The sequence below is a fragment of the Saccopteryx leptura genome, chromosome 2 (assembly GCF_036850995.1).
Source record: "Saccopteryx leptura isolate mSacLep1 chromosome 2, mSacLep1_pri_phased_curated, whole genome shotgun sequence".
Classification (NCBI taxonomy): Eukaryota; Metazoa; Chordata; class Mammalia; order Chiroptera; family Emballonuridae; genus Saccopteryx; species Saccopteryx leptura.
Window position 1 is genome coordinate 54,735,591 of NC_089504.1, and position 288,358 is coordinate 55,023,948.

At 37.7% G+C, this 288,358-nt stretch overlaps 1 protein-coding gene across 1 annotated transcript; it reads right to left on the reverse strand.

Annotated features, from left to right (window-relative positions):
* Positions 1–41,785: 41,785 nt before the first annotated feature.
* Positions 41,786–204,465, reverse strand: TMC1 (transmembrane channel like 1). Its single transcript, XM_066362945.1, has 21 exons — positions 204,420–204,465; positions 198,882–198,968; positions 150,904–150,951; positions 147,634–147,805; positions 142,369–142,497; positions 118,399–118,489; positions 116,503–116,584; positions 97,964–98,070; positions 94,711–94,809; positions 81,866–82,008; positions 79,083–79,224; positions 78,298–78,492; positions 75,029–75,208; positions 74,742–74,903; positions 69,727–69,855; positions 60,190–60,257; positions 55,180–55,419; positions 50,262–50,387; positions 45,840–45,918; positions 45,687–45,738; positions 41,786–41,808 (listed from the first exon to the last, which is right to left on the reverse strand). Exons 1-21 carry the CDS (start codon positions 204,463–204,465, stop codon positions 41,786–41,788), a joined length of 2,400 nt encoding a protein of 799 aa, XP_066219042.1.
* Positions 204,466–288,358: the final 83,893 nt, after the last annotated feature.

Here is a 288,358-nt window from a genome sequence, read left to right on the forward strand (position 1 = left end):
GGCCCCAGAGCCACTAACACTTCCCCACACAGACTGCCTAGCTCTTATTTTTCCACAGCCTTTATGAGGCAGTCCTGTGCCCATCCAACTGCTTACTGTTTATGCTTGAATCCCTAGCCCCTTTCTCAGGGCTCTGGCCCCCACACCAATAACCTGCTTAATGTGAGTTCTATTGAAAAGGACAGCTCACCCCACATGGAACCAGTCTTTCTCTTTCAGTATAATGGCTGCTGCAGCTCAATTTTGATGTGCTGGCTTCTAAGAGATTATCACCTTTTGGCTCAATAGGATAGAGGCTGGCTTTAAAGTAACAATACCCTCTTTAGTGCATGGGTTCTAGTTCCTGGCAGTGGATATTTGTGAGGCAGAATAGGCACAAATAGGCCAGCTTTGGAGAATCTCTCCTGCTTCCTCAACTCTAACCAGAACATCTTCTGTACCTTTACACAGTGTGCTTCAATAACAGGTTCTTAGTTGAGAAAGGTTGAATGCTTCTGGCTTAGACTGACTCCCGCTCTCCTCCCTTAAACAAGTCACTGGTGTGACTCAGTGCACTACAGGATTCCTTGCATATCAACTCTGCATTTCAACGTGGAGCCCTGGTTGGCTTAATCTCATTTTTCTTCACTCAACAGATGATAATTAAGAACATACTCTATGCAGGTGAATCTGAGCATAAGAGAACATCTCCAAAAAAGACAAAGTAATACAGATCTGCCCTCTTTTGTGTGATCTTAAAGCTGGTTTCAGGGTCAGGATGTTAGACCCCCAAGGTCCCTTAAAATATCTCCCCGGATGTTCTATGGCTGTCATGCCTGTCTTGACATCCCAAGGTACCAGTCATGTTCCACATGTTAGATATTGAAAAATCTTCAGGGTTACTAAAATTAAAATGGTGGCATCATTTAGTAATCTTAACACTAGCAAGTATTTCTCACATTCACAATACATTATAATGTTTTTAAATTTTTCATTTCTTACAAAGAAAGATGGGTCACATAAGAGAGGTAATAAACTGGGTCTCCTAGCACACAAAATAAAAAGAAAGAAAGAAAGAAAGAGAGAGAGAGAGAGAGAGAGAGAGAGAGAGGAAGGAAGGAAGGAAGGAAGGAAGGAAGGAAGGAAGGAAGGAAGGAAGGAAGGAAGGAAGGAAGGAAGGGAGAAAGAAAAGAAAAGAAAAGAAAAGAAAAGAAAAGAAAAGAAAAGAAAAGAAAAGAAAAGAAAAGAAAGGAAAAGAAAACAAGGAAGGAAGGAAGGAAGTGCCACGGACTAGCGCAGCTCCTAATAACGGTGCGGAATTAAGGAAACAGACGTATTTAAAAAGATGGGACTGGGAGGACTCTTCAAATGCTGATGGCAATATCCGAGTGCCCCATAGCCCCAGTTTGCTTTATTATATAGCCATATACAAATCAAGAAAGTCCTTGATACAAAGTTACACATTTAAGGCTAAAACAGGAACTCTCCCAACACATAAACAGGAATCCCCCTACCATGCATAAGTGACAACCAACATCTGAACAAACAAAGAGTAAGAGGAAGGGCATGCAAATTGCTTCCAGCAACTTAAGCAAGCAAGTGAAGTGGGTGCAAATACTCAGCATCATAGCCAATATGGGGGGGGGGGGGAGAACTTAACCTTTTGCTAAACCTCGAATCTACAAAGGCTCTTTGCCATTTATGGTCCACAACAGGAAGGAAGGAAGGAAGGAAGGAAGGAAGGAAGGAAGGAAGGAAGGAAGGAAGGAAGGAAGGGAGGGAGGGAGGGAGGGAGGGAGGGAGGGAGGGAGGGAGGGAGGGAGGGAGGGAGGGAGGGAGGGAGGGAGGAGAGGAAAAAAGATTAAGAAGTAAGGATTAAAGAGGAAAGGTTACAAAGGAAATAATTTGGGGAAACCCAGGGAATGGGGTCTGTAATCATAGTGTCAAACTTCTGAGTATAATGGTGAATGGGTCTCCCACTGGGAGAAAAACAATATAGCATCCTTTTTTCTCAAGATTTCACAGTTTTGAATATTAAGCAAAAATTGAGCCCAAAGTCCATCCTAACAGAATTCATCCTAAGGCAATGGTTAAGTGAACTAATAAAGTTTCCTTTTAAATTGCATCTCTGACACTTGCAATAAAAAAAAGAAACACACACGCTAATTCTGTCTGTCACGCACATGTGCATACAAACACACACACATATTATATATATGGAAATATAGGCTTCAAAGTTTCTCTTGCTCTTTTTCCTCCCCTGTGCTCCCATAAGTTTGATACATACCACTTTTCAATGTTTTGGCAGCTTCAGCTATGCATAAAAAAAAGGGACAGGCACAGGGGGTGACAGTAATCATCACAATTTATTTTTCTTGTCACATGTCCTAGAAAAGAAACAAATCATTCTGGGATAATTCAATACTTTGAAGAATGGCCCAGAACACGAATAAAAGGCCTTAGTGCTTTCTCAGTCGTAGCCACAAGAACAAGGGTGTCCAACTTTTCTTTTGAAGAAAGTTTTAAATTCATCTTGGAGTATGTGAAAAATATGTTAGAATGTCTCTCTTTGGTTTTCTTATTTTGTTTTGTTACCTTCCGGCTCCTCTGAGGGCATATGCAGGGGAGAGATGGCATAAGTGAAAAGGACAAGACAGAACTGCTTCTTTTCTTGAGTTTTTTGCCACTGAAATAAAAATATAATAATAATAGTTACTATTTATTAAATCCTGCAAAGCACATCATGGTTTCATTTAGTCCTTGCAGCATTGCGCAAGGACGTTATTATCTCCACTTGACAGACAGAGGCTGTGGCTGGGGAGGTGGGGAGGGGAGTTTGCCAGCCACAAGGAACACTTGTCCTGAACCAGGCATGTCACATGACTGTCTTGTAAAACCGTCTCAGCATCCCTAGAATAAATTCATGATTACTAAACACTTTTCTAACTTGTCAAAGTCACAAGCCACATGGTAAAACCTAGGTCTTTCTAACTCAACAATACATGCTCTGACTACTACACTGCAAACATTCTCACACCTTGTCAGAACAAATGTCCTGAGTTTTATTATGGTCACTCTGCATGGCCCATAATGATACATTTAGCCTGTTGCTATGGATTTTCTGAAAAGCATAATGAAAACATTCTTCAACAAGCACTTGCTGAGGCTCCCTCTGGGTCAGGCCTTGGGCTGGGCATTGCAGGAATGGCCCTGGTAGCGATGACTCCAAACGTGTCCGTGAGGAGCACACAGTCAGGAGACGTGGGGGTGGGGTGGGGGGATAAATTAGAGAACAAAACACAAAGTTGAACACTTGCACAACACATACTCAGTAACTCAGAGGCCCAGTAACCCCATAAGCAGAGTTTCTCATTCATGGTACTGTTCACATTTGGAACTGGATAAGTCTTTGTTGTACGGACTGCCCTGCGCATTATGAGTTGTTTATCAATATCTCTGAATTCTACCCACTAAATGCCCATAGCACTCTCCTTCCCCAGCTGGGACCATCCAAAATGTCCCAGATATTGCCAAATGTCCCCTGGGGATGAGAGGCAAGGGAGGCAGGCTCCTGGTTGAAAATCACTGCCCTAGAGGTATATACACCAGGGCAGTGATAAACAAGGAAACAAATAAAATTTTAAGTTTCAGTTATGGTATCTTATTTTTAAATAAGGGCTTATTATGTGCCAAGTACTTTAAAAACCTAATTTCATTTCATTCCTTTTTAAATTTAAATTTATTTTTCAGTTGTAGTTTTCATAATAGTCTCATGATATGTAAAAATTGGGAGAATGCCCATTAGATGGGCTGGACTGAGGCCCCAAGAGCTTAAGCAACTGACCCAAAGCTGCACAGTAGTGCCTGGGAGAGTGGGGTTTAAACCCTGGCCCGTCACTTTCCTCAGTGCACTGAGACAGAAACAGAATTTTAAAGGGACTTCTAGGCTCCCTCATTTACTTTACATGTTCGCAGACCAAAGGTAAAACTATGAACATGAGAGAATGAATATTTATGATTTGGGATTCAGTGTAAGCCTTTATATCTCATCCATCCTGGATCTAGTTTATCTATTTATTGTATGATTCAGTTAGAGGATTCTTGCCTCTATACCTAAAGAAAATAACTTTGAATTCTGAACAACAGAGTAAGTTGCATATCTTGGTTTATCTCTTTCGACAGTCCAACCGCTAACTGTGTGAAGGCCGACATAACCACCAATGATAATAAATGCTGTTGGCTGAGACAAAAGCAACCCAGTTATTGCTATTAAAGTGACTTAACAACAGGCAAAAAAGCAGCCCGGAAGCCCATCCTCATAAAATAAATACCCATAAGAGATCCTTAAGGTCACCAGAAAGTTTTCGTTTAATTTGCCAATCTATCATTTGAGTAATGCAAACCAATTTAACATTAGCTACACTTCCTAGGTAGTTCTCAGAAAATTCTAAGTAGAATTTTTTTTATAAATAGCGTTTTCAAAATAGTTCCTTTGGTAGGCTGAAATCACAAGGAGAGAATAGTAATCGTTTTATATCCATTCTTTTATTCTAGTAGACTTAGGATCTGCTCCTTGTTATCCAATTTCTGCTTGTATCTGTGGTCTGTTAGTACATTTTCCAAAATCCAGTTAAGTACAGAAACATCAACATAGAAATCATAATTGTCACTGAAGCTTTATTAAATCAATGGATTTAATTATGAAATGTACAATATACCCTGGACAGATGCCTGTCAGATGGTGTCTTGGAACTCTCAGTGACTTGATTTTAAGAAAAATCATTTGTAGGTAAAACATTGTTCATATGCCTGGTTCAAATTTCCCTGTGTGTCATTTTAGTGGAGAGAAAGAGAACCAGATCTGCTAGTTAATTTAATATAATGAACCTTCTCCAAGAAGCATGGAGATTGGCCAACTTATAGAGCAAGGCAAGTTATTTTCCTGCACTTTTAAATTCCATTAGGGACAATATTGGGAAATATTTGCTGATAACAAATTTAAAATTTATACCGTCAATACTACTTAAAGCTAATATAAAATAAAGAACTAATCTGAACAAAATCAAACTGTTATATTGAATTTCACAATTAAGAGATTTTACTAATTCTGATAGAATTTCCCTTATTCACCACAACTATGTTCTAGCTCACATTAAAATAAACCTTGTGCTCATGTACACATAAGGAATGATTAAATTCCTCTTCATTCAACATCTGTATAACTGAGCAACTTCTTGCAGCACCGTAATCTGGCTGACTCCAATGCATCTTTTCAGGTCCATACTTAAATGTCACTTAAAAAAATTTTTTTCCCCTAACCTCCTAAAAGTAATTAAGTTTCCATGTTACACTCTCTTAGAAGCTGCACATTTTATGCATAGCACTGATAGCAATTTATAATTTTACGTGTCTGTTTATGTATTTAGAGCTAGTCTTACCATTGAATATCTTATCTGCCCCTGTAACTCAAGGCCCCAGCACCCTAGTGGACACTCGTGCATATTTCATGAATGAATAATGAATAAATGAGAAGCAGAAGCGACAGTGACTGTGTGTCCCCTAAGAGAAGCAAAGCGCAGTGCCTGCTCCCAGTAACCCTGGCTGTATTTTGTTTCTCTTCCAAAAATGTTTGTAACAGTCCTTCTTGTATATTTAAAATAAAATTCTTTTTTTCTTGAGCCAGCTGGAATAAGCCTCACAGAAGTGTCCTAAATCCTAGCCAGAGAATGGAGCACATTACCCTAACAGTCAAAGTGAATATGATAATAACCAAGGTCATATTCTGGCAAGAAACATCAGAGGAAAGAAGTTTATTTACCTCGGTAAATGGAAACCTTCAACCAAGTTTACATCCTAAATTTAACCCTTTAGTAAACTGGCCTCTGACTCCACCTGGTGGAGATATAGAAGTATGTGGAAATAAACCAAATGTGGACTAAAAAAAAAAAAAAAAAAAAGCACCAGAACTGTTTTGTTTCTCAAAAAAAATACATTAAGCCTGACCAGGCGGTGGCACAGTGGATAGAGTGTCAGACTGGGATGCAGAGGACCCAGGTTCGAAACCCCGAGGTCACCAGCTTGAGCGTGGGCTCATCTGGTTTCAGCAAAGCTCACCAGCTTGAGCCCAAGGTCAATGGCTTGAGCAAGGGGTCACTTGGTGAATAATTAAGGTGCTACAAAGAAGAATTGATGCTTCTCATCTCTCTACCTTCCTGTCTGTCTGTCGCTATCTGTCCCTCTCTTTGACTCTCTCTCTGTCTGTCATATAAAAAAAGAAAGAACACATTAAGAAGTAAAAATTGCAAAAAATAAATAAATAAATAAATAATAGGTACAAATTGCCAATCACAAAAATAGTCACAGGGATGTACAGTTAATAATATTGTAATAGCTATGATCATGTCGGGGGGTATGGTGTCAGACTTACGTGATGGTGACTTTATAAGCAATAGAAATATCTATTATGCTTTATACCTGAAACTAATATAATAGTCTGTGTTAATTTTAGTTTAAATAAATTTTAAAATAGATACAAAATATTATGTTCCAAAGCAAATTTTTTTTTTAAAAAAGGACACATACCCAAAAAGTTAAATAGACGACTTTCTGTGATGGGATTTACCTACTCAGAAGTCCCAAAAAAGTCTGGAACAACCATTTGCTTGTTGCTCTGTGCTTCCATTCTACCCTTCTATGTTCTGTTATGGATTTAGGAGTCCAGGGACTGGTATTCTCCGTTTCCCCAGTTACTTGTTATCAGGCTTCTGGTTAGTTTCCACCAATGGGAAGTACTGGCAGGAGTTTGGAAGGCAGAACTTGGGAGAAGGGATTTCCTCCCTGTTTCAAATTTTCTTGGCATTTTCAACAGCAGGGGCTAGTTTAGCTCCATCATCATCCTTTAGCACTTCCGGCACCCATAGCAGAGTCCTATTACCTGCTGAGTAGCAGGCTCTTGGGGCTCCGATAACCTGGATTAGATAATGCTTCATGAATCGTTTCAGGTTCTGCCCAGGAGGGTCCCTTCTCCATCATCCTGGGTGCTGGTGATGGTCATGGCCCCCATTTATTTCTTCAATCAGAAGAGCTGTTGCTGTTCCCAACAGCTACTTAACACAGAGTTACCTGGCTATAACCACTTCTTCATATTAGAATACCCTGTCCCAGCCCTGGCTAATTGCCTCAGTGGTAGAATGTCGGCCCAGCATGTTGGATGCCCCAGGTTCAATACCAGTCAGGGCACACAGAAGAAGCGACCACCTGCTTCTCCACCTCTCTCTCTCTCTTTCTCTCTCTCTCTCTCTCTCTCTCTTCCTCTCCCGGAGCCATCATGGCTTGATTGGTTCAAGCGCATCAGCTCCAGGTGCTGAGCATGGCTTCATGGAGCCTCAGCCTCAGGTGTTAAAAATAGCTGGGTTGCGAGCATGGCCCCAAATGAAGGTTCCTGGGTGGATCCTGCTTGGGGCACATGCGGGAGTCTGTCTCTCTATCTCTCCTCCTCTCACTTGGAAAAAGAAGAAGAAAAAAGGAGTACCCTCTTTGAAAAACCTAGAGTGGCTTTTGACTGACTTCTGTCTCAAGACCTGAATATCCTGATTTAGATCAATTTTAGAAAATAAAAGAAACTGACTCAGTGAATAAAAAGTTAAATTTTTTTTTAGAAAATTATAGAAGAAAAACAAGAAACTAGAAGTGATTTTTTTAAACTTTAGAAGTGAAACAATTAATTATAGTAAAAGACTGACATATTTACTTACGTAGTCATTTAAATTCTTTACTAATATTTTTAATTAAAAAAAAAAAAGGCAGCCCTGGCCAGTTGGCTCAGTGGTAGAACATCAGTCTGGCATGTGGAAATCCTGAGCTGATTCCCAGTCAGGGCAAACAGGAGATGCGATCATCTGCTTCTCTCCCCCTCATCCGCTTCCCTTCCCACAGCCATGGTTCAAATGGTTTGAGCAATTTGGCCCTGGGCTCTGAGGTTGGCTCAGTGGCCTCACCTTAGGTACTAAAATAGCTCGGTTTCTGAGCAATGGAGCAGCAGCCCAGAGGAGCAGAGCATCACCTGATAGGGGGCTCACTGATTGGATCCGGTTTGGAGTGTATGCAACAGTCTGTCTCTGTCTGTCTCCATGCCTCTCACTTAATAAAAAAAATAATAATAAAAGGAATGAATAAAAAAATAAAAAAGCACACAAATTAAAAAAGAAATCTCAAGTTAGAAAAATACAGTGGTCACTTGTCTATTGCGGGGGTTAGGTTCCAGAACCCCCCGTGATAGGTGAAAATCCGCGCAGTAGCGACCTTATATTTATTTTATTTATATATATTTTAAGGCTTTATAAACCCTCCCCACACTCTTTGAAACCTTTCCCACACTGTTATTAACCTTTCCCACAATTTTATAAACACTTCCTATGCTCTTAAACACTTTCTACACTCTTAAACCTATATAATTTTTGCAACATATAAAATTCTATATGGGTACTCACCAGTGAATATATTACAACTTGAATGATGAAGATGATGATGAATTATCTGTGCAGTACTGATGATGATGAAGGTGATGATGATGAGATGAATATACTGCACAGCCAAGAAGAGCATTACAGCTCTTCTGAAGGCAATTTTTAGGCTAGCAAATGTTTATTTTGCTGCAAAAATAATTAAAATAATAAATATATAAAAATATTTATATACTGCAAAATCCTGCAATATAGCAAAAATCTGCGATACAAAATTAGGTATATACAATTTAAAAATCTGCAATACCAGGAAAAGTGAACCATGATATGGTGAAGGATGATTATATTGTAGTCACTGTCTTCGCTCAAGCATATATCAGTTGCATTATGATGAGACACTCCAAACTGCATCCTTTACTTTTAGTTTCTTTCTTTCTAAACCACTCTGCACATTTTTTTTTTAAAGTTATATATCTAAAAAGCAAATTAAATGCTGTCACACTCTTCTTTGAACTACTGGTCAACAGATTTTAAACAGTATTTAACTTCAGAATTAATCAAAGAAATGAATATTAAAATAGTAATATGTATCTCTTAACTGTTCTTCTCCTAAATACGGCTTATATGGTCTTCAAGGAAGCCTTTCCTAACAATCTTCTGGTTGCCCAGTTCTAGCTATCTTAAAAACAATATGCTAAATAAATAAAACATAGAGTAAAAAAAATTAGAGAGAAACCAAAGTTTAGTTCTTTAAAAAGATTTTTTATGACAAACTTTTAGCTAGGTTGATAAAGAAAATAAAAGACAAGGTTCAAACTAAATTAGAAATAAAGAAGGGAATATTACTACTGATTTTTTAAAAATTGAAAGAATTATAAAAGTACTATGAAAAGTTGTATGCAATCAAATTGAATAACCTAGATGAAATAAAAAAAATTTAGAAACATACCACCTACCAACCCCAAGTCATAAAGAAATAATCTCAAGAGATTTATAACTAATAAGGCAATTGAATCAAAAATCACAAACCTCCCAATAAATAAAATTCCAGGACCAGATGGCTTCACTGGTGAGTTTTATCAAACATTTAAAGAAAAATTAACATCCGTCTTCCTAAAACTCTTCCAAAATATAGGATATAGGAGGAAACACTTCCAAACTCACTCTACAAGGCCAGTATTGCTAAGACAAGACAAAGACATTACAAGAAGAAAAAAAAAATTATAGACCAATACCCCTAATGAACCGATGCAAATATCCTCAAGAAAATACTAGTGACTGAATTCAACAGTATATAAATGCACTATATAATAACCAACTGGGATTTATTCCTAGAATGCCAGAATACTTCTACATACTAAAATAAATCAAGGTAACAGACCACATTAACCAATTAAGGACAAAGGCCACATGATCATCTCAACTGATTTAGAAAAAGCATTTGACAAAATTTAATCCTTTTTCCTGCTAAAAACACTCAACAAACTGGGGATAGAAGAAAACCATTTCAACATAAAAAAGGCCATACATGAAAAGCCCACAGCAACATGATTTCATTAATGGTGAAAGATTGAACAATTTCCTCTAAGATCAGACAAAAGACAAAGAAGTCCACTTCCACCAATTCTAGTCAACATAGTACTGGAAGATCTAATCAGAGCATACATATAAAGGTATATGTTATTAATTGGGTTGGAAGAAGAATTTGTCAACCCACTAGCCTCCTCCTATGTGAATGCCATAGATATTGAATTACCAGAAACCTGAAGCCTAGCAGGCCTGGAACTTCAACTTCATTTAGTTTTTAATATAGCCATACCTTTTATATGTCAATTTTTATATTTTAGATATCATTGTTATATATTTGAAGCAGTTGGGGCATTGCAGTCATAATTATCTAGGGTATCTGGATTGAAAATCTGTTATTGGGCTTATAAAATTGAATTGGAAATATGTATTTTAAAAAGTATCTATAGCTCACCACAGCTGGATAGCGCGGTTGGTTAGAGCTTCATCTTGAAGCATGTCTTGAAGCCGGTTTGATCCCTAATCAGGGCACATACAGGAACAGATCAATGTTCCTGTCTCTCTGTCTCTCTCTCTGTCTCTCTCTCTCCCCCTCCTTTCTTTTTCTCCAAAATTAGTAAATAAATAAATGTTTTAAATGTACCTATATCTCCTACTTAATCACAAACATTTTTAGGCTTCATTTTTCTTTTTATACCTAGACCCTGACATATAGTAAAGTGTTCAATAAATGTTTTTGAAGAAATTACTGAGAAAGTAACATTTTGTGAATACCGTAAATGCTGCAAAGGGAGGGCAGAGAACACTGTGTATGTGTCATTGACGGGAAGTAAACTGGTGCAACTCTGAAACTCCAGTTAGCAATGTCTTATAAATGTGTTCGTAAGCTTTGACTGCACTTAGAAGAATCGGGCTTCAGGAAATAATGAAAAAGCAGAACAAAATAATTAGAAACAAACTGCATGTCCACTCACAGAGAATTGGTAAATTATCTTACAGTTCACTTAGTAGATGACAAATTAACTCTCCATTAAAAATACATTTTGAATATGGTTTAGCAATATAAAAGTGTTTTATGTCAGGAGCTCATTTTGAAAGGCAGCATTCAGAAAAATTATGGCAACATTATAAAACATGAATTAAAACTGGAAGAAAATAGCATCAAAATTGTAATACTGTCTGCTCCTTCTCCCTTTTATTTCTCAAATTATGTAAAACATGGTTTTGTAAATTGCCTTGCCTCTGTCCTTACATTTGCATCATAATTAGATGCATTTTTTTTAACATTTTATTTCCTTCAACTAAATATGTAGTTGAAGGAATCAAACATAGTATACATTTTGGAACATGTAATCTAGTAGCAAATTCTACTTTCAGGTTTTAGCTCATAGTAAGCCTGAATTTCAGGGACCCTATCACTTTTGATATATCATATTTTAACAAGTTTTGTACATATTTAACATAAATAAGTGTTGCAAAGTCTTTGGAAAAACTGAGAAGGAAGGAGGAGAAAACAGTAAGTTGAAATTGCAAAGAAATAATGTCTCAAAGAGTTTAAAAACATGAAAACATTATTAGGCATCCCAGCCAATGACACCACCAACAGGAGTGAGGCCAGCCAGCCAGCCCAGCCACCTGCCATTCAGATCATGACTACATTTGAAGTCATGCCACATTGCCTCTCAAAAGAATACTTGCAATACTCCATAATATTAAATTTTTTATGACCTTGATAATGGAGATCATTTTGCACAACCTTAATGGTAACCCCAAGATTATTAGCACAAGCTCAACAGTCTAGGGAACTTACTGTTCCTCCTAACTGCATTTCTTCTTAGGAAGAGGGCGGTAGAGAACACACCTTTTTCAGATACTTAATTTTAACCAGAATTCCTGTTAGTCTGAATAAATAGGGGTGATTGAATATTGTTAAAAAGTCCTGGATCTGGCAGGAGTCGCGTCAATAATACAGAGACCAAAGTATAGAAAAAGGAGTTTATTGTAAGCACCTGGGTGCAGGCCGACTGAGTCAGATAAGGGAGTCAGCCCCGAGCAGTGGTGAGATGGTTAGTTTTACACTCTGCTGCCTCCTTCTGGCAGTTTCTGTTGATGCTGGTTATCAGGCTTCTGGCCTGGGCTTTTGGTATTCTTCTGTTGTTTCCGTTCCTGCCTCTGTTAGTAACAGGTTCCTTCTGCTGTTTTGCCTCCTGCCTCCATTGGTAATGGGCTCCTGTTTGGTCAACTAAAAGGGTAAGTACAGTTCATCAGGTACTGACTGAACAAGGACTGGGAGGGGACAGTTTTGAGCCCTGAGGACACATTTTGCCCTAACAGTTATTGTGTATAAATAAACCAAAGAGTTTGTTTAAAATATACATTTTTAGAGGCCTACTTAGCAGAGACTAAGATAAAAAAAAACAATTAAAAGGAAGAACTTGGAAATTTGCATACTTAAAAAGCATTTATCACTACCGTTCCCATCCCTACTAGTAGATCTGATGAAGATGACATGTGGCCTGTTTATTGAGAACCAGTGTCTTAAATACTTCTCTGAATATCTCATGATATACATTGGTCATGAATACACTCACAATTTTGAAGCCTTCCTTAATCTTCCCTAAACTTCCCGTTAATGGAACTGGTTTGGATTCCTCACTCTCTTCCCCTGCAGCTGCTTCCTAGTCCTTTCCCCCATTGACTTTGCCATTAAAGCTTGGGGAGTATATTGACTCTGTCATTCTCTGGGAGAAATATTTATTCCTCTTTCTAAAATGTATATGATAATTTATTTGTTTACCTATATATCAGCTATATCCTCAAGTCTACATACAAGTGTAATGATTAGTAAGGGTTCAAGATAAACTCTGCTTCTTGACACTATAAGTGAACTTATGTGAAAGCCAAGCCTCATTTCTAAGCTCACACCCTGTGGCCTGAGAGAAGAGAGGATGGAGCCTTAGCTAGGCCATCATCATTTATGCTCCAAATTGCCTTGTTGCCTCCTGGGCTGCTAAATTAATGCCCAACCACTTCAAATAAATCTGGCCACCTGTAACCAGTACAGGTATTTCTTGGTTCTATTGTTTTAGACTCTCAAATGCTCCTTCTATTCACCACCTCCTTTTCTGGCTCTTATTCACAAATGTCCTTGAATGAGCCCTGAAATTAAGCATGACCACATATTATAATAATCACTATTATCATAACATCAAGCAAACATTTATTAAACACATACTACATGACAGGTATTTTTCTTAGTATTATAGATTTGATTTTATTTCATTTTATCCCCATAATTTTATGAGGTCTGTATGTTATCTCTAATTTACAAGTAAGGATATTTTATAGCGGCTTTTCCCCTTTCTTTTTCTTTTTTTTTTTTAAATTTTTTTTAGCAAGAGAGAAATGCAGAAAGAGAGAGAGAGAGACAGGAAGGGAGAAAGATAAGAAGCATCAACTCATAGTTGCAGCACTTTAGTTGTTCATTGATTACTTCTCATATGTCCTTCACCAGGGGCCTCAAACCAAGCCAGTGAATCACTGATCAAGCCAGCAATCTTGAGCATCAAGCCAGTGACCTTTGGGCTCAAGCCAGCATCCATGCAATCATGTTGATGGTTCCACGCTCAAGCACATAAGCTGGTGAGCCTGTGCTCAAGGTAGTGACTTCAGGGTTTTAACCTGGGACCTCAGCATCCCAGATCAACATTCTATCCATTGCTCTACTACCACTGGTCAGGCTCATTCTTTCTTCTTAATTTGCATTAAAATTTCCTCAAAAGAAATTAAAAAAAACCTTATTTTGTTAAAACTTTGATAAGACATCATAGAAACCTTATTTTGTTAGAATAACCTTATTTTGTTAAAACTTTGATAAGACATCATAGAAACTTTACTATTGTTTATCCTATGGTAAAACTGGTTTCAGTAAAGGCTGTTTTGTTTAAAGTTGCAGAACCTATTGATGATGTTAAGTGAGAACTTACTGTTGTTGCAGTCCAGGGCCTTTTTGTTGGTTCTTTTCTTGAAATACAGCCAATCTTCTGCTTATGCATGTAGTTCTTATTTATAAGATGTAGAATACTGTTGAGTGAATAGGTTATAAGGAGAGTTCTATCCTCAGAAGCATAAAAATCTTTAGTCAAGCGAAATACATTTAGTATTGCTCTCTGCAGTGGGCCCCCAATGGTGGCATGTCTCTCAGCAGTGGGCCCCCAAGTGTATCATCACATGAGAATCAAAGAAAGTTTCTGACTGGCCGAGCTCAGGTCACAAGCCCACAGTCTGACTGCATCAGAGTCAAAGAAGATGTGGCCCCTTTGACCTCCACAGGGGAGAAACTACTAACATTAAATCCACAAACAGAAGTCAATCTCCCCCAAAATATTGTCATAGTTAATTTTATGTGCCAAAGCCTGACCTGTGGTGGCTCAGTGGATAAAGCGTTGACCTGGAATGCTGAGGTCGCCGGTTCGAAACCCTGGGCTTGCCCAGTCAAGGCATATATGGGAGTTGATGCTTCCTGCTCCTCCCCCCTCTCTCCCCCCTTCTCTAAAATGAATAAATTTTATGTGCCAAATGGCAGGATCATGAATAATCTGGGTGTATTGTGAAGGTGTTTCTGGACAAGATTAATATTTAAATTGTAGCCTAGGTAAAACCAATTGCCCTCCTTAATGTGGGTGGGCCTCAGCCAATTAATTAAAGGCTTAATTAGAACAGAAAGCCTGACCCTTCCACAAGTAATGGGAACTATGCCTGCCTGACTGCCTTGACTGACATCTGTTGTTTTTCTTCATACTAGAGCAGAAATATTGGCTCTTCCTGGGTCTGGAGCCTGCTAGCGTTTGGACAGTAACTACACCATCAGCTTTCCTGTTCACAGGACTTCTGCCTCAGACTAAAACTACGTTATTGGCTTTCTTAGGTCTCCAGCCGACTGACTTCAAAATCATGTGAGCCAATCTCCTCCCCCAAAAAATACACACACACACACACACACACACACACATACACACACACACATATCTATAAATACTATATGCATCCTATTGGTTTTATTCTGTTTCTCTGAAGAGTCCTGATTCAGGCTGGGGGCTTGGGTACTAGCCAAGTTTGTATTGAATCATACAGCCTGTTCTCTCAATAGCACAGCATATTGTAATATTGCACTTAATCAGAAAATACTGATACATATATTAAAGCAATTACTGCGGTGAGAATGGTTCATATTAATAAGGAAAAAAGGACAAGATTCAAACTACTGCTGATCAAATTGCTTATGTTCTAGGCGCTGGCTACAGGAGCAGCTCAATCTAGCACCACTTATCTCTAAAGCAGGGGACTCCTGCCTCTCCTTCATCTCCAACACCATTTACAAAGGGAGCCAATTTAGCTCTTGACTGTAGTGATGAAGTTTGAAAATGACATCACTAAACTTCATTACAGGACAGAAAAAGAAACACACTCTTTCCCTCTGACAGCAAATCCCGTTAAATAACAGGGAACATAGTTTAAAGGATAGTCAGCCATGCTAAATGTTAATAAGAAGAAACATTTGAAAACAAACAATATATTGTGAGGAATCCTGGAAATACTGAAAGCCAACAGGCTGAATTAATAAGGGAAAATCATAGAACAATAGCGGCAGCATGAGCAAGATGCAGCCGGTAGGAAGGGCTGGCGCTGAGCGCATCACACACTAGTATTTCAAGGCGGAAACTTTTAACTGGTATGCCATAGAAAATGTTTTTCAGAATCTCAAGAGAAATCAAGAAAAAGGAGAAAACTACTTAATTCTTCTGTGAGGCTAGCAATCAATCTGGAGGCATTACTGGTTCCAAGAAATTCATTGATATTTAGTTGAAAGCCAGACATTTGAGGCCTGAAGTTTAAAGTTGTTGCCTCTTGGAACCTGGACAAGAGGAAAGAAGCAGGAAGGATTGAATCAGTCCATCTTGCTGTCCAATAATTGCTGTCATGTAGTAATGGGTGTTCAGGGAACTGTCTGGTGCTAAGTGGTTATTCTTGCAAATAAAATAAATAGCAGCTATTTTAACCTCATAGTGTACTTTAAAATATCCCATGAATGGTGTGCCAAAAAATAAGTTTGGAAAGTAAAATAAGTCCTTAAATTAGCAACTTCAACTAGTAATTCTGTGCAGTACTGTAAACCTTGTTAGCAGATCTAATATTATGTTACTCAAATACTGCCCAATAATATTTTTTTGTACTTCCCAATGTCTGAATATTTGATCCAGGCTACAGTTGTTGTAAATGACTTAAGAGAGGAAACACAAGGAGATGATGTGAACATTATCAAAGAATACTCCCCTGGGAGATATGAAACTGATCTAACACCTGAATCAGCAAAAGTAATATTTATTTCAACAACAACAAAAAAACCTTAAACCAGAATCTTTTGAAAGGAAAATAAGCTTATATGAAGCAATATGTACCCCAACATTCAACTTAAAGATGGTTTTAGATGACTGACCAAACTTCATTGCAAAATAAAACCAATTTTTGTCATGAAACAAAGATCAAGACTATCGGATAGGACAACTAACATTTTGTGTGTTTTAAAATTTATGAATGTTCACTTTTAAACATTAAATATATGCAGTGGAACAGTTACACTTTTATTTGACATTTATTTATTTTTATGTTCCCTTCTTTCAACGTTTTCTATTACAAAATGTCAATATCAGGGAGAGATCACTTTACATGTCATTAAAATATATTATTTTGTTTCAATATATTGGTTCATAATAATAATAAGGAAAACCCTTGAACTTTCAGTAAAACCCTATGAAAGAAAATAACTTATTTTTTGTTATTTTAATCACTAAGTAGCAATTAAAATATGTAAATAAAGGTTTTTTTTTTTAAAGTACAGAATAACATTTTTTTCAGGAATTCCTGAGACTTCTTGGGAATTCTGTTACTTTGTTCTTTAATTCAAAAGCTTGCTATCTGTTGGGAATTTGAAAACCCGGTACAGGTATTGATCAACTTACAACCTGTGCAACTTACGACCATTCAACTTTACGACCACAATCGCTAGCCACAACTGCTCCGCGTCTGGCTGCGCAAGTGTTGCCAAGCTGGGCATATGACAGTGTGGACCAGCTTCCGGCAGCACTACCATCTCTGTGTGCACCATTTCAACTGTTATCCCAGAATCGGTACAGCAATTTGTGTTTGTGTCTTGAATATTATTCATCAATCCCCTCCCAAGATGTCTTCCAAGAGGAAATTGTCTTTGTCTACTTCTCAGCCTGCCAAAAAGGAAAGAAAGGCCATCCATCTCGACATGAAAATGAAGGTAATTAAGCAGTATGAAGGAGGAAAGAAAGTGAATGTGATTGATTGCACGTGATACGAAGTTATCACACTCTACTGTGTTGACGATTTTGAAAGATAAAGAAAGAATTCGTGAAGCTGTAAAGGTTCTGCACCCATGCGATCAACAGTTATAACAAAGCAACAAAGCGGGCCCATCCAGGAAATGGAGAAATTGCTATATATTTGGATGGAAGATCAAATTCAAAAAGGGACACCATTAAGTCTTTTTAGTGTGCAGATGAAGGTGAGAAATCTATTTCAGACTCTGAAGGAGCATGCTAGAGAAAATTACAGTCAAGAATTTGTAGCAAGCACTGCTGGTTCCAGAGATTCAAGAAAAGATTCCAAATGCATAGTGTTTGAGTGACTGGAGAAGCAGCGAGTGCGAATGAGGAAGGAGCACGTAAGTTTGTCGATAGTCTGGATGAATTAATTACAGATGAGGGATATCTAGCAGAACAGAGTTTCAATGTTGATAAAACTGGAATATTTTGGAAACGGATGCAAGCAGAGATAGAAGAAGAGAAGCCAGAAAGAAAGGTCACCACTAAGGGATTATCAGAAGGTTTATCTTTACTGAATAAACTTCTTATACATCTTGAAGCAATGGACCCAAACATCGAACGATTTGCAAGGATTGAACGGATGACACACGATGTATTTCGTCCGAATCCTGAAATTTATGAAGAAAAAAAGAAACATACAATTCAGACAAAGCTCACCATGTTTATGAAAAAAACAACTCCGGTAACCCCAACTGCTGCCTCAGATGACGACATCAACTAGCCGCAGCCAAGCACCAGTGGCCAATAAAATGTTTCGTACATGTTTATATATTTTGATATGTTTCACAATTGGGAAAATGTTTCCTATGGTATTTTTTACACCTATGTTTTGTATTATTGTATGCACTTCTATTTTGTAATTTTGTATGTTTTGCAAATATTAAACCAGTTGTACTGGTAATGCAGTGTTTTACTTAAACCCGACGAATGTAAAAATAAGAAACAAAATGGTGTAGAGATGATACAAATGGCATAAAATGAACAAAAAAAATTATGATATATAACAATAATGAAAGAAAATTATGATAAAATATGACAAAGATTTTTATAACATCATTTCACAGTACTGTACATATAGCCTACTGAACTTATGACTAAATCGTGTTATGACCAGTCTGTCAGAACCAATTGTGGTTGTAAGTCGAGCACTAGCTGTAGTAATCTAAACCCAGAGTGGTGAAAGCCAGGAGGCAGATAGACACAGGGGAGCAGGCCAACAGGTCACCTTTGTGCCCCTGACCCATCCCGTGCTGCCACCAGGTGACCATAGTAAGTATGGACGCTTAGGTCTAAGATGAGACAAGGCCAAAAAGGGCATGAGAGGACCCATACTCGGAAACCTCTCAGACTTTGTTTTTAGCTTCTTTGTAAACTATTAAGATATCTAAAATGCAAACTGCTTTAATTTACCTGTTCTAATTATTCATCTTTTGACTTGATTTCAATTGGTTAATAAGAAAATACAGTATTGTGGTTTCTTTTGTTGTAATTGAAGATTATATTCCCATTTATAACCCTGATATACAACCTTTGATAAAATAACTACACACTATTTTTATTTTTTAAAACAACTAGAGAGCAAAGAATCAGCTTTAATAGAAAACGGATGGGTTTTTTTTTTCAGGAATGTTGTACAAATTATCTTAACATAAATTAATAAGATACTCAGGTATTTATCAGATATTAGTACTTGTATTCTTATTATCAGTTTACATGCTCATCTGCATATAAAATTGTATTTATATTATACTGCATATAAAATTGATATTCAGTTATTTAAAATTTGTATGTTTTGTGTAACTACTCATCAGAGTATTTACAAGGATCAGAAGTATATATTAAAGGCAAGGTCTATGTTATTACTGCTAGTCACCAATTTTTAACTTCCTTTATTCTAAAGATAATTGAAACTAAAATGTGCCCTGGCCAGTTGGCTCAGTGGTAGATCATCGGCATGGCGTGTGGATGTCCTGGTCTCGATTCCCAGTCAGGGCACACAGGAGAAGCAACCATATGCTTCTCCATCCCTCACCCTCTTCCTCCCTCTCTCTCTCTCTCTCTCTCTCTCTCTCCCTTTCCCTCCTGCAGCCATGGCTTGATTCAAATGCATTGATCCCCGGGCAGTGAGGATGGCTCCAGGGCACATTGTTCCAGGCTCTAAAAATAGCTCGGTTATGAGCATGGCCCCAGATGGGCAGAGATTCAGCCCTAGACAGGGGTTGCCAGGTGGATCCAGGTCCAGGTCCATGCAGGAGTCTGTCTCTATATCTCCCCTCCTCTCACTTGGAATAGAAGTGGAAAAAAAGTAAAACATTAACACTTTAGCTAGGCATTTTTTATAGTTTAAAAAGCGGTCTTGAAAACTGAACTATGTCATAGTTTGAATCCCAGGAATGTCAATTCAACAGCTTTATCCATATCAAATGTCTGCTCCTACAATTCCCAGCACATAAGGGTTCCGCGTGCCAGATCCTGCATGGAGTACTTTCAGTGGTGGGATTCAGTCAATTTGCACCAGTTCTGCAGAACCAATACCTAATTTTTTGTTGAATTCGGCAAACCAGTTGTTAAAATGGCACTTGTAATCAGGGTTCTCTCTAAGGTGGGCACGTGGGAAGCAGCAGCCTAATGTGGAAATCACACATTTACATAACTTATTCTTGTTTTTTTAGTTTAGTTTAGTTTTGTTTTGTTTTATTTTGTATTTTTCCGAAGTTAGAAACAGGGAGGCATGCGCTCAACTGGGATCCAACCTGCATTGCTCCGCTGCAACTGAAGCCATTCTAGCGCCTGAGGTGGAGGCCATGGAGCCATCCTCAGCACCCAGACCAACTTTTGCTCCCATGGAGCCTTGGCTGTAGGAGGGGAAGAAAGAGATAGAAAGTAAAGGGGGAAAGGTGGAGAAGCAGATGGGCGCTTCTCCTGTGTGCCCTGAATAGGAATTGAACCCACAACTCCCACACATTGGGCCAATGCTCTACCACTGAACCAACTAGCCAGGGCCTCCTTACTCTTTTTTAATATTCATCTGCACAACAGTGTATTCTAAGTGCCCGTAGTAATGTCCATTCTATCCATAGGTGAAAACAATTGCAAGTGAGAATCCTAATCAAGAAGCAATATGGAAATATGTTAACAGTTTCATTGTCTTTTGTCAAGTATTATTTAATATTTTTTCATTAATATTTTAAAACTCTTCTAACATAATCTAGTTTTGTGTACCTCTTTTATAGTTCTTATTTAAGTACAAAATACACAAAATAATAAAATATCTTTCTGTATACCATTTTTTAATACTTAAAATGGTCATTAGGGCCGAGAACTGGCTGTTAAATTATTTGAATCCCACCACTGAGCACTTCACAGACTCTACCTCAACCACCCCTCAGTAAGCTTCATGGGGGAACTACTATTACTCACTAAGCTTCACAGGGGAGAACACTACGTCTACAAGACAGTGTGCTTTTGCCCAGATCAATACACAACAATGCCACGTGGACCCTGGACTCAGGAGCTTATGCTCTTCACCATTTATCCATACCACCTCCCCTGTGCTGTCTGGACAGCTTGGAGTTGGCACAGTAACAAGTCTTGGCCTCTGGTCTTCAAAAGCTCAAACTATGCACGGTCAGTACACATATGTATAAATAGCTATGAGAGGATGATGAGCAGGAGGATGATGAGGAGAAGTAAGAGAAAGGAAAGGAGAAGAGGAAGGAAAAGTTATCACACTAAGATATAATGCTGTACCATCTGGCATAACCTAACAGATGAGACTACTAGCTCCAGTGTCATTATCCTTGTACATACAACCTCTCTGCCTTGATGACATTATCTTCAAGACAGGAGACCTCCCATACCACCTCAAAGACTGGTACGAGGGCAGCAGAAGCGAATCCGTGTGAGGTGTTCAGAGCCTGTGCTAGTCTAATTAGGATGCGGGATGGGAAGTTATTAAAGCAAACTGAAAAGATCTGAACAACCTTCCTGGATAGCTTGAGATTCCAGCTGAGCCTTAAAGAAACATTGTTACAACAATGGAACAACAACAACAACAACAAAACAACTAGAATCGAAATACAGCCAGCAAAGCACCTTTCAGACAGCAGAGCAACTAGGAAATTAAACAACAAACAGACTACATCCCAGTTCAGGGCGTGGCATGTAGACTGACGTATTAGGATAGAGGTTCACAGAGATTTCAAGAAATGTCGAGGAGATAAAGCCAGAAACCTAAACCAGACCTATGTCATCAGCTGGAGAAGCATCTTAGGGAATCTCAGATCATAAGGACTAACCTTTGATTTTCGGTTACCTAAGTGAAAATATATTTCCTGTCTCAGATCATCCTGTTTTTCTTTCTATTTCAAATTTAGAATGTGAATTGTAAGCCTGTAGGACCCAATGGTTCCAAAGTCTATGTTCTTCTTGCTTCTATATTTCTTCTTGGAAAACATATCATGGCAAAAAAAAAAAAAAATCAAATTCAATTAAATGCATAAAATAAAAACAATAACATGTAAATAAAGTTAGGATGATATACTGTTATGCTGGATTTTAAGACATTTGCTTTCTGTTTTTACAGTTAAAGAAACAATTCTTAACAAAAGCAAGGCAATCTCAGTAGGAAAAGATAACCTAAAATATTATAGGATGATGGTTTCAATTGTTTTCATGAATTATCATTAACTTCCTGTAAAACTTTAGAAAAAAATGTTCGAGCTCCCCCTTGTGGTAGTACATTTTGAGATCAAATGTCAAACCCAAATTCTTTGTGCAGGAAAAGCATGAATATGTCTTAATGACCTAGGAAAAATTTTTCATTTTTTCAAAGACAAAAAGGTCAAAAAATCCCTGAAAAGTGGTTTCAGAATGTGGGAAAGAGGGCTGCTTATTTGAAGAAATATCAGAGGGTATACTGATGGCCCTTGGACAGCATCCTGCCGAAGGAGTGTGTGTGTGTGTGTGTGTGTGTGTGTGTGTGTGTGTGTGTGTGTCTTAATGTGTGCTAATTACTAACATTTAAGATATTTTAGTGCGTGATGTAAAAATCCAAGTTTCTACCTTCTCTTTAAAAATTTGATGATTTGGGAGCCCTGGCTCTGCAATAATTAGCTCAAACTGATTAGATCACACTCCCTGAAGATAAGAGAGTTCTCCTGTCACCACAGTCCCACTAGAGAACTTCACTTATTGTGTTCTTTTGGCCGCTTCCCTGTTAAAGCAGGAAGTACATAGCAAAAAGTTTCCAATGTCGCTGGAAGAACACAAAACGCGGTAAAAGGACTCCTCTGGTTCTCAGCTTTGTCACCTCCTGGCTGGGTCACCTTGGACAAAACCAGTTAGTATTTTTAAGCCTTCTGTATTCCTGCATTCTATCAATTCTTATGTTCATCCAGTTCTGCTGTTTTGGGTTTTGTTTTTTTTAACTAGAGGAAAAATAGAATATGCAGATCAAGTATGGATTATACTTGAAAACACTATTTTTTTATGTTTTACTTTGTTACTTTTTATTTATTGATTTTAGAGAGAGAGAAAGGGAATGTGTTAGAGGAAGAGAGCATCGATTTGCTGTTCTACTTATTTATGCAGTCACTGGTTCAACAATACTGTTTTTTCAAAGTGATGTTTATTTTTCTAAAACAAAGAAATTATAATTGAGCTTCCAACTATCTAGTTCATAGTAATTTAAACACTTTATGAGACCTCTCCCTCTCCTCATGATGTCTTAAGTAATCGGAACCATTCAAAGAAGTATCCTTTGGCCCTGGCCAGTTGGCTCAGTGTATAGTATTAGCCCTGTGTATGGAAGTTCCCGGTTTGATCCCGGGTCGGGACACACAAGAGAGTGACTATCTGATTCTCTTTCCCTCACTCTTCCTCTTCTCTCCTTCTTCCCCTCCCTCAGCCAGGGGCTCAGTGGTCTGAGAGTCAGCCTCAGGCATGGAGGCTCAGTTGATTGGAGCACTGGCCACAAACAGGGGTTCCCGGTTGGATCCTGGTCCAGATGTATGCAGGAGTTTATCTTACTATCTCCCTCCTCTCACTTATAAATAAATAAATAAATAAATAAATAAATAAATAAATAAATAAATAAATAATAAAGCAGCCCTCCTGGACACTCTATCACATTTAACTTATTTTACCTTTTTCTGAATCATATCAATAGAAGTTGCTTTGTTTTTTAGGCTTAATTCATGTATTTAGTCAGTGTGTTTTTGTAATAGTTTATTATCTGTATCTTTATGAAAAGAGATCTGCTGTGTTCACTGCTGATTCCAGAGCCTAGTACAATGCCTAACTAACTGCCCCACAAAAACTTATGTGCTATTTAGGGTAATGTTTTTCAACCTATAATGAAGACTGGTTGGCTTTATGTATTCTCACTTGTTTTCTCCAAGGAGATTAGAAAAACAAGAACAAGTGGGAGCTGTGGAGGTCCAGCTGCTGCTGCCATGAAGACAAAGGGCCATTCACCATGAAATTTGCTCTCTACTCTCATTAGCTCTTCTAGTCCTTCAAACCGGTACCTGCGGAGTGCCTGCCATGAATGTCCATAATAAGCAGAGGCAGATTTAACAGTGGGCACACCAAGTCTGGTTTCATGTGTGCAATTTTAACATTAATAGTACATACTATGTTTTATTTATCTAAAAATATGGTAACATGTGTTTTTATTTTCCCTGTCTCTCTCTTTTTTTAAGAGGCCCAATATTTACTTCTGCGCCCAGGACCTCAACCGACCTTAATCCACCTCTGATCATGAGGACACCCCAGTCTTTTCCAGCAGGCACTCTGCCACACTCCCCATGCTGCCTCTTGACAGTAATGTCCCATTGGTGTCTTGTTCCATCCACGGGTGAGCAGATGCCTCCCTTCCCTTTTATGTGCCAGGCTTCACTCCCCAACCACCAATAGAACATTACATGTACCCTAATGTCCCAGATCTTCCCTCCACCAACTTGCCACATCGGTTTCTGTCTGCAGTCTCTGTCTCCACAGACTCGAATTTAGCCCATCCCATTACCCTACTTCCTCCAAGCAGCATCTCACCCTCCCCTATGATGCCAACTGCTTCCATCAGATGGGAGGGAGCCACCAGCTCTGTCACCTCACCAGAAATTTCTCAGCATATCTGAAATCAAGCTCTGTGTAAGGTTTAATTGAAATCTTTATTAAAATTTATTTCATAAATTCAGAGGGTGTTTTAGAGTAGCACTCTTCCACAGAAGTGGAACGTAGTCACCTGTAAGCTACATGTCACTTAAAATTTTCTAGTAGCCAAATTAAAGAAAAGGGGGAGTGAAAATCATTTTATTGGTTTATTTTAATAAACCAAATATATAGAAACAACATCTTTATAATGCTCAATCAAGACAAAAAAAATTATTGAGATATTTTATGTTAGCTTTTTCCTATAGAGCCTTTGAAATCCAGTGTCTACTCTGCATTTAAAGCAAATCTCAATTTCCAGTCATGTTGTAAATGCTCAGTGGTCACATGTGGCTAGTGGCTACCATACTGGGCAGCTCATGTTTAGAGAATAGGAAGGAATTTTAGAAATCATACTTTGCAAACTTTTTATTTTGGAAATGAGCCTGAGAGAAGTTACATGATTTTCAAGTAATCAGACAACTAATCAGTAGCAAAAATAGGAGTAGAGCACTGAGACCCTGAGGCTAACTTGCGTTTTTACTCATTAAGTGTTGCTTTTCTTAAGATTGTCAAACCACTCTGCTACTAAAATATTCCCATTTTAGAAATAACTGAGAAGGTGTCAGAATAATCTAGATAGTTCTTTTTCTACGATCTATAAAAGATTGGGTTTTTCTGCCTGACCAGGAGGTGGCACAGTGGATAGAGCATTGGACTGGGAAGCAGAGGACCCAAGTTTGAAAACCCAAGGTTACTGGCATGAGCACAGGGTCACTGGGTCTGCTGTAGCCCCCCAGTCAAGGCACGTATGAGAAAAGCAATCAATGAACAACTAAGGTGCCGCAACGAAGAATTGATGCTTCTCAGCTCTCTCCCTTCTTATTTGTCTATCCCTATCTGTCCCTCTCTCTGTTTCTGCCACAAAAAAAAAAAAAAAAAAAAATGATTGGATTTTTCCAATTGAGCAAACCTTCTTCACAATTGGTTTTTGATTAATATTCCTCTGAATCAGATCAATTAAAATCATTCAAAATTACTATCTCCCTCTCGCTTAAATTTAAAACATAAATAAATGTATTTAGAGCATCAATAATTTTTTTTAAATAAAAATATGATTAATAAAAAGGGAGAATCAGGGGATAATATTTATCCAGCTTTTAACTATATGCCTGGTGCTCAGTAGTCAGCATCATCTTGTAATTTCTGCAGCAACTGGAGTGAACTATAATCCATTTATTTATTTATGTATTTGTTTGTTTGTTTGTTTGTTTATTTATCAGGTGAGACATAGGGAGGCAGAGAGACAGACTGCCACATACTCCTCGACCAGAATCCTCCTGGCAGCCCTGTCTGGGGCTGATGCTCTGCCTATCTGGGGCCGCTGCTCCGTTGCTTGACAACTGAGTTATTTTAACTTTTGACGCAAGGCCATGGAGCCATCTTCAGTGCCCAGGGCTAACTTGCTTATTAAGCCATGACTGCAGAAGGGAGAGAGAGAGAGAGAGAGAGAGAGAGAGAGAGAGAAAAGGAGGGGTGGAGAAGCTGATGGGCACTTCTTCCGTGTGCCGTGACTGGAAATCAAACCTAGGACTTCCACACACCGGGCTGACAGTCTACCAATGAACCAACTGGCCAGTGCCTATAATCCTTTTTAATAAGGCAATTGAGCTTAATGAGAGTAAGTAATTAGCCTCAGTCAAAAAACTAATAATGATAACAACAACAAGAACAAAAATCACATGGCTAGTGGGTAACACTTTTAATCAGGAACAGCACTTGAACTCAAAATTTGACCCCGACTTCCAAGCCAGTGCTCTTTCTTTCTACCACTCAGTCCCTTCTACTATCCAGCAGGCTGCTGAGTGGAGATAGGAGGGGCTCCTTCTGTGACATACGTTCAAAAGACTATTTCCAACTATATGTTGTTCCACTTGGGCCAGATATTTCCCATGGAACCAACTTATTCCATATTCAGTTGCAATCAGTTGAAATTCCAGCCATGGCCCCTTTTGCAGCAGGTTAATATTCATCTGTGGACAGACTATTCCAGAGTCATCTGTGCAATTCTGAATTCCATCTCAAATGTATTTATTAACTCTGAGGTCAATAACCCAAGCAATATGCCCTTCAGACATATCTCCAATGATCATTTTCAGGGTTATCCTCACACCATGCATAACAATATGACTTTCACATAAAATCTCTCTTAGTTAGTGTCATTAGTTTGACCTGCCTTAGCACATACATTTATTGTTTAAAAACTTGTACTTAATCCATTTCCCCCATTTACTTCTATTATTGAATTTGAGTTAAATTCAAATGGGAAAAATGTTTCCACCAAAAGAAAAAAAAATCCCAATTTTAGCGTTGAATTCAGTTACACTTTTTGCTCCTGTTGACTCACAGTCCTTAGCATTTGACTCATTTATATCATTCCTGCAAGATGCTAGCTGTGTCTAGAGAGCCTTAAAGTCTCATTAATAAGCCCATCAACGTTACAGATTGCTAATTCCATGGCTGGATTACATGACAGAACAAGTAAGCAGGTGTTTAGAGAACCAACAGGGTGGGTTGCATATATATTTTTTCCTAGGAAGAAGCTTCTGACTTCAGCATACATATAAATTTAGTGTTTTAAAATTAATAGTTTTTATTTAAAATTAGATATTAGAGATCACCAAATATTCAGTTACAGTCACACTCCTGTAAAAAAATCATTATCACATCAGGCTGGGGTTGGTTCTCATTTCAATGGTGTTCTCAATTACTTCACAGAGTTTATGTGTATGGTCAAGCAGAAAAATTAACTATACCATGATTTCAAATATTTTGAACTCCATAAAGACAAGAATGACAACCGTGGTTATTGCTGAGCACCAACTACATCATAGGCACAGTACTATGTTCTATGCAGGCTTTATCCCTTTTAATCCCAGGTAGAGAAACCCTATGGAGTAGAACTCTTATTATCCCCATTTTTAGAGGTGAGAAATGTGAGGTTTTGAGAGGTTGAACAATTTCCTTAAATCACAAGACATACAGTATGTTCATTTTTTGCCTGTTTTATTTCATTTTATCTTAATTTAATGTATTAGGATGGTACTGGTTAACAAAATTATACAGGTTACAAAATTTTACAACACATCTTATGTGCACAATACAGTGTGTACATACTTATATACAACTTATAGATCCCTGCAAATTCTGATCCGTGGCAGGTATACATACTGCAATGGGAAGGTCACCTAATGTGTGCTTATCTTCATTTCTTTCTATATAAAATGAGAACAATACTCTATCTCTGGATATCATAAAGTTGAAACTTTGTTTTCCATTTGAAGATTAAGGCATCCAAAATAATTACTTATGATTATTCAGCATATTGGTGAAGGTGTTTTCCTATCTGAAGTACTAAATGATCTTTAATTCCTCTTCCCAGTTCTTCCTCATCATTTACTTAAGCATAATGTGCTGGCTGATGCAGAATATGTTTGTTTAAAAAGAAAAGCCAATTTAGGAAATAGACTATAATAATGGGGAATTTTATCCACAAGTAAAAGTCTGATAGGAAGTAATTGATGGAATCAGTTATTCTCACATGATTTATGGAAAGTTACAATTTTACAGTTTTACAGGGATCATGAATATTCTAATCTACTTTTCTTTTTTTTTTTTTTGTATTTTTCTGAAGCTAGAAATGGGGAGAGACAGTCAGACAGACTCCCGCATGCGCCTGACCGGGATCCACCCAGCATGCCCACCAAGGGGCAATGCTCTGCCCACCAGGGGGTGATGCTCTGCCCCTCTGGGGTGTCGCACTGTTCCGACCAAAGCCACTCTAGCGCCTGGAGCAGAGGCCAAGGAGCCATCCCCAGCGCCCGGGCCATCTTTGTTCCAATGGAGCCTCGGCTCCGGGAGGGGAAGAGAGAGACAGAGAGGAAGGAGAGGGGGAGGGGTGGAGAAGCAGATGGGCGCTTCTCCTGTGTGCCCTGGCAGGGAATCGAACCCAGGACCCCTGCACGCCAGGCCGATGCTCTACCACTGAGCCAACCGGCCAGGGCTTCTAATCTACTTTTCAAAATGCTATTTTCCCCCCTAAAATTCTTGTGGAAGCATTCAGATGATCAGTCAGGACTTTCAGAACTGAAATGACTTGCCAATTCAGGCTGGATACATTTGGATATCTTATGATCCATTTGACATGGCCAATTATTAATTTGCTTCATTATAGAATATTTTATAACTTTGGATTTAGAAAGTTTCCATTAGCTTATGTACTATGCAAAGTGAGTGATCAAAAGGGATTGACTGTTAGACTACCAGCAATGGGAAAGGTGCCAAGATCGAGGCTTTTCTTTAGAATAGTGATGGGAACCTGAGAGACACAGTCCCCATCAACAGCAGCAACACAGAAACTAAACTTCTAATAAAATGCCAGGGGTGCTACTTGTCATCTTTGATTTGGAGAAATATTTTTGGACCAATCACTTTTAATAACAAAAATGTAAATTTAATAATTGTGACCAAGGTTTTAGTAAAACAAGTAAAATTGGGAAAAAAATGTTAACATTCCAGGTGTCACTTGAGATGATCAAATATAGATGATACTTAATTTAAGGTAGCATATAAAATTTGCCTTCTAAAATAAATTATTTCAAGTATTTTTCTTAACCTTAAAACTTCTAAAAAAGAATAGTTCTTAAAAGAGCTTTTATATAGCCACAAGTAAAAAAATAATAAGAGAAAAATTTAGTGACATTTAAAGCTAATTAATTTCCCTGAATTAGGAAATATATTATTAAGTACAAAAAGTAATATAATTGTATCAATAAGTTGGCCAAAATTGTCTTCAAATTTATATATACCAAATTAATGCTTTTGCACAATTATGTGTTCTAAAATAACCCAAATTTAAAGTTAACATTTAATCTTTAGATAACTAATCTAATTGTACAACAGTAAATAGTTCAACTAATTATGCTGTGTTAATATTAAAGAATATTTTATAGCTATTAAAAATATCCTAAAGTAATTTTTATGACATGGGAAATGTTAAATAAGAAAGAAAAAAAATTAATATATCTTATGATCAAAAATATTTTTTTGAGTCTGCACCTGAAAACAAAACAAAACAAAATACCAAAATGTTCACAGAAGTTATTCTGGGTGATGAAATTATAGGGTCCTTTTACTCTTTTACTCTATTAAAATATTCTAAATTTGCCATGATGGACATGTACTATTATTAAAAGCTTTTAAAATAACTGGAAAGATTTATATCAGGGGTCGGGAAACTTTCTGGATGAGAGAGCCATGAAGACCACATATTTTAAAATGTAATTATGTGAGAGCCATACAATGACACATGTACATTACACATTATCCAATAAAAATTTGGTGTTGTCCTGTAGGACAGCTGTGATTGGCACCAGCCACCTGCAACCATGAACATGAGCGGTAGGAAATGAATGGACTATAATACATGAGAATGTTTTATATTTTTAACATTATTATTCTATTTTTTTCTTCTTTTTTTTTATTAGTTTTACTAGGGTGACATCAATAAATCAGGGTACATATGTTCAAAGAAAACATGTCCAGGTTATCTTGCCGATCAATTATGTTGCATACCCATCACCCAAAGTCAGATTGTCCTCCATTACCCGCTATCTAGTTTTCTTTGTGCCCCTCCCCCTCCCCCTTCCCTTCTCTCTCCACCCCCCCAACCACCACACCTTTGTCAATGTCTCTTAGTCTCGTTTTTATGTCCCACCTACGTATGGAATAATGCAGTTCTTGGTTTTTGCTGATTTACTTATTTCACTCCATATAATGTTATTAAGATCCCACCATTTTGTTGTAAATGATTCGATGTCATCATTTCTTATGGCTGAGTAGTATTCCAGAGTGTATATGTGCCACATCTTCTTTATCCAGTCTCCTATTGAAGGGCTTTTTGGTTGTTTCCATGTCTTGGCCACTGTGAACAATGCTGCAATGAACATGGGGCTGCATGTGTCCTTACATATCAATGTTTCTGAGTTTTGGGGGAATATACCCAGTAGAGGGATTGCTGGGTCATAAGGTAGTTCTATTTTCAGTTTTTTGAGGAACCACCATACTTTCTTCCATAATGGTTGTACTACTTTACATTCCCACCAACAGTGAATGAGGGTACCTTTTTCTCCACAGTCACTCCAACATTTGCTATTACCTGTCTTGTTAATAATAGCTAATCTAACAGGTGTGAGGTGGTATCTCATTGCAGTTTTGATTTGCATTTCTCTAATAACTAATGAAGATGAACATCTTTTCATATATCTGTTGGCCATTTGTATTTCTTCTTGAGAGAAATGTCTGCTCATGTCCTCTTCCCATTTTTTTATTGGATTGTTTGTTTGTTGTTAAGTTTTATGAGTTCTTTGTATATTTTGGGTATTAGGCCCTTATCTGAGCTGTTGTTTGAAAATATCATTTCCCATTGAGTTGGCTGTCTGTTTATTTTGTTGTCAGTTTCTCTTGCTGAGCAAAAACTTCTTAGTCTGATGTAGTCCTATTCATTTATTATTGCCTTCACTTCTCTTGCCTTTGGAGTCAAATTCATAAAATGTTCTTTAAAACTAAGGTCCATGAGTTTAGAACCTATGTCTTTTTCTATGTACTTTATTGTTTCAGGTCTGTATTTAGGTCTTTGATCCATTTTGAGTTAATTTTAGTACAAGGGGACTAACTATAGTCAAGTTTTATTCTTTTGCATGTGGCTTTCCAGTTTTCCCAGCACCATTTGTTGAAGAGGCTTTCTTTTCTCCATTGTGTGTTGTTGGCCCCTTTATCAAAAATTATTTGACCATATACATGTGGTTTTATTTCTGGACTTTCTATTCTGTTCTATTGGTCTGAGTGTCTATTTTTTTGCCAATACCATGCTGTTTTGATAGTTGTGGCTCTATAATATAGGTTGAAGTCAGGTATTGTAATGCCCCCAGCTTCATTCATTTTCTTTAGGATTGCTTTGGCTATTTGGGGTTTTTTATAATTCTATATAAATCTGATGATTTTTTGTTCCATTTCTTTAAAAAATGTCTTTGGAATTTTGATGGGAATTCCCATTAAAATTAAATTTGTATATTGCTTTGGGTGATATGGCCATCTTGATTATATTTATTCTTCCTACCCAAGAACAAGGAACATTCTTCCATCTCATTGTATCTTTTTCGATTTCTTTTAACAATGGTTTGTAGTTTTCATTATATAAGTCCTTTACATTCTTTGTTATGTTTATTTCTAGGTATTTTATTTTTTTGTTGTTGCAATTGTGAAGGGGATTATTTTTTTGAGTTGGTTCTCAAATGTTTCATTGTTGGCATATAAAAGGGCTATGGACTTTTGTATGTTAATTTTGTATCCTGCAACCTTACTGTATTGGCTTATTGTTTCTAGTAGTCTTTTTGTAGATTCTTTGGTGTTTTCGATATATAGGATCATGTCATCTGCAAAAAGTGATACCTTTACTTCTTCTTTTCCGATATAAATGCCTTTTATTTCTTTGTCTTGTCTGATTGGTCTGGCTAGAACTTCTAGCACCACATTAAATAAGAGTGAAGAGAGTGGACAACCCTGTCTTGTTCCTGATTTAAGGGGGAAAGCCTTCAGTTTTGTGCCATTTAATATGATGTTAGCTGATGGTTTATCATTTATGTCCTTTATCATGTTGAGATATTTTCCTTCTATACCCATTTTGTTGAGAGTTTTAAACATAAAATTGTGTTGTATTTTATCAAAAGCCTTTTCTGCATCTATTGATAAGATCATGTGGGGTTTTTTTGTTTTGTTTTGTTGATATGGTGTATTACGTTAACCGTTTTACATATGTTGAACCATCCTTGAGATTCTGGGATGAATCCCACTTGATCATGATGTATTATTTTTTTAATATGTTGTTGTATTCTATTTGCTAGTATTTTGATTAGTATTTTAGCATTTGTATTCATTAGAGATATTGGTCTATAGTTTTCTTTTTTTGTGCCGTCCTTGCCTGGTTTCGGTATGAGGGTTTTGTTGGCCTCATAAAATGTGTTTGGAAGTATTGCTTCTTCTTCTATTTTTTGGAAGACTTTGAGTAGAATAGGAACCAAGTTTTCTTTGAATATTTGATAGAATTCACTAGTATAACCGTCTGGGCTTGGACTTTTATTTTGGGGGAGGTTTTTAATAGTTTTTTTTTTATTTCTTTCCTACTTATTGGTCTGTTTAGGCTTTCTGCTTCTTCTTGACTCAGTCTAGGAAGGTTGTATTGTTCTAGGAATTTATCCATTTATTCTAGATTGTTGAATTTAGTGGCATAAAGTTTTTCCTAGTGTTCTACAATAATTCTTTGTATATCTATGATATCCGTGGTGATTTCTCCTCTTTCATTTTGCATTTTCTTTATATGTGTCCTTTCTCTTTTTTCCTTGGTAAGTCTTGCCAAGGGTTTGTCTATGTTGTTGATCTTTTCAAAGAACCAGCTCCTTGTTCTACTTGTTCTATTATTTCTTTCTAAAGTTTTTCTGTTCTGTATTTCATTAATTTCTGCTCTGACTTTTATTATCTTATTTCTTTGGCTGGTTTTGCATTGTCTTTGTTTTTCTTTTCCAGTTCCTTAAGGTGTGAAGTTAAGTGGTTCACTTGGGCTCTCTCTTGTTTGATCATATAGGCCTGAAGTGATATGAACTTCCCTCTTATCACTGATTTTGCTGCATCCAAGAGATTCTGATACGTTGTATTGTCATTTTCATTTGTCTGTATATATCTTTTGATCTCTTCGCTTAATTCTTCTTTGACCCATTCATTTTTTAAAAGTATGTTGGTTGGTTTCCACATTTTTGTGGGGTTTTTTTCCTCTTTTTTTGCAGTTGAATCATAGTTTCAAGGCTTTATGATCAGAAAATATGCTTGGTACAACTTCGATTTTTCTGAATTTGCTGATGTTATTTTTGTTGCCCAACATATGGTCAATTCTTGAGAATGATCCATGTACACTGGAGAAAAATGTATACTCTGTCACTTTGGGATGAAATGTCCTGTAGATGTCTATCATATCCAGGTGCTCTAGTGTTTTGTTTAAGGCCAATATATCTTTATTGATTCTCTATTTGGATGACCGATCTAGAGCCGTCAGCGGTATATTGAGGTCTTCAAGTATGATTGTATTTTTGTCAGTTTTTGTTTTTAGGTCAGTAAGTAGTTGTCTTATATATTTTGGTGCTCCTTGGTTTGGTGCATATATATTAAGAATTATTATGTCTTCTTGATTCAGCATCCCCTTAATCATTATGAAATGACGATTTTTGTCTCTGAGTACTTTTGCTGTCTTGTAGTCAGCATTATCAGATATGAGTATTGCTATGCCTGCTTTTTTTTGGATGTTATTTGCTTGGAGTATTGTTTTCCAGCCTTTCACTTTGAATTTGTTTTATCCTTGTTGCTTAGATGAGTTTCTTGAAGGCAGCATACAGTTGGGTTTTCTTTTTTAATCCATTCTGGTACTCTGTGCCTTTTTATTGGTGAGTTTAATCCATTTACATTTAGTGTAATTATTGATACTTGTGGGTTCCCTATTGCCATTTTATACATTGCTTTCTGTCAGTTTTGTGGCTTGTTTGTTTCTTCTCTTTTGTTTTTCTATCCTTTGTTTTTGTTTGGTTGTATTCCATACTTCTTTCCTCTGTTGCTATTTTTTTTAAATCATGTGCTTTTGTGGTGGTTTATTCAAGGGTAGTTACCATTAAGTAATGAAAAAGTTTCCTACCCTGTTCATTGTAATGCACTATCTTGTGAGTACTTCTGTACTCCATTGTCCTTTGCTACTGTTAATTCCCATCCTCTCCCCCTTTTTTTTGTTTGTTTTGTTGTCACAGTTTAAATTTGGTTTTATTGTTTTCTTGGTGGAACTTTTACTTGTGTTTTTTTTTGTTTTGTTCTTTGTATTTGGTTGGAATACCCCCTTTAGTAATTCCTGGAGTGGGGGTTTTCTGATGATAAATTCCCTCATCTTTTCTGTATCTGTGAATGTTTTTTTTTCTCCTTTGTATTTGAAGGATAGCTTTGATGGGTATAGTATTCTTGGCGAAAGATCCTCTCTTTCAGGACTTTAAATATTGGGGTTCACTTTCTTTTGGCTTGTAGAGTTTCTGTTGAGAAATCTGATGATAATGTAATGGGCCTTCCTTTATATGTTATATTCTTCATTTCCCTGGCTGCCTTGAGAATTTTTTCTTTGTCGTTGGTGTGTGCCAATTTCATTATGATGTGCCTTGGAGTAGGTTTGTTGGGGTTAAGAAAACTCAGAGTTCTGTTTGCATCTTGAATTTGAGGCTTTAGTTCTTTCCACAGGCTTGGGAAGTTCTCATCTATTATTTGTTTGAATATGTTCTCCTTTCTATTTTCTCTCTCTTCTCCCTCTGATATATCTATTATTCTTATGTTATATTTTTTGATGGAGTCAAACAATTCCTGTATGGCTTTCTCATTTTTTTAAAATTTTTGAGTCTCTTTCTTCTCTTCTCTGTTATGTCTCAAGTTGCTTGTCTTCTATTTCACTAATCTTATCTTCTATCTGGCCTGTTCTATTAGCTAAGCTTGTTACCTTATTTTTCAGCTCGTGAATTGAGTTTTTCATCTTTGTTTGATTTGTTTTTATAGTTTCAATTTCCTTGGTAATATATTCTTTGTGTTTGTTGAGTTGTTTTCTGAGCTCCCTAAATTGCCTTTCTGTGTTTTCTTGTATATCTCTGAGTATTTTTAGGATTTGTATTTTAAATTCTCTGTCATTTAGCTCCAAGTTTTCCAATATATTAAATTGTTTCTCCATAGATTTTTCCTCATCTATCTGTGCTACCTTTTTGTTTTTGTATCCATGATATTTGATTTCCTTTTCCTTAATGGCATCTGAGGGTGGTTTTGTTGATAGCACTAATGAGAATTAATAAAGAATAAAAAGTTAAAAAAATAAAAAAATTATTATTTCCCTTTTTTTTCACTCCTGTCCTCTCCCCTCCTTCTTGAGAAAATCTTTTGGTGAACTGTGAATTATATTGTGCTAAATAGAACAAAAACTACCTATAATGGAGGGCCTGCATTGGGGAAAAGTGATAAAGGGGCAAGAAAAGTGTGTATGGATCCACAAAATGCAAAAAAGGAAAAAATTTGGGTCAAGAATAAAATGATTTGCTTTTAGGCGTTGGTTTACTAAGAGATATGATGAGAGGAATAAGAGGGAAACAGAAAAAATGAAAAAAAATTTAAAATTACTATTGTATTTAGTGAAGAAAGAACTAGATAAAATAGAGAGCCAGGGTTGGGGCATTGCTAGTCAGTTAAAAAAGTGAAGTAAATAAACCCCAAAGCACCACAAAGAAAAATTTGAGTCCCAAATAAAACAATTTGTTTGTGATTGAGGATTGAATGAGAGGAAAAGTAAAGGAGAAAAGAAGAAACTAATATAGAGGGAGAAAAAAAGAAAGAGGAAAACACAAAAAGAAGAAAAAAGAAAAAAGATAAAAGGAGAGAGAGAGTTAAGGGTTTTGGAGTGCAACCCTCATAGAGAGAAAGTAAGAAGAAAGAAAAGATAATGGGAGATGTAACACTTATGGGTAGTGTAGTTCAAGGAGAGGAGAGAGTAAGACTGGCAGAGAATTAAACAACGAAATTGGAAAAGGAAGAAAATAATCAAGACAAGAAGATAAGAGAAACAAACGAACAAATATAATAAAATGGGATAGGTTATAAAGTGTGTGGATTATTCTTGATTTTGAGAGGTTATCTTCTTGCTTTTTCTTTTCTCTCCCTCTTCCTGGTTGGTGACTCTGTACCCCAGGTTCTGCCCCTGTGGCATGTTTAGGTAGAGGTTTGTGGTTGATAAGTCTCTATGGCAATGTCATATATTGGGCTTCAGTCTTGTTGGCAGTCGAGGCTCATTAGCATTTGCAGGCTCCAACAATGAGAGTTCGTTTTCCCGGAGCCTCTCTCCTAGTTTTTCCTTCCTGAATTAGCAACCTGATGATCCAACTATGGGGTTGCTGCTGCCTCTGCCTGGAGAGTAAGAGGCTCAAAGACCTGGCAAATCCCCACTCTATTTCCACTCAGCGCAGGGCTCTGGGTAAGGCTCAATCAGTCAGAGCTGCTAGCATAATCAGGCGGGGCTGGGAGCCAATTTTTTTCAAGGTGCCTTTCTGTGCATCTCTAGGAACATCCTGAATGCCTCAGCACTCTGTGGGACCCCTTTCCCCAGGCTTTTGACACTTTGTAACCTGTTTTGGCTGGGTAGAAGATGCCCTAGTCACTGTTTGCAAAGCAGGAGGACCTATAAGCTGCCAAATCCCTCTTTTTAACATATAGCCCTGAGTATGCAAACTCTGCCAATCAGAGTTTGCCCCCACCGCTACGTGCATAGCATAACAAGAGTACTAAAAAATATCTCTCCTCTTGTCTTAGATTGCTGATCTGAGAGAGATCTTGTCAGTTAGGGTCGCATAGGTCACTTGGGAGGCGAGCAGACTGTGGGTTAAGCTAATCCTTCACTGGTCTGTTAGCTTGTATGGCTGGGTGAGGCACCCCACCCACCTGGAGAAGTTCAAGCGTAGGGAATCTCACTTTCGCGTGCTGCTCTTCAGGGCGCTGGGTCGGTGACACTGAGACTCTGGCCACAGCCCACGCAAAGGCCTCTAACTCTGTCCCTCTGTCCGGGAACACGGGTGCCCACTCCCGGGGGAATCTCTCATCCACTATCTGTGCTGGCCAACCAGGACATCCGGCCAGCTGCCTCTCTCTCCCAGTGAGGTGCCCTGCCCGCACTGAAAAGTTCAAGCGTAGGGAATTTCGTTCCCGCTCCCTCCCCGCGCACTGCTTTTTGGGGCACAGGGGCGACCCTGAGACTCCAGTTTTGGCCCACACAAAGGCCTCTGACTCTGCCCCTCTGCCCGGTAACATGGGCGCCCATTCCCGGGACTCTAGAAGGAATCTCTCGCCCACTATCTGTGCGCACCAACCAGGAGATCGGGGCAGATGGCTGCCCCACTTGTTTTTCTTTGTCTGGATTTGGCGCAAGCGTTACCTTGTGTTGACTAGGTTGCCACAAGCACAGTTTTTCCTCGGCTTGCATGTCCGTGCCACAGCCTGGTTCGGACGTTTGTGCTGCAGCCTGGTACTATTCACACCCTATGCCTGCCTCAGTTCCTATATTCTCAGTTCCCAGTGAAAGCAGCCCTTATTTAGGTTAGTGAGGAAAGCGGAGTATTTCTTCCTCTGTCTTATTTCCTTCAGGGTTGATTATATATTTAGTCAATTTTTTGCTCGATCATACCTTTGCGTTTAGTGTGGAACTGCTGGAGGCTCCAAGGATAGATTTTTTTGTCTCTAGTTGAAGATCTTGTTGAATTTTTGGGGAGATTTATTGGTATCGCTCCTTACGGCACCATTTCTCTGACATCACTCCTATTTTTTTTTATTAAAAATTTGTCTGTGAGCCAGATGCAGCCATCAAAAGAGCCACATCTGGCTCATGAGCCATAGGTTCCCAACCTCTGATTTATACAGACACTTCTTGTTCTCTATGAAGACAATGTGTTATAGAACATCTAGTATGTGTTAAATAGTATCTAAGCTCCCAGAAGAGGTAAAATATTTCATGTATACATTTTTCTATTATTCATAATTACTAAGTCCCTAAGACCCATTCTGTAAAAGGCAGCTAGACCATTAAAGTGATGCAATGTGATCCATTACATGAGAACTTCGAGAAAAAGAATTCTCATATAGGGGCTTGAGAACTCCTGTCACCAGCATGTAGTGGCATTTTTTTCTTGCAGAAAGATGTGAATAAAGGCTATAATGCTTGTTTATTTAAAAAAAAATTACACTTAGGTCTCAATGTCTCTTCCAAAAGATCAAATGTATATCTGCATTGAATCCTGAAAACACCTGCTAACATCATTAAGTCTTTTGATTTTGAAGCTTGCTTACTTATTATTTTAGTATATATTTCTTTAAAAATAAATTGTGGTGACATTTCCACATTTGTAAACCAAACAAAAAGCAAAGACAATTATGACTGGATATTATCTAGCTCTATATTTTTGACTCAGTGGAGGCAATAAAAGTCAGCAGATTCCCATTTCATCACCATCTCATTGGCTTCCCATCAGAAACACTCCCTTGGTTTTTTCCACAAGATCTTGGTTTTTCATTGTAAGCTAATCTCCTTTGTTTGCATCCCACTTACTAAGCATGTGATGCCAGTTTGAGATTCAGGGTATTTGTCCATCGACAAGTCTTAACTTTGGAAGAAGGCTGAAAAGGTGAGAATAATTTTGCTTCTCATAGTGCTTGATAGAGAACAAGAGAGGGAAAAACTTTTCTTTCAACTTCCATTTGATAGCATACTGTAATATTTTGTCATTTTTAAAGGAAGGGACAGTCTTGTCCTGAATGGGAAAGTATCATTGATTTTGTTCAATTCTAAAATAGCTTTGCAAGTTTTAATATATTCTGGAAACCAAGACAGTCAATATGGCAGGAAATCTAGATAGCATGTGATACTTGGGATACATAATGTTTGATAAATGTCTGACACATAGTGCTTGATAAATGTTTAACAACTGGATGAAGGTGCACTGGCCTCATTGTGGTTCCTATTAGACACCAGCCCACTCTCCCACAATCTCCACATACCCTTTGGAAGGGGCTGGTGAAACAAAGTGAAATAGTCCAAGTTTCATCCAAGTTGACTGAGTTTAAGGCAGAGCTCCAGTTCACAAAGGACACTGGAATGCTAGGCAGGGAAAGTGATGCAAAATCTCTTCTCAGTTCATCTACTGAGGAATAAAGATAGCAAAAGCTGTACCTCTAAGGCAACTAGGGGAAACATAGGAAGAGACTTGAGTCACCAATTCATTTCTAGACCTGGTCAGTATGGACTGTGGTTCTGCAATTTGTAGGGATCCATCAGGATAAGAAAACATAAGTCAGGTCAAAGTTTATTTATTTAATTTAAACCATTCCATATGGTTAAAATTGTGTGTTCTCAGAAGTCAAAGAAGATAAGTCAAAGAATGTGTTAAACTAAAGTTTTCCAGTTTTTCAAATAAGTGGTAAAACTCTCAAATAAGTGAATTTAGTTTTTGCAAATACTTGTCAGAATTTATATTTTATTTCTCTGAAAGAATAAAAGGTGCAGTCTAGTTTGTTTGCCCTCTAAATTTTTCCTATGACTTTGATCATCAGGTATATAAATAATGATATCAAAATAAACCATAGTTATCAGACTTCTTCTAGTGCAAGGCTATTTTGTGAATAGTCATAAAACAGCTTTGGAAGTGACATTCATTGCTTCAGATACTTGTCCATATAATAGTATGAAAATATTTTTAACAGCTGTCTGGAAGCTGAAAAGGTAAAATTTTCTAAAAACATTTAACTAAAATCAAGAGGTATTTATGTGTAATATAAATCAAATTTATTTTTTAATTTATAGAAAGATAGAAACTTATACCATGAGCATTTGTTCAAAAAGTACATTGCCTTTAGGAGATAAAGTCCTTGAAGGACAGTTTGTCACGTCTCATTATCTTTCTTGTAAAGCAGATCAAGAACAAGGGAATATAATTCACAGTGTAAATCTAGCAACACATACAAACCAATTCTCTACTCTTATTACTACACAGTGCAAAAATGATTCAAGTAGAAATAAGCACTATCTTTATTTAATCACCTTCATTATCATCTAATGAGACAATAAAGTCAGCATATCAACAGATAATTCCATTTCTTACATCATAGTAATGCCTTCATACAGATAACAGAAATTTTTGTTTCACAGTGCAACTGCTGTAAGTTAAATTGATTCAATTTAATTAACAAGCATTTATTTAGGGCCTGCCTGTGCACAGCACTATACTAGGCATACAGAAGAGTTAGAAAATAAAATCCCTGCTCATAGGAAGCTTACAATCTGAACAGGAAAGATAATCCATGCATACAAGAAATAATCAAGAACTATCACAATTCACAGAAAAGTCAATAAATTAATAAACTCTGAACTAACAACACAGGAGTACAAATAAAGACTATCAAGGGAATGATAAAATTGGGAATGAAGACTAGTCTGGATTATTTGACCAGAGGAAGTAAGCTGTGAATTTGGTATGATGGAAATGATGAACACATAGATTGGAAAAGGAGCAAAGTGACTCTATGGCCAGTAGAAGATAGAAAGAGGGAGAAATTCAAAGACAGGGTAATAAAAATCAGCAAGTCAATTGCAGGGAATGGCAGGCAAATTGGCTTATCTCTGAAAAAGGACACAATTTAAGAGATGCAATTAAAGTCACACAACAAGGCTGGCTAAGGGCATCAGTTGTTATTATTCAAAGTCAATTTAAACTTTAAATAAATAATAATGCTTAAGCACATCTATAAATTAAAGCACTCCATAAAAGTGTGTATTTTCCTAACCTTAACAAAAAACAAAGAAAAATTATACAGTATGTGAATCTAAACTCAGGAGGTATGATCATTAGAGGTCAAATGATCAGACTGTGATGTTATAGGAATGATGTATGTATATGTTGTCAGTTTTCTAAAACTCGTAAAGAGTTGGATTGTCTAAGACCCATGTACTTCCTCAACTCTGTTGATCTGGTCCCTAATTCACTTAGGGTATTTCTTCTAAAACACCTATTTTATTTCATATTAAATCCAGCAGCAAATAAAAAGGTCTTAGGTGTATATTTGTGTAGGTCATAGATGGGGAAACAAGTAGGAAAAAAAAGAGAAAACAGAGTGTTGGTTTCAAAAAGTGAGTCAATGAATGCTTAAATGGGTACTTTATGAAGACATTTATAAACATGGAAAAGGAGGATACAGTAGTCTTGCCACCAGTCCAAGAAAACTAAGGCAGAAAAATGTATCAATATAAAATAAAAGTCCATATGAGCAAAAGCTATCTAAATTAACCTGTATTGCTGAAACACATTCTCTTTTAAACTCAGTTGATTAAAGAAAAATGTCAAGGAAGAAAATGGCAGTGCAGTGACAAATCCTTAATTTGCAATAAGGTGAAGATCTTTCTTGTTGCGTTAGGACTGGTGACGCTTTATTGACCAGTCTGACCTTGACAATCCACAATGCTTGTTCTCTGAGCCTTCACATAAGTCATTGCTTTTAAACAGCAAAGCAAGGAGTACTTCCGGGCTCCCAACACGTCTATAAAAGTTACTGGCCACCAGCAGCTGCAGCTGTTCAAAATAAATAAATTAATAATAAGAGAGAGCAAAGAAAAAAAGAAGCAAATAAAACTTTTGCTTTAAGTGTTTTTTGTTGTTGTTGTTTTGTTTTGTTTTTACAGAGATAGAGAGAGTCAGAGAGAGGGATAGATAGGGACAGACAGACAGGAACAGAGAGAGATGAGAAGCATCAATCATCAGTTTTTTGTTGCGACACCTTAGTTTATTGATTGCTTTCTCATATGTGCCTTGACTGTGGACCTTCAGCAGACTGAATAATAATTAATACCAATCTTTCTTGAATGCTTCCAAAAAAACTGAAGAAGAGGCTAACTCCTCCAATCTTATTTTACAAGGCCAGTATTACCCTGACACCAAAACCAGACAAAGACTCTACAAGAAAAGAAAATTACAGGGTAATAATTCCTGATGAACATAGATATAAGAATTCTCAACAAAATATTGTCAAACTAAATCCAACAGTACAATGAAAGGATTCTATACCATGATCAAGTGGGATTTATTCCCATGATGCAAAAATGACTCAACAAATCAATAAATTTGATAACACAGTAACAAAATGGAGGATAAAAAATCATAATCATCACAATAGATGCAGAAAAAGCATTCAACATCCTTTCATGATAAAAACTTTTAACAAAGTGGGTATCAAAGGAACATACCTCAACATAATAAAAGCCACATATGACAAGTCCACTTTTAACATCATACTCAATGATGAAAAGTTGAAAGCTTTTCCTCTATGATCAGGAATAAGATAAGTATTCTCACTCTTAACACTTTTTATCAACATAGTGCTGGAAGGTCTAACCAGAGCAATTAAGATAGAAAAATAAGTAAAAAGCATGGAAATCAGAAAGGAAGAAGTAAAATTGTCTCTGTTTTACAGTTGACAGTATTATATATAGAAAACCCAGAGATGCCACCAAAACACTGTTGTAGCTAATAAAGGAATTCAGTAAAGCTGTAGGATATAAAATCAGTATACAATAGTCATTTGAACTTTTATATACTGAAACAAACTATCAAAAATAGAGAATTTAAGAAAATAGTCTTATTTACAATAGTATTAAAAATAATAAGATGCTTAGAAATAAATTTAACCATGGAGGTGAAATATCTATACACTGAAAACTATAAGAAATTGATTAAAGATATTGAAGAATACACAAATAAATGGATAGTCCATGTTAATGAACAATTAATATTGTAAAAATGTCTACCCTACCCAATACAATCTATAATTTAACACAATCCTGAGAAAAACATCAATGACATTTTTCACCAAGAGAAAAAAAAGTAATCTTAAAGTTTGTATGTAGTCACAAAAACTCCAAACAGTCAAAACAATCTTGAGAAAAAAAAAAGTTTGAGTCACCACACTTTCTAATCTCAAACTATATTACAATACAATAGTAGTCAAAATAGTATGGCATTGACATAAAAACAGACATAAAGGTTAATGGGACAGAATAGAGAGTCCAGAAATAAACACACCCACGTATAGTTAATTAAAATTTGACAAAGCACCAAGAATATAAAATAGGGAATAGGTAATTTCTTCAATAAATGGTATTAGAAAAACTGGATATCTGTCTCTGACCAGTTGGCTCAGTGGTAGAGTGTTGGCCCAGCATGTGGATGCCCCAGGTTTGATTCCCAGTTAGGGCACACAAGAAAAGTGACTATCTGCTTCTTCAGGCTTCCCCGTACCTCACTCCTACAGCCATGGTTTGATTGGTTTAGAGCTAGTTTGTCCCCAGCACTCAGGATGGCTCCACAGCCTCTACCTTAAGTGTTAAAAGTAGCTCAGTCACTAAGCAATGCAGCAATAGCCCCAGATGGGCAGAGCATTGCCCTGTAGGGAGCTTTCTGGGTGAATCCCAGTCAGGGAGCTTGCAGGAGTCTGTCTCTCTGCCTCCCCTTCTCTTAAAAGAAAACACCCTGGATATCTACATTCAATTTAATAAAACTGAACCCATATATTACACTACCCACAAAATAAACTCTAAATGATTAAAGATCTGAATGTGATATTTTAAACCATAAAAATCTCAAAACAAAACATAGAGAGAAAGTTGCTTGTCATTGGTCTTGGCAGTGATTTTTTGGATTTGACATCAAAGGCCAAAGCAGCAAAAGCAAAAATAAAAAAGTAGAACTACATTAAACTAACGCTTCTGTACAACAAGGTAATTTATGGAATGGGAGAAATATTTGCTAGTCACATATCTTATTAGAGGTTAAACGCAGCCCTGGCCGGTTGGCTCAGCGGTAGAGCATCGGCCTAGCGTGCGGAGGACCCGGGTTCGATTCCCGGCCAGGGCACACAGGAGAAGCGCCCATTTGCTTCTCCACCCCCCCCCTCCTTCCTCTCTGTCTCTCTCTTCCCCTCCCGCAGCCAAGGCTCCATTGGAGCAAAGATGGCCCGGGCGCTGGGGATGGCTCCTTGGCCTCTGCCCCAGGCATTAGAGTGGCTCTGGTCTCAGCAGAGTGATGCCCCCTGGTGGGCAGAGCGTCGCCCCTGGTGGGCATGCCAGGTGGATCCTAGTCAGGCGCATGCGGGAGTCTGTCTGACTGTCTCTACCCGTTTCCAGCTTCAGAAGAATACAAAAAAAAAAAAAAGAGGTTAAACGCAAAATACATAAGAAACTCATACAGCTCAATAGTAATAAACAAAATACAGGGAGTCCTTGGGTTATAACACAGTTCTGTTCCTATGACAGTGACATAACCTGAAGTTTGGTGTAAGTTGAAACACACCCTAGCCTAAGTCACTTACCTATCATAACACAGCTGTAAAATCATAATCTATAACATAAAAACACAGCTAAGCCACAGAAAAACGAAAAGGATAGAAATATACTGCACAATGCACTGTAGTAACAGAAAAAATGACAAAAAAATGAGTGTAAAAGAATGTAATATCAAATCAAATCATTACATGTACACTTTAAATGTACTACCATTTTATTTGTAAATTATACCTCAATAAAGCTGAAAAACTGTTAATGCAATTAAGAAACGAGCAGCTTCATGACAAAAAAAAATAATCTGACAAAAATTTATCTAAGACAAACATAATCTAAGGATACAGCTGCACTCATGGTGGAGCCATAAAGGTTAGCCAAGAGGAAGGAGAACAGTGGTAGAGAACCACAGGAAATGCAGCTCAGTACAGACTGCTTCTATACTTAGGGTCCAATGTGGCCTGAAGCCACATATACCACTCTCCTATTCATCTGTGTGGACTGATAAATTTCTTTTTCTACTTAAACCAATATAAGAGATAGGTAAGCAGGAAAAACAGGAGTTAGGAAGGAAAAGAATTTTTTTTTCACTCACATTAGGCATAACTTTGCCATGTAAGAACTCAAAGTAAAGTATATCAGTAATTTTGACAAATATAAATATGTTTTATTCTAATATTTTAAAATTAATTCTATTAGAAGTAAAGGTTAATGAACCAGTAAAGGCTTTGACAATCAATGGTGCTAAGCTCAGACGACCCTCACGGGATATCCTTCTATGTATAAAAATGGTACAAAATGGCAGGAGAGAGTCTGCATTTGTATCTGCTATTTGTGTAGGACAATATAGTTTTTTTTTCATCTTCTGTCATTTTGCAAAATCATTTTTCTATTATTATTGCTAAGTTTACTTTCCTGAATTTTTCTTTCTCCCACTGAGAAAACAACCAACCCCCCTGGAAATAATGCCTGAGAAGAACTAAACAGTAGGAATGTAGACTGATTTGCTTAGGGTAATAATGCCATTCTGTATCAAATGCCCCATTTGGAGAAAAGAAAAAAAAGAAGAGCATATTGTTTATAGGAAAGGAAAATTACAAACATAAACTTATCTCCAACCTGCTCGTGCAGCTGCCATTTTCTTGTTGCGCAGTTTGTTCTCCAAAGCTTGCTACATGATGAAAGAAAAGGAGGGAAGAACCACATGAGACCTCCTGGTGTTTCCTACTATTTCAGTAAAGACATATTTCTATGAAATGCATTGTATCCTACCTGTTTCATCTTCTTTTGTAGATCCAGGTTTGCTTGCTTCTGGCCCTTTGCAGTAGCATTGAGATAATAGATGGTCAAACTAAATTTAAAAGAATAATAAAATTTATGGTATTTTTAAGTTCCTTGAGAGTCCTCTTAAATTTACATTAACTAAATCATACGCTCTTGGCACTAGAGCAGACTTTAAGATATTTTCTACTCTAAATCTCTTATTTTGTAGCTAAAAGACTGGGTGAGGTACAGATAGGTAAGGAATCCTCATCAGCTACTCAGGGACCAGGAGTCGACTCAGGAAATTGGATCACAAGTCTGGTCTTTTCCTTCACACTCAGGGGTTCTGTTCATTGTACCTTACTAATTTTAGCCTCATCTTGAAAATGTATTAATGTCAGTTTAAATATAATTAAAAGTAACATTTTAAATTGATGTCAATGGCCTCCAAGGGAATAAAATATCTGCTGAAATATTAGTGAATGTGTCAAATTAAAAGGAAACTGACTTTCAACCTTAAATTTCTTCCTTTAGCTTTTACAACTAAGAATATAATCCTCCTGGTCATAGTTAATGAAAATAATTTTTTCCATAGGATGTATTGTTTGCATTTCTCCTTCCTTCAAAAAAGAAAATACTTTACAAAGGAATACTCTTGGCTTTTAAGTGATATTTGCACTTCAAGAAAGAGCAAATTCCAGCCAAATGTTGTTGCAAAAATCAATATGCTCATCTTTACTTAAAGCAAAACAAATAAACAAAGAAAGAAAAATGCAGTAAAAAAAAAGGGTAACTGGCATTGCTCTTTGTTGCAAATAACTGGATACTGAACACATTTCCTCTACTCACCAACATGCCAGATTATATCCTTTATGAGCCATCTGGTGCTAGCAACACAATTACTGATAAGGTTTAGCCGGGTTTGTTTATCTCTTGTACCAGTGTCAGGAGTTTGAATGAAATTATATACATGAAAGCATCTAGTACAATATCTGGCATGAAGTAGATGCTCAATAAATGTGTGTATGTGTGTGTATGTTATTATAGTAATATAGAGATTTTCTCAGAAAAGCGCCCAGAATTGGAGGGGAAAGTCAAAGATTTCTTAAGTCATTTGTAGCTCTGGTTTTCTCTGTTGATTCTTTACTTTTTTCTGTCTTGTGATGTATCTTAAACATGTACTTCTTATACATAATTTTTAGTCTGCAAAGGAATAGAAACTGCCTGTAGAGAACAAACCTAAATTCTGCCCTGGTCGGTTGGCTCAGTGGTAGAGCATCGGCCTGGCGTGCAGGAGTCCCGGCTTTGATTCCCGGCCAGGGCACACAGGAGAAGTGTCCATCTGCTTCTTCACCCCTCCCCCTCTCCTTCCTCTCTGTCTCTCTCTTCTCCTCCCGCAGCCAAGACTCCATTGGAGCAAAGTTGGCCCCAGCGCTGGGATGGCTCTATGGCCTCTGCCTCAGGCGCTAGAATGGCTCTGGATGCAACAGAGCAATGCCACAAATGGGCAGAGCATCGCCCCCTGGTGGGTATGCCGGGTGGATCTTGGTCAGGCGCATGCGAGAGTCTGTCTGACTGCCTCTCCGTTTCCTACTTCAGAAAAAAATAAATAAAAGAAAAAAAAATAAAAGCCTAAATTCTGCTCAGTTACCAAAAATCATCTAAGTTGATTTAATATGACCCAGTAGAGAAATTTGAAATGCTTACGACATGTAACATTCTCTAATTAAAGGTAATAAAAAGAAAAAGCAAACTTTTTGGGTCCCCTAAACTAGAACGTGAGACCTCAGGATCTGAAAAATCAAATCAGCAATAAACTGAAATTTTGGTTTTATATAAGAACCTCAGAACTAAAATCACCTTCTATCCAACCTTCTATTTTTCCTGCTTTCCTCTAGACCTAGTCATTACCTGGGATCCTCAAATGATGATCTCCCAGGCAAATTTGATTCCCAAACTGTTTCATAAGGCCCATGAGCTAAGAATGGTTTTTACATTTTTAAATGGTTAGATTAGAATTTAAATACTATCCTCGATTTTACCGCTTGGTCCACAAAGCCAAAAATATCTACTCTCTGATCCTTTAAGAAAAAGTGTACCCACCTGGGTGTAGATTATCTTTGACAAGTGGCTTCCAACCCATTTGAACATGGCTAAACTCAGTGTTTGGTGCTATAATTGAATGGGGGCAGTGAGAGCTGGGAAATAAGACATGGGTTTGAATTCACTTATAAACCATTAGGTTTGGGGAAGATCTTCATGTGCTCGCAATAATATGATCAGTGATAATATGATCAACTACTTAAGGTTATTGTGCAAATTAAAGAGTTAATACGTGGGGCCTGACCAGGCAGTGGCACAGTGGATAGAGCATCTGACTGGGATGTGGAGCACCCAGGTTCAAGACCCCGAGGTCACCAGCTTGAGCGCAGGCTCATCTGGTTTGAGCAAAGCTCACCAGCTTGGACCCAAGGTCGCTGGCTCGAGCAAGGGGTTACTCGGTCTGCTGAAGGCCCACGGTCAAGGCACATATGAGAAAGCAATCAATGAACAACTAAGGTGCCACAACAAAGAATTGATGCTTCTCATCTCTCTCCCTTCCTGTCTGTCTGTCCCTACCTTTCCCTCTCTCTGACTCTCTCTGTAAAAAAATAAAATAAAATAAAAAAATAAATGAGTTAATACATGGGTAGTGCCTGAAACAAAGGCAGAGTAAGTTCCTCTTCCACATTCTCAAGATAGTTTATTAAATATTTAATTAGTGGCACTGGAACAATGTTGCTCCTTTTCTTAAAAATAAATCTGTCTCTCAACTAGTTAAGAATATAGTCATAAAATCTGACATTAAGTTTTGTGTGTGTGCGTGTGTGTGTGTGTGTGTGTGTTTAAACAAGATCTCATGTATACTATTAATGGGCTTTGACTTTTAAAAGCCACAGGATACTTTAACATGCTTTTTTTCAGAAGCAGCTATATCATAAAAGCATGGAGAAGGAAAAATTACTTCAATGCCATCTGGTGCAACATGCTGCATCCATCTTGTCATATTCCAACACATCTGCACCAGAGAGTTACTGTCAGATTCTAAATGCCACTCCATGATCAAGGTTCTAATATATAATAGTTATCTGTTTGGTAGGATATATATATTATAGTATTTTACTTTCTTAAAAATTATAATGAGCTTTGCAGAAAATTTTCAGGCATTAAATTGAAATGAAGCAAGTTGAGCCAAATTTCATCTAGTTGAAAAACATTAGTCTATAAAAAAAAAAAAGGTAATCTGTTTTACTGTTTAATTATCCCCACAAGCTATTAGCTCTCCCTCAAAGAATGCTTCCTGGTATAAAGGGATGAATGTTGTATTTACTGTCAAAGTCCTACTGTTATATTTTGTTGTATGTCACCTAGAGAAAATCAGTTCAGCCCTCTAACTCAGCTTCTTGATTTATACAATTGAAGGATTTCACCTGCCGCTGCTGACGTGGCTCCTGACCATGACCACCAAAAAGACGATGTTAGCAATGTGGCCCAGACCCAGCTCATTTACTTCAAACCACTGGGAGTTCTCTCAATAAGATTTCCTAGTCTTCTTTTCACTTAAACAAAGCCAGCCCTTGTGCCAGCTTTGTTTCTAAAGCGTCCCTGCCAATGGTTTCATACCTGTACTCCTTGACTAAGAGCAGTGGTAGTTCCAGACTCTCTTTAGGAAGATCTTGGGGCAAAGAGAAGTCTAGGGTACTTTTCTTAGCTCTTCCATAGCAAGCATATATTTTTACTTAGAATGTCAGTTTACCTGTGGTAGCCAAGAGTCAGAAGCCAGTGAAAAAAATATGGGAAAAAAGCCCTCTCCCAAATTCCTTTTTAGATGTCACCTCTAACTTTGAAGGGACAGACTGAGTGGTTCTGTGGTCCTATTACTGTGGATACACAGTCATTGATGGCTTCCTAGGTACCAGGACAGGTTGATTTTTAAGACCCTTTACACCTTGATCCCAGAAATACTGTCTACAGGGACCCCGAGGGGAATATTGACTTGGAGTTTCATCATTTCTGTGTGTTCAGAGCCATCTGCTTTATGGAACCCAAGGTGGCGGCGGGGAGGTGGGGGGAAGCTCAACGTGCTCATTAGGTTTAGCATTTATGTTTCCCTTGCTTTAGCTGTTTACCAATAAATATTTTGGTTACCTGGGAACACATCTTATAATCCTAGGCAGGCAAAGACAGATGCAGACAGCTGTAAATTATGTCCAACAGGGTATGAATGTGACTCATCAATTTTAGCCTCTCACCATTATATAAATTAGCACTGAATTTGGTTAGTTTATAGCACAACGCTTGGAGAGAGTGAGAGAGCAGAAAAAGTTGGAACTGAAAGGAGCCAGGAAGAAAATTGCAAAGGCTTTTCCTGTGAGGAGAGAAGGCACATACACCATGACCAGAGCCACAGCAAGCATCAGTGCAGGATTAGAGAGTTGTCTCAAGACCATTGCCATCCAGCTCGGGAAGTCATGCTCCAGTGTTTCTCCGATGACTTCGAACATCCTGTTTTTGCCACTGGAAATAACAAAGGGGAAAATTTTTTCTTAATATATATGGAAAACCATGGTTACAGCCAAAATACTAATCTTTCGCAAATACTGCCTAAGTACCATTTTAGGTTGGGGATCTGATGTCTCACTAAAACTCCTGATTCTCTGACCTCATATTGTCAACATATGGATAAGATACGGTAAATTTTATCCTGACATAAACACATAATCAGAGCCTGTAGGAAATGTACCAGAAGATTAGGAGACATTTTAAAGGCTGTATTTCTAAGATTTTGATTGAAATATGTTTTATAAATAGCTTATCAGTCTAGCCCTTGGCTAACTCTCCTTATAGGAGAACACTCTCTTTGGGATGAATAAATAGTGCACTCAATTTTTTAATTAGCCTTGGTAATGAGCATAAAAAAAAATAGCTTAACAGAACCAAATCCACAAATAATCCAATATATCTTCCCATGAAATGGCTTCCACCTCATTTTTCACCAAACCTCTTTCATGAGAGCTATTAATAGTAACCACACTGAATAACAAGTCCTTGCTCTCTCAGTATTTTTTTCCGGACAGGTCTTAAAAAGTACCAACTCAGTTCTACTGCTAAGAACATTAAGTGGGAAGAGAAAAAGAAAAAAAAACCCTTAAAAATAAAGGTCCTAAATGGGCTTGTTCTCAACCCATTAAAATAAGACCCAAATTTTATAAACTAGGAAAATGAGAATAGTAATCTGTCTTAATTTAGTAAATATTAAAATTATAAAGTAATATCTACCTGCTAGGATTTTTTTGGTTATGCATATTGATTTTACTATGAAAAGTTGTGATTTTTCAGAAAAGATACTAGGTTTATATCAACAAGTTTTATGTAGCATCAGAATACAGGTTGGTATAACAGTTAATACAATATTTTGGATTCAATATTTTTTTTATCTTTAAACATTCTCAACCACTAAATAAAACATGATCCCCAAGGTCTGGATCAGCTTTTTTCCCCCTGAAATAATCATATCTTTCAATATACTGAGAATGCCTCCAGGAGACACTGGACTAAGGAAGTATACATTTTGCTTCACAAATTAGATCTATATACTAATTTAAAAAACTATAATACATAAAGGATAATGAAGTTTATAGACAATTTAAGATTATATCAATTTATTCTACTAAAACTTCTTCTTTATCTATTCTAAGTGACCATTCTCCAGCCATATGGAATATAGCCAGTGTAAGAAGGTAAGCAGAGAGGAGAGATGATAAGACAATCAACTCTCCCTTCTCTAGCCTATCCAGCTGTGGCTAATGAATGTGGTTAGAATGGGGGAATGGAATTTTATAAAATAATTTCTACTTACAAAAGTCTTCTTTGCATCCTGGTGGGTCCCAAATGCAAAGTTATTGTCAACCCTGGGAATTCTAGAATAACTCTTCCAGATCCGGTCTTTTAGCAAGAATCGAGATCTCTTAATTTTACACAAACTCTGGAAGGATTTATCAGTCTTTGGCGATCCCTTTTTCTGATAGATAAGCCAATATATGCCACTTCATAGTATTTCCAGAAGTCCTTTCCAGTCTGCTGTGACTATACAGTCAAGTGAAATGCTACTGCACTTATCCTACAGTTTCCCAGTGGACACAGCTCCATCCATAGCTTAGAACAGTCTGTGAGCATGCCTGTCTTTCCAGCCAGACTGAAAGCTCCACAGGACCAGAATCTATCCCAAGTTAACACCACATCTCACCTAGTATTCACTGCACAATAAAAAGTCATTATTCATTCATTAATTCAAATTATTGGTTAATCCTCTACTGTGTTCTGGATTCATAAAGATGAAAAGATTCCCCATCTCTGGAAGTCAGTTACACTATCGAGAAAAATACAGACATAGAGTAGTAGAATTGAAATTGAAGTTACATAATACAAGTGCCACAATATAATACAAACCTGAACATACTGTATGGTCTCCATTATTTTTTTAAATCTACATAGAAATAGCACTTGAGTACAAAATGTTAAAATATTGAGAGTTGTTATTTTAGGACTTTGTGGGTTATGGGTAGCATTTCTTTTTATGTGAAAATATTTCTATAACTCCCAGGTATTCTAGTACAAGCACATATCAACTTTGCAGTAAGATAAAAGGACGTAAAAAATATAATTACCATAATGTTATCAAGGAGGGGTGTGAGAACCTAGAAAACTAGAAATTGTTCAGATTATTAATGAGGAGGTTGGGGGAGAGACATCAAGTGTCAGGAAAGACAGTGGAGCTGTAGAAGAATTTTCTTCATTTGAACATCCAAGAAATAGTTTTAAAATTATTGAACAGTTTAAGGTAAATACATTTAATAGTCTATAGAATAATTTTCTTGGAAACTCATCCTCCCTAGCCAGGTCTTGTGAAACCAGAACAAGCTAGGCTATTTCATCAAATTGTTTTGCAGAATGCATCCTGTAAGGCAGGGGTCTCAAACTCAACTCAGCATGTGGGCCGCAGAGCAAGATCACAGCTCTTGGGCAGGCCGCACTAGGTCTACAAAAGGCAACTGTTACGCAACACTTTTCTCACTGCAGTTGAAAACAAAAAAAAATCAGTACAACAAGCACAATCGTACATGCAGTTTACTCAGTGTCACAAAATGACCAGAAACTGTAGTTCGCATCACAACTGCTGTTAACTAAGCTAATATCTAGCTAGGATGCTAGAGAAATGAAAAATACAAGTAGGCCCCTAGGCTTACTTAATTTTATCCAAAATATTTTGAACTTCGTGGATTAGTCTGCGGGCCGAACAAAATTGTTCGGCGGGCCGCATGCGGCCCGCGGGCCGCGAGTTTGAGACCCCTGCTGTAAGGTATTATAGCCACCATACCTGAAAACAGACCTGCATCTAGGAGCAAGCGGCCATCTCTGTGGTGTCTCCATTAGCCTACTTCAAATGTTTGTTTGCCATGGGCTGCCCTCCCAGGTACCAGGAAGGGTCAGATAGCTTTCACTCAGCAGGCTGGGCAAGCCACCTCAAACTCAAGGTCTTTAAGGATAGTTTGTTAAGAGGCACCTAATATCTAAGGTTGAACAACTTATTTTAAACTTTTAAGTCCAAACAAATTTTAAAAAGCATACATTCTTTTGCCCAAAAATGAGAAAACTAACAGGAAAAATGGATATCTTCCCCAATACTTTATTAATAATATTTAAATTTTTTTGATCTCAAAATAGTAATGGATATTTAGTAATTTTGACTAAGTTTGCCAATTAGAAAATACTTGGTCAAAATCATATAGTATACCTTAGACACACAAAAATGTTTTTATTACCATCATTGTAACTCATGATATAAAGAGAGACAGAGGAGTTAGAGCTCAAACATCTAAAATTGTGCAGTTACTGTATGTGTCTAGAATAGATAAATGATATTTTTAATGTGAAGGTACCTGTATAACTACCACCCAGTCTATGTGTTGACATTGTGGGGTTTCCCCTACAGACAGCTAAGTTCCTTTGATATGTTTTTCTGAGAAAGATCAATTTCCAATTAAAAAGTTAAAAGCACACCCATAACTTATCTTGGATATTTAGTTGGGTGGGTAATTTGCAGTTAACTAAAGTCTTTGCATTGTCTCTCGAACTTGGAAACTTATCTAGGATTTATTAAGATCACTTTTTCTAGAATGCAATTTCATATTTAGTCTCCAGATGTCACTCTCTGCATTATTCATTTCAGCTCGCTCGGTGGGGGTTCCAGGAGAGAGAATAAATAGGATTTGTCAACATCAGCTTCCTGATCTGACAGAGAACTTCAGTTGTTTTTACCTTATCTGCTGGCTTAACGTTTTCTTTATTTTCCAGTAAAAGAATAATTGCTCAGACTATTAGAGTCAAAATGCCTTTCTTATACTTAAGTAAACGGGCAACAAATGTTCTAAATTTAATTTAGTAACTTAGGTCTGACAGCATGATAGCGAAATTATATGTGGCCATTATTGCATTATGGTTGTCATTCACATGGCTTTTCACATTTTCTTCACTGCAAAGGAGAAATAACTCAATTGTATGCTGCCCAGTGTCTCAACATGCACAGAAGTTGGGGGGAGACTTATGGTAGATTAATCTCTTTAAGGAATAAAATCTCACTCTTCCAGGTCCTGGGGACTTTGTTTTCTTGGTGTCAGAGAGAAAAGTATGTCATAGAGAACTGGAGAAAATACATTTCCAATATGTATGGATCAAAGAGACTTCTTGACTCTCTATTGTTGCTTGAGTGATTTATCCTTGTTATTTAGGGATAATATATGTGAGAAACAGCTTTAATATTTAACTGGCATATACCATTTTGAATTATGAATTGTGAGCCCTTCTTTATATTATTATCTATTAATGATTCCATGCCCTAGGTAGCATGCAGGGTAGTCCACTATATTTATTTATGTTTATGTTTTATTTTTTCAACTTGGTGGTCCATATGAGACATAAGAATAGCTTCTCATGTCTGGATATGAAGACCTAGGATCAGGAAAATGTTCACATCCGGAAATAGCTCAGATTAGTTGTCCATATTTTACTCAGTTAGAGCCTGGAGCAGTTAAATTATTTTCCCTTTTATAATTCCCAAATGAGAAAAAAAGAAGAAACTTGCCTAAGCATCTTCATGTCACAGAATGAGCCTGAATACCCAAAGGATCTCATTCCTATCAAAATGCCATTGTTTGAAAAAATAAATAAATAAACTCATACAGCAATTGACCATTTCTATCTCCATGCCTGAAAGAAAACTATGCCCAAGTGGAATTTCAAAAACAAGAACCTGAAGGGGCCACAGTCAAACGACGGCGGGAGGCAGACGATCATGTACAGGACGGGCATGGTGGACAGGAAGAGGATGAGCAAGAGCATGCCCAGATAGAAGTTGTTTGATCTGGAAGCTTTGAAGACTCTGGCCTCAGGAACATTGCAACACATCACGGCCCAGCCCTGGAAGTACATGGATGTGAAGAGTCGAAGGATATTGATGCCTGGCAGGCTGGGAGCAAAGAAGGAGCCCATCCTAGAAAGGAAAACAGAGCTCTGGTCAATTCAAGTTTTCATCCGGAACGAAGTCACACAGCACCTGTATGTTTCACATCATGCTCACTTGCCAAAGGCAGAAATGTGTCCAACCACACAAGCCCTTTTAATAAATAAATTAGATTAATCTATTTTCATCTTCTATACACATTTAATCATCTATCTCCCCCACTATTATAGGCTTTGTATACATAATTCCTTCATAGCAATTATGTAGAGCCCTAACCATATCAACTAGCATGAGTAAATTTAAATTGCAACAGAGTAAATTATATATGTATTATTTTGTAGTCCCTCTGTCTTCTACTTCAAAAATAAACTGAATTTCCCTGAATACTCATATGACTGATTAATATAGCCAAAAATTAACTTTTGAATAATTGACTCTTAAAACCACTCGTTCTACTCAAATAAACTGCACATTTGGATTAATTACTTTTGTCATGGCTAATACATTTTTGTTTAATAAAAAAGAAATAATTAATTTTTTCTTTTCTGATGATATTTTTTATTTTTAGCTGCTATCGTGTTTTAGAGCTGATAGGAATGATGTACTTATTTGTGTCTAATATGCTATGTTTTATTGATATCCTATAGCAAGTTTTATGTGTTTTTGAGATGAAAATTCAACACATACATTTAATTTAGTATATTTGTTTACATTTTTACTTTAGCTTGTCCTGGAAAACCACTGCTTTGTACAACATTTTTTGTTGTACAAAGAACCAGATAGGTGAGGTCACTCTTATTTGATGGCTTCATTAGTTATTGCAGCAAAATAAACTTTAATTTTCTTTGATGAGAAAATCTATTAGCCTCATAAAAACCACATTAATATTAATTAATAAGTCCAAAACCAAAAATGTGGTTTTAGAAGTCACTTATTTTAGATGTTTAAGCAGGATTCTATATTTAAAACTATTCATACTATAATAAAGCTTTCATTGTTTCTAGTTAAGATTAGCATTTTAACATATCCAGTGAAAATTTAGTATATGATTTGGGGGAGGAGAGTCAAGTTAGATGAAGAAATTAGTTTCTGCTATAAATTACCTAGTACAACCCAATATTAAACCATTTTACTGAAAAGTGAAATCTTGTCACAATTCAGATAGGATTCCACATAACAAATCTGAATGACATTTTAACATACTATGCTGACCAGAGACTTTGCAGGAAGTTAAACTATTTTTTTAAATGATATAGACTTTGAGTGATAACGGTATGTCCAGGTAGGTTTATCCATTGTTACAAATGTATCACTCTGGTGTGGGATGTGGATAATGGGGGAGGCTGTGCAAGTGTAAGAGCAAGGGCGATATAAGGACTTTGCGCTTGCTGCTCAATTACATTGTGAATCTAAAACTTCTCAAAGGTATAAACTTTATTAATTTAAAAAAGATGAGAGGATAAACTTCAGAACAACATAATGTATCTTGGTTACAGAACAGCAAGAGAGAACCTGGAACCCGAAACAGGTGGGCAAGTGAACGTCAGTCGTCGCAGAGGGGTCAGAATGACAAAGCACGGGCTTAGTCCCCAACTGCTAATGTCTGTAATATATTATAATATATTATATCGTGCTGTGGGGTGATGATAATCCAGCCCTTCTAAAAGTCAGGGTTGGCCTCTCTGGCCAATAAAATAGAAATAAAAATGAGGTGTCTGACTGCTGGGTGGAAGCTCAAAGAGCCCGGTGTCTTTTTACCCTTTCCTCTCTGCTGTTCTGCTCAGCGATACTCCAGGTGGATCTTATTCTGCCTGGCCCCAATAAAGACAACTTACATGAGCAGAGCCCTCTATCAACCCACATTAAACTTGTAGAGTAAATGAGAAATAAACTTTTCTTTTTGTAAGGTTTTGGGGCTGTGTTTCATTGTTTCACAACCTAATCTACCCTAGGAGACAATTTTGTATATAATTCAAGACCAAGACTTGCCTAAAGTCACATATATGTGCACCTCTACATAAACATGCATCATTTGTCTATATGCACATATCTATCTATCTATCTATCATCTAACTATCTATCATCTATCTATCTATCTATCTATCTATCTATCTATCTATCTATCTATCTATATACACTTATTATAGGTACATGCATCTATAAATAAATTTAACAGTTTGAAAATGAATACCACATAGGCATTTTGAACAAATGATACGAGCGCTATAACCTAGAAAAAAACAGTCCTGGCACAGTGAAATCTGAAGCCTAATGCTCAGTCTATCTTTGTTCCTGACTCATTTATCAGCTTGGCTCACTAAGTCTCTTACCCAGACTTGATCCCATCATCTGTCAAGCAAAGATAATTGTAATACCTCAGCCTGAGAAAATGCTTTTCTTCCAAGAAGATCAAAGCAAATGAAAGCTTCTTTTATTTAGCTCTTCTTATTACTCGAGTGACATGGTACATGTCAAGTAAATTATTCACATGTGATCAACTGAGAAAATGAGGTAGCAAAAGGTGAGAGATTGTCGGATGGTACACAGTGAGACAGTTTTGGAGTAATGTCCAAACCCTTCTCTCTCACTGTGTGCTCTCTGCTGCCTCCAGGTCCTGCTAGGATAGAGATAATTTGTGCTTTTGTCATTTAAGAATATTATTACAAAAGTCTATGCTGTCTATTTTTAAAATGAGTTTGTAATATAAAGATTTACTGATAATTTTAGCAAATTCATAATAAAATAGATTTTTACCTATAAATGTTGGACTGTAATAACATCAGTGCAAGTAACTTCCACTACTTAGAAACTCTTTAAGCAGTAACTGAATGTCTCCAGTCACAAACTAATGAAATTTGATACAAAATCCCCATACTCTTTTGATTGTTTCTGTAGCAAATGGCCAGACTCAGTTATCAGATCCTCATGTCTCATGAAATAGTAGAGGCTACCATGTGTGAATAGCCTTGTGCAGGAGAGCTGAGTCAAGTTAGAATTTGTACAAAAGGGCTATGAGGGTGGATAATAGTTCTGCTTCTGGACTCTGGTGTGTGCCTATCTTTGTACACTCAAAAAGCACAGTCACGTTCTCAAGTCCTCTTCAGACTAATCAGAAGCAAGATTTGGTCAATAGCTGAAGGATAAACACATAGAAAGTGATAGTGCAATAATCATGCAGAGATTTTGATAATGGAGCTACCCAAGAGAGAACTGGAGATTTTTTAGGTATGTAAGAATGTTAATATGAACCATAGTGATATACAGAATCAGTTGTAAAATTACAAGTGAAACCAATCCAGACAGCCATTGCAACAGCTTATCTGGTCACAAAAATGCATTCTTAGGCACATCTGTTGTCTAAATTCTAAAAGAACAAGAAGGAGGCATGCAGCATATGTCTACACAAATGGTACCTCCAGGCCTGAGGGATTGGTGGCACTCTGAAAGAGGTAGGGAGTTTTAAACCTGATACACACAGTGATTTTTCATTGTTCCAGTAGCAATGTTAGCTATTTTTCTGCCATGACAGCAGAATTCTCTCCAGGAAATGCAAGATTTAGAACCCATACAAGTTGTACCCTTGACTCTGATAGTAGTCATATGGGGCCACACTGATCTTTCTCTCTGCTTAGAGAATGACTAAGGGATGTATCTCAATCCTTCATGACTCTCTTGAAAAGTTAACCAAGAAATACATTTTAAAATATACCTGACAGTGGAGAAGATAATCTTTTTTATAATCTTTTCTTCACATTGATTGATCTAATTAAGCCCAAGAATTTGACAGACGCCATGGCAGAATGATGGGGTCCTTGACTATGGTCTTTATATTATTAAAGCAAAGTAATTTTAAGATTTGCAGAAAGGTTCAGTAGCACAAAGGTTTAATAATTCAGGCCAGCTACGGTTGAAAGATTTGAATAACATATGATACTTGTGCAAAAACTGAACCTAGTTACTAGTGCTTTTACAGAGGACAATGGTGTGGTCAGCCAGTGGCTCAATATTATATTAGACATGTATCAGCAGGATAAAGAAGCTCAATTGTAACTGCTTGTGGGTTGGGGTGCTCTTAGTTAAGAGTGACATACTTTCAAGACACATGGTTCCCAGATGAATTATATGTTCTGATTCAGTTTTTAAACTCACAAATGGTTTCTACTGTATCAACTCATCTTAACCTGTCAAGGTTTACAGGGAGAATGCTTTCATTTAATAAAACACATGACAATCCTTTGTACATCAAAAGTAATAATTCTAATGTGCAAATGGCCCTGTGAAACAAGTTCCCACATAAAGATCATATTTTTAACCTGACCTTCTTAAAACATGTGTTTCATCTCTATAAACTATTGGATTTGGTAGCACACTATCTTTAAATGTAGCTAGAAGTGGTATTTTAAATATATTCAGTAGTGATGACAAAATCAGTTTCTCAGAAAGATCTTACATTAATTTATTTCATACTTAGCATGTAGTAACAATGGTTATTAATGTTTCACTGTTAGATCCTAGTGTCACAGAGTATAAAACATAAAACGCCTTCAAATAATTAACCACCAGAAAACGGAGGCCCATCATTTAATGAAGGAGTGCTCTGCAAAATAGGCAGATGACTTTGAGGGCCAAGACTGAAGATTTGAAAAAGAAAAAAAACTATCCATAGCCATCCTTTTGGCAAAGGCAAATGTTGACTTAGAAACAGATTGTGGTCCCCTCTGACACCTAGCTTTAGTGCTTTATGCAATAATGGTCTTGGAGGATTTCAAAAAGTAGCAGACTATCCACCCACTGGCCTACCAGATCATGCCTTGGTTGAAGATCAGAGCGAGGACGTTACCACTGATGTCAAATTCATTGTATTGAGGCTAGAAGAGACACAGACATGCATTGGATCAGTATCTCAGATGGTGAATATTGAAAGGCAAGTGCTTCATGTTTCCACATAGGTATGGCTAAGCTCTCAACTACTTTCTCGCAGCAACAACACAGTGGAAAAATCAATATAAGAAATAATTAGATATAAATAAAATAATAAAGCACTATTTTTAACATAGTTAGGCTTATTTTATTATTATTATTTTGGTTGATGCTTGTATGTGCCCTGACAGAGGATCAAGCCCACATTGTTTTCATATTGAGACAATGTTCTGACTAACTGAGTTACCCAGCCAGGCCTAAGACTCATTTCAAAATGCTGTCATTCAATACTGTAAAAGTGTGGTGAGACAGGCTCTTGTGTACTGCTGGTGAACCAGGTAAATCTTGGAGCAGCCTTTTAAAAATCAATATTAAAACTTATAGACTTCATTCTCCTTGACATTATTAAGTCCACTTCTCAGAATTTTAACAAAGTAATCTTAAATGTTGAAAAACAAGCAAAGAAAAAACTACCTAAAAGTTTATTAAGTAAATAGAGTATATCTATAGTATGACATGTTGTCACTAATTACATCACTGTTGGAAGAGTATTTACATACACAAAAGAAAACTACATTTTATCATTAAACAAAAAATACATAAAACTATACATTCATTATTTTTATCAACTTATCATAAAACTATGAATAATGAAAAGACATGAAAATACCAAAATTAATAGTTATTTTATGTTAATGATGGGTTATGGCTTTCATTTTCTTTAAGTTTTGGGTATTGTAAAATATTTTTCAACATAAATATGTGAATATCTTTTTTTCTTTTTTATTTTTTTTTATATTAGTGAAAGAAGGGAAGGCAGAGACAGACCCCTGCATATGCCTGACTGGGATCCACTTAGCAAGCCCACTAGGGGGCGATGCTCTGCCCATCTGTGGCCCTTGCTGTGTTGCAACCAGAGCCATTTTTTAGCACCTGAGGTGGAGGCCATAGAGCCATCCTCAGTGCTGGGGGCCAACTCCCTCTAATTGAGCCATGGCTGCAGGAGGGGAAGAGAAGAGAGAGAGAGAGAGAGAGAAGCGAGAGGAGGAGAGGTGGAGAAGCAACGGTTCCTTCTCCTGTGTGCCCTGATCAGGAATTGAACCCAGGATTTCCACATGTCAGGCCAGTGCTCTACAACTGAGCCAACCGGCCAGGGCTGTGAGTTTCTTTTACAAAAAAATAAATATAGAAAAAGAACAACAGAAGTTAAAGAAGTTATTTAACTCAATGTCCCGTGCTTGTCTCTTAGATACCATCCTGCTTAGGGTAGCAGGACCAGGCTGTTCTTTGTGCAGAGAGGCCACCAAGAGGAACTGAGGTAGGTACCTGTCCTAGGCTGGCCCATCTAAAGGCTTCTTGCTGACATATTAGGCATTCCAGAAGGAAAGCTTCAATCAATGGGATTAATGCTAATTAGCAAAGGCAATGTTTTCTTTTACTTAATTTAAAATAGAGAATAGTGAGGCAGGAGACTGAATATTTGGTAACAAGATATAAGGTGAACAGCAAAAGGATAGGAAGTAAGAGAACCAAGAGACCATGAAAGAAAGACCAAGAGCGTAACAGATCCCTATCACTGCCCCAGATCCTGACATCTGCATGTGACGTCAGATGTATCCAGATGTATCCTCATAACTCCCTCCCCAACACACACATGCAACACACATACACTCACACACATAACCTGGAAGTATCTCTTTTCTTCCCAACCCCAAGAACCCAAAGATATATTTTTTAAACAGGTCTCTGATTTGGAATTCCAACAATATTATCACAACATTCAAATGCTTTGCTCAAGACTTCTTGAATCCAGGTCAGCTTCATCACTCTCCCAAAAGGCAGCAGTATTCTCCTAATCAAACGAAAGATACAGGCAAGGCACCTGGTTAACAGATTCAGAGACTGAACAGCAAGGACGGCATAAGAAGTATGGTGAAATACCAAGATAAAATGATACAGAATGAAATATTATGTAGCCCTATTATATTAGGCAGGACAAAGATCACCTGGACCATTTATTTCAACACAAATTCATTCAAGATACTGAGAAAATATATACAAAGTTCTTCACTAGTTTGTCAATTATCTAGAACAATAACATTTATATGATTCAAAAACAGCGATTTTGTTGACAGTTTTTGTCCTAAAATCAACAATAAAAAAAAATGTGGCCTTCATGGAGAAAAATAAATTGCTTCTAATCACGAGAAACATTAATTCTGAGTCTTTCTTTTTCCCCAAGTGCACTTTGCTCTGGATAATCCATTCTTCTCTTCCGGAGCTCTGTGAGCTCACAGACACATTTGACAAATGCCCAGCTGGGTGGCCTGCAACATCGGTGGCCTCAGAGCAGCTCTGCTCTGTGTCAGTTCCAAAATCAAACCTTCAACCTTGGCCTCTTAGGACAATGTCACAATGTAATCTACCAAACTACAGAAAAAGAAAATCCACCCCGTTAGAAGTACATTTCCATTATTTTACAAGCACACAAACCTCTTAAATGTCATATGAGATGTGATATCTGTATTACCAGGTGACTAGAGAAGCTCAGAGGGTACCCAGGGACCCCTGTCCTGTTTGCAGCAGGTGCAGCTGGAGGAATAAAAGCGTTTATGCATAATTTGGCCTGATGCAGACAAAGGGCATAGGGCAGCCCTCCCATACCAGGTGGTGTTGAGATTCAGATGCCTTAAAGGGATGCAGACCTGAATATAAGACTCTGCCCTATTGTTCCCTCACTGGGCGAACTTGGCCAGATGGAAGAGATGCACAGGGCAAGGCATATGGAAAGGGGCACAGAGGTTCCATGCCCTCTCCTGCTGCACCACTATCCCAGCACCTCGATCTTTTCGGCAACCCGGAAGCTCTCCAAACCCCAGAGCTCAGAGAATTTCATGCAGACTCCGCCAATAGGCATTATCAATTAATAGCTTAGGTCCCAGCCCTTCTCCCCCACCTGAAGGATAGCAAAAGTGGCTGAAAGTTTCAAGTTTCTAATCATGGCTTGGATTTTCTGGGGGCTAGCCTTCACCCTGAAGCTATCCATGTCCACCAAGAGTTGCTTCATTAGAACCCAAACTGTTCCTGTTACCCAAGAAATTCCAAGGAATTTAGGAGCTCTGTGTCAGGAACCAAGTCAAAGACCAAATATTAGAACAAAAGATGTTCCTAGCAACTTTACTGCTAGGAAATTATAAATTATAAAGGTATTAAGAGCTGTGGCCAGGAGCTCAGAATGAAGACCAAAATAGATATTTCTTATTATATCACAATATCACACCAGCAGAAGCAAAAACACTATCCAGCCCCTTATACAAAAACTTTGCTGAATTTTAAAGTAAATAATTTCTAAAATCCCTTTCTAATCTAAAATATGTAATTGGTCAAAAATTAGATAGAGTTATTAAAGAATTATTTTTATATGAACACCTTACAAACAGAATTTAATACTTTAGAAATTAAACTCAGAAACCTTCATTCTAAAAATAAATGTAGGAAGGTAATGCCCCATACACACACACACACACACACACACACACACACACTAAATTTATTTATTTATCTATTTTTATTTATTTTTTTGTTTGCTTGTTTGTTTGCTTTGTTTGTTTTCTATTCAGTGAGAAGAGGGGAGGCAGACACAGACTCCTGCATGTGCCCGGCCAGGATTCACCTGGCAGGCCCACTAGGGGGCAGTGCTATGCCCATCTGGGGCATTGCTCCATTGCTCAGCAATCAGGCTCAGTGCCTGGTGCCAACTGACTCTAATTGAGCCATCATACAGGAGGAGAAGAGAGATACAGAGAAAGAGAGAGAGAGAGAAGTGGGGGGGGTCGAGAAGTAGGTGGGTGCTTCTCCTGTGTGCCTTGACAAGGAATCAAACCCAGGACAACCACATGCCACACTGATACCCTACCACTCAGCCAATTGGCTAGGGCCACAGTATAAATTTAAATGCTTACTTTTTTAGAAGTGGAATTTTTTAGAAATGAGATTGTATTATAGTTTAATTTTTTTTTTTTAGATTTCATCTATTCATTTTAGAGAGAGGAGAGAGAGAGAGAGAGAGAGAGAGAGAAAGGGGGGAGGGCAGAAAGCATCAACTCCCATATGTGCCTTTACCAGGCAAGCCCGGGGTTTTGAACCGGCGACTTCAGCGTTCCAGGTCGATGCTTTATCCACTGCACCACCACAGATCAGGCTATAGTTTAAATTTTTAAGCTATATTTTAATAATATCGGTGTAAATCAATTTGCAATGTATTTGTTTAACTGCCTCTAAAATCTGAAAAACTTAAAGATAAATGATACTTGGGAAGGAAAAAGAAATTTTCTTGAAATCTGAGATAATGATTCAAATGGGATATGTGTGATAAACTCACTAATAAGATTCCTAGAGGTCAGCAACGGTGGGGCCATTTGGTTTTGGGTTGATGTCCATAATAATCAAAGGTTTGGAAGTTATTGTGTTATATATTTGGACCTTTGCTTGTGGTGGGCTAGAGTCAGTCATCTACCATGAGGGAAGACATATGATGCCCATTGGACTAACGAGTCTGGGAAAACCCATTCTCTCTCTGCAAGTTTAGTTATTTGGGGTAGATCATAAATCTATGAATATTGTGAAATGCAGTTCAGGATCTTAGAGAGAATTCTGTCATTGCCACAACCTCCCTGACTTTCTTCACACAAATCTCATTTCTCACAGTTGGAACCACTTCATTCTGAGCTGCAGGTTGGCCTGCATGTGGCTCTTAGACAGTGGTTCTCACTGCTGTCCACAGAACAGAAACAGCAGTCTCATCTGGGTCCTTGAGAGTAAATTTTCTAGCTCAACCCAGGTCTTCTGAATCAGAAACCCTACGTTCCCACTTGCCTGTAGGGGATTCTGATGTATGCTATGTTTCAGTACCAGTGAAATGATTTAGGCCAATCTTAGCCTCATCTACTAGAATGAGTCAACACCCTGAAGCTTTGCACTTTGATCCTAGTTGCCTATAGACAAATTCTGTCAAATATTTAAGTAGAACTTCAATTTCAGCCTACATGGTCCATTTTCCCAGGTTTTCATCCCTTCATGGGATACTTCTGTCTATTTACTGGTTCTTTATTATGCCATCTTCCTGGACTGCTAAATAATGTCTCCTTCACAGTTTATCTTCTAATTCTATGTCCTGAACTCTCCTGTTAACTCCATTCTACCATAAGTGACCTTTCTAAGCCTGGGAGCACCATAAGTTAGTTATAAATGCCATAGACTGGCTCATGAATTAGTTGTGATGTGGCAGAGTTCTTGAAATTCTAGGGTTAAGCATTGCAGTGAAAATCAACATGATGCAAATCTAGTTAATGGCTTCAAAGTTGACCAGACATGGGTTAGAGTCTTAGCTCTACCATTAACCAGGTATAATTATAGTATACTCATATAAAGAATATGACACAACCATTTAAAAACTACATCATAAAAGAAGAGTTAACAGCATGGTCATAGGTGATAAAAGCAGGCAACTAGTCATTAACTATATTTTTTAATAAAAATATATATTATTTATCTTAATAATGTATTTAAAATATACATTTATAATAATATACATCTTAAATGTGTCTATGAAAATCTATAGGGAATCTATAGTATTTGTTTATCTACATATAAATAAATAGTAATACCATGTCATTTAAATAATCCAAATAAGTAATGCCATGAGTGTTAGGATTACTTGTGATTTTTATTTTTGTATTTAACTCATACTCAATATTCCAGATCTTCTGTTTTCTACCTGAATTGCCCATATTTCCCAGCCACTAAGCCCTGTTTTACAACTGTACCGCCACTGAGAACTCTTTCTTCCATCTCAATCTTTTGAAATTCTGGCCATCCTTCAATACTTGGCTCAAGTGTCTCTTTCTCTGTCATGTCTGAATTTCTATTGCCCTCTCCTCTTCCCTTCCCAAAGTCATAGAGCAGGTGGTTTCTCCAATGATATTTATATTTTTTGCTCTGTATCAACAATGGGAACTTGAGAGATTAAAGAGCGGTAAAGAGTTTGAGAAACTGGTGAATGAATAGAACTGGAGCGGGCAATGGTTTTTCAGCTCCAGCCTGTTTCTTCTGACGGGGAATATGGGCCTAATGTCTCCAGGCCTTCCATTATATTAAGAAAAGTAATAAATAAATCTATATTTTAATATAAACTTCTCAGTTTTAAAATATTAACTCATTAAAAACCAACAAACACTCTGCGGACCAAAGGAAAAAAATACCTCTAAGTTGAATCTAGCTTGTGGCCCAAATTTGCAACCTGTCCTCAGGCTTCCATCTCTTCCATCTCTGTGTCCCCTTGTCACTCAGCACAGAGATTTGTTCATAATGTTTCATACCCAATAAGTCTTCAATTGTGTAAGCTATTCATTTGGGGAGCCAACGAAAATCAGATTTATATCAAAGATCCATCATCCAACCTTAATGATTTAAAACTTGTTTTAATGCTAAACTTCTCTCTGAAAAGCTTTCTAAATATACTATGAAAGAAAATTCTTTCTCTATGATCTAAAACAGAAACTTGTCTTCTTTCCTGTACTTTGTATTAACTCAAGAGCACTGTCAGCACGCAATGAATAATAAATTAGCCATTTAATTACAGCTTTTATGCATCCAGGTCATGTTGTATTGACTTCATATTTGAAGCAAAATCTTCTAGCAATTAAGAAATAAGTGGTAAGGGATAAAAGTCAAGCATAAGCCAAGCAATAGCCTAACAACAACAAAATGGCAATTTTTATGTCTGCTTCAGAAGAGCTGAATCATACAAGGAAAATAAAAATGAAATCAAGCCAGCTGAATACCTCATAGCAGGGAATGGGAAAGCAATGTTACAGCATCCTGAAGCTATAACATTACCTCATTGTCGTCCACCAAAGAGCATTACCTAACTGTTTTTGGCTCACCTGAGAGCCACTTTCCATGAGGGTGATAGAGATGACCTAAGAAGAAGTATGATCTTAAAGTCAGATAGCCAGGCATAAGATCTAGTCTACAGTCTTGAAAGCAGTTCTGAATGTGTAGGACTTGTCCTGAGACCTAGGGCATGAGATGGGAGGGAGATCAGCAGTAAAGATTATTGCTTCATTAGTGAGAAGAGAAAGACCTTTGGCTCAAGAATACTAATCCAGAGCTGACTCCATGGGCACATGTTTAGAAGTAAACAAAATTCTGTCAATAGATGGTGTTGCCTTGATGGTACTAGAATGCAGAGTTTCAACATTGAACAAGCCAGTCAACACTTAATGCTTGCCATGTGACAAGCATAGCTCTTTGCATAAAGTCCAAGACCTCTGCTTCATAGAGCTTTCATTTCAACAGAGGAAGACAGACAATAAACACTTTTTAAAAAGGAATTGTCTAATAGCTATACATCACCTGAAGAAAATAAAGCAGTGTGTTGAGAGTGTCAGGTAAGCTACATTAGAAGGGATGGTAAGAGAAGAGCTCTAAGGAAGTGACATATTATCTGAGTCCCTAATGACAAGAAGGAATGAGTCATGTCAAATTCTAGGAATCTGCACCTTGGAAGGAAGAACAGCTAGCGACAATACAAGGACCATTTTGTGGCCTGACCAGGCAGTGGCTTAGTGGATAGAGCATCAGACTGGGACACAGAGGACATAGATTCAAAATCCTGAGGTTGCCAACATGAGCGCGGGCTCATCTGGTTTGAGCAAGGTTCACCAGCTTGAACCCAAGGTCACTGCTTGAGCAAGGGGTTACTCGGTCTGCTATAGCCTCCCATCAAGGCACATATGAGAAAGCAATCAATGAACAACTAAGGTGCCACAACAAAGAATCAATGCTTCTCATCTCTCTCTTTTCCAGACTGTCTGTCCCTATCTGTCCCTCTCTCTCTCTGTCTCTGTCACACACACACACACACACACACACACACACACACACACACACACACAGGATGATCTTGTGTTTGAGCATAAGAAAAGATCCCAATGTTTATGGACATTACAAAGAAAGAGCAAAAATATTAAGAGATGAGCTCAAAGTAAAAGAAAAGAAACGGATCATAGGGTATAGAAAGCCCTAGACAAAGGTTTGGAATTCCTACTAAATAAGCCACTGGAAGATTTAAGAAAATGAGTACAATCAATCCTCCAGGTATTATTTCCCAAGATGACTGTTTCATTAGCAAAAGAGAGACAGGGCATTCCTGGCAATGTGTTAGACCACAGAGTAGTAATATGTGCTCTGCTTCCACCTTCAAATTTTGTGGGTGACCTAGGGTTGAGTGTAGAGGGTCAGCTGGTGATGAAGTCAACACCAGTGGGGTTCAGAGAAATGTGTGCTGTTGTCATGGGAAAGGAAGTCAACTTGCTGTAATTCAACCCCACCACTTGCCAGAGCCCTTTCAATGCCCTGTCCTTCCTCACAACTTCCTCAAAAGCCCCCTGCTTGTGTCTCTGAGCTCTTATCAAACTGTGAGCTTTATAAAATAAGCACCCTATTTATTAAATCCTTCTATCTCCCAATGTACTGCACAAAGACTAGCAATGATTAAGTGTCTAAGAGTTTATTTAGTACCCTTCAAAGAATTAATACAATAAGCAGTTGACACTACCCATTCTTCCCTGTTTACAAAAGTGCCAGCAAGCTTCACAGGGAAGGAGCTGACTATGGAGATCCAAGATTTACTGAGTTCACCATCCATTGCTTTAGCCATCCTGTGCTATGAGAGTTTTATAAGCTGTGATACTTAAGTCTTACCCCCTTTGAATTAAAACCATACTCATTGGTCTTCATTTGCTCCCCCTTTTCCATAGATTCATTTTCTACAGTTTCAGTTATTCACAGTCAACTGTAGCTCAAAAATACTAAATGAAAAACTCCAGAAATGAGCAAGTTTACATGTTTTAAGCTGTCCACTGTTCTAAGTGGTGTGATGAAATCTTGCAACGCCCTGCTCTGTCCTGCTCAGGACGTGAATCATCACTCTGTCCAGTGTGTCCACCCCGCAGATGCTCCCCACCCTATAGTCACTTATCATAGCAATTGTTATAGTATTAAAGTGCTTGTGTTCAACTAACATTTTTACTTAATAATGACCACAAAACACCAGAATAGTGATGTTGGCAATTTGTATATACCTTAAAGAAGTCATGAAGTGCTTTCTTTAAGTAAAAAGGTATGTACATACAGGGAAAAAAATAGTATATGTAGGGTTCAGTACTATCCGTGGTTTTAGCCATCCACTGGGGATCATGGAAGTTATTCTCTGTGGATAAGGGAAACGACTGTACTGACATCTAAAAAGGAGATCCCATCCTCTAAATTCTGAGATATCTTCTTGCATAGCATGTGAAAACAATGAACCAGGAAAGAACAATCTGATAAAAGAAAACTGAAGATCATACTTACATATACATATTCTAAATCCCAGCACCAGCAGTAATTGCAAAATCTTACAAAACATGCGTGGACAAAGTCTCCAATGAGGATTGTGACGTAGGTGGTCAATATATCAGAAACCGTCAGCCGTACAAATTCCTGTTGAGATATTATCTGTGTTAAAATTTGCATTTCTCTCTTTAAATGGTGCTAGTACTGACATCAAATTTATCATGTTTCTAGGTAGTATGAACATGGGATTCTATATAGTATGAACGTGGAAACTGCATATAATGGTAAAGAAATGAGTTAAGGATATTTAGCAAATGAAGACTGTTTCATCCTTATTTTGTTTGGTGGAAAAGATAGAGCAAAACAAGATAAAAACAACCTCATGGACAAGAACACAGTGTGTGATGGCCAGGGGTTGGGGAAAGAAGTGGAGGAGGGTATGGGGATAAATGGTGATGGACAAACACTTGATTTGGGGGAGTGAACACATGAAACGGTGCACAGAGATGTATTGAGGAATCAAGCATCTGAAACCTTTATAATTATATTAATCAGTGTCACCCCAATAAAATTGAATTTAAACAATAATAAAAATAAACAAATAAAAAGTTTGATCCAAATAAAAATTAATAAAAATTAAAATAATTATTTTCTGTTCCAAAATCATTGTATCAATAATCTCTTTGCTGAGATACTTTAAAAAATTTTTTTTATTTATTGATTTTAGTGAGAGATGAAAGGAGAGAGAGAGAGAGAGGGAGAGGGAGGGAGGGAGAAGGAAGAACATTGATCTGTACTTGTATATGCCTTGGCCAGGGATTGAACCAGCAACCTCTGGACTTTGGAACTATGCTCTAACCAACCAAGCTATCCAGCCAGGGTGACTGAGAAACTTTTATAAACATGACACAAGAATCTCAAATAGGAAAATTGTTGGCCACACAGAAGTTCAAAACTTAATCTGGCAAATAGAAATTTTATAGTTAAAAGACAAATTTGGAAAAAGTATTTTCAGCATTAGGTGATAGCAGATTTTTTTTCTAATACACTAAAAACTTTTACAAATCATTATGACAATAGATGGGTGATCTAATCAGGAAAAAAAAAACTTAGCGAATGTCAAAAATAAGAAATTCTCAGAATAAAATACACAATTACAACATATGAAAATGTTTAAACTCCATAATAATATAAATTAAAAATCTTGAGTTGTTGCTTCACAGAGTGATAAATATTTAAAAATCCATGCCTCTTTCTATTGACAAGAGTGTGGAGAAATAGGCACTATCAGAAAATGATGGTGACATTAGACAGGCACAGTTGTTGGGGAAATTTGTGAAGATTCATCACATTTCAAAGCATGTGAAATTTGATCAGGGAAATCCACTTCTAGAAATATATCCTACAGCAATATTAACAGAAGTGCACAAATCTGTACATATAATTATGAAAGTGTTATTTCTTCCAAGTAAGAATTGGAAACAAGTCAAATATGCTCAGGAGGAGATTAGATAAATAAAATAAGGTGTCTAGACAACAAAATATTGTGAGCTCTTAAAAGAAAGTATTATTGGCCTTGGCTGGTTAGCTCAGTCAATTAAGAGCATCATCCCGAAATGACAAGGTTGCATGTTTGATTTCCAGTCAGAGCACACTCCGGAAGCAATCAATGAATGCATGACTAAATGGAACAACAAATTAGTGCTCTCCTTCCTGCTCCTCTCTCTCTCTTTCTCTCTAAAAATCAATCAATAAAAATAATAATAATAAAAGAAAGTGCTATTGTGATTATGAATGCCCACCTATGTGAATATATACTAGAACCTCACTGAGTCATACACTTTAAATTCATGAAATATATGGTATGTAAATTGCATCTCAATAAACTTGTTTAAAATGTGCTCAAATGCTCTAAAAAAGTGCTAAACCTCTAGTAAAAAGCAGGTTTTTAAAAATATACAAAACGAGATAAATGGTACAAACTTATTTGTTAACAAAAATCCTGTGTGTGTATGTGTGTGTGTGTGTGTATGTATGCAGGTCTGGAAAACTAGATACCAGTTACCGCAGTGGTGTGAATTTAAATTTATGTATGAAGTGTGGATGCTGTGGGTTAGAGAGAAAGTTCACTACTTCTTTATGAAACTTACATGACGATAGGCAATAAATATAACAATATATATATAACTATACATTTTTATCATATTTAACTTCTGCTTTTTTTTCTGTCCATTCCCAATAATTTATGCCATAAGACTGAACATACTGAATATCTAATAAGACATAATTATGTTAACCAGTGTCACCTGAATAAAATTCAATTAAAAATAAAAACTATATTTTTCGCTCCATAAGATGCACTCCCCCCCAAAAAAAAAAAAATGGAGGGGAAAATGTCTGTGCATCTTATGGAGGGAAAAATATAGTATTTTATTAAATATTTTAGCACACCATTTGGTTCAGAATATTTTTTTCTTATTTTCCTCCTTAAAACCCTAGGTGTGTCTTATGGTCAGGTATGTCTTATAGAGAGAAAAATACGGTAAATAAATAAATACATAAACAAAGATTTCTACACTCAAAAGGTGTGAGGTTACTGCATAATCAGAAAGGTTCTGTATAAGCTGACTCCTGTCTAGAACTCTGTATTCTTCTTGTATTTCTCTTCCCTCTTCTATTCCAGCCCCACTGGCTTTCTTTCAGACCTAAACACCATACTTCTTCAGGTTACAGGACCTTTGTATGCAGTCTTTACTCAAGCTCTCTTACCTCATCTCATGACTCAGTCTGTGCCAAAAAATACCCATTACTGCATCATCACTAATTTAGGGAAGTCTCTCTTTGCTGACAAGATGAGCTTCCCTATAAGAAGTTTTCAATTTCCATGCATTTTATTCTTGTAGTGCTTTGTTGACATTGTAAATTTGTAACTTTTGCATAATTATTTAATTACTGGCTTTATTTACCCCAAGATATTGTCATTTTCACAAAGGCAGAGAACTGATCTACCTTTGTTCCTGGTTGTACCTCTAGCATCTAGCACAATTCCTGGCATTCAGCATGCTCTTAATAAATATGGAATGGATGGCTAGATGATGGTAAATTCCTACAGTTATTTCTGGCCATAACTTTTCTCTTTCTCATTCTTATTCTCCTTTTCATTCCCTAGGCAATTTGAGTTCAGATTCTAATAACCAGTGTCAATCAAAGGTAGGCTATGAGGGGTATTTTTAGGTTTCCACTGCCAGATTAGAAAGACTTCCTCAGGTAAGAGAAAAGTTCAGAGTGTTTTTGAAGTCCTCCCCAACTCCCTAAGAATACTCATTCCAATGGTTAAAATTCTATTTATTCCTGAGCAATGCAACATAAAAAGATTTAAACATTATATTAAAATTAAAAAAAATATTTATTCATATGCCATAGAAGGAATACACTGCTTTGTAAGAAAGGGAACTTCAAAAATGGTAGCCATCTCTGTGACATTGTCCAATCCCATATTTACCACGCTAGTCAGGATGGGAGCACCTTCTCCACACAGGCTTCCTGCTGATCCCTGAGCTCTACACCTAATAACTACACTCAATGACATTTAGTTAAAATGTCTGGGCATTTTTGATCAACAAACCTGAGAGGATCATTAGAAGGTAAAGGAAAGACATTAGACCAGGGACATCACAATGGACCTCAGACTGTAGTTGTTCCATGGTGGAGTTTGGAGAATATGTGTTGATATTGATTATGTTTCTGGGGAAGAGTTCAGCACTATAGCACTATGGACAAGGACACAGACTCTAGACTCTGTAAAGCTCCAGTCATTGACTTCTTTTGACTTAGTTTTCTAAGTCATAGTCTCTTCATCTATAAAATATATAACTTATCTTAGAAGATGACTTAATAAGATAACTTATCTCTGAGGGTAATTTAATATTCAAGGAGGTAGTGCTTGGCACATTACAGGCATTCAATAAATTGTTATCTTCAGTTGTTGGCTGCTTTCTCTCCTGGCCTAAAATGCAGACCTCAATATATAGTTTCAAATAGCTGTCTCCTAAGGATGGCTCTGCTGCCTACCTGTCACATGCCATGGGAGATGACACTGACTATATCTTGAGATTCCCTGGAGTGATATAGGAGCCACCAAAATATCTTATATTCAAATTCAAAAGGAGCTTTGAGTTCCACAGTATCCCTTTAGGAAAAACAAAGCAGTGTACATCCATAGAAAAGAAGAGTGAACACCTGGAATTTTCTCATAGAACAATTAAAGTGTGTTTGTGGGAGCATGCCATTATATTCAAAACAGCTGCCTTCACTAATGCTTCTAGAGCCACCTTTTCTTTAAGTGGTTAAAATAACTGCTTTCAGGAGCGTGAATATAGATATTGATCTTTTAAAAGCCTGAAGTTCCCAACGCTCAAGGTCTTTATGTCCACAGTGTTCTCTTTGTCCCCGTGGATTCCACCTCCCTTATCAACATTCCATTCAGAACCACAGTGTCTTCTGTCCTGGTGGCTCCTGCAGACTTTTCCATGAGTTCTGGGTGCTCCTTCAGAAAAAGTGAGGTGAGAGAGAAGGGGGAAACCCAACTACAAATGGCCTTAAGGAAAGATGATGAAGAAAGGAAGAGCAATACCAACAGGATATTTTTAGAAAGAACAAGACAAGCATATGGTTTGGGGGCTCTGAGGAAGAAGAATTAAATAAGTTGTTGTAAGAAATTACCCACAAATTTGTGGTTTAAAACAGTACAAATTTAGTTCTTTTCATTTCCAGAAGCCAGAAGTCTAAAACCAAGATGCAATTATAAAAGGGGCAGAAAAGTCGAACTTACCTCAGTAGATGGATGTGAGGAGTGCATGAGATAATACACATGGAATTCACAGCCAGCACATGGTAAGCATTCAATAAATCTTAGCTATTTTTTATTTAGCAAGCAATAAAAAAACTAAGCCACACTTACATACGAAAAAAATATTGACTCTGCTTTTTTTTTTAATCCACTAATTGTCATGCACTTCTGTTTGTGATATTACCTGTCCCACCATTGTTTCCCAGCAGGGTCCTCGAGGTACATCTGCAGGTTCCACAAAAAAGGGTGCCCCAGTGGTATTTCCAGTGAGTGTGGCATTGTAGGCTTTGATCATGTTGGCTTCCCATATGGTAATATTGACCCTTACTAGCTTTTCCTCTTCAATCTAGAAAGCAGAGCAATGAAGACAAAAATGAAAATTACACAGATTTCAAAGGCATGTTTTGCAATCTTGAGACTGGGAATGTAACAATGTGCTGATGGCAAGAACAATCCAGACACAAGATTTACCTTGTTGTAAATCTCATCCATCAAGGCAAGAATAAATACATAGAGGTTGCCTAAAAGAAGAGCAAAAATGCGTAGCAATAGCCATTTCAGAGCAATGAGGGGATGGTAGTCTTCCAGTTCAGCAAACAAGTCAAACAATGTTGGACAGAACATGCCCAGGAGGGACATGACCATGTTCATCTATAAGGAGACACAAGGCATAAACTAGGTTAATGGTAGTTAGAAATGATTGCTTTCCTCCAGAATTTTGCTAGATTCCTTTGATCTTTTTATTAGACTAAAGAAGATTATCTTATGCATTTTTGTAATTCAATCTTAAAAAACATCAAAGACGATATCAACTCACATTCATAAGATTTCCTTGTATATGAGCTTGTGTGTGCCAGTAATAAGAGTGTTTCCTGGTATAATGAAGGATATGATTTACATCACTCTCTAGCCAAAGCACATGCACTGTTTTAGATGGTAACTGATTCTGATATGGTGATGTACTTTACAATAATATTTCCAAAAGAAATGGGAAAGAATCTACTTGAGGAATGAGGTGCAAGAAGGCAAGACTAATTTGTCAATCATCAGCATGTGGGCTAGTTGACTCAGTTAGAATGAATCCTCCTTGAGAATGGACTGAAGACTAAATACTGAATTTAAGGAAATGCAACTATTAGGAGCAAAACAAAGTGTTTTATTAAAGGAAACAGAAGACATTTAGAGAAATAAAAGAAGAACACATAGTGTGATGTTATTGAAGCCAAGGCAAGACAGTTTCAAATAGATGAACTGGTTTATAGTGTCAAAGACAAGAGAACAATAAGAGAGAAAGGGCTGGAAGAGAAAAACAGAAAAGGAGAAAGAGAAATACAAGTAGAAAATGTGAGGTCTCTTGCCTGACCAGGTGGAGGCAAAGTGGATAGAGTGTCGGACGGGACGTGGAGGACCCAGGTTTGAGACCCCGAGGTCGCCAGCTTAAGCGTGAGCTCATCGGGTTTGAGCAAGGCTCACCAGCTTGAGCCCAAGGTCACTGGCTCGAGCAAGGGGTCACTCGGTCTTCTGTAGCCCCCCGGGTCAAGGCACATATAAGAAATCAATCAATGAACAACTAAGGAACTGCAACGAAGAATTGATGCTTCTCATCTCTCTCCCTTCCTGTCTATTTGTCCCTATCTGTCTCTCTCTCTGACTCTCTCTGTCTCTGCCCCCCCCCCAAAAAAAGAAAATGTGAGCTCTTTTTCTCCTGATCGACTGGCACACTTATGATTATATTATTTGGCTAAATTAAGTCAAAGGAGAGAATCTAGGAATACTTTTATGATGGGGAGAAGAGCCTTCTTTAAATTAAAAAAAAAGAAAAAAAAAAGATTTCAGATAACTAAGCAACTTCTTCCCTAAATACCTGGCTCAAATTGTTGCCAGCAAGCATTTCCTATTTCTCCCCGTGGACTCCATATTTGGAATGATTAGAAGTACCAGACTATATTTAGAAAATAGTTATCAATATAGTTCCTCCATTTTATCGAGTATTAAACAAGAATGACCAGCAGGGGTTAAAAATCAGCATAACATAAAATTATCATGATATAATTTCAACCTAAAGTAAAAACTTGGCAGATCCTGTGCAATCTTACATGAGGTAAATATAATTCTGTTTCATCATAGTTATAAATTTATTCACAAATCATCATTATCACCATTGTTGGCTCCTAGGACTCAAGGGTCCCCTAAAATGGATATTAAACAGGTTCTTAAAAAGAATGACCCTTTTAATGATAATCAGCTATCAATTTTTTACTGTGTTTCATTCATACAAAAATATAGTGCATACGAACCATGGATGATAATTTTACATATAAATACTATTACAACTATAAGAAAAAATTTTGAGGCAAACTTAGTTAAAGCTTTTAGGTTTGTTTGTTTGTTTTAAGTAAATAAATCTCTCTACTGAATGATTTTTACAAAGTTCTGTGAAATGTCTGTGTTGTTATAGTTCTGTGTGTGTGTGTATGCTGAAATCTAGGACTGAACAAATACAGTCTCTTAAATGAATGGTCTTCCGTCTCCAGTGTTACCATTTCTGAAATACCTAGAATGTTTTTGTTTGGAATCTTTTGTTGTAAGTTATACCATTTTCTATCCAAGTATTTTAAAGAAAATTCTATACTTATGGAAGACATTTTTTTTTTTTTTTTTTTTTTTTTTGGTATAGAAAGCTCTGCAGAAATTTCAGTGTGGGAAATATAGACTAAATCTACCCAAACTTTGAAAATGCTCAAGTTTTAAATGTTGTCACATTGTATGCTGGAACATTTTATGAAAAGAGACAGGCCTTAGCAACAACATATAATCAATTTCCAACATATGATCATATCTATCCCTGACTTCCTTCTCTGACCTGCTAAATGGACAGATACTCTGAAGAAAAATCACAATCATAATATTTAATTTCTGGCAAAGAGCTGGCCTTTCTCATTTGAACAACATTCAGAGGGAAGGAAATAAGGCAGAGAAAGAGAAAACAGAGATAGTTAGATTGCTAGTGAAAAACAGAAAAAAGCCCAGACTTGCCCAAAGTGGGGAGGAAATCTGAATGTGTCCCTTAGTTAAACACAGGAACCAAGGATGTTATCATTGCTACTTTAAAGAATTCAGGCAATATTTGGATTTTTCAATGACACATGTAGAATCTACAGAGAAATCAATATAAGGTCGTGAAAAGCGTGCGGAGCTTGAAACCAAGAGTCCTAGGTTTTAACTCTCACTTTTCTCCTTGGTTCTGTGATCACAAACATATCATCTAATCTCCTAAAATTCATCAGCTCCATCCATAAAATGTACTGGTTGTAATTACGTATGCTAATAGCTCATCCAACTATAACTTTACAGAATGTCCCAAAATGAAAAACAGACAGCCAGGGGTCCTCAAACTTTTTATAAAAACCGCCCACTTTTGCAGTGCTGGTAAACCTGGTCTGCAAAACCAGGTTTTGCAGCTTTCATGATGGGCCAATCGCGGTGCTGTTTGGTTGCACGGTAGGGACCAGGTTGACCAGCACTGCAAAAGTGGGCGGTTTTTATAAAAAGTTGAGTAGACAGATTTGCAAAGCAGTCTGGAATACAATGAAAATGTGGAACAGGATTAGTTAACTTCACAGGGCAGAATGGAGGGGATAGGTAAAGAGTGGCCTTATTTAGTGTTCCACCACAGAAGCATAAGCCACAAAATCTCAAATGTCAGGTTCTAAGCACATAAAAAGCATGCAGAGACGAACTTCATTTTTTTCCCACCACCCAAGGGTGTCAGGATCTTGCTGTGCAAATTCCTGGGATCGCTTCACAGCCCAAAAGATGAGGTATCCACTCCCGGCAAGTGTTAGAAACACGAAGAAGTTAGCGAGAAACCTCAGGAACCTGATCAAGTGGACGTTTTCTTCTACTTGAGCTGCTCTTTCTTCTATTATAGCTTCCTATACCCAAGAAACAAGAAAAAGAAACAAATATCTGAGCTGTAAAAGAGTCATGAGCTCAAAAATTAATTTTACAAACATCAGTATGTGAAGAATGAAAAGAAACTTAAATCTCAGATTCCACAAACCAGTGAATATTGCCAGCAAGTAAGAACAACTGAGAGAAAGTAGGAATTCTTACAAAGAAACTCTGATCCATCTAAGTGGATAGTCTTCATTCTAAATTCTCTTCCACTAATTTTTAAAGCTACGTAATAATACGTTAAAGTCATTTGAAATACTGAGCTAACTTATTCCTGTAAATAAGGAACATTATTTGATTATCTAAAATATCTGATTCTGATTACTAGTGGTCCCCTATTTTAAGCCAATGGTATTATTTTTATTACCAAATTTAAAGTAGAAATAATGCTATTGTGGGTCATCAGATATTTCCCAGTAATAATCAGAAACCTGCTCATATCCTAGGAGGCAGATGATGAGTTCATCTTTCTTTTAATTGTCAAGAGACTTTGCTAGCTAGAACACAGACAATGGCTCCAGTTTTACTCTTAGAAATAAAAAATGTTTCTTAATGTTAGCATCTTTACCTTAAAGTTCATTGTGATAGAATTGAACTTGTTGTCTGCTGTTTCAGGGTTGCCAATCAGGTAGTCCCAGCTGCAGAACACCTTCCAACTAAAGTTGAAAGTGTTGTCATCACCCCCATCCTCACCGATATTTGCGGTCATCCTATAAAATAGGGAGTTTAATCCAGCAACCAGAATACAAAAAAAAGGGGGGGGGGATGGTAGGTGGTGTCAAAACATCATAGGTATAGGTAAATTGGAGAAACAATATCTAAAAGACATTTTCAAACAAGGTTTTTAATTATCAAAACATTGAAGTTTACTTTAAAATTTTGTTTTTGTTTTAATTTTTAAAACTATGTGTTTTGAGACTTTCAAGTTTAAAACACTATAAGCATTCATGATTTTAACAATTAGACAGGCTATATAAAAATACATATTTTTTATTTGTTTTCTTAAATGGTCTTCTTAGCCTTGTCTACCTGGCTCTTAACTATTTTGTGGGATAAGGCTGTCGTTTGAAAAAAACTACTAGGTTCTTTCCTAGGGAGAAAAAAATATGGGTAGACTCTGAAACTGTTCTACACAACTTCAGTTGGTTACCAGATACCCTGAAGCCTAAGGATGGACTAACCCATGTCAGGTCAGGAAATAACTGTATATTCTTCAATTCCCCTAGAAACTCTTCCCAAAGAGTGATTACACTGAATGTATGAAATTTCTCCATACTCTACAAATCTTGATCAAAAAATCAAGATTTTTATACAACCTTAATGGCAAGTGATTACATATATTCTAAACAGTGAGTCTGGTGCCCAGTACCTATCCTAAATGTCATCTTTAAGCTGGTTAGAGAAGGCTGCCATTGCCTCTAGGCCAGCATTACCCAACCCAGTCACCACCAGCAATGTGTGGTTACTGAGCACTTGCAATGTGATAGATTTCAAAGACTTAGAACCAAAAAAAAAAAAAAATCTCAATGATAATTTTAATTATATTTTAAAATAATACATTTAATATATTGAGTTAAATAAAATATATTATTAAAATTAATTTTACTTGTATGTTTGTTTAATATGGCTACTAAAAGTTTTAAGGGAGATGTGTGGCTCATCTTGTATTTCTTTGCACAATGCAGCTGTATCACATTGAATTCACCCTCCGGAAAATTATTGTAACAAATACTGAAATCCATTACTGTACAACTGCAAAACCATATGTGACAGCTCTGCCGTTGGGGCTATCAGGTGACCTCAACTCCTACCATGCTGGCTTTGTTTGATTCTTCAATATGTCTGAATTATAATCTTAACAAAATTATTATTAACTATCAATGACCACCAGCCAAATATGTTCTCAGTGCTTTCATCTATTAACTCATTTAGTCCTCATGGCCATCCTAAGACAAAGGTGTTATTATAGTGCTAATAAGATAGGAAAGTTGAGAATAGACACTAGTGCAATTTTCAAATGTCTTTTCAGTGCATGGTAGAGCTGGCATTTGGATACACGCAGACAAGCTGGGGAGCCTCAATACACAGCCTCTGCAGAGTCACTGAACGAAGCTGACTAACTTGACATACACAAACATGCTTCCCCAGAAACTATGGAGACTAAAGGACCAACTAGAAATGACTGATACTCATGAGGCCTTTGTAATGTAACTGGCACCCTTGCCTTTAGTCTTGCAAAATCAAAATTGTTAAAGACTGGAAATCTGTTAGATTTGGGGATATGGTAGTACTCTATCAGGGTAGATAGATACCTAATCGAGAGGATCTCTGATTACATTGGAATTGGACCGTCAATAGATATTATGGATGTGGGGTCTTCATTAAGGCTTTTTTATGATAGTGATCTTTTGTGGAACCAGTAAGTGGGGCAAGGACAAGACACATAGCATGTTACAGACTGTTTCAGAGAGCTCCTGCTCAGTGTGACTTGGATCCTCAGGCAGAGGCCCTTCCCTGAAATGAAGCAAATGGCCAATTCACCCTATGCAAAGTCAAATAAAAGAGGTGGGACATTGACTGAGGTATCTCAACTCCTTCTAAGCTAGTTCAGAGAACTGGCTAAAGGGTAGGTTATTCCCAGCTCCAAACAACTGTGCTAGGTTTCTGCAGCATCTTTGAGTATTACAAATACAGGGTGGGGAAAAGGTAGTTTACAATTGTGAGTATGTGAAATATAGAGTTTATACTTGTATTATTACAAGAAAGTTATAAAAACCTACTTTTGCCACACCCTGCATATTTCAGGTGGGGGAAAAATGAACTGCTGTTTCCTCATGTTCTAATAAATTCTTTTTCCAGACAAACCATGATTACACAGTTGATCATTATGGTCTCGTTGGGGGCCATTAGTTTTTGCTGTCTTATGCAGCTGAAATTTTTTGGATGAGTGATTATTCTGGCTTTAAAAAAATGAAAACAACAGATTCTGCCTATTGAAATGCTTTTGCAAGTCACAAACCTCTCTGTACACAAAAAGAGGGGTCAACAGCTGTTTCCCTGTTTTGTTTGCTACATTGATTCACACTTTGAAGTATAAAAAGGCACATTTAAAAAAATGTGCTTAAATACAGGATAGGTGTGGTTACCCAAAGGCTTAAAGACAAGATAGCCAGATTACCCAAAGGCCTGAGCTTGTGTTCAATAGTTTTGTTTGAAGGATGTAATTAGTGTCAGTATCAAAACTACATTTTAGCTCGTAGACTCTGCATCCTCAAAATGTAAAACAGAAAAAAAAATTATATTCATTCTCCCATTTGATTCTTGGCTTCCCAAGAAGCCAATGAAACTTACGCTTTAAGGACAACCAGAAAGCTGTATCCAATGCACATGATCCCCACCAGAAAATAGGAGAGCGGCAACCTGAAATTCAACCATCCAATTGTCCGTTGATTGTTGTAATAGCCATAAAATAGGACGGAATATTGTGCCAAGCCCTAAAATCCAACAACAAAGCCACTTAGCAGATGTTGTGAAGAGCAACTCAAAGTAAAAAGGATCTATTTTTAATAGGCATGACAAAATGACATTACTTTTCAAACTTGAGAGATGGCTCTGACTTGAGCCCTATTGTTTTGCTTTACAGAGTGATTGTTTCAGCTGCCACATTGATTGGCAGTCTCTTGGTTTACTTGAAATTCAGAGGCTTCTAACTAGAGCCAATATTTAATCAAATATAAGTTTGCTCAGCTGCAGAGCCATTAACATGAAATGCCCATTGATTGAAACATCAAAATAGAAACAGACTATTAAACGAAATAGAAATAGATAGCGGACAGACTGACAACTGTCAGAGAAGAGGGGAATTTCAAGATTGGGTGAAAAAAGTGACAGGATTAAGCAAAAAGAAAAAATACTCCTAGACATAGACATGGTGATTGCCAGAGGGAATGAAGGGGAAAAGAGAGGGGAGGGAGTACAGAGGGGATAAATGTTGATGGCAGGAGACTTCACTTGGGGTGGTGAACATACAATACAATATACAGATAATGTATTATAGAATTGTACACCAAAACCTATATAATTTTATTAACAATGTCCCAATACAATTTTTAAAAACTGCATAGTATCATTAGATTTAAAATTTTAAGAGCTTGCTTTCATTGGGAGGAGGATCTGACACATGAATCCTCATATTGTTATGACAGCTTTCCACTTCCAGGCACCTGCGCCACATTAGATTGGTTCTCTTCAACCACAGAAGCTGTGTCTTAGCTCAGGTGAGGAACAGGTGAGATGACATTGAACGCAATCTTCACAACCTTCTGTTCACCAAGACTATTCCAGCATTCTCCCGTAATAAGCATGTATATTTATGTAATTACAGGTTCTTCCTAAAACTTACCCACCGGGGTTGGAATTGCCACATCCCAAGCTACCTGAGGGGAACATATCAGAACATTGGCATATTCTGATGCTACTTTACAGTATTTTCATCTTTCTCTTTCTCTTGTTCCCTGTGCTTTTCACTCTCAGCATAAAAGCATTGTTTCTGTATTACTATAAATCTACTTCCCCAGCTTCTCTCTGATTTCATGTCTCTGACAGAAACTTAAACTTACTGTGATTTATAAAGGGAGGAGACAATAACATGCCAATATGGGGCTTCCTCTTGAGGTGAAGTGAGTCATCCTTGAATCTTAGAAAATCCAACTGGCTGACTTTAACATCATTCATACCAAGCCAGGAACTTTGAAGCCACTACTGAATAAGGGAGGAGAGAAAGTAGGAGAGGAAAGGGTGGAAGAGAACGAAGTAGAAGAGGAAATGTCCTGGACACTAATTTCCAAAGAAAGAATTAAGAGAAGTAATTTAGAAAATTGCCTCAAACAAAGATTATACCTAGCTCAAAGCTGAGGCCAATAAAGATCTAGAAAAACTATTGCTTTCAAAATTTGTAGCAAATTTATTTTTTTAATACTTTGTAAAAATTAGCAGGAAAAAAAAATCTCCAGAAAAATCTCAGAAGACTTCATGGGATTAAGTAGGATCAGAATGAGATGGCAGTGATAGAGATAACCAGAGTGGTTTCTTGAGATTTATCTGCCTGTATCTGCATTTTTCACCTCAAGAAAATAATAAATCCAACCCCAAGAGAAAATTTGGGGTTAAACAAATAGTGGAAACCTCAAATAGGGGAAGCAAGTGGGCTAATCTCATGTCCAAGGTAGAAAACCAAATAGACCTGAATTGTCCAATTGTCCAAGACCCAAAAGCCATCCCAGGAAAATAATCATTGGGAGGATTTCCGTACACGTGGTTCCATGGTATCTTCCTTCACATTCACCTAGGTGATGTCTCTGCTTCTCTCAGCTGTCTAATATCCAATCTCCTTCTACTCTGTCCAGAACCTTTAAACTGGCCCTCTTGTCCCCAGGGAACAATAACAAAACCTGGGACATACACAGGCTCTTTCTTGGCTTCTTGTCTAGTTTAAAGATATCCTGAATTGCTTTTTTTTTTTTCTCATACTATAAGGCATTCATTTTACAAACTCTTCTATTATTTCCTGCAACTGATTCTTCCCTTTTTTCCTTGCTACCATCCCGACGCTTGGGGACAATGGTTGCAGTAATAATATCAATCAATAAATTTTGTTGAGCACATTAGCATTTGCTGAAAACCTGACTTCATCTCACAGAATCCTCATGAGAACCCAATGAAGTTGCTGTTGTCTGGGGAAATAGCTTCCCTCAATTCTCGATGTGTTCTTCCATGCACTAAAGACCCATAAATGTAATGCTCCCAGCCTTCCCCTCTGCCCATGGGCACGATATGAGCCACTGCTGGAGCTCCGCTGAGAGAGCATATGCTATGTAGAGGAGGCCTGTCCTGGTCTCGGCTACTGGGTAGAAATGCCTGGCTGTGAAGCCCGCTTGCCCATAAAAAGATATCACATTCTTTAATATCTGCCTTAACAATAATAAAGGTGATATATTGACCTCCACCTTTGCCTTATTTCTGGTTAATGCACAACCTGGTTGGACAGGGAGTGGGTGTTATTTACCACACACACACACACACACACACACACACACACACACACACACTTTCCTGCCCAACTCAGATAAAAAAAAAAAAACAATAACTGAGCCTTAGAGATGTGAAATGACTTATCCAAGTTCACACAGCTACCAAATGACAGGGTCTGAACCTGAACTGGAACGAGGTCTGTCCAATTCAAATCCCACATACCAAACCACAGTGGTATTCTGCTTCTCCTGTGTTGTCTTTGCCTACCAGGTCTTGTATCATGCTTGTGTCATCCCTCCCCAATAAAACAAGGAGACATGGAAACCCTACCAACTCAGTGGGCACTTTTTACCTAGAGCGCTGGATTGGTTTCTGGGGGTGTTAGGGCTTCTTGGGAAAGACCCAGGTACCCCTTTTGCAAAGATTTCAGAGTATCTCATCTCCATAATCATAAGCATTACACCCTGACATCTTTTTCTAATTCATAATGACAGTATTAGGATTAAAAACACCTTTAAAATAGCATGAAAAGAGAAAGGAGATATATAACAAACATCTGTTGAACTTGTCAGTTTAGCCCAATAGCTACTGGGGCAGCTAGAACTTGTCTGGCATATGTTCCAGTCAACATATGTTCAGTGACTGGCACTTCATACATGTTAATCACTTTCAAAGTGGTAACGGTCCTGTTGTTGGAATTCTGATTATTTTACAAAGGCTTCTGCACTTTGCCTGTTACCACATATGCAGTCAATCGTGTAAATGAAACTTGTTCTACTGAAGAGCGCAATTTTAAAAAGCTTTATCCAATCCATCCTGAGGGGTGGTTTTAAACACAAGTTGAAAGGCTTTAAAAGGGTTCACTCCTCCCCTTCCACCCAGCTGGATCACACATTTTTTTTTCCACCTTTTCTTAAAACTCCACACATTTTTTTTTCTTCTTTTCTTAAAACTCCAACAGCAGACATCTGGAATCGACTAAAATAGCAATGACTCCGAGCCTAGCCAAGGTTCTATTTGGTTTCCATGTCAGCACGCACGGCTTCCCACGTGGGAGCACTCTCCCACCCTGAAACTGGTGACAAAGAAACTGCAGCAGTGCCAAGTTTCAAGTGAGTGCAGAAGATTCCTGTCCAACTCTGGGTTCCATACTTCCACATCATCTATTAAGACTCTAATTTCTGTTTGAATGTTGCAGCTGGTCTAGGCTATAGTCATCAAACACCCTTCAACAAGAAAAGAAAATGTTTTGATGTAGTTGCTAGGAAACAACTCATGTATTAATTTAGTTAACTAACTTTTACGGAGTACTTACTATTTGCCAAACACTATATGTAGATGGAGAAGAAGACTGGATTATGGAGGCCCTGGAAAAATCTCTGCATGCAAAGTAACCTCTTCATAAGCACCTATCACCTGAAATTATATTAGGACTCCATCCCTTTGGAGTTGCTCATGACAACAAGTAGAGGAAAAAAAACACTCTGTCCCCAGGATGATAAATGAGTTTTAACATCCTTAGCAACTTTATATTTACAGGTATTGTCAGATCATTATTTTGGGGAAAAAAAAATCACAAAGTCAAAACTGTTAAGGAAGCTGTAATTTGCATGCCTGCTAAGATGTGAGGGGGTATTATACCAGTCCAGGTATATTTTTACTTCTTTTTGAGCTGTTATCAGTCATTTACACCTTAGTGTTAAAAATAAAAAATTTCAACCATGGATGAAAGAGAGATAATGCCACCATATCTGATAGAGTAGGACACAGGAGAGAAGCAAGAAGTGACAGGCTAACAACACCCAAAATAAAGCTTAACTAACATCACAAGAGCAGTCAGCCTGGCACTTACGGGCTACACGCTGAAATCCAGCCACGGCCACCCTCCTTCTCTCCGATCAGACTCAGCAAGCTTCCTCCTAACGCTCTGCTCACCTCTGAGCTGCCTTTCCTTTTGCTACAACCCTGATCGAGAGTTATGAAACAGATGCTATATGGCTCTTAACAAGGGAGCACATTGATTATGAAGAGAAAGCTAGGCAGAACCTTAGATCTAGTTTTCAGTAGATGGAATAAAATTCTACCTGGCAACAAACATTGAAGCTGTGAAGTAAACAGTAGACAATTTCTCTTAGTGTCCATCTCTGTGCTGGTTCCTCATACCTCTGCCTCCATCCCTGACAGGTGACAGGGCTGCTGCCTCCCTTCCCCTTGCTGGTTTGTGGATACCTCACTGTCACAGTCAAGGTTCCCTCTTCTTACCTCTCCTTTCCGAACAAATCATTCAGAATTTGCATGGGAAATAGAGTTCCTGTTTACTAGATCCTCTCTGGATTCCAGTAAACTTTAACACTAAACCCTCCCTCCATGTGCCTCCATGTGTCTAGGACACATATCTGTTAGTTTGAGACTATCCCATTGTATGGCACATCCAATTAGACCATAGGTCCCTATGGTCAGGGATTATATTATATATTAGTGATCTTTTTATTCCCAGCACCTGACACCTTGATTTGTGCTGTGGAATGACTGAATGAAAAGAGAAATTGCTTCTGGTGGTCATTAGCAATCCTCAGTTAGATTAAGTTTCTTTTAAATTTTCATCTAAACTGCCCTTTCTTAATTTTTTGCTGTCCACTTCCCATTTTAATAAAATGAAGTAAATCATTCAAGACAGTAGCATGACAATCTCATGTTGGAATTTAATGAATCAAAACACCAAAAAAGTGTGAGAAATACTTAAGCTGGCAAAATGCCTTAATGTTTTCTACTGTCTAACAGCCTAAAGCTTTTACAAAATGAGACATCTCAGTGCTATGAAATGAGCTGCTATGTGTGATTTCTTCTAAAATAGAAACACTGGTCTTCTTTTGTTTCACAAGGTGGACATTAAAAGCATTGTATTATTGGGGGATTGTAATGCTCAGACTTGTAAATCTGCCCATTAAATTCTTTGACATCATGCAAAATGAAGCATTGTGAATTCACACATGAAAAGAGATGGGTGTGGTCATTGGGACACAGCTTATACTTGGAATTCCCTTAGCATTATCAATTTAAGAAAGAGTTTTTGAACAAATAAAATATTTTTTAAAAGTAGAGAAAATATTGAGACTACTTAGAAAAATAAATAAATTCAGAAGTTTTCAATTCCATGTAAGTAGCATACATTTTATTTCAAATATTTAAGGTTAGCAAGTGTGATTAATTTCAAGTACAGTTTATCAACACATGACACTGGGGAACAATTTTTTTTTTCATTTTCTGTTGCATGAGGTTTTAAAACTGTTTCTATATATTCCTGCATCGCTGATCCCAAATCTAAAATCCATTTTTTGGTGCATGCTCTAGTTTTTATTCAATTTTAATTTCTTTTTGTTACAGTTAATGGTATGCATTGGTTTTTAAATTGGAGGTAAAGGGCAACGAGTCTTGGATTGAACATAACCACAAGGCAATTAATGTTTTACAAACATCACTTTGACATAATTGTAGTTGTTTTTATATGTAAAAAATTATTATCTGATAAAAACACCCCCTTATTTTGTTTTAAGATTGAATCATGGCTTCTTTGAGTAGGCGTAAATGTAAGAATAGTCCTGATACCTTCTGTTATATATGTGGCTATTTCACAATTCAACGTCAAAGGCGCAATATTTCATCATTTGTGACATGTGCATATATTGCCTATTTTCAAGTTTCCCTTGGCGATCAAGACAAGAATTGGGCTCCTCATATTGTGTGTTGTAATTGTGAGAAAATGCTTCGTGACTGGACAAGAGGAAAACACAAAGGAATGCCTTTTGGTATTCCCATGGTTTAGCATGAACCTAAGAACCACAGCAGTGACTGTTATTTCTGTCTGATGCATACAAAGGGCATCAGCAAGAAAAAACAGCATATGATCGCATATCCTAATATTCCTTCAGCAATACGAGCTTCCCAGACTCTGAGACACTCCCGGTTCCAGTTTTCAAAGGTTATCTTTCTTCTAAGGACGAAGAAAGTGAACATGGTGATCAAGTGTATTTTGATAAGATGCATGAGGAAATGGTTGTAGAATCTGAAGGGTCTTCTGATGCCAAGCAGTCATTAACCCCTCAGCAGTTTAGCCAACCCAAATTGAATGACTTAGTAAGAGATTTGGGCCTATCAAGAAAAGCAGCTGAGTTATTAGCCTCAAGTCTTCAAGAAAAGAATGTACTTCACCAGTCAGCTAAAGTATCCCATTTCAGGAAGTGTGAACAAATTTTTGTGGACTTTTTTTCTGAAGACAAACACTTTATTTACTGTCATGATATCAGTAGTCTTCTCAGCCAGCTAGGTGTTACCACTTACAGTCCAACAGAATGATGACTATTTCTTGACAGCTCTAAATGGAGTCTGAAATGTGTTCTCCTACACAACGGTAATGTTTATGCAGCGGTTCCAATTGGTTATTCAACTCATCTGCGAGAAGATTATAATGACAAAAATTGTCCTCGACTTTCTGAAGTATAAGGAGCATAACTGGATCATTTGGGTAGATCTCAAAATGATAAATTTCCTGCTAGGACAACAGAGAGGTTTCAAGAACTATTCTTGCTTTCTTTCTGTGTTTGTGGGACAGCTGAGCTTGGGAGAAACACTGGACACATAAGGAGTGGCCGAAACGTGAAGATCTGGAAGTAGGGATGCAAAATATTATGAATAAACCCGTAGTTAATCAAGACAGAATCATTTCCTCCCCACTTCACATCAAACTTGGCTTAATAAAGCAGTTTGTTCAGGCTTTGAATAGAGAAAGTGAATGCTTTCAACATATTATTTCTGCTTTTCCTGCCTTGTCTTTTGAGAAGATAAAAGCAAGTGTATTCGATGGACCTCAAATTTGAACCCTCATACATGACAAAGAATTTGCCAGGAAGATGAATAAGTAGGAGAAAGCTGCATGGCAGTCTTTTGTGGCAGTTACAAAGGACTTCCTTGGCAACAAAAAAGCAGAAAACTATGAACTTCTGGTTCAAAGGATGCTGTTCGCTTTCTGTGACATTGGATGTAACATGAGTGTTAAGATTCACCTCCTGAACAGTCACCTTGATAAGTTTCCTAAAAATCTTGGAGCTGTTGTGATGAGCAGACTATGCTGGAGCATCAAACGAGATTGTCCTCAACAAGTACACAAACGCAAGAGCTACAAACGCAAATTTTTGCCTCAATTGAATAAAATTTAAATAAGTTTTGCGCAAATTTTATGATTGTTTTAATATGTTCTATTTTTAAACTGTAGACAGATTTTGATGCAATCATGTCTTTTAGTGTATTCGTATATTTACTGCATTATATAAATTATTATATTTTCACAAAGATAATGCCCAAGAAGACATTCTACTTCATTATGTTAAACTCAATGTTGAAAATTTTACAATAAGGTGAAAACCTAAAATCTTGATTTTCAAAAAAAAACTGTAGCTTACAGAGAAAAACTAATATCAGATTTGAGATTAGCACACTCGAATTAGGTAAGAACAAGTGTTTTTGTAGATGTAACAAAAATTTTGTTCCCCAGTGTAATGTATACTAGCATATATGAGACTAGAATATAGGATAAATGTTTTACTAAATTGCTTTCATATGTTTATAAATTTAAATAATTTATTTCTCACAGTAGATGTATTGTATTCATGATTTGGTGCTATTTGTATTATATAATACAATTTATAAAATTACTTATAATTAATAATTTATAATGTTCTAATTTAACTCAATGCCTCAGTCTTTAATCTAGGGACAGCTAATATTTACATATCAGCAAATTCCACCCAGGTAAATTGAGCTCTTCCAAACAGTCTTAGTCTCCTACTTGGTCATAATGATAGACTGTCCCTGAGTGTCACATTCATCTTGTCTTTCTCCATTCTGTTGAGATTTTCAAAATCTAAATCTGATAATGCCATTTTCCACCTACTACCCACTTAAATTATTTTTAATTTCTCTAGAAAAAAAATTATCATGGCCTAGATTCTAGAAGGTTCCACATGGTTTGATAGTCTTCTATCTCTCCAATGCTGTCTGCCCTTTACTGCTGCTGCAACTAATGTTGTTTTGGTTAGTTTAGGAAACCTAAAATGATTTGCCCCTTTCCAAAGGATTCCTTGAAAATAAAGATGCATTTGAACTGCTGAAATACTCCTAAAAAAAGATATGTTATTCCACATATAACTCATAAAAAGTATCTCTTCTAAATGTGGTCAGTATATAAAGAAATGAAGGAACTTAAGACAGCTGAGATATGTCTAAGAGGAGACGCTATCACTTTGGAAAATCATTACTTAAAAGAACTGGTGATGCTGGTAAAATAAGGAACTGAACTGCTATTCGTTAACATTCAGAATGTCTGGGACAGTCTTCCTCATGTACAGACCTCACAAAGGAGCTGGACCTGGCAAGGTGGGCAGGGCAAAGTAGTAGGCCTTGAATGATATATTAGAGTAAAACGATTTGACTTTAAAGTCAGCCACATTTTAGCTTGAATCTCTGTGTCTCGTCTAATTATAAGTACTGTTTTTGGCAAACTTACTTTTCTGAGTCCCAATTCCTTCAATAATGACTATTGATCTTTGTCTTGAAGGGTCATAAAATATAAAATATGGGCCTGATTAACACATTTATAGGTGTTCATTTTCCCTTCCTGCCCAACAGAGCTTCCCTCAACTCCCATATCTGTGAAGACCAGCAGAAAGGGGGAGAAAAAGCTGATGCCCTATTTCTCCATATATACTGTACAAGATGCCCTCAAGCTGGAAAGCCAAATGCATTTCCCTTTGTTTACAACTAAAATCTTTATCCATGTGATTTCACTGAGATCAGCTCAATCTCCTTCCAGATTCTACCTCAGTTCCTCCCTCTCTCTCCCTACAAGAATATCAAAACTATATAGCCTCTTCCACTTTACTATTTCTACATTATCCTTGTATCTGCAAGTATCTTGCCAAAACATGAATCTTCTTACTGACTTAAACTCCTTCTTCTAATTTAACAGCTTCAAATGATACCATTTCTGCTAATTTGATTCATAGCATATCTATGAGATAATCTCCCTAGTTCCTACTATTTTCATAAAATATATTTCCCCCTGATCAGTAAGATCAATCACTAGCTAGTCAATAAAAGGATTAAAAATATGGTGCTTTGTAAATGGTGACCTCGAGAAGCCATAAGACTGACTGACTTAGCATATATCAAATGATACTTGTCTGCTATTAATTAAAGGGAATTTGGACAAGTCTGATACATGGTTCTAAGTGACAACACAGCTTCCAAGGAATTACTCCTTGTGGGAGAAGAGTTAGGGGAAAGTCTCATGTTTCCAACATAAAGCTCAACAAAGAAGCAATTGCTTACAACCTCCCCCACCTCCATCCTAAAGGTTTTTCTAACCCTTCCCATATTACAGCCTACTCTACCAAAAAGGTTATGCTTTATAGAACATTAACCATGTTCTATAAATCTTTTCTGCTTCTCTTCTTGTGTATCTGTATGGCATTACTTAGCTAAGCTAGCACATTAATCTTCTTAGATGCAGCAAATCAATCCATGGCCCAGTTAGACTGTTCAGGCACCAGTCATCTCTGTCCTGGGCCTGAAACATGTCTTTTGGCCTGGCATTTCTGGAAGTGCAGAATCCTGAGTTCTCAGTGATCTCAAGGATGTTTGGTCACTGATTTCCTCCATGATGGCATGATAATGGAATCCTGGGCTGCCCACTTAGATCATCTCATTCTTTATGAGGTAATTGTTCAGATGACCAAGTAAAGGCCTCAGGCAAGAATAAGTATCAAACCTGTCCTTTTATTTGAGAAGCTAATTTGGGAATTGCATGTTTACTATAAAAGGTGAAAATGGGATCCAACTGTTTCAACTACTTCTTCTCCCTTTATGAGGAAGATATAGTATTAAATGAGCCAGTCTGTGTTCCAGGAACATTCAGTGAGAAGTCTGTTGGAAATGAACGCAGGAAAATTACTGAGAGGAACAGGACATAGAAAGAGCACTAGAAAAAGAGTCACTCATTAGCCATAAGATCCTGAACATGTTTCTGTGGCTCAGTTTCCCTAACTTTATAATGTGGGACATGGGATAGAAAATCTATAAGGAAACTTCTATCTCTAAAAATCTTGTATTTTCTGATACATGTCAAACAATTGAGTGGTTTCAGTCTGAGGAAAAATTTTAAAAGCCTATAACTGAGTAATATCACCTTTATTTTGTCTTGACCTTTTGACATTCTCTCATTCCCTTAGAATCCTTTTCAGGCAGGCTTAAAATGATAAAGGAAACTGAATATTGTAGAAGCCACCTTCTTCTTTATCTTTCACAACTGATTCATATCTTTCAAGTCTAAAATGTTCATTTTTTTCCCCAAACTTTTAATTTCAGTTATTGGATACATGTATATATGCTTACACTTCAGAAATATGTTTAAATGTCAAAAAGCCTTTTGTTTATCTCTTTAGTTCTCTTTTTCTCTAATATGACCAAACATCAGGAAATGTCAATGATATTATTAGTTATTCTTATTATTACCTGGACTTGAAGTGTATTATAAGAAACCAAAAGAGTTTCAGGGAAGCATAGTAATAATTTTAGTTTTTGAAATTTAAGTAAGAGAGGCTGGTAAGGAGGAAGAGAGAGAGGTGGGAGAAGTCAGAAATAATAGAAAGGGGAAATAAAGGTTAAGAAGGAAAAGCTAACTCAGAGGCCAGGTACTCTAGGGAACCCAGACTTTCCCAAGCAAAATGTCACCCACTTCCTCGAGCTCCCAGGTTCTTTTTCTTCATTTTGCTAACTCAGCACATAACATATTGATCACATACTAGTTGCTTCTGTATCTTTCTTCTTCTGTCATGAGTACCTCGAGGTCGAGAATCATGTCACATTCATCTTTGTAAAACCAGCACATATTTATATTCCATAATAAATGCTGAATTGAAATGAAAATGCCAACAGGGGTGATTTAAGATTCCAGATGTCATGGAGTGGGTTTCCACCACTGTGCTTATTCTCCCTTTTTCCTTGTTTACTCTCAGACTGGGAACGTTCCTAAAGCTCACATTTTCTGGTATGGTGTGCCTACATTAATTTCTGTGGTTCTTATCTCAAGGTTCTACATATGCTCCCCCTTACTCAGATTGCCAATCAACAGGATTCACTAAGCCTCTACTGGCTGAGGATATAAGGGTGTCAGAGAAGATGCAGCAGGTATGTCCCCTATTAGGAAGCTCACAAGTTGAAGGGGTTGAGAACAGAATTCAAAACATCTGGGAAATAGACATAGTAACTCTACGAATATTAACACTGCTTATTGTTTTTTCTCTCCTTTCTTCATTCCCCAGTCAATGCAAGATTTTATTCTCATTTACTACTTTTCAATAAATCCTTGACTCATCAATTTCCCAATCTTTACCTGGCTACTTTTCCACCCTCAACACTTTCAAAATCTCCAGACTGGTCACTATTCTAAGAAGAACATGTGTCACAGACTTGAGGAAATAATTTTTCAATGGACAGGGATGAGTCTCTACCACAATAATAAACCCCACCCAGAGAAGCTCAAAGTACTACAATGGAGTAATCCTCATTTGGGTACCATAATCAAGTGACCCTCATTTTAGTATTATTTATAAATTAAAATTTAGTATTGCTTGGTATTTAGTATTTAGCTTTATTTGATATTGACTATTCAGTAATACTAAATAGACTTGTTTAGGAAGTGAAGAGGTTAATAGGTAATGAAAAAGCTCTAATTTCCTAAGAACCCAACAAGATTTTCCAAAAATCACTTTTGCAAACTTTTTCTTTGTTCTTTTTCAAAGCCAGAGTTAAGAATATTTGCTTGAAGTCTTTGAACTCTGAGCTCACCTTCATTCAGTAATCTATGTTCCCATTGAATCGTATTATCATATTCCTAAATCCTATTCACATTTTTTCTTTCTTTCTTTCTTTCTTTCTTTCTTTCTTTCTTTCTTTCTTTCTTTCTTTCTTTCTTTCTTTCTTTCTTTCTTTTTCTAACAGGGACAAAAACATCTCTGTTAAGACTTTCATCAGCCCCAGCAAAGGAAGCCATGGAGTTTCAGAATAATGAAATATATATTCTCCTCCCAATGCAGTGGTCTAGAGATACTTACGTTGAAGTCATACAATACACCAAAATTTGCTGCAGACGCCTCTTCAGCTCTGGGAACTGTTTTTCTAGGTATACTGCCATATGGCAAACCCCAGAGGTACTATATGAAAAAGCAAAGAAAGCTGTTAACAATTGGAAAGAAAGTCTGAAGCACACATGTGATCACAAATCATTTTGTTTAAAAGCACTTCTGAAGCCTTTTCATGAGGACTCTGGATCTACATGTGGGGTCCCATTTCCTGGGAATCTACTATTAAACTCAGAGTTAAAAGCAAAAGGAGTGTTAAAGATCCTGCATTCTGAGTTCAGTGGAACACCAGTAGTTGGGCCAACCATGCTGTGCAGAAGGTTACCCACCACTACCTTCAAACTGGTCTCCGCCCTCACTGGTTTGCTTAGTGATAGAGTGTCGGCCCAGAGTGTGGATGTCTTGGGTTTGATTCCTAGTCAGGGCAAATAGGAGAAGCACCCAACTGCTTCTCCACCCCTCCCTTTCTCCTTTCTCTCTATCTCTCTCTTCCCCTCCAGCAGCCATTAGTTCATTGGCCGGGTACTGAGGATGGCTCAATGGAGTGCCTGCCTTCAGCACTAAAAATAGATCATTTGCAAGCATGACCCCAGATGGGCAGAGCATTGGCCTCAGACAAGGGTTGCCAGATGGATCCCAGTCAGCGCACATGCGGGAATCTGTCTTTCTATTTCCCCTCCTCTCACTTGGAAAAAAAAGAGAAAAAACAAAACCCAAAACTGGTCTCATTCAGGGGATGTCTGGAAAAGACTGAAGTGGCCTTTGGGGGAACTTTAGTATTCTAGACAACAATACTCCCCACATCCTTATATGGGGTAGAAGAAGAAGCTCTCCTTCATGTCAAGAAAGAAGATTCTCAAAAGAAATCACTCAGAATTTGATAGTGATAACAGAGGGAAGATTCACCGCCCCATGATTATGAGACCTGCCTCACCATTAATTCACATTTACTGCCTTGATCTTGTGCTAGCAGATTAGAAAAGAAGTTATTAGGGTCAGAGCCATCCAGTAAGGGGGCAAGAATACTATCGTATAGGAGACTTGGTGAGAACTGGAAAAAGCACTTCGCTAGTCCCAGGGTACATGCGTGGCTTGCCAAGCAGATGCTTCTTACACGAGATAAAAATTTTCCTTCCCTGGGGCTGGGGGATTAAGAATGAATGTGGATGGAAATATGGGGCAAAGCCTGACTGGGCAAGGACTGGAAATCAGCCTCTACTCCCTCCTTCCATACAAGTTGCCCCTCTGGCTTCCTGGGACTGAACAGAACAAAGGGAAAGTTCTACCAGTTCTATTTCACCCAAAGCTGGGGGTCACAGAGGACTGGAAGGACTATGGTTTGCTCAGGAACACAGGAACTTTGGGCAAAAGGGTATATGAACCAGAGAAACACTGAGTGAGGTTGCTAGGTGGAAGGATCTGAAAAATGGAGACTTGGTATCATGAGGTGACCAGCCCTGGACTCTATGGTTCTGTGAAGTTAGCGCCAAGTGTACACCTATTCTCTTTTGCTCTTTTACTGGAGTTAGTCATCATTGCCCAGAAAACAGGATGCCCGTCAGCACCTAACACAACCTGTTAAACAATATCCAAAGCCAATATGCTTCCAAGTTATAGGAATATATCCAATTGAACACATATTAGCTCCCTCCACTACATACTATTAGAGATTCTGCAGTTTTGTAGAGTCAGAACGAATAAGCTACAACCTTTCATTTTCTCCACATGGAGGCAGCATGGTGTGGGGAAAACAGTAAATGCTACTGATAAACCTCCGTGGATAGATATCCTGAGTCTGACACTAAGGAGTGTCATGGTAGCCAGCGTTGAAGTTTCTAGTTTCTTAACAGAGATGAACAAAAATAAAGCTGAGGTTAATTTGAAATAGATAAAAATACTCACATTCTGTTGCATTGCCTAAAAGTTTTTGCTTAGGAGATGAACTCTACAGGACTTCTATGTCCACTGTCTTCTATGAGCCAGACAGCTGTAGAATCCCCAGGTTATCTCAGGGATTATCAAACTAGTGGATTGGTGTACAAAATCTTGGGACAAAAGATAAAATCTTTTTTGGATCTTAATCCCAGATCAACTTTGTTGGTCAAATAAGTTTGTAAATATGATATATATGTTTGCTCGCTTATTGTTTGCGTGGATGTAGAGGAAAGGCTGTAAGCAAGAAGGGTCCTAATAGCCTAAGGCTTAGTTTTAAGACTAAGCTTTCCCCCACACCCTTGACTGTTGCATGTTAGGGGGTGGTTCACTCTTACGAGGAATCCCAATTATGCCTCAGATAAGTGACTTTGTATCAGAGACTTCCTTGTTTGTATATTGGATTAAAGATGTTGATTTCTACACTATAAAATGGGGCAGAGGAGCCCATGCTGGAGCAGAGCAGAGAAAGGCCACGTGGGAAGAGAGGAGAAGCAGCCAAGATGGCGAATGCTAAAGGAGAAGCCAGTTAGTACAGAGTTTGTGCAGAGAGAAGGAGATGGGGAACAGAGGTGAGTAAGACTGGTGAGGTACAAACCTTTGATTCTAGGAAACTCGGATAAGTCAGTGGCTTTGGGAGCCCTGAATGGAAAGGGAAGTGTTTTCCCACTGTGTGTATTTCTTGCCCGCTGGGTACAAGGTAGGATTAAAGCTAATGGCCCACCAGTTCTTGGCTCTGTTGTTTCATTACTGTCTGTCCGAATCAAATGCGAACTTGCATGGGCCAGGCAGCTGTGATGGTGGCCATGGCTACAGGCTTTACAAACTTAAAAAAAAAAAAAAATTCACTCTGGAATGCTAGCAGAAGCCAATAAGCATTATGGACTGCATTCTCACACTTTTTTAAGTGAGAAAACAAATAGTCTACCTCATAAATTTGTTGTGAGTCTCACTAAGTGGAAGAAATTAAAATGTATTGCACTTATAACCATCTTGGGAATCTGACAGAAGCCAAGAACCTTTCTATATAAAAATGTAAATGTAAACATACAGATGACATTTTACATGTGATTTTAGGAAGCTCATGCACCCTCTGCAGCAAGGATTTGGACTTTTAACCCATAGGCACCATTTTGAAGATTAACTTTGCCACAAATACCATGACTGTATGGGTGGATGTAGCCAGTTAGTTGTTCTACATTTAAAGAAAAAAGAGCTTTTCTAGGAGAGTAATTGCAAGAGAAACTAGTTGCAGCATTTGTTTTTATAAACTGGAAGTCAGATTCAGTCTTACCTCTGGCAACATAATGAGGCCAAATGTCAATACGAAGAGAACCATATTTACTCCATACATCCATCTCATGAAGAGGAAGTATGAAGCCACCGATGAGCCAAACTGACCTGTTATAAAGAAAATTAAAATGTTGAGGACTTTTGATGAAAATGAAGGCATCAATAAACGTGGTACTCCAACCAGCCCACAACCACATCAAAATTACAACTAACCCACAGAACAGCCATCATTCAGAACCACCTGAAATCTAGCTAGATGAAAGTCTTACAACTAGGAACTTAAAGAAGAAGCCACATCAACTGGCAGGAGGAGAGGAGACATGGAACAAGCTGGTGCTCACACTCACATGTGGCAGATTTCAAAGGGAATATCTCAGCTGCAGAGGTCCCCACTGAGAAGCAAGGGGTCTCAACCCTATACCAGGCACCTCAGCCCAGGGTTCCAGAGCCAGAAGGAGGAGTCCCTATAACTGCTGGCTGCAAAACCAGCAGGGATTGTGGCTGAGCAAGACGGAGAGCTGCAGGAGTCCCAGGCGGTTCCTCTTAAAGAACCCGTGCATGGACTTATACTCACTCCCTCTGAGCTCCAGCACTGGGACAGCAGCTTAAAAGGAGCCAGGAACATACAAAGAGTAATAGAGTTGTCTGGCATCAAGGGGACAGCTTTCTGCCAGACAAAAGTGCTGGCAGAGGTCATTGTTTCTTTTCTTAGCCCTGCCCACAGAGATGGCAGGCAGGCGCCATATCTGAGTCTCCATCAATCTAGCTAACATTGTATGTCCCCTACTGGTGATTCCCTGAGGCCCTCTCCCACCCAACTTGCAGGCCCACCCAAGCTGTTTCCAGTGACATTTCCATATGAATGGCCTGTCTTGGCTCATGCTTCAGACTTTCCTAAAATCTTTCAAACAAGCAGCATCAGCTTTAACATGCCCTGTCCCTCTCACCAAACCAGCACTAGCAGCAGCCAGCCTTGGTTTGCAGTTTATCCTTGCCTGGAAACCTCTAAGACCAGCACGAATAGCAGCCATCTGCAGATCACTTTGTAGCTCATGCCAGGGGGCCCCAGGTAAAACATAGATGGCACTGATGTTAGCCTGCACCTCTCAGAGCTAGTGCACCCAGTGGACAGCTTCAGACCACAGCAAAGTACCACCTAACTACCCCCACAAGGGACACATTTAACGGGTAGACTGAGCAGCCACAAGATCTCCACCAAAGTAAGTCCTACTCTCTGAGATGGACCCCTGCACAACTGATCTTCCTTTATGGTTGGTGATCAAAGTCAGTCCTTGCAACCAGTGGATTGGGAGTGAATCCCTCTCATTGACATGTCAAAATCAATCAAGGCTCAGCTCTAAGAGGAGGGTGTACACATCCCATAGGGGGGAAGGAGAGTGCATTGCACCTGGAGTGCCCAGCTCAGGTGAGGGGAGAAGCTGTGCTATTGTATTCTACAGGACACCTACTAGATTAGGCCATTCTACCAAGTCTGGGAGCTGTAGCAGCTCTACCTAATATATAGAAACAAACACAAGAAAGCTGTAAAAAACAAAAACAAAAAAACATGTCCCTAATGAAAGAACAGAAAAGAACTACAGAAAAAGAACAAAATAGAGACAAGGAGGCTACTAGATGCAGAGTTCAAAACACTGGTTTCTGTGAACTTAGGGGAAAAGTAGATGATCTTTGGTAGTTCATCACCACAAAGCCAGTGTTACATAAAATGTCAAAATATAGTCTTTAAGAAGAAGAAGAGGGGAAGAAAAACATGAACAATAAAATGGCAATGAATAGCGTAAAGCCAATAGCCATGGCCACAATCACAGCTGCCTGGCCCATGCAGGTTCACATTTGATTTGGACAGACGGTAATGAAACAACAGAGCCAAGAAGTGGTAGGCTATTATCTTTAATCCTAGCTCACACCCAGTGGGCAAGAAATACACACAGTGGAAAAACACTTCCCTTTCCATTCAGGGCTCCCAAAGCCACTGACTCATCTTAGTTTCCTAGAATCAAAGGTTTTTACCTCACCAGCCTTATTCACCTCTGTTCCCCATCTCCTTCTCTCTGCACAAACTCTGCACAAACTGGCTTCTCCTTCAGCACTCCGCCATCTTGGCTGCCTGTCTGCTGCAATGCTAATTTCAGAAACCAAGAGAGTGAGCCACTGATCTCCCTTATTTTATAGTGTAGAAATTAAAGCCTTTAAGCCAGTATACAAATATGAAAGTCTCTGATAAAAAGCCACTTATCTGAGGCATAAATGGGATTCCTCATAAGAGTGCAACACCCCACACCATGCAACAGTCAAAGGTGTGGGGAAAAGCTTAGTTTTAAAAAGATCTTAGTATTAGAAGGGCAGGAAAGGTTTAGTCTTAAAACTAAGACTTAGGCTATAATGACATTGCCGGCTTACAGCCTGTCTCCCACACCCAATGCAAACTATAAGTGAGCAAACATATATATATATCATATTTGCAAACTTATTTGACCCACAAATAGATATCAACAATTAAATCTGGAAAGCAAAGTAAGTGAACAGACAAAACAGAAGTGAACTTGTAGATGCAGAGAAAATTTTGGTGGTTGCCAGGTGCGATGGGTGAAAAGGTGAAGGGACTGAGAAGTGCAGATTGGTTGTTGTAAATGGTCATGGGAATGTGGAGTACAACATGGGGAGTACTATTCTATTAAATGTTGTATACATGTGATATAAATTTATATCATATATAATATATTACATATATGCATGTGTATAATAGATGATACGTATGGATATATCCATATAATATATATAATAGGACATATAATTCTATTACTATAAAAATTATATATGTACAGTTATAGATAGGTAGGTTCTACAGAAAGGAGGATAAAATATTGAGAGAGGTCGCTTTCAGGCATCCCCAAACTACGGCCCGTGGGCTGCATGAGGCCCCCTGAGGCCATTTATCCAGCCCCCCGCCGCACTTCCGGAAGGGGCACCTCTTTCATTGGTGGTCAGTGAGAGGAGCACTGTACGTGGCGACCTTCCAACGGTCTGAGGGACAGTGAACTGGCCCTCTGTGTAAAAAGTTTGGGGATCCCTGCAAGGTATATCAGAAAAGGTAACATCTGAGCAGAGATTTGAGGTTGGAGAAAAGAGCAAGAACAAGTATCACAGGGAGGTAAGAGATCAGGACAACTGAGGAGCAAACCTAGGGCCTGTAATTGGATCACTGTGAACAAGAAGACAAAGCACATGTGTAAGGCACCCTTAAGCAAGATAAACAGTAAGGATTTTACTTTAAGTGTGATGAGAAGTCACTGACAGGTATTAAGCAATAGTTGGGTAGTTGGGGCAGTTATGACCTTTAAGAAATCACTTCAGCTCTGAGGACTAAATTGGGAGGGACAGGCAATAATATTTTGTCAACTTGCACCTGCCCCAAACAACAAAAAGTTAATGATCTCTTCAATGTTTTTTGAATGAGGAGAAACATAAAAGCATTCCCTTAAATCAGAGAATGAAAGAGGAAGAAAACACAGGAGTTTGAAGTCTCAGGCTGAGATTTCATCAATTTACAAAAGCCAAAATTTCTTTGCATATCACTTAAGGTTCAGCATCAAGTTGTTAGTTTTCCCAGTATTCCCAATTCTGATTTTCAGTTACCCAAGAAGAACAATGAACGTCTTGGACCACCTGCTGCATCAACCTCTTTGTCCCATCTCACTCAGCAAACACCTCCAGTGACCATGGTTTCCTTGGGCCCTCTGTCTTAGAAACATTACAGGAGGAGGACGTTTGTGTGGAGCACACGGCAGCCTCTGCTTACTGGGATGAAGCCAAGCTCATGTGAGAGTTATACCTCTATTTCTGAAACTTAGTCTACTCTTTAGGTACTATCTTATATCCATAGTACAAAGGCAGTTTTTATAGAAACTTAAAAGGAAATCAATGTCTAAGTAGACATTTAAAAGAAATAATTTGAAATCTGAATATTTGGATCCATTTTACTTTGCAGAAGGGTACAGAGTTCTACAAGATTTCTGAGTATGTGGCCTAAGCACGCCTCCTCCCTCCCCCAATTCCCCACCCTTAACCCAGTTTCTGTAACCAGATGCACTGGCCTGTGTGCAACAAGGCAAAAGCAGATCCGCCCCCCTCAGGACATCTGATCCACCTGGCTCCCAGTGTTTTCATACTGTTTCATGGCTGTTATCAATGTTCTCTGGTAACGACTACCTGAGGACTGCCTCAGCCAAGCTCACTCATAATGTTTTATTGAAAGTAGTGGACTTTCAGCTTGTTGATCATTACAGTTACTCATTAACTAGAGAAGAAGCTTGTCTCTGGGTGGCTAGCATAATCTTTTTCTTGGAATCACACTAGAGATCCTCTGGTGTAGAGTCCCAAGCACAGAACATGGGCCCTTTCTTCTATCTTTCATGCCTTTCTTCTCCTTTCTTCATCCCTCCCTCCCTCCCTCTCTCCCTCTCTCCCTCTCTCCCTCCCTCCCCCTTCCTTCCTTCCTTCCTTCCTTCTTTCCTTCCTTCCTTCCTTCCCTCTTTCTTTTTACAGTATTGTTCTATTTAGCACCATAGCCCACTCTTTCCCAGTCCCCAACACACAAACTCTGGCAAATGAATTTTGTAAGTTGAGTATAGAGTGTGGATATACCTAATGGTAAAAAGAGAGGAGCTAATTAAAATGTTTCAGAAACTATACCCTCCCCTATATAATCCATATATATTATAGATGAAATATACTTTAGAGTCCAAAGCTTCCAAACTCTAATTTTCAGACTTGAAAGTGGCTTTACAATGATTTTATTTGGAAATAGAGAAGTGGCATCTATCACTTTTCTTTGTTAAATCCCAAGTGGAGAGAAAATGAATTGCAGGGAAACATATTTTATTAAAACCAGAATGAATGTGAGAAAGACCCAGACACAGGTAAAAAAAAAACCAGAGGAATTCAGAAAATGTTCCTACGACATGACACCTACCAATGGCAGAGTGGCAAGGACAATACCAAAACAAAGAGTTTAGAGAAGAGAAAACAAATCAATTGGTTAACATTAAGAATTCATAGGCCCTGGTCAGGTGGCTCAGTGGTAGAGCATCGGCCTGGCGTGTAGGAGTCGCGGGTTCGATTCCCGACCAGGGCACACAGGAGAAGCGCCCATCTGCTTCTCCACCCCTCCCCCTCTCCTTCCTCTCTGCCTCTCTCTTCCCCTCCTGCAGCCAAGGCTCCATTGGAGCAAAGTTTGTCCGGGCACTGAGGATGGCTCTGTGGCCTCTGCCTCAGGCATTAGAATGGCTCTGGTTGCAACAGAGCAACACCCAAGATGGGCAGAGCATCGCACCCTGATGGGCATGCCAGGTGGATCCCGGTCAGGCTCATGTGGGAGTCCGTCTGACTGCCTCCCCGTTTCCAGCTTCAGAAAAATACAAAAAAAAAAAAAAAAAAAGAATTCATAGGACCTTTCCCTGTCTCAATATAAAAGTGAAAAAGAAATCTCCCTTCCTGTCCACTTATCCTAGCGGGTCTCTCCTACTGGAGGTTGTTGACTAAAACTGCATTGACTAAAAACTGAAACCTAATATAGTATAGCTAAAAGAGCATGATTAAAAAGAACAGTCATTTCCATGTGCTTAATCTCTCAGATAAAACTTATTTATTCTTGTGAGGAACAAGAATGAGAAATAATAATACTAACAATCACAGCTAACACACAAATGTTGATGGTCAGTTATGTGAACTAAGAAATTTATCAGCTCAACTCATTTCCCTGCCTCTTGAATCTGGTGAGGTTAAGTATTATAGTCCCACTGAGTAGATGGGAAATTAAAAACTGAAACACAGACACTGACTGAACCAAGACTTCATTGGTAATAATAATAGCTACCATTTAATGAATCTTTGTTTAAAACACCTATTAGATATCTGCATATTAATTCATATTCATTTAACTATCATCAAATCCCTGGAAGAAGAGAATTTTTTCACTCCCATTTTACAGAGACTTAGGCTGATAGGTTACATAACCTGTAAATAATGGAGCCAGGGAATCTTCAGTTGTTGTTTGATATTTCTCCTCAAGTAGAATCACAGTTCAATTAAAATTTTTAAAAAATGCTATATACAGGGTGGAGCAAAAGTAGGCTTACAGTTGTGCGTATGGAAAATAATACAGTAATTAATAAATAATACAAGAATAAACTTTGTGTTTCATGTACTCAAAACTGTGAACCTACTTTTGCCCCACACTGTAGAATTAACATGCAATGAATGTGTGTATGGCTGAAAGGATATAGATACTATCCATCAATCAGCTAAGGCCACTTGGATTCACACATTTGGATGGGGTCCCTAAAAGACAAATTCATTTTTCTTTAATCTAACTAATAAATGCTGTTTCCATTGAGTATTAGTAATATAATAAAACAGAGTCTTTGGTATTTTCCTGAATTTTCTTGTGTTTCTTTTAAATTAAGGTTAAAGTTTCATCTCTCCCTCTGGTTATTTATTATTAAGGCAAAGTAATTTGTAGTCTGTCATCATATATAATTTTCTCCTGAGCAGATGGGTAACAAGATAAGCAGATAAATGTGAGCATTTCTAAATGGGAAAATACTAATTAAATCATCTGCTGTCTGAGTACAATATAAATGCCATCCTGTTAGGCTGGGGTACAAAGTAGTTTCTTTCAGACTGGTCTAGGGACAAAGAGTTAAATGTAGCAAATTTAATTTGTATTTTCTGGATCCCTTCAGCTAACAAAGAAACATGAGGATTAAACCTGTGCTTATGGTTGCCTATCTGAAGATATTTCCAGTCTGAAAAACAGGCCAATTATACCTTAATTTTGATGTTGTATTCTACTAGAAAGAAACAGATTTTGATTCTTTTGATTCTGAGTAAGATTTGTTATCTCCAGCTTAGAAGACATTCAATGATTTAATCCATGGCTTTAATAGTAATGTTAGTATCACAATAGGGAGATATTATATTTCCCAGGAGTACAAATGTAAAGCATCTTCAGTAAAATATGCAGTGGCATGCAGTTAATGGTGTGAATTAATCTGGGCAACCCTGAGGGTTTATGTGTGGTCTCTTTACAAGGCTGGCGTGATAGTAAAACTCCATGGCATCCCCATGTGATACAGAATTTCACAGCATCCCTTTGTGGTAAACGTTATCCAATCTATTTTTTTACATGAAAAAAAGTTGGGGTCATCAGGTGAGTATCTGGGCTATGCTGGTAAAGGGGATCCAGTTCTTACTGGAATCAAGATGGAAATAGCCTAAGATTTAGGCTTAATCTGAGTTCCCTTCTTGATTTTGTCCATGATTGCACAGAGCTTTGTGGAAACTAAGTGAAGGCTGGTAATTGAGGACTCTTTTAAAACCACATTTGAAAAATATTTGTTCAATATTTATTTAGAGATTGAACAGAGAATAAGGGCAAGTTGTATTTGAAAAATTATTGGGAGTGGAGCTCAAAAGATCTTCTTTTAAACATGCCATTTACCATAATCCATAAGCATCTTCATTATTTAATTGATTATGTTTTATGATCTGTCTAAACACACACACCTTAACTCATTTGGATGTAAAATCAATGAAAACAGAGTCTTTAGTCATGCTTGTCAGCACAGCATCCCCAGTGCCTAGGATCATGCCTGATAATGGTAGGAACTAAGCAAATGAGTATTTGCTCAATTAACTAATCAAAAAGTCAAGTTTGTTCTGAAGATTAAATGAGGTATTAGATGTTAGATGATTCTGATTTCAAAATAAAATTAATATTTCTCAATCTTTTGTAAGATTAAATGGTCATTTCTTTAAGAGAAAACTAATATGTATTAGTTTAATTTATTGTGTTGACATGGTTTCAAGTGTCCCACTCAATATAACACCATCTACACACCACATTGTGTCCCCCGATTGTGTTAGTTTTATAATATAAAATATATATTTTACAAATAGGGTACATCTTTAACCTACATTTTTCTGAAAAGAATTTGCAAGAAAGTAAATTATTTTTAAAAATAGAAATGTTTTCCATTAAACAGTTGCAATATTTATACTCAAAAATATATAAACATTCTATATTTTCATATGCATCTAAAACTAATGATAAATTATAAATTATAGAATGCTGGGTTGAAAATGGCCTTGTGTAGTAACTAGTTAAACTCTAAATTTTGTGGAAATTCCAAATGGGAAAACAGGACCAGAGCTATAAAAGGATTGCCCAAACTACAGAGTCATTAGGAGCAAAAAGACTTCACCCTTTACAAAACCAATTCCATGTCCCACTTGTTCCATTCAGTTCAGCTTCAAGAATTATCACAGACACATGTTTTCCTTATCTTTGGTTATTTTCTATGGGATGGTTAGTCCAACCCAATGACGCTGCTAGTATACTCTTAGAAATGTTTTAGACTTTTCAACTCAATGGCCTCAAAGCATACGACCTGCTTAAAGCTACTATTAAATTATAGTATTTCAAGAATCTTATAAAATGTGAAATGTATAAACAAATAAATAATTCACTTCAAAATAAATACATGGTAATATCTATTATGGAAAATAATCCCCCAAATAGGATAACTATTAAAGAAATCTGCCACTATTCATCTTGCTATTGGCCCAGTAGAATCCTCCCTAGGACCTGGAGCAAAAAAAAAAAAATTATAGTATCTTCTTCAAAGTAAAAATCAGCATGGCACATTGGGAAAAGTGCAAGCTTGGGGCCCAGACAGACTTTACCTTGTATCTCAGCTCCTCTATTAACAAATTCTGGACAGTTATTAAGCCACAACTCTAAAATAGGAACACTAAAGGGCACATTGCAGATTCATTAAAGATTAAATGAAAATAATATCAGTAGACTCATGGTGGCGCTCAATAAATGATGGTTGTGGTAATTGTTGATAGAACAGAAAATAAGCATATATTCTCCACAGTAAGGCAAGCGCCATTAAAAGTGAAGAAAATAGGACAACCTAAGCAAATCGTAAATTATACATAGAAGGGAAAATAATCCACATTTTCTTGAGTTGCCCAGTTCCAAATTTTCTGGGAGAAGGGAGAAAGAAAGATAACTGTAAATATTATCGAGTGGCTCTCAATTTGACTTTTTCACTGCAACACACATGCTAGATGGTGGTCATAGGTGTAACTCATTTTTGTGTATAATTTCTAACAGTAAAAATAATCCCATCTGTATCTATTCCACTCAAGCCAGGCTACTGCAACACAAGTTAGCATGACATTATTATTTACATAGGCTGGAACTTGCTCTAATTTACCTTAAACATAAGTAAATAGCAAATATGTACGTATTTTAAATTATTATTAATTACAAATTTATTGGGATACATCTTATAACTGATCAAGAATCAACCCTATCATTTTCAGAAATAAGTGGACTGCAGCCCAGTGGGATCAAATGACCAGTTCAGTCAGAATCAACAGCTAATGTATGACAAAGCAAGAACAAAACTATATCAGGATCTTAATGTTCCAAACAGCCCTCTGTTCCTCACTGCTTCCCAAGGTACCATATTTCAGCTGCACGGTTAAAACCTAAGGATTCTGTGATGATCTGATTTTTTGTTGTTGTGTCTAAATTCTTTCTGTTTCTTAGAACAGTAGATATTTGAATGATTTGTCTATATTTAATTTTACTCAACACATATTTATTAAGGCCAAACATACTAGGTCTGGTGATCTAGAAATGAACAAAACAAAATTTCTGCATTCCTATCTTTTGGAAGAAATGAATACAAATAAAATAAAAATAATACTAAAAATTCAATTAAAATACAGTATTTTAGATAAGTATAAGAGTTAAGGAAATGAAAATAAAGCAAGAAAAGAATAGTATAGAAATATGTTGGAGGAAGTGCAGTTAATGAGCTGATATACTTTAATTACTACCACTTAATAATGAGAGACAATGGAATAGTCACTCCTAAAGCACACACACACAAGCATATCAGTGGTGAAATATTCATCCATTGTGACATCTCCTAAATGAGGATCTGTTTTAATTATGCAATGCCACATTTAACCAGCAGGGAAACCAAGACATGGAAGAAAATCAGACCCTAGTCACAATCTTTACAAACCATAATATGGCAAGACTGTGCTCAAAAATGTTTTAAAAATGTTATCACTTTTTTTATATTCTTTGTTTTTAAAAATAGTTTATTACTATACTTATAATATATATTTTTAATTAATTAATTTATTTTTTAATAAATTTTTATTAATGTTAATGGGATGACATTAATAATTCAGGGTACATATAGTCAAAGAAAACATGTCTAGGTTATCTTGTCATTAAATTATGTTGCATACCCCTCGCCCAGAGTCAGATTGTCCTCCGTCACCCTCTGTCTAGTTTTCTCTGTGCCCCTCCCCCTCCCCCTAACTCTCTCCCTCCCTCCCTCCTGCGTCCTCCCTCCCCCCACCCCTGGTAACCACCACTCTCTTGTCCATGTCTTTTAGTCTCGTTTTTATGTTCCACCAATGTATGGAATCATGTAGTTCTTGTTTTTTTCTGATTTACTTATTTCACTCCGTATAATGTTATCAAGATCCCACCATTTTGCTGTAAATGATCTGATGTCATCATTTCTTATGGCTGAGTAGTATTCCATAGTGTATATGTGCCACATCTTCTTTAACCAGTCTTCTATTGAAGGGCTTTTTGGTTGTTTCCATGTCTTGGCCACTGTGAACAGTGCTGCAATGAACATGGGGCTACATGTGTCTTTACGTATCAATGATTCTGAGGTTTTGGGGTATATACCCAGTAGAGGGATTGCTGGGTCATAAGGTAGTTCTATTTGCAGTTTTTTGAGGAACCACCATACTTTCCTCCATAATGGTTGTACTACTTTACATTCCCACCAACAGTGTATGAGGGTTCCTCTTTCTCCACAGCCTCTCCAACATTTGCTATTACCCGTCTTGTTGATAATAGCTAATCTAACAGGGGTAAGGTGGTATCTCATTGTAGTTTTGATTTGCATTTCTCTAATAACTAATGAAGCTGAGCATCTTTTCATATATCTGTTGGCCATTTGTATTTCTTCCTGGGAGAAGTGTCTGTTCATGTCCTCTTCCCATTTTTTTATTGGATTGTTTGTTTGTTTGTTGTTAAGTTTTATGAGTTCTTTGTAAATTTTGGATATTAGGCCCTTATCTGAGCTATTGTTTGAAAATATCAGTTCCCATTTAGTTGGCTGTCTGTAATTTTGATATCAGTTTCTCTTGCTGAGCAAAAACTTTTTATTCTGATGTAGTCCCATTCATTTATCTTTGCCTTCACTTCTCTTGCCATTGGAGTCAAGTTCATAAAATGTTCTTTAAAACCCAGGTCCATGAGTTTAGTACCTATGTCTTCTTCTATGTACTTTATTCTTTCAGATCTTATATTTAGGTCTTTGATCCATTTTGAATTAATTTTAGTACACGGGGACAGGCTGTAGTCGAGTTTCATTCTTTTGCATGTGGCTTTCCAGTTTTCCCAACACCATTTGTTGAAGAGGCTTTCTTTTCTCCATTTTGTGTTGTTGGCCCCCTTATCAAAGATTATTTGACCATATATATGTGGTTTTATTTCTGGGCTTTCTATTCTGTTCCATTGGTCTGAGTGTCTATTTTTCTGCCAATACCATGCAGTTTTGATTATTGTGGCCCTATAATATAGTTTAAAGTCAGGTATTGTAATGCCCCCAGCTTCATTCTTTTTCCTTAGGATTGCTTTAGCTATTCGGGGTTTTTTATAGTTCCATATAAATCTGATGATTTTTTGTTCCATTTCTTTAAAAAATGTCATAGGAATTTTGATGGGAATTGCATTAAATTTATATATTACTTTGGGTAATATGGCCCTTTTAATTATATTTATTCTTCCTATCCAAGAACAAGAAATATTTTTCCATCTCATTGTGTCTTTTTCTATTTCTCTTAGCAATGCCTTGTAGTTTTCGTTATATAGGTCCTTTACATTCTTTATTATGTTTATTCCTAGGTATTTTATTTTTTTTGTTGCAATCGTGAAGGGGATTATTTTTTTGAGTTCGTTTTCTAATATTTCATTGTTGGCATATATAAAGGCTATGGACTTTTGTATGTTAATTTTGTATCCTGCGACCTTACTGTATTGGTTTATTGTTTCGAGTAATCTTTTTGTGGAGTCCTTTGGGTTTTCGATGTATAGGATCATATCATCAGCAAAAAGTGATACCTTTACTTCTTCTTTTCCGATATGGATGCCTTTTATTTCTTTGTCTTGTCTGATTGCTCTGGCCAGAACTTCTAGCACCACGTTAAATAAGAGTGGAGAGAGTGGACAACCCTGTCTTGTTCCTGATTTAAGGTGGAAAGTCCTCAGTTTTACGCCATTTAATATGATGTTGGCTGATGGTTTATCATATATGGCCTTTATCATGTTGAGATATTTTCCTTCTGTAACCATTTTGTTGAGAGTCTTAAACATAAAATTGTGTTGTATTTTATCGAAAGCCTTTTCTGCGTCTATTGATAAGATCATGTGGTTTTTGTTCTTTGTTTTGTTGATATGGTGTATTACATTAACCGTTTTACGTATGTTGAACCATCCTTGAGATTCTGGGATGAATCCCACTTGATCATGATGTATTATTTTTTTAATATGTTGTTGTATTTGATTTGCCAGTATTTTGTTTAGTATTTTAGCATCTGTATTCATTAGAGATATTGGTCTGTAGTTTTCTTTCTTTGTGCCATCCTTGCCTGGTTTTGGTATGAGGGTTATGTTGGCCTCATAAAATGTGTTTGGAAGTATTGCTTCTTCTTCAATTTTTTGGAAGACTTTGAGTAGAATAGGAACCAAGTCTTCTTTGAATGTTTGATAGAATTCACTAGTATAACCGTCTGGGCCTGGACTTTTATTTTTGGGGAGGTTTTTAATAGTTTTTTCTATTTCCTCCCTGCTGATTGGTCTGTTTAGGTTTTCTGCTTCTTCATGACTCAGTTTAGGAAGGTTGTATTGTTCTAGGAATTTATCCATTTCTTCTAGATTGTTGTATTTGGTGGCATATAGTTTTTCATAGTATTCTACAATAATTCTTTGTATATCTATGATGTCTGTGGTGATTTCTCCTCTTTCATTTTGGATTTTATTTATTTGAGTCCTGTGTCTTTTTTCCTTGGTGAGTCTTGCCAAGGGTTTGTCAATTTTGTTGATCTTTTCAAAGAACCAGCTCCTTGTTCTATTATTTTTTTCTATAGTTTTTTCTGTTCTGTTTTCATTTATTTCTGCTCTGATTTTTATTATCTCCTTTCTTCGGCTGGTTTTGGGTTGTCTTTGTTCTTCTTTTTCTAGCTCCTTAAGGTGTGAAGTTAAGTGGTTTACTTCGGCTCTCTCTTGTTTGTTCATATAGGCCTGAAGTGATATGAACTTCCCTCTTATTACTGCTTTTGCTGCATCCCAGAGATTCTGATATGTCGTATTTTCATTTTCATTTGTCTGTATATATCTTTTGATCTCTGTGCTTATTTCTTCTTTGGCCCATTCATTTTTTAGAAGTATGTTGTTTAGTTTCCATAATTTTGTGGGTTTTTCCCCCTCTTTTTTACAGTTGAATTCTAGTTTCAAGGCTTTATGATCAGAAAATATGCTTGGTACAATTTCAATTTTTCTAAATTTGCTGATATTGTCTTTGTGGCCCAACATATGGCCAATTCTTGAGAATGTTCCATGTACACTAGAGAAAAATGTATACTCTGTCGCTTTGGGATGAAGTGTCCTGTAGATGTCTATCATATCCAGGTGTTGTAGTATTTCATTAAAGGCCACTATATCTTTATTGATTCTCTGTTTGGATGACCGATCTAGAGCCGTCAGTGGTGTATTGAGGTCTCCAAGTATAATTGTATTTTTGTCCGTTTTTGTTTTAAGGTCAATTAGTAGCTGTCTTATATATTTTGGTGCTCCTTGGTTTGGTGCATATATATTAAGGATTGTTATGTCTTCTTGATTCAGTGTCCCCTTAATCATTATGAAATGACCATTTTTGTCTCCGAGTACTTTTTCTGTCTTTTAGTCAGCATTATCCGATATGAGTATTGCTACACCTGCTTTTTTTTGGGTGTTGTTTGTTTGGAGTATTGTTTTCCAGCCTTTCACTTTGAATTTGTTTTCATCCTTGTTGCTTAGATGAGTTTCTTGTAGGCAGCATACAGTTGGATTTTCTTTTTTAATCCATTCTGCTACTCTGTGTCTTTTTATTGGTAAGTTTAATCCATTTACATTTAGTGTAATTATTGACACTTGTGGGTTCCCTATTGCCATTTTATAAATTGCTTTCTGTTAGTTTTGTATCTTGTTTGATTTTTCTCTTTTCTATTGTTTGTTTTTGTTTGTTTGTATTCCATACTTCTTTCTTCTGTTGCTACCTTTTTTTAAGTCAAGTGTTTTTGTGGTGGTTTTTTCAAGGGTGGTTACCATTAAGTAATGAAAAGGGTACCTACCATATTCATTGTAGTACCCTTTCTTATGAGTATTTCTGCGCTTCATCGTCATTTGCTACTGTTAATCTTCATCCTTATTCTCCCTTTTTTTTTTCCTTTGTTGTCACAGTTTAAGTTTGGTTTTATTGTTTTCTTGGTGGAGCTGTTACTTGTGGTTTTGTTTTTTTTTGTTCTTTGAATCTGGTTGGAAAACCTCCTTTAGTATTTCCTGGAGTGGGGGCTTTCTGATGATAAATTCTCTCATCTTTTCTGTATTTGTGAATATTTTTATATCTCCTTTGTACTTGAAGGATAGCTTTGATGGGTATAGTATTCTTGGCTGAAAGTTTCTCTCTTTCAGGGCTTTGAATATTGGGGTCCACTCTCTTCTAGCTTGTAGAGTTTCTGCTGAGAAGTCTGATGATAATCTAATAGGTCTTCCTTTATATGTTGTATTCTTCATTTCCCTGGCTGCCTTGAGAATTTTTTCTTTGTCATTGTTTTGTGTCATCTTCATTATGATGTGCCTTGGAGTGGGTTTGTTGGGGTTAAGAAAACTCAGTGTTCTGTTTGCTTCTTGAATTTGAGGCTTTAGTTCTTTCCACAGGCTTGGGAAGTTCTCATCTATTATTTGTTTGAGTATATTCTCCATTCCATTTTCTTTCTCTTCTCCCTCTGATATACCTATTATTCTTATGTTATTCTTTCTGATGGAGTCAGACAATTCCTGTAGGGCTTTCTCGTTTTTTATTATTTTTGAGTCTCTTTCTTCTTCTCTCTGTTGTGCCTCAAGTTGCTTGTCTTCTATTTCACTAATCCTATCTTCTATCTGGGCTGTTCTATTAGCTAAGCTTGTTATCTCGTTTTTCAGTTCGTGAATTGAGTTTTTCATTTCTGTTTGATTTGTTTTTATAGTTTCAATTTCCTTGGTAATATATTCTTTGTGATTGTTGAGTTGTTTTCTGATTTCCCTAAATTGCCTTTCTGTGTTTTCTTGTATATCTCTGAGTATTTTTAAGATTTCTATTTTAAATTCTCTGTCATTTGGCTCCAAGGCTTCCAGTATGCTAAATCTTTTCTCCATAGATTTTTCCACATCTATTTGTGTTACCTCTCTATCTTTTGTATCCATAATATTCGATTTCCTTTTTCTTATTGGCATCTGAAGGTGGTCTTGTTGATATTGTTAATTAGAATTAATAAAGAATAAAAAGGGAAAAAAAGAAAAAAAAGAAAAAAAAAAGAAAAACACTCCACACACAAAAAAAGTAATGATTTATTATTTCCCCCTTTTTTCTTTCTTCTCCTCCCCTCCTGTCACCTCTTTAGGTAAATATCGTGATGACCTGTGAATTATATTATGCTAAATGGAACAAAAACTGCCTATAATGGAGGGCCTGATTTGGGGTGAAGAGTTCAAGGGGCAAAAAAGGGAGTAGGGACCTACTAAATGCAAAAAAAAAAAAAAAAAGGAGGATATCTTAGACAAGCATAAAATGATTTGCTTGTAAGTGATGGTTGACTAAGAGATATAATGAGAGGGATAAGAGGGAAACAAAAGGAAGGAGAGAAAAAATAATATTTAAAGAAGAAAAAAATAAAAATAATAAGTAAAAATCTGTTGTATTAAGTGGAGTGAAGACTAAATACAATGGAGACTTTGAGTTGGGAGGAATGCTAGTGAGTTAAAAAGCAATGTAAAAAGTACCCAATATGCCACAAAAACAAACAAATAAAGGAAAACCAAGAACAAAAGCAGAAAAGAAAAGAAAAAAAAAGAACAAACAACAAAAACAAAAACACTTGAGTCCCAAATTAAATAATTTGTTCGTGATTGAGGATTAAATGAGAGGAAAAGTAAAAGGAGAAAAGAAGGAACGAATAGAAAGGAAAAAATAAGAAAAAGAGAGAAACAAAGGAAGAAAAAAAAGGAAAAGGAAAAAAAACAAAAAGAAAACAAAAGGGGAGAGAGTGAGAGTTAAGGGTTTTGGAGTGTAACCCTAAGGGAGAGTAAGGATGAAGAAAAGAAATAAAATGTAACACTCATGGATAGTGTAGTTCAAGAAAAGGGTAGCATAAGATGGGCAGAGAATAAAAGGACCGAGGTGGAGGAAATACAAATAAAGGCAATAAGAAAGAAGAGAGAAACAACAACAACAAAGAATTAGTGGAACAAGTTATAAAGTCTGTGGATTTTTCTTGATTTTGAGAGGTTAACTTCTTCCTTTTTCTTTTCTCTCCCTCTTCCTGGTCGGTGACTCTGTACCCCAGGTTCTGCCCCTGTGTCACGCTTAGGTAGGGATTTGCAGTTGATGGGATTCTATGGCAATGTCATATAATTGGCTTTAGTCTCGCTGGTAGTCAAGGCTTGTTGGCGTTTGTAGAGTCCAACAATGAGAGAGAGTTTGCTTTCCTGGAGTCTCTCCCCTAGTCTCCCCTTCCTGAATTAGCAGCCTGGTGATCCAGCTATGAGGCTGCCACTGCTTCTGTCTGGGGAGTAAGAGGCTCAAAGAGCTGGGAAATCCCCACTCTATCCTCACTCAGCGCAAGGCTCTGGGTAAGGCTCTGGCAGTCAGAGCCTCCAGCATAATCAGGTGGGGCTGGGAGTCAGTTGTTGTCAAGGTGACTGTTCAGCGCCTACCATTCAGTTGGACCACTCAACCCAGGCTTTCCACACTTTGTAGTCTGTTTTGGCTGGAAAGAAGATGCACTATTCGCTGATCTTAATATCTGCCAAGTCCCTCTTGTTAGGTATATCCCTGAATATGGAGGCTCTGTCAATCAGAAGTTGCCCCCGCCCCTTTAGTGAAAGGCACTGAAAAATATTATGCCTCTTGTCTTGGATCGCTGAACTGGGAGAGATCTTATCAATTAGAGCCCCATGCGTAGATTTCGTGGGTTAAGCTAATTTCAGTGATTGGATCCGCAGCTGTGCTCCAGAGAGTATTTCAGGCTGCCTGCGCGCCCCTCCCCCAACGCTTGATTGTTAGTTCGAATGGCTGGGTGAGGTGCCCCGTCCACGGAGAGAATCTCCTGACTAGGAAAGACAGGTTTGGCGCCCCTCCTGGACTGCGGCACGGGGCGCGCGCGCGCGGCTTCTCAGAGCATGCTGGTGGTTGCCGGCACTCCCCGGGACGCGGCGCGGGCAGCTGCACGTGTGGGTTGACTCACCACAGGCTTATTCCCTCCTTGGCAACAGTCCTTTCACTTTCAGTGTGTGTGTGGAACTCCGGGATGCTCCGAGGATAAATTTTTCTGTTTCTAGTTGATAAATTTGTTGAGATTTTGGGGAGATCTGTCGGACGCGCTGCTCACGGCGCCATTTCCGTGACGTCACTGCCTATTTTTAATTTATTTTGTTTTATTTTAAGCAGGTTTTCAATTGAGTATATCCTCCTGCCTTCCCTGTACACTATGAATGGTATATAAAATAAAGGTACAATATGATATTCAGATAGCAAGTTTCTGGATGATTATTGCTTATTCTACTTCAAAGTTCCAAAAATGAGGCTTTAAGATTTACTCATTCTTGTTTGACAATCATTTCAATTATTGTCTAACACACGAGTATATACAAGGTAAAATAAAAGTAGATTTACAGTTGTTTGTATGGAAAACAACATTAATTAACAATAATACAAGAATAAACTGTGTTTCATGTACTCAAAATGGTAATCCTAATTTTGCCCCACCCTATATATTTTCAATGTCATGTTCATTGCCAAAATAACATCTCTGCCCCCCCCAATGATATGCTAATGTCATTGTATACACTACCTACTTCCCTGTGTAGGAAAGAGGACAAGGTGAGAAGGAGAATGCTTGTGTCTAATGTAGGAAGTGTGACTGGGATCTCCAGTTCTGTGATTGGGCAGTGCTAGCAAGTCTTCATAGTGAGCAGAAACATGTAAATAATAAGTTTGTTTGTTTGTTTTCTTTTTTTTAATTTTTGCCACTAAAAAAGGCATCTGATAAGCTTATGAGACATTTATCAAGGACAACTTTCCCATCCAATGAGATCTGTTGAGCACTTACTTTCAATTGCCTTGATTCTATTTTCCCATGGGACACAAGCAGCTTTGAAGATTTCAAAATCACGGAGAAATTTTGCCCATTTCTGAAAAGGAAGCCAAGAACATCAGTAAAATTCAACCTCTTGTTTGTCAAAATGTTCATCCCCCGCCCCCATCCCAAGATATCACAAGATCCAGTATTGAGCTTGGGAAGAGCTTTCTGGAGCCACATGTAGCTGTTTCTATAAAGGAAAACAGTCTTGCCTTCCTGTTCTCCACTCTCCCCCAGACCAATTATAGTTCAAAAAAATTTTAAGGATTTTTGTTTTACAGAAAATATTCTTTAAAAGATTTATTTATTCTGCCAGATATAAGAAAGCAGGGACTAAATTTCACTTAATAAGGTCATCAGCAAATGGTATTGATTAATCAAATAAATATTCAATGTATGAAGAAATTAATGAAATGTAAATAAGATATAATTCCTGTCTTAAAGGGCTTCTGGTTCTACTAGACTATTCTGTATATAAACAGGAAATTTGAATACAGGATGGGCAGTGCTATGACATGGGACACTCATTTTGGTAGCAGTAGAGCATTCAGCTAAATTTAAAGGCATGGTATCATAGGAACAGGAAGAAGAAAAAGAACCATAAATTTGTTTTTATAAATGGACTTCCTTACATTTTACTTTATAATGTTGGGCCATCTATAGTCAAGAGGACTAGTCGGAAGAATGGGAATGGGGCAGATAACTTTGCATCTGTGTACCTTACGCTGCGATAATGTGTGAGCTGAAAAGGCACATAAAGCCGATATAACAGTATGAGACAAGTCTAAAGTTCAAGAGATAAACCAAACTAGAAATATGCTAAATGTCCATCTAAAGTAGAATTTGAATACAGTAGAATGAATAAATAAATTCTGGTATCTTCCTATAATGGAATATAACACATCATAAAAAATGAACTATAGTTCCTATAACATATTGTAGATGTATCTCATGAACATAGCATTGCATCAGAAAAGTCAGAAACAAAAGCATAAATACTATATGATTTCTCTTATTTAAACTATAAAAATAACTTATGGTATATATCATAAATATATAACATATTTTATAGTTAAGATATAAACTTTATTTACAAAATTCCACCTTTATGGGAATACATTTAGCTTACAGATTGTATAATTTTCATAAAGAGGGAATAATAACACCATGTATACATCTTGCTGTGATAATTAAATATGATAACTTTATAGAAGAATTTAATTCAGTCCTTGTCATATACTAAATAGTAAATTAATCTTAGTTTCTTTTCTATCTTTTCCAAAACCCATATTTCATTGATATACAATTTATATTTTTTTTAATTTTCTACCCAACTTATAGTTTATGCTCCTGGTAGAGAAGAGCTATATATATTTATATCTATCTATATATATCTATATATCTATATCTATATCTATATATATATATATATATATATATATATATATATATATATGTTACTTGTAGACATTTTGAAAAAAAATTTTGATCCAGAACCCCTTCATTACCAGGGGACAAAAATAAAAGGGGCAGTCTTTCACATTTGGGAGTGATAAATCATACAAGTAAGTCTTTTGTCATAAATCAATGTTTCTGAACTTGTTTTGCATTTTAACTCCTCTAAGGAGGCTTTTTGAACATTTTTTCCCCTGAATCACCAATCACAACCCCAACCCGAATTTTAATACCATAAACATACTATATATATATATATGTACTCTGTATGTTAATGTGCTTTATACATATAAAGTGTAAGTTTTTTTTTCTCTTTCTCAGAACATAACCAATTTTCTCCCCTTTGAGGGTCAACGTGGCCTCCATTGAGAATATATGTCATTGTTCAAAGTGAGTTAGGAAAATACTCACCTTGGCCATCATCATCTTAAATGCAAACCATCGTTTTCCTTTTCCTTTCCCAAGAGCTCCTTCATTTTCATTCACAAATTTTTTTGCTTCTCTAAGAAAAGAAAACAAATATGGATTATGCAAGGGTGGGTGGAGATGAATAGAATGTAGAGGTAGTAGATATTTGATTTTATTCATTTTTTAGTCTTATTTCTTCTAGACCCTTCTAGACCCTTAACAAGTGAATCAAAACCATTTTATAACCTAGAAATTTATCATGAAAGTTTAAGCTAGTTCATTTTGGCCAGGGAGAATGAGATAGTCTTGTCTCACGTGTTTATCAGCTGAAGTCACTGTAAAGCAAGGAATTTATGCTAAATGTCAAAACAGAGAAGCCTCGCTCTTCTCATTTCTACCACATGTAAAATTGAATCTGAAGTTTACTTCAGATTTTGGCAGTCGGGATGTTTATTTTAAAATACTTTCTTTCCTTCTTTCTTTAAGGATTGCTATTTTTTTTAAAAAGTAGGGCAGAGAGTTTAGGACAAACTGACATACAGCATACTTACTGACCTGGTATTGAATCTTGTAAAAGAAATTACAACTTAAAACAAAAAAAAAATCAAATTATGTAGAAGGAAGTGGGACTGAAGGAAGAAGAAAATGGAAAGGAATCCTCTTTGGCCTTGCATTTAGAACAGGCTTCAAATTTAAACTTTAACATCCTTTTCAAATATTTATACATATACAGTAGTTATATGAGGAAAAGTACTTATTTATCAAAATGGGTAGTATAAACATACTAAAAATGCTACACTATCTATAACTTTGGTCAGTTTTGTTGTTGTTTGTTGGGTTTTTGAAAAAATTTTATAATGTAGAAGCAGGCCAGGCTTGTCTTGACATCTTAGGGACCATAGAGAACCCAAGAGATAACACAGGTGCAATGCTGTTATCAGCTGGATGGCCCATGGAATGTGCAGTTTTACAGATAAAACCATTGAACACATGATTACTATAAATAACTTATTAACAAACAAAATAAACTTAAAAAAATAAAAAGTGTGTGAAGGATTTTTTTGTAAGTTGTTCTCTAGTGCTGAACTCATGATATTATAATACCAAGTGGTTAAAACGCAGTACACACCTACTGACTCAGCCGATAACTAGACAGGGTTGCCTTACTACTCACCTACGCATGTGCACCCACTGGTATTCTGACATGAAATAACACAAGTGCAATCAGAAGATTCTCTGCAATAATCAAACAGTCTCCTCCAAATCAGTTCCTTGATGGCAGGATAATATCTTGTATCTCCCACAGTGTTGACCATTACTTTAACCATAGAAAGTGTTTAATAAACCAAAATCTCCTGGAAATAGCACTGTATGGCATAATTCAGGGTAGATATAGACAGGGAGGCATATACTAATTGTATTTTCCACATTAATTAAGGCTTGAAGACAAAGTCATTATAGACTTTGGGATGATACTTTTCCTCATTAGCCTTCTCAGCAACTTAATAGGGAAGCCTCCTGGGAATGGAGAAAAGGTACTCAACTGGCCTTGTGGTCAAATGCCCTGACATTTGTCATGACCTCGGAGCTGGGAAGATTAATTGAAATTTATTTCTAAAATATTCTGCATTTTCTAAAATATTCAATAAAGCCACATCAAAAAGAATAAAATGGGTATTCATGGCTGGGTTTTAGATTCATGCAATCAAGAAAACACATCACATTCAGGCAACTATGTATTACAGAGATGATAGGACAGGAGTGTGGCACCTAGCAGATATTTATAAAATGTTGAAGTGTTCTAAACTGAAAATCAGGTAACAATTCTAACTCAGCCTCTGAGATTTGTCTCTGTGACCTTGGCCGTGGTTTTGACACTCTCTGTATGTTATACATATTCACAAGTGTTCTGCTTCTCAAAAAATAGCACACTCTCCCAAGACTCACACAGACCTGAGCGAGTTCTGGCACAGGTCTCCTTAGATACTATGTGGCCTTTAACAATTTGGTATTCCCCCCAAACAGATAAAAATTGCTTTCCTCCCTGCTTGCCAGGATGGTGTAATAGATGTGAAGGTTTTGAAGAGATTATTACACCATCAATTCTATAACAATGCTTGTGCTGAAACTGAAAATTTGTTTTAGTATGATTGATAGATTGTGGAATAATTTGAGCACAACACCAATTTTTGTTTGCTTATATGTGATTTTTATCTACAAAAACCCTAGGTGAATGGTGAAAACTGCATCTAGTTACACCAAGCAGTGTAAGAATACATAAAATGCACACACCTCATCCACCAGCTCCCGACTAGACTGCAGTTAGAAAAGCTACATCCATTCACAGCTGGTATCACAATGCACCCCTTCTACCTTTTACAGTAACACAAATTGTAACCCTGCTACAGTACTTCCACAGCAAATGGCAAGTCTTTTTCAAAGTCAACTGTCCCGTTTACTGCAATATTTATGTGTTTCTTAACCATTAAGCATGTGTAAAATGTTACCCCTATCATTTTTGTTTCACTGATGACATTTCAGAGTCTTGGACCCCTATTCCCAATTTTCCTATAAACTCTATACTTTTCATTGTCCAATTTTGCATACTGCCATGATTTTTAAGAGCCCATACACCATGTTATATAGTAGAACGGACTATAATTCAATTCCTTGGCATCAAGAATGTTAAAATTCATAAAACCAACTATATATAGGAATTGTCACATCATTCTCTATTAAAAGAAACTCATATAAATAGAAAACTAAAAATTCTTCTTAGTAGTAAAATTTGTTTTATAAATGCAAAAGTGCCTACTTTATGGATGTATTCACTACTGTAGATACTCAGCAGATAATTTAAAAGGTACCATTTGGCCTGTTGGAGTTATATCACTTACTAGATAAGTGGCCAATTAGAAAACAGGACTACTCTAAGCAATCAGAAATGTAAAGAAATAGCTATTCTACTCTATACTTCTGAAGAGATTTTTAATTTTGTGAGCTGATGATCATGATATAGCAACAACTATCACAATTTAAGAAAGAGAAAAAGCAGGGTTATAAGTCAATTAAAATCACCACAAAATTAATTATAAATTCACTTAATAATATAGAAATTATTAATATGGCAGTCATAAGTTTTTGTTATTCATTATTAATATATTTTTTTTGCCTGACTAGGTGGTGGTGCAGTGGATAAAGCGTCGGACTGGGATACAGAGGACCCAGGTTCGAGACTCCGAGTTCGCCAGCTTGAGTGCGGGCTCATCTGGTTTGAGCAAAAAAGCCCACCAGCTTGAACCCAAGGTCGCTGGCTCCAGCAAGGGGCTACTCGGTCTGCTGAAGGCCCGCGGTTCAAGGCACATATGACAAAGCAATCAATGAACAACTAAGGTGTTACAATGGGCAATGAAAAACTAATGATCGATGCTTCTCATCTCTCTCCATTCCTGTCTGTCTGTCCCTGTCTATCTCTCTCTGAATCACTCTCTGTCTCTGTAAAAAAAATATATATATATATATAATTTTTCTTTGAACAATCTAAACAAAATCTGATAGCCTGTCTCCAATTGTCCTTTTGTTAGGCATAGTTTTATCTCTACCAATGACTACCCCACATACCTTTAAGATATGAACCAGTATATAAAAGCCTGGACTTCACTCTGCTCCACATAATCTCAGGTGTGAATTTCTTCTCATCCTTAATGCCCTAACTTCTTCTTCATTCTGCAAGAGATCTCCCCTAAATTTAATACAAAAGAGATCCCCAAGCAGCCATTTTACTGCCCTCTGCCCTCCACTGCCCACTCTGGCCAAAACAACTGCTAGACTCAATTCATCAGAAGTCTGAGGAATGACTTTAAATCAAAGTCAGTGGTCATGGGACAGGTAGAGAATAACTGTTAAGCAAGAACATTCTTGATTCCCCTAATATGGTGCTCTTGAGATGTAAGGAAGCACTCTTGCAGCTTGTAGGCCCTGAAGAAGGAAGACTGGACTGGATATGGCCAATGACTCTGTGAGAGAACATGCCTTAACACTATTTTCAGGGCTGACCTTTGCAGTGAGCTGGCACGATGGCGGGATGGAAGAAAACCAGTATCACTCAATCTCATCCTCCCTGATTATAGATTTCTTAACTGGAAGACATTTTTCATTGTGCTATTAGAAATGAAACACAAAAAGAAACCATCCAATATGGAGGTAAATACTGGTTGATATTTATCACACTAAAGTGCCCATGACAGATATCAGAATGTAAGAAAAAGCAATGCCTTTGAATACTAAAAAGCCAGAATATTTCTTCATATTTTCTTTTCCTCCCCATTAATATTTATCTGGATAACTTAAAAATATTTTCCTACAGGGCTAAAATGAAGTAGACTTTTGTGGATAAACTTTGAATTATCTATTGGCTTCACACTATCCAAATGTCTGATGAAAAAAAATGTGTGTCACTCCCTTGAATTGCATTCAACAAAAGCTGCCTGCCAAGAGACTGTAATCTGGTCTGCAGGTCTCAGAGCTCAGGCAAGCCCTGGTATAATATGCACAGTTCTCTGAGCTGTAACCCCAGACCCTGGCATAAATAATTGAGTGAGGTCTATTCAATGACAATAATACCTGGCCTTATAATTCATTTATCAACCCCTTGTGGTGGAAATTAGAATAATTAGGTTTCATGGGCTTTCAAGACTGCTTTCACAGTTTGTTGAAAAAGCACACTTTAGCCTAACTTACAAAATAGATAGTTTACCCATTAACACATGATACAACCCTTATTGTACAGGGGAGTTAGGCCATGCTCTGTTGCTTTTGACACATTCTCATCCCAGAAAACGTGTTCCTTGTTTGGGTTAGGTTAAGTTGACTTTTCTTTCCTCTTGTTTTCAGTTTGATTGTATGATTAAGCAACTGGTTTATTGCTCCAATAAATGAAGGACATTTTAAAATTTGTCTTTAAAGCAACTGTAATCAAAACTTGTACTCATGGACACTTCCCAGGAAAAGAATAAGAAGAATGAGAAGTCTTTTCTTAATAAGCATATTTTCACAAATTTGACCATAAATTAACTAAAGAACTCTGATTTTTCTAAAATATTATTAAGTAACTGAAAGAAAATTGCAGAGGTAAGAACTAGTATAATGTACAGAAACTAAAAATAATAACTATAGGCTTCCTAGATAATAGACTTGCATAGTTAGACTGGTAAAATTATTAAAAAATCACCCTAATACTGGAAGTGATGGTTGAAAGATGTCTTTATAAAGGGGATGCTGGTGGCATAGTTGTTATGGTTAAGATGTTCAGTTGCACCCTGGCTGGGTAGCTCAGTTGGTTAAAGCAATGTCCCAATACACCAAGGCTGCAGGTTTGATCCCTATTTAGGACACATATAAGAATCAACCAATGAATGCATGGATGAGCAGAACAACAAATTGATGTTTCTCTTTCCCTTCCTCTCTCTCTAAAATCAATCAATAACTAAAAATTATTTTTAAAAATTCAGTCTGTGGTTTAAAATATATTCCTTTGTATTATATTGATAATAGTAAGGGAGTGGGGAGAGAAGACGATACAAATTTCCCCAGAAGCTAAAAGTTTGTGCTGACCTTTAGATATTGGCCACAGCAGAAACTGGTTTTCTGTCATAGAAGGACACCAAAAAATTCTGAAATTGCCACATTTATTATCAGAGACAATGTACAACAAAGTTATTGTAATAAAATCTTCCTCAGTGGAAAGGAATTTATAATAGTAACTTTATAAATATCTCTGCAGATCTTCTTATTGATCTCTACATTAAGTATTTTATTTTGTTTTCTTTTTGTGTTTGTTTTAATGAATCAATTTAACATGCAATTAACAACACTAATGCCTGAAAGCAGGAGTGGTATTATGTGGACTGCAAAAAACTTCCCATATCCTTAAGACATTTACATATATTCCAGCCTACAATTGTTGCATTTTTTTTAAGCAGAAATGAGATTTGGAAAGAATGTGACCTTAAAGTCACAAATGAATCTTAAGATCAGGAGCCCAAGAGTAATAAAAAAAAGCTAGATCCAAAACCTTACCTCACCTATTCTCATCACCGAAGATTTGCAAAGTGGTGGTATTCCCCTCTCCCCCTCTTTACTGTGGGAACACTATTCTCAGAAGTATTATAGATAAAAATAGCACTGAAATATAAATTGCTGTACATAGCTGCAAGAAAGACCCATTCAAAAGTCTGGTCCATAAGCAAATTTGTTTCATTTTTATCATTTTTTTCATTCTCCCTTTTAGCTGGCCATTTTTTCTGAGTATTTATTCAGTATGTTTTACGTGTTTAGGAATGTGTTCAGTGCTTTGAAAGAAATAAAAGATAGGTTCCTTTCTAAAGTTTAAAATCAATTTTAAAAAAATGACTTATGGGCCTGGCCTGTGGTGGTGCAGTGGATAAAAGCATCGACCTGGAATGCTGAGGTCGCAGGTTTGAAACCCTGGGCTTGCCTGGTCAAGGAACATTTGAAATTGATGCTTCCTGCTCCTTCCTCTCTTCTCTTTCTCCACTAAAATGAATTTTAAAAAATGACTTATGGGCCCATTAAATTGCTATGTAGCAGTGCCCTGCAGCCTTGAAGTGAAAAGGGAGTAGACAGGGCTAGCTTGAAAGCTTGTGAAGATATCGTAGACAAGAATTAAGCTGGACATTAAAGGACTGATAGATTTTGAGTAGGCAGAGAAAGACATTCTAGGCATTGGTTTGCAGGAATTTTCCTAACAAAGGAGATATTTCCACCATGAGTTACATACGTAACCTTATAGTCTTAAATATACTAACATCCAACATTTCACAAGGCCATTTACAGGTAGATAAACCATGCTAATTCTGCTTGGTAGATAAACCATGCTAATTCTGCTGGTTCTTGTATGTTCTAATCAAATACATCTAATCAAAAACATCTGAAGACTTTGAAACAGAAGGAAGCACTGGGTGAGGTGCTGCCTCAGTGAAAGGAGCCATTCTGTTTTTAAAAGTTTGGGTAAAATATTTCTGCATGATACTTATGCATTCATATTTATACTTTGGTAAGCATGTCTAAGTATTACAAAACATTTTTTCATATGTTGTGTGGTAATGTGTAGAAGTGCTATAAAGCTTTAGTTTTCTGTTGAAACTGAGTATTCTGGGGGAAAAAGATGGCAGCGGAGTAGGCGGATGCACAGACGCCCAGCTCTCACCACCAAACTGGAATACAAATCAATTTAGGAAAAATCAGCATGAAAAACCAACTCTGAACTGCAAGAACAGCTCTCAAAAACCAAGGAGCAAAGAAGAAGCCACAACAATCCTGGTAGGGAGTGCCTGAATCTCCTCTGCTTACAGGAACGGGGGGAGGGGGGGGTTGAGGCTGAGAGCCCAGAGGGGATTTCACAGAGGAAAAAGAGCAGAAACTACTGCTCACAGCCACTTGCCTGGTGACCAGGGAGTGAGATGTGTTGAAAAGACCAGCTTATCTCCCAAGTGGAAAGGACAGGGAGAAGGACAGACTGTGAGGGGCTAAGGAATGCAGGAAACGAACTAAAAAAGCTGACTCAACCATGCTGGAGGTGGCCATAGCTGGGGGAGGGACTGAACCTTTCACAAAACAGAACTGAAGTGCTTCCGGATCAGAGATCTCCGGACATCTATCCAGCTCCAATCAGCGCAACAAGACACTGAAAACAAAAAGTGGGGAGGACGGGCAGTAACTCAGGTCTCCATGGAGATTTGAGGTACACCTCCCCCTACTGAAGCTGAGAAAACACCCTGCCCCCAGTGAGATTAGCTGGCAAAAGAGGCCTTCAGAGTCTCAGGTTACACCCATCACATTCCTGGATACAGTTTCAAGGAAGCCCCCTGCTGAGATCAGTAAACTAGACTATCACCTGTTAAGAAAACAAACAAATCAAGACTTCAAAGCTGCCCAAATCCAAAAGTGGATTACAGATAACAGCTGATACCAAACTAAGAAGACCTAGAAATAACACAACTGAAAACTGGAGGCAGACAACACCAAGCCTAGACTCAACCAACTCTACAAATAAAACACCCAAAAACAGATGATGGGAACAAAGAAGTGCAATCCAAATGAAACCACAAGAGACACCTTTAAGAGATGAACTGAGTGATATGGAAATAATCAAACTTCCAGATGTGGAGTTCAAAATAATGGTTGTAAGGATGCTTAGGGATCTTAGAACAACAATGGATGGTCAATATGAACACCTAAATAAAGAAATAGCAAGTATACAAAAAATCAGTCGAAGATGACAAATACAATATCAGAAATAAAGACTACAATGGAAGGAATTATAAACAGGATAGATAGAGCAGAGGATCAAATCAGTGAGTTAGAGGACAACTGGAATAAAGGCATGAAAGCAGAGAAGAAAGAGAAAAGAGACTCAAAAAGTCAGAGGAAACTCTTAGAGAGCTCTGTGACAACATGAAGAGAAATAACATCCGCATCATAGGGGTTCCTGAAGAAGAAAAAGAACAAGGGATAGAGATTTGTTCAATCATATCATAGCTGAAAACTTCCCTAAATTAATGCAAGAGAAACTCTCACAAGTCCAAGAAGCACAGAGGACTCCATTAAAGAGAAACCCAAAGAAACCTACACCAAGACACATCATAATTAAAATACCAAAGCTAAGCGATAAAGAGAAAATATTAAAAGCTGCAAGAGAAAAAAAAGTTATTGCCTACAAAGGAGCCCCCATAAGGATGACATCCGACTTCTCAACAGAAACACTTGAGGCCAGAAGGGAATGGCAAAAAGTATTCAAAGTAATGCAGAACAAGAACCTACAACCAAGACTACTTTATCCAGCAAGGCTATCATTTAAAATCGAAGGAGAAATAAAAAGCTTCCCAGACAAAAAACAACTCAAGGAATTCATTACAACCAAACCAATGCTGCAGGAAATGTTAAGGGGCCTGTTGTAAACAGATCAAAGTGGGAAAAGAATATAGCAAAAAAAGGAATACACCTTTAAAGAAGAAAATGGCAATAAACAACTACATATCAATAATAACCTTAATGTAAATGGATTAAATGATCCAATCAAAAGACATAGGGTAGCTGCATGGATAAGAAAACAGGACCCATACATATGTTGTCTACAAGAGACACACCTTAGAACAAAAGACACATATAGATTGAAGGTAAAAGGATGGAAAAAAACATTTCATGAAAACGGAAATAAAAAAAAAGCTGGGGTAGCAATACTTATATCAGACAAATTGGACTTTAAAACAAAGGATATAGTAAGAGATAAAGAAGGCCACTACATAATGATAAAGGGAGTAATCCAACAGGAAGATATAACTATTATAAATATCTATGCACCTAATATAGGAGCACCCAAATATATAAAGCAGACTTTGATGGATTTAAAGGGCAAGATCAACAGCAATACTATAATAGTAGGGAATTTCAATACCCCACTAACATCACTAGATAGATCCTCAAGAAAGAAAATTAACAAAGAAACAGCAGACTTATTGGAAACACTAGATCAACTCGATTTAATAGATATCTTCAGAACATTTCACCCTAAAGCAGCAGAATATACATTCTTTTCAAGTGCTCATGGTACATTCTCTAGGATAGACCCCATGTTAGGACACAAAAGTGCTCTCAACAAATTTAAGAAGACTGAAATCATATCAAGCACTTTCTCTGATCACAACGGCATGAAACTAGAAATGAATCACAACAGAAAAGCTCAAAAATTCTCAAACACATGGAAACTAAATAGCAGGTTGTTAAATAATGAATGGATTAAGAATGAGATCAAAGAATAAATAAAAAATTCCTAGAAATGAATGACAATGAGCATACAACAACTCAAAATTTATGGGACCCAGCGAAAGCAGTGTTGAGAGGGAAGTTCAAAGCACTAGAGGCACACTTTCAGAAGCTAGAAAAAGCTCAAATAAACAACTTAACCCTGCAGCTAAAAGAATTAGAAAAAGAACAGCAAGTAAAGCCCAAATGTAGTAGAAGGAAGGAAATAATAAAGATCAGAGCAGAAATAAATGACATAGAGGCTAAAGAAACAATACAGAGGATCAATGAAACTAGGAGCTGGTTCTTTGAAAAGGTAAACAAGATTGATGAACCTTTAAGTAGACTCACCAAGAAAAAGAGAGAGAGGACTCAAATAAATAAAATTAGAAATGAGAGTGGAGAAATAACAACTGACACAACAGAAATATAAAATATTGTAAGAAAATACTATAAAGAACTGTATGCCAAAAAACTAGACAACCTAGATGAAATGGACAAATTCCTTGAAACATACAATCTTCCAAAAATCAATCTGGAAGAATCAGAAAACCTAAACAGACCGATTACAACAAATGAGATCAAAACAGTTATCAAAAAACTCCCAACAAAAAAAGTCCAGGGCCCTATGGCTTCACAACGGAATTTTACCAAATATTCAAAGAAGAACTAACTCCTATCCTTCTCAAACTATTTCAAAAAATTCAAGTGGAAGGAAGACTTCCAAGCTCCTTTTATGAGGCGGGCATAATTCTGATTCCAAAACCAGGCAAAGACAACACAAAGAAAGAAAATTATAGGCCAATATCTCTGATGAATATAGATGCTAAAATCCTCAACAAAATATTAGCAAACTGGATCCAACAATATATGGAAAAAAATCATACACCATGATCAAGTGGGATTTATTCTGGGGAGGCAAGGCTGGTACAATATTCGTAAATCAATCAATGTGATTCATCACATAAACAAAAAGAAGGAGAAAAACCATATGATAATTTCGATAGATGTAGAAAAAGCATTTGATAAAATCCAGCACCCATTCATGATCAAAACTCTCAGCAAAGTGGGAATACAGGGAACATACCTCAACATGATAAAAGCCATCTATGAGAAACCCACAGCCAACATCATACTCAATGAGCAAAAATTAAAAGCAATACCCTTAAGATCAGGAACAAAGCAGGGGTGCCCCCTTTCACCACTCTTATTTAACATGGTCCTGGAAGTCCTAGCCAGAGCAATCAGACAAGAAGAAGAAACAAAAGGCATTCAAGTTGGAAAAGAAGAAGTAAAACTATCATTATTTGCAGATGATATGATATTGTATATAGAAAACCCTAAAGTCTTAGTCAAAAAGCTACTGGACCTGATAAAAAAATTCAGCAAAGTGGCAGAATATAAAATCAATACTCTGAAATCAGAGGCATTTTTATACACCAACAATGAACAGTCAGAAAGAGAAATTAAGGAAACAATCCCCTTCACAATTACAACCAAAAAAATAAAGTACCTAGTAATAAACTTAACCAAGGAGACTAAAGACTTGTACTCGGAAAATTACAAAGCCTTGATAAAAGAAATCAAGGAAGATACAAACAAGTGGAAGCATATACCATGCTCATGGTTAGGAAGAATAAACATCATTAAAATGTCTATATTACCCAAAGCAATTTATAAATTCAATGCAATACCAATTAAAATACCAATGACATACTTCAAAGATATAGACCACATATTCCAAAAATTTATATGGAACCAAAAGAGAACACGAATAGCCTCAGCAATCTTAAAAAAGAAGAATAAAGTGGAAGGTATCACACTTCCTGATATCAAGTTATACTACAAGGCCATTGTACTCAAAACAGCCTGGTACTGGCATAAGAACAGGCATATAGATCAATGGAACAGAACAGAGAACCCAGAAATAAACCCACGGTTCTACGGACAACTGATATTTGACAAAGGAGGTAAGGAAATACAATGGAGTAAAGACAGCCTCTTTAACAAAGGGTGTTGGGAAAATTGGACAGCTACCTGCAAAAAAATGAAACTAGATCACCAGCTTACACCACTCACAAAAATAAACTCAAAATGGATAAAAGACTTGAATGTAGGCCGTGAAACCATAAGCATCTTAGAAGAAAACATAGGCAGTAAGCTCTCAGACATCTCTCAGAGCAATATATTTGCTGATTTATCTCCACAGGGAAGTGAAATAAAAGACAGGATAAACAAATGGGACTATATCAAACTAAAAAGTTTTTGCACAGCTAAAGACAACAAGACAGAATAAAAAGACAAACTACACAATGGGAGAACATATTTGACAATACGTCTGATAAGGGGTTAATAACCAAAATTTATAAAGAACTTGTAAATCTCAACACCAGGAAGACAAACAATCCAATCCAAAAATGGGAAAAAGAGACGAATAGACACTTCTCCAAAGAGGACATACAGATGGCCAATAGGCATATGAAAAAATGCTCAACATCACTAATCATTAGAGAAATGCAAATTAAAACCACAATGAGATATCACCTCACACCAGCCAGAATGGTGCTCATCAACAAAACAACACAGAATAAGTGCTGGCGAGGATGTGGAGAAAAGGGAACCCTCCTGCACTGCTAGTGGGAATGCAGACTGGTGCAGCCACTGTGGAAAACAGTATGGAGATTCCTCAAAAAAATGAAAATCGAACTGCCTTTTGACCCAGCTATCCCACTTTTAGGAATATACCCCAAGGACACCATAGAACGGCTCCAAAAGGAGAAATGCACCCCCATGTTTATGGCAGCATTGTTCACAATAGCGAAGATCTGGAAACAGCCCAAGGGTCCATCAGAGGACGAGTGGATTAAAAAGCTTTGGTACATATACACTATGGAATACTACTCAGCCATAAGAAATGATGACATCGGATCATTTACAATAACATGGATGGACCTTGACAACATTATATGGAGTGAAATAAGTAAATCAGAAAAAAAACTAAGAACTATATGAATCCATACATAGAATGGACATAAAAATGAGACTCAGAGACATGAACAAGAATGTGATGGCAACAGGGATGGGGGTGGGGGGAGGGGGGATGGGGTGAAGAAGGAGAGAGGTGTTGGGGGAGGGGAGGGGCACAAAGAAAACCAGATAGAAGGTGACAGAAGACAATTTAACTTTGGGGGAGGGGTATACAGCACAATCAAATGTCAAAATAATCTAGAGATGTTTTCTCTCAACATATGTACCCTGATTTATCAATGTCACTGCATTAAATTTAATAAATAAATAAAAAAAAAGAAACTGAGTATTCTGCCTTCTGATCTATGAGTGGGTAAGAAATGTAAAATGATGGCAACTCAGTGAGCTCTGCAAATAATCATCTACGTGGTAAATTTGATTGTTTCCCCCTGACAAACTTAGAGCTGGAGGTCTGTCCTAAACATTTGGCAACACGTCTTAGGTGAAAGTACACTGTGCTCTAAAGCTGTATTGACTTGCAGTCTTAATATTTGTTTCCTTCCATAGCTCCCCTTCTAACCTTGATTCCTGTGACCAATCACTGGTCAAAAAGAACTGTCATCGTGTATGCATAAATATAAAAAATAATTCAGACAAGAAGTCATGTATCTTTACATAGATATTTGAATGTATATGTGTAGGTGTATGTGCAATAGTGTCTATATATGTATATAGATATATACATATACACATATGCATATATTCTAGTATATATGTGAATTTATGCATATATATTGCAAAAGTATAATTAATATACTATTTTAAAAGAAGTGTTTTATATTATTTTAAAATGTTTAATTTTCAGAATTGCAGAAGGGAAACAGACATATTATATTTGATATATAAAATTCTTCTTTTTTTCTCTCGTACAGTTTGTTATGATGTGCTAATATCATGTTCTCCAAATATTTACTTTTAGTATATGCATTTTAATAAGGCATAACCATTTTTATTCTATAGCATCAAGCTAATTTAAGGGTCCAAAATTAGTATTCCACTTGCCACTTTTTGGTTATATACATAAAGACATCCTCAAAAATACCTTGGTTATAAAAGAATAATAAACCTAATAAAGTAAAGGCTTTTCTTCCCAATTAGTACTTTATATGAGCCCTGGATGACATGGTCCCAAAACAACAAGAAAACATTTTCCAAATTCATCTTATTCTGTGCCAATCAAGTGCACATTTGCTTTTATTTTACTGTTAATATTATGCCAAATAATTTTAAGTGATAATTAATAAATTTCTCCTTTTAACCACTCTTCAAACATAATATATTTATACATACTCTGATAATAAAGTTATGAAATTCACCTATCATTGACAGCTAAAATTCTAGAGTGTAAATTAGGTAAATGGGTATTTATCAAAAATAGGAAGGTAGAATGCTCTGGCAAGCTGTGAAAAATGATTCAGTGTGTGTCACCATATATAATACATTGACTGATAAGACTCTAGAAAATAAGGTACAATGAAATGAAATTAAGATGATAGTAACCACACTTTCTCTATCTAGAAGAAAGCTTTAGAACTTCCCTTTGTCTAATATTTATTTTTTATTATAATTATTATCTTATAGTATAGTATTAAAAACCTTTGTTTATTTGAATTTTGGGGTGATTTAAATTCTGGATAAGTAGATGCTGTAGAAAATAGTAATAAGATTGAGTACCAAGATTCTTAGAAAACTAATATTCTTTGAATATTAGCACTTTTTAGATCCATTTTCTCTATATTCTAATAGCAACTATCTGGGTACTCAGGCTGCTTGAGATTTTGAGGTGCATCCAGGTGTTGTAAATGCCCTCACAACTCTTCATAAGAGACAGGAGCAGTGGGCCACCTGAACAGCCTGCCAGCCCAAGATGAAGAATACAACACCTCCAGGTAACTAGGGTAAACGGCTCAGGGTAGATAAGGAAGATTGAATAAACCATGACACAAAACAGGAGAAGTTTTGGTAGACAAAGAATCCCAAGTATTTCAGAGCTGACTTCCTTAACAATTAAAAATTTTTCCAAACTATTCATGTCCCAAGTAAAGACAATAATTTTCTCATTTGGTTCCTTTCAATATTTTTTATGAGAGAATTTAAAAATATTATTTTAAAAACATTATTGAAATTACCCACAGTAATTTTTCAAGCATTCAGAATAATACAGCAAATATTAACAGGCTAAATTTCGAGAAAAAGAATTGTCACAGACATTGTTCTTTTACATATGGACAGAGCCTCTCTAATGCAATGAAAATAATGAGACAAGCAAATGTGGCAGGTGAACTTTAATGTGAATAATAAGCCAAAATAGATTTCTGATCTCAATCTAGAATTGCTTACTCTTGAATAAATAGTTTTCCTCCCTAGGGTAAATGTTTAAAAGAGAAAAAAAGAGGAGAATAAAAAAGGAGAAAGGAGAAAGATTAAAACTCTGTGCAAGGTAATAGATTTGGGAGAAAATCTTAGAATATAAAATGAAAGATATTTAGCAGGGTGTTAAGATAAAAACTAGAATAAGAGGTTATTAATGCACTTTACATCTTATCTGTAGACCTGAAATTATAGAATAATGTTCATTCTTCTCACAGGCAGCTCTAATTCAAGCATTTCATTGTTGATTACAGATTAAATATAGGAAATATGTTACAGTGTAACAGTATTTTCTTTAGCCTCTGCTCTCAATTGCACCAGATTAAGGTTTCTCTAACAAATTTAGTTAATCAAAGGCATTACCAGATCTTCCAGTAAGGTGCTGAAGCTGACTCAGTCACTGATTTTTAAATTTTCAGGAATTTCGTGAGCTGGTTTTTAAACTGTTGGTGGCTTGAAATTGGTCATAGTGAGAGAATTTACACCACGGAAATTGGCAAATACTATGAATCAGTGCTTTTTACCAGCACAGTCCTGACCTTACATATTCATCCAGAGCCTTAAAAGGTCCCCATCATGTTAATGATCCTCTTGCCTTCAGAATGAATGTCCAACAACCAAATAAATCACTATTAACATTGTCTCCACTCAGGAAACAGTAACTGAATGCTTACAAAGTACAAAGAACTATGCCAGGCCCTAAAGGAAATAGAGAGTTGTAAGACATCTTCATGTCCTAAGAAACTCAAAATCTATTCTGAAGGGAAGGAGATTCACATACAACTTTTAAAATGCAATACAATGCAGCTTACCAAGAAAGCCAAATAAATAATAGAGCCTATTTGAGTTCCATTTCTATAAGAGTTGGCAAAGAAAGTCCCTCAGAGGTGAGACATTATTTCATGTAGGAGATAGAACTTGGGACTGGAAGAAGCACAAGATAAAGCATAGCCAAAAAGTGAAGTGAAGACAGGGATCGAGCGAGAAAGTGTACCCAGAATGTGTAGAGAAGATTAAACTCATGTCACTGGAAAACATGGTTCAGATGAGAAGCGGTGACGCACACAAGAAAAAGCATGAGGTTTTAGAGATGGAGAAACCTAGATTGAGTCTTCACCTTGACAGTTATTAGCTACGTGAGGTGACTACTTTTGTTAATCTCAGTTTTCTCATTTGTAAAATGAGGGTAACTTTGTTTCCAAGGTTTCTATGAAAATCAAATAAGTTAATGTGTGTAACATCTCCTAACACAGAATTTGATATGTAGTAGACACTCAAAAATATTTGGAGATGGTTTGGTCCATCCTCAAACTTCATGGTCATCATCATCAATAACTAATGATTTGGAAAGAAAGCTAAAATTCACAGTATGAATCACATTGTGGAGCTCACTGATTTCTTTAAGCAAAAGCTTTTAAACCTTGTTAATTACTAGGAAGACACTGAAAGTTTTGAACATAGAAATGACATGTTCAAAGTGGTAATTTAAAAGAACGCCTTGGCTATGGTTTATGAACACTGTCTTTGGAGCTACATAGACTTGAGTTCTGTAATATGAGTTTACTGAATATATTAAGATTATTGAATTCTGCTACTGGGATGGATGGAACTCACAGAAATTTTAAGCATAATTAATAAGACAGCTCTTGGCTTATAATATTCAGATGAAACTTATAGGCAGGGTCAAATTATAGGACTGTAACTGTGTAATTACTCTCAGTTGGGCCCAGTGCTTAATTTAATACTCTGACATTGCCATATTGTAATTTTTAATAATTTAATTTTTTATTATTTTAACAATAGGCCTTGAATTTTCATTTTGTACCAAGTTCTACAAATTAGGTAACTAGTCCTGTACATAGGATGTATTAAATATAAAACTAATAAATAATCTTATAGCCTGTAACACAGGCATAATTTATGAGATGTTTTAATACAGATAGTAAGTTAGTAAACTGTAATACTTGCCAAAGAAAGACAAAAAATAGATAGCAAATATGATGAACAAATAAGAATATAGTCAGAAAGGGATGGAAAAGCCAGGTTATGATCTTATCACTATGGGGCTGATATCTGTCACTGTTAAAATTGACCACTAACTGGCATTATTCAATATAGTTATGTTCCCTCCATATGTGGTATGCACAAGAAAAGCAGTTACAACTCATGGCATTTCAACAAGCTAATTGACAAGATACTGCTATAGTCAGGTATATTTTTGCCCAGTGTCATCTGATAAGGCAAATGCCTATCCCTGGCCAAAGTGATCTTCATTTCATGGACCCCTGGCCAAAATTATCTTCATTTCTTAACCATACCATCAGTAGGTTGTGAGAGATGGGGCATATAAAAACTGTGAAATCCAGGATTCAAGAAGTGTCATTCTGCAAGCTATAATACGACTCTGTTGTTATTCTATCCCCAGCGTGTTAATTTAACCCATCTCTTTGCCCTTGCTTCTCACTGTGCTTTAAATTTACTTAATAAGCCATTTGATCTGAGTATGTTAATTTGGTTTATAAGCCTTACAGTCCCATGACCTCAGGAGAGTTGCCTGATAGTATACTTAGAGATCATCACATCAAAGTAATTTTCTAAACAAAATCAAACCATAGCTCTACCACTTAATAGTGGTTCAAACACAAATAATTATTTATCCTCTCTGAACTTTGTTTTCTTATATGAAAACCAAAATAGCACTACTTACCTTGGAGGATAGTTGCAAGTGATAAATGCAATTATGAGAGTAAATTAATAATAGCTAACATTTATAAAATGATTACTATGTACCAGGCACCATTTTTAGTGCTTTAGGTATATTAACTGACTTAATCCTCTCTATAACTCCCTAAACTACTACTATTTTTATTTCAATTTGTAGGTAAGGAAAACTCAAGGATGAAGAGGTTAAGAAACTTGCCCCAAGTCACAGCATAAAGCTGCATACCTAGAGAGCACTTGTTAAATAACAGATAAATTGGTTGTCAACGTTATGTTTTGATCTACAAAATTCAAATATACTGTTTGCCTTAAACTTTCCATTCTTGAATGAAGAAACTGATCTACCCAAGATACCTGTAATGTGCAAGAATTGAAGGCCTAGTCTTTGGTTGAGTTTTTGGTTAAAAAGAATCCCAAATGGTTGAAGCATGTGTTAGTGAGTGTGTACACATGCTTAGGAGTCTTCTTGTGTAGAATCCCTCATTCTTGCACAGTAACAGATGAAAGAAGGCCTTTGTGAAATAAAGTAGAAATCATGTTTATTGCCTAATAAAGAAATCTTGTGTTCCAAGGAAACTTTTTAAAAGGGCTAGTTCTCCCAGATGGCTTAAACAGAGGAAATCAACTCTGGTCTTTCTCACTTTTCTAGAAATAGATTAGTTCACCTAATAAGAAAAATAAAATAAAAAAAAAACCAAAAAACAAAAATAAGTGTGGGAGGATACAAGAAAGTCAAGTAAGGAAGGATGTTATATTAATGACTAGCTGACAGTTTCAAGCACCTGTTTAAATGTAAATAAAATCCTAAAAGTAACTTTCTTTGCTTCACTGTGTGTTTTATTAATAAATCACCAGGTAGTCAGCCAATGGGCAACTCCCAGAAGTACTGGATCAGGGTACTACAAACCTCAAAATTAAAGCAGTATCATAGCTAAAGCAACATTTTTGGTATCCAACAAGTATTTTTTAAATGGCTTCTACACAACAGCCAGTCCCATGCAAAAGTACACTTGGAGTGCTGCTGTATCCTAACTTGTAGACTCATAAAATGTAAGAACTGCTCCCTCCCCCTAGCAGGCTTCTTTGAATATCTGGTTAAGGGGGGGTTTTACACTGTTTTTTTTATGTTACTAAGCACAGAGGATTTTTATTTCTAATGAATGCTTTATATGGAAGAACATTGTATAGAAATGAGAACCCAGAGGTCTCCCCTGCTTGAACCTGGCATTATGGCTGAGCGGCTCTTCCTCTTACCTCTGCCTCCCCTGCTCTGAAGGGATTTCACACAACCACTTGAACTCTGAGGACAGCAGTTTGAAAACCATGGGCCACAATCCAATCTCTTCATTTTACAAATAAATGAACTGAGGCTCAGTGAGGTTAAGTTAGAGGGAGAGCTTAGATTCGAGTCCAGGTTTCTTTCATTTTAATTCAAAACCTATTCTAGTCTACTAAAACAAAATCAAGTGAATACTTATTTAGGTTTAGTTTATGAGAGTTTTTAATTTACAACGTAGGATGGTCTGATATAATTAAGGGTTTTAGGTTTCAGGATAAGTACTAAGTAGACTTGTTATTTTCCACCCAGGTGTTTTATTTCAGCTGTGGTGGCTACTACCCAGTTAGTGTGGCCACCTCTCATAGGTAGGAAAGATCAAGTCATCCAACTTCTGAGTTAAACCCATTTACAACTTAAAAATAAATTATACCTAAACTCCTCACTGTTGAATATTTTTAGTTAGGCACCTAATAAAAAATAGAAACTGGTCTTCAAATAATTGAAAACTACACCACAATTTCTCTTTCCCCAGTAGTCCCCCCCCACACACACACACATACACATAGTCCCATTCACAGAGCAGAATATTCTGTTTATTAAGTTTCCTGTTAAGGAAAACAATATTCTGTTTATTAAGTTTCTCAGAGTTAAAGATAGGCTCAAACCTGACTGTATATCACTGACTTAAAGTACACACACACACACACACACACACACACACTCCTGATCTGAGGTAGGCACATGCACTCCTCTATGCAGTGAATCTTATTCAGTAGGTATAGGGTACAGGAGTATGTGAAAATATATTAATGCACAGGAAAACATACGTTGAAAAATACATTCCACAGCGATGGTGGAAAGAAAGCATCTTCCTTTCATCCCTAATGAAATTGCAGAACGCCAGTTCCTGAGCCATATTTGAAAATCCACATGGATTTACAACTCATTATTAGAGCTTCCTGTCAATGTATTAGCTGCTTATGCTAAATTGTATCACCGCATTTAGTCCTAAGGACTTATGTCCCCAGCGGTAGGCACTTCTTCAAAATGCAAGAACTATCCAAGTGTCTCACAATGCCCTCAGAAACATGTGCTTCCTGAGGCTTTCCTCTAAAACATATCTTGAAACCCTGACCCTCTCTAAAATCTGATTCAGTGCTCAGAAACATGAGGGAAGCCTTGGAACCCAGACACAGATCCAAATCTATGATCAAAAAATCTGCCCCAGTTGAGTGAGCCTAGAGCATTGGATTCCATAGATTTAGCCAGAAGTGGTGGCCAGAGGCCAATTCTGGGAATAACATAAAGCCTTAGTGACACTGTCTCAGTGTTAGATGTCCCTGAAAGATATAAAGGGAGGGAGGAAAGCTGCCTGACTCCCATATTTTAGTAACATCAGGGTGGAGAAACCTGTACTTACATGTTCTATGAATTGTTGACGATTTGGTCGAATAATGTGAATAAAATCCATGGGGGATAAATTCAAAACAACATTCAAAAACCTCCAGGGAGAGACAGGTCAGGCACCATAGTACCAACAACTTCATCACAGAGGTTGAAACAAAGAGAACCAGGCTGATCATGGCAATTGGCACCAGCTGTGCTAAGCATTGCAAAGCCACAAAGCAGGAGCCACGTCTGGTCATGGAGAGTTAGCACAAGACAGTGAGCATTGCCGACAGGAGAGAAGCGACAGTTGTTTCTTCTCTGGGCCGATATTTGTGCTTCCATTCTGCAAAACTTTGATGTTCTGAATCGCTGCCTTGGCAACATGCCTAACTTACTGCACAGCTGCACAGGTAGGAGGCAGTGACCGCCAATGCATGCTAGGTCTAGCCAAGGAGCATGAACAGTGGTGTGGCTTGTCTGGGGACTGTGCGTACTGAAGAGTGAATGTCCTGTTAATAGGGGAAAGCTACTGCACAGCCCCAGCTGTTATTTTCATGTAGCAATGTGGGAGCAGACCTTCCATTTTTCCATGAGAAGCTGTACATCTGGATTTTGTAAATTTGAAATTTCCCACTTTTTTTTTTCTTTTCTGAAGTTGGAAACGGGGACAGACAGACTCCCGCATGCACCCGACCGGGATCCACCTGGCACACCCACCAGGGGGCAATGCTCTGCCCATCTGGGGCGTCGCTATGTTGCAACCAGAGCCATTCTAGCTCCTGAGGCAGAGGCCACGGAGCCATCCTCAGCGCCCGGGCAAACTTTGCTCCAGTGGAGCCTCGGCTGCAGGAGGGGAAGAGAGAGACAGAAAGAAAGGAGAGGGAGAGGGGTGGAGAAGCAGATGGGTGCTTCTCCTGTGTGCCCTGGCTGGGAATTGAACCTGGGACTCCTGCACGCCAGGCCGATGCTCTACCACTGAGCCAATCGGCCAGGGCCGAAATTTTTTACTTTTAAAAATTTGACAACCAAGAAAAAATGATTGTTAAAAATATACAAAATGAATAAATGGTAAATTCAATGTTATGTGTATCTTGTATGTTACCACAATAAAAAGAATAATAACAAAGGAAAAAGAAACAAAAAACATGTGAGCCAAATAAAAACCTCTGACAGTGTCGATTCAGCTGTGGACTTCCCATTTTGAACATCTGAGCTAGTAATAAGGCCCGTGTTGGCCTTTCTTTCATCCCAATCCTTATCTCTTCCCACTTTTAAAAATGTTTTAATCCCTGGACTCAAGACCAGAATCTGCCACGAGATCACCCTAAGGATACATTTTGAAAATCTCCAGAATGATTTAGCCCTGGATTCTGTGGAATTGCCAAGATAACCTACTTCTTTTGTTGGGGAGTAAATGTTATTGCCCATCCAGACTGCAAATACTGTGTCATCATCCCCCAAGGGTCCTGGGGTACCTGTGGACTGCTCCCCACTGGGTCTGCCAAGCACACACTCTCTCAGTCTCTCCTGTTACACTGCAGAAAATCAGGCAACATCAAGTCTGTCCTGAGGTGAAAGTATTACTGCAACTTGTATTTCCTAGCTATGTGCTATGTTGTGGTACCATGCTAAGTGTGTTACATAAATTATCTCACTTAATGATTCTCATAATCCTGTGAATTTGTATAATTTCATAAGGAACTTGGTGTCAATAAACTACATAATTTATTTAAAATTGCACAGCTAGTAAATGGAAGATCTGAAATTCAAGAAGGCTGAAGCCCATGCCTGCTCCACTGCCTTACATGGGGAATATGAGCAAGGGAGACTGGGAGATGTATTTCAGCATCTCCGTGCAAGTGCAGAGGGAGAAGGTACTCTTTGGCATTCTTACTCAATTTCATAACATGCTTTAAGAGTTCACAATTTTATCACTTTCCAATTTTGTGACTTTTTATGCAGTTATCTGTGGTTCCCAGGTTTGGGAATTTCATGGCCAGTAATATTCCAAAATATATTTTGGGAGCCAACATAAGGTTGCCAATCTTCTATTTTGCCAAGTAAAGATATTTTTAACCTATCACTTAGCGTCATTATCACTTCACTGGATGAAAACTTTTAACACACAAGCGCACATGTGTGCATGATCACACGTATGCACACGCACACATATTAGTTAGCTCCATGGAACCAGGAATGTTGCCGGCCTTTCCTTCCTTCATGGCTTGTGTACATGCGTGTACACAGCACTTCCCAGCAGCAATTGTGTGATGCAGAAGTGTGCTGGGAAAACCATTGTTCGAAATATGGAAAACCTTTCTCCACAAAACAAAATTATAAATGATAACTAGGTTCCCACCTCATAGAGTAGATCTAGAATACCTTATTTTAAATGAGTCAAGTGAGGTCCCAGGAGGTTAAGCAATTTCCTTAAATAACACACAAGCTTTTTCAGAGCCAACACTAGAAGTGAGTTACTCTGGTAGCTCCTTCAGTTCTTTTTTCATCACCAAGGACAATAATACTATAATTATCACATTATTATATATATTACAATATTTCACATTATAAGTTAAACAGGTTTATAGAGGGATAACTCTGGAAATGCACTGCTATTTTTAAAAATGGTTGTGTGGAAAATCTGTAGAGTACTTTCATGCAACATGACTGTTATCACCGACACACACCCTGCCGCCCCAGCTGCCAGGGCCAGGAAGTATAATGTGATCCTCAGAGGTGGATCCACTTTCACCGTCCAGAAAAGGATAACTGTTTGACTTTTAATATCAGAAATGTAGAAATCTGTGTTCCTCTGAGAGTGTTAGCACTCTCAACAGTATTCACCATAAGAGTAAAATCGGGTTACTGGCATGTAACCAGGGAAGAGTTATTAACATAACCCTTAATTAGAATCACATATATTGTTCTGTTGGCTTAGCATCCTCCCTGCACTTTAAAGAGAGCTGTCAGGTGAATGTGTCATTTGAGGCTGGGACTCTCTATGGAGAAACAAGAGTCTGCAATCCACACAAACTTGTAAATTCAAATATACCATTTTCAGAGAGATAGTAATAAATGTATTAAACTGAGGAAACTCTTCATTCAAGAAATAAATGATTATAGGTGACCAAAAGGATTATAAGACTTCAAACAATAAATGTACTTATAGTTTTAAATTAGTAATTATTAGCCTAGTCTCTTTAGTGATATGATATATAACATATAATATATGTATATATAATCATAAGCATTATATATATGGTATATTATATATAGTGTTATATGCTAAATATAGGTAACACACAGAGGATTTAGGAAATCGTTATCAAGGAAAGCATTTCTAATTATGAAAAGTGACATCATACTTGAGAACTTCAATTTTCTTCTCCATTTTCCAAGGTTTGCATTTGACATTAGCAATCATTTGTCTTTGCTCATCCAACTCTGCCTTCAATCTTTCCAATTCCTCTTCATCAATTTCATCATCCTCATCCCTTTAAAAGAAAAATAAACCTCAATAAAGTTATGTTTTACTTCACTTTCAAACTTAAAGAAAAATGAAATCAGAAACTCAGTCGTGTAGCAACCTGGCTGTACATTGTGAATGTGAGAGTCATAAGTATTAAAGCTTGCACCTGAACACGGATGCACATGATTTCTGGAATTATTATAACTGTAAAGAATAGTATTTACATTCTGATGTCCTGAAACTAAGCTGTCCTTATAGATATAGTCCACATCCTCAAACTCTTAGAATAATTATAGATCTCTCAAGATTATTTTCTCTCTTCTTTGTTCCCTTGTACACATCCCCCCACCAATTCTACATTTCATTTTTAAACTTTATTTTTCAGTAAGGATAGTAACTTAGAGGTAAAAATATCTTTGACATGTCCTTAATTTTTTTTAAGTTAGCTCTGAATCAAGAATAATAGAGAAAAATTTAAATAGGGAAAAAGAAAATTTGTTTTTCAAGACTAACTTAATCTTTTAATTAAGCTCAAAACTTCAACCGATAAAATTCAAGTTGAATTATATTTAGTGGAAATAAATTCTTTGAAGAGGCTTTCAAGGGAATTTAGTTTCTTACTGAGCAAATGACATATGCCTTTTCTCTTCTGTGTTCCTAGCATTGCAAAAGTATTATAGGGTCCAGAACTCAAAGAAAATAAAATCAAAACATGAGCAACATAATTTTAAATCGAGGTATATAATGCCATATTGTAGAGATCAATTTTTTAATAGATTGTTTCAGTTTTTAACTTTCTGTCACTCAGATTCAAACTCGCCTTTTGCAATACTGGGGCTGGGATTCTAGGTCACATTTCTGCTTTGTCAGCTGGCTCAATTAGGTTGCGTACAGATTGATACTAAGAAGGAACTTGGTCATTGGTTTTCTGTTTGCTTCTTGGCGTGATGCTTCCTCCTTAGCAAGGCTTCTTCTCCCAAGGGCATTTCCACAGCTGCAGGTGATTCTAGTTTGACAGCTTTTCTAACTCTAACAGAATGAGATTTACCATTTGAGTATCATCCCTTTTGCAGTGGTTTCAGCTCTGTAGATCCCTTCTCCATGGTCCTAAATTTTAATTTCTATTTCCATTGTTCCTCTAGCTCTTGGGTGGTAGCTGTTTCCTACATTTGCTATTCCCATGTTATCTTAGTGTTCTCTTCACTTTTCCAGTAACCTAGTCCTAGTTAACAATTATTTATTCTTTACTAAGCAGTTCCTTTGTTAAATGTTTTCAGTTCAATTAACTAGACCCCACAAAGACATTGTGATCTGACTCAGAAGCATATTTTGCTGTTAACTAAGCTTCTCAGTAAATGCAGTAGAATTATAGCAAAAGCTGTTTTTTGAAAATTTCATCTAAGAAACAGAAGGACATATCCATAGTTTTACAACCCACCCTATAAAATGGCTGCAATCTCCTCTCTTTCCCATCAGTTCATAGGTTTAATCATGCCATGATTACTGAAACAAAAAATCATACTACATCTCCAAAATAACTTCCTGTTGACAATTTAGTTTGTTGACTAATTCAGATATTTTGTTTAGAATAGTAATCCTGACTCAAGAGAACTATAAAAGTACACTCTACTAAAATACAATCCTGATTGCCATTAGGTTGTTTCTGAGCTTTTTGTTTGTTTAATTTTTCCATTGATTTGAGGGCTAGAGAAAGGGAAAGGGGCAAAGAGAGAAAGAGAGAGAGAGAGAGAGAGAGAGAAGCATCAACTCATTGTTCCATTTAGTTGTTCCATTTAGTCATGCATTCATTCATTGCTTTTCATATGTACCCTGACCAGGGATCAAACCCATGACCTTGGCACACAGGGATGGCACTCTACCCACTGAGTTACCCAGCCAGGGCCAAGATGTTTCTTTTAGTAACTTGAAGTGTATTACCTAAAATTTTATGGTGACATAAAATACTTGCAGTTTCTTTTTTAGTACATCCATTGCCACAGTGTGCTTTTTTTTTTTAATTTGTCAATTAAAATAATATATGAGTTGGTTTGTCGTAGAAGAAGAGATAGCAAGGCAAACTCCCGTGTGCACCTAGACCAGGTTCCACCCAAAATGTCTTACAAGGCAACCCCATCTAGGGCCAATGTTTGAGTACCAAACTATTTTTAGCGCCTAGAGATGATGCACTCTAAGGGAGATATCCTCCATGCCCAGGGCCATGTTTGAACCAATCCAAGCTACTGATTGTGGAAGAGAAGGGAGAGAGAGAAGCAGGGAGAAGCAGATAGTCACTTCTCCTGTGTGTCTTGACTGGGAATTGAACCCAAGAAGTCCATACACAGGGCCAATGCTCTATCTACTGAGCCACCAGCCAGGACCACAACTGCATATTCATATCCATGTATTCCAAAGACATTAGTAAATTACCTCCACAGAAGTGAATCTAGGTAAATACGTATTGAATAAATGTTTATATACAGAATTAATTTGGCTAGGGTTATCACATTAACCCAGTGCTTGAAGTACACAAAATATCACAATGTCTTCCAAGATTAGTATGGTATGGAAAGACATTTTTGCTATCGTAAATGGTCCCAGACTGGTACATTTTTAAAGCTTTTGTTGTTAATGGCTGCAGGTGGATCATGCTATGCTATAAGGTACAGTTGTTGTTAGGTAAGTTAGTTTCAAATATGCAGGTAATTAAAGTACTACTGATCAATATTACAGGGAAGTTGCTTTCCTAGGAACTACTCAAAGAAAGGGCTAATCATATTAAAAAAGATATAGCACAGACATGCTTCATCTTCTAAAATTTAAGGCTAATTTGTGCAGAAATGATTTTCTATCTTAAGTTTGATTTATTTAAACAACAGTTGTTCGGAAAAAGGAAGCAAAGTATGTTAAATTTCTCACTACTATGAACATATTATTCACTTAAAACTAGGTCAGGAAAAGCCTGTCATATTGTTAGAAATACTCCAAAATGTCTCATAAGGCAGTGTTTTTTAACTGTCTCCAGAGAGAGCATTATAACTTTGATTTTGGTTGGTTTCAAATGTTTTGTCAGCACAAGGAAAATTCCCTAAGGTGTTCCGCTTAAACATTTAAATTTTAAAGACCATAAATTAATTAACCAAAATAAATATGCTCTTATTTCCCTACCAATATTAGTCAAAATATATTTTCTAATACATTTTTTAAAAAATGCTTATCTTCAAAATAAGCAATAGAAAATGGACTCTACAGAGAGCAGAACTATCAATCATCACAAATGATTTATTATTGCATAAATTGTGACAGCAATAATATAATTTGCAAAACTTATGAGGACAGAGTTTATTTTAGCCAAGTTTGACCCTGTGGAAGAATGTGGAGGTAGGGAGGCTAATGGATTTCTCAGAATTAGAATGATAGTAAGACCAGCTAAGGACAGACACTGTCAAAGGAAAGAGATTCTCTCAGGCTACAGGGGCCAAGAACTGGCTGATCTATATGGTCCTATCTCTAGAGGTTGAGCAGTTGACATGAGGGCCTTACGCAGAACAAAAGAGCAGAGAAATTTTCACCCAACTAATTTTTTTAAAAGGATCTTTCATAAATGGAGAGAAAAGGCAAATTCTAAACACAAATTGCCCCCACGTATATGTATTGGTGATGTTTTCTCAATGAAATACTACTGTCAGATGCGTAAGCTTTGCTAATAGGAAATACTACTAAATAATAAGTAATAATAAGACATGAAACTTAAAAGAATGCTGTCTTTTATTTTTAAAAAGTACAAAGCATAAAGATGCTTTAAAAGATGATACAAATTAAAAAATGCCAGAGTCAAATTTAGAGCAGGTGGTATCTTGATTATCAAAGAAGGAAGAACAAGAAGGAGCTTAGGAAGGAGGAGTAAAAAAGGAAAGAGGAGAAGGAACAAGAGGAGGGAGAAGATCTAAAAACATAAATTAATGAAAATATTATAAAGAAGGGTTACTCTTTTTAAAATTTTATTTAGAAAATTAAATTTAATGGGGTGACTGTATATTTGTTCCTCTTTACTCCCCTCCCTCCCAAACCCCTCCCCCACATCCCCGTTCCCTTGGTATTTTTTTATTTTAAAAGGAACCACCATTTATTAATGCTAACTTCTTTACCTGACAAAATTTTTATACAGTTCTATTTAATTATAGTTATTTATCAGGAGGAAAATAATAGCTAATTACTGAACACTGGAGTATGTCACCTTGGAAGGACATCTTAGGAAGTTCCTCATCATTTAAAGTCTTAAAAGTATTTGGGAGGAGATCTCATCACCTCGTGGTGACTCCATGACCCTATATGTATTTGAGATTGACAAGAATAGGTTAGATATTCTCTTAAATCCTTTCCAAGAAACCTAGGAATTCTATTAATTAGATTTGTTTTAAATACACACTTTTTTCCAATCTGTCTGCTATCTATACGTTTTTATAAAGCAAAGACCAGAAAATAATTTCTTCAATTTTTCCTAAACAGAATTTAATATATTATTCTACACAAAGTTGGCACTTAGCAAAATGTTGGCCTGGTGAAACTAAAAAATCAAAATTGCATTAAAAAAAAAATGACACCCCAATCCTCTGCAATAGGGGCCCGTACACATTTTTTTTTTTCTGTAAAGGGGCAGATAGTTGATATTTTAGGCTTTGAGTGCTACATACAGCTCTGTCTCATATTTGTGTTTGTTTTTTTATTAATAACTCTTCTAAAATATAAGAACCATTCTTAGCCCTTGGGCTGGAATTAGCCATAGTTTTCCAATCCTTGCTCAGAAAAATAAAGTGATTGTTTAGGAGTTTTCTATTTCAATAATAATGCATATGACTAATGGATTACTTTAAAATATTTAAATTAATTATAATATGTTAATAACTATGTCAGTTTAGATCCCTCATAAAGGAATTTCTCTTAGGCCATTTTTAATATATACTCATTTGTAAATTCTATTTTAATATTTAAATACATTTACCTAAGTGGAATAAAATGGCAGCATCAGATGAAGCCTCTTTTTCTAAAACTAGTTTTAATTATCAATTTTAAAGCAAGAGAGTACTAAAGGGAATGGCCCTCTTTCAGCATCAGGGGCTTTTAAATGAATATCAATTTCAGTTGTAGATCAGAACAAACTTACGCTCCTCTCCTCAGCTTCTTCTTCCTCTCTTTTTCTCTAGCCTTCTTTGTTTCTTCATCTTCTGGTTCAGGTGGTGGGTCATCCTCACTAATAACGTCTCTGGTCCGTTTCCTGTTAGGTCTCAAGCTCTTTCTTCTTGGTAATTTATCTTCATCCTCCTCCTCTTCTTCACCTAAACATAGCATTTAATGCTTCAGTGGGCAATATCATAATGTGCTTTTTCCTTCCACCAAATGTATTCTTACTTTTTATGACATTGTCATGCATCTGACACCACAATCCAGCTATCTTCCACATAATGATAAGGTGTACCATGCCATATATATTTCATAGCTGGGTACATTTAAGTACATTTATCTAAATTCTCATCTCTTTTGTGGTTTGTCTACTCAAATATGTGAATGTGGAGCTACTGATTTTAATAATCTTTAGAATTCAGTCTTTATTTACTTGGGTAACTAGACGACTTGGAGTTTAATATCACACCATGACCTCTAAGACTAAGTTTAGAGGTTACCAATCCAACAAGTAAAGGTTCACTGATTAATTACTATGTGTTTACTACTACTTCTATTTTAGAAAAAAAGATAGGAATGACAAAAAAAGGCTACAAACTAGTATAATTTTGAAGACATTAATTTAGCTTTTGAGATTTCTCTTAATTCAAATTACTCTCATTCTTGATTCCAAACATTGTTCTTCTTTTTCTTAAATGTTTATTTCTCTTTCTCAAATAAAATTAATAAATTGATAGTAAATACATTTGCATGGATATTCTACCTTTATGAATATAAATAATTTTTAGATATAAATTTAATATAAAACAGAAAGAAATGCTGTTATTTTATTTTTTTTCAACAACTAACAAAGCCTCGTTTGTCCATAACTTCTTATGAAGCTTCCAAGTAAAGATTACAAAGAGAATTGAGTTCTTTCTTTTACAGTTTATAACATACAATCCTATTTCACTTCCATCTTTGTAAAATTCTGGTATTCTTAACTTCTTCTGATATCTAGAATGAACTACTATAAAAATTAAATATTATTTATCACTATCCTATTATGTAGAAGCTACTGCAGGAAATAACTTGTATTTCAATGGAAATTATAAATCATCTGCAGCATTCCCTTCTGTGTTATTTGATTCTGATTCTTCGGATACGGTTTGTGACTCTATAAATTATAGCTAACTAGATAGCAAAGCCAAATAGTTCTTGTCTTTAGACACACAGATAAACTCTGTTTAATAGAGAAATAATTTTCCCCTACCAAAAAGAACCCCCACAAAGCAGTTATGTCTCCATTTGTACATCATTGCAGTATTCCTGATATATAAATGTATCTGCTCTTTGGATTTGCCTTTGATCTGGCTGTAATGCCTCACCAGATTCCTCAGTCATTAGTTAAATATGTTAATTTTTGCATATGTTTTATCTCATTACTTATGAAAGTTTTTTATTATTTCAAATCATTGCCTATTACTAAAGTTTGGCTAGCAGAGAGAAACTTTTTTTGAAATTCATTCAAAAATGAGTTTCTACTGGTTAAATATTGTGGCAATGCCATATGTTATTTGCCCATTCTGGCATTCTGAAACTTTACCCAGTCTTTATTAAGCACATTAGTCACCAATTACTGAAAGGACAAAGCTTAATAAGGATTAAGAAACAATTTCACTCACAAATAACTGAAGAACTCAAGCAGCCACTTAATACTCTGTATTTCAGTATATTTTGTATTAAAGTAAGCTATTAAACTCGCAGTTTTACCATGGATGAAAAGTTTATCATTAGATATATCTTTTACCACTTAGAAATAAGAAAACAATTTTTAGTTCTTTAACTGGTTTCCAAATAGTCAAATTGTAAAAAAATAAATAAATGTCTGCAGTTGCGTACTAAATGCAGATTTGTATGTAATGTTACCTTTTGAAATGGGCTCAATTCAGTATTGAAGGGTAGAAGAATGTGCCACCTCCAAATATGACTGTAGGAGCTCAAAATATACCACCCCAAAATATGCCACTTTGGTATATTGATTACTTTGGGCTGTTGACACTTGAAAAACAGCAAATTCAGGAAGAGACTTTTTCTGAACTCCCCTTATCTGTCTAATGACACATCCTCCAACAGGAATTCAATTGTCATAAATCTCCTCCCCAGGAGTTTCATACCCAGGGAAGGTTGACACATCACAGGAGAGAAGACTAGAAGTAGACACCATATCCACACAAACTTTGTCACAAACTATCAGACTTCTTGTCTATTCTTCTAAGGTCCACTCACCTTTCCTAAAAATCATTCATCCTCTCTTAAAAGGCTGTATCCCCTTTCCTTTCCTTATTAAGATGGTATTTTACCTTAGAGAGTTACTTATTTTTTCTGGGTATCTTCCACATATACATGAGCTATATGTGTTAATAGTTTGTTGGTTTGTTTTCTTTTCTTAAATTGTCTTAGATTATAGGGTCTCAACTAAGAATTCAGAAGGGTAGAGGGAAAGTTATTTTCCCCATCCCTACAGTATTCAAACAATGGGACCCAGGATCTACATGAGATTCTGGGATGTTTTCATAAGATTGCACCAAAGTAATGAAAATAATGGCATTGTGAACATTCACTGGTGACCATGTTGTGCTCAGGTTATTTAATTGATAACTGAGTTATCATTTAATTGAACTCTTTTTGAGATGTTTCTTTTTTTTTTCCAGTTTTGGTAAATTTGAATTTTGCTCACATAATGATTTTTCTCATGTTCCAGTCCTTGAGTGATCTGCATGCCTGGAAAGGGGTTTTTACTAAGCTTTTGAGCTGAACCTGCAACAGTAAAAACAACAGAACAATTTGGACAAAATGTCAATAAATTAAGTACAAAAGAAATGCTTTTTCATTTTAATTGAACCACCTGATCAGTTCAGTCAAAATGACTAATCTGTTCCACTGTAATAGATTCAGCCTTGGAGAAAAGCTTTTAGGAGAGACTTTAACAAAGAAAATAGTAGAGAAAACAACATAAATTTTTCTAGACTACTAACTACTTGATCATGAGTAACTTACAAATAGGGTGGAATGTGTGTGTGCCAATTGAATGGAATCTAAAATGGAGATCCTCTTTGCTGAACTTGATCTCTTGGGAGACCATCAAAAGTCATCCACACATGCTTCTGTGCTTACGTGCAGTAGCATAATCCCACAAGATAAGAGAATGAATTCCCTTAAATGACTGCTACTTCACAGGAAATATATCCCAAGTGGATCCATCTCCACTTACTTGAACTTTCCTCAGTCTCATCTTCACTTTCCTCCACTTGGATTTGTACTGTTGAAAAAAGAAAAACATAGTGACTCTTTAAATGATGATACAATTGTCAATAACTATTTATTTTTATAATAAAGTTATTTTGTGCAATTAAGGAAAATATTTTTTCAGTAAACTTGTTCAAATAAGCATTGTACATTAAAGATCTACAGCTACATCTTCTTATAGAGCATTGTGCAAAGACTTCTCTGCTTCATTGCCTTCAATGATCTGCAAAACATCAATTATAAACCTGTCTTGTCAGCTCAATTTAAAATAAATTCAAACAAAACAAATTCTGTATTGCAATAAGTAGACTTTGGTTATTATAACCAAATTAACTTATTAAAATAAAGAATATTTTATTCTAACCAGCTAACCAACATCAAAGAGCCTTTCAAAAATGCTTAAAGGCTGATACTTCCTATTTCAATGATTTCTATAAGTATATATAAATACAGCCTAAATTTTCTTATATAGGTGTTACCGAGTTATCCTGACAATGTGAAGATGTGATATTATAGTTCTTTCTAAGACAAAGTATATTTCTTCTGTTTATCTCTCACCCCATACTGAAACGGTGTCTTGTTTTTAGTTTTGCTCCATTTTTATTAAGGCATACAAAGGTTTCTAAAATGTTTAATATAAATCAATATGGGAAAATATATTAATTGACAGATTTTTCCCATTGTGAACTATTGTCTATTCATTACAGGTTTAGTCAGACAAAGACAGACAAAGCTCTACAACTTAGCATGGTACAAATTAGAGCAGATTATTTCTTTAAAATAATAGTCTAGTAACTTGCTTATAAAATATTACTATTATTATATTTTTATTTAAGGTGGATAGGCATAAGTAAAATTAAATAATAAAACCAAACATGACAAGTGTTGCTTTGAACCCAGGAAACAAACTCTGGTTTTGTTTCTGCTCACTCACTGTCAAAGATTATTATTCAGAACTTCATGGGCATATTGAAAAGGCAACACACTCCAAGAGTTTAAATACCATTCACAAAGAAGATTATTGTAAAAGCATATTTTGCCTTTAAAAAGCATCTGCATAAAAATTTTTAGAATATGCAAAAATGTTATCACTCAACATCAGCCAGGCAATGTGAAATAAGTGTTCTTTTGTTCATAGTAGACATGTGCCTTTGTCACTGTCTGTAACTGGATCTGCACAAAGATCTTTATGTCACCACTGAGAGTTCACAATAGTGAAGCAGATACTTCTAAGAAGATATTCTGTGTTCAACAATAGGTCAAGGTCTTTTGTTTGCAATTAATGCCACCTCCAAACTTCTGTTAAAGAAGAATTAAGAATTCCCTAGGAAGTCATTGTAGTGCTAGGAGATTAGCCTTGGAGCAGGATCTGGTCAGTGTGTATAATACAGAAACAGCTAAGGACAAATAGGCTGACACAGTGTATTCTGCAACATACCAAAGCAAATATTCACACAAAAAATTATATTGATTTCTGATAATCAACCCTCAAGGCATGACTAAGTTAAGTTAATTACATGAAAGAAAAAAACAATGCATGAACAAAAATTTAAGAAAGTCTTTTGGAAGGCTCATATATTAAATAAAAGCAGCAAAATGAAACGTCTCAAGCCAAAAAGATGAGCAACAAATCAACTGCCTTTGGTAATAGGGAAGAAAAAAAATCAAGGCTGAAATCATAGATCATCTTTTCAGGTACAAGAAGGATGGTCATAAATGACCATTAAATGAAACCTAAAAATTCATAAGCAGAGACATCTTTAGTGGCTGCAAGTAAATAACTAAAAAAGAGGTCTGGTTTCTAAGTGACATGATGGAGAATGCTGCAGAAATAGCTCCCTCCCTTCCCTAGGTGATTTTCCAGCATGGATTCTCATCTGTGCATGATTATCTGCACATTCTCATTAGGTGTCCTCTTCACTCAGTAGCATTCCTTTGTCTGGCAGTTGAGTCAGGGGCCATGAACAGTCATTTTTACAGTTATTGTGGTCACAATCGGTTTGTTCTTGATTCAAAGGGTTAGCAAAGGCATCACCAACATCAAGAACTAAATTGCAGCACTATGACCAAAAGATTAAGATGCCATCATGAGCCTCAGAACAAACTTGATTTTAATGAAATATCATTTGGTCTGTAATGCTTGTCTGTATCTCCTGAAATTCAAAGTAATGCTAAAGAACCAAGCTAAGACACTCCTCCAAGACTAAAAGCCTGTGCAAAAAAAAAAACCTCAGAATACTTAAATGGGAGCTACAGATTGACTTTCCCTTCTCAGACAATTTTTGGCATGGCCTCTTGCCTTCCCTTCTCTCGGCAATCTTAGTAGTATATTTCCAATCACAGGACCCCCTCATGCTTTGGCGACTTCCCAAAGTCTATTGATTACGTACTTTAAAAATAACCTCTCTCCTGGGGCGAGTTTTGGAAGGCAGTGAATAAGAGGAGGAGGAGGTCCTGTCAAAATGTTGGAGGCAGCAAGCTAAACTACAATGAAGTAAGCTTATTTAAGACAGAAATATGCAATAGAAGCAGATGAACTCCTAGGCAACCCAGATCCTCATTTCATGCAAATAGAACCAGTAATTAAAACAGTAAAAGGAAACAACAGCAAAATGTCACATTTCAGAGGCGTTGGAATCATTCAGAAAAGTGAATGTCATTCCAAGCTTTCTTTTTCAATCTGTAGCACTGACAGTAGTTTATGGTTCCTCAAGATCAGAGAGACCACATGGCTAGAAGAGTTAAAATGATAGTGCCTGTTCCTTTGACCCACATTTAACTCTTGAAGGGATGTTTGTAGCACCAGGTTATTACTCTGGAAACTAGAAAATTAATTTATTTCATTGGCATTTATTGTACAGACATCAGAGAATACAGAGTGAAATGTTCTGAGGTAGGAGTTTGTAGACTATAGAAGAAAATATCACTGTCTTTAAGGAGTCCTGTCACTTTATAGCAGTGAGATCTACAATTAGTAATGAGTATCTTATCCAGCTAGCTTGTGTTATAGAGCAATGAATTATTTTTATTAGGCTTTACTGGGTGTTTCTTTTCAAGGTTCTTATTTGTGTGTGAGGAAATTTCAACTTTGGCCCCTTGCATATAAGTGAGGTACCTTTCACCTAAGATTAAACTATCCTGAGAGGGTTATTAATCTATGCTGTAACAAGGACGTTTCCGCATCATAGCTGAAGAATCCACATCATCAACATGGGATATGATGTGGAATATGAGAAGGGGAAAGAATAAAGGATAACCCAAAGGATTTTGGCCTGGGCAGCCAGAAAGATAGAGTTGCAAGAAAAGGAGAGGGAGAATAGAGTAAAATCAGGAGTTGAATTTGCCATGTTGTGTTGGAGATGCCTATGAGGCATCCCAGCACCCATTGAGTAGGCAGTGGGCATCTACAGCCCAGACTTTTCTTTGTAAATTATTAGCATTTTGATGGTATTTAAAGCCATAAGACAAGGTGAGATCATCAGGAAAAGAAATGTAAATAAAACAGAAGACTCCAAAGTTGAGAGGACAGGGAGAATATGAACCAACCAAAGAGACAGAAAATGAACAATCAGGGAAGAGGAAAGAAGGAGATTGTGGAAAGCAAGTGATGTGCATCAAAGAGCAAAGTCTTTCGACCTTTGGATTTTGTAGTGTGTGTGTGTGTGTGGGGGGGGTAAGTGATAACTTTGCAAACGCTAGTTTTGTGAAGTAGTAAAAACAAAAACCTGCACTTGAGTGGTTTTAAAAGAGAAAAGGGCCCTGGCTTTTTGGCTCAGTAGCTAGAACATTGCTCTAGCATGCGGATATCCTGGGTTCAATCCCCGGTGAGGGCACATATAAAGCAACCATCTGTTTCTCTTCCCCTCTCTCTACCCTTTCCCTCTCTTTTCCCCTCTCGAAGCCAGTGGCTCAATTGTCAGTCTCAGGAGCTGAGGTTAGCGCAGTTGATTCGAGCATCAGCCATAGATGGACATTACTGGGTGGATCTTGGTTGGTGAGCATGTGGGGGTCTGTCCCTCTATCTACCTTCCTCTCACTTAAAAAAAAGAGGAGAGAGAGAAAGGACACTAAGAAATAGAAGACTTCTAGTTATGCTAGCTTGAAAGTTCCTACACACTGTTGAGAAAGATCCAGTGAAAATGAGAAATTGATGGTGGTGGTTATGAAATAAACCCCCCTTAAAGTTATTCAAACAATATAAATTATAAGTTCTTTCATTTCATTGATGTTTTTGGTTTTTTAATTGAGATTTTGTTAACAGACAGAACAACTCACTAGTATACACCTTGCTTATATATAGTATCCAAAAGTAGTTAAAAAGTATGAGACTAATGTATGGAGAAGGGAGAAGGAAAAAGAAAGAGAAAAGAAGGGTGGGGAAAGTAAGAAGAGAATGGAAAGAATATAACAAAAAAAGAGAGGTGAAAGAGGAAAAATGGAGTGAGAATTATAGTAAATGAAAGGAAAAAAATATAAATGTAAAGTTAAAAGTGAAGCCAAAACTTTTATCTTGTCTTTGCTACATATTATTTATTTGTATATTTATGATTACGTAAATAAATATTATACAGATAAAATATAATAGATTCTAAATTCACATACTAAATAGTATTTCATACTTTTAAAATATCTGAAGTTAAAAACTTGGCCATTTTCAGCTATTTTTTTATCAGTACTTTTCTGTAATATATACTTTAAAGGTTAAGGAGCTAGAAAATAAAGGTACCTTTTTTCTTAAGATACTATTTCAAAGTAAAATTTGCCTTGTTCTTTAATGAAGGAGAGTTAGAAAGCCCTTAACTAAAAACATAAAACTTCTTCCCTCAAGGGAAAAGAGATAGAGAGGAGATAGACCAATGAAACTATAAAAAATAAACTAGGACTTTTTTTAAAAATCTGTTTTAAATATAGCATCCTTATGAATAGACATTGTGTGACATTTACACACAATCTGAAAATTCTAGGTCTGATGAAATCCAGTAGCTACTCAAATTGCTCATTTTTTATTATAGCAATAATAATGATGATGTTGATGCAGATTATGCTATGGAGAAAATTATACATCTGTGGCTATATATGGATTGTTTGATTGATTGACTAATTGATGAGCTGTACAAACTAGAGCCAAGAACATCATTTAGATATTCTGCATTTCTAAAACTGAAGAGACAATAAACCAACCCAAATTTTAAAAGCAATGAGTAAACTTAGCCACAAAGAAATTTTCAACAATGAACCACCTGGATGGAAGATACAGTCACTAAACCCTATGTAGGTATCATCTCCCCTGTAGAGAATACCCCAGCGTTCTGCTCTCATTCATTTATGGTAATAAATTGATTACCATTGGTGAGTGTGAAGTAGGGAACAGAAGCTACTGTCTGCAAAATTGAATAAAAATGATGGGGTGTGATTTTTATTCCTCAAGAATAATATCTATCCAAGACATTAAACTTGATTGCGTTCAACTCAGTAGCTCCCTTTAGGTTTGCTATGTGGGGCTAAATAATATAATTTTTTTTCACATGTTAATTTTTTCTAGTTGGGCTGATAATCAAATTCATGTAGACAGATTAACAGGAGAAAACCAGGTTTTAATACGTGCACTTGGGGAATTCATACAAGAATAAATAGAATAATGAAAATTCCAAAGACAATGAGGCAACACTTTGTATACATGACAATTTGAACAAAGGATAAAGAGGGGAAACAAAGTCTGAGATTTCAGAACTGAGAAAGGGTGGTTGAGGAAGGAAGAGTGGGATACTCATGGTGGGCAACTTCTAGCCTGGCAACTCAGAAATAGGGGGTCTCCAGCTTACAGACTCTGCCTGAAGCCTTCTCATTTACTGTACTTAATTCAAATTAAACTAGAGCAGACATCCTAAAATTTCCTTCCTGAAGCAGATTTTTCTATAAATCTTTTGGACAGGAAAGGGGGGAGGGCCAGAGTTTCTTTCTGAGTTTTTTGATTCATAATAAACAGCTTAAAGTCAATATTCTAAAAGGCAGCTTCAGGTTGGCAAAAAATTTGGTCCCCTTCAGCTACTTTTAGGTAAGGACAAGAAGATGCCTATGACATTTGTTTATAATTCCAAATCCTTTAAATTATTGAATTAAGCATCATATTTTGGAAGCCATTGTGTAAAGAAAAGAATTATTTAGTTCTTATATAAATCAACTACCTTAATAAATCTAAAACTATGAGATATTTTTTAAAATCTTCAAGAGTAAGAAACAGGATAAGATCATTATCCTTAAATATCATCAAGGTATCTAGAGGAAAAAGTTTAATCTGAAAGACCTAGGCTGACAGCCTGTCTGGATAGGCCAGCATCTTTCCTAAGACCATTGAAAAATAAACCATGAGGCACATACATTCAAAAGCACCCCAAAGAATAATAAATGCTAAAAGGCTGGTAGTATTTGCAAATGTTATAATATCCTAGAGATACTAAAAGATTTTTTAAATTGTTGTGGTTATAAAACTCCAAAAAGAAACCATAATTTTGGCTTTTGGTAAGACTCATCCACTATAAAGAGTGAAGCGGGTAGTATTAATGCTGAAGTAGTTGTCATTCTACAATGTTTTTCCTTCTGGGTTAATTTATTTTTTGAGGCTCTGAAACCCTTAATAAAATAGAGAATAAATAGTTGTTGATATCTGTTTTATTAAACACAATATATAATATTGTAGTTACCAAATGGAACAAGATGAATACTGTTAAGAAACATACTTCACTATAAGGTCCTAGAGAGAGAATGAGTAACCTTGAAAATAACTAATAGTAAAAAAAAAAAAAAAAAAAAAAAAAAAAATTCTACTCAAAGTAAAATAAAATGCCCTCTTCCATCCTTTTACAATGAAAATAAATCTTTTTAGTACGCATTAAAAGGAGGGGCAGGGGAATGCACACCAAGTTTTCTGCACCTTTCCCTCTGTTTCTATGGTACATGAATTAAAATTAAGCACAGGTTGAGTGAAGTGGATAGCTGGTATATTTCCAAATTCTACCACTCTTGAGTTGGAAGAGTAACTATGAAAGGCTGAAGCACAGTACTTCAAATAGCGCATTATAGTATATTGAAGTATTTGTGAGAAACTGCAATTAGGTATTTCATGACACCATTGGCCTACAGAAAGAAACTTTTATTTTATGTGGTTTGGAGGTTTGGCTTTTTAACTATACATTTTTAATAAATAAATATCTATGTACAAAGACATTTAGAGCTCTTGATGGTTACAAAGAAGTAGTGGTGAGTCTTGCTTTCTCTTTGCATTTAGATTATGCTGGAGGAGGCGACTTTTCTTATTTAACCATGCTGCCATAATACATATCCAGAGTGTGTGCTCTCACATTGCAATTACCATCATAAAGGACAACCACTATAAAAAAGTGTGCCGAAATGAAAATACATTCTCCTGTGTGAGTTTTTGTGGCTAGAATCTTTCATAGTAATAGGATACCAAAGTAACAACCAGATGAAAATAATGTGTTATAAAACCTTGGTGGCTATGCTTACATCCTTGAATTGCTTAGAACAAAAAGGAATCTTTCTGTCCTCCAAAGCAGTTCTGCAATATTCCAAGTCATGAAGAATGAGTGTCAGGATTTATGGCTAAACAAACAAAATGAAACAAACAAACAAAAAAAACAAACACTGATTCATTATGAAATGACTGAAAGTAGACAATTGTTCCTAGAGCATAAAAAAGTAGGAAGCAAGGCTGGCTGAGCTCTGTACAGTCTTCACCCTCCTTCCTAACACCACTTCTGCTCCCATAGAAGATGCTCATTACTTCTCATTAATATACATTAGCAAATGTTAATAAGAGTCTTCTAAAGCAGTGGCACGGACCGGTTTAATGTCATAAAATATTTTCAAGGACGGCCTTTAGGGTGGGACGGATAAATGTATCACGTGACCGAGACAAGCGTCAAGAGTGAGTCTTGGATGTAACAGAGAGAATCTGGTCATTTAAAAAAAATAAAACATTGTTCAGACTTAAATATAAATAAAATGAAAATAATGTAAATTATTTATTCTTTCTCTGCGGACCGGTACCAAATGGCCCACAGACCACTACCGGTCCGTGGCCGGGGTTTGGGGACCACTGCTCTAAAGAACAAAAGGTAGAGGAGGCATGGGAGAGTCAGAAAGAAGGCTGCAGCAGAAAACAGAGAGAGAGAGTGGTTTAGGACTTGAATTTGTAGTATCTTGAAATTTGGGAGACTTGTCTTCGTGACAAACAGCAATAACATCAAGAAGAATAAAATAAAATAATCTAGTTCACATTTTTTCCTGAAAAAAAGAAAAAAGGACAAAGCAAACAGCCATTAACTACAAAAAAAAATAATCATTCTTTTTCCCTGCTCTTTAGCTGTTTGGGGAAAATTACACTCTGTAGAATTTGCTACTAAACTAGGAATATTAGTTAATATCATTATCGGTTAATGGAAAAGAATTCTGAATTCTAGGTGTCTCATGAGTTTATAATCATTGTGACCATCCATCTACCCTTTTTAGTTTTTTCTTTCACGGGTTCAATTTATCATATTCAATAAGACTAAACCTGTAATTTGAATAAAGTCTGTAACTTTATTAAAATAGTTCACACAGATATAAAAATAAATAAATAAATAAATAAATAAAATAGTTCACACAGAATGTGATGTATGTGTTTCTACCCTATGGGCAGCTTGTTAACATTTGAGTACTCTAGGTCAGGAATGGCCAACATGCAGCCTGCATAATGAGTTTATGCAGCCCGTGATTAAATTTTTAATATTCTGTGCTACTTTAAAATCTCAGCTACTCAGATGCAAAAGCATCTTTGATTATTGGAAATCGTGATATTTTAAGAAGATAGTGATATGTGGAAAAGAATTCCATGTGTGACTAATCTAGGGTTAACTTCCAATAATTGGTCAAATGGATTTGTGATACTTATTTTGTAAAAATTCCATTATAAAGATTTACAACTTTTGTACTCATCTGTACTCGATATGAACTGTTTGATGTTTAGCAGCAATGTGAAATCCACATTCTTTTAGGTGGAGTTTGCCAGTGCACACCCAAGGTCAAACAATTTGTTATTTTTGTGGGCAAGTGTGTTGAATCAAGTGGCATTGTAGCATAGACAATAGCTGCAGTTGATAACTGAAAATGTGTCCAGGCTGTTTGTAAAATGAAATAATTATTTTATTTGTGATATAACCCCTTCAAGGTCATTCTATTAATTAAATATTGTTTCTATTGATTGCGATACAGTTTGGATATTTATATAACATGTAATTATATTTTTGTTAAAATATATTTTTATTAAAATAATATTGTATATTAAAATTTTTTCACTCATTTACATTTATTCATAAACAAATTACATAATAAAATTTTGTTTACTTAAATGAATCGTTTTTGTATTTAACATTTTTTAATTTTAATATTTCGTCCAGCACATGAAAAAGTTTTCTTTCTAATCTGGCCCAGGGGCAAAAACTGTTGGCCACGCCTGCTCTAGGTAGTAATCCACAATGTTAGAATGGAGATTTAACCTCTGAAAGATCAGTCAAAAGCACTTCAGCCATCTCTACCTGAAATTAACATCAGATGGTTTGTAAATTGGACCAATGCTTATTAGAAGTAAATTTTGTAAAGTTAAATGTGATTAAAGTATAGTGATTGGATAGATGCAATATGTCTTCACCCTGTCTTGGTTTTACAGGGTCAGGAAATAGAATAGGATCAATAAATCATCTCCTTTTGGAATGGAAGGCACAACAGTCCCCAATAGTTTTTGTTTTGGTCCTAAAAGGAAGATTTTGTCATTGACAAAACCCTATGAAGTGAGAATTATTATTCCCATTTTCCAGATAAAAAGCCAGAGAACTAGAGAGGAAAAGAGGGTAAACAGCCTCAGCTAGCACAGCTAGTAACTTACAGAGCTGAGGTTTGCCTTGAAGTTGTTCCAAATTCATCACCAAGCCCTATTGACTTTACATCCTTGAATCTGTTTCTCTCAGTCCCACTGTCAACATCACAATAAAGCTACCACAGCTTTTTTCCAGAAATTCTGAATTAGCTCCTCTTGCCCTATCCAATCCATTTCCCATGCTGTAGTCCATTGTATTCAATTATGGATGTAATTTTACATTTACTTATTAAATTATGATTGTTTATTTGTTTGGCAATATATAAACTACACATTTTCAAGGCTTCAAATTATTACCTCTTCATAATAGCTAATAAGTCTTACCCTCTCCATTATTCTAGATGACTTAATAAAAAATTAAATTTAAAAACACAGTATTCAAGGAAATAGGAGTTTGTTAAGAATCACCAAAATTGCCATTTATTGTAAAGATCAAAAGAATTGTTTTTTCTAAACCATGATACATTACATTTTGTACAAATAACAAATGTTTCAGTTTCAGTAAAGCTAGAAGAACATTAAAAGGAATAGAAGGAATAGAAAAATGTAAAAAGGATAGTGGGAGAGAGAAAAACCTAGGTAAATCTTCTGGAGTCTAGAAAGAAAGAAGGTCTTGAAGGTGAAGGAGAAAACAGATAATTACATTTACCATCTAATGTTGATCATAATGAGACCATAAATACAAGGTGGGAAAAGAACTCATTTGCCTTGATTAAAAGATCATTTTAAATTGAAGACAAAGTGGGAGTCATGCATTGGCATAACTCTTCTTCTAAATAGCAGGAGCAAAATGAGAACCTTTTCAGTAAAATACATTGGGAACTTGAAAATAGAAAACATTATTTGAAATGTAAATTTCAGAGAAAAGAAAAAGTAAGAAACTAGCAGATGACATGATATTGTATATAGAGAAATCTAAAGATTTCACCAAAAAATTATTAGACCTGATCAATTCACTAAAGTAGTAGGATACAAAATAAATATCCAGAAATTATTGTATTTTTATACAACAATAATGAAGTATCAAAAAGGGGAAATGAAGAAAACAATCCCATTTAAAATTACATCAAAATAATAATAATAATTAATAATTATGATAATAATAATAATAGCTAGTAATAATTTTAATCAAAGATGTAAAAGACCTGTACTTGGAAAACTATAAGACACTAAGAAAGAAATTAAACCAGATACAATTAAGTGGAAGCATATACTGTATTTATGTATAGGAAGAATTAACATCATTAAAATGACCATACACCCCAAAGCAATTTATATATTCAACACAATATCATCATGTTACTGATGGTATATTTCACAGAACTAGAACAAATATTCCAAAAATTTACATAGAACCACAAAAAACCCCAAACAGCACAGCAATCTTAAGAAAAAAGAACAAAGTTGAAGAAATCATGCTACCTGATACTAAACTACACTACAAGGCCATATAACCAAAACAACATTGTACTGGCATAAAAACAAACATACAGATCAATGGAACAGAATAAAGGACCCAGAAATAAATCTATGCCTTTGTGGTCAATCTATATCTATATCATCTATATCTATATATCTATATATCTAAATATCTATATATCTATATATATCTATGTATAATTTGGATAGAGGGGGGGAAACAGTGAGATAGACTCCCCCATGTGCCCTGACCACAATCCACCTGAAAACCCCATCTGGGGCTGATACTAGAGTACCAAGCTATTTTTAGTGCTCGAGGTTTACACACTCAGACAAGACAAGTTACCCTCAGTGCTTGGGGCCGTGTTCACACTAATCAAGCCACTGGCTGCAAGAGGGGAAGAGGGAGAGAAGGAAGAGAGGAGGAGGGAGAGAAGCAGAAGGTCACTTTTCCTTTGTGCCCTGATTGAGAATAGAACCTGGGATATCCAAACACTGGGCAAACATTCTATCCACTGGTCAGGACAAATGGTCAATTAATATTTGACAAAGGAGGCAAGACCATACAATGTGGTAAAGATAGTTTATTTAATAAATGGTGTTGAGAAAATTGAACAGATACATACAAAAAAAAAAAAAAAAAAAAAAGAAAGTAGACCACCTTCTTACACACCATAAACAAGAATAATCTCAAAATGGATTAAAGATTTAAATGTTACACTTGAAACCATAAAGGTCCTTGAAAAAATCATAAGCAATATTTTCTCAGACATTTTTTGTAGGAAACAAAAGAAAAAAATAAACAAATGGGACTACATCAATTTTAAAAAGTGTTTTTTCACAGCAAAGGAAACCATCAGCAAAATGAAAAAGTAACCCACTGAATGTAAAGGGTTAATATCCAAATTTATGAAGAACTCAAACAACACCAAATCCAAAACAAAACAAAACAAAAAACAAATAACAGGACATACTGATGACCAATAGACATATGAAAAGATCATCACTAATCATCAAACACAAATTAAAACCACAATGAGATACCACGTTACACTTATCAGAATGGCTATCATCGTTAAATCAACAAACAAGTGTTGGTAAGGATGTGGAGAAAAGGGAACCCTTGTGCACTGTTGATGGGAATGCAGACTGATGCAGCCACTGTAGAAAGCAGTATGGAATCACCTCAAAAAATATTAAAAATGGAACTGTCTTCTGACCCAGCATTTCCACTTTTGGAAATATATCTGAAGAAATCTGAAACACTAATTCAAAAGAATATATGCACCCCTATCTTCATTGCAGCATTATTTACAATAGCCAAGATTTGTAAGCAGCCCAAGTGCCCATCAGTAGATGAGTGAATAAAAAAGCTGTGGTAAGATTTACACAATGGCATACTGCTCAGATGTAAAAAAAAAAAAAAGGAAATCTTACTTTTTGTAACAGTATGAATGGATATAGATCTAGAAAGTATTATGCTAAGTGGCATAAGTCAGAGAAAGACACATACTATATGATTTCACTTATATGTGAAATCTATTGAACAAAATTAACAAAATAGAAACAGACTCATAAATACAGAGAACAGGCTAACAGATGTCAGAAGGGATGAGGTTTGGAGAGCTGGGTAAAAAAGGTAAAGGGATTAAGCAAAAAGAAAACAAAACTCAATAAACACCAACAACAGTGACTATATGGTTATTACTGGAGGGAAAGGCTGGCAGGGGAGGTAGAAGAGAGGGGAGGGATAAATGATGATGAAAGAACTTGACTTTGGGTGTTGAATACATTGCAAGATATGGACTTGTATACCTGAAACCTATATAATTTTATTAACCAATGTCACTCCAATAAAAAATAAATAAATAATTTTAAAAACAAAGAAAAAAGTAAGAAACTAGGTATAGAATTTTTTTAGTTGGAAGAGAGTTGGGAGTGTTGCAAACAAATATATCAATTATGTTTTTTTGTTCCAACACATAAATATTGGCTTAGTATAGACACTAAAGGGTAATATCAAAAGAAGGGAAATAATTTGTGTATGTGACTTTATAATTCATTCCTGGGATTATTTTGGTCATGGTTACTAAACATTTTACATAAAGATTAGAATCAGTGATTTCTAATTATCTTACATTTTGCAAAATATCAGAGTCAGAACTGGCCAAATCACGTATCTCACAAGGTTTAACCAATTCCTGGATGAAATTGATACTTCTATGAAAAACAGAATAGAATATATAATCTATGACAATAAAACTGAGCCCATATGCATAACATATATAACTTTTTCTTTGAAAAGAAAGCTAAAATTATTAAGACACTTCTTTGAGCAAGATACTTTCCAACTATTGTAATTTCATTTCATGCTATTAACAATGTATTAAGATAGTAATTACTAGCATTGTTTTACTGGTGAGAAATCTGAGGCTCAGAAATGACTGACTTGTTAAAAGTCTTTACAGTAAGAAAGTAGCAGAACCACAATTCAAACCTAGAGGCATGAGTATAAATTCCAAAACTCATGTTCTTACTATAATTTAGTATTTTTCTGAAGTGGAGCATTGTCTTCAATGTGAAATGTGCAAGCTAACTGAGGATACACATCCAAGATTTATTGGATTGACTGATAGGATTGACTACTGAGATCAATATATTCCAGTTCAACTGTTGTTTCTATACATTGGTCTGTGATTTTGTTTTCCTAGAATGTTTTTGATTTTGGTGTCAGAATAATGTTGGCTCAGAAAAAGTTGAAGAATACTCTCGCCTTTTCAATTTTATAGCAAAGTTTATGCAGAATCAGAATTACTTTCTTCCTTGATATTTGCTAGAATTCTCCAGGGAAACAATCAGAGCTTGATATATTCTTTGTGGTACAGTTTTTAACTATAAACTCAATTTTCTTAATATATGCAAGGCTCTTAAAGTTGTCTATTTCTTAAGCCCTGGCCGGTTGGCTCAGTGGTAGAGCGTTGGCCAGGCGTGCGGGAGTCCCAGGTTCGATTCCCGGCCAGGGCACATAGGAGAAGCGCCCATCTGCTTCTCCACCCCTCCCCCTCTCCTTCCTCTCTGTCTCTCTCTTCCCCTCCCGCAGCCAAGGCTCCATTGGAGCAAACTTTGCCCGGGCGCTGAGGATGGCTCTGTGGCCTCTGCCTCAGGTGCTAGAATGGCTCTGATTGCGGAAGATCGTCACCCCAAGATGGGCAGAGCATCACTCTCTGGTGGGCATGCCAGGTGGATCCCGGTTGGGCACATATGGGAGTCTGACTGCCTCCCTGTTTCTAACTTCAGAAAAAATACAAAAAAAAAAGTTGTCTATTTCTTTTTGACTGAGCTTTTAGTACCATAAATTGTCATATAAGTAACTTACATAATTTATCTGAATTGTCAAATTTATTGGCATGAGTTATTCATGATATTACCTCATTATCCTATAAGTATCTGTAGAATTTGTTGTGATGCCCTCTTTTGTTATTAGATGAATAACTATTTAAATTGTTTTTTGATCTTGATAAATTTCTGTCAATCTAGACCAAGTTTTGGTGTCATTTTCTCTACTGTTTTCTATTTTCTATTGATTTCAATTCTAACCAATATTACTTTTCTTCTACTACTACTGGATTTTATTTCTTCTTCTTCTTCTTCTTCTTCTTCTTCTTCTTCTTCTTCTTCTTCTTCTTCTTCTTCTTCTTCTTCTTCTCCTCCTCCTCCTCCTCCTCCTCCTCCTCCTCCTCCTCCTCCTTCTTCTTCTTCTTCTTCTTCTTCTTCTTCTTCTTCTTCTTCTTCTTCTTCTTTTAGTTTCTTAAGGTAGAACCTGAGATCTGAGATCTCTGACTTGAGAACTTTCTTTGTTCTAATATAGTTATATAATACCATAAATTTTTTTCTACATTCTACTTTAGCTTAATCTCAAAAATTTTAAAGTTCTATGTTCATCTTAATTCAGTTCAAAACATTTTCTAATTTCTTACTTGGTCCTTGAGTCATTTAGAAGTCTGATATTTATTTAAACCAAGGATTTTCCAGATATCTTTTGCCTTTGATTTCTACTTTAATTCCATTGTAGTTAGAGAATATACTTTGTATAATTTGAATTTTTTTAAATTTATTGACATTTGTTTTATGTACTAGAATATGGTGTCTCCTGTAAATGTTCTTGAAGACTATGTATTCTTAGTTGAAGTTATATAAATGTTAATTAGTTGAAGATGGTTGCTAGTATTGTGGAAGTTTTCTGTATGCTTTGCTGATTTTTCTTTTGCTTGTTCTATTAATTATTGCAAAAAATTGTTTAACCAATTATTATGATAGTGAATTTGTCTATATGTCTTTTCAGTGCTATTGATATTTCCTTTATGTATTTTGAAGTTCTATTATTAGGTGTATAAACATTTAAATTTGCTATTTCTTTTTAATAAATTTACTCCTATCATTATGAAATGACATTTTTTATTCCTGGTAATATTATTTGCTCTGAAATCAAACTTATGCATATTAATATGGCTAATTCAGCTTTTTCTTTTTTGATTAGTTTTATATAATGTCTTTTTCCATACTTTACCTTTAACCTCTTTGTATCCCTATACTGAAATTGATTTTTTCACAGGGAACATGTAGTTGGATCTTGATCTTTATATTCAATATGATAATTTGTAACTTTTAACTTGGGTGTTTAGATCATTTACATTTAACATCTATATACTTGGGTTTAATCTATCCTCTTGCTAGTTAATTTTTATTTGTCTCATCTCTCCTTTGTTCCTGTTTTTCTCCTTTTTAACCTTCTATTGAGTGAATTGACTTTTCTAATGACCTTATTTTGATGCCTTTTATGCTTTATTATCATAACGTTTTTTCACTATATTAAAAAGTTGGCTTAGGATAAAGTGGCATTTAACTAGTTATAGTCTACCTTCAAGTAAACTTAAACCATTTCATGTATAATGTAAAACTTTACAGTAGTATGTTACCATTTCTTCTCTTCTAAACCTTGTGTTCCTATTGTTATACATGTTTTCAAGTTCACTGATCTTTTCTGTTGCAATGTCTAATCTGCTGTTAATCCCATGAAGCCCATACTCTATCTCTGACGCTGTAGTTTCTATTTGTAAAAGTTTAATCTTGTCTTTTTAATTTCACCTATGTCCCTACTTAATTTTTTAATTAGCCTCTTGAATATGTGTAATGCAGTTATAACAATTGTTTGTCTACTGTTTGTATTATCTGTGTCATTTATGGGACAATTATGTTTAATTATTTTTTTCTCCTATTTATTTCATGCTTCTTGTGTTTATGCAAATATTTGATTGTGTGGTAGATATTAATTTTACTTATTGGGCTATTTTAATATTACTATCAATATTTTTTAGCTTTGTCCTGGTATGCATTAAATTTACTTCAAACCATTTAGTTAACTTTTAAGTCTTAGAACAACATTTAGTCTAGGGATAATTTTTCCCTAATGCTGAGGCAAACCCTTCTAAGTACTCTACCTGATCCCATGAATTATGAGGTTTTATACTTTTGCTGGTGTAAAGGGGAACTATTCTTGACCTGTGTGAGCTCGAGGAATAAATAGTTCCCTCTAATCCTTTCAGAAGTTCTTTCCCTGGCCACATGCGTGCCCAGATCATTGCTCAGTAGAAGAGTCAGTAAGAACACTCTGCAGAACTCGAGAACTCTCTCTCTGTGTTTAGCTTTCTCTTCTCTGCAAGTCTTTCTTGTGAGATTTAGTTATTATACTTTCCCCAGACCTTCAGCTCTCTCTATCTCCTCAACTCAGACAGCTCATTAGTCTTTGTCTACATTCCTCCTCCTCGATTGAGGCTGAAGACTCTCTCCAGATAGTCAACTGGAACAATTGTGGGGTCACCTCATCTGTTTTCCATGTCTCAGAGGTTACTATCCTTTAATGTCCGAGGTTTGAAACCTTAAAAGCTGTTGCTTTATATATTTTGTCCAGTTTTTAATTTGTTTTAGATAAGAGAACAAATTCAGTACCTATACTTCATCTTCATAAAATTAGAAATCTATTCATGCTAAATGTTCTAAGTTGAGTTTTTTATTTTTTTAGTAGCATGGGGAAAAAAATATTAGTCAAGAGCCATGGCTGACCCCCATCCATTTATTTTTGTTTCACACCTCATTACCTCCAGGAATTACCAATTTTGAAGCAATTAGTACTTCAATTAACTATGAAGCCAATAAATAGAAATTAATAAGTATAAATATATTTTTAATTTTATTTTATTTATTCATTTTAGAAAGGAGAGAGAGAGAGACAGAGAGAGAGAAGGGGGGAGGAACAGGGAGCATCAGCTCCCATATGTGCCTTGACCAGGCAAGCCCAGGGTTTCGAACTGGTGACCTCAGCATTTCCAGGTTGTTGCTTTATCCACTGTGCCACCACAGGTCATGCAATAAGTATAAATATTTTAATGACATGCAGAAATATTTATGGTATACATTATACAAAATGTTTATAAAAATTCTACATGTTATACAATATAAAATATTCAAAATAAATGCTTTAAGCAAATAAGATAGCCTGAGATGAAAGGTATGAAAATGTTTAGTCATATCTATTGAATAGATGATACATTTGTGAGAAATTATTTTCTTCTTCTTCAGATTCTTTATGCATTTTTCAAATAATTATAGTAACATTATGTTACATTTAAAAAGACAAACTTCTAAAATAAATAAATAAATAAAAAGACAAACTTCTGAGAAAAAAAAAGAAAAGACTTAGGGAGACAAAAAGTGAGGAGAAATTGAGGAAAAGCTACAGAAAGTTAAAGGTAACTGCTTAGCTATGTCTTCTAGGATCTTATGCAAACTCTTCTTTACTTATCCTTGCAGTTATAAAACATACCTCAATTTCTCTGTAAAGAAGGCCTAAATTGTAAAACATCATGAGAAAGAACAGGAGCAGAACACCCAGTATTTAGCAAAAAATCATTTTATTCCCACAGTGTTAGGAAGAAAGAAGCCAGCTCAAAAAAAAAAAAAAATGTTAACAGTGTTTTTTTAGTAGGGCTAAAATGTTCCAGTTTGTAACAGAACCCAGGAAAATGCTTCTGGAACATTCTGGAACCTTAAAGAACTGATGGGAGAGGATGTTAGTCAATTAACTACTTTCTCTTAGTTGCCAAATCAAGAAACCTCAGTTGACTATTTTATGATTAAATGAAGCTGCTGTTATGATCCTGACATTACAGAAAACAGTAGTAAAAGGTGGCAAGAAAATTTATCAACTAATTCATTCAATCAACAAGAATATATTTATGACTATGGAGACAAAAAACTAAAAAGGACTGTATAGCTTAGCTGAAGTATTGTCTTGTTCTTGGAATTAAACATATCTGAGTTCAAATCCTAGCTCTGCTACTTCAAAAAGTGTGACACTGGGTATCTTTCTATTCTCTCTGAGCATCAGCTCCCCTTTTAACAAGTCATGAAAACAAACAATCTGATAATAATGCTGTGATAATTAAATTAGTAAAATATGTCTGCTATACAGAAGGCACTAAAATCTATATTAATCTAATGAAACCTGGGAAGCCACAGAGCAAAAAAAGTTATTTCCTTTTCATTCCAGGATGCCCCAGTGTCACTAGAAGACAATCTATGCACATATAAAACATTTGTTGTACAAAGTAATATATTTGATTACCCTGATATATAATGTCCAGAATAGGAGCTGAGAGAAAAGAGATACTTCAGAGCTAAAATTTTCTTCATGAAAGAGGCAAACTTAAACTGAAGTGTCAGGATCTTGGAAGTCATCTTAATAATAGGAATCAAGCTGAAGAAACTAAAGATCAACAAATCCTCTTAGAACAGTTAGAGAATTGCGATCATGGGACAAACTACAATATATTCTCCAAAACAGAAGAAATGGACAGGAAGATGTATGGCCAATAGCCGCCGCCATTGTGGCCATTCACATGCAGGTGCACATTGAATTCAGGCAAATGGCAAAAAAAAAAACCAGTGGAGCCAAAAAATGTTGCGCCACTCCTTTATTCTAGCCTTGCACTGACTGGCAAGTAAACACACACACACAGGGCTCCAAAACCTTGGCACATTCTCTGGTTCTTCTTGAATCAAAGGCTCCCACCGCTTTGGGATGACGTCAGAGTAATGGCGGGGTAGGAAGCGATACCGATAAATCTCCCCCAAAACTCAACAAGATCTTCAACCAGAAACAGAAAAACCTATACTTGGAGCCTCCAGATGCTTCGCAATACACCCAAAGGTATGGTCGAGTGAAAAATTGGCTAAATATATAACCAAACCCCGAAGGAAATAGGGAGTAAGAAATGCTCCGCCTTCCTCACTAACCTAAACAGGGCGGCTTTCTCTGGTAACTGTGAATATAGAAACTGAGGCGGGCAAAGGGGGTGAATAGATCCAGGCCGCGGCACAAACGGCTGAACCAGGCTGTGGCACGGAGATCCAAGCCAAGGAAAAACTGATCCTGTGGCAACCCGGGCAATACAAGCTAACACTCGCGCCAAACCCAAACAAAGAAAGACAAGCGAGGCAGCCATTTTACCCTGGTCGGTGCGCAGTTAGTGGGCGAGAGATTTCTTCCTAGGCCCCGAGAGTGGGTGCCCGTGTTACCCCACGGAGAGGCAGGTTCAGAGGCCTTTCTGTGGGCCGAGGGCAGAGTCTCTGGGCAGCCCCAGCGCCCTGGGAAAGCCACGCACGAGAGGGAGTGAGAACTAATTCCAACAGTGGAGATTTTCCGTGCTGGAGGGGCTTTCACTCAGAGGGAAATGCGGCCGGCCTCATATCCTGGTTTGCGCGCGCAGATAGTGAATGAGAGATTCCTCCGAGTGCCTTGGCAGTGCGCGCCCGTGTTATCGCACAGAGGGGCAGAGTCAGGGGCCTTTGTGTGGGCCAAAGCAGAATCTCAGGCCGTCCCAGCGCCTTGCAAAAGCCGCACATGGGGACGGAGCGAGACTCAATTCCAACGCTGCAACTTTTCCCTGCGGTTGGGGGTTTCACTCAGAGCGTGAGACTGCTGGCCGGATATCCTGGTCTGCGCACGCAGCCAGTGAGGGAGAGTTTCCTCCAAGTGCCCCGGAAGTGGGCACCCACCTGTGTTACCGGACAGAGTGGCAGACAGAGTCAGAGGTCTTTGAGTGGGCGGAAAGCCCGCCTGATTATGCTAGCAGCTCTGACTGACTGAGCCTTACCCAGAGCCCTGTGCTGAGTGGAAATAGAGTGGGGAGTTGCCAGCTCTTTGAGCCTCTTACTATCCAGGCAGAGGCAGCAGCAACCCCATAGCTGGATTATCAGGCTACTAATTGAGGAAGGAAAGACTAGGAGAAAGGGTCCAGGAACACGGACTCTCTCACTGTCGGAGCCTATAAATGCTAATGAGCCTCGACTGCCAACGAGACTAAAGCACAATACATGACATTGCCATAGAGACTTATCAACTGCAAACCTCTACCTGAGCGTGCCAAAGGGGCAGAACCCGGGGTACAGAGTCACCGACCAGGAAGAGGCAGAGAAAAGAAAAAGCAAGAAGATAACCTCTCAAAATCAAGAATAATCTGCAGACTTTATAACCTATCCCATTTTATTATATTTGTTCGTTTGTTTCTCTTATCTTCATTCTTGATACTTTTTTTCCTCCTCCAATTTGGCCGATTAACTCTCTGCTGGTCTTACTCTCTCCTCTCCTTGAACTACACTACCCATAAGTGTTACATCTCCCATTATCTTTTCTCTTCTCTTCCTTTCTCTCTATGAGGGTTGCACTCCAAAACCCTTAACTCTCTCTCTCTCTCTCTCCTTTCTTTTTTCTTCTTTTAGTGGTTCCCTCTTTTTTTCTCTCTCTCTCTTTCTTTTCTCCCTCTATATTAGTTTCTTCCTTTCTCCTTTACATCTCCTCTCATTCAAACCTCAATAACAAACAAATTATATTATCTGGGACTCAAACTTATGTTTGTGGCATTTTGGGGGGGTTTTACTTCACCTTTTTAACTCACTAGCAGTGCTCCCATCCCTGGCTCTCCATTTTATCTAGTTCTTGTTCCACTAAATACAATAGCAATTTTTTAATTTGTCCCCCCATTTTTCCATTTTCCTCTTATTCCTCTCATCATAACTCTTAGACAACCAACACCTAAAAGCAAATCATTTTATTCTTGACCCAAATTTTTTCCTTATTTGCTTTTTGTGGGTCCATACGCTCTTTTTTTTTTCTTTTTTTTTGCCCCTTTATTACTTTTCCCCAATTCAGGCCCTCCATCACAGGCATTGTTTGTTATAATTCACAGTTCACCACAAGATTTTCTCAAGAAAGAGGGGAGAGGAGAGAAGAGGAAAAAAGGAGGGGGGGGGGAATAATTTCCTTTTTAAAAATTTTTATTTTATTTTATTTTATTTTTCTTTATTTCATTATTAATTTTTTAAAAGTAACGCTTTTTGATTTTTGATTTTTTTAATTATTTTTTTTATTTTTTTAACTTTTTATTCTTTATTAAATCTCATTAATACTATCAACAAAACCACCCTCAGATGCCATTAAGGAAGAGAAAATCGAATATCATGGATACAAAAGAAAGAGAGGTAACACAGCTAGGTGAGGAAAAATCTATGGAGAAAAAATTTAATATATTGGAAATCTTGGAGCTAAATGACAGAGAATTCAAGATAGAAATCCTAAAAATCCTCCAAGATATACAAGAAAACACAGAAAGGCAATTTAGGGAGCTCAGAAAACAACTCAATGAACACAAAGAATATATGTCCAAGGAAATTGAAACTATAAAAACAAATCAAACAGAGATGAAAAACTCAATTCACGAGCTGAAAAACGAAGTAACAAGCTTAGCTAATAGAACAGGTCAGATAGAAGAGAGGATTAGTGAAATAGAAGACAAGCAACTTGAGGCACAACAGAGAGAAGAAGAAAGAGACTCAAAAATTAAAAAAAATGAGATAGCCCTACAAGAATTATCTGACTCCATCAAAAAGAATAACATAAGAATAATAGGTATATCAGAGGGAGAAGAGAGAGAAAATGGAATGGAGAATATACTCAAACAAATAATAGATGAGAACTTCCCAAACCTGTGGAAAGAACTAAAGCCTCAAGTTCAAGAAGCAAACAGAACTCCGAGTTTTCTTAACCCCAACAAACCTACTCCAAGGCATATCATAATGAAATTGACACAAACCAACAGCAAAGAAAAAATTCTCAAGGCAGCCAGGGAAAAGAATACAACATATAAAGGAGGGCCCATTAGATTATCATCAGATTTCTCAGCAGAAACTCTACAAGCTAGAAGAGAGTGGACCCCAATATATAAAGTCCTGAAAGAGAGGAACTTTCAACCACGAATACTATACCCATCAAAGCTATCCTTCAAATATGAAGGAGAAATAAAAACATTCACAGATACAGAAAAGATGAGGGAATTTATCATCAGAAAACCCCCACTCCAGGAATTACTAAAGGGGGTTCTCCAATCAGATACAAAGAACAAAAAAAAAAAACAGAGCCACAAGTAAAAGCTCCAAGAAGAACACAATAAAACCAAATTTAAACTGTGACAACAAAAAAAGAAAGAGGGGGAGAAGATGGAGATTAACAGTAGCAAAGGACGATGGAGTGCAAAAGTACTCACAAAATAGTTCACTACAATGAACAGGGTAGGGACCCTTTTCATTACTCAAAGATAACCACCATTGAAAAAACCACCACAGAAGCACATGAGATAAAAAAGATAGCAACAGAGGAAAGATGTATAGAATACAACCAAATAAAAACAAAAGATAGAAAAATGAAAGAGAAGGATCAAACAAGACACAAAACTAACAGAAAGCAAGATATAAAATGGCAATAGGGAACTCACAAGTATCAATAATTACACTAAATGTAAATGGATTAAACTCACCAATAAAAAGGCACAGAGTAGCAGAATGGATTAAAAAAGAAAATCCAACTGTATGCTGCCTACAGGAAACTCATCTAAGTAACAAGGATAAAAACAAATTCAAAGTGAAAGGCTGGAAAACAATACTCCAAGCAAATAACATCCAAAAAAAAGCAGGTGTAGCAATACTCATATCGGATAATGCTGACTACAAGACAGGAAAAGTACTCAGAGACAAAAATGGCCATTTCATAATGGCTAAGGGGACACTGTATCAAGAATACATAACAATTCTTAATATATATGCACCAAACCAAGGAGCACCAAAATATATAAGACAGTTACTTATTGATCTTAAAACAAAAACTGACAAAAACACAATCATACTTGGAGACCTCAATATACCACTGACGGCTCTAGATCGGTCATCCAAACAGAGAATCAACAAAGACATAGTGGCCTTAAACAAAACACTAGAGCACCTGGATATGATAGACATCTACAGGACATTTCATCCCAAAGTGACTGAGTATACATTTTTCTCCAGTATACATGGATCATTCTCAAGAATTGACCATATGTTGGGCCACAAAAACAACATCAGCAAATTCAGAAAAATTGAAGTTGTACCAAGCATATTTTCTGATCATAAAGCCTTGAAATTAGAATTCAACTGCAAAAAAGAGGAAAAAAATCCCACAAAAATGTGGAAACTAAACAACATACTTTTAAAAAATGAATGGGTCAAAGAAGAAATAAGTGCAGAGATCAAAAGATATATACAGACTAATGAAAATGACAATATGACATATCAGAATCTATGGGATGCAGCAAAAGCAGTAATAAGAGGGAAGTTCATATCACTTCAGGCATATATGAACAAACAAGAGAGAGCCCAAGTGAACCACTTAACTTCCCACCTTAAGGAACTAGAAAAAGAAGAACAAAGACAACCCAAAACCAGCCGAAGAAAGGAGATAATAAAAATCAGAGCAGAAATAAATGAATTAGAGAACAGAAAAACTATAGAAAAAATTAATAGAACAAGGAGCTGGTTCTTTGAAAAGATCAACAAAATTGACAAACCCTTGGCAAGACTTACCAAGGAAAAAAGAGAAAGAACTCATATAAACTAAATCCAAAATGAAAGAGGAGAAATCACCACGGACACCGTAGATATACAAAGAATTATTGTAGAATACTATGAAAAACTTTATGCCACTAAATTCAACAACCTAGAAGAAATGGATAAATTCCTAGAACAATACAACCTTCCTAGACTGAGTCAAGAAGAAGCAGAAAGCCTAAACAGACGTATCAGTAAAGAAGAAATAGAAAAAAATATTAAAAACCTCCCCAAAAATAAAAGGCCAGGCCCTGACGGCTATACAAGCGAATTTTATCAAACATTCAAAGAAGACTTGGTTCCTATTCTACTCAAAGTCTTCCAAAAAATTGAAGAAGAAGCAATACTTCCAAACACATTTTATGAGGCCAACATAACCCTCATACCAAAACCAGGCAAGGATGGCACAAAAAAAGAAAACTACAGACCAATATCTCTAATGAATACAGATGCGAAAATACTAAACAAAATACTAGCAAATCGAATACAACAACATATTAAAAAAATAATACATCATGATCAAGTGGGATTCATCCCAGAATCTCAAGGATGGTTCAACATACGTAAAACGGTTAACGTAATACACCATATCAACAAAACAAAGAACAAAAACCACATGATCTTATCAATAGACGCAGAAAAGGCTTTCGATAAAATACAACACAATTTTATGTTTAAGACTCTCAATAAAATGGGTATAGAAGGAAAATATCTCAACATGATAAAGGCCATATATGATAAACCATCAGCTAACATCATATTAAATGGCACTAAACTGAAGGCTTTCCCCCTTAAATCAGGAACAAGACAGGGTTGTCCACTCTCTCCACTCTTATTTAATGTGGTACTAGAGGTTCTAGCCAGAGCAATCAGACAAGACAAAGAAATAAAAGGCATCCATATCGGAAAAGAAGAAGTAAAGGTATCACTTTTTGCAGATGATATGATCCTATACATTGAAAACCCCAAAGAATCCACAAAAAGACTACTAGAAACAATAAGCCAATACAGTAAGGTCGCAGGATACAAAATTAACATACAGAAGTCAATAACCTTTCTATATGCCAACAATGAAACAATTGAGAACGAACTCAAAAGAATAATCCCCTTCACGATTGCAACAAAAAAATAAAATACTTAGGAATAAACATAACAAAGAATGTAAAGGACTTATATAATGAAAACTATAAACCATTGTTAAGGGAAATCGAAAAAGATATAATGAGATGGAAGAATATACCTTGTTCTTGGCTAGGAAGAATAAATATAATCAAGATGGCTATATTACCCAAAGCAATATACAAATTTAATGCAATTCCCATCAAACTTCCAATGCCATTTTTTAAAGAAATAGAGCAAAAAATCATCAGATTTATATGGAACTATAAAAAACCCCGAATAGCCAAAGCAATCCTAAAGAAAATGAATGAAGCTGGGGGCATTACAATACCTGACTTCAAACTATATTATAGGGCCACGACAATCAAAACAGCATGGTATTGGCAGAAAAATAGACAATCAGACCAATGGAACAGAATAGAAAGTCCAGAAATAAAACCACATATATATAGTCAAATAATTTTTGATAAAGAGGTCAACAACACACAATGGAGAAAAGAAAGCCTCTCCAACAAATGGTGCTGGGAAAACTGGAAAGCCACATGCGAAAGAATGAAACTGGACTACAGTCTCTCCCCCTGTACAAAAATTAACTCAAAATGGATCAAAGATCTAAACATAAGACCTGAAACAATTAAGTACATAGAAGAAGACATAGGTACTCAACTCATGGACCTGGGTTTTAAAGAGCATTTTATGAATTTGACTCCAATGGCAAGAGAAGTGAAGGCAAAAATTAATGAATGGGACTACATCAGACTAAGAAGTTTTTGCTCAGCAAGAGAAACTGATAACAAAATAAACAGAAAGCCAACTAAATGGGAAATGATATTTTCAAACAACAGCTCAGATAAGGGCCTAATATCCAAAATATACAAAGAACTCATAAAACTCAACAACAAACAAACAAACAATCCAATAAAAAAATGGGAAGAGGATATGAATAGACACTTCTCCCAGGAAGAAATACAAATGGCCAACAGATATATGAAAAGATGCTCATCTTCTTTAGCTATTAGAGAAATGCAAATCAAAACAGCAATGAGATACCACCTCACACCTGTTCGATTAGCTGTTATTAGCAAGACAGGTAATAGCAAATGTTGGAGAGGCTGTGGAGAAAAAGGAACCCTCATACACTGTTGGTGGGAATGTAAAGTAGTACAACCATTATGGAAGAAAGTATGGTGGTTCCTCAAAAAACTGCAAATAGAACTACCTTATGACCCAGCAATCCCTCTACTGTGTATATATCCCAAAAACTCAGAAACATTGATACCTAAAGACACATGCAGCCCCATGTTTATTGCAGCATTGTTCACAGTGGCCAGGACATGGAAACAACCCAAAAGCCCATCAATAGATGACTGGATAAAGAAGATGTGGCACATATACACTATGGAATACTACTCAGCCATAAGAAATGATGACATTGGAACATTTACAGCAAAATGGTGGGATCTTGATAACATGATACGAAGCGAAATAAGTAAATCAGAAAAAACCAGGAACTGTATTATTCCATACGTAGGTGGGACATAATAGTGAAACTAAGAGACATTGATAGGAGTGTGGTGGTTACGGGGGGAGGGGGGAATGGGAGAGGGAAAGGGTGTGGGGAGGGGCACAAAGAAAACAAGATAGAAGGTGACAGAGGACAATCTGACTTTGGGTGGTGGGTATGCAACATAATTGAACGACAAGATAACCTGGACTTGTTATCTTTGAATATATGTATCCTGATTTATTGATGTCACCCCATTAAAAAAATAAAATTATTAAAAAAAAAAAAAAAAAGGCTCTCACCAGTCTCAGTCACCTCTGGTTCCCCATCTGCACACCTTCTCCCTTCTCCTCTCTGCACAAACTGGCTTCTCCTTCAGCACCCTGCCATCTTGGCTTCCTTATTCCTTGTCCTTCTTCTCTTTTTTTAAAAAAAACTTTTTGGCGCAAAACCCCTCCACCAGCAAACATTAGTGTAACAATGGCCCTTTCTAAGCAGGAAGGCAATCCGCAATTTGCAATCAACTGCCCTGCTCTGAGGGCAAGCGCACAGGCGGCTGCCCAGCAGCATTTTTAACAATAACAGAAAGCAAACTCAAAAAACACAAATTTTACAAACTCATTTGCCCAACAGGAAGGTAAGGAGGATCACAATTTACTGAAGCAGAATCCTCTGCTTGAACTGTTACTGAGGAGGAAAACCTAAACTGTAATTTACAAGTTGCTGGAAGTACCTGTGGACAATTCTGAGAATTAATCTGAATCTCTAAAAAGAGAGTAGAGAGGAAGAACAACTCCATTGGGAAATATAGGAGTGGGGGTGGAATTCATAACAATAGGTGCTGTTACATAACCATGGTACTCATAAACAATTTTAAAATCGCAAGGCTTAAAAATGTCCAGGGTCCACAGAGAAAAAATAGTGATATCTGTGCTACTAAGTAAATAAATCAATTTATACATGATGCACTGTATATAGGTGCTTATCTTCAGTATGACCCCAAATCCAACCACACATGGTAGTGAAGGAATTTTAAGAAGTATAAACCCACAAAACAAAAGTAAAAAAGGAACATCAGCAGATGAGAGCTATCTAAAAGATTGTAAAACTGGAAAAACAGAAAAGAGGTTTCTTATCTAGATGAAAGAATGTAGAGAATGTAGTGCATGTACATTTTTTATAATGAATGTATGGCAACCAAGGGGACAGAGCTGACTTACACTGCAGAATCTAGGAGTCAGATATTAGAGACCGAGAGAGAGAGAGAGAGAGAGAGAGAGAGAGAGAGAGAGGAGAGAGAGCGCTCAGGAGAATGATGAGCAGGACAGAGGTAGAAAACTGCCCTCACCTGAAAGTAAATGCTGGAAGTTTCTTTTGTCACTCTCCCCTCCTGAGGATGCAAAAGCAGCCAGATGGAAAACAAAAACTAGCAGTTACCATTAGTTTTCCTAACCTGCTTTAATTTTCTTCATAGTGTTGTCACCATCTTAACATTATGTTATCTAGTTATTTGCTAATTGATCCATTATTTATTTTTCCTACAAGCAAGTAAGCTCCAGGAAGGCAGGGGCTTTGTTGATCTTCTTCAACTCTTTATCCTGGTGCCTGACAAATAGCAAGAACTGCGTTAGTATCTGTGGCATGAATGAGTGAATAAACAAACCAATGCACCAATGAACAATAGGGATATTACCAATACCTTCCAGTCTCAAACTTAATACATTTTTCCTGAGCCTTGGGGCCTTCAGATTACCACAAAAAAAAAAAAATTTTTTTTTCCAAAAAAGAAGGAAGATTACATACAAAGTCACAAGGAAGGAGGCACAGGTCATGGAGGGAATACTGGCCAGAGAGATTAGGACTGCTTCTTCACGGCTCTTTCCTAATTTCCTTAGAGAAGATTCTGTTTTCCTTAACTACATCACTCATACCTTTCAATAACAAAGCACTTTTAAATGGAGCTATTATAAGTCTTTCCTCTTGAAATGCCTGCTCTCTTAACCTGTCATCTCACTACAACAGGGGTGAGGAACCTATGGCTCACGAGCCAGATGTGGCTCTTTTGATGGCTGCATCTGGCTTGCAGACAAATATTTAATAAAAAAAATAATAACATAAAAAATATAAAACATTCTCATGTATTACAATCCATTCATTTCCCACCGCTCATGTTCATGGTTGCAAGTGGCTGGAGCCGATCACAGCTGTCCTCTGGGACAACACCAAATTTTTATTGGATAAATGCATAATGTACATGGGACATTGTATGGCTCTCACGGAATTACATTTTAAAATATGTGGCGTTTATGGCTCTCTCAGCCAAAAAGGTTCTCGACCCCTGCACTACAACATTAACATGGTCTGGCAGATCTGACCAGCACAGAGCCCAAGCCTGCTCCACTCAGAGGAGATGGGCTGCAAGAGATTGAAAAGGAACCATGGCAGGAAATGAACATCATTATGCAAGTTATTGCTCTTCATAGAGAAAGCAAATGTCACTCTCTCCTGAATGGAATAATTTTCCCTCCTACCATTCAGTGCTGATAGCTCACACTCATTGAGTGCCCTCACCTATATCTAGACATGGACCAGGAGAAATTTATTAGGGAACAAAAAGCTAAACAGATTTTTTAAAGGAAGCACACTATCAAAGATTTGTTAGATTAATCTCCAAGTCTATAAACTAAGGTGCACCATAATGCCACAGGAAACATTCAGGACTCTTGACCCCATGACCTGAGTTACCAGTTGCCAGACTTGTGGATTTGAAAGAAGAGCTTGCAGTGGTTTATTTCAGTTTGCAAATGCTTCCACCCACTGCATCCCAGGTTATTTGAATGCAGTGTTAAAGCACCCTGCATGTGATATTCTATGCTTAAAATATCTCTGCACCACTTTCTATAGCAACCTATGTAAATAAGTCACCAAATCTAAAAATATACTTATTTCTTAAGTTCTGCCTTTGATCCCATATGACCTACCAAAGTAAACAGTATCAGAGGCCAACCTCCTTTTCTAAACATTTTGCAAGCAGCAATTAAGAACAAGGATTGGAGTCCTAGACTAGAATTGCCTCTTTGTATTGAATATATCCACCAAAAAGCAGATCTAGGTAGGTGAACCTAGGTTCGCTCAGTTCATTGTTCATGTACCTGTTCAGCCTATCATTCTTTCAATGTATTTACTAAGTCTTAACCCTTCTTGTCGAGATACATGGTATTAAATATTAACCACCCACCATCCTTCCCAGATCTTTCAAGTATAAACAGTGATACAATGATACATTCTTAAATTTCTACAAAAGTCCCGATTATAACTATTTTACTAGCAATTATACACTATTGCAAAATTTTCTATATTTCCTTATTTAAAAAGCAACAAATTGTTAAATATATAACTTATTATGTGATCACACTTCCCTCTCATATATTTAAAATAAAACCTTTGAGTGCTATTAAACATCAAAACATAAAAGGTGAGCTCTGACACATGCAAAGTCTTCCTAGAGAGACAGAATGTCTCCCAGGGCTGAATAAGTAGCCAAAATAGTAGTATTAAGACACTTGAAAAACAGAGACGTCAAAACAGAGAACGTGCTCAGAAAAAAGAGGCACAAAAAATAGGAAGCCAAAGAAGGAGTGAGGTTAATGCTTGTTAAACATCATTCTAGTTAAAGAGAACCAGATTCTGGAGAAGACAAGTCATTCCCACATTTTCTTCCTGTTGGCAAATATAGCCTGTTCCATCAGACCTGGCTGAAATATCCTTCAAGCCTATCTTTCCTTTTTGGCTCTAATAAGGGCTGTGCTGACATCTGTGTTATAATCTGGTTCCCCATGTAGATTTTCCCTAGGGTAATATTATGTGCTAGCCAGCAGACACAAACCATCAGTGAGCATAGCAACTAGACAATTGACTACAACAAGCTCACCTCATCTTTGGGCTTTTCCATTTTTGTGAATGTGAAAACAAAATTTTACAAAATAATATTTAATTTTATAGAGTTTTTTAATTATATAAAGAAATACAAATTGGGAAAAAATGATTTCGCCAAGTGTCTCAATATTTGGTCTGGAAAAAATGGTCACTATCCATAGTAAGGATATAAATAACATCTCTACTCCAAGGCACTTGGAGAAGAGTGACTCGTAAATGATGTAGATTTAGTGTGCAGAAGGTATACGGGGAAGAAATTAAGTCTTACTGTGGATATCCAGGAAAGCACCATAGAAGAGGTGGTAATCAATGGAGACTTGAAGATGGGCAGATTAATGACAAGCAAAGATTGAGAGAGACTAAGGTGATTGCTTTAATCAGATAAAATATAGAGGTTGAAATATGTGCTGGGAATTTAGGGAATGAAGTAGATCAAACAGATTAGATATGAGTTCAAAGTAAAACTAAGTTCAAATGACAGAGGACCATTACATACCAGTTAGGGTAGTCTAAATGTCACATAGCAGCAATGAAAACCATCTAAGCTTTCTGATGAAAGAAGAGACAAGATGGAATGAATGATACTCTAGGAATTAGGTAAGATCTGAATAAAAAAGTATTGAGCCATGGCTGAAAACAGAAAAGCATACTTTAACTACTCATAATTTACATTCCAATGTAAAAATAACATGAATATTTTCCAGCCAGATACCAGGATGAGAGCAAGCTAAAATGGAAAGTGGAAGAAAGAGAGCTTTAGACTACTGGATCCTAGATCATAATGGTAATGTATAATATGGGGAAACCATGGGAGAGCACAAATCAAGCTACTTCATAATTTTGACTGCAACTTGAAAGTATTTCCTGCAGGGTCCAGGAGATGTTTTTCAGGAAGAAACGTGCCATGAATACATTGAAAACTAGAACATTATTGATGTCACCCCATTAAAATAAAAATTTATTTATAAAAAAAAAACAAAAAACTAGAACATAGTTATTTTCTAAATATTCCGTGGAAGGCTAACACAGTATTGCCAATATGTATGTATAGGCAAAATTTTTGTTTGGAGTCTGAGAAACTCTGGAACTCTGTAAAACTACTGTGTATTTGAGGAGTTGGAGCAGAAGTACAGAGGCAGAAAACCTTTTTGGGTCTGCATCAAAAAACATATTTTCAAAGTTCAATAGAGTTAGGGGAGAATATGCTATGTATTGGTCATTACTTCTCAAAAACCAGATGTTGAAGAGTTGGAGAATTCACCAGAATGTAATTCATTAAGTTCAATGAAAAGAAAGTATATTTGAAATACAGATTCCATTTCACAAAGTCACCATATGTAAAGGTTTGGACTAGTTGCGTACAATATTGGCCATGGGGTGGGGGAGGGAAAACCCAGCTGCTATTGTTGGGAAGGCTGTTCAATTATTTATTACACAAGAAGTGTCATGGTGTTGCATAAATGAAAAACCCATTCTCAGTTTCGACTTTAAGCAAAAGTTAGCATTAACATCAAAGGGGTAGAAAGGCCTCTGCAATCTACACAGAAAAGTTGTAGACAATCCTCCTTTCAAGGAGAAAGAGCAGACATGAGAATTTAGGCAGAAGATGAGCCCTTAGGGCCCTGGCCTTTTGGCTCAGCAGTCAGCCAGGCATGTGGAAGTCTCGGGTTAGATTCCTGGCCAGGGCACACAGGAGAAGTGCCTATCTTCTTCTCTACTCTTCCCTCTCTCCTTCCTCTCTCTCTCTTCCCTCCCGCAGTGAAGGCTCCACTGGAGCAAAGTTGGCCCGGGCACAGAGGATGTCTCCATGGCCTCTGCTTTCGTTGCTAGAATGGCTCTGGTTGCAACAAAGCAATGGCCCAGATGGGCAGACCATTGCCCCCTAATAGGCTTGCCGAGTGGATCTCGCACTGGTGCATGCAAGAGTCTGTCTCTCTGCCTTCCCACTTCTCAGTTCAGAAAAATACAAAAACAAACAAACAAAAAAATGAGCCCTTAGGAGTAGAAAAAGACTTGTAGTATTATGAAGTCATTCTCAGAGTTAGAAAGCAAAGATTGTAAACTCTCTGTCATAAGTAATTAAGGTCCTGCAATCACAAATAGAGATCTCAGCTAAGATTATACCAGAAGCAGAAAGGAGCACACAGATGGCAGATGAACCATAGAACCCCATAAGAAATTACTTAGCTGTCTTGCTTTAAGTTTCTAAGTAGTTTTCTTAAGAAAATAAGTGAATATTTATGCCAAAATATATTATGTGCCCTACTCACTGTAATTATAGTTCACTTCAATAAGTGATCCTTTGTTGAAAGGGTAAACAAATGCTACCTTTAATCAGGTTCTGTCAGGTTTCACTTTGCCAGCCCTGGTTAATATTTTAGGCAGATTCTATGGCTTTCTGGTAAGTTACAGTTGTAAGAACCACATCACTTTGATAATTTATTTTCTGGTATTGAAGTATTAAAATATCCAGTCCAGACTAAATTAAAATTTTAATCTTATATCATATTCAAAGCATCTCCTTCTTTTCACTCATGCTAAAAACTATGCATGGAGACTAAAGGGGGAGAAAGTATGGAGACAATATCTTTGGCCACTTATCTCCTTAACTTATGACTCCTTCACTCACTATGTGGTTTTCAGTTCTTTGTGGCATGGATAGTAAAATGAGTACTGGGAGGGCAAAAAGTTAAGCACTTTTGCCCACACTGGGTGACCACTGTGCCTTGTTGTGATCTATGTATGGCTATTGCAGGGGAAAGTTTGTGAATTCTTCAGAAGCCTCTCTTTGCCCTGAGGAAACCCTCACACTATGGTTTTTTACTTGGTTAATATATTCGACTGAGGACCTTTTAAAAAATTTTTTTTACAAATTGATTGATTTTAGAGAAAGAGGAAAGGACAGAGAGAAGGAGAGAAAATCATCAATTTGTTGTTCCACTTACTTATACATTCATTGGTTGATTCTTGTATGTTCCCTGACCTGGGATCAAACCCACAATGGTAGCATATTGAGATGACATTCTAACCAACTGAGCTACGTGACCAGGGTGCCAGTGAGGGTCTTTTGTGAAACTCCTATAGATACTACCCCAGTAGTTCACAGCACAGGCAGTCTCTGTAGCTATACAATCCTCACCCCAGCAGACAACCTTCTTGGGTAAAGAATTATCAAAATCACTCCATCCCTGTTCTTTCTACTGCATCTACTTGTCCCAGAAAAAAATGTATGGATATGTGCCTTGATAAATTATGCAAATGTAAGCTGTTTTCAATAATTCAATAATATTTTAATAACTTCAAATCAACACATATTCTTATGTGTAGGTAATGCATATTATATACTCTTAGCAAAAAATTGCCTATGACAGACAGTAAAAATTGGCTGGAAAGGAAAAAAAGGAGAAGAGAATTAGTATTTATGAAAGATTTTATTCATATAAGTAAATTAGACTAAAATAAATGAAATGGTAAAGTTATAGTGAACAACCAACATTTTATTATTCCCATTACTCTGTTTTTATGGGAACTTTTCTACCAACTTTCCAACATTTTCTGTGAACTCTATCCAGACACAAACACAACTATTTATTCACCCACATTGCTGAGAAAATAAAAGCTTTAGGCACTCTTAGCTTCTCCCTTACCTGTCATGTCTACTATAAAAGAGAAAAAAATCATATATAGCCAGAAAGAAAAGTGAAGCAGATTTGTAGAAGTAAGAAGCAAAGAGAATTTCTTGGGTTTGCTATAATGCTTTTTAGTCTCTAGTTCTAGCTGAGTCTGAGACTCAACTTCATTCCTGCCTTTGGATTCCATGAGTATCTGCCACCTCCAGTGTCTTTTAGCTTAAGCTAGCTAAGCTGGAATATGTCATCTTTAACCAAATTGACCTTAACTAGCACATCCGCTCAAGATCTAAAGCCTGCAAGAAGAAGGATTCAAACCTGGGTCTGCATGATTCCAACATTTGTGCCACTACCTACACTGCCAAGAGATAATAATGCGGTATGGGGATAAAAGAAGAACAGGTTTGAGATGCATAAACAGAACTGTAGGAGTCAGAAATTGGATGTAGCTATCCAAACATAGTCATAACTGTTCAGATTCATATCTGCTGAAATTCACTAGAGAACCATAGAAAAAGTTAAAGAGTTGAGGGGGAAAAAAGTACAGCATATATATTGCCTCTACAATTCAATCTTTACTTCACATCCTGCATTCAACAATCTTTCTCATTATAGTCTTATACTACATTTTAACATTTTTTATGTATTTGTCTCATTTCTCCAAATAAGTTATGAGCTTCTTCAAGTCAAGTAGTGTCTGTTATATTTTATGTTGTATTCAATAATCAATAAATATTGTGTTAAATGCACAATAATTAAAGGCACATAGCTTTCTCAAACCTAAGGTATTAAGAGGATAATTTAATAATCATACTGGTAAATAGCTTGTTCAAACTCAAGAGGATAAGAGAATAATTTAATAATCATACTGGTAAATATGAATCTCTACATTGATGGGAACTGTCTTTTCCCCATACCATAGCCAGAAGAGGAGGAAGAATTTTTATAATGTAAGATATATTTGCTTTAAACATAAGTTTCTAAATTGAAGTAATTGTTATAAAATGTGTCACAGGAGGAAAAAAATAAACTTTTTCTTCATTGGGATATTTTTTATTGTCTAAGACAATTTAGTTTCAATCCTTTTAATGCTGTCTTACTTAATAAAGAATTATGGACTTCATAACCCTCATTCAAGTGCTGCCAAGACCTATGAAGACATCAGACAAGAGTAGTATTTCGTCTTTCTTTTCCCATTATAATATTCCATATGGATATAAGCAATATTTATGAATATTGGCATATGGAATTCAGATACTAAAAATCTATATCATTGGCTAAATGCCAGGTCTGTGAGAACTACTTCAAGGTAAGAGTAATATGCTTAAGATTTTCTCATTCACTTGCTTTCATTACCTAAAAGTTATAACTAAGAGGGATCCTTGAAAAATTAAACACAAGCATACAATAAACACAGTATTAGAATTTAACTTCTATCCACAGTGAAGTAACTAAGAATGCATTAAATTCCTTACCATAAGCAACTAGAAAGTCAGATAAAATAAAAGAAATGTCTCTATTTAGACACTGCTCAACATATAGCCCAAGACGGTGATCTCTGACAGAAGGAAAGCAAATGCAATGGGCCTTGACATTGCTTGCTCATATTGCCTGCGAGTTTCTAAGCTGCATCACCAGGAAGGGGAAACCAAATAGAGACTTGTGGTCTCACTGAATTGAAAAGACATTGTTTTGATTTTAGGGAGTCCAATGCAGTCATAATTTATAGAGTGAAATAACCAGAAAGAAAAGAGCTACAGACAGAAAGCTCTGGAGTTCTGCAGACAAACCCTCTCAATGTTGACCAAGGATTGATGTGTGCATACATGTGTAGTGACTACCACAATCAAGGAAAGAACCATAAGAGAGGAGTGGGCAGAATAGTTTCTAGAGCTCAAAAGAGTAAGGAGTTTTTCACCAGTCAGAGAAGAGAGACCTGTTAATTCATGGAGCATTGATTAGAGTCTTCAGAAGGTTATTTCTGAGACCAAATTAGCCCTGTGCTGACCTCACCCCAACAAAGTTTAACAGCAACTCTCAAAAGCATCTAGCTAATTCAAGTAACGTAAGTGCATTCCAGAAAAAATAATACAATGTATTTAAAAGAAAAAAATTCCAGAACTCAAAATGTAAAAATTCAACATTACCAGTTATGAATTAAAAAATTACCAGGTAAGCAAAAATGTAGGAAAAAGAAAGCCTCACAAACAGGAAAGCAATCAAATGAATCAACAGAAATGAATCCAGAAATAACAGATGATAAAATTAGCAGACAATAATAAACAGCTATGATAAATATGCTCCATATATTTAAGAATTTGAGAACATCATAAGGAAAAAATATATCTTAAAAACCTAAATCAAATTCTAGAGATGCAAAATACAGTATCTGAAATGAGAAATATACTAGATGGAATAAATAGTGAATTAGACATTGATGAAAAAAAGGGCAGCAGATATGAAGACACAGATGTTGTCTAAAACAAAACATAGAAGAAAAACAAGATATAAAAATGAAAAGACATCTGTGACATATGGGTTGATATTAAACAATCAAAAAATATATGTAACTGGAGTCTTAGAGAGAGTCAGAAAAAAATGAGGAAATAATAGCAAATTTGTTTTAAATTTATAGCAACTATAAACCTAAGATTCAGAAAGCTCAGAAAACTCCAAACAAAAAGAGAGAAATATAAAACTGTCAAGTAACAACATAAACAAATTGCTAAAATGAACGGTAGTGCTGAGACTATCTTAAAAGCAGCCAGAGCAAAGTGATTCAGATTGATCAGACTTCTCATCGGAAACTGTGAAAAAGAGAAATCTTTAAAGCACTGAAAGGAAAAAAATATATCAAATTAGAATTCTATTTTCATTTAAAAAAATGTCTTTTAACAAATGAAAATGAGAACAAAACGCCCCAAAACCTATGAGACACAGTGAAAGCAGTCCTAAGAGGGATATTTATAACATTACGAGCCTACCTGAGGAAACTAGAAACATCTCAAATAAATAATTTAACTTTACACTTAAAGGAACTAGATAAAGAACAAAAAACAGGGCCCAAAGTGAACAGAAGGAATAAAAGTGTCCCTGGCTGATTGGCTCAGTGGTAGAGCATCAGCCCAGCATGTGGATGTTTTGGCTTCAGGTCTGGTCAGGGCACACAGGAGAAGCAACCATCTGATTCTCTACTGCTCCCTCTCCTCTTTTCTCTCTCTCTCTTCCTCTTCTTCTCTTGCAACCATGACTTGATTGGGTTGAAAGCATCAGCCCAGGTCCTGAGGATGGCTCTCTGGCATCTCCACTTCAGGTGTTATAAATAGCTAGGTTGTGAGCATGGCCCTAAATGGGCAGAGCATGGACCCCAGACGGGGTTGCCAGTGGATCCCTGTCAGGGCACATGCGGGAGTCAGTCTATATCTCCCCTCCTCTCACTTGGAAAAGACAAAAAAAGGTATCATAACAGGACAAATGAAATAGATATTAAAGCAATACAAAGGATTTTAAGAAAATATTACAAACAACAATATGCCAACAAATTGAACAAATTGGACAAAATGGATAAATTCCTAGAAATATGCAATCTTCTAAAATTGAATAAGAAAGAATCAGATAATATAAGCAGACAGATTACAACTAGTGAAACTGAAGCAGTAATAAAAAAAAAAGAAAGAAAGAAAGAAAGAAAGAAAGAAAGAAAGAAAGAAAGAAAGAAAGAAAAAAAGAAAGAAAGAAAGAAAGAAAGAAAAAGGAAAAGAAAACCCCAAGACAGCCCTGGTCAGATAGCTTGGTTGGTTAGAGCATCATCCTGATATACAAAGGCTATAGGTTCAATCCCTGGTCAGAGCACATATAGGAACAGATCAATATTTCTGTCTCTCTGTCTCGCTCCCTTCATCTCTCACTAAAAAAATTAAAAATAAAATAAAATAAAAATTCAAGGAACTAACACCTATCCTTCTCAAACTATTCCATAAATATTCAAAAAGAGGGAAGACTCCCAAGCTTATTTTATGAGGCTGGCATTATCCTAAATGTAAAACCAGATAAAGACACTGCAAAGAAAGGAAATTATAGGTCAATATCCCTAATAAACTTAGATGCTAAAATCCTTGACAAAATATTAGCAAACTAAATCCAGTAATACATTAATAAGATCATAAATCATGATTAAATTGGATTTATTCCAGGAATGCAAGGTCAGTACAATATCTGCAAATCAATAAATAGATATACCACATAAAAAAACAAAAAGGATAAAAACCACATAATTATGTAAATAAATACATAAAAAGCATTTTATAAAATCCAGCACCTAATAATTATAAAATCTCTCAGCAAAGCAGAAATAGAACAAACACATCTCAACACAATAAAGGCCATATACAACAAATCCACAGCCAGCCAGCATTATACTCAATGTGCAAAAGCTATAATTATTTCCCTTAAGATCAGGAACTAGACAGGGATGTCCATTTTCACAACTCTTATTCAACGTAGTACAGGAAGTCCTAGACACAGCCACCAGACAAGGAAAAAATAAAAGAAAAAGATAAAGAAAAAGAAATAAAAGGCATCCAAATAGAAAAGAAAAAGGAAATACTGTTGTTATTTGCAGATGGCATGATACTATATAAACAGAACCAAAAGTATTTCACCAAATAATTACTAGGCTTGATCAATGGATTCAGTAAAGTAGCAGATAGAAAATAAATATCCACGATGCAGTTGCATCTCTATACACTAATAATGAACTATCAGAAAAGAAAACTAAAAAAACAATCCCACTTACAATTGCATCAAAAAAATACATAAAATACCTAGGAATAAATTTAACCAAGGATGTAAAAGACTAGTACTTAGGAAATTATAAGACACTGAACAAAGAAATTGAGCAAAATACAAATAAGTGGAAACATATATCATGTTTGTGGATAGGAAGAATTAACATCATTAAAATGTCGATACTACCCAAAGCAATCTATAATTCAATGCAATTCCTATCAATATACCAATGACATATTTCACAGAACTAGAAATATTCCAAAGATTTATATGAAGCCACAAAAGATCCCAAATAGCCACAGAAATTTTGAGAAAGAAGAACAAAGATGGAGGAATCACACTACCTGATATCAAATTATGCTACAAGGCCATAGTAATCAAAACAACACAGTACTGGTATAAAAAAACAGATATATACATCAATGGAACAGAATAGAGAGCCCAGAAATAAATTCACACTTTTGTGGTCAATTAATAATTTGACAAAGTATGAAAAACATACAATGGGGTAAAGATAATTTTTTCAATAAATGGTGTTGGGGAAATTGGACTGACACATACAAAAAGGAAAGAAAGAAAGAGAAAGAAAGAAAGAAAGAAAGAAAGAAAGAAAGAAAGAAAGAAAGAAAGAAAGAAAGAAAGAAAGAAAGAAAGAAAGATTAGACCACTTTCTTATACTATATACAAGAATAAACTCAAACTGAATTAAACTCAAAATGAATTAAAGACTTAAATGTAAAACTCAAAACCATAAAATTCCTGGAAGAAAATATAGGCAGTAAAATCTCAAACATTTCTCATAGCAATATTTTTTTCTGATATATCTTCTCAGGAAAGGGAAACAAAAGAAAAAATAACAAAAGGGACTATATCAAACTAAAAAGATTTTTGCACAACAAGGGAAACCATTAACAAAATGAAAAAAGCAAACCACTAAATAATACAACATATTCGCCAATAATACATCTGATAAGGGTTAATATCCAAAGTATACAAAGAACTGATAAAAGGGGGTGAGAGATTGTAGAAGAGGGAAAGATGGAGATAAACAGCGATGGAAGGAGACTTGGCTTATAGTGTTGAATGCATGGTGTAGTATATAGATGATGTATTATGGAATGGTGTACTCCAAACCAATGTGATTTTATTAACCAATGTCACCCCAATAAATTCAATTAAGAAAGAAATGGATGCATTCTTGTTCCTAAATTTAAAATAAAAACAAAAGCCTGAAGCTTGTAAAGTAATGTTTTGGTTCTAGTTTTGTTTAGATAATTATCAGTATCACCCTGAACACATTAATCTAATATAAACTCTTTAAGAAGGACATTATCACATTACATTCTTTGAAGTTCAAATAAACAATATCAAATGAATTGTGTGTTAAGTGAAATGATAAATAACCAAGTCAATAAAAAGAATGAATGGTGAATTTCTATGAGAATTTATAATCTCAACACACACACACATATATATGTAATTTATTTCTTCTAGGATATGCTATCTATTCATCTTTAAATAGCATTTATTTGAACAGCACAAATTTAAAATTTTGAAGAGTTTGTACAAGCAGGACTCAGGTTTATTGTTGTGTTGTTAAAAAAATTTACACGGCCAAACAATACTGTAGCAATGTGGCAATGATTGTCAACTTTATTTTGTATGTCATTTCAGAGTTTACAATGGTTTTCTCCACTTATCCCTCTGAACCATCCCTTCTGTTTTTCCCATAGGCTTATCAACCTCCATACTGAAATTGTCCAGGTGTCATTATTGTTTATCTTCGTTTGTCATTCTATGTACTCTTCCTGGGAAGCCACATGATTCTAGTCATTTCAACTCCTAGATGATGTCCAAACCCGATCACCAATTCTCACCTCTCTCCTGAGCTCCATCCAGAAAATACCTTGCAGATAATCAAGCCATACCCCAACCAAACTTTTTTTCCCCTGCTGCCTGTTTCATTTATTGGAATTTCCTTCTACTCAGTTGCCTAAGCCTGAAACTTAGGAGTCGTTCGTGACAATTTCCTTTCCCTCATCTTCTTGCATTCTAGTATTTCTAGATTCCACATGTTGCTGGAGTTCTTCCTTTCTATATCAGACACAAAGCTTGTGTGTCTTACTATTCAGATTCTTCCAAACACTTCCTTTCTTCCTGTATCTCCAACAACATTCCAGCCCCAATCACTTGTTCTTGAAGTGCCAAGTGCAGCTCAGAGTATATCACCTGCAAGCCCAGAGTTTTAGGGTCTCTACCATGTCCAGACTTGAATGGAACACCACACCATACTGTGGTATCTGGCATCTTACAGAGATGCTCATTGAAGGGGAGGGATGAATAGCACAACTCAGAACTACCTTTTGTTAACTCTCCATAGGCTGAAACAGGGCAGGAAGGATCCAGACAGACAAATTGATCTTCCTTCAACCTCTTCATGGGCTACCCCAAGAAATAGCATTTTCTTGTGTCCCACCTGGGGAAGTTCAACATGCTGAGCAAAACACCTGCCAGTTGACCTGCTATTACCCTTTATAGGTTGTTGGAGGTGGTAGACCTCACGGTGAAATGTCACTTGTCTCACTTCACATCTAGCCATCACTGTAACTCATCCTTGCACATTGTATAGAGCCTGGCATATAATATGCACACAATAATGGAAGCTATTATTAAGACACTATGATCTTATGTAACAAAACAGGCAGTGCTATCATGGTATTTTTCTTATAAAATTCAAGCATTGTCTAAAAAATGACATTTATTTTATACTAATTTGTATTCAGTTTATTAAATATAAATTAAACATAGCTTTCATAGGAAAAGTCTAAAAGAACATATCCCAATGTTAATAGTGATCTTTTTGTAGTGGGGTGCTGTATTTTCATTGATGTCATCATTTAATATAGTTTTTGTTTAATTTATACATTTTCCACAACATATATCCCATTTATAATCAAAATGAGACAATTATAAACATTAAAACATCTGTTGTTGTTAAGCAATAAGATAAAAAATGATAATTGACAACACTAACAAACAGCAAGAATAATCAATTACAATTTTACTTTTTTAACAAGATGGTTGGCATTAAGATAGCCTGAGCAGCCTTATTGCAACTTTTTGTGAGAACTGTTCAAGATCTAAAAAGAGCCTGCCAATGCTATCACTACCAAAATAGCCTGAGGAGCTAGAGGACTTCAGGTTGGGAAATCAATTCTTAAGGTAACAAGTAAAATTTAACATCTTCTATAAGATTGGAACCCTACAGTTATTAGTGGAAAACCAACCCCACCTGTTAAAAGCTAATGTAAAATTTTGAGCTCTTTCTAGTAACTCTTTGGAAAGTGCTTAGAACCTCAAAAGAAGTAGTTGTTTTTGTTGTCTGTTTTGATCCCTACTTCAGTAACGATAGTCCTAGCACTGTCTAGATGTTTGAAGTCAATATAATTACTATTCATGTGAATAGTGAGGTTTTTTTCATGCTCACTGACCCCCAGGAGTGAGGTTTTTGTGTGTGTGTGTGCATGGTTTCTTTTTCAGGAAATGAAATTAGTTCCAGTTACAGTTTTATTAACTTAAAATCATGTTTGTTTGATAACCAATTTATGAAAACAAGAAGAACATACATTTGCCTTTTTTTAATGTTGCCTTACACATTTTTAAAATAAATCAATCATACTCCAGATGGTCAGGAGGTACGAGGACATACATGAACATTCATACTACTCAAAGGGTTAAGTACATTAAATAGGATACTTCTAAGATTCTCAAGACACAGGGCTGAAGCTGGATGACTTAAATAGGTTATCATTAAGTGTGGTCTCTGTCTCCACTTTCCATTCTAAGATTAAGTCGGATAAAGGAATGACATCACCAAGGCCATCTGGATAAGAAGTTCTATGCTGAAAAGCAAACATGTTTTTTATATTTAAAAATTCTACCAGTTTGTCTTTTGGGGCTGAAATGAGGCTGAGAGTAGATCCAAATGTAAGCTATGTAAGCATCACAGAATGACAGCTAAACATGTCACACAGTATCCTTATGGTACTGAAATGCACCTTGTGACAAGTCACAGCAACCAAAAATGTGTTTCTCACCCATTCACATAAAAACTCCCAGTAGGTTTCTCTGTCTTTTTTCTTTGCTAGCTCTGCCTTAATCGTCTTTCCTCTCCTTTTCAACTTGACTTAATGCAGACTGTAATTCACAAACTGAAGCAGAGCAGATCTCCTTCACTGAGCTGTCCCACACACCAGACTCACAGCAGGTCACCCTTGTAGACTGAACAGACCTTGAGTTGCTGCGCCGGAATCTCAATATATATATTTTGTTTTCCCTTATTGGCCTCCGAAATGAAAGAAAGGTAAGTCTGAGCTTTACTAGTTGTTGAAATTATGTACCCATTAAAGAAAAAAATTAAAGAAAGATTGAATCCCTCCCAATTTCCTAAGAAACAAAGAAACACACACAATTGAAAGGGAAAGCCCCTAAGAGGGAACAAAACTTGTGAAAAATCTTTCCAGGGCCCAATCTTAAAAAAAAAAAAAAAAAAAAAAAAGGTAGAGTATTCCACAACCAGGTCTTTATTTGAAATACCTTTCTTGGGGGGCATCCTGGGGTGTCCTGTCAGAAGGTCTCAGCTACGCGCTGACTTGGAGAAGGATGACAGCCTGCAGAGACAGACGCTTCAGGTTTGGTCCAGCACATCCACACACTTCTGCCTGTCGCTGCAAGTGCTCCCTGGTGCCATTTCACAGTCTGAAACATAAGGAGGTACTAATTTCCTCACCATTAAATTTTCATGAATGTTTAGTTTGCCATTTAGGGATGGAGTACACAGGTCAAGAGAGCTGTATTTGGGGCTCATGCTTGAAATAAAATTAAATGGATTGTATAAGTCTTAGAGCAAATCTGGCTTCATCCCACTCTGTATGTGTTTGCCTGCCTCATTTTCAATGTCTCTCATTCTAGGGTTTTACTCTAATTACGTATACAAAGGGTAATGTAATCGAATGCACTCTTAGAGAGGTGAGAAATACTAACCACTAAGCATACTAGGTAAATTAAGTGAGTAAATAAAGAAGATACTCCTATACCTGGAGTTTGGATGTAAGCAGCAAAGCTACAGAGCAATCAGTCTTCAACGTAGAGAAACCTGGAGACTATATTCATTTTCTCAACTTCCCTGAAAATAAAACTTGCTATGAGAGAAAATTGTTATTTCCCAGGTAAAATTTTTAAAACATTTCCTTCTATCAGAACTTCTCATAGAAAAAGAGTAATCTTTTCTTATAATGATAAACAGAAAATACTTCCATCATTAAAAGAAATAAAGGGCTGAATTTAGCGCTGAAAAATAGGCAGTCTTTTTTGAGAGTGAGGACAGTGGCATTATCTGGTTACTCTAGTGATAGCCACTGACCTTGGCAAGAGGGCGTAGTGTTTTGAAATGGATACCAGTGGCACATTTACATGAGAGCAGCCCTTGGCTTCACAGATGGACTGGTACACAGATCTGACCCTTGTAGAATACAAAGGCTAATACATGGATTTTAGCCAAAGTAGCGTATCGCCCACTCATAATGAAGACTTAAGCCAAAGCTCTGTAAGGCTGATGCTTACAAAGATTTTCTTATTTGGACATTGGATTTTTTTAAACTTTTTAAAAAGATTTTATTTATTCATTTTAGAGAGGTGAAAGAGAGAGAGAGAGAAAGAGAGAGAAGGGGGGAGGAGCAGGAAGCAGCCCCATATGTGCCTTGATCAGGCAAGCCCAGGGTATTGAACTGGCAAACTCAGTGTTTCAGGTCAACACTTTATCCACTATGCCACCACAGGCCAGGCTGGACATTAGATCTTAACTGTAATGGTAAGAAAGGATACAGCTGATGCAAGGACTTATATTTACAGATGTTCAGAGTGGTTCTTTAACTTGGAAATTTTTAAAGATACTAAAAAGTTTTGTTGCAAATCATTGGAACTGTAATCTTGAGTAATAAAATGTGTAAGTTAATTTATATTAACTAATATATAAATATAAAAAATAACTCTAAATACTATTCTGACAAAAGCCATAATAAACAAATAAACTAACAAAAGATGTTCTGCAATCCTTGTCTCCAGAAAATTATAAAACAAAACTAAGCAAAATAGTAATGGCAAAAGCCATAAATGAAAAAATATATATATGAATTCAACTACACTAAAATAAAAACTTTCTATTCATCAAAAGATATTTCAAAGAAGTTTTAGAAAGTAGAAGACATTTACAATCTCACAGCACTTTATAAAAGTATAAAAAATAAAAAACTCTACATATCAACAAGAAAATAAGCACACCAAAAGGAAAAAAGGGGCAAAAGATTTGAACAAATACGTCACATGTGAAGATATAAAATGGCCTGTAATCCAAGAAAAAGTGAACAAAAACATGAACAGTAATTTCACAGATAATGGAAACACAGAACCAATAGACAAGTGAAAAGCGACTCAATCTCATCTAGAGAATCTCAAATTAAGAACACTAATGCCTGTCCTGTGGTGGCGCAGTGGACAGAGCATCAACCTGATGCTAAGATTGCCCTTTTGAAACACTGGGCTTGCCAGATTAAGGCACATGCAAAAAGTAAGCAATGAACACTAAAGTGAACTATGAGTTGATACTTCTCGCTCCTCCACCCCTCCTCTCTGTAAAATCAATAAATATTTTAAACACACACACACACTCATTGGTTCAAAATATGAACTTTTTTTTTTAGATGGAATCTGAAACTGGTCCCCATGTACCAAAGGAGAGACTGAAAAAAAAGTTAGACCATTCCAGATTGGTAAGTGGCAGTTTTAACAGGCAAGGGAACTTACAAGACGTACCTTGAGCATCCACAATACAAGTAGATCTCTGCACCTGGCTGCCAGAATCTTAAAAGTTTATTTAGAGACCTTATGAGGTCCAGTCAGTATACCATCCAAGTTGTCTCAACAACACCACACTGTGTCCTTGAGACGGTTTCTGATGTGGGGAAGACAAGCAGAATGCACATTCCAAGGACAGGGGAGGGGATGAGGAGCTTTTTTTTTTTTTTTTTTCATTTTTCTGAAGCTGGAAACAGGGAGAGACAGTCAGACAGACTCTCGCATGCGCCCGACCAGGATCCACCCGGCACGCCCACCAGGGGCGGTGCTCTGCCCCCCAGGGGGCGATGCTCTGCCCATCCTGGGCGTCGCCATATTGCGACCAGAGCCACTCTAGCGCCTGAGGCAGAGGCCACAGAGCCATCCCCAGCGCCCGGGCCATCTTTGCTCCAATGGAGCCTCGGCTGCGGGAGGGGAAGAGAGAGACAGAGAGGAAAGCGCGGCGGAGGGGTGGAGAAGCAAATGGGCGCTTCTCCTATGTGCCCTGGCCGGGGATCGAACCCGGGTCCTCCGCACGCTAAGGGGATGAGGAGCTTTTGATTGCTTGGGTCCTGCTCAAGGGTCATGTCCTCTTGATGACTTCCCCCAACACTCCACTCCTCATGACTGGCTCTTGTAATCTTATAGGCCTCCTCTCTGTCCTCTTCTACAACGTGCACTGAGCAAGGGCTTTCATTAGCATGGAGGTAGCTAATTGGCGGCTATCTGGCTGCACTAGAGGAATATATCAGAGCAACAATGTAGGCACATGCAAGAGAAAATACAGATTAAGAAAATGATTTTCAAAGTAAGTAACAATTTTTTCCACCAAAGCCCCATGATCAGTACCACTGATATATTAAATTCCCTAGGCTAGGAGTTGAATCACTCAGGGTGTTCACTCTTTTCTACACGTGCTTTAATAAAGATGATATATTAGCTAAGTCATCAGGCATAAACACACAACATTTCACTTAGATAATGGCACAGGTGCTTCCTTGAGAGGCAGTAATAACGTCAAAGGCCATCCTATTTTGGAGTACAGCTTTTCTCTTTAGAGACATTTCAGGCTAACTGGCAATCATTTAATTCTGGTTGAGTAAAGGTAATAAGAGCTTCTATATGTGCTAAGACATCCTCCAGGCCAATGGAGGGAACAAAGACTGTGGCAGATAATCAATCATTCCCATGGAAAACAGAACTTGCCTTGCCTGCTCATCTACCCTTTAGGAGAGAGAGATAGGCAACATTTGTTATTAAGGGGCAGATTCTCCCTCGCACCCAGGGAAAACCAGGGTGCAGGAGCCCAACAACCTAAATAAAAGCCATGGCCAAAGATCAGTGTCACACAAATATTAGGTCCCTTTGGAGCTATCCAATAAATAGCTTGGCAGCCTCAAACAGTCTCTATCCTCTAATGTGACAGAATGACTACACAGGCCCAGTGATATCCATCCTATATTTCTGGTACAAGTGGGTTGATTCTGTTTAGAGTAGTTTTTTGTTCCCAACATAGGAATGCATGAGTGCTGGTAGATAGGGTTCTACTCTGCTGCAAATAAGCATCCCACTTAGTCAAAGTGGGAGCCTGAGCCATGGCAGAGGTAATTTTTGGAAAGATTCTCAATCCATCCCATGACAAGAAGGGAAGTTCTTACCATGACATGCTGCTCATTCACGAGAGAGTCTACCTGGAGGGGCGCCGTGTACACTGGTAGGAGCTGTCACTCTAGGGCGGTGGTTCTCAAACTTTTTGAAGTCGGGGTGCATTGAAAATCCTACAAATAATTGTAGGTGCACTATATTCAAATTTCTGAGAAATATGTTATAATAACTAAGTCTAATATTAAAGAAAAAAATATAAAGTCCAAGTGTGCTTTTATGGTAACTAAACAAAATAAATACAACAAAATTAAATTTATTCTGACATTAAAAAACATTTTTATGATACATTTTTTGAGTTATGCTTTTTAGAATTTGTAAAAAAGAGGAATTAAAAAATAAAAGAATGACAAAAAGTAATCTTTTTATATATAGATATATACATTCTTAGTAAGATTTAGTAAATTCGGCAGGTCCCAGCACAAATGTGTTAAGTTTTTTCATTCTTGTGTTTATGGGAAACATAAGCCTGATATGTCCTAGCAATTTCTTCAATGTTTGGGCATATATTTAAAAGGCAAAGTCTCATTTCCTCATCAATACATTGAAGAATATCTCTCTTTTTACTCTTAATTGTGTTGAGAGCAGAAAACCCCCACCATACATATCATCTTAACTTTACACCAAACAAAGAATAGAAGAAACTTGCCTCCAGTCTTTCTGGGAACATGGGGAGTAGTGTAAACAATCCAGCACCACAGCTTAACAGCCTTTTGCAACCTAATCAGGCAAGTGAGGTGGAGGGTTGGGCAGACTGTCAGCTTACCACCAATTCCCCACACCTCTGTCCCCTGAAAATCTAAACTCCAAAAACCCTGTTGATTTTTTTGGTCCCCAACAGACACATTTTTCTCTGGAATACCATAGGGCACATCTGGAAATCTTCTAGGGTGCACCAGTGCACCCTGGCGCACACTTTGAGAACCACTACTCTAGGGGATATATCAGATTTCTGTCCTTCCAGAGCTGGGACCAAAATCCTAAGATACCCTCTCCTTCTGTTGTTTCTGACACAGAGTGTGACCTGTACCTTCTGGAGTCACAGACACATCTCATTCAAATGGTAGCTCTGCTTGGAAGAGGCCCAGAGCTTAGTTCTACTTCACTAGTATTTTTGTCTTCTCAAAGGTATCTTGTTATGATCCCCAGACCCACATAAGTCTTTCATTTTCTAGAAGGTATAAGGATAGAAGCACTGTGCCCAGTAGGGAATAAAAGTCTTCTAGAATCCCCAAATCCCTAAAAAGCCTGAACCCCTGTCAAATTCTTAGGGGTTGAATAAAATAAGATTGCACCTTATCGATAACTGCTCTGCCACAGTATGTGTCTTACCCAACAAAACACCTCCCAGAAACTTTGTGGCAGAGCCTGTTCCCTGAGTTTTCTGTGGGTTCACAGCCCATCCCCTTGCTCACAGATGTTCCAGCAAAGCCTGCAAGGTGTCCTGCATCAGAGGCAAGTCTTCATATGCTAACATTATATCATTCATGCAATAGGTCCATTTTGCTGATACGGGAAGGAAGAACAGGGACAGATCTCTAGACATTGCAGGGTTATGCAGGCAGCCTTGGGAAAATACTTGAAAGGTCCATTGTTGCCCTTCTCATGTGAGGGCAAATTGATCTTGTGATACAGAAGCTAGGGAGTACTAAAAAAAAAAAGCATTCACTTTGTCTAGTACAGCATGGTACACTGCTAGGACTGTGGCCAAGATATCTAAGATGGTGGAAGTGTTGGGGATCACTGCATGGGTGTTCGATTCTCAATAGTCCATGGTCATTTACCATGAGCCACATAACTTTTTTACTAGCTATGCCAGGCTATGAAAAGCACTATGGACAAGGCATACAATGCCCATTCACTAAAGTTCTTGAATAATTTTTCCTATTTTTCTTGAATAATTTTTCCTATTTCCTTGTACTCTGTATGCAATTTATATTGTTTCAGAGTTACCACTATTTGCTAGGTCTCCAACTGGCATTTCTCTTCAGCACTGATTTGATCACTAACTCATGCAGTATTCACTGATAAAGTTTTGCAATGTTTGACCTCACTGGATAGCAATACCTAATGTGTTCATATTTGTGGGGAAGATAAAATATATTGTGCTCACTTTGTTAAAGATGGTGCTGCCCACATGGAAGCCCGTCGTCCAGGTGATATTAATGTGTGTTGGGGCAGGCTGTGAGCAGGCAGGATTCTTGTAGCCTGGGGCTTGGTTTTAGGACTAAGCCTTTCCCACCCTTTTTGATGTGTGGGGTGGTATAATCCCATCATGCCTCAGATAAGTGACTTTGTATTAGAAACTTCCCTATTTTGTATATTGGATTAAAGGTTTGGATTTCTGCACTATAAAGGGGGCAGACCCGAAGCTTGTTCTCTCGGTTCCTGAGATTAGCATTAGAGGAGAGAGCGCAGAGAGGAGAGCAGAAAATGGCCACGTGGAGGAGGTCAAGAGAGGCAGCCAAGATGGCAGAGTGTTAAAGGAGAAGCCAGTTTGTGCAGAGAGGACATGGGGAACAGAGGTGAATAAGTCTGGTGAGCTACAAACCTTTGATTCTAGGAAACTCGGATAAGTCAGTAGCTTTGTGAGCACTGAATAAGTGGGTTTTGGAGCCAGTGTGTGTTTTACTTGCCCGCTGGGTGCAAGCTAGGATTAAAGATAATGGCCCACCAGTTTTTGGCTCTGTTGTTTCATTACCATCTCTCCGAATCTAATGCGAACCTTCACGGGTCAGGCAGCTCTGATGGTGGCCGCAGCTACTGGCTTCATAATATTCATTAACATTCTTTTTAGACTTCCTCACTAGTCTATGGGTTCCGTGAAGGCAGGAACACCTTAATTTCAGTGTCTAGATTCTATGTCATCTATCCTTGAGCCTGAAAGAAAACTCAGCAAATAGTTTTTTGAACATGGACAGTATTAAATATAAACATACTGTAGTTGCATTCCTAGTAATACAACTCAGTATCATTCCCAGAAATTGTCATGACTTTGAAAAACAGATTGTTTGGAAAAAAATATGTATAAAGTTCAGAGTCGGCCAAACCTTGATGAGAACTTCTAGCTTTGTTACTAACCAGTTCAGTGTTCTTGGAATAATTGGCTAATGTCTTTGAAACACTCTGAAACAAGTGGTGACCATAAACACACCTTATAGGATTATTTGAATTTAAAAAATGATGTAGTGAATATAAATAAAGAATCTGGCATATAGTAGTGGCTCAAAAAATAGTAGACATTTAGACATTTTCTAGTTATTGTTGTCAATTCCCATTTTATTTCCATTCTATGTATATTTCCATTCTATGTACATATCTATCCCATGTTTAGATACATTATAATATTATTAACAAATTCAAAGGGTTTGAGTCCTGTGTGTATTTTCCTTTGAACCATCAAGGCCCAAGAGAAAAGATCAATTGTACTGCTTATATTCTTTCTGCCTAGGCAAGATATTCCTTTTAAGTAAGTCTTAGAAAAGAATCTACTCTGATCATAGTTAAGAAGGCTGATATTTTTCCACAAGCAGGAGAAATAAGGTTCTCTATAAAATAACACACTATCTAGTCATCTACTGTTTAATTTTTTTTGTTTGCCCCATTATACTATGGCTGAAGGTATTTGGGGACCTGAACTTACTATAAATAAAAGCCCTCCTATCCCTGATGGCAGAAGAAAAGAACTTCGGGAACATGCTCTACTTTCCATTTCTAAAAATATATTCACTTGGGCCATGCTAAAGAAGCATATGAAATCTTCCCAGTTGAAAATTCTATTTAAACTGGTCGTATGTTCAGCATGAGTGTGTGTGTACACACACACACACACACACACACCCCAAATGCACACATACCTGAATCCCCCTGACAGCCACAGTTCATATATGCCTTCTGTATGTCTTTCTAGAGGTCAAAAGGCATTTGCTGCTGACCAGATGAACTTGGACGAGAAGTCACAAAGACTGCACAAAGAAGGATGACACAAATATTTGTGCAGAATAAGTTTGCCAAAATCTCGTCCTTTCTACCCTTACCCAAAATCCCACTGCTAACTGTTTTTAAGTCCCATATGTTTTGGTTCCCTTCTGATGACAGCTCAACCCATCTTCCCCAGGATTCTGTTCTCAGGCCTCATTCCACACAATTCTACATGACTAAATGTAGAATGCAAAGCCCATAGTATAGCACGCACAAAACGTGCTCAGTACAGAAGTATTTGGTTCCTGCCTTTCCCAGTCCCCTCTGAGCACTCACAGGGTCATCCTCCACACCCGCAGTCCCAGCCACAGAGAGTCAAAGCTGTTGCGCCAGGCAGGGCTTCTCTGAGGCTAAGAAATGGCCAAGAATTTTCCATTTTAGAAGTTTCTGGCATCCAAAAGCATGAAGAAATGCCCAAAAAAGATTTTCAAAAATAATAGTACGTTCTAAACTTTTACATCTAACAAAAGAATGTTTCTAAGTACAGTATACTTTGTGGTGATATTTACAAGGAAACCATGGGATTTGCAGGAAGCTACTGCAGCCCTGTAACCCAGGAATGCAACAGGAGTTTAAAATGCATGTCACACATTATCTTGCAAATCTGTTAAGGCGAGTTTTCTCTGTACGTAAAACCTCATTTGGAAGTGACATTTGAAATATAAAGTTCAAGTCTTTTGCAATGTAAACACTTCATTTGAAGGCCTTACTCCCATTCTCATCCTAGTGCTTTCCTCCCTGCATCTATGAAGATAAAAACCACAGCAAATAAAGAAGGAGGTGGCATTAGATTCCCCCTGAGAAAAAAGGTGGGAAAAAGAGGCTTAGAGGAGACTTTAAAAGCCATTAGGGCGAGATCTACTTACAGGTTGAACTGAGAAGAAATCCTCTCCACAAACCCCTGGCAACTCATTTATTGTCGCCAAGGAGGCCTTGATCCCCCACTTGGAGAAGCAGAGTCCCACAGCAGCCTCCCGGGAGGGTGAACTGGAATGGGAGCCTTGACATTCAGGCCAATGAATTAGCAGGCTATGCCTGGAATAATTTTTCCCAGACTTCTCTGGCAAAAGTAAGCTATTCCTCCTGCAGAGATGACTCAAGAAGTTTATAATTTTTAAACTGAGATTGTTTTTCTGAAGCAATTATAAAGCACCAATGAACATTGAACACTGGGTACTATTTTAATTGCAAGAGGAACAATAAGAGATTTAAAGTGACTATAATGATATGCACACAGTAATATTTTATAACTGAAAACTGAAGGTTAAAGTATAGCAGTAAATCTATACCAGGATATGACCTGTTCATATTATTGTGGAATTATAGTGTTCAAGACATGATGTGATTGTTTTATGGGTTACTGAATTATACAAAAGGAATTACATACAGACAAATGGTGTGGAGATAGCCAGCATGTAGTAAAACAGCACCGGCACCAGTATCCTCCTTCTCATCATCTCTTCTCTCATTAACTCTGCAATCTGGCTTCGACCTGCATCACTAGCCCACAATTTCCCTTAAAACTACTTTTGCCAACAATGCAAACTCATTGTTGCAAAGAGAAGGAACACTTCTCTTTGTCTTACTTGATCTCTGTAAGGCCAGGGGCGCCACCATCACAGCCATTCTCATGCTCCCAAATCTCAGGTTCCCATTAGACTTGCGTAAATGGTAAAGAAACAGTGGAACCAAAACCTGGTGGGCCATTCTTTATTCAAGTCTCATACAGGCCAATAAGCAAACACACAGGGAAAAGCACTTCCCTTCATTTAGGGCTCCCAAAGCCACTCACACATTCTCTGGTTCCACAACCAGGAGAATCTTCTCCTGTATTTCCTAGAATCAAAGGCCCCACCAGTCTCAGTCACCTCTGGTTACCCATCTGCACACCTGTCCCTTCTCCTCTCCGCAGATACTGGCTTCTCCTTCAGCACCTTGCCATTTTGGCTTCTTACTCTGCAAAAATGGCTTCCTTCTTTTTTCCCCTTCTTCTCCTTTTCACAAACTTTTCTTGACCCAAAAACCCCTCCTCCAGCAACATTAGCATAACACTGGCCTTTTCCAAGCAGAAAGGTAATTAGCAATTTCACAAACCAGCTCTATTTTTAACAATAAAAGTGAGCAAACTCAAAAAACACAAACTTTATAAACTCATTTGCCCAGTCTTTCTCCATAGCATTTGGCTCTGGAAGACATTCCTTCCATCTGTATGCTCTCATTCTTGACTTTTCAACATCATCTTTCTTGATTGTCGCCTGATCACCTTGTCTACTCCTCAGTTTCCTTGCAAATGCTTATTTCTTCTTGATCCCTTCAGAATTATGACTAATGGTGCCACTTTAAGTTCTTTTTCTCTTTCTCAATGTGTAATCATCTCCCTTGTGACTTTATCCATTTAAATAACTTTAATGACTTTCTTCTTGCTAAAGAATGTCTTTGTCTATACCTCCACACCAAATCTCTCTTCTAAGCTCCAGACCTAGAGAGCCAACTGTCTATCAGACATCTCTATCACCTACTTGTTATTGCACAACAGACCACCCCAAAGTAGTGAGTCAAACAATGACAATTATTTATTTTACATACGAACCTGGAGGTCTAGTGGGCTCAGCTAGGCAGTTCTCACTGCATTCAGGGCTCTCTTGCAGTTGTGGTGAGACAATGGCTGGAAATGAGATAATCTCAGAGTCTTCTTAATTCAAATATCTGTCACCCAGGTTGGAGCACTTGAATAGCTGGAGACTTGAACTCTGGGCTGTTTTTATCTACATGTATGTATGCAGTCACTGGATGTGCTGGCCTCCAGGTAGCCAGGCTTCTCACATGACAGCTGGAAGCTCTAACAAAAATAAAAAATAAATAAAAAGCTCATAACTTATGCTTATAACTGATGTTCTCGTGTCCAGAACTGACCTAACTCCACAACTAGGACATATTTTTCTTTTACTGGACATAAACAATCTCATGGAACACCAACCTCAGACAAAGTTACCCTGAGACCATAATGAGATGAAAAAATTAAGCCACTTCATAATGTTGCACACACAAAAACATGGCCACTATGCCATCCATGAACTACCCAACCATAGAATTACTCTCACTTTCTGAAAACATCCAATCTAGACCAAATTCTTATTTTCTTAAACCTTTGCCTAAATCACCCAATGAAAGCCCAAATCCTATAATAGTTTCTTTCTAACATTTTCTTACTGAAACACCTCATGGTTCCCCATAATTTATGCTCTCCCTTGTTACAAGTAATAAATCCAAGTTTTTTAACTACAGATGTGTCCCTGGTGGGTTTTCACTGAAGAGTACTCATAGATCCCAGAACAAGTATCTCCAGAGAAACTAGTGTGGCCTTCTTTAAACTACCCTTGTACATCATATAGCATCATATCTGCCATATTTTATTTGTCAAGATTATCACAAAGCCCCATCCAGATTCACAAAGATCAAATGGCCTGACCAGGCAGTGGCACAGTGGATAGAGCATCGGACTGAGACATGGATGACACAGGTTTGAAGCCCCGAGGCTGCTGGCTTGAGTGCGGGCTCACCTGTTTGAGTGCTGGGTTGCTGGCTTGAGCTTGGGAGCAGAGACATGACATGACCCCATGGTTGTTGGCTTGAGCTCAAAGGTCACTGACTTGAAGCCCAATTTGCTGGCTTGAGCCCAAGTTGCTGGCTTGAGCAATGGAACGCCCAGTCTAGGCACATATGAGAAAGCAATCAATGAACAACTATGGAGACTAAGGAGCTGCAATGAAGAATTGATGTTTCTCATCTCTCTCCCTTCCTGCCTGTCAGTCCCTATCTGTCCCTCTCTCTGTCTCCATCACACACAAAAAAAGAGGAAGAGATGAACACTACACTTTTTGAAAAACAAAATGCCACAGAATTTGCAAACATGTTTTAAAATCACCACAACAACTATATTCAGATGCCCCACAGATACTTAACAGTCTTCATTGAAAAAGACAAACTCTTGACTTAGTCTCTTTTTTAATTTTAATTTATATATATTTTTTTTTATTTTAATGGGGTGACATTGATAAATCAGGGTACATATGTTCAGAGAAAACATCTCTAGGTTATTTTGACATTTGATTATGCTGCATTTCCATCACCCAAAGTCCAATTGTCTTCCGTCACCTTCTAACTGGTTTTCTTTGTGCCCCTCCCCTCCCCCAACCCCCTTCCTCTCCTCCCCCCCACACTCTTGTCCATGTCTCTGAGTCTCATTTTTATGTCCCATCTATAAATGGAATTATATAGTTCTTAGTTTTTTCTGATTTACTTATTTCACTCAGTATAATGTTATCAAGGTCCAGCCATGTTGGTGTAAATGATCCGATGTCATCATTTCTTATGGCTGAGTAGTATTCCATAGTATATATGTACCAAAGCTTTTTAATCCACTCATCCTCTAACGGACACTTGGGCTGTTTACAGATCTTCACTATTGTGAAGAATGCTGCCATAAACATGGGGATGCATTTCTTCTTTTCAAACAGTGCTATGGTGTTCTTGGCATATATTCCTAAAAGTGGTATAGCTGGGTCAAAAGGCAGTTTGATTTTTAATTTTTTGAGGAATCTCCATACTGTTTTCCACAGTGGCTGCACCAGTCCGCATTCCCACCAGCAGTGCAGGACAGTTCCCTTTTCTCCACGCCAGCACTTATTCTGTGATGTCTTGTTGATGAGCGCCATTCTGATTGGTGTGAAGTGATATCTCATTGTGGTTTTAATTTGCATTTCTCTAATCATTAGTGATGTTGAGCATTTTTTCATATGTCTATTGGCCATCTGTATGTCCTCTTTGGAGAAGTGTCTATTCATTTCTTTTGCTCATTTTTTGATTGGATTGTTTGTCTTCCTGGTATTGAGTTTTACAAGTTCTTTATAAATTTTGGTTATTAATCCCTTAACTGATGTATTGTCAAATATATTCTCCCATTGTGTAGTTTGTCTTTTTTTATATAAATAAATTATTATTTTAATGGGGTGACATCAATAAATTAGGGTACATATATTCAAAAAAACATGTCCAGGTTATCTTCTCATTCAATTCTGTTGCATACCCATCACCCAAAGAGAGATTGTCCTCCATCACCCTCCATCTAGCTTCCCCCATACCCCTCCCTCTACCCCTCTCCCTCCTTCCCTCCCCCCTCCCCCCGTAACCACCACACTCTTGTCCATGTCTCTTAGTCTCATCTTTATGTCCCACCAATGTATGGAATCCTGCAGTTCCTGTGTTTTTCTGATTTACTTATCTCACTCTGTATAATGTCATCAAGATCCCACACTTTGTTGTAAGTGATCCGATGTCATCATTTCTTATGGCTGAATAGTATACTATGGTGTATATGTGCCACATCTTCTTTATCTAGTCTTCTATTTTTTTATAGTGATTAAAGCCTTTAAGCAAACTCTTGGCCAATACAGCAAGAATCCATAAAAGAGTAATGTCCTTAATATGTTCACCAAGTCCAAGTTGGCCCCAACACCATGCCAAATCCCTGAAAAATGCAACCCAATCCCAGTTCAGTCTGTTAGGAGCTGTCACAAGGAGCAGGAGTTCAGGAAAAGTCCACATCCAGGAAAAGTCCGCATGGCACTGGAATTGTTGTCACAATTCTATACTTTGCAGCTCACATCCAAGTCCCAATGCTGCTTCTAGCTGGTAATGATTCAGGTAGACTGGAAAAGCCATCTGCAGCATGTGTGGAGATGGAGCTTCTGTTCTCCTCTGCCTGGAGAGATGAGACCAGGTTGCTTTTCCCTGGAGCTCTGTGACTGTGGCATGATAAAGAGAACCTTGGGATACACTAAGCTGGGTGGCAAAGGTAGATTCACAATAGAAGTTGGCAAAAGGGGGAAAGAGAGCTCTAAATTAGGAGTAGGTCCCAGCCTGAAATATGAGTGGGGCGTTGAGGTAAGAGGAATAAAGGAAACACTATATATTAAACAAAGCAGCAGAAAATAGGACTATCAACACCCACAAACGAGATCTTTGAGGGAAGAATAAAAAACCTGACTATTCAGGCAAGACATAGTTAAGTGGCCCTTGTGCAAATGAGATCAGTTTACCTGCTTCTTGGAAGAAATATCCTAGGCTCGTCCACAGTGTTGTAGATGGGGTTGCCGGCCCTGGGCACCTTCAGCCTTCAGTGGCAAACCCCAGCATTCTGGGCAAGGTTAGGTCATAGGTGGCTGGAGCAGGGCTGGAAGAGACTGAACCCTCCCTTAGAGGAGCAAGGGAGAAGCCTGTTTCCTCACAGCAGAGGCATGTAAGTCTGGCAGGCTTTAGCTCAATGACTTTCCTTTCCACTATTGAAGCAGGACCCAGATGGCATCCTATGAGACTCCTTTGGGGAGTTGGAACATTTAAGGGCATATCCTAAAAGCTGGTAGTTCCCCTGATCTCTGTTGGGCTTTCTCTGCCTCTAGGTATCTTAAAAGCCATGCTCAGAAGATCTCGCTGAGGGGTTTGAGGATCCCCATCGCCTATATAAATCTTTTCCATATATCTGGAGCTATTTGGAAAAAGACAAAACAGTGTTATTAGCTGGATCAAATAAAGAAGGTAGTAGTATATAGGTGAAAAAGATTTGGCATCTCCTGTTCATCAGCATTCAAAAGAAAATTAGAAAAAAATTTTAATTTTTTAAAAAGCATGATTTGGTAGACCCATAGGAGTTCCAGGATATGACTACCACCTTTAAATTTTTTTTTTTAAATTGACCTTAAAATATTTGCTGGGTACACTTTAATAATACCTTAACTTTAAAGATTGTAAGAATGACAAAATACAGTAAATGCTTTTGCTCCATATGTAGGAGCATTTTCAGTTTAACCAGTTTAGGAAATCCAATAATAGAACAATGCATTAAGACAATGAGCTATAACATGCTTAGTAGCCTCTCCTGTTCTGACAGAGGTTACTATATATCCAGAATATGTATCCACTGTAACGTGGACATAGGACTTTTTGCCAAATGAAGGCATATGAGTAACATCCATTTGCCAAAGTTGTCCTGGTAGGGGTCCTTGAGGGTTAACTCCAAATGAAGGGGCAGATTGTAGTATAGGACCCCTTGGACGGGATTTCCCAATCTGTTGTGCTGCTTCCCGAGAGAGTTGAAACTATTTACACAGGGCTGCAGCGTTCTGGTGATGAATAGTATGAGACTGAATTGCTCGATCTGTCAGGGTTGCTCCAATTAATTTTCTTTTGGGTAGCTTGATCAACAAGGGAATTCCTAGGCCCTGGCCGGTTGGCTCAGTGGTAGAGCATCAGCCTGGTGTGCAGGATTCCCGGGTTCGATTCCCAGCCAGAGCACACAAAAGAAGCACCCATCTGCCTCTCTACCCCTCCCCCTCTCCTTCCTCTCTGTCTCTCTCTTCCCTTCCCGCAGCCAAGGGTCCACCAGAGCAAAGCCACCCGGGGAGCTAAGGATGGCCCTGTGTCCTGTGCCTCAGGTGCTAGAATGGCTCTGGTTGCAACAAAGCAACACCCCAGATGGGCAGAGCATTCCCCTCTGGTAGGCGTGCTGGGTGGATCCCGGTCAGGCGCATACAGGAGTCTGTCTGACTGCCTCCCCATTTTCAACTTCAGAAAAATACAAAAGAAAAAAAGGGAGGGCATTCCCTTGTGCTAAAGCTGCAGGGAGCATGGAGTGAGCTCAAGTATGTCCTATGAAACATGGAGCTCTATGTTGACATACAAGTCTTTGAAGAAGGAGGAACTGCTGAAATAGTTCATCAGCATTTGTCCCTAAGATCGCAGTATTTATAGTGGAAACACCATAAGGAAATATTTGCTGTCTGTATATAGATTAAAGGGGGAATATGGCAAATGCTGAAAAGCCATGATAATGGCATATAATTCTACTCTTCGAGCTGATTTTAAGTTGACAGTTTCAGTATAAAGTTGTCCATTGATTTGCAAGATTGATTTGCCATTTAGTGGAAGTTTCCCAGAGCCATTGTTGTTGATCCTTTGAAAAAAGGAAAACCAATAATTTTGAGGCTCAAAACCTATAAGCTGTAAGGGTCGCCTATGCCCCTTGATAATCCAGGAGGCAACAAGATCAAAATATGGAAGTGTATTCCATGGGCTATTAGATGGTTCAGTGTGCCCAAGCTGTAGCTGCTCTTGTACCAATTGAGCAGCTGCCCTAAGTTTCTCCTGAGAAAGGGGCCATTGGTCTACCCATACAGGATTATCTAATTTCCAAGTAATTGGGTCTTCACAATGCATTATTGAGGTAGCAGGAGCTACCAAGGCCCCTATACTAAATTTTGATATCCTAATCCACACCTTCTGGTATTGGGTGCCACTTCTATGGGGGTGAGAATTCCTCGCTGTTCTTTCCCTAGACCCTTGGTGGGCAAAACTCCCCGATCAAGCATCTGAGTACTGACTAAACCATTAGGACTGACAAGCAACACTCCCATATTTTTCAAAACATCTCTACCTCACAAATTAATTGGCCATCCAGGGAGCACATAAGGCTTAAAAAATCCAGAATGACCTTCTTAATCTTCCCAATGTAGAAAACTAGAACTTTGTTGAGGGGATTTAGTCTGCCCTATACCTTGTATTTCTGTGGCTGCTGCATGAGTGGGCCAGGAAGGAGGCCAGTGTAGCTTAGCAATAACAGATACATCAGCTCCAGTATCTAAAAGTCCTTTAAATATATGCTCATGTATCGTTAGTTCAATTTCAGGACTTTCCTGACCTATTTTTTTTTTAAATCCAATTGGCAAAATCAGAAGAGCCAAATCACCAATTTGCTTGGGACCCCTTTTGCAGGATGTGGCCTGAGAATCAGAATTAGCATCCTTATACTATTCTTCTAACTGCCTGAATTAGCCGTAAGACACATTCTTTTTTTTTTTTTTTTTTGATTAATGTTGATGGGGTGACATTGATAAAATTGTCTTCTGTCACCTTCTAACTGGTTTTCTTTGTGCCCCTCCCCTCCCCTAACCCCTCCCTCTCCTCCTCCCCCACCCTGTAATCCCAACACTGTTGTCCATTTCTCTGAATCTCATTTTTATGTCCCACCTATGTATGGAATTATATAGTTCTTAGTTCTTTCTGATTTACTTATTTCGCTCAGTATAATGTTATCAAGGCCCATCCATGTTGTTGTAAAAGATCTGATGTCATCATTTGTTATGGCTAAGTAGTATTCCATAGTATATATATATATACGAAAGCATTTTATAACACTCATCCTCTGATGGACACTTGGGCTGTTTCCAGATCTTTGCTCTTGTAAACAATGCTGCCAGAAACATGGGGATGCATTTCTTCTTTTCAAACAGTGCTATGGTGTTCTTGGGGTTTACTCCTAACAGTGGTATAGCTGGGTCAAAAGGCAGTTCATTTTTAATTTCTTGAGGAATCTCCATACTGTTTTCCACAGTGGCTGCACCAGTCTGCATTCCCACCAGCAATACAAGAGGGTTCCCTTTTCTCCACATCCTCGCCAGCAGTTATTCTGTGTTGTTTTATCAATGAACACCATTCTGACTTGTGTGAGGTGATATTTCATTGTGGTTTTAATTTGCATTTCTCTAATTATTAGTGATGTTGAGCATTTTTTCATATGTCTATTGGTTATCTGTGTGTCCTCTTTGGAGAAGTGTCTATTCATTTCTTTTGTTCATTTTTGGATTGGATTGTTTGTCTTCCTGGTATTAAGTTTTACAAGTTCTTTATAAATTTTGGTTATTAACCCCTTATCTGACACATTGTCAAATATATTCTCCAATTGTGTAGTTTGTCTTTTTATTCTGTTCTTATTGTCTTTAGCTGCGCAGAAGCTTTTTAATTTGATAAAGTCCCATTTGTTTATCCTGTCTTTTATTTCACTTGCCTGTGGAGACAAATCAGCAAATATATTGCTGCGAGAGATGTCAGAGAGCTTACTGCCTATGTTTTCTTCTAAGATGCTTATGGTTTCATGGCTTACATTTAAGTTTTTTATCCACTTTGAGTTTATTTTTGTGAGTGGTGTAAGTTGGTGGTCTAGTTTCATTTTTTTGCAGGTAGTTGTCCAATTTTCCCAACACCATTTGTTGAAGAGGCTGTCTTTACTCCAGTGTATGCTCTCATCTCCTTTGTCAAATATCAGTTGTTGATAAAAGTGTGGGTTTATTTCTGGGTTCTCAGTTCTGTTCCATTGATCTATATACCTGTTCTTATGCCAGTACCATGCTGTTTTGAGTACAATGGCCTTATAATATAACTTGATATCCAGAAGTGTGATACCTCCCGCTTTATTCTTCCTTTTCAAGACTGCTGAGGTTATTCGTGTTCTCTTTTGGTTCCATATAAATTTTTGGAATATGTGTTCTATATCTTTGAAGTAAGTCATTGGTATTTTAATCGGTATTACATTGAATTTATAAATTGTTTTGGGTAATATAGACATTTTAATGATGTTTATTCTTCCTAACCATGAGCATGTTATATGCCTCCACTTGTTCGTATCTTCCCTGATTTCTTTTATCAATGTTTTATAGTTTTCCGAGTACAAGTCTTTAATCTCCCTGGTTAAATTTATTCCTAGGTACTTTATTTTTTTGGTTGCAATGGTAAAGGAGATTGATTCCTTGATTTCTCTTTCTGACAGTTCATTGTTAGTGTATAAAAATGCCTCTGATTTCTGAGTATTGATTTTATATCTGCCACCTTGCCGAATTCATTTATCAGGTCTAGCAGTTTTTTGACTGAGACTTTAGGGTTTTCTATATACAATATCATATCATCTGCAAATAATGATAGTTTTACTTTTTCTATTCCAATTTGGATGCCTTTTATTTCTTTTTCTTGTCTGATTGCTATGGCTAGGACTTCCAAAACTATGTTGAATAAGAGTGGTGAAAGGGGGCACCCCTGCCTTGTTCCTGATCTTAAGGGGATTGCTTTTAATTTTTGCCCATTGAGTATTATATTGGCTGTGGGTTTGTCATAGATGGCCTTTATCATGTTGAGATATGTTCTCTGTATTCCCACTTTGCTGAGAGTTTTGATCATGAATGGGTGCTGGATATTATCAAATGCTTTTTCTGCATCTCTTGAAATTATCATGTGGTTTTTCTTCTTCCTTTTGTTTATGTGATGAATCACATTGACTGATTTGTGAATATTGTACCAGCCTTGCCTCCCAAGAATAAATCCCACTTGATCGTGGTGTATGATTTTTTTCATATATTGCTGGATCCGGTTTGCTAATATTTTTTTGAGGATTTTAGCATCTAAATTCATCAGGCATATTGGCCTATAATTTTTCTGTGTGTGTTGTCTTTGCCTGGTTTGGAATCAGAATTATGCTTGTCACATAAAAGGAGTTTGGAAGTTTTCCTTCCTCTTGAATTTTTTGAAATAGCTTGAGAAGGATAGGAGTTAGTTAGTTCTTCTTTGATTATTTGGTAGAATTCACTTGTGAAGCCATCAGGCCCAGGACTTTCCTTTTTTGGGAGTTTTTTGATAACTGTTTTGATCTCATTTGGTGTAATTGATCTGTTTAGGTTTCCTGATTTTTCCAGATTGATTTTTGGAAGATTATATGTTTCAAGGAATTTGTCCATTTTATCTAGGTTGTCTAGTTTTTTGGTGTACAGTTCATAGTATTTTCTCACAATATTTTGTATTTCTGTTGTGTCAGTTGTTATTTCTCCACTCTCATTTCTAATTTTATTTATTTGAGTCCTCTCTCTTTTTTTCTTGGTGAGTCTGGTTAAAGGTTCATCGATCTTGTTTACCTTTTCAGAGAACCAGCTCCTGGTTTTATTGATCCTCTGTATTGTTTCTTTAGCCTCTATGTCATTTATTTCTGCTCTGATCTTTATTATTTCCTTCTTTCTACTAGCTCTGGGCTTTTCTTGCTGTGTTTTTTTTTCTAGTTCTTTTAGATGCAGGGTCAAGTTGTTTATTTGAGCTTTTTCTAGCTTCTTGAGGTATGCCTGTAATGCTATAAACTTTCCTCTCAGGACTGCTTTTGCTGTGTCCCATAAATTTTGAGTATGCTCATTATCGTTTGTTTCTAGGAATTTTTAAATTTCTTCTTTGATCTCATTGTTAACTCATTTGTTATTTAATAACGTGCTATTTAGTTTCCAAGTGTTTGAATGTTTTTCAGTTTTTCTCTTGTGGTTGATTTCTAGTTTAATGCCATTGTGATCAGAGAAAGTGCTTGATATGATTTCAATCTTCTTAAATTTGTTGAGACCGCTTTTGTGCCCTAACATGTGGTCTATTCTAGAGAATGTACCATGAGCGCTTGAAAAGAATGTGTATTCTTCTGTTTTAGGGTGAAAGGTTCTGAAGATATCTATTAAATCAAGTTGATCTAATATGTCCTTTAAGTCTGCTGTTTCTTTGTTAATTTTCTTTCTTGAGGATCTATCTAATGATGTTAATGGGGTATTGAAATCCCCTACTATTATAGTATTGCTGTTGATCTCGCCCTTTAAGTCCATCAATGTCTGCTTTATATATTTAGGTGCTCCTATATTAGGTGCTTAGATATTTATAATGGTTATATTTTCCTGTTGGATTGCTCCCTTTATCATTATGTAGTGACTTTCTTTATCTCTAACTATGGTCTTTGTTTTAAAGTCCATTTTGTCTAATATAAGTATTGCTACCCCAGCTTTTTTTTCATTTTTATTTACGTGAAATATTTTTTTTTCCATCCTTTTATCTTCAGTCTATGTGCATCTTTTGATTTAAGGTGTGTCTGTTGTAGACAGCATATGTATGGGTTCTGTTTTCTTATCCACACAGCTACCCTCTATCTTTGATTGGATCATTTCATCCATTTACATTTAAGGTTATTATTGATATGTAATTGTTCATTGCCATTTTATTCTTTAAAGCTGTATTCCTCTTTTGCTATATTTTTTTTCTTCTTTGATCTGTTTACAATAGGTCCCTTAGCATATCTTGTAGCCATGGTTTGGTTGCAGTGAATTCCTTGAGGTTTTCTTTTGTCTGTAAAGCTTTTTATTTCTCCTTCCATTTTAAATGATAACCTTGCTGGATAAAGTAGTCTTGGTTGTAGGCTCTTGTTCTGCATTACTTTGAATATTTCTTGCCATTCCCTTCTGGCCTCAAGTGTTTCTGTTGAGAAGTCAGAAGTCATCCTTCTGGGGGCTTCTTTGTAGGTGATAGTTTTTTTTCTCTAGCAGCTTTTAATATTTTCTCTTTATCACTTAGTTTTGGTATTTTAATTATGATTTGTCTTGGTGTTGATTTCTTTGGGTTTCTCCTTAATGGAGTTCTCTATGCTTCCTGAACATGTAAGATATTTCCCTGCCTTAATTGAGGGAAGTTTTCAGCTATAATATGTTTGAACAAAGTCTCTATCCCTTGTTCTTTCTCTTCTTCTTCAGGAACCCCTGTGATGCTGATGTTATTTCTCTCATGTTGTCACAGAGCTCTCTTAGAGTTTCCTCAGACTTTTTGAGTCTCTTTTCTTTATTCTGCTTTGCTTCTGTGCCTTTATTTATCATGTCCTCTAACTCGCTGATTCGATTCTCCACTTCATACATCCTGCTTTTAATTCCTTCCATTGAATTCTTTATTTCAGATATTGTATTTGTCATTTCTGACTGATTCTTTTTTATTATTTCAATGTCCTTTTTTATACTTGCTATCTTTTTATTTAGGTGTTCATAATAAACATCTATTGTTGTTCTAATATCTTTGAGCATCCAAACAATCGTTATTTTAAACTCTGCATCTAGTAATTTGGTTATATCTGATTCATTTAAGTCCTTTTCTGGGGATTTCTCTTGGCTCATTTGTGTTGCATTTCTCTGCCTCTGAATTTTCTCTTCATGGGAGTGGCTGTGATCACGTGCTTGGGTGCACAAGCCTTGGTGGCCTTGGCCTTTGTCCCGCCCCCATGGATGACATTATGCTCACTCCTGAGGGCACTGGTGAGCACCTCTGCTCAGCTGCGGGTCTCCGCCTATTTCCAGGCTTTCGCCCCACCCTTGTAGGAGGAGCTTGCTCAGGGAACGGCTGCTAGCCTTGGCTCTACCAGCGGGCAGAATTGTGTGCCCATGCTCAGCTCAGTAGTGGAACTCCATCTGTTCTGGTAGTTTGTCTTTTTATTCTGTTCTTATTGTCTTTAGGTGTGCAGAAGCTTTTTAGTTTGATATAGTCCCATTTGTTTATCCTGTCTTTTATTTCACTTGCCCGTGGAGATAAATCAGCAAATATATTGCTGCGAGAGATGTCAGAGAGCTTACTGCGTATGTTTTCTTCTAAGATGCTTATGGTTTTACAGCTTACATTTAAGTCTTTTATCCATTTTGAGTTTATTTTTGTGAGTGGTGTAAGTTGGTGGTCTAGTTTCATTTTTTTGCAGGTAGCTGTCCAATATCCCCAACACATTTGTTGAAGAGGCTGTCTTTATTCCAATGTATACTCTTACCTCCTTTGTCAAATATCAGTTGTCCATAAAACTGTGGGTTTATCTGACTTAGTTTGTTTTTACATGCTTCTAAGCAACATCCACTCAGTCCCACCTGTCCCCAAAGTTTTACCACTCCCTCTACAGTTCATCATCACCACTTTCCTTTCATCTTATTCCTCATGAATTTGGTCTCTTAGGGTAGATACATTTGAGCTACACACAGGTGCTATTGTCAGAACACACTGCAGGTGAGTGATAGATTTGAGCAGCAACATTACATGGGCTTGTTCCCTATGGTCCATAGGCAGCTATCACAACTATGTCACAACTACAAACCACCAATAATGAAATAGCTCAGACTTTGTTTCATTATTAGGTTGATGTGATTTATTAGCTCTAGCTGGAGATAGACCACTATTACATTACATCCCCACTTAGCATGGCCTCAAAGAAGAAAGGCAAAGGGAAATCTTCCCGGTGGGCAGAGCAATGGGCAATACACTTGGTTGTCCATTTCATATGGAAGAGAAAACACAATCCTCAAATATATACTAGCTCTTAAGCAATAGTAAATGTCTTGTCCACAGATTCAAACATTTTAAAAAAACATGGCTATTTATAATATTAAAACTTCTCCATCAAGTTGTACAACTTTATGTTTGTACAACATAAGGAATGTGAATATATAAACAATGAGTGGACTGGTAGTTGTAGGAGGCTGAGGCATTGAACAAATCCTTAGACAGTGAGTGACCTTAGCTGACTGCCAGCTCAGCCAGCTCCTATTTTTCTACCCATTCTCCATGAAGTCTTTCACTAGGTTGATTTTGGTTTGTTGGTTTATTTATTAAAATGACTATCAAAACAGCTCCAAAAATAAAGTTCTAATAATTGAAAAAAAAATAATTAGCCATGAGAATATCCACAAGTAACATCTGATTCTTGAAAGAAATGTGATTCAGGAAAGCCAAGAGCCATGTGCACATTTTGGAATTAAGAACTTAGAAAATATTCAATCTGTCCCCTCAGTAATGTCAAGGTTCTCCTCTGATACACTAATTTACAGTATTGTTGTAGTAAAGCATACAGGACTCAGTAAATAGTTTTTTTTCCTGAGAGCATCGCTTTTAAATTGCTAAGAATCCAAGTGTATATTTTATATAGATATGTATTTTTCATTTTTCTAATGTTGTTTTCATTAGAGAGATAAATATATGCCTGAAGCCCAAGCAAAAATGTGTTACAATAAAATGTTATGCTCTGATTACTATTAGTTACAGATTGGATGGTATTTCTTACCAGCTTCTTAACAAATACCATTTGTCTTCTTCAACTGCTTTCACTGCAATAACATCTCAATGCGAAGAGCAGAAGTGGAAATGAGCAGATATTACATGATCTTTGCATTTTGTCTTTATTCTCAATCTACTTAATTTGTATTACCATTTGGGTACTTATCCTACCTATGTAGTAACTGTGTCTTCATCCTAAAAAGACTCTGTAAAGCAAGAGCCCATTTAGGGAAAACTATATCTAGCATTGTGCTTTCCATGTGTAAGTTCCTTAAAAATCAGGGACTGCAAACACAAATGTTTTCATGGGCTAGATATGTATTATAAATAATGAAGTTGAAACAACTAAATAGGGACCCAAGGGGGACATACAAAAGTGGAGGAAGCATACCCTATCTGAAGACATTTACACATTATAAAGTAAAATATAAAATAAACATAAATAATAAAGTAAAATAAAACATACAAATAGAGAAAACATCTGCAAGCTACAATAGACTCTAAGATAGCTAGCTTAGGACTTTTGTATAAATCTTGGGTGAACCTAATTAGAAGCTGAATTAATGCTAAGAAGAAACAAAATGTGGATTAACCTTCCTTTGGTTAATCTGCTAATAGTTTATCAGGACTCCGGTCTGAACCAGAAATCCCACTGATTCCCACTTGGTCTCCATGGTTCTTCATTTCTGTCACCCTCTCCCTTTGGGTCCCATGATGCCAGTGCCTCGTTATTCTTCCTCATATCATTGCCCCCGATGCACTAGAGGTTTTTATTTATTTTTATTTTGGTAAACTCACAAAACATAAAATAACACCCTTTTAACCATTTTAGAGTGTGAAACTCAGGAGCATTTAGTGCACTCACAGTGTTTGCAACCATCACCACACTCTAGTTTCTGAACACTTTTATCACCCTGAAAGGGTCATTCCCCATACTCCTCTCTGGCAACCACTAGTTTGCTTTCTGTGAGACCTTTATTTACGTTTTTCCTGCACCCTCAGTCCGGCCAATGTCCAAAGAAAATCAGGGCAGAACTCAACTCTGACAAGGTAGGAAACCAAACACAGAGTGAGGGCAGAATAAAGCTCTCCATCATGCTCACTGAATTCAGAGGTAGGGTACGTTTAACTGCATTTTACTTCATCGATCTAATTTTCTTGTTCAATTCTGTTTGAAACAAATGTGTTCTAAATTGCATCTTTTTTAGTACAATGAAGGTCCAAGTCTAATGAGATCATTTCCCTATAGAGGTTTCTTTTCTGTTCTCCACTGGGTGTTCCCCTTCTTTGCACTCGAAATTGTGGCTGATTATACACTGATGCTCCAGCAACGACTTTTGCTTTATGCTTCGAGTCAGCTGTAAGGAAGTTTAATATGCCTGGTGTAAACACTCACACATTGGCTTTTGTGCCAAAGCACTTTCCTTGGCTGCCTCAGGATTATGAACTGACCGTGTCAGTCTCCTTGGGAATTATTTGCGGCACTCTAGACAAGGATCCCCCTCCAAAGCCAAAGTTCTCTAAAATGGTGAATAGACTGCTAGTTACAACAAATGTATCAAAAATACCTCCTGAGGTGCAACACAATCACTATAAATCTACACTAAGCAGATCTAAGACTCTTAGAGATCAATCTTTTGGTCACTGAGTAGCAGTCTGTGATAAATTCACCTGTCCCAAACTTGGTCATTTTTCTTTAGGTTTAAAAGATAATGTAATTTTAAACTATGACCATACTTTCTACTTTTGACTTTTTTCTTTTCTTTCGTGATAAAAATAGCCTGGCCTAGTCATCTCTCTTTTTACGAGGGTTTTCTTTGCTCATCTTTAAAGTGAAAAAAATTGAGCTTGATCAGTAGTTTCCTACCCAGAGCATCAAATCTCTGAATATGGGCATTATCTGTAGTCTGAAAAATGATATCTTTCCATTCAAATGCTACCACTTTAAAAAATATTGGCTTTTTGTTTGTTAAATAAATATTTGGTAAACAGCTTCTTTTCTATTAAAAGTATAAAATTATGCATGCTAACCATACCAAATTGAAAAACAACTAGAAGATAAAATAAAACAGCCTATAATTCTGCCACACAGACATGATTACTCACATTTCACTATGTATTCATCCAGTTTTATTTCTATGCATATTTATACATACATTATATTTAGCAAATGGAAATATACTGCAATACTGCAGGCATAATATTTTATAACCTTTTTTTTTCTTTAGGGAGAGAGACAGATAGACTGAAAGGGAGAGAAATAAGAAGCATCAATTCGTAGTTCCAGCACTTTAATTGTTCATTGATTGCTTTCTCATTTGTGCCTTGACTGGAAGGCTCCAGTCAAGCTAGTGACCCCTTGCTCAAGCCAGCAACCTTAGGCTCAAGCCAGCAACCCTGTACTCAAGCTGGTGAGCCTGCGCTCAAGCTAGCAACCTTGAGGTTTTGAACCTAGGACTTCAGTGCCCTGGGTTGATGTTCTATCCACTGTACCACCACCTGGTCAGGCATAAGTTGTTCTTTTTTTTTTACCTAATAATATATTGTAACCATTTTCCTAAGTCATAAACTAGTTATCTACAAGGTTTAAATGACATTCTTCTATATGAGTACATATTGTTATTTTTAAATGTTTAGGTTGCTTCTAATATTCAATTATGTATAACAATGCAATGCTGCTATGAATATCTGTGATAGAATTTTTAATTACATTCATATTATTGTGAATTAAGGATTGTTATTCTTAATAATGTTCAAATTATGTGCAACTCTGGATGATGGGAGCCCCTGCTTACTGGCTTCTGAGGTCTTTGATACAACCCCTGGTGTCTTTTATAGCTTTCCTGCTTTCTGTTATGATAAACTGTACAGGCACCTTTTATATGTGTTCTGCCTAATACCTGAAATCAGCCAATTCTCCAAGGAGCCCTCATTCCTTTTAGTGGAAATAGTATTTTGAGAGTACCATCTGGGCACTGGGGGAGTTTATTGTTACGGATACTGCCATGGTAATTGTTACGCAGTCTTTTCAGGGATCCGAACTAAAAAAAAATGATTAATTTTTAAGAAGAAAAGCATTATGAGTTTATAGTGATGTTTCAGATAACAATTTATATATGTTTTTTTACTAATTTCTTTAATTTTATATTTTTACCTCTTTTTGTTTACTCTAAAAATCTTGGTTCCTTATAATTAACATAGTCATGTTTGTGCCTCATTATAATATCTGTACATCTGTAACTTAAAATAAAATGTGATTGCATTAATATATGTAATATGTGTATATATATAATAGTTTTAGGGTAACAATATCAATATTATCTTTTAATTGTTTTAGTTTTTCATTTACAGTGACATTCAATATTATATTTGTTTCAGGTGTACAGCATAGTGGTTTTACATTTATATAACTTATGAAGTGTTCCCCTAATTATTCTAATACCCACCTGGCACCACACATAGTTATTACACTTTTATTGACTATATTCCCAGTGCTGTACTTTGTATCTCTGTGATTATTCTGTAACTGCCAATTTGTACTTCTTAATCTCTTCATCTTTTTCATCTAGCCCCTAAATTCTCCCTCCCTGTTAACTATCAGTGTATTCTCTGTATCTGAGTCTGTTTCTGTGTTTTTTGTTCATTGCTTTTGTTCTTTAGATTTCCCATATGAGTGAAATCTTACAGTATTTGTCTTTCTTTGACTGACTTATTTTACTTAGCAAAATATTATCTAGTTCCATGTATGTTATTGTAAATAATATTTCATTCTTTTTATGGCCTAGTTTATTCCATTGTATATATGTACCACATCTCCTCTATCCAACTGTCTATCATGTCTTGGCTATTGTAAATAACACTTCAATGAACATAGGGATATATGTTTATAAATTAGTGTTTCAGATTTCTTCAGATATATTCCCAGAAGCGGAATCACTAAATCATATGGTAGTTCTATTTTTAATTTTTTGAGGTAACTCCATACTGCTTTCACAATGGCTACACCAATCTACAATCTCATCAACAATGCACAAGGGTTCCCTTTTCTCCACATCCTCACCAACACTTGTTGTTTGTTCATTTATTGATCATAGCCATTCCGACAGGTGTGAAGTGGAATCTCATTGTGGTTTTAATATACATTTCTCTGATGATTAGTTACATGGAGCATCTTTTCATATGCTCATGGCCATCTTCAATATTGTTATTATTTACAATAATTATTGAAAACTGTGATAGTTACAGTTTGTTTTTCTATAGAGACAGAGAGAGTCAGAGAGAGGGACAGACAGACAGGAATGGAGAGATGAGAAGCATCAATCATTAGTTTTTCATTGCACATTGCGTCACCTTACTTGTTCATTGATTGCTTTCCCATATATGCCTTGACCGTGGGCCCTCAGCAGACCGTGTAACCCCTTGCTCAAGCCAGTGACCTTGGGTCCAAGCTGGTGAGCTTTGGCTCAAACCAGATGAGCCCACACTCAAGCTGGCGACCTCAGGATCTCAAACCTGGGTCCTCGGCATCCCAATCCGATGCTCTATGCACTGCACCACCGCCTGGTCAGGATAGTTACAGTTCTTTTACCTTCATTTATATCTCACCAGGGATCTGCAGTGAAAATACTGGGTTTTAAGTCACTTGAATTTTTTTTTTTTTTTGGTTTTGCCATCAACTCAATTCACAGTTAAGTTAATGTATTTATTTTTACTTTCTTTTTAAAATTTGTTTCTTTTTATTTTTGCTAACTATAGAAAATAATTTTGTTTCAAAGTCAAATCTACTAAAAAGCTATACCCAGAGAAGTCTTTCTTCTATCCCTGTCCTATTCACCTTCATTCCTATGTAGATGGAGAAAAAAAAGAAATTGATTTTAAGAAATTGGCTCGGCCCTGGCCGGTTGGCTCAGTGGTAGAGCGTCAGCCTGGCGTGCAGCGGTCCCGGGTTCAATTCCCCACCAGGGCACACAGGAGAGGCGCCCATCTGCTTCTCCACCCCTCCCCCTCTCCTTCCTCTCTGTCTCTCTCTTCCCCTCCCGCAGCGAGGCTCCATTGGAGCAAAGATGGCCCGGGTGCTGGGGATGGCTCCTTGGCCTCTGCCTTAGGCGCTAGAGTGGCTCTGGTCGCAGCAAAGTGACGCCCCAGAGGGGCAGAGCATCGCCCCCTGGTGGGCAGAGTGTCGCCCCCTGGTGGGCATGCCGGGTGGATCCCGGTCGGGTGCATGCGGGAGTCTGTCTGACTGTCTCTCCCCATTTCTAGCTTCAGAAAAATACAAAAATAAATAAATAAATAAATAAATAAATAAATAAATAAATAAATAAAAATTTAAAAAAAGAAATTGGCTCATCCAGGCCCTGACCGGTTGGCTCAGTGGTAGAGTGTCGGCCCAGTGTCTGGAAGTCCTGGGTTTGACTCCCAGTCAGGGCACACAGGAGACATACCCATTTGTTTCTCCACCCTTTCCCCTCTCCTTTCTCTCTGTCTCTCTCTTCCCTTCCCACAGCCAAGGCTCCATTGGAGCAAAGTTGGCCCAGGTGCTATGGACACCTCCATGGCCTCCATCTCAAGCGCTAGAATGGCTATGGTTGCAGCCTTAGATGGGCAGAGCATCACCCCCTAGTGGGCTTGCTGGGTAGATCCCAGTTGGGTGCATACAGGAGTCTGTCTGTCTGTCTTCCTGCTTCTCACTTCAGAAAAATACAAAAAGAGAGAGAGAGAGAGAGAGAAATTGGCTCATCCAATTATGGAGACTGACAAGTCTAAAATTTATAGGACAGGCCACCAAGATGAAAAGTTCAGTTAAGAGTTGATGTTGCAGTCTTGAGGCCAAATTCCTAGTTTTGGGGGAAATCTCAGTCTTTACTCTTAAGATTTTCAACTGATGAGAGGAAGTCCACACCATTATAGAAGGTAATCTGCTTTACTCAGTCTCTTGATTTAGATGTTAATCACTTCTAAAAATTACCTTCACAGCAATATACAGGCTAGGATTTGACCAAACAACAAGGAACCATACCTGAGCCAAGTTGACACAAATTAACTATCATGTATACACACACACACACACACACACACACACACACTCACACACACACACACATATTTATGTATATACACATTTTTGTGTGTGTATGTGTGTGTGTACACACACAATTTATGTTTTGTTTACCTTTCTGTTAAACTTAACAGTCTATCAGGGATGTCAGTCCTGCCAATGTATAGAAGTAGAAATCGTCCTTGTGCTGCCTCTCAGCTGTGCGGCACTCCAGTATTTAAACATAACATCATGTTGACACAGTCCCTGCTGGTTTACATTTGAGTTTTTTCCTGCTCTTTTGTTCTTACAAATCATTCTGTAGTAAATAGCATGGCATGCAATTATTTTCATGTACTATCATTTAGTAAAATACATGTAAATGACTGTGTGATGAATGAAATTATATTGAAACATTTCTGAATTCACAGTGGTCTTTTACCATTCAGTATTGTCTCTGTTAACATATTTGAGACATGAAACTGCCATCATGTTTGGGTCTAATAAAATCTCTAACACTTATAAAGGAGCTCTTATAATGAACTATTAAGCATTTTTTTATGCCCAGGAGAAAGTGTATTAATAGTTCTTTAAAAAAATAATAAACTTTGCTTATTTGTATATTAAAATGTTATTTAAATATGTAATTCAAAATGATATAAACTACTTATGGTTTTAGTTCTTATATAATAACAAGACTAAACACCTTTACAAACTCAAAGTAAACAGACCAACAATGCTAATAACATTGAATTCAACAAATACTATTTTAACGTGACAGATGATAATGGCTTTTAGAAAATAGAGTATTCTTTTCATTGTAAACATTGCACTGATTTGGGGAAAGTGGAGGATAGTTTCTTTGGAATTTGGTTCACTCAGCCTCCTGTACCCTTTCCACGGTTTAATTCTCAAATTACTTAACTCTATTAAAATGACTGTGAAAACTGCAGCACACCATCCTTATTCCATTATTTGGCCTCAGGTACAAATTAGGTTGACCTCTGTTCCCATATGTTCTTATTTGACAATTGCAAACATATGACTTAGTATTAACATCATCTCATTAAATGTCAGTTCCAAGGTTCAGTTAAATGATCATAAATATTATATACAAATCTTGAACATTATATATAACACACACAGAGTTTTGTTTTAATTAATGTTTCCTTTCTAGTAAGAACAGAGCTGAGATTCAAATCCAGATCTTTCTGTTCCACTACACTACCCAGACTAAAACAGGGCAGTGGTTTTCCATGACTTGAGGAAATTAAGGCAGAAGTGGTTGTGACTCATTGGGAGAGCCCTGGGATCCCAATCCATTGAAAACAAAAACAAACAAACAAACAAAAAACCCTCTACTGTGAACTAGCTTTATGAATTTTGACATGTCTCTGAACCTCTCTGGACTTCAGATAAAGAAGCTCTAAAGGGATCTAGCCATGATCTAATCTAGCCGTCTCACATTAAGAGGGCTGAATTAGATGATAGCTGGGGCTCTTGACAGTTCTAAAAATCTGTGAATTTTCTATAGTAGCAAAACATCCCTTTTATGACAAAAGAATGACTCAAGCAATGTTTTCCCTGTTTACTGTGGAGTTTCTGATTCCATCTACGTATCAACCAACAGGGTCAAAGAAGGACTGGGAAACTAGTCTATGAATTTGAGAAGTGTCTATTCCAAATAAATTAATGAGGTAAATATTTGATTGAAAAATATGGTTTTTTAAATCTATGCATTATTTTGGAATCGCCATGCTAGAGTAGGAGAGACATTTTAGAAATCACTCACTACAGTCTTTTATTTTACTAATACAAGTTATGTGATTTCCCCAAGACCACACCATGCTTATATTATAAACAGTTTTAGTAGCTGAGTTATTAAGATCTAACATATCAGAATGCCTTAAAAATTATCTCCTCATATTCACCACCAAAAATACAAACAAGGAAAGCAGTATAAAACAGTGCTTAAGAGAAGACTGTAAAATTATGTGTAGGGTGCAATGTCTAACAGCACCACTTACTGTATGATTTTTAGCCAACCATGTAACCTCTTCATGTCTAAGTTTTTTTCATCTATAAAATGAGGGTGATAATAATTGCACATACATCCAGTTTATTACCAGAATTAAAATAGTAAGCCACATAAACTTTTTAGTATACTGCCCGGCACAGTGGAAATAATCAATATTAGCTAGGCTTAAGATTAGATTATATATTTATTACATTGGCTAAATTTGGTTCGATTGCACTTCTTTCACTGGTATTCAGGATCACAATTATCTTAAAATTATCTATCAAAGATTGTCAATCTATAAGTTAGTGCATGATGAAAGTGTCCACTAAAAGTAATAAACTCTAACCATTAATTTTGAGAAGGATGGATCCAGATTGTAAAGCTATTTCCCACTGCAGTATAGTAAGGTCAAGTTATTCCTTTGAAAATCAAAAAATGACTCCAAAATCACATAAAAGTGATGTTTCATCAACTGTTCTCCAAATTGTGGTCCCCCATTTAATAGTCAAAGATTTGATTTTTGCCTATGGGCAAAATTCAAGGGCAATTCCTTTAACATCACCATATTTAACTGACAGCAATTAAATCCATTTAACACACTGTGTATGAATTTCAAAAAGCTTCTATGACTGTTTATCTTATCTTTATGGATCTTTAAACTTAATAGCGTTGGTTGTAATAAAGAAGTGATTTCCAAAAGTTAAGCATCTCTTCAAGGCTGTTGCCAGGCTGTTCAATTGATTGAATTATGATGTTACCCAGAAACAAACTCTCATGAGTCCTTGCTCTTCAACTTGCTCTCTAATTACAATATGTGTGCAGGAGAAAGCGTTGAGACACGGTCCTCTGCCATTAAACAAAAAATTAGTCAAAAAAAAAAAACAAAAACAGTTTAGTTCAGGGAATATAAATGTTGTAATTTCCCTCTGGTTCAGTAGTTTTAGGATAATATATAGGTTCATTTAAAACTCACTGCCCAATAACCTATAATAGAGCTATCCATTTCTCTCCTTCCCCTCCTGAAACATTAAGGTAGCCAGTCTTAAATACAGAGCCCCAGAAGATTAAAATCAAAAGCACTTACTCAGGGGCACATTCCCCAACATACTTTTCTAACTATTCATTTTCCCAGCTGTCACTCTTCCTTCTTCTCACCATTAATAATATTTTTCAGTCTCTCCCAACTCCGGAGACCTTCATTTATCCCACCTGTCTATACTAGGCTACACCACCCACCCACTCACACAGAAAACACACCCCCTTTCAGTATTCCAATGTTTCTCAGGTTCAGTTATTCATTTTTCAGGCCCCCAGCCCCCATCACCCATATCTGTACCATATTCATATTTATTCCATTGGACCCAATGTAATTCTTTCACTTATAGTCCTTTATCTTAAAGACAAAGACAGAAAAAAAGAAAAGAAAGAAAACACAGGTTTAAGATGCTAGGCAGGTAAAACTTGACTAAAAGAGGCATGAACACTTTCTTTATCCAACTAAAAAATATTTAGGAAAAAAAAGAATACATTAATGTAGATTAATAGGACTAGTGATTTGAGGGATAAAAAAAAGTTGTTGAGAAAACCAACACAGTTCTTAATAAATTTATCATAGCCCACTTTTCTAAGTAGTATTGTAAAATTGTGGTTAAATTAAAGCTAGAAAAAAAAAAAAACTCAACTCTATCAGTCCTAATAGCTATAAAATTAATTCTGTTATTTTTTTCTCATTAACATCACAGTGATGTGATGAACAAACTGACAATCTCCTTAACTTCTTTAAGACCAGAATTTCTCAACCTCAACACTACTGCTATTTTAGAGAAGTGTCCTGTCCTCTATCTTCTCGATGCTAGTAACACTCCCCTTCCAGTGTGATAAACAAAAAGAATGTCTCTAGGTATTGCCAAACATCCCTTAAGCAGGCAAAATGTTCCCAAATTGAGAACTACTCTCATAGACTAAACAGAAGAGTGCTTGTCCTAGATCAAGGGTCAATAAACTACAACCCATACGTCAAAAGAAAAACCCATTGGCTGCCTTGTAAATAAAGCTTGACTGAACCACAGCCACACTCATTCATTCACTTGTCTATGGCTGCTTTCTCACTCAAGCAGAAGGGTTGAGTAGTGATGACAGAGATTATATGACCCTTAAAACCAAAAATATTTATTATCTGGCTCTTTAGAAAATAAGTGTGCCAACTCCTGCCCCAGTCTATTCATTTCAAACATGTTTTTAGTGATGTCAAGTTTTTATAATGAAATCTTACATAAATAAAACTTGTGTCAGACATGGTCCAGATGGAACATTCAACTTGGATGATTTGAGGAAGTAAAGCATATGTAGAATAATTTTTGTAGGCATTTTTAAAAGTATTGCAGAGTATAGAGAAATCAAAAGGCCTGGAAAGCTGAGCATTATTAGCATCTCTAGGTGTGAGGGGGAGAGGACAAAGATGACCTTGTAGGAAGAGAAGCAGAGGGATGACTACCTCTGTCACAGTCTGCCTCCCTCCAATCCCATGCTGGAGTTCTCCAATGGCTTAGTCCAAACAGAAGCAAGCTGGACAGCAAGATACCCATTGCCCTTATAGGTCAGCCTCCCAAGTCACAGAGCAGAGCATAGAAAGGTGGGCATTGGCCCTGGGAGGCAACAAGGCTTCTCTGACAGAGAGCCCTAATATCTGAAACTGATCAATGCAAAACTCCTGTGATGTTCAGTGGGAGAAGGTATTGAGATCAGCACAGATGGGCCTTTATCTCAGACCCACTGATCCAAGTTGAAACAGGGAACACTTTGGAAATTCTGTCCTAAATCCACTCCTGGCCTCCTGACTTCATTTGTCTCCCTTCTATAACACAATCCCATAGGCAGTTAGACCAATGTTATTTTTTTCTAACAAAGTATAAACTTTCAACCCATTTCCACTATTCAAACCTTTAACCTCAAGTACCGGACATGCCCCTCAATCCTCCCTGCCCTCTACTTCTCTGCTCACATCCTTAAGCTGCTAAATATTGGTAGAAAAACCTTAAGAACCCTGAATACCTAATCCATTACGATGCCATATTATCAGACAACAGGGACCTAGCTGCTTCCTCAGCTTCTCATGACTTTCATCTCTTAACTAAACCTGCCTCAAATATTCTGATCACCAAATCTGATGGACTTTTCCCACAACCTTATCAACCTTATCCTCTCTGCAGCAAAAGATATTGCCATCACTCCTTTCCCTCTGGGTTTATAGCATCCTATATTCTTTTTTTTTTTTTTCTTAAGCTGGAAATGGGGAGAGACAGTCAGATAGACTCCCGCATGCACCCGACCGGGATCCACCCAGCACGCCCTCCAGGTCGTCGCTCTGTTGCGACCAGAGCCACTCTAGCGCCTGGGGCAGAGGCCAGGGAGCCATCCCCAGTGCCCGGGCCATCTTTGCTCCAATGGAGCCTCGGCTATGGGAGGGGAAGAGAGAGACAGAGAGGAAGGAGGGGTGGGGGTGGAGAAGCAAATGGGCGCTTCTCCTGTGTGCCCTGGCCGGGAATCGAACCCGGGACTTCTGCACACCAGGCCAACACTCTACCACTGAGCCAACCGGCCAGGGCTATAGCATCCTATATTCTAAGATCACACATTTGAACTGAGGCACATTGAACCTCAATGGTTCCTCCCTGATTGTGAGATTATAATTATAGAAAACTTTATCACCAAATAATGAAGGCCCTCTTTATATTCTGAGAAGACAGCAGCTTTAAAACTAAGCAGGGTGTTGCTGTAATCAGAGGAGATGACTTATGCTCAGCTTCAGAACATAGAATTTTTCTGAACTAACATATCCATGAAAGATGCTGAGAGAGAGGTGGGGGGAGAGAGAGAGAATGAATTTGCTGGGCATTATACATAAATGGTTATGGGTAAAAAGAAGAAAACAGGCAAAGAGCCAGCAAAATAAGCAGTAAGAAATCCCCAGTGTGTGATTAGGCATAGTTGCACTTTCAGTCTTCAGTGATTTCAGCAACGAGTTAATAAGCCAGTAAAGTATGTGTCCATTTTAGATGTTCAGAGGCCAAAGCACTTGAATCGGAGTGAGGTACATGATCAAGTATTCCCGAGTCAGGATCACATTCTTGTTCCCCAAGATGCCTTAAATATTTATCAGAGCCATCTGTATTATTGAAAAAGTGATCTCTAGACTGACCAGGTGGCAGTGCAAGGGAGAAAGCATCGGACTGGGATGCAGAGGACCCAGATCTGAAACCCCAAGGTCACTGACTGAGTGCAGGCTCATTCAGCTTGAGTGCAGGCTCATCTGGCTTGAACGTGAGTTCATCAGTTTGAGCACAGGCTTGCTGGCTTGAATATGGGATTATAGACATGATTCCATGGTCACTGGCTTGAGCCCAAGGTTACTGGCTTGAGCAAGGGGTCACTCACTCTGCTGGAGCCCCCCGCCTCATCAAGGCACATATGAGAAAGCAATTAATGAACAACTACGGTGCCCCAAAGAAGAATTGATGCTTCTCATTTCTCTCCCTTCCTGCTTGCCAGTCCCTATTTGTCCCTATCTGTCCCTCTCTCTGTCTCTGTCTTTCTCAGCGCGCGCGCGCGTGCACACACACACACACACACACACACACACACACACACACACAGTGATCTCTATAAAGCTTTCAAGAGTACCTCCATATCCAGTACTATCAATGCCATTGAATAAAATGAAAATGAAATGATCTATGGTGGGTGGCAATTTATTCTTCCTTCCACCACCTTCCAAAACTACAAGCCAGAACTAAATAGTAGATGCCCTTTATATTTGTTATAAGTCAGAAGTTTTGGTGATTTCTTTATGGTCAGAAATGTTCATTGGGGTGAAGTAAATTTCTATCTCAAAATATGACTGCCTCACAAAGAATGATGTCTATATCTTAGCAAGTCTCCAAAACATGAACAAATGTTCCTAGGGTTCCAGTTTCTGGATTGGTGGCATGCTTGGGACACAGGAATTCACAGAGAGGAAAATCACAGCAATTCACTAGCATATATAATTCTGAATTCAATCTTAACCCATTATGTATGGGCTGAATGACCTTAAGTGGAGTTACCTTACTTTCTCAAATCTCAGTTTCATTTGTAATAATGTCATAGAGAAGGAAAAGTAGTTTTTCCTCTACCCATCTGAGTTCCAGCTGAGATCCTTGTAATAAAAGACAGATTAATAAGAGAAAAACAAACAGAGAAAATGAGTGACTCTCCGAGAGTCTTAGAACTCTCACTGAAATACTATCTTCTTTTTTGAATTATGTTGTAAATTGAACTTATTGGGATATGGGTTCAGGTGTGTGTTGGGCAGATAAAATATATTATGCTCACTTTGTTAAAGATGGCGCTGCCCACGTGGAGGCCATTGCCCAGGTGATATTAATGTGTGTCTCTCTGTGGGCTGTGGGCAGGCAGAATCCTTGTAGCCTGGGGCTTGGTTTTGGGATTAAGCCTTTTCCACAGTTTTTGATGTGGGGTGGTACAATCCTATCATGCCTCAGAAAGTGACTTTGTATTAGAGACTTCCCTATTTTGTATATTGGATTAAAGGTTATGAATCTACACTATAAAATGGAGGCAGAACAGGACCTTTCTCTCTTGGTTCCTGAGATTATCATTAGAGAAGAGAGCAGAGAGGAGAGCAGAGAAAGGCCGTGTGGAGGAGGCCAGGAGAAGCAGCCAAGATGGCGGATTGTTGAGTGAGAAGCCAGTTTGTGCAGAGTTTGTGCAGGGAGAAGGAAGGAGATGGGGAACAGAGGTAAATAAGTCTGGTGAGCTAGAAACCTTTGATTCTAGGAAACTCGGATAAGTCAGTGGCTTTGTGAGCACTGAATGTGATTGGGTTTTGGAGCCCAGTGTGTGTTTTTACTTGCCTGCCGGGTGCAAGCTAGGATTAAAGATGTTGGCCCATCAGTTTTTGGCTCCGTTGTTTCTTTACCGACTGTCCGAATCCAATGTGAACCTGCATGGGCCGGGCTGCTGTGATGGTAGCCATGGCTACTAGCTTTACAGTGTGCAACTCAATAAAACATCCTCTGCCACTTAAGGTGGCAAAAGAAAGAAAATTGGGAAGAGGCCAGTTACAGGGAGTTTGCCGGGAAAGGTTTAATAAATAAGGATAAGGTTGCTTTGCAAGCTGAAGCCTGGTGCCTTCTCCAGTGATAAGAGTTTATTGTAATTTAGAGTCATCCTTCTCCTCCTGGTATAGAGAAGGAGACACCCTTATAAATGGAGAGTTCCTTTGTAAATGTAAATTTTTCCTACAAAAGGTACTCTGTTTTCAGAGCTTCCCTTCTGTCTGCTATTCCTCAAAACAATTAGCTCAAAATAATCCTTATGCTCAAGAGACATATTTTGGAGTGGCACATTCTGCTACCCTTCAATGTGGTACTAAAAATGCTTGCATCAAATGATTACTGTGAGAATTAAATAAACTAATACAAGTAGACATTCAGAACACATTGAGAAGAGAAGGTGCCCAGTAAAAGTTAGCCATTGTTCTTTCAGAGAACCTGGACCATCAGCCACAGGATCAGTTGGGAACTTGTCAGAAATTCTCAAGCCTCATCCCAGACCAATTGAATCAGAAACGATGGGGGTAAGTCCCAGTCTTCTGTTTTAATAAGCCCTGCAAGTGATTCTGATACATGCTAAAATTTGAGAACTATGCTTATAGAATAAAGGGTGAGAAATGGGCTGAAGAAATAAAATGGAGTCACTCTAGTCAAGCTACTAAATTACTAAAATAGATTAAGGTCTGAAGAAAAGAGTCTATTCTTGTTTTAACTGGCCTAGAAAGTTAAACTTTTGAACTTTGTAGTCCTGCATTAATGCCTAGACATACATCAAACCTCCAGATAACCCTCTGATTACTTCCTGAAGGACTAAGGAATGTTTACTTTACCAGATGACCTGACATTCATTATCCAGAGCACTGATCATCTACAGAATTACCATCTTGAACCAATCCCAGAGGCTAAGAATGTAGGATTGATTCTTCTCAAGAATATACTTTTTAATATAAGACCTCTCAGCTTTTCTTTCTTCTTCAGAATAGTCTGGGTATTGCCTAGTTGTGCTTATAGTTTGAAAACTCTAAGACCATTGAATAAATTCTTCTTATTTATTTTTAACCAAAGCCTCCAGACTCTTTTTGAATTTGTTTAATAGGGTAAAATAAGAATTCCAAGATGGGCCTGACCTGTGGTGGCGCAGTGGATAAAAGCGTCGACCTTGCCCTGGCCGGTTGGCTCAACGGTAGAGCGTCGGCCTGGCATGCGGGGCACCCAGGTTTGATTCCCGGCCAGGGCACATAGAAGTGCCCATTTGCTTCTCCACCCCCCCCTTCTTCTCTGTCTCTCTCTTCCCCTCCCGCAGCCAAGGCTCGACTGGAGCAAAGATGGCCTGGACACTGGGGATGGCTCCTTGGCCTCTGCCCCAGGTGCTAGAGTGGCTCTGGTCGCTGCAGAGTGATGCCCCGGAGGGGCAGAGCATCGCCCCCTGGTGAGCAGAGCATCGCCCCTGGTGGGTGTGCCAGGTGGATCCCGGTCGGGCGCATGTAGGAGTCTGTCTGACTGTCTCTCCCCATTTCCAGCTTCAGAAAAATACAAAAAAAAAAAAAAAAAAAGCGTCGACCTGGAAACGCTGAGGTCACCAGTTCAAAGCCCTGGGCTTGCCTGGTCAAGGCACATTTGGGAGTTGATGTTTCCTGCTCCTCCCTCCCCCTTCTCTCTTTCTCTCTCCTCTCTCAAAATTTAAAAAAAAAAAAAAAAAAAGAATTCCAAGATGGCAACAAAGTAGGCAGACCTTCCAACTGCCACTTCCCAAGACCAAATTGGATTACAACTTAATTTAAGAACAATCATCTTGAAAAAACAATTTTAGACTAAACAAAAAGGAGTCTATACCCAAGGATCACAAAAAAAGCCACACTGGTAGGAAGGGTGGAGACGCGGAAAGGGCTGCCCCACTCCCAGGAGGGAGTGGTGGCAGAGGGTCTGAGGAACTCTCACTGCTGGAAGTTCACCCTGAGAGATGCGGGTCTTAAGCCCCAGACTAGCACCCCAGCTTAGAGCCCCAGAGTCTAGAAGAGGCACCCACACAACATTTGGTGGTGAAAAAAGCCAAGGTTTCTGTCTGTGAGAATGAGACAGGAGCTCTCAGAGACGCAGGCTCCATCTTAAAGGACCAGCACAGAAAATCTTGTTCATAGCCACTTTACCCAGGGCTCAGGTGGGGAAGAGCTAAGAGGACTAGAGTTGCATGAGGAGACTGTGAAGTTGGTGGCCTAGAGAGAGACACTATAGGGGATGGCCACAGGAGCCCCTGTGCTGAGTCATTCTCCAATAACCATATTGCAGTTGCCATCTTTCTTGGGCAGAACAGTCCCCTTGTCTGACATGAGCCTGGAGTAAAGCAACTGCCCAACCCTTGAGAGAGTCTCTCCTGCCCTACCTCATGGGAACTAGGCTGTTCCAGGAAGCAGAGAGCCCATCAGTGACTCAGTTTTCTGGCATTGAAGCCAGAGCTTCCCCTGCACTCTCTCAAGTCTATGATTGGTGCTTCCACCTCACAGGAGACTCAGTAGAAATAGTCCAGAGGGTGGGCAGACCACACCTCTGGGTCTCAAAGGCCACAGCCACTGAATTCTGTGAAAAAAGTCTGGACAGATTGACACCTGGAGCCAAGGGATGGGAGCCACACCCACTACCCTTCCTAATCCTTGAACTACCCCAAGCTCTAGACTCCACCAGAGGTTTTGTTTCAGTCGCCAAGCCCAAGAAGAAGCCACCAGAAAGAGGCTGCAGGAAGTGGATATCAGAAAATCTTGGCCTATTGCTGACCTTCCCCAAGGTCTAGTGTGAGTAAAAGCCAGCGTAGGTGTGCAGCTTGGTATTTCCATGTGCACCTGGACCCAGCAGAAGCAACCACAAACTCTGGATTCCTTGTAGCTCCAAGAAGGTTGCTGAGGTGCCAGTCACAGGTAGTGTCTCCCACTGGTCTGTGTGGGGTTCCCTCCAGGGAGGCTTAGGACCAGCACATCCAGAGGCCAGCTGCTAAGAACATTGGCTCAGGACTTAACGACACTTGCTGGCAGCATGTCCTAAGGGAGGGCTCATCAGACACCAGGTCCACCTGAGGTGAATTTTGCTTTCTGTAATCAGCACCTGCACAGTGGCTCTTGTACATTGGACAGGATGTAGCTTCGCAGCCAGAGCCAGCCTGGGTTCTGGTTTTCCTGCCCCACTGGGCTAGTTTCCACAGAGGGAAAAGAGAAATGCTTGGAACACGGACATTCAAAGTGTGGGTCTCCATAAGCTTATTGTTGAGTGTAATCAAAGGGATTAGCCACTTTCTGGGAGGGCACAGTCAGCCCCAAGGAAGGACTCTCTCAGTCTTCTTCCCTGAGACCAGGAGCTTAACAGCTGGAAGAACTTCTGCAGAGAGGACTGTTGGCCCCACCCAATCTGAACCTGCTGGTATTTTTCTGGGGAAAAATAGAATTGAAGTATCCAGCAGTGTCTGAGGGACTAGGCTCTGGAGTAGGGGCTACTTTTCCATACTTAATTCCTGATCAAGAGACCCCTGAAGTAGGGGGTCCCATTATCATTGTATCCCCAACCTCAGCTGCCCTAAGCCACCAAGCTTGCAACCTGTAGAGGGGTTGGTGGCATGAGGTCAGTCTGAGTACACACTAAAGTTTTTCTACAAAATACTGGAAAGACCAGGCAGCTGCAAGAGGGGGTGGAACAGCTGAAAAGTGGAAGCAAATGTTATGGAGCTTGGGGCTTTTGTGGAGCTGCTGTCATCTCTAAGCAGGAGGAAGCTGATCCTTATACACAGGTTGGCCCCTCCTGAATTACCCAGGCACAGAAAATGCAGACTAAAACAGCAAACAGAGCACTAGCTCCAGACAGGTAGCCCATGGCAGGTTACAAACATGGGTGATGCTAACCCAAGAAGAACCAGAACCAACACAACCAGTAATGAGTTGCAGACCGCACCAATGCTAGACTCAGCTAGCTAAACAAAGAAGTTTAGCAGGCACCAGACACTGCAGAGAACAAATACACCCAACAGGACAGACACTGCACAGTGTCTAATACACATGATATCCTTACAGCCAGCCAGCCTGAAAGGATAACTGCACCCACAAAGGACCAACTACACTCAATATTCACATACAACAGGAGGGTAAATACTACCCTCAAGAGGTATTCCTAGGCCTTGGCTCAGTGGTAGAGCATCAGCCCAATGTATGGATATCCCAGGTTTAATTTCTAGTCAGAGCACACAAGAGAAGCAACCATCTGCTTATCTACCCCCTTCACTTCTCTCTCTCTCTCTCTCTCTCTCTCTCTCTCTTTCTCTCTCTCCCTCTCTTTCTCTCTCTCTTCTCCCCTCCTGCAGCCATGGCTCAATTTGAGCAAGTTGGCCACAGGCACTGAGTATGGCTCCATGGTCTCTATCTCAAACACTAAGAAAAAGCTCAGTTACAGCAATGTAGCAGTGGCTCCAGATGAGCAGAGCATGGCTTCCTAGTAGGATTTCCAGGTGCATCCTGGTTGGGGTGCATGTGAGACTCTGCCTCTGCCTCCCCTCCTCTCACTGAATTAAAATTTTTTTTTTAAAAAAAAAGCATTTCTAGAGCAAGGAACTCATGTAGCCTGCAGGTCAGTACCAATGAGCCCATCTTCCTCATAAAGACACCATAAAAAATTTCAAAGTCAGAGCAGAGCTACCTAACACACAGATAAAATGGGCAGACAAAGAAATGCAACCCAAATGGATCAACAAGAGAAATCCTCAGAAAAAGAACCAACTAAAATGAAATTAACCAAACTACCAGACACAGAGTTTAAAATAATGATTATTAGGATGCTCAAAGATCTTAGAGCTACAATGGATGATCACAATGAGAACTTAAACAGAGAGCAAGCATAAAAAAGGACATTGAAATCATAAAAAAGAACCAGTCAGAAATGACAAGTACAATATCAGAAATGAAGACTGCACTGGAAGAAATTAACAGCAGGCTGGATGAAGTGGAGGATAAAATCAGTGATATAGAGGATAAGATAAATGTAAGCACAGAAGCAGAGCAGCAAAAAAAAAAAAAAAAGAGGTTTGAAAAGACTGAAGAAACTCTAAGAGACCTCTGTGACAACAGGAAGAGAAACAACATACACACATTAGGGGTTCCTGAAGGAGAAGAGAATTAACAAGGGATAAAGAACTTGTTTGAAAAAGCCATAGCTGCAAATTTTCCTAAATTGATGAAGGGAAAAGTCACACAAGTTCAAGAAGCACAGAGAGTCCCATTAAAGAGGAACCCAAGGAGGCCTACACCAAGACACATCATAATCAAAATGCCATAAAGACTAAGAAAGAATACTAAAAGCTGCAAGGGAAAAACAGTTAATTACCTAAAGAGGAGGCCCCATAAGGATGACATCTGACTTCTCAACAGAAACACTTCAGGCCAGAAGGGATTGGCAAGAAATATTCAGTGATACAAAACAAGAACTTACAACCAAGACTACTGTATACAGCAAAGCTATCATTTAAAATTTAAGAAGAAATAAAAAGCTTCCCAAAAAAAAAAAGACGCAAGGAATTCATTACAAGCAAACCAGGAGATGATGTCAGAGTAATGGCAGGGTAGGAAGCGATACCGATAAATCTCCCCAAAACTCAACAAGATCTTCAACCAGAAACAGAAAAACCTATCCTTGGAGACTCCAGATGTTTCGCAATACACCCGAAGGTATGGTCGAGTGAAAAATTGGCTAAATATATAACCAAACCCCGAAGGAAATAGGGAGTAAGAAAAGCTCCGCCTTCCTCACTAACCCAAACAGGGCGGCTTTCACTGGGAACTGAGAATATAGAAACTAGCAGGCAAAGGGGGTGAATAGATCCAGGCCACGGCACAAATGGCCGAACCAGGCTGTGGCACGGAGATCCAAGCCGAGGAAAAACTGTTCCTGTGGCAAGCCGGGCAATACAAGCTAACACTCACACCAAACCCAGACAAAGAAAGACAAGTGGGGCAGCCATTTTCCCCGACCCCCTGGTCGGCGCGCGCAGATAGTGGGCAAGAGATTCCTTCCAAAGCCCCAGGAGTGGGCACCTGGGTTTTCCCACAGAGGGGAAGAGTCAGAGGCCTTTGTGTGGGCCGAAGGCGGAATCTCCAGACCGCCCCAGCGCCCTGGGAAAGCCGCGCATGGGGAGGGAGTGAGAACTAATTCCAATGCTGGAACTTTTCCGTGCGGGTGGGGGTTTCACTCAGAGGGTGAGGCAGCCAGCCTGATATCCTGGTCTGCGTGCGCAGATAGTGAGCGAGAGATTCCTCCGAGTGCCTTGGCAGTGTGCGCCCGTGTTATCCTGCAGAGGAGCAGAGTCAGGGGCCTTTGTGTGGGCCAGGGGTGGAATCTCAGGCCACCCCAGCACCTTGAAAAAGCCACGCACGGGGATGGAGCGAGAGCCAATTCCAACACTGGAACTTTTCTGTGTGGGTGGGGGTTTCACTCAGAGTATGAGACTGCCGGCCTGATATCCTGGTCTGCGCGCGCAGACAGTGAGCGAGAGTTTCCTCCAAGCACCCCGGGAGTGGGCGCCCGCCCGTGTTACCGGACAGAGTGGCAGAGCCAGAGGTCTTTGAGTGGGCGGAAGCCCTGCCTGATTATGCTAGCAGCTCTGACTGACTGAGCTTTACCCAGAGCCCTGTGCTGAGTGGGAATAGAGTGAGGAGTTGCCAGCTCTTTGAGCCTCTTACTATCCAGGCAGAGGCAGCAGCAACCCCATAGCTGGATTATCAGGCTACTAATTGAGGAAGGAAAGACTAGGAGAAAGGCTCCAGGAACACGGACTCTCTCACTGGCGGAGCCTATAAATGCTAATGAGCCTCGACTGCCAACGAGACTAAAGCACAATACATGACATCGCCATAGAGACTTATCAACTGCAAACCTCTACCTGAGCGTGCCAAAGGGGCAGAACCCGGGGTACAGAGTCACCAACCAGGAAGAGGGAGAGAAAAGAAAAAGCAAGAAGATAACCTCTCAAAATCAAGAATAATCTGCAGACTTTATAACCTATCCCATTTTATTATATTTGTTCATTTGTTTCTCTTCATTCTTGATTTTTTTTTTCCTCCTCCATTTTGGTCAATTAACTCTCTGCCGGTCTTACTCTCTCCTCTCCTTGAACTACACTACCCATAAGTGTTACATCTCCCATTATCTTTTCTTTCCTCTTCCTTTCTCTCTATGAGGGTTGCACTCCAAAATCCTTAACTCTCTCTCTCTCTCCTCTATTTTCTTTTTTCTTCTTTTAGTGGTTCCCTCTTTTTTTTTCTCTCTCTCTTTCTTTTCTCCCTCTATATTAGTTTCTTCCTTTCTCCTTTACATCTCCTCTCATTCAAACCTCAATAACAAGCAAACCAGTACTACAAGATATGTCAAGGGGCCTGCTATAAAAAGAACAAAGAAAAAAAGAAATCAAAAGAAAGAGCATTACAGGTTTAAAGAATAAAATGGCAAATAATAAGTACATATCAATAATAACTTTAAATGTAAATGGATTAAATGCTCCAATAAAAAGGTATAGGGTAGCTGCATGGATAAGAAAACAAGACTCATATATGCTATCTACAAGAGACCCACCTCAAAACAAAGACACACATAGACTGGAAGTGAAGATATATAAAAAATATTTCATGCAAATGGAAATGAAAAAAAATCTGGGTTAGCAATACTTATATCTGACAAAACAACCTTTAAAACAAAGGCTACAGTAAGCAACAAGAAGGTCAATACATAATGATAAAAGGAGCAATCTAACAGGAGGATATAACATCACCATTGTAAATATTTATGCTGTTAATATAGGAGCACCTAAATATATAAAGCAGATTTTGATGGACATAAAGGGTGAGATCAACAGCAATACTATAATATTAAGGGATTTTAATACCCCATTAACATCAACTGGACAAGTACATGCAAAAAAATGAAACTAGATCACCAAATTACAACATTTACATAAATAAACTTAAAATGGATAAAAGACTTAAATGTAAGTCATGAAACCATAAAAATTTTGGAAGAAAATATAGGCAGTAAACTTTCCAATATCTCTTGTAGCAATATTTGTGCCAATATATCTCCACAAGCATGTGAAATAAAGGAAAAATTAAACAAATGGGACTATATCAAACTAAAAAGCTTTTGCACAGAAAAAGACACCATTAATAAAATAAAAAGACAACCCACACAGTGGGAGAACATGTTTGCTGATACATTGGATAAGAAGTTAATAACCAAAATTTATAAAGAACTTCTAAAACTCAACAGGAGGAAAGTAAACAATCCAATTAAGAAATGGGCAAAGGAACTGAATAGACACTTCTCCAAAGAGGATACACAGATAGCCAATAGGCATATGAAAAAGTATTCAATGTCACTAATTATCAGAGAAATGCAAATTAAACCACAGTGAGATACCACCTCATACTTGTGAGAATGGCGCTCATTAACAAATCAACATACAACAAGTGGTAGAAAAGGGAACCCTCTCGCACTGTGGATGGTAATGCAGGCTTGTGCAGCCACTGTAAAAAACAGTATGGCATTTCCTCAAAAAAAAAAAAATGGAACTGCCTTTTGACCCGACTATCCCCCTTTTAGAAATATATCCTAAGAATCCCAAAATACTAATTTAAAAGAAGATATGCACCCCCATATTTATTGCAGCATTGTTTACAATAGCCAAGATCTGGAAACAGCCCAAGTATATCCATCAGCAGATGAGTGGGTAAAAAAGCTGTGGTACATATACACAAAGAAATACTATGCATCTGTGAAAAAGAAGGAAATCTTACCTTTTGCAGTGGAATGGATGGATCTGGAGATTATTATTCTAAGTGAAATAAGCCAGGCAGAGAAGGACAAATATCATATGATCTCACTTGTATGTGGAATCTAATGAACACTGGGACTGAAGAATGAAATAGAGGCAGAGATGGGGTCATGAGGAGCAGTGGGACAGTTGTCAGAGGGAAGGGGGATAAGAGGACAGGATCAGAGAAGATGAAGGGATTAGTGAAATTATATATACATAACACATAGATACAGATAATAGGACAGCAAATCCTGGAGGGAAGGGGGGAGTCATGGGGAGGGGGGCAAAGAGGGTGTAGTTGGGGGGCATGTTGTTGGGAGTTGAGGGTGTTATATTGAGTGGGAAACTTGAATCCATGTTAACACAATAAATTTTAAAATTTAATAAAAAAGATTTTAAAAAGGGTAAAACAGAAAATAAGTTCTAATTGGATACATAACTAAGAACACCTGATTTTTGTGACTATTTACCAGTGTGAGAATGCTTTGTTTTATTTTTTCTATATAACTAGAGAAAGAATCCCAGCAATGGTGTGAGAACTGTAGAATTCCTGTAGAATAACTCTTACTATTATTGTATTTTTGACTTTGCTGGATAGCATATCTCATACTACATGACCATGTTCCAAGAGATCTGTCATCAAATTCTGTTAATGTGTTTTATAGAACCAAAGGTATGAAAAAAGAAACTTATTTTTAAAAGAAAGAACCTACAATGATAATTGTGAGACTGTACATTTGAACAGACTATTATTCATTAGACTTAAGCATTTTCATAAAGGATATTGTACAACTGTAAGATTTCAACATAAGCATATGCTGAATCAGCGACAAAACTAGATACAGGCATGTAACACAGGATTTCTATCTGTGTATTTTGTTACTTGAGTGTTGTCGATAAGGTGTGCACATAGTTAAAGGTAATATTGCCATTTTACAACAAAGTAAACTAAAGTATATATTTTTGTCACTTCATCTTCCATACTCCTGCCATAGAGACTTTCCTACAATCCTCATTTAATCATGTCACTATACAATTTAAAAGACTTAAATACCTCCCTTAAGCCTGGCATACAAGAGCCTTTGTAATCTGGCACCTGCTGATCTAGTTCATAGACCCCAATTGTGTAATTACACTTCCTCCATGGAGCTTTCCTGACAGCCCACTCCCCACCACTGGGGAGTTGGTCCCTCCTAACTCAAAGCTTCCAGAACACCATTGCTGACCTCTAGTACTAATTTTTACACTGCATGTAATTATTTGATTGTCTGTCTCGCAACAAGACTTTTACTTAACTTTTATGACAGCAAGGAGCTCATTTTCATTCTGTGTCCCCAGCAGTGGGCATAAAGCTCAGCACAAAAGAGACACTTAAGAAATGAAAACTTTTCATGGGTCTAAAATGTGAGAGTTATGCATTAGTCAGGAAACACAGTGATCATCTGGAGCCCTTCTTCACCCACATAAAAACAAAATCTTTAAATTTGAGAAAAAGCTCCACCACTGCCAAGGTTCCAGTGTTCTTATTCTAGTAGACACACTCTCCAAGACAGAACATCCCCTCTGTTGCCACCATTTTCTGACAGCCACTGAAACCCTCATTTCTTTTAAGATATTCTAACCCCCGAAGTTAGCATGTCAGTTGATATTGAATTGAAACTCTCAATTTTTATCCCAGGCCCTAAATCATAAGCTTCAAAACTTAAATCAAAGCTGCAAAATAAGCTGACCGTAGTGGTTTAGAAGCACCTGACCCCCCATTTGCTCGCCATCTGAGTAATCCTCCCGGCTCCAGAGTCATGGTCATTATTTAGTCATTGACAACAATCTACAGCCCTGCTACCACTTCCCTGCTTCTCAGACTGGCATTTTAGAATACTTTCCCTTCACCATTTGGCTCTCCTCTGTGGCCCTGGTATTTTATTCTTGCTAAATCATTCAGCCTGAAGCATTTGGCCCAGGGTAGCTGGTATATTCAGACAAATATCTAAGCCTACTCCTTCCCTAGAGCATTCAATGCTTAAAAGTTACAACATCTTGAATTAATGCTTAAGAATGTCCTATGTGTGTGGTTACTTATATCATGTCCCTGTCTGCTGCCATGTCCATCAAGCCAAAAGATACATTTCCAGTTTTTAAGTGAATTGAGACAATGGTTGGGGTCTACATGGAACAAAAAGAACCCCCCACTCTGCCAAAGTACCCAGCTCCTCATCGTCTGCCTTGAGAACTCAACTGAGAGTTCCTCATTGATTCTGAGATGTCTGAGGCTCTTCTTTCCCATAAAATGTCTGTGATGCTCTTCTTCCACAGTCAATGGAGGCTTTAGTTTTCTCATCTTTGCAGGACTTCTGTAATAATTAACTTAGATACTATAAATAAAACAAAGTGCTGGCACACACCACACACATTATAATTAATCATTAAATGGTAGTTACTATAATTGGATTTTGGAACTGTATTAATTTCCTAGGGCTGCTATAATAAGTACCAAAAACTGGCCTAAAACAAGAGAAGTTTGCTGGCTCACAGTTTTGGAGGTTAAAAGTCCAAAATCAAGACATTGGGAGGGCCATGCTTGTTCTGATGACTGTAGGAGAGATTCTTTCCTTGTCTCTTTTAGCTTCTGGAGGGTGTCAGCAATCCTTGCTATCTCAGCTAATAGACACATTATTCTGGTTGTATGGCCTTCTCCCTGTGTGTCTTCTTATAATCTTTCCTCCATGTGTATCTGTCTCTGTTTCCAGATGTCCCCTTTTTATAAGCCATATTGGATTAGAGCTTCATGACCTTATTTTAACTTCATTGCCTCTATAAAGATCATATTTCCAAATAAGATCATATTCTAAAGCAGTGATCCCCAACCTTTCTTGGGCCACGAACCAGTTTAATGTCAGAAAATATTTTCACGGACCGGCCTTTAGGGTGGGACGGATAAATGTATCACGTGACCAAGACAAGCATCAAGAGTGAGTCTTAGACGGATGTAACAGAGGGAATCTGGTCATTTTTAAAAAAGAAAACATCGTTCAGACTTAAATATAAATAAAACAGAAATAATGTAAGTTATTTATTCTTTCTCTGCAGACTGGTACCAAATGGCCCATGGACCGGAACCAGTCCATGGCCCGGGGGGTTGGGGACCACTGTCCTAAAGTACTGGGGGTTAGGACTTTAACATATTTTTTGGAATAAGGAGACACACTTAAACAGAATTAAAGGATAACAGAATATTTTACCCCAAAATATGACTGTAAGAGTTCAGGATCTGTTACCCAAATTATGCTACTTTGGTATATTGGTTATTTTGAGTTGTAGACACTTTAGAAATAGCAAATGCAGAGAAGATTTCTCTGGACCACCTTTATTTGCTTACAGACAGATCCTCCAAATGAAATTTTAAAATCACAAATCCCTTTCCTGGGAGTTTTATCAACCAGAGAAGATCAAGTCTTATCCCAGGAGAAAAGATTAGTATTTGACACTACACCCGGGCAAACTTTGTCACAAACCATCATTCTTCTAGTCTAAGGATCCATTTCTCTAAGGACCCATTCGCCTTTCCTAAAAATCATTTATTTTCCCCTAAAAGGTCTACCTTTTCTCCCTCTACCCCCATTAAGATACCACTGAAGACTGCTTTAAGCTACTACGGGGTGTTACCCATTTTTTCCTGGGTATCTCCAATGTATACATGAGGTATACATATTAAAATTTTTCTGTTTGTTTTTCTCTCTGTAATCTATTATTGTAAGTGTCTTAGCTGGTTATTTTTCTTTGCCTACATAGACACGGTGATAAAAATATAGAATGGTATTTTGTTCTTTGAGTAACTGGCACAATTCTGTTTTGTTGACCTCTCTTTTCTTGCTGGGTAGCAGAATTTCTAATTATATTTCAGCCTAGTGTTAAAAATTTTCAATTCTTTTTGGTTATTAAAGTATTCACACAAGTTACCACCTCAGGATCTGGTTGTTTCCCGAGTGTGCCTGCTTGGGGGCACAGGGCCTGAACAGGGCCATACTGGTAAACCAGCTCTCCATGGTAGAGAAAATTAAAAGGCTCAAATGTGTAGCATTTTCTGACATCCGCTGTGTATTGAGGAACATATTCAGTACTCTCACCATGGCTGACTCAAGCTACCAGTGAACTACTGGCAAAATTCCTGAAATGTAAACCTAGTCGTGAGCATGTACATGTATAAACTATTGCCAGTACGTCTACTGAAGGAAAGGTTTTCTTTCTCATGACTGCCTTCTCCCTTTTTCTCCATTTCTCCAACTTGTGCCTATCTCTAAAACTTCAGGTGAAAGGTGGGGGAGAGGCAGCATTGGGTTATTTGAGAAACCACAGGCTGTTGATGACAATTCTGATGTCCCTTTCTGGTGATTGTTGCACTACCAACAAGGCAGTGTCACCAATCTCCTGGACATGCATTTATTCACTCATTAGAAGGTCCTGAAGAAGATTTTCTCTGCATAGTCTCTGATATGGAAATCTAGCTTCAACTTGACTCTCTGTATCCATCTCACCAGCCCTTTCCTTACGCAAATTCAACCAACAGATTTTTTTGAAATTGAAATCCTCTCAACGCACTGTTTAGCCCATTTTGGGGATATTTGCAAGAGGCTTTGACCAAATCCATCTTCTTTGGCACCCACTTAATGGAGGGGAATCCAAATATCCTTGCAAATAAAATGGTGGGAAATGCAAATGTCCCCTGGTATACACTCTCCTATTTGAATTGTGCCTCACCTACCACTTTCTACTTACCCCCAATTAGTATCAAACACTCTGCAAGTCCAATAGGAATCAACTTTAAGACAAAAGATCATTGTCAGAACCTAATCAATAGAGAGGAGGAAACAGATGGCTCTGACATACCCAAATGTACAGGAAAAAATAAAGAATAAAGCCAATGTCCTCTCCCACAGAAAGAAGAGTTGGAAAAAATTGTTTCCACAGTGTAAACTCTGATTTCTCCCAAAAGACATCCTCTCCCTCTCTCCCAGGCCTCTTTCAGTGTGGTTCACTGTTAAAAACTGTGAAACCAGTTTCATCTTTCTAGTAGTAGGAAGGGAAAGATTAGGAATCTCAGGGCTCCAAACCAGGATCTTGGCCTTGGAGAATTTAGTAATTTTATTATCAAGGCTCTATGTCCACTGTATTTGCTATACTTTTTGTCAATCTCTGGGGGGTAGAAAAAGATATTAGTTAGTAGTAGATAACATTATGAAGCAGGAAACAATCACTGCATTTTAATACTCTATTACATTATTATTCTAGTATTAGAGGAAAAAAATAATCTTATTTTTAATCAAAATTGACCATAATAGCCTGGCTGGTAGTGGTGCAGCAGATAGAGTGTCAACATGGGACACTGAAGACTCAGGTTCAAAACCCTGAGGTCACCACTTGAGCATGGGCTCATCTGGCTTGAGTGTGGGGTCGCAGGCTTGAGCAATTTTCACTGGTTCAATGGGAGCCTCTCAGTCAAGGCACATATGAGAAGCAATCAATGAACAACTGAAGTGATGTAACTATGAGTTGATGTTTCTCATTTCTCTCCCTTCCTCTCTCCCTCTCTCTCTTGCAAAAACAAAACAAAACAAAGAAAAAAAACTGACTATAATCAAACCTGCCTTTCAAGTTGTACGAACAAGGAGAGGAAACAATTCATGTTACTGGGAAAATAAATCTCTATGTTGCTCTCTTTCACTAGCAGAGATTGGTGGGCAACAAGGACAGAGACCTAAAAAAAAAAATGGTTTAGCCTGACCAGGCGGTGGCGCAGTGGATAGAGCATCAGCCTTGGACACAGTGGACCCAGGTTTGAAACCCAAGGTTCATAGACATGACCCCATGATTGCTGGCTTGAGCTCAAGGTCGCTGGCTTGAGCAAGGGATCATTCACTCTGCTGTAGCCTCCCAGTCAAAGCACATATGAGAAAGTAGTCAATGAACAACTACAGTGCCACAATGAAGAATGGATGCTTCTCATCTCTCTCCCTTCCTGTCTGTCTGTCCCTATCTGTCCCTCTCTTTATCTCTCTCTCTCTCTCTCTCTCTGTCACAAAAAGAAAAGAAGGAAAAAAGAAAAAGAAAATGGTTTGGCAAAGCAAGAGTACTTTTGTCTTTAGAGATATAGGAAGATCCCAGAGCAGGGCTTTAGGATAGAGTCTGTTTTCATATCTGAGGGGGAGGCCACAGAAGTAAAAGAGGGAGCAAGAAAGATAACAGAAATGCAACGCTATGGTGGCTGAGGATCTTTTTCTTCCATTTAAGATGTTTTTTCTGCCAAGATATAAACCCTGATCTGTGTTCTCAAATATGCAGTAAAGACGGTTACACATAAATGCCCCTAGAAGGGTATTTATTTTTCTTGTAGTTCAAAGAAAAAGAGATGAGTACGGCATTTTGTTCAGCATGGGGTAGGGAGAAGGGAATCTGCATGGGGGATGAGAGGCTAGGACTATGGAATGAGTTCTCCCAAAAGCAGGCAGTAGGAGCCAGCCCTGAACTGACATTAATCCCTGGGGAGAAGTAGAAATCTTGGAGAAGACAGAGAACAGAGAATGTGCTGACATCTGGATTTTGTTATTAATACTATTATTATTGTTGCAATTCTCCATTAAGAGAACTAAACAGGATACACAAGACATGGGTCCCAATAACATTAAAGGCACAGTGGCCCCTACATCTGGGCCAGGGTCTTGTGAGAAGTGTCATTACCAGTTCTCTATCTGCCCCTAATAAACACTAATTTTTATTCATACTCAAAGCCACATGGTGAAAAACTTGGAAAATGAAGCCGTTTCCTAGGGCTGACAGGTGAGTGTCCAGGTTCACCCTATGACAGTTGCTACTAGTGGTTACTGTAGTTCTTCAATCTTAATCCAAAAAAGTGTGAACAGCAGGTGCCTTAAAGGTAGCTCTTCTTTTATCAGAAACTGAAATCTGGGATGGCCACAGAGTAGGCGGATGCTCCAACTACCACTTCCCAGAACCAGGGTGGATTAAAACTTAATTCTGAGAACACTCATCTTGAAAGACCAATTTTGGAATAAACTAAGAGGATTCTATAGCCAAGGACCACCAAAAAAGCCACACTGAGACTGGTAGGAAAGGCAGAGACGCGGAAAGGGCTGCCCAGCTCCCGGGAGCAAGCGGCAGCCCAGAGGGACTTTAGAGACAGGAAGGGGTGCCTGGTGAGTTGTGGGTCCTCATTCCCAAAACTGGAATCTCAGCCTAGAGCCCTGGAGCCCAGAAGGGGTTCACAGACTATATTTAGCTGAGAAAAGAGCCTAGATACTATTTGAGAGAAGGAGGCAGAACTCTCAGACTCAGGCTCCGTATTAAAGGGACTGTACAAGAGCCTCACTCCCATCACTTTCCTGGAGCTCCAGGAGCGAGGAGCTCTAGGAGGACTGGAGTTGCCAGGAGAGAGTGGTCTCCGCGGCACAGGGACAGACACTTTGAGGGACGGACACCCTAACCCCTGGGCTGAGTCATTCCTCAAATCTAAAGTGAACATTTTTCCTGGGAACAGCATCACCAGCAAAGGGAAGAAATTACCCCATCCACCAGAGGTTCTCCTGCCTCAGTTAGAACAAAGAGGTGCTTAGAGGCAGGCAACACATTAGGGACACAAATAGTGAGTGCAGAGGTCTAAGCTACACCCTTCCACCCACCCCACCCTGCGCAGAAACCTCATCGGCCACTGCAGAGGTGGGGGCTCACACAGAGTCCTGCCTGAGGCGTGGGCCCACAATTGGCAGGGGCAGAGGCCCAAGCAACAGCAGAGGGGGTCTGCGCAGGGGCACATGAGCCCACCAGCAAGGCAGCTGCTGTGGAGGTCGGGACCAGCTGCAAAACCGCCAGTGGCGCGGGTGCACTCTCAGCAGCAGCAGAAGCTGGGTGACCTCGGGTGGTCCCAGCGGGCACTGGTGTGGTCTGCCTGAGGAAGTAAGAGCTGGGGCGCTGATGAGGAAGTCTGAGCAGAGGTGCAAAACCTCCTCCACCTCCCCCGCCCCCGCCAGGCAGACTCGCCCTTGGCAGCCCCAGAGGCAGTCCCAGTGAGTGTGCCAGGCCCACCTGCTGAGGTGGAAGCACTGGTAGACGAGGTGGGGCCCAAGCTGTGCTGGCCGTGGTGTGGAGAAAAGGGAACCCTCCTGCACTGCTGGTGGGAATGCAGACTGGTGCAGCCACTGTGGAAAACAGTATGGAGATTCCTCAAAAAATTAAAAATGGAACTGCCTTTTGACTCAGCCATCCCACTTTTAGGAATATATCCCAAGAATACCATATCAGTGATTCAAAAGAAGAAATGCACCCCCATGTTTATGGCAGCATTGTTTACAATAGCTAAGATCTGGAAACAGCCCAAGTGTCTATCAATGGAAGAGTGGATTAAAAAGCAGTGGTACATATATACAATGAAATACTATGGGGCAATGAAAAAGAAGGAAATCTTACCCTTTGTGACAACATGGATGGACATGGAAACTATTATGTTGAGTGAAATAAGCCAGTCAGAGAAAAAAAAAAATCATATAACCTCACTCATTTGAGGAATCCAATGAACAATGTGAACTGAGGAACCGAACTGAGACAGAGGAGAGATCAAAGGGACCAGTGGAAAAAAGTACAGAGCGAAAGGGGATGATAGGATAGGATAATCCTGAAGGGAAAAGGGGAGGGCATTGTGGGGAGGGGGGCAAGGGAGATGTTAAGGGGAATGCGGGAGAGGGAGAAATGCATTCAGGACAACATTAAAATCTATGTAAACACAATAAATTAAAATCAAGAACAAAAAAAATACCCTGAAATCTGTCACAAAGCACTGTGACCCTCCAAAGTTGAATAAAGTGGGACCAATCTTCCCTATTGGGAGGCATGCAGTCCCTCATTCCACTGACCAGCTTGGCAAAAAACTTTTGTGGCCCTATGTGAATAGCACTTGTATGATTCTTCTCTGTGCAGGGAGAACATTTAGTTGAAAGACCTTTAGTTTATTACAGATGTAAAATGTACATCATGAAAGACGTAGCATTAGAAAATTCTTTCTAATAGACTTTTCTTATTAGTAGTTCCACATCTCGTCATCTGAGAATTCTCCTGCGTGGCGATTTCACGATAGTTGCCACAGCTCTGTTGTAACCTTAGCAGCAAAGCCTTCAGCAGATTGTATTTCAGTTTGTGAAATTCAAATCTGCAAACATTTACAAGGTTGCTGGTGGCCAATATGCCTTCCACACTATCATAAAATGAGGTAGGAACCTGAGATTTTCATGGTGCTTATGTCTAAGCCACTGACAGTCAAGGATCTCACTGATTTTACCCCCAGTGACTCAAGCAATTTTGTTGTTCTTTTTTTCTACATTTTAAACTTTTGTTACTTTAGTTAGTTATGTATTTGTTTTCAAAGTAGAATGAAAATCTTTAACATTTGAATTTCACAAAGGATGCCCATGAACATATATCTCTAATTATTTTAAGCTGCCTGAAGCTTAAATAACAAATAGGACAGTTTCCAAAGAAAACAGTGGGTACAACTTTTTATCAGGCATGCTTTGGTGTAGATTAACACTATGTGCCCTTGACTTGCTACTTGGAGAAGTCCTTACTGCTGGTCAGAAAGTATGATACTGGGTATTTTTAATTAAGAAGTCCTAGGCGGCAAGAAGGTGATGGAGTAGGCGGATGTACCAACTTCCACCTCCCAGAACCAAAGTGGATTACAACTTAATTTTAAGAACCATCATCTGGAAAAACCAACTTTGGACTAAACTGAGAGGACTTTTTAACCAAGGAACATCGAAGAAGCCACACTGAGACTGGTAGGAAAAGCAGAAACATGGAGTTGGCTGCCCAGCTCCCATAAGTGAATGACAGCCAGAGAAACTCATGTGGCAGGAAGTGAGTTTAGTGGAGAGGGGAGGGTCCAGGTCCCCAGGAACAAAGCCCCAGCCTGCAGCCCCAGAGACTTGAAGAAGCATGTGGACAATATTTAGCTGTGAAAGAAGTCAGGATACTGTTTGTGGGAAAGGGACTGATTTCTCAGACCCAGGTTTCTTCTTAAAGGGACCATGCAAAAAAACCTCTTTTACAACCACTCACCAGGGGCTCCAGGGGTCAGGGAGAGAGGAGAGGACCAGAGTAGCAGCAAGAGAGTGTAATCTAGGAGGCACAGGCAGAAACACTTTGAAGGACAGCCACCCTAACCCCTGGGCTGAGTCACTCCCCAAATCTGAACTGAATATTTCCCCTGTAACCAACAATACCAGCAAAGGGAGCAGGACATCAGCCAAACAAGCTTTTCCACAGCACTCAGAGCAGAGTTGCTTAGAAGGAAGGAGCCTTAAGGAATACAGTATTGAGTGCTAGGGTCTGAGCTGCATTGCTCAGGGTTAACCCACATTGCTGAGGGCTCACCAAAGAGAGGGCAGCAACAAAATGTGGAAGTGAAGTCTTGTCAGCTAGGGTGGAAGCCAGGTTGGCCATAACTGAGGCCTGGAGTGAGCTCAGTCTCACCCAGTGGAGGCAGAAAGGGTGCACAAAAGTGGTCCTGCCAGCTGCAGACCCGCTTGCAATCCCGCCCACAGGAGAAAGATGAAAACCTGGAAACTGCAGAGACCTGCGACTGAGCACAGGCATGCAGCCCCGCCCAGCCCACAGAGCCAGGGCTTGCAGCCAACACACAGTGCAGCTCTGCCCATGGGGGTGAGGAGACCCATGGCTGAGCAAAGGTGCTCACCCGTACCCACAATGCGAAGGCCTGCAGCCCCGGGTGTGGCAGGCAGCCCCACCTATGAGGGCAGGGAAAAGACTGAGGCTTATAGACCCGGGCACATGAACACAGTCCCTCCCTTGGAGGAGAGGTAAAGAATGCAACGATAGCCCATAACGCTCATACCCAAATGCCCAAGGCAGCGGCAGTGGGGGTGGCAGGCCTAAAGAAGATTATACCTAGAGAATACAGAGGCTACACCCATTGGACTCCAGTGGCCACACCCTTTTTATACACAGACAAAATAGGAAGGCAGAGAAAGGCAACCCAATTGAATCAAGAGGAAACCCCAGAAAAGGACTTGAATGAGACAGATATAACCAAATTATCGGACACAGAGTTTAAAATAATGATTGCTAGGATGCTCAAAGATCTTAGAACAACAATAGATAATCATAACGAACAACTAAATAGATAACAAGCATAAAAAAGAACATTGAAATAATAAAAAAAAAATCAGTCAGAAATGACAAATACAATATCAGAAATGAATACCACAATGGAAGGAATTAAAAGCAGGATGGATGAAGCTGAGGATCAAATCAGTGAATTAGAGGACAAGATAAATGAAGGTACAGAAGCAGAGCAGAAAAAAGAAAAAAGACTCAAAAGGTCTGAGGAAACGTTAAGAGAGCTCTGTGACAACATGAAGAGAAATAACATCTGCATCATAAGGGTTCCTGAAGAAGAACAGAAAGAACAAGAGATAGAGACTTTGTTCAATCAAATCATAGCTGAAAACTTCCCTAAATTGATGCAGGAAAAGGCACACAAGTTCAAGAAACACAGAGGATTTCATTAAAGAGAAACCAAAAGAAATCACACCAAGACACATCATAATTAAAATACCAAAGCTAACTGATAAACAGAAAATATTAAAAGCTGCTAGAGGAAAAAAAAGGCTATCACCTGCAAAGGAGCCCCATAAGGATGACATTTGACTTCTCAACAGAAATACTTGAGGCCAGAAGGGAATGGCAAGAAATATTCAAAGTAATGCAGAACAAGAGCCTACAATCAAGACTACTTTTTTCAGCAAGGCTATTCTTTAAAATTGAAGGAGAAATAAAAAGCTTCCTAGACAAAAAAAAAAAAAAAAGCTCAATGAATTCATTACAACCAAACCATTGCTGCAAAAAATGTTAAGGGGCCTGTTGTAAACATATCAAAGAGGGAAAAGAATATAGCAAAAGAGGAATACAGTGTTAAAGAATAAAATAGCAGGAAACAACTATATATCAATAATAACCTTAAATGTAAATGGATTAAATGATCCAATCAAAAGATATAGAGTAGCTGTGTGGATAAGAAAACAGGACTCATACATTTGTTGTCTACAAGAGACATATCTTAAAACAAAAGATGCTCATAGACTGAAGGTAAAGAGATGGAAAAAAATATTTCACGCAAATGGAAATGAATAAAAAGCTGGGGTAGCAATACTTATATCAGACAAAATGGACTTTAAAGCAAAGGCTATAGTAGAGATAAAGAAGGTCACTACATAATGATAAAGGGAGAAATCCAACAAGAAGAGGTAACCACGATAAATATCTATGCACCTAATATAAGAGCACCTAAATATATAAAGCATATTTTGATGGACATAAAGGGTGATATCAACAGCAATACTATAATAATAGGGAATTTCAATACCCCACTAACTTCACTAGATAAATCCTCAAGACAGAAAATTAACAAAGAAACAGAAGACTTAAAGGACACACTAGACAACTCAATTTAATAGATATCTTCAGAAACTTTCACCCTAAAGAAGCAAAATATACATTCTTCTCAAGTGCTCACGGTACATTCTCTAAGAGAGACCGCATGTTAGGGCACAAAAGCAGTTTCAACAAATTTAAGAAGATTGAAATCATATCAAGTATTTTCTCTGATCACAATGGCATAAAACTAGAAATCAAACACAACAGAAAAACTGAAAAATACTCAAACACTTGGAAAGTAAATAGCATGTTATTAAATAATGAATGGGTTAACAATGAGATCAAAGAAGAAATAAAAACATTCTTAGAAACAAATGATAATGAGCATACAACAACTCAAAATTTATAGGACATATCAAAAGCAGTACTGAGAGGGAAGTTCATAGCATTACTGGCATACCTTAAAAAGCTAGAAAAAGCTCAAATACAAAATTTAACACTGCATCTAAAAGAACTAGAAAAATAACAGCAAGTAAAGCCCAGAGGCAGTAGAAGAAAGGAAATAATAAAAATCAAAGCCGAGCCTGACCAGGTGGTGGCGCAGTGGATAGCGCATTGGATTGGGATGAGGAAGGACCCAGGTTCGAGACCCCGAGGTCACCAGCTTGAGCGCGGGCTCATCTGGCTTGAGCAAAGAGCTCATCAGCTTGGACCCAAGGTCGCTGGCTCCAGCAGGGAGTTACTCGGTCTGCTGAAGGCCCACGGTCAAGGCACATGTGAGAAAGCAATCAATGAACAACTAAGAAGTCGCAACGCGCAACGAGAAACTGATGATTGATGCTTCTCATCTCTCTCCGTTCCTGTCTGTCTGTCCCTATCTATCTCTGCCTCTGTAAAAAAGAAAAAAAAAAATCAGAGCCGAAATAAATGACATAGAGGCTAAAAAAAACAATACAGAAGGTCAATAAAACAAGAAGGTGGTTTTTTGAAAAGGTAAACAAGATCAATGAACCTTTAACCAGATTCACCAAGAAAAAAGAGAGAGAACTCAAATAAATAAAATTAGAAATAAGAGTGGAGAAATAACAACTGACACAACAGAAACACAAAGGATTGTAAGAAAATACTATGAAGAACTGTACACCAAAAAATTAGACAACCTAGATGAAATGGACAAATTCCTTGAAACAAATAATATTTTAAAAATCAATCAGGAAGAATCAGAAAACCTAAACAAACCAATTACAACAAATGAGATCAAAACAGTTATCAAAAAACTCCCAAAAAACAAAAGCCTGGGGCCCGATGGCTACACAAGTGAATTCTACCAAATATTTAAAGAAGAGCTAACTCCTATCCTTCTTAAGCTACTTCAAAAAATTCAAGAGGAAGGAAGACTTCCAAGCTCCTTTTATGAGGCAAACATAATTCTGATTCCAAAACCAGGCAAAGACAATACAAAAAAAGAAAATTATAGGCCAATATCCCTCATGAATCTAGATGCTAAAATCCTCAACAAAATATTAGCCAACCAGATCCAGCAATATATGAAAAAATCATATACCATGATCAAGTGGGATTTATTCTGGGGAGGCAAGGCTGGTACAGTATTCGCAAATCAATCAATATGATTCATCACATAAACAAAAGGAAGGAGAAAAACCACATGATAATTTCAATAGATGCAGAAAAAGCATTTGAAAAAATCCAGCACCCATTCATGATCAAAACTCTCAGCAAAGTGGGAAAACAGGGAACATACCTCAACATGATAAAGGCCATCTATGACAAACCCACAGCCAACATCATACACAATGGGCAAAAATTAAAAGCAATCCCCTTAAGATCAGGAACAAGGCAGGGGTGCCCCCTTTCACCACTCTTATTCAATATAGTCCTGGAAATCCTAGCCATAGCAATCAGACAAAAAGAAGAAATTGGAAAAGAAGAAGTAAAACTATCATTATTTGCAGATGATATGATATTGTATATAGAAAACCTTAAAATCTCAGTAAAAAAAACTACTGGACCTGATAAATGAATTAAGCAAAGTGGCAGGATATAAAATTAATACTCAGAAATCAGAGGCATTTTTATATACAAACAATGAACTGTCAGAAAGAGAAATTAAGGAAACAATCCCCTTCACTATTGCAACCAAAAAAATAAAGTACCTAGGAGTAAATTTAACCAAGGAGATTAAAGACTTGTACTAGGAAAATTATAAAACATTGATAAAAAAAAATCAAGGAAGATACAAACAAGTGAAAGCATATACCATGCTCATGGTTAAGATGTTTCATAAACATGATGTTTAATAAACATCATTAAAATGTCTATATTACCCAAAGCAATTTATAAATTCAATGCAATACCAATTAAAATACCAATGACATACTTCAAAGATATAGAACACATATTCCAAAAATTTATATGGAACCAAAAGAGAACATGAATAGTCTCAGCAATCTTAAAAAGAAAGAATAACGTGGAAGGTATCACACTTCCTGATATCAAATTATACTACAAGGCCATTGTACTCAAAACAGCTTGGTACTGGCATAAGAACAGGCATATAGATCAATGGAACAGAACAGAGAACCCAGAAATAAACCCACAGTTCTATGGAAAACTGATATTTGACAAAGGAGGTGAAAGCATACAATAGAGTAAAGACAGCCTCTTTAATAAAGGGTCTTGGAAAAATTGGACAGGTACCTGCAAGAAAATGAAACTAGACCACCAATTTACACCATTCACAAAAATAAACTCAAAATGGATAAAAGACTTAAATGTAAGCCATAAAACCATAAGCATCTTAGAAGAAAACATATGCAGTAAGCTCTCTGACATCTCTCACAGCAATATATTTGCCGATTTATCTCCACAGGCAAGTGAAATAAAAGACAGGATAAACAAATGGGACTATATCAAACTAAAAAGCTTTTGCACAGCTAAAGACAAAAAGAACAGAATAAAAAGACAAACTACACAATGGTAGAACATATTCAACAATACGTCTGATAAGGGGTTAATTTCCAAAATTTATAAAGAACTTGTAACACTCAACACCAGGAAGATAAACAACCTAATCAAAAAATGGGCAAAAGAAATGAATAGACACTTCTCCGAAGAGGACATACAGATGGCCAATAGGCATATAAAAAAAATGCTTAACATCACTAATCATTAGAGAAATGCAAATTAAAACCACAATGAGATATCACCTCACACCAGTCAAAATGGCGCTCATGAACAAAACAACACATAATAAGTGGTGGAGAGGATGTGGAGAAAAGGGAACCCTCCTGCACTGCTGGTGGGAATGCAGACTGGTGCAGCCACTGTGGAAAACAGTATGGAGATTCCTCAAAAAATTAAAAATCAAACTTCCTTTTAACCCAGCTATTCCACTTTTAGGAATATACCCCAAGAATACAATAGCACTGTTTCAAAAGGAGAAATGCACCCTGATGTTTATGGCAGCATTGTTCACAATAGCGAAGATCTGGAAACAACCCAAATGTCTGTCAGTGAATGAGTGGATTAAAAAGCAGTGGTACATATATACAATGGAATACTATGGGGCCATGAAAAAGAAGGAAATCTTACCTTTTGTGACAACATGGATGGACCTGGAAACTATTATGTTAAGTGCAATAAACCAGGCAGAAAAAGAAAAATATCATATGACCTCGCTCATTTGAGGAATCAAATCAAATAAACAATGTGAACTGAGGAACCGAATTGAGACAGAGAAGAGATCAAAGGGACCAGAGAAAAGAGAACAGAGGGAAAGGGGGTGATAGGATGGGATAAACCTGAAGGGAAGGGGGGAGGGTGCTATGGGGAGGGGGGCAAGGAGGATGTTGAGGGAAATACGGGGGAGGGGGTTGCATTCCGGGCAACACTAGAATCTATGTAAGCATAGTAAATTAAAATCAATAAAAATAAAGAAAGAAAGAAGTCCTTTATTATTGGGGTCATTGTATAAACAAATAAGTAACAAGGTGTTTGTATATATCAATTTTCTCTTTCACAAAATTAGGTTGTTGTATGATCTACTATCTAGGTAGCTCCACCATGATTCACCATGGCACACAAACAAGAATAATAATGTAGGGCACCACGCCTCTAACACCAATCCTTAATATAACTGGCACATGATGAGGAAAAAATAATTGTAAAATGAAAGACGAGAGGGAAAAAAATGGAATGAGAAAGTAGCGAAGGAAGGAAAGTCATAGCATTAATTAAACATTAGGGCACCTCCAGGTTCCCATTGTATTTTCCATTTACATCTTTCCCTGTCTAAAAATCTGCTTCAAAAGTAGAAAGCCTCAATTTTGGAGGGTATGCTAATAAGTTGAGGACACATGAATAGTCTTTATATTTGTCAGCTGTTGGTTTGTCTTACCCACATTTGCAACTCCAGGATCTAGGGAATAGTTGTAGAATAAATGGATAAAGCTAATGTGATAACTATTAGATGGAAGATTGATAAGGAAATGGAGTGATCAGGTGGTGAGTACTTAAATTTAAGAATCAAAATCTAGGTATTACAGTGGAGCAGCCAGATCTGATGAGCCTCCCAAAGTGATGCAATGTGAAGTACACAGCATCATATTCATTCAGAACTGGAACTGAATCAAGTCTTTAGAGCCAACTTCCAGTTGAAAAAAAAAATAGCAACTGGTAGAACAAGTTAACACCCCCTCAAGAAAACAGGCAAATCCAGAGTGTGGGCCATTTTACAGATCAGCTTACTAGTATCTTCAACAAGTCAATGACAAGAAGAGAGAAAGAGAGAAAAGTACTCAGGAGTTTGATGGATCCCAGTTTGAACAAATAAATTATACAGACAATCGGGGAGATTGGAATGTGTCCTGTGTGTTAAATGACTCCAAGGATTTATTGTTTAGTCATGGATAATAATAGTGTTGTTATGGTTATGTAAGAAAATCTCCATGTTTTTAGACATGCATATTAGAATAGAATAATATGATATTTGAGATTTGCTTAAAACACCACACACATAAAGGGAATAATGAATCTTGTGTGGTAAAATCTTTATAATCACTGGGTCTGGGGGATAATTGTAAAAATGAAACGTATGTAAGGATGTATGATGATATATTTTTGTTGTTCTCTATACTTAATGTTTGAAGTATTTATGATATAATTCCTTTCAAAAGTAAACACCTTGAGGGACATTCTGACCAGAAAGGGACAAAGGGAACTTTTAAGTGGAAGAAATTCTTGCACGTATGTAAAATTCATTAAACTGTACACTAAAGATTTGTATTCTTTTTTGCTTTACATTATGCTGCATTAAAATAAACTAGTCTCATCACTTCTCCATCTTTTGGCTCATGTCAAGTGTAAAATAAACTAGTCTCCATTTGTAGGAGGCAAAATTAAATTAGATCAACATCTGCATGGGTAATTACAAGCAACCTATACCTGCAACCCTGGTCTTGCCATCCACCTCCACTTAACAGAATTCTGAGAATTCTTGCATCAACTCTTTAACAAGTTTTCTATGTGCCAAAATTCAATGACATTTAGAAACTGGAAACACTGTCTCCATGTTTAGAAGCTAGTAAAACTATCACCCAGTTTCTCATGATAGGGTTTGAAAAAGATACAATTATTAGCATTGTCCTTGAGTGGTCAACATTTCAGAACCCAGGCAAGAAGTGGAGTAAGAACTGCTGTCCTCAGGCAAAGGGATAGAAGGAGAGCAGCCTGGGGAAGGGGACAGGAGACAGAACATCAGTAAAGGGACAGTGTTTCCATGGAGGTGGACCCCCAGATCTCTGCTCAAAAAATGTGTGTGAACGCAGACAATCCCACCCTCCCCAGAAGCTTCTAAGAATAGCTGTTAATGCTGATCCTAGCTGCAAGAAAAGAAAGGAAGACCAGTGAGCACCTATCCAAGGTCCTTTTTTTCACGTGGACCGCAGAATGAAGAGTGATACACAGGTGGAGCACTAACACCTTAGTGTAACTAGTTTACTGCAATGACTGAATCTGATCCCTTTCATGTGTATAATAAAGAATATTACAGAGTAGGGAAGATGTTGCCTAAAAAGTAGGAAGAGAATTAAGGAGACAGACAGCCCTGATGGTCTTTGTGAAGCCTTCAGGGTTATTTTTCCTTTGTCTTTTATACTTGAGCACTTTAGACCCGAACAGCATTATGGACCCTAATACCTAAGAAGTTTGACAGCCATCCCCTTTAGTTCAAACTGGCAGTGTTTCTGCCTGGTGTGGCTGATTAGGTCTATGGTTCACACCATGTTAATCTGCTAACCAACATTGTTTCACCACACCCTTGGTGCTCTCTGCCATACAGAGAGCTGAGAATTCTCCAAATATTTAAATTGTGGTTGCTATTTGCTTAACAATTTCTTCTACATTTCATTTCTCTCTTCTTGCATTTTACTATAAGCAGTCAGGAGGAACCAACACTTTGCTGAGAAATTTCCGCAGTTAAACACCCAATTTCATCACTCCCAAGTTCTACCTTCCACAACACATTAGCATGTAAACACAATTTAGTCAAGTTTTTTTGTCACTTTATAACAGATTCTGTTTTCTCTATTGTTCAATAATATGTTCCTTATTTCTGTCTGAGACCTCATCAGAACACCCTTGACCATCTATCTATATTTCTACCAACATTCTGTACATGATTATTTTATAACTTTTTAAGGTAAAAGCTTTCTCTATAGCTCTTCTCTTTGCTTTCTGAGTTCTCACCAGAATTACCTTTAACAAATCCCTTTATAGTAATCTTGGCTTTTATAGCTTGCACTTCAAAACTCTCCCATTTTCTACTCATTACCCAATTCCAAAGCCACTCCCCCATTTTTAGGTATTTGTTACTTCATGGTCCTGCTTAGGCTGCCAGAACTAAATACCATAGATAGACTGGGCGGCTTTAAAAATCAAGTTCTGGAGGCTGAGAAACTCAAGATCAAGGTTCTGACAGATTCAGTGTCTTGTGAGAATCCTCTTTCAGGTTTGCAGAATGCCAACTTCTCACTATGTCTTTACATAGCAGAGAGACAAAGCTCTGGTGTCTCCTCCTCTTCTTAAAAAAGCACTAACCCTGTCATGAGGCTCTACCTTTGAGACCTTATCCCATCCTGGTTACCTCCCAAAGACCCCACTTCCTAACAGCATTACATCAGGGGTTAGGGCTTCAACATAGGAATTTGGGAACATGAGCTTCAGTCCATAACATTATCGCAGAATAATCTAGTTTTTCCTCATGGAAACAAACCTTAGCATAAGAGAAGACAATGTTAGGATGAAGCCAATACTGTTGATAGCAAAATGCAGAAAACGAACAGTATTCTTGACATTACTGAACCACTAGATCAACCCTCCCTCACTTGAAGGCCATTCTAATAGTAGATTTCCTAATTATAATATAAATAAATTTATTTAAGTCTATTTGAATCCAAAACACTTAATTGACACAGTGAAGATGTTCTGTATTATGTATTATGTACAATGGTCATATCTGAATGGATTTATAGAGAGCACCAGATCTATTTGCTAAATAACATGCAGGCTGGGCAGTGGTCTATGAAGTGGCTAAATATAAAAGCTCTGGTCAAAAAATATCATATCCAAGGAAGTGACTGGCCAGAATCAACCCTTTTGGTTTCAACCTCTTCAGTAAATCTACTAATAGCCGCAAGAGTGGTTTAACTAGAAGCAGAGGAGAATTGCACTTGTGTGGGGAATGAGGTGAGGAGTAGGGAGAGTAGAGGTATGTCTGTCTTCTACAAACATTGTAGCATGTCCCCAGACCATTTCAAAATTTCCCTGGCATTTCAGGGGAAAGTATTAGAAAAATGTGACAGAATGTGAAATGGACATAATAGCACATGAAATCAATTACATAAATTGTGGGATATGTAGTCACAGTTTTAGTTTTCTATCACAAAAATTAAAAAGTCACATTTCTTCTTCATTATTAGAGAAATTAGAAACATAGCAAAATTATGAGTGCACTCTCGTACCCCCATTCCATCAGATTGTGCTGTCCCAGATAACACCAATTTAGTGACGCTATGCTCTGTACGAGGAAGGCCCATAATGCTGGAGCAGCAACAGAGAGAGTAAGGGGGTTACGAGACAAGTGGCTAGAGTGAACGGTGTCCTCATTCACCAGTCAGTTCCAAAATGCTGTTCCTGTTTTTCTGTAGTGCTGGCTTTGGGTGGAGATCCCTAACTTCCTAATTTCCACATTCCCCTCCAATAAATCCCTCTCTTCTTTGAAAATTCAATACTGTTTCCAATAAATTTCCATTTTTTCCAACTAGCTCCCTTAAAAGAGAGTCTATCTTTCCTCTGACACATTTTATTTGTATTTTTAGGTATAATAAAATGAATCTTCTTCTCCCAGAGTAGTGGTAGTCAACCTGGTCCCTCCCGCCCAAACTAGTGGGCATTCCAGCTTTCATGGTGGGTGGTAGCGGAGCAACCAAAGTATAAATAAAAAGATAGATTTAACTATAGTAATTTGTTTTATAAAGATTTATTCTGCCAAACCTAGCAAAAAGCTGACATAAAGTACTTGGTAAGTAATTATTATTATATGCTTTAACTTGCTGTAACTCTGCTTTATAAATTTTATAAAGTAAAGTTACTTCCCTACTTTATAAATCACCATTACTGTGGAATTGGTGGGCGGTTAGAAAATTTTACTACTAACAGAGATACAAAAGTGGGCGGTAGGTATAAAAAGGTTGACTACCCCTGTCCCAGAGCAACATTTGTTTCAATCCTTAATTTAGTCCGAGATCACAGCTGTTGCATCACTTTTTTCCACCAGATGGTGCTGTTACTGGCTCACACACCCAGAGTAGGACAAAACTTAATCTCATTTCTGAATAAACACTAACTGCTTCTTCTTTCTTGAGACAATACCTCTTAGCAACCACCATTTCTGTGACTGATCTGGATACTAACAACTCTCTCAGAGGATTTGGTATTGAGCTAAGCCTTCCCTCAGCTCTAACAGTGGTTTCTTAGAATCTAGTAGGGGAGATGGCCATTTAGCAAGTGATCACACAAATAAAATAAACATACAATCACTGACTCTGATTTGTGGTACAGAAGGAAACAAAGGTACCAGGTTGCTAACACTACACCTGACTAAACCTGAGGAGTGAAACCCAAGGTGCAAACGGAGTTCAATTATGGAGGGGGAAGGAAAGCATTCCGCCTAACAGAACAGCAAGCAAGAAGGCAGAGGCTGGAAGGGTTGTGGCACTTTGGAAAGGCCAAGAAAAAGAGAAGCCAGAGCTTTAAAACTGAGAAAAAGCATAAAAGAAAGGGGGAGAATTGAGTGATCCCACTGAGAAGGTGCTGGCTTCAATGACCAACTACACAATGGCCCCGAAATTTATATCTCTAATCATCTTCACTTCCAAGTTGTGTGTGTGTGTGTGTGTGTGTACACATTCCTCTTTGATCTCTCCACTTAATTGTTTTAAAGGTGTGCTCCAATATTTGTGCAGTAGTGACTTCATGATCATCTCTGGTCTGATTGGCTGCTACCAATGCATGGCACAACCCATACTTTCAGTTGTGAAGTTTAGAAAATGCAAAAGAGTCCTTGAATCTTCCTGCACCCGTGGCTGCACAATCTACCACCAAATCCTGTTGATTTCATCTGCCAAATCTGACAGCTTTTCTCTAGATCAGTGATTCTCCACATGCAGTTTACAAACTAGCAAAAATAACTTCTACTGGGAACTTGTGAAAATTATAGATTCTCAGGCCTTGCCTGCTCCAGATCTACTGAATAAGGATGCATTTGAACAAGCTCCCCAGGGGATTAGAAATCCACTACAGTTTGAAAACCACTGCCCTACACCTGTAGTCCCTCTGCTGTTGCCATGAACCTATTCCATCATTTCTTTTCTGGACTGCTGTAGTGACTTTGCCATTGTTCCTCCCCACATCCACTAACACCTCCTTTTAGGGTGAATCTCAACTCTAGGAGATATTCTTTTTTTTTTTTTTTTCTTTTTTTGTATTTTCCTGAAGTAAGAATCAGGGGGGCAGAGACAGACTTCCACATGGGCCTGACCGGGATCCATCCAACATACCCAACAAGGGGCAATGCTCTGCCCATCTGGGGCACTGCTCCCTTGCAACTGGAGCCATTCTAGTGCCCGAGACAAAGGCCATGGAGCAGTCCTCAGCGCCTGGGCCAACTTTGCTCCAATGGAGCCTTGGTTGCCAGAGGAGAAGAGAGAGATAGAGAGAAAGGAGAGGGGGAAGTGTAGAGAAGCAGATGGGCACTTCTGTGTGCACTGGCCAGGAATCAAACCCAAGATTTCCACACTCTGGGCCGATGCTCTACCACTGAGTCAACCAGCCAGGGCCAGATATTCTAATCTACTGGGATCCACTATAAATCAACTAAATCCAAATCTCTGAGAGTGGGATCTAGGTTTTGGTATTGTTTAAAAGCCGTACTTCAAAGGCCAAGACAGAGAATTTAACATTAATCCATTCTAATATGCAGCCAGACTGCCCTTCAAAAAATAAAATGCAAATCTGATCTTGAAATCCCACTAAGTAAAATCAGCCAGAATCAAACCCACATTCCTGACATCTACAAGGCAGGCAAGTGATCCAGCCCCGAATTTAAAGCCACACACCCTTGCGCATCTACCTTACCGGTTGTCAATCTGCCCTCAGAATTTTGCACATGCTGCTTGTTCTTTTGGCCTAAATTGCTCTGTCCTACCCCTTGTGCTTAGTAATCTTCACTCATTCTGTAGATCTCAGTTCCATCTTCCCTTCCCCTGAGAAGCCAACCTTCTTTGTTGTGGAAAGGTTAGGCTGGGGATGGTCCAGATATTCCAGTTTGCCCAGGAAGTCTTGATTTATAAACTTTTAGCTTATAGATTTCTTAGTTGTAATTTTATATTTACTTATGATTATTTAATTCTTATCTACCTTTTCTACTTGATTATAAATTGTGGAAGTTTGGCAACAGATCACATTAATAAATTTTGTTGAACTTTTTGAGTGGGGCACTCATTAGCGTTCCCATTTACATAAGGGAAAACTGAGTTTAGAGAGTTTAAGCCTCTTGCCCAGATCACACAGCTGGTCAGGACTGTGGCTAAAATTTGAGCCTCAGTCAGGGATTTTCCTGGAGCATAACCACCAAACTGTGCTTGAGGAGGGAGTTCTATGGCCCAACGTGAGCACTGGAGCATCCACAGTAGACCGGGATTGAGTTTTGTTTGGTTCTTATTAAAACTGAACTCAGCTTGAAGGCTACACAATTATTTCCTTTCCATTGAAATTGCAATCTGCTCCTCGGAAATGAGGCTCATGACTCTCAGAGTAGAAAGGGCAAATGTGTGGAAGAAGCCAGAGATCAAACAGTCAAATATACTTGTTATAGAATTTTTCATGAGCTGAATTCAAATGCTATTAGTGGAGAAACTCTCCCATGAATTTGAAAGAGTGGGAACAAAGGGTGAAGAGAAAGGCAGCTGCTGGTGCATAATCAGGAGCCAGATGGAATAGTCCAGGCATGGAGTGGATGCAGGCAAGGACTGAGACACAGGTCACAAAGAAGCCACTGCAGCAGAAGCTAAGAAGCTATTTCTCCTTCAGCACAACACACAGGAAGAACATTCCATTCACTGTAGTTCATCAGTGGATCCCTTCCCCTTGTACCAACTGCCCTTCCCCTTTTTGCAAGAGACCAAGTTAAAACTCTAGGAGGTCATTTTGCCTCTTTGATTCCAGATTCTTCATAGGAACAATGAGGAAGTTCAACTTAGATGATCTTGAAAGATGGTCTCAGCTCTAAAATGCTATGGTTTTGATAGAGTAGGCAGACAAGCATGAGCAGAGCAATAACAGGCCAGGTATGTTATGTCACCAGGGAAGAAATTCTTGCATGCCTAGCAATAGGCAAAACTAGAGAAAACAACTATTATAGGCTAAGACCTCACCCCCAAGGTAACCTTTTCTAGCATGTCACTAGTCATGCAGTTTAGACCCCCTTAGAGGAGGGACAAGAGGAATAGAAAATAACTTCATACAACCCCTTGCAGGTCCACTCCCTTAAGCATTAAGCCTTCAAGACAATGAGGTTCTGATCTGCATCAAATAATCTTAGGAACAAAGCCGAGTTCTGGTCAAACTAGAGATAACATCTAGGACTCAGTTGTGTTTCAGCTCCAAGCCCAGAAAAGCAACAAAACCAGATGAAGCAATACCATGGATGACATCAGGACAAGATGCAGTAGTTAATTAACCTCTTCCCTAGCACCAGCCAATCAGTACAGACTCACCTGGCAAGCTGACAGATAATGGATATTCTATTGAGATCCTGGCCTGCGACCTCCACTGAAATTCCTGCCTTTAGAGAAGAGATAAAAAATCTTTAAGATTAAAGACCCAGTACACACACTCTTTCTCAGAGCACACCTGTACCTTCACCCTCTTCTTCCTTAGGTTGCATTATCTTTGCTTTCTTTTTCCTAAGCTCCAAGGATCCTTCTTTTGCTTCTCTAACTTGTTTCATGAATCCATGCTGCCCAGCTCGCTCACATCTTCCACAGCTCACTTCTCCCTCTGTGACTTTTTTTTAATTAATTGAGTGGTGGGGAGACAAAGAAACAGACTCCTGCATGCACCCCAACTGGATCCACCAGGCAAGTCCCCTACTGGGCAACGCTTTGCCCATCTGGACCACTATTCCATTGCCTGACAACAGAGCTATTCTAGCCCCTGAGGCGAGGTCATGGTGCCATCCTCAGTGCCCAAGGCCAACTTGCTTGAACCATTAGAGCCATGGCTGTGGGAGAGGAAGAAAGAAAGAGAGAAGAGGGAGGGAGAGGGCTGGAAAAGCAGATGGTCACTTCTCCTGTGTGCCCTGATTAGGAATCAAACTCAGGACTTCCACACATAGGGCTGACACTCTATTGCTGAGCAACCAGCCAGGGCCACCCTCTGTGACTTTTTAAATAAACTTCTTGCGTAAGAGTTCTGCATTCTTAGCCAAACTCAAGAACGGAAGTTGCTGGACTGAGGTCTAACTCTGCCATTAAAAGTTCTATGACCCATAGTCAACAGTGTTAAGATGGACTCCAAAAAAATAGGAACACAGATGGATACTGGTAATAGCCCCCTTCTCAAAGGCAGAGAAAAGATAGTTCATTTATGCTATTCCTCAAACTCTATGGCATCTAATTCCTGAAGAAAGTACCTCAGGTCAAGTCCAGCCTTTTTTGAAATCTAAATTGAACCATGAATTTTAAACCAAAATGAATCCAAAGCAGAATGAATGCCACTAATCTACAGAATTCCCAAAGAGGTAAACTATGGCAGAAACACACATTTAAAAGAAAAAAAATGGTAGAATTATTATTATTATTATTATTATTATTATTATATAATTGCATTTGTTTGCATTAGAATAAATTAGTATAATTTTAGATAATTAAATCAGAATAACCTTAGATTGCAGTTCACATTTATAAATCACAGGTCATTTAATTTATATTTCAGTTAGATCAAAACATTTTTTAAAGTTTGATGTCAGTTCTAGGAGTGAGTAGCTATGAGGCAGGACCAGCTGGAAACCCGAGATGATTTCAGCTCTGATGTGCTTGGCTCAGGCTGTTCACTTTGTTTGGAATGCTCATTTCCTGAACTTTACCTAAAGAAATCTTGTCATTTCTTCTACCCTGTCACCAACCTGGGAAGCAGTTTTAAAACATCAGCTCCAGATTTTTGGACCATCCTCCTTTGGAAACAGTGATGTTCTTTCCCCCTAAATGTGGACTCCGTATTCCTTGATGAATAGAGTATGGTAGAACTGATGTAGCGCCAGTTTCCAGATTCAGGTTTTAAGAAACTGGCAGCATTTCTTTTCTGCCTTGGAACCCAGCCACCATGCTCTGAGGAAGCCAAACAGCCACATGTAGAAGCCGTGTGTAGGTGGTCCAGCTGACAGCCACAGCTGAGGTCTCAGTCTATAGCCAGCATCAGCTGCCAGACATGTGAGTGATCAAGCTCTCAGATGATTTTGGCCCCCAGTTTTCAAATTGCCCCAGCTGACATCACCTGATGCACAAATGAGCTGCTCCCACCCAACCTTATCCAGATTTCGGCTTTGTGAGCAAGTTAAATGATTGCTGCTATTCTTATCCCCAAAGTTCAGGATGCAGAGCCACTGAGATTTTTAAAAAGAATGTGTTACTCGCATATGACCAGGTTTTCTAATGCAGCACCACTGACTTTTAGGGTTTATTGTCCTGTGCATTGAAGAATGTTCAGCACCACCACCTCCAACTGAGTCAACCAGAAATGTCACTATTAGAAAGGGTCTTAGTTGAGAACCACCTGCCTAGACAACTCCAACTGATGTAACTATATCCTTGCAGAAGAAGTTTCTTCCTCCTCATACTTTGAAAGCATTCTGTAGACACTTTTCTGGAGCAGTCATATTATCTATAATATTGAATTACAGTGAATTCCTTGGACTCGGCCACCCGGAGGACTATGAGAGCAAGTGAAAAAGTAGGACAGGTGCAATGATCTACCAAAGGCTTGAGTTTCTGTTAGTGATGCACCAAGTGAGAGGCCTACAGATCAGTCTTTCCCACCAAGGTGACCCAATTCAGGGCTACCACAAAGGCTTGTGCAGTGCACAGATTGCACAACGGTAGCCAAACACAAGGATAAGTGGTGGCTGAGATCCATTCCACTCTGCTTACTACACTGCCTCCACGTGGGGGAGGAAGTTTTCCTGCCATCTGTCTGAAGAAGAGCCTTTTAGAAAACTCCACACTAAGGTCAGCAGCTGCTCTGACCCAGGTGGCAGATACATACTCATAGAAAACCAGAGTTGTCCTGCTTGATGTTCAAACAGGAATTCCCTCGTCCTGAATCTGGAAAGAGATGGAAAGCTAGCTCAAGCCACTGGACAAGAGTGAGTAAAAGAAACTCAAGTTAAGACTGTCCAGTTTGAGCCTGGCCTGTGGTGTCACAGTGGACAGAGCGTCAACCTCAAACACTGAGGTTGCCGGTTCAGAACGCTGAGGTTGCTGGTTTGAAACCCTGGGCTTGCCCAGTCAAGGCACATAGGACAAGCAATCAATGAACAACCGAAGAGAAGCAACTATGAGTTGACACTTCCTGCTCCTCCTTCCCTCTCTGTAAAATCTAATCAATAAATCTTAAAACAATAAATAAATAAATAAATAGATAGATAGATAGATAAATAAATAAAAAACACAGAGGAACACCAGGATATATCTACCATATATACACTATATACAGAGAAAAAAATACAGCGATATACATAGGACTCTCTCTGTTTTTAAAACACAAATGTAAGCATACTTTACACATTGTTATGCATTTTCTTTTTAAACTTATACATCTTAGACACTGTGCCTTATCATTACATGCCTCATTATTTCAAAAGCACATATTTAATTTTATGGAGAGATATAATGCATCTTGTCCTTATTAGTGGGCATCAAGTTGTCACCAATCTTGCCCTGGCCGGTTGGCTCAGCGGTAGAGCGTCGGCCTGGAGTGCGAGGGACCCGGGTTCGATTCCCGGCCAGGGCATATAGGAGAGGCACCCATTTGCTTCTCCACCCCCCCCCCCCTCCTTCCTCTCTGTATCTCTCTTCCCCTCCCGCAGCCAAGGCTCCATTGGAGCAAAGATGGCCCGGGCGCTGGGGATGGCTCCTTGGCCTCTGCCCCAGGCGCTAGAGTGGCTCTGATCGCGGCAGAGCGACCACCCCGGAGGGGCAGAGCATCGCCCCCTGGTGGGCAGAGCGTCGCCCCTGGTGGGCGTGCCGGGTGGATCCCGGTCGGGCGCATGCGGGAGTCTGTCTGACTGTCTCTCCCCGTTTCCAGCTTCAGAAAAATACAAAAAAAAAAAAAAAAAAAAAAAAAAAAAAAATCAAGTTGTCACCAATCTTTTGCTATTAAAATCATTGCTTAAATAAAAAACTTTTGACAAAAAAGACGGGGGGGGGGGGGGACTGTTTAGCTTGTGTCAAGCAAACTTTATCAGGATTCCCTAACAGTTATTTATCTGAACCAAACAGGTATCTCTATTAAACAACTGCAAAAACCTAAGCCCTAATGTGTGGGTCTGTGGGGCTTTCTAATCTATGTGAATTAAGTACCAATTAAAACCATTTATTAAAGTTTCCATACAAAATGCCAACTAAACTGTATACATCAGTGCATGTTGAAATTAGTCCTTGTGTAAATTGTTTCCAAAAGCATGCAGCCAGTAGGAATCTCTGCAATGGTTGTTTATGAAATTTCCCTCTGGTTCTGCTCAAATAGCTCTTCTTGGTATTATGTATTAGCTACTGTAGTCACACAGTTCAAGGTGGTGACATGGCTAGTGAAAGTCCAGCATCAATATGGGCAATTCCCAGGGTGCATGGCGATTTCCCCCTACTGATCCACGTATCTCAGACCACTCTACACCCGCTTCCCCACCCTACACAGCATATATCATGGTGCTAATGGCTAAGTGTATCAAACTGTGTTTTTGTTCTAAGCTGACAGCAGATCAATCTTACCCAATACCTTCTCCACTGACATCTTTCTCAAGAAGTCACTATATGCCATATTTACTTCATCCTCTATTTCAATCAATTCCAATCTAGGCAAACTCTTATCTTGAAAACTTCCACATGCTCTTAATTCTCATGCCCTCTCTCTGCCATAGGAAGATGCAGTTAATGTCATCACTTTTTGCTTCCTTTTCTTTTTGTATGGTTTTCTCCTTTCTTCTTATGCTTCCACTCTTCATTATGACTGTCAATTCCAAATTAGCCCCGATCATAATTGATAGGCATTAGAGAAGTTCCAGTAATAACATTCTATCACAAAAAAGGAGAACTCTAATTTTTGAATTGAAATGCCTGTGATAAGGACTATTGTAGTGAAATTTCCAGAAGCTCCTTTTAAAAAATTCTATTCCTCTCTACATAAACCTGTCTTTCTCAAGGAGCCATATTAATGATAATCTACTATTTGTTAATTATGCTCTGCCGCAACATTAACAACGTTTTGTCATTTCTTGACGCAATTTAGTGATATTAGGCTGTCTTCATGCAGCCTCTTCTGCTCAAAATGACCTACCTGCCTTCAATACTTTGCCTTTGAAAAGTCTCTTCATCTTTGAAGCCTTTGAAGAATGAATTGGCCCTTCTTCTGTACCCTTCCATCAAATTTCTTTTGTTGTTATTTAACACCTATTTCATTTTGTCTTGCATTATTTGTATTTGTCTCTCTTCCTTAGCCTCCAAGGCCCTTGAGAGACTGAGCCCTGTTAATACTAATAAACCTCTCCAGTGTCCCACATCTGTCTGGCACACGGTAAATAAACATGAAATGTATACTGAAATGAAACTGCCTTCCGTGGACTGAACTAGGAACCTAAAGACTACTCACAACATTATCTCTCTACCAAAATGCCTTGCTTTTCAAACAATTGACAAATTGGTTTATTTATAATCCTACTTTATTCCATAATGATTTCAGGAAGCCCATAAACTTTTATAGTTTTTTATAGTGGCATATTTTGTAAACTAAAGTGAGGATTGAAGATCAATACAAGACAAAAGGAGGAGCCCAGATATGTGGGCCATTGAATCTTATGTAGCCATAAAAGTTGAGCTACAAGTTTAGCACTGAGCTTCCTGGCAGCCAAAGTACAAAGGAAAATATGTTCAATTACATGCTTCTCATTGTCCACTATGATAAAGCATGCCATAGCTGTGGGGAGCAAAATTTTTCTGGCACTTACTTCTGAAACAAAAGCTTTTGTAAAAGATTTCCAATAGAGAATATTGAGTAGGCAAATAATGACAACACTTGGAATTTTGGTGCATAGTGTATGTGTTCTTGCGACTGCTAATGAAGGGTTATACCACAAGAGGCAGAGCCAGAGAGGTTAAAGTGATGAAGTTATTTTATCGGCTCATAAATGACAAAGATTATTAGAAGCTGCCTAATAAATAAACCCGTGAAACACCTATCATATCTTCCTAGAAATAGGTATGAAATCATTCTGTTCCTGTTATTGGTTTTATGTATTTGTAATAGCAATGAAGACATTTATATTTCTGCTTTCTAGAAATATTAAATGGAAATTTGTAGATAATTGACTCAATATTTCTAAGGTTTAGCATGGCTTCAACAAGTGAAATTTTTAAATGAGGTATTGAATAACTTGCATTTAATCATTAAACCAGGAGCCCAGAAACAGGCAGAGACCCACAACTGAGCAAAGGTGTTCGCCAGTGCCCTCAGGACTGAGCATAACGTCACCCACGGGGGCGGGGCAAAGGCCAAAGCCACCAAGGTTTGTGCACCCGAGCATGTGATCATCACAGCCACTCCCGTGAAGAGAAAATGCAGAGGCAGAGAAATGCAACACAAATTAACCAAGAGAAATCCCCAGAAAAGGACCTAAATGAATAAGATATAACCAAATTACCATATGCAGAGTTTAAAATAATGATTGTTAGGATGCTCAAAGATATTAGAACAACAATAAATGGTCATTACAAAAACCTAAATAAAGAGATAGCAAATGTAAAAAAGGACATTGAAATAATAAAAAAGAATCAGTCAGAAATGACAAATACAATATCTGAAATAAAAAACACAATGGAAGGAATTAAAAGCAGGATGGATGAAGCGGAGAATCGAATCAGCGAGTTAGAGGACACGATAAATAATCATTAAACCAGGAATATTATTAAAATAGAAATAAATTAAAATTATTTTCTCTTAAGAAAGATAATATAAAAAAACTCCAAGAATGTCAAAATCAATAATTTCTTTGAATTTTTGTTCCCTATACATTGAAGTAGCAGTTCCAGAGAAAAAAATGATTGTACAAAATAAACTAGCACACAACTAGAGAAGGCAGAGACCACAAGAAAGAGGGAATGAGAGATTTAAGAAGATTAGTCAAACTCTTTGGAAATTTTCAAGGGGGCTATTTGGGTCTCAATGTCAGAAGTAAATCAGCCCTTGGATAGTAACTAAATCCCCAATTACTATATAGGCTGCCTCTGTAAGCCAAAATCAACTGTGCTTTAAATTTCATTTTAAACATGTAGAGGAAAACACACACACACACACACACACACACACACACGTAAATCAACTATAAAGCCAGAACATTAAGTCATAACACAGTTTTCTAAATATGTTTTTCTTACAGTTGGCCAACTTTTATAAAGCCTTATATACTCATTGTTAAGTTTAAGATGCCATCCTTCTAAAGTTATTCAACATGAAAATTGATAGCACTGTATTTTACTAATTCTGTTTTCCGTCCATCATCTTCAGAATAGTCTCTTGAACCTAAGGAAAAAGAATTCAGTCTTATTTCTAGTGCTCTGGAGCACAAGAATGTAAAATGTGGAAGGTTCACCCGCCAAAAATAGTTTACTAATAAAAATAAGCAGACTTGGAGTCACTCCTCAATATTGGGTTTTATTTATAGAATTCTATACTGTCACTCTGGAAGAACGGTAGAGATGAGAGGGCAAATACACTGCTAAACAAAATATATCAAGAATATATTTGAAATTTGAGCAGAATTTGAAATTGAGCTGTCCATTTACCTTTTGTGAGCTCACTGTGCAGTGAAACTGTAATTTTTCATTTAGTAATTAAGCTGACCCAGGAGTACTCCTGGCCAGGAGCTCTAATCCAGTGAGAACCATTTAGAAAAGGGAATTAAGATACAAATGGATCCAATGTATCTCAATATATCAACTGCAATTTCAGTTAGGTTACAATCCCACAAGGAAGCATTGACCATTATAGACAGCCAAGGATGTAACTTAATATTTATTCACTGATTATTCTTGTAAAAGATGGCATTGAAGAAACAATCTTGGAATCTACGTGTAAGTGAAGAAAAATAAATAACTAAGGACCTCCAGACTAAATTTTTCTTGTCAATCTTCTATTTCCCCTTTTTGTATTTAACAAGAATGCCTCAGTCATCCAAGGAAAACTTATGTATTTTGAACTCCAAAATGCCAATCCAATCATTATGCATTATTTATGAGGCTGAAGATATTGGAATAAATTTATTTTTCAAATGTAGTGCAAACAGCTAAAAATTCTTTTAAAGCTAGTATCAAGCTGTTATACAGTACACACAGACTTTTGCTGAGCAAAACCTGGACTTTTTGCATTTATAGAAAGAGGCAGAGTCAATGTCACCCCGTTAAAATTAAAAAGAAATACAATAAATAAATTTTTTTAAAAAAGAAAGAAAGAAAAAGGCAGAGTCAGCAAGAAGTGTTTGCTACCCTGAAACCTCTAAGGGCAGAGTTGAATGGGAGCATTTCTGGATTGACTTGGACATTTTCCAACCTTTAATGAGATTATAATTTTGAGGAGGTGCCAGGTTACCAACAGATCCATGTTCAAAACTCTCCCTTGCTTAACTTTGAACGAATACAGTTCAAGGCTAAATGAAACTTTCCAAGGCCACTGGCTGTTTGCATTTCTTTGTCCGGGAATCCAAGCTTGAAGTAGACCACAAGTAGCGTTTTTTCCAGCTGTGGTGCACATAAATTAACCAAGTAACTAGTTAGTGTGATCAACCTTACCTCATGCATGCATGTGTTGTGTGTATGTGTATAGTACGTGCCCGCATGCTAATGTGCAACCCCAGGTTTAGAAAGGTGGGTTGGAAGTCAGTATCTTCAATGCATTAGAATGTGTAAGGGAAGATATGAAAAGACAGAGATAAGACTGAAGTCAGGTTGTGTCCCCGTGCTTGCTCAGTCTGAGAGTGTGTATGTTATAAAGAAAATGAGAAGGGTGGGTATAATAAAACTGTGGGTTGAAAGCAATATGGTTGAGGCTGCACTGTGAGCTGACATTGAGGTTGCTTGGGAAAAAAACAAGGCAATTCTTCCAAGCAAAGAAATAAGGAAAAGGAGACAAGAAAAGATAGTGGAGAAATACATGGTAGTCTAGGTTGGTGCTTCTTAAACTTTCGGGTACATCAGAGTCGCTTGAGGGGGGTAGAGCTTGAAAAAATACAGATTTCTGGACCTCACTCCCACAGAATCTGACTTAGTAGGTCTGAGATGGCACTTCAGTATTTGCATTTTCAACAAGATCCCAGGTCACACCTTTCTGCTGGTCCAGGGACCACCCTTTTTAAGTAGCAAGACAGTAGATGCTGACAGATCTGAGTCTGCAGCCCTGCTCTGCCATTTCCTAATTGTGTGTCTTTGGGAAAATTAATAACATGGGCTTTCTGAATCTTGGTCTCCTCGTCCTTAAAGTAAAGATGATGGTATAGATACTTCCTAAGTGTGTTGTGAAAAGGAGAGGAAATAACATATTTAAAGCGCCTGGGACATAGTAGAGACTTCACAAATACTTTCATTTCCACCCCTCTGAGGGCAGAGGAAAGGAAATGGAATCATGCTCCAGGAGGAGCTCCAGGAAAAAAGATAGAGGCTATGTTTCCAGAATCTAAGCAGTGCTTCTCAATCCAGAGCAAGCATCAGAATCAACTGGAATGCCATATAGAAATGGGGATCTGAGATTTCTGTGGCAGATCCCTAGATGGCAAAGACCAGGCCGGTGATGCAGGGAACTAGGAAAACAAAGCTGTAGATACAAGGGCAGTAATGAAATTAGGAGAAGCCAGAGAAAGTAGCTTGCAAAGAAGAAATAAAAGGGATAAAAGAATCAGTCTGAGTATGTGCTCAGGTTACAACACACTGACCTGTACTTTAAAAAAGGCAGATGAACAAATTATAAATAATGTCCAAATATACATGTGATTACAACCCCTCGCTCTGGAGAAAGGCTCAGCTCTGTTGTCAAATGGATTATGTTGGTTTTTAAAGGGGGACAAGGTAGGACAAAGGAGTGAAAAGGAACTGGGAAAATTCCAGAAGCCTCAGATCCTCAAACAGCCATCCTCAATTCGGGTTTCCTCTCCTCAGATCAATTCCAGTGACGGAAAGTAGAAAGCTTTCCAGGACCTGCATCAATAGGAACTAAGACCAGGAGTTTTCTATTCTGGGATGCCTCATTCATCCTATTCTTTCCCAAGGCCCTTAGGCACCCACTCAAGCGTTTCTCAGACTGCTAGGCTTGGAAAGGCTGCTGGTGATGTGTTTTCAATGACAAACATAAAAAATGGCATGTGTTATAACATCCTTGACTATACCTAAGGCATATTAGCATATTTAATACTTTAGGACTGCTCCCTTATTTGAAGTCCTTATTTCACTAAAGGCCTTTGTTGCATACCTCCTGTCGCTAATTCCTGGGAACATACCATTGGAGCACTGTTCTATGGCAGTCTGTATTGGCCACACCCTCTGCCAGCCCTGTTGCCAAGACCGGGAACTGAAAGCTGCACTATCTAAATGCAGAGTGGTTCTGACTCCAAAACACTTCCTGTTTGAAGGAAAACTTCTCTCAGCTTTCAGATTCACCGCCTGCACAGCAGGGATAAGAACACTGCTGGCCGGGCAGTTGGCTTTCACCATTGGAGTGGTTTGTAAGCAGATAGTGCTTTTATAACATGGACATACCTGCATGGGATCCTCCATGGCCTGTAGAGTGATCAACACACACACACAGAGCAGGGTGGAGAGAAATTATTAATGTGAAAGAAAAAACAACACAGTTAAAGTCTTTGAGAAGAAATCAAATGTCAAGAGGTAAAGATGAAAACACAGTTTGGTGGCGGGGTGAAGGCCTGTAACTCAGCTGGCCTGTTTGCCAGCAAGCTAATACTCCCCTCCCTTGAAATCCTGGCTTGTAAATATTATTTATAGCAGCTCAGACACAATATACCGGATACTAAAACAAAAAAAATCTACTTAGTCATTGTTCCTGGTGAACCAGTTTTGCAAGAATTAACCTAATCCCTTGCATGAAACCCATGAAGCTGAAAAGTGTTTGCCAAAAGCTTCAGCGAAGGACAGTCACGCTCTTTGCCCACAGGTTAGCTGATCTCAATCAGGCTGCTACAGAAACGAAGATATTAGTCATTTACAGGGTGAACTGTTTTTGATCTGATTAAAGATGAAGGCATCTTGCCCTGTGCTGGCCAGTCCCTGCGGGAAGTGACATTTCTCTCTTTTACAAAATCCCAGTGAGTGCTATGAGAGTTGGAGTTTCTTTCCCTTTGCTCCACCCACGGGCCCCAGCATAACTGCTAAAGTGAGGCTTCATATCAGTTGTGCCAGCTTGTCACATCAACTCTCAGAGTGATTAAAGAATTTTAAAGCAATTACTCTAAAGGTAACTCTCCTACTTGGTGAGCCACCTGTAGGCAAGAACAATATGGTGGCGCCAGAATTTCTAAGAGGAGGGAGAGAGGGTAGAGACCCCCTGGAAAAGGAGCAGTCGGAGGTTGTACCCAGAGGACCAGACTTGACATGATAGTTGTGCTAATTATCCTTAGATTATATGCTATCAGTAAATAAAGAAGAACAGCAAGTTTTTTGTATACCTGAAACTAGTTTAAAATAATATTGAATGTCAACTGTAATTTAAAATGTGTTTGTTTGTTTTTTGGTGGGCCATTATCTTTATTTATTTATTTATTTATTATTTATTTATTCATTTTAGAGAGGAGAGGGAGAGAGAGAGAGAGGAGAGACAGAGAGAGAGAAGGGGGGAGGAGCTGGAAGCATCAACTCCCATATGTGCCTTGACCAGGCAAGCCCAGGGTTTTGTTTTGTTTTTTTTAATTTTTTTTAAATTTCTTATTTATTTATTTATTCATTTTGGGGGGGGGGGGAAGAGAGAGAGAGAGAAGGGGGAGGAGCAGGAAGCATCAACTCCCATATGTGCCTTGACCAGGCAAGCCAGGGTTTTGAACCGGCAACCTCAGTGTTTCCAGGTTGACGCTTTATCCACTGCGCCACCACAGGTCAGGCAAGCCCAGGGTTTTGAACCGGCAACCTCAGCATTTCCAGGTTGACGCTTTATCCACTGCGCCACCACCAGTCAGGCCTAAAATGTTTTTAAAAGAGGTAAAAAGCAGTAAGTTTTTCTGAGGATAATTATGATAAAATTAAGAAAAATCCCAGTTGTCAGTGTTGCAGAATAAGAATGCCAAAGCTGGTGAAGTAGGAGTTGGGGATGCAGTGAGGGCCGGGCACAGCCTAGTAAGTTGTCCCATGGTGCTGGGCAGTAAACAGAACTCACTCTTCTTGACACCCCAGCTCTTAGCACATAACTGGCACATGTTTGTTGATGCAAAGGGACACTGAGCATTTGAAGGAAACTAGGAAGGAAGCTTCCAGAAACTAGAACATAGAAGAAGGAAGGAAGGAAAGAAGGAAGGAAAAGGAACAGAAAGAAGAGGGTCCAGAGAAAGAGTTCTAATAGGAAAGAGAAAAAAGAAAGAAAAGGAGAAGAAAAAGAAAAAAGACCATGACACATTTTACATATACACTGAGATTATCCAAGATATTTATGGGGCTCTTTAGAGTTCGAATATATTTTTAACTGCTCGGCCAACAACGACAGTTGTCGGAGCTCACCATAATCACAGTTCTTGCTCTATGAAATTGGACGTTTTTGATTGTTGTTTTTTTCTTTTTGCATCTGAGCTACTTTCTAGAAGTGATTCATCATTTGCTTTGTTATCTCAAGGGAGGGTCTGCCACAGGGCTTTGCGCAAGTGGTGCCATCTCTTTAGGCACAGAGGAAACCGCCTTCCGCAAGGTTACCGCTGCAAACATTTTCCTGGGGATCTTCTCCTAACAAGTTCTTCCTGTATTTCCAAACACTTGTTTACTGATGGAGGATATGTGTGAGCCCAGTTTTTATCACCCCAGCCCTCTTGCCAGAATCAGAGATACCAATCAGAGCTAATAATGCTCTACAGCTCTGTCACTTCCACTGGGGGTGGGGGAGGAGGATGTCACAAGCCCCAGACTGTGAAGTAACAAGATGAGCAATACAGAAGAGACTAGAGAGAGAGCGAGAGAGAGGGTGACCAGAGCAATGATCTAGGGCCACCCCGAAAGCTGCTGTGACCCTACACCCTTCCAGTAAAAGGATCCTTTGTTTCAGTTACTTGCCTTCTGGGCAAGAATGGACCACTAAAAGGCAAACCATCTGTGCACGTACTTCTCTCAGTTATGACCAGACAGACCCCCCATAGTTGTTACCTTCCAAGAAGCTCAGAATATCATCATTGTTCCCATTTCTTGTTCCAGAGATTTGCAAATTTAAAAACATGGCATTTTGTTTTTAAACCTCATTTACTGTGTGGAATAATAATACAAATGAGACAACACATGTAAACCCATTATACAAGTGTATTATTATATTCCTTTTTAAGTAGCAAGATTGGAGATGAAAGGGAGACCAGGGTAAGGGATAGGAGGAACAGCCTGGCCAAAAGAAACGCCACAACCTTGTGACAGTTGGCAGCTGGCTGTTCTCCCCACACCCACCACCAGCTGGGGAATCCAATAGTCAGCGCTGGTCCTGACTTTCTAGGATTCTAAGTTATATGTTGAAGACAGATAAGTGAACAGTTACTATGAGTAATTCCAACAATTGGAGGTAAGCACAGCATAATAGTTAATTTGTATGCATCCACTTGACTGGGCTAAGGAATGCCAGATAGCTGGTAAAACATTACTTCTGGGTTTCTCTGTGAGAGATTAGCATTTGAATTGGCAGACTGAGTAAATAAAATGGCCCTACACCAGTGCAGGTGGGCATCATCCAACTTGCTGAGGTCCTCAATAAAACACGAAGATGGAAGAAAGGTGAATCTATTCTCTTAGCTTGAGCTGGACATCCACCTTCTCCTGCCCTCTTTGATTGGCTCCCCTGTTTCTTGGTGTTTGGACTCCAGTGGAACCAGTTTTTCTCGTTCTCCAGCTTGCAGACAACAGATTGCGGGACCTCTTGGACTCCATAATTGCATGAGCCAATTCTTATAAGAAATCTCATATATATATCCTATTGGTTCTGTTTCTCTGCAAAGCCCTGATTAGCACACTGGGAGATGTGGGAGCATGTGTGAGCACTGTAAGAAGGGATGAGTGGCCAGAGAATATTCTAGGACAGCTGACTTATAAAGGTTCACCTTTGGCATGTGTCATGCTTCTCATGACTCTTATTGCAGAATAGGTATAGAAAATGACAAAGAAATAACCGTTATCCACCTTATGTTAATTTAGCACCTATATAAACCCGGACTTTCTGTGCTTAGCAGCCTTTTACAATCTCTCTATGAATGAGTTAGGTTTCCCATCAAATTTCAAAACTGATTCCACATCATTGGAGGAGAGTAATGTTAAATGCATTTATAAAAGGAAGAAGTCTTTAACATTGTATTATCAGCTTAATCTGGGTTGATTAGGACTCTGGCAAAGCAAAATTTTCAGCTGGAGAGAAGTCTGAAGGAGTACAACCTCTGCAATGGAAGAAGTCTCTGCAGCAATAATCATATATTTGTTTTGCATCCCTGATATCACTATAGCAGTTCTTGAGGCCAGGGATCAGTCAGGATGGCCACCCATACTGGAGCACTGCGTGGGTTGAGCACTCCATTAAATGAACGTCATTCAACACACTCTCCTTTCCAAGTTCTTTAACCATATCTACTGGAGGAGTTCCTATTCATAACTCTTCCTCTTCTTTTTTACTAGTCCCAACCTTGCCGTCACAAAGATTTTTGGTTTCCAAGAAACACACATGTGGAGCACAGAGCAATGTTATATAGTCTAATCATATCAGGGGGAAAAAAAAAGACATAAAAAGAGAAACATTCTGACAAGTAAACATTTGACATGAATACCACTAAAATGTTACAGAAACAAAAATCCTAATTAAAGAAGATGAAATAAGTGAGATTTTTTTTTGAGAATTATTTAGGATCATTTTAAACCATTAAAGGAGAACAAGACCAACATTTTGAAAACTAATACCTACTTCCTTAATAGCTTAAAGTGAAGTATGTTCTCTCCCAAGGTCTACACGGAACTTAGCAATAGCATTTCATTCTAGGTCATTGTGGTGGGCAGAAATGCTGGCACAGCATGCCAATGTCATTATGTACTGGGACCATTCGTGGGTGATGCATTTTGTAGTAGCACATTCATTCTACCTCCTCTTATTCTAAAACCTCTATTTACAGAAACGCACATTGCCCATCTGCCATATCACTTTTCTTTATTCTGATTTAGCCTTCAAGTTGTCCAATTTATATTCAAACAGATATGACATTAAATTTTTGGGTGTAGGGGGATGAAGGTGGAAAGGATGCTCTTAAAGTATCTGAGAGAGAGAAAATAATTGAATGGGCTATAACTAGACACATATGAACTGGGCAAAGTGTAGGAACTAAAAATGCATAAGAAAGAAATTCTAAATGGTTAATAAATGTGAAAGAAAATGTTCAGTCTTACTAATTATCAAGAAAAATGTCCATTTGAAAATTACTGAAATAATGTTTTAGTCTGGATTTTCCAGAGAAGTAATCCAATAGGGATATCTAAATATATTTACAGGTAGAGATGATAGAGATAAAGATAGAGACAGAGACATAACTATAGTTATAGAGATAGATAGATAGATACAGATATAGGTAAATAGATATACTATAGATGATAGAGATATAGTCCTGTTGTGAAGGCAGGAGAAGATTCATGACCCCACTTGAAGACAGTAAGACAGGGAGAGAGAATTCTCCCTTATTCTTCCTCTGTTCAATTCAGGCCTTCAGTGGATTAGATGAGGCTCACCCACATTGGTGAGGGTGGGGGAGGAGAGACCATTTACTCAGTCTATCAAATGTTAATCTCGTTCAAATGTTAATTCAAATGTTAATTCAAATGTTAATCTCATTCAAAACTCCTTCACAGACACACTCAGAATTATGTTGAACCAAGTACCTGGGTACCTCATGGTCCAGTCAAGTTGACACATAAGCTTGACCAATGATGGCACAGTAGATAGAGTATTGACCTGGGATGCTGAGGACCAGGTTCGAAACCCTGATGTTGTTGGCTTGAGTGTGGGCTCAGATGGCTTGAGCACGAGGTTGCTGGCTTGAGCATGGGGTAGCTGGCTTGAGCATAAGGTCACTGGCTTGAGCATGGGGTCACTGGCTCAGCTTTAGCCCCCCGGTCAAGGTACATATGAGAAGCAATTAATGAACAACTAAAGTGATATGAGTTGATGTTTCTCATTTCTCTACCTTCTTGTCTCTCTGTCTGTCTTTTTAGCTTAAAAAAATGTTGACACATAAAATTAACCATCACAGATACCATTTCACAATCAACAAGATTTCCAAAAATCTTAAATCTAAATAAAGCAAGTGTTGGGAAGAAATGAAAGGAATCTGAAAAGTATACAAATTGCTAGGGGAATGTAAACTGGTATCACCCCCGCTGGAAAGTCATTTATCAATCTCTGGTAAAGTTGAGTATAGGTACCTCCCATAATCTCACTTCTATCAGGTCTTCTATATTTGTACCAGGAAAGGTGTTCAAGAACATGTTTTATAGCACTGTTAATACCAAGTGGAATTATGTATCACAGAGTAGATTTTAAAGAGTAAAAGTAATCTATATGAAGCAATATATAACTCAAAACAGATAATACCTACATTTAAAGAAAGCAAATTGAAAAATAATATACAGTACAATACCATGAGTATAAACATTTAATGTAAATAATAGAATAGAAAGTATTACTATATATTATTTCTAAAAAGATACACAAAAAGAAAATTATTTTAAAAAACAAACATGTATTTAGCTGATTCACACCAATTTCAAGATTGTGCAAAATTCTGAGCTACAGAAAAGGAGAGATGAGAAGGAAAGAGAGAAAAGGAAGTGATAGCAATTGGGTGGTTCAGTTCTAAGTAAAATTTTATTTACATAAAAGAAGATTTGGCCCTGGCCGGTTGGCTCAGTGGTAGAGCATTGGCCTGGCGTGCAGGAGTCCCAGGTTCAATTCCCAGACAGGGCACACAGGAGAAGCACCCATCTGCTTCTCCACCCCTTCCCTTCTCCTTCCTCTCTCTCTCTTCCCCTCCCGCAGCCAAAGCTCCATTGGAGCAAAGTTTGCCCGGGTGCTGAGGATGGCTCCGTGGCCTCTGCCTCAGGCGCTAGAATGGCTCTGGTTGCAACAGAGCAACGCCCCAGATGAGCAGAGCATTGCCCCCTGGTGGGCATGCCAGGTGGATCCTGGTCGAGCACATGCGGGAGTCTGTCTGACTGCCTCCCCGTTTCCAACTTCAGAAAACTACAAAAAAAAAATTTTTTTTAAAAGGAGATTTGACAACATGTTGATTTCTTTTAAATCTAAATGTTGTGTATATAGGTGTTACATTATTTTCTGTACATTTTTTTCAAATTAAAAATGAAATGAATGAATTAAAAAGCAGTATTATAGAAAGATCTTATAAAATATAATGAGTGGTTAAGTAAAGACTATACTCTAGAAAAAACCTAGAAGAATGTAGATCAAATTGTTATAATAGTTTTCTCTGGGAATGATACTTGAGGGGTTTTATTCACTGCTTTCTACATTTTTGTTTCGTTTGAACTTTTGCCATGATCTTGGATTACCTTTGTAAGTAGAACAACCAGTCAAAGTGTTGAAAGGGGACAGAGGAGGTAAAGAAAGATGTAAAGAAACTTACATTTAGGTCTTTATTTAAAAAAAAAAAAAAAGCACCCTTTGAGTTCCACCCCCTTGGTGTCATTTTTCAAAGAGTAAGCCAGGGGGAAAAGGAATGTGTTTATGTTCTTAGAGGCCAATAACTAGCTAAGACCCAATTTTGCAATTTTGCAACACCAGCTGCCATTTTTGAACATTCACAGAGAGCTAAAAGAAGGCTCATTATGGTCCTCTGAAATCTTTTTCCTACATTCTCTGTTGAATGTTGCCCCTAAGACTAAGTCCAATGAATTCTATCACCTTAATGTTTTCTAACCCCCTACTCTCATCTCAATGCTACCACCTTCATTCAAGTCATCTCATCAACTGGTTCTTCTTGTCTCAGACCTTATCCTTCATCTAGCAAACAGTGGTCAGGGCACTCAACCTGAAGCGCAATTGATCATATAAATCCCTTCCTCAGTGAATCATCTCCACAAAATGTGTCTTTGTTTTTCATTACTGACAAGATGAAATGCCAACTCTTTAGCATGGCTTTGATGAGGGAAGTTCAGTTTGGGGATTTGAGAAGAGGTAGAGGAGGAAGCAGTACATTTGAAAAGAAGCTTGACCACAAAATTTAAATCATTTTTATCATGTAGATCCTGAGCATTTCTCCTTTTTCACCAGAAATTCCCGAAGAAATAATCAGTATGAGCCCATGCCCTCCTCTTCCCTTCCCACGCTTCCACCTACTCACAGCTTTTCAATTCCCATAAGTCAAATACTTACAGGACACAGAAATGAAAATTTGGCCAAAGTGTAAAATTAATGTACAAAATAAAACAGGATCTAAGACTTCAATTACCACAAGGTTTTAGAGCCCCATCATAAAGTCTTGACAAATAAACAAAGACATAAGAGGCAGAATTGTTTGTTTGAGACAAAATAAGATGACATTAATATTTTAGCCAGCCTGACCTGTGGTGGCACAGTGGATAAAACGTCGACCTGGAAATGCTGAGGTTGCCGGTTTGAAACCCTGGGCTTGCCTGGTCAAGGCACATATGGGAGTTGATGCTTCCAGCTCCTCCCCCCCTTCTCTCTCTCTGTCTCTCCCCCCCCTTGTCTCTCCCTCTCCTCTCTAAAAAAATGAATAAATAAAAAATTAAAAATATATATATCTTAGCCATTCTTACCTGGAGAACTATTAATACTTTGTAAATGATGTTAAATAACCACTTATTCCTTTCACAGAAGGAGAAGAAGGACTAGTTGTTGTTTAGTGTCAAATATCTGAAAATGTTCTGGAGAAAGAGGTTACCATGATGAGCAAACTTTTTCATACTTAAAAAGTTTAAAGACTAGTAGGGAATATAGACAAGTAATCAGGCAACCACAAGAAAGTGTGATAAATCTTATTATGGGGCTGATCACTAGGTGCGACAGGAACAAAAACAGGAGCATATGTCTTCGGTGATGGGTTAGAAAAATGTCCCTAATTGATGTTTTATTTTCTCTGAAATGTCAAGGATTAATACATGTTATTCAAGTAGAAGTTTACAGGGAGTCTTCATGGGAAAAGGGATGGTAATCATAGAGCAGAGAAAACGGCCTTGAGGGCAGAGAAGAAAAGGCTACAAAGTCCATCTAGGATTATATTATGGTTGGACATCATCTGTGAAGTGGAGGCTGATGAGGCCTGAAGCAGGAAAATCATAAAGGGACGTATGCCCTGCACTAGAGAGCTTGAGCTTGACCATGACGGCCAACTGAAGGGCGACAACACAGTTGATACTGGAATGTTACGAGGTCTGATTCTCATTTTAAAATGATCTCTCTAGCTATGTTATGTGTAATGTATGAAGAGGTAAAAATGACTGAGTACCTGGTGTTGGGAGCTCAGGTAGGAGTCTGTGGCAGTAACCTCAGAAAAGAGGAGAATGACCTCAGACTAAAATAGTAGAAATAGATTAGAAAGAGGTAGAAGGAATCCATTAGAAAGATATGGCAGAATTAACAAAGATAGGGGAAAGAACCTAAAGCTGCATGTTAAATAAGCTTTTTATGAATCCAAAGACTCTAAAATGTTTAGCTATTCACAGTTGAGTCTCCTTACGGGCTCTTCCTGTTTCTAGTCTGTGCTCCTGCCTTCACATCTATCACTGTTCTTTTAATATTTGTGGTTTACCTTCCATCTTCCCCTCCAACCGGGAGGATTAGTCTGTCCTCTCCCCTTCCCATGAGCCCCCACCACACACACACACACACACATCCTATGTACATCCCAAAGCCTAAGAAGATCTTTATGGCACGCTTCCTAAGGGCTTCCATTAGAAAGGCAAAACAGGGGACCTCAGGTTATGAAACAGTTCTGTTCCTACGACAGTGATGTAACCTGAATTTTGGTGTAAGTAGAAACATACCCTATCCTAAGTCACTTAACTATCCTAACACAGTTGTAAATTCATAGTCTAGAACATAAAAACACAACTAAGCCACAGCAAAAGGAAAAGGATATAAATATACTGTACTGTATACTGTACTATAGTAACAGAAAAAATGATATAAAATGAATGTAAAAAAAATTTCTTACTTTTTTTCCTGTGGTTGACTTGCACACTGGGAGGGGCATTGCAAGGTGGGAGAGACTGACCTATTGGGAGGAGGAAGCTGGAGAGGCAGAAAACCTGCAGAACGTGCTGGAGATACGGGGTCAGGTGAGTCAGGATTGCCTAAGGAACATGCAGGAGACACTGGAGATGATTCTACCTGTATTACAGGTGTTTCATCTTGAGAAGCAGCTGATGTAGAGGGTACAGGATCTGTTGCATGCCTCTCTATCTTCATAAAGAATTATTCCAGGTTGGTCTGGAACTAATTCGCTTATGTCGTCCTTAACTATGATGCTAACGGCATAAACCAAAACACTCACATCTCATTTTTTTAAAGTTTTTATAAGAGTGAGCATCATAAACGTAAAATGTCATATGTCTAGGCTGTCATAACCTGAAGACCCCCTATAATAATTCTTGACTTCCCAGGGCCTTCAGAGGAACTGATAGCAGATGAAAGAGGAGAAGAGGGAATTCTAGACAACTGGTCTCTTTTAAGATCTCACCTCTAGTATGAACCAGTGCTTTCTCTTGACTTAGTCTACAAATGGTCCATCAGTCACTGCTGAAATAACTGCATGTGCGTATACACACAAGCCACAAACAAAATGCTTAATTCTCAATGATAGTTTATAAAATGATAAGAAAAAAGCTAAATATTTTCCTAATTACCTCATAATTTGCAAGGCACCTCTCATACACAATGGATTCAGTATTTTATTCCCTCCTCAGCTTCTGAATTGTTCTTCTTCTGTCTTGGCAGGAATAAGAAAGGGCCTGTTGCTGAGTTGTAACACTTCTTCATCGTCGCTTTCTAGATACCCATGCACCCATTCAGAACTTTGAGATTACCTGAACTAAAGACTGCATTAAATTCTTAGTCAAAGTTGCTCTGCCAAGAGTAAAGAATAGTAGGTAGTTTTATTGTTTCAGATGTATCAATCTGTTGCACTCTTCTAGTTGGATAATAGAAATTGTTCAGTAGCAGTGCAACACTGTGGAAAAGATGCTGATTAAAGAAGGACTGTGCCTCAGAACTGCTCACTAAATGCCTGATTCTGAGTAAATCTTTTTCTCTGAGCCTTAGTTTCTTCATCAATAAATGATGGCTGACATAGGTTTCTTTGTTTGCATAATTTATATTGAGTGCATATACAGTACATATGTGAAAGTAGCTGACAGTGCATGTTCAAAAATATACTTATTTTTTTGTTAAAGTTAGAAATCATCTAATGAAACCATTAATTTTTCTGTGTATGTGTGACAGAGTCAGAGAGAGACAGAGAGAGGGACAGATAGGGACAGACAGACAGGAAGGGAAAGAGATGAGAAGCATCAATTCTTCATTTTGGCACCTTAGTTTTTCATTGATTGCTTTCTCACATGTGCCTTGATGGGGGGGGGGGGGGGGCTACAGAAAAGCAAATGACCCTTTACTCAAGCCAGGGTCCTTAGGTTCAAGCCAGCAACCTTGGGCTTCAAGCCAGCAATCTTTGGGCTCAAGCCAGTGACCATGGTATCATGTTTATGATCCCATATTCAAGCCAGCGGCCCAGTGTTCAAGCTGGTGACCCTGCGCTCAAGCCAGTGACCTTGGGGTTTCGAACCTGAGTCCTCTGTTTCCCAGTCCAATGCTCTATCCACTGCGCCACTGCCTGGTCAGGCCAACCATTAATTTTTGCAAGTAAAATGCTGAAGCACAGAGAGAGGTAAGATTTGCCCAGTCCCACAAAGTGGCAGAGTCAGAAATACATGCCAAGTCTACTGATTCTTGCTCAATGTTCTTTCCATTACACCTTCTGGGGTGAGACTGAAACATGTGATTAAAGAGATGAAGCCTTTCACTACAGAATCTGTGCCCCAAGGACATGCCCCCCTTCCCCAAATGTCTATGCTAATGCCAGTTCTTTTCAATGTCCATGTGGTTTTTGCCTTGGATGGAAAAGATTTTTTCCAGCACCACCTATCCTATTATTCTGTTTTGGAAGGGTAATCTGTCAGGCACATCAA

What these genes read in the sequence shown, in the direction of transcription:
- TMC1 (XM_066362945.1), bottom strand. Translation starts at nt 204,465, where the DNA reads ATGAGAATGGCTGTGATGGTGGCGCCCCTGGCCTTACAGAGATCAA. An exon ending in TGTACACGGCGCCCCTCCAG is followed by an intron (nt 150,952 to 198,881) that starts GTAGACTCTCTC and finishes TTTTTTCAACAG; the next exon opens with TACAAATCCAAGTGGAGGAA. An exon ending in GTGTATTGTATGACTTCAAC is followed by an intron (nt 82,009 to 94,710) that starts GTAAGTATCTCT and finishes GTTGGATTTTAG; the next exon opens with GGCTTGGCACAATATTCCGT.